Source organism: Phoxinus phoxinus (assembly GCF_949152265.1).
Source record: "Phoxinus phoxinus genome assembly, chromosome: 20".
NCBI classification, from domain to species: domain Eukaryota; kingdom Metazoa; phylum Chordata; class Actinopteri; order Cypriniformes; family Leuciscidae; genus Phoxinus; species Phoxinus phoxinus.
The window spans coordinates 11,353,205-11,635,301 of NC_136895.1; the positions used below are offsets into that span (position 1 = coordinate 11,353,205).

Here is a 282,097-nt window from a genome sequence, read left to right on the forward strand (position 1 = left end):
AGAACATCTGTATTCAGGTCAAAACATTGCCACCGAAGACCTATATCTGAGACTGCTGTCTTGATATAAATTAAAAAGTTGTGCAGATAATGGATTTCTTAAAGGGGTGGTAAAATGCCATTTTCACAAGATGTAAAATAAATCTCTGATGTCCCCAGAGTGTGTGTGTGAAGTTTTAGCAAAAAAAAAAAAACACAAAAAAACCCAGATATTTTTATGTAGCATGTTAAAGTTGTCACTTTTTGAGGGTTTGCAAAAACGCACCGTTTTGTGCCTGGCCCTTTAAATATAAATGAGCTGCTGCAGAGGGCGGGGTTTCAAGAGCTCGCGTGTGTTAGCAGCAGCTGTGATTACCTCACGCAGACACACTAAACTGACAGAAACTGTTCTGTCTTTAATGTTAAAACGGAGTCAGACAAAGATGGAGAGACTCAAGAAGAAGTGACAACATGTAGAATGCAACATGACGTCTCTGAAAGGTTAGTTGATGAAATTATGCTGCTGATGTGGAGATAACTATCTTCAATTATATTCTGTCATGGTAATCTATAAATCGCTCATATAGGAACTATTGTGAGATGCACACAGAGTGACTTTCTATTGCATGTGAAAAGATGGATGCTAAAGTTTGAGCTGACTCACAAATGTACTCGACTACAACAACTTTTCCTCTTCTCAACATCGACTGCGTGTTCCCGGGGGCGGGGCTTATGTACATTTTAGGCTTGCTGATGTCACTAACCTGGGAGGAATGTCGTGTAGTCCCTACCAGCCGTTTGTTGTAGTCCTTTTCTTTAATATCAAATATCTCCCTTTGCTTTGAACTTTGAGCGTTGTAACTTTGCAGATGTTGTTTATGCTCAAACAGCAACATTACACACTAACTAAAGTTAGAAAAGTGAAATCATACTTTACCCACCCCCTTAAAGGATTCAGGGTTTAGATTAAACTCAGTCGACACAATTTGGACAGTTTTTTTGCTTACCAGAAAAATATTTTGGACTCGCCCCTTGATTTCTTTAAAGCAAAAATCGAGGCAAGGCACTTACAGTGGAAGTTAATTTTTGAGGATTTAAAAACAGAAATGTGATTTTTTTTTTTATAAAATCACTTACATAACTTGTGCATTATTTGAGCTGTATAGGTGGTTAAATCACTAAATTAAGTCTGTAAAAATGTAATTTATACATTTTATACAGAAAAGGTTATTAAAGTGATTTTCTTTCTAACTAAAACTGGACTGTCCAGGTGTGTTGTGCGAGGGAAATATATCCAGGTTGTGTGTGACGTTTACAGAGCAACAAGGATAAATAATGATGTACTGTGCTCTTGGCAATGAGAAGAAAAAGTGTGCTTGTTAATTTTAGGTCATAAATAAAGCCCATTAATCTGTCCTCTCCACTCTCTGTGGTTAAAGGAGAAGATTCCTAAGAGTTAAAGTATTCTTGGCAGGTATTGTTTATCTCTCTTGTTTTCGCATACACACGGCCTTCCTTCCTCTCATTCTCATTTGATACTGCTGAAAGCTTCAATGAGTTGGCACAGAGTCTTATTGTGTTCACTAAACAGATGAGGAACCCCTCATTTCAATGTTTGGCATCTGGAGATCTGAGTCAGACGGTCTCACAGATGATGGATGGCTGATAGTCTCATCCAAGACTTACAGGACAGGTATACATCATCTACACCTAATAACCACCCTCACACCACTATTGTTACCAGGAGTCTTAATAATTAATGAATGGAAAAAGCATGTTTTGATACAAATTTATAAAGAACTATAATGAAAAAATCTTACAAATACAGTATTGCTTAACTTAACTTTGTGTTTCCATTTTCTAATAGTGCATGTTTGACAGTATCTGTTTTCAAAATAGAATAACATTTCCTTTAGCAAACTAGATTTTTCAACAACATGAGTTTATATCTTGCAATTCTGATTTTATTTCTTGCAATTGCAAGTTTAAACCTCGCAATTCTGACTTTTTTTCTTGCAATTCTGACTTTATATCTAACCTTGCAACTGCGAGAAATAAGTCAGAATTGATTATAAACTCAGAATTGCGAGAAATATAGTCAGAATTTCAAGATATGAACTCGCAATTGTGGGAAAAAAAGTCTGATTTAATTTTATTTCTCGCAATTCTGATTTTATTTCTTGCAATTGCGTTTATAACTTGCAATTCTGACTTCAGAATTGCGAGATATGAACTTGCACTTGAAAAAAAAAGATTTAAACTCAGATTTGATTTTAAAAATATTCAGATTTGATTTGATTTCCCGCAATTCTGGGTTTATATCTCGCAATTCTGATTATCTAGAAATACGAAATTTTCTTTCAAATTTGCAGACCTTTTACATTCACAAACAGCTCTATAATACTCAAGAAAGGTAATATCTGAAAAATCATAATATAGGGGCATCAAATGTTAATGTTCATGTTTTAAACCCAGTTCAGGGAACAACGCTAAGGCTTTTTTCTACTGGCCCCACCAGTTAATAAATAAATAAAATAAAATAGGCCTAGTTATTGTTTTACGGTAGTTCCCTTTCGAAGGGAACTCAACAATACGTCATCGACGCTATGGGGAACGCCTCAGGCGTGACAGGTGTCTGAAATCACAATCAAATCACGGCAATCACATTGACCGGCGACAGCCCGTGAATCATTACGTGAATGATTAACGTGCGACCTAGAAGTATATAAGGGCGCCTTGCAAACATGACAAATCATCTTTTCGTCTTCAGGGACTGTATGTTTGAAACGCAAATTAAAAATACGGAGAAATGAAGCGTGCAGCAAAAGCTAGTTGCTTTCAGAAGTGTGCCGACCCGTGTCCTCGATATTTGACGCCGGAGGACACACACCAGCTGTGCGTTTTCTGCTTGGGTGAAGAGCACGCACGGGAGGTTCTCGAGGGAGCTTCCTGTGCAAACTGTGAGCGTTTTTCCTTGAAAACGCTCCGCTCTCGTCTGTCCCTCTTCTCGAGTGAAGGGGGGTCAGCATCTGGGAAACCCCGTGGTTCAGGTCCCGCTCGTGCCGAGGCAGAGCGGCGACTTGCGTCATGGGGCTCCCAGATGGAGCTTGTCGATCACCTTGAGAGGGCTGTAAACCTCTCAGATGACTCGACAACTGACGAGGGTGAGCTGCAGGTGGATGATGATAGCCTTTCACCGACTATTCCTGCAGCTAGTGCTCTTCAGGACGCGCAGGAGATGGCTGAGGAGGTTGAGAGTCAGGTGGATCCTGAACCTCCTCAGCCATCCTGCCCCGTGTATGCAGAGCTGGTGGATGTGATGGAGCGCGCCGCCGGCAAGCTGCAGCTGCCATGGCAGCGCGCTAGAGGAGAAACCGCTCGTGGCAGGCTCGATGATCGGTTTCTCCCCGGCCATAGACCACCAGCCCAGGTGAGCCTTCCATTTCTCCCCGACCTCCACACTGAGGTCGAGAAGGCATGGAAGAATCCATACTATGCCCGTATTCACCGGCATCAGCGGGCTAGTTTCGCTGATGTCGAGGGGATCGGAGAGTATGGATATGTGTCGATGCCGCCCATTGACGAGACGTTTGCGAACTATCTCGTCTCTGGACAGGCGTCGACACTGAGAGCTCCAACCCTCCCATCCAAACCGCTGAAAACTACGGCTCGTTTGAATGGTAGAGCATACTCGGCAGCAGGTCAGGCTGGTGCTGCCCTGCACACCATGGCGGTCCTGCAGGCGTACCAGGCCGACCTGCTGAGGGATCTCGACCAGGGGGCAGGGTTGTCCCCTGAGGCGGTGGCTGAGCTGCGCCGCACCACAGATCTTGCTCTCCGGACCACCAAACAAACCGCTGCTTCGATCGGCCGGTCGATGGCAGCAATGGTGGCCACGGAGAGACATCTGTGGTTAAATCTTGCCGACATCGGGGAGAAAGAGAAGTCCTTTCTCCTCGATTCGCCGGTTTCACCCTCTGAACTCTTCGGCACCTCCGTAGAGGCGGTGGTGGGGAAGTTTAGGGAGGCAAAGGCGCGCTCAGCAGCATTTAAAACATGCATACCGCTGAGATCCGGGTCCGCGCCCAGGCAGGCGGGAGGACCTGGCCCATCCCGGTCTGAGGACCAGAGGCGGGGCCAGCGAGCCAGTGTCACCTCTCGTGCGCCCCCTCCAGGTAGGAGCAGGGCGCAGAAAAGGTGTGACTCCCGCAACAGGAGGGATTTGAGGGATGTTATCCAGCAGAAGCGTCAGCACCGCTGAAGGATAACTCCTTCCGAGGGTCATCAAATCTGCCCTCTCCTGCTTCCGACTCCCCAGGCGTTCATCACATCAGGCCTGGGGCGGGGCCTATGATGAGAACGATGTTCTGATGGCCCGCCTAGGCTTGGCCTGTGAGAGCGCCTCTTTCCGGCATGTAAAGTGATGGACCCCAGGTTCATAAGAAACTACCTGGCGAGTCTTCACTCCGCACGCCGCAGGTGAGCTGTCTGGTCTTCTTAAGAGTAATTTCTGAAGAATGTATACTAATATGTATCTCTCTACAGACCTCGTTCCCTGTATAGAGTCATGGGCATGTCAATGCAGAAAGAATAAGGTAAGGAGGAAAAATCTGGATTATTGGGGCCCTGAAGTTCCCCTGTAGGTGGCTTTAACGATAGGAAGAAGCACCATCTGTTGGGGCTTCTTTTGTGAATTGTGCTGGCCCTCGGGCTCTTAGCCACCTTAGGGTAGAGTAGTTGGTCTCTCTCAATTAGGATTTTTTGATCTGAGTTTGACTGACGCTTGAGCTTCAGATAGATCTATATGTCCGGCCCACGGGCCGTTTGACTTCCTCCCTGAGTACATCGCCCCCTTGAGCTCTGTCTGGGTTTTCATTGGGCTGAGCGATTCTGCAGCCTGTTGTGTGAAATAATAATAACTATTTTTCTGTTAGGCTGTGGCTCCTCCGAGCCCTCAGGTAGATCTATGCTTGCAGGTTGGCCCTCACCAGGGCCGCCTCTGTAGCTGGCCTAGGCTGTGCCAGGGATAGTAGAGGCGCTCTGCTTTAGCATTTCTGCCTCTGAACCTTCACTGTGTGAATTTAGGTTCCTAGCATCCCTGTATGACAGCCTCCTCCAATGGAGTCGTTAGGCCAAGGCCCGCCCCCTTCTCTGCATTCTGGGGCGACTAGAGTAATGCAGCGTGGTGCAGAGGTATGGTTTATAAAGATCCTGGGTTAGGCCTCAAATAGGCCTCCCCGGTACAATGTGTCTTTATTGAGCAGGGTGAGGCCGCCTTTCGCCTCACGAGGAGGCTGGGTCTGTCTGCCCGACCCTGCCGTGCAGAACTAGCATACGGAGTACTCCCCTGTGATACAGGGCAGGTCTGAGTCCTTCACTTTCAGTTCTGTATTATCCTACCTCGCACCACTGTGGCTCGGGTTGAGCGGAAAGTTTTAGCCTTCACTTCTTTTTTGGTCGAAGTACGCTCCCCTGAAGCCAGAGCATTGCCATGAGCTGACGCCCATGCTTACAGTTGGTGGGCCCCTGACTTTGGGGCCTCCATTGAGGCAGAGTGGCGTATGTTGTACTCCCCTTGCTCAAAGGGTACTAGCGCTCTTGCTGAGTACACTGCCATGGGCAATGTGATTAGGTACCAGAATGCTGTAGGCGCTGTCTAAACAGCTTATCTGCCAACGAAGGCTGCACCATTAGGTAGTAGGCCTCAGCAGGCCTCCTGAATGGGCAGCTCCCATGAGGGCGCTGTAGGCCAGCTCACCTCATGTGGCTGGCCTTGGTGGTTCGGGCAGTTGACTCACTGATGGGTAGTAGGCCCTAAACAGGCCTCCTCGGAAGTGAGTCCCAACATTGTGGGACATACTTGTTGGTGTGGTATGATTCCCAACAGTGTACCTTTGGAGCAGATTGACTTGCTGTCAGCTAGTAGGCCCAACCAGGCCTCCCTGATAGGCGAGTCCCCAGTGGGCTGGCCTTAACAGGCCGCCTTCGAACTGTCACCCAGATTCAGGGCTCATAGCTACCAGTTGTTTAAGATTACTATCAGGTAGTAGGCCTCCTCAGGCCTCCCTGAAGGTGAATTCCCACTTACGGTGGCTATCAGGTAGTAGGCCTTACCAGGCCTCCCTGTAGGCAAGCCCAAAGGACAGGCAACTGGACAGCTAGCCTGACCTACTATCAGGTAGTAGGCCTCACCGGGCCTCCCTGAAGGCATGTTCTCACATAATGTGATTATCAGGTGGTAGGCCGCTCCGGGCCTCCCTATATGTGAGCTCCCAAGTATCGTGGCTGTCAGGTAGTAGGCCTCACCAGGCCTCCTTGAAGGTAGTTCCCACATACTGTGGTTATCAGGTTACAGGCCTCACCAGGCCTTCCTGGTCATGAGCTCCCACATGCTGGGGTTATCAGGTAATAGGCCTCACCAGGCCTCCCTGAAGGTGAGTTCCCACATACTGTGGTTATCAGGTTACAGGCCTCACCAGGCCTTCCTGGTTATGAGTTTCCACATGTCAGGTTACAGGCCTCACCCGGCCTTCCTGAATGTGGGCTCCCACATATTGTGGTTATCAGGTTACAGGCCTCATCCGGCCTTCCTGGTTTTGAGCTCCCACACACTGTGGTCGCTAGGTTACAGGCCTCACCAGGCCTTCCTGGTCATGAGAGCTCCCACATACTGTGGTTATCAGGTTACAGGCCTCACCAGGCCTTCCTGGTTATGAGCTCCCACATACTGTGGTTATCAGGTTACTGGCCTCACTAGGTCTTCCTGGTTATGAGCTCCCACATACTGTGGTTATCAGGTTACAGGCCTCACCAGGCCTTCCTGAATATGAGATCCCACATACTGTGGTTATCAGGTTACAGGCCTCACCAGGCCTTCCTGAATATGAGCTCCCACATACTGGGGTTATCAGGTTACAGGCCTCACCAGGCCTTCCTGGTTATGAGCTCCCACATACTGTGGTTATCAGGTTACAGGCCTCACCAGGCCTTCCTGAATATGAGTTCCCACTTACTGTGGTTATCAGGTAGTAGGCCTTGCCAGGCCTCCCTGTGAGTGGTTCCCCAACGATGCTGGGTTCTGGAAGCTAGTGGCCGCTTGCTATCAGTTCAGCTGGCGTTATTTGGCCGCTGCTAAAAGCGAGCTCGCGCCCTGGCTCAACTAAAGTGTTCGTCCTCTGCTACTGGTTCCCTCCCGGAACTTCTCTGCCTACAGCCTGGTTTCCTACCAGTCAGTCCATTGCTCCCCTCACTGAGGGTCTCTATGAGTGTTTGGACTCCTGAGTCTGGTCAGACGGTCGTAGGCCTCTCGTGAGGCCTCCCAGTTAGATCAGCCCCTAGGCCTTCACAGGCCTCCTCAGTGTTTCAAACACAAACACTGGGTAGATCCGTGGATCGAGTAGAGAAACTCCCCTCTCTAGCAAGGGTTTAAAGCACTATGCTGAGTCATACTCTCCGGGATATCCCGTCTCTGAGATCCGGGCTGAGGTTTCACTGCCAGCTTCGCAGTCCCTCGGGTTGGATGCCTTACCTAAGGCAAATGTCCAGAGGCTCTGTCTCCAGACAGACAGGAATTTGGCCAGACTGAAGTGTCCAACGTAGTGACACCAGGTCAGGCCGTCCTGGTGGCATTTCGGGTGGTATATTCCCCCGTATAGTGACTGGCTGGGGTTCCCTCGGGTTCCCTAGCCACATTCCCTAGAAGGGACCCCTTCTAAATTGAAGTTGTGGTCCTAGGCCTTTGACAGTCAGAAATCAAACAAGAACAAATAATCAAATTTCTAGCATTGGAAAAGACATATATCGACAAACATATAGCACAAACATAGTAATCAAATGTAAAATATCAATATAGTCTTCACAGTATAAATCTAGATTAACCCTTATTAAAGTTATTCAGTCAAAAGCAGTGGGCGATTTCTTTTCATTCTTTTGTTTGATTAGCATATAAAAACAGGAAGAGCAGCAGGAATATTAGGCTGCTGTCACTTTAAGATATTTACATTTATTCATTTAGCTTTCATCCACAGCGACTTACAAATGAGAACAATAGAAGCAGAGAAACTAACAATAGGACAACAATATGCAAGTGCCATGACCCTTCCCTAGTTTAATCTAACGCAGTACATGCACTTTTTTTTTTAGTTAAAGATAATAGATAGAATAGAAGATAAAGTGTTAGTATTAATGGATCAGGTGTTGCCGAGTGAATGGATTTTTTTCATTGAATGGTGCCTGTGTCCACACACTGCAAAGACACCTTCATGATGTAAACATAAATTTGCATCCAATGACCCCTTTAAATGAACAGATTTATTTTAGCATCAGTTCAATTTTGCCCTAGTTAAATGATGTAGGGCAGGATTAAACTACTAACCTTGATATAACACAGACTTCTTTCCCAACTGTCAACCTAAGGACTGCACATATCTTCCAGTATTAGCTGGTTATGTTGAAGTCAGGCACTGAAAAGCAGATGTTTGTGCAATATTTATGTGTTCATATCATTCATCAGGGGAGAGCCGCAGATAAATATAGGAAATTTAGATGAATGAGCAAGTAGAAAAAATACATTTGGGACCTTTAGCATGCATGTTGTGTAGCTGCTTCCAATCCATCTGGATTTTGTCCTTGTCGCTCAACGCTCGCCAGCAATTTTGAGGTGAGCGCATGGTATCTCCAAGGTTTATTTTATGTTGAGCATCCCATAATGCAGGATTATCCAATCATGAGCTCCGAGAGGTGGTTTGTATTCCCTTTCCAGCATAGATCTGGAGTCTAGACAATCATAACTGAAATTGTTTCTGAAGCAATGACTTGCATAAATGTACATCTTGCGAATAATTAGCTATTTCAAATTTCCAAGTTATTAGTCACATGCTCAGTTGACTGGCTCAAACATTTGTCCTGTGTGCAAAAATGGCTGATTAATAGCCATTCAAATGCCATAGAGTTGAATGGGAATATTAACGGATAGCTTTATTCAGGTATTAAAGACCTTTTTGGTGGAACAAATGCTCTTTTATTCAGCTGAATTACCTCAGAGTTTCTGTTTTTGCAGCTAATACTGCGGTTGTCCTCCTCATGTTCTGTATAAATCAAGATGGCGTTTCTGTCATTTAACGTCTCAGAAGACTCCAGCTATTTACCTTTAAAGTAAGCATTAGCATCAAGCTACCTTATTTCTGTTTCTTCTGTGTCTGAGGACTTTATTACTTCAGTTGTGTGCATTTAACGACAAAAACACGAAGGTCACGTTCTCGCTACATGTGAGGTAAACTGCTCTCGGAGTGTGCACTCGATAAGACCTCTGGTTGTGTTTTCTGCTCTTCATTTCAGAGAGCCTCTAAAGACTAGTTTGGCGGGCAGTAAGGATGAGTCAGATGAGTTTTCCAAGTAAAATTTGTGACACATTAGCAGACGTGCTGCAAACATACTGTGTAACCTATTAAGTATTTTAAATTGATATGGACATGCTAGCATCGCAAGTATGCTAGCATTTGTTGTTGTTGTTGTTTTTCATAGACATTTGCCATCGTTCTTGGCGGTTGTCAGTGCACAAAGACTCAACAGCAGATTAAATATGTCGATCCAACATCATTTCATGAAAAACAACTATAATAAACTATAAAACCCCAAAAACAATCATATTTTGGAAGCCATGCAGTTCTATATACAATTTAGACAGAACCAAGATGGCCTTGTTTAATTTTTCAGCCCTTACCAGATGGACAACAGGTGGGATTGTTCTGTCCATTCATTCATGCTGTAAAATCAAATTACCTTGTTTTATTAGCCACCTGTTTATGTTCACGTGATAAATGTAGCATTGTTTGCAGGTTATCCCCTGATTATCTGTTGGCAGGGCTACATTTTATCCACTCCTTCATCTGGTTTCTCCTGACAGGAACAGACACCTTCGCCCTAAGCAAAATGTTGTGTCATTCCGTCACTTCGTCACGGAAATTAATGTAATTTATTTGGTGGTAATTCATTTTTTGTGTGTGTGTCTGCATTTCACATGACGAAATGTGATCACAAAACCCGGGTTTGCAAAACACGTGTTTTTCTCATTGCTTTGAAATGAGAAAAATCATTTTCGTCTGTATTTTTTGCCTTTTTTCCAGTAAAAATTTCCAAATGTCTTAAAAGTGTATAGGATCATAAAAAATAAGTGTAAATTTGGGTGTAATGCTGCTGAAGTGATTTTTGGCTCAATACATGAGAAAAAAAGAAAGAAAAAAAACATGAGAAAATGGCCTTGAAAGATATGTATTGTAATTGAAATCTACAGACTACAAAGTGCAATAAAATACTTATTGAGACCAAAATCTCGAAATTGACCAATGCACAACGAAACATTATTTTTTGCCTCTATATAGTGTCTTAAAACTAGATATATCTACTTAAAAACAAAAATTGTGTACTACACTTCACTCACCCTTATGTTGTTGCAAACTTATTTGACTGGCTTTCTTCTGTGGAACATTAAAAAATAAATACAAATTGGTGGTCCGATATAGTTTTGGACCCCATTTACTGTCATTGTATCGACAAAAACAGGCGACGGTGGCGTCATAACAGCTCATCTTCTTAATTTCGAAACACAATCAGAACTTCATGATGTTATCCGAATGGGTTCCCTGTGGGTGTGTTGGACGTGTTGTAATGCTTCGCCACCCATTGCTCTGAACCCCTTCTCCAAAGTTGAGACCACAACATTGTCCCGCTGCCAGCTTTTCTGCTTCCTCCATCAACTAAGTGCAGGAATACTTCTTCTCTCTGAAGGTTTCTTTTTTGCTCAGCTTAATGATAAACCTTCCTCTCAGTTTTTCCCTTTTGGAAACCAACAGAATCGTTCTCTGTTTTCTTGGACTGGATGCAAAATTTCATTTTTGATTTGTTCATAAAGCAATGGGGTGAGAAAGTCAAAGACGAATAAAATGTATTTTGTTTACTTGTTTTCTTGTAGTGCCTGCGACCTTGAATGATGTTTGAGTTGATTCTAAGAATCAGTCTGTAGATACAGCGCAATTTGGGGGTAATTGCGCACAGCTGTTCCTCGCAGGACTGTTGTTGTGTTTAAGCGCAGGGAAAAGCCATCAATCATCAGTGATCGTGGGTACTTCTCAGTGGTAGTGTTAATGGAGCTGTAACATCAAGTCAGTGCTTGTCATCAAATCATCCAGAAAATGATTTCTTTAGGCTATTAATTAATGGAGCCTTCACGTGCTATGGAAAAGATGATACTTTCCACGTGAACTGGTATTTACCAATGTGTTGTGTTCAAGTGCTTTTGTTGTCGTAATGTAGGGAAAAGATGGACTCACAGATCCAGACCTGTTATTTGGCTAAAACAATTTGAGATTGCTTAAGTCATCTTCTACAGCAAGAAGATGATTTATCAAAATTCAAACAGTAAATAATATGCTGTATATTTTCGGTATATAACGGTATTTTTTAAAACAGACAGTGAGTGTTAACCCATTATATTACAATTGTTAATGACACAACATTGTATAGGCTACAAAAACTATCCGCTATCAGTAGCAAAAAACGTTTAGTTGTGTACAATGCTTATTCACGATTCCTGCGTTGCTCTCCGCCATTTTGAAAAGGTCAAAGGTTATCTCATCTCGACAACTCGTGCATCAAAATATTCTACGAGCTGCCCAGTGGAAAATACCACATGAGGGGGTGTTCATGTGCATTTCCACGTCGGCTTTTGGTATTTACCATAATTACCATAGCACGTGAAGGCTCCATAAGTCTTTCATCTAAGACATTTTTTTGCCTACAGCATTTGCTTTAATTTACACATACGCACAAACGCACACACGGTTCAAATGTTTGGGGTCAGCAACATTTTTTTATTAATTTATTATTTTTATTAAGAAAGGAAAAGTGAAATTGATCAAAGCCATTTATAATGTTACAAAATATTTTAACATTGATAATAATTAGAAATTCTTCTTGAGCATCAAATCATCATATTAGAATGATTTCTGAAGAATTATGTCTGAAGACTGGAGTAATGATGCACGAATAATGATCCAGTTTCACAGGAAAGAATACAATTTTTAAATATATCAAAAATAAATATTTTATGATGTTTCACAATATTTCTTATTTTTTATCAAAAAGTGCAACATTGGTGAGAAAATTCAATAACATGAAATGTTACCGACCCCAAACCTTTGAACAGTATTGTATAAATACAGTCATGACCATATTTTTTTTGCTGTGACATGCATTTTTGTGTTTTGCAAAGTCTACTGCTTCAGTTGCTGTGGTGTTGATTAAATAATTGCCAAAAATTGCCAAATGGGCAAAAATGTAACCTAAATTTCAGTGTTTTTTTGGCCCTGGCACAAAATGACCAGCTAACATCATTTCACTAATTATATCATCAGCACATTGGAAAGTATGAATGATGTGCCAGGATGCCTGATGTGCCAGGATGACTCTTCCGTATCATTCCGTAATCATTCTGATTGGATTAAAGGAGAAGATTGATTGCTATAAAAGGAGGACAAAAATGCTTCCAATCATTGTGTTCTTGTATTAGCAATAGTTCCCTCCAAAGAAAGACATGCAGCCATCATCACTTCGCATCAAAATAGTCTCACATGCAAGGAAATTGCTCCAAAGAGCATTGTACCTGAAAGAAACCTTTACTGGAACATCAAGTACTTTAAGAAGCGAGGTTCAACTGCATTGAAGAAGGCTTCAGGACATCCAAGAGTGTCCAGAAAGCGTCAGGACCATCTACTCCTAAAGGAGCCAGCTACGGAATCATGTCACCACTAGTACAGAGTTTGCTCAATTTCGAGCATCTGCACACACAGTGAGGCCAAGACTTTAGGACAACAGCCTGGTGTCAAGAAGGGCAGCAAAGAATCCACTTTTCTCCAAGAAAATCATCAAGGACAGACTGAAATTCTGCAAGAAGTACAAGGATTGGACGGCAGAATAAGTTATTTTCTCTGATGAAGCTGTTTGAGACATCTGGAAAATCGACTGTGTCGTGCCAACAATGAAGCATCCTGAGATCATCCATGAATGGGGTTGCTTTTCATCTTAGGGAGTGGGCTCTCTCACATTTCTGTCCAAAACTACTGCCAGATCGGTATCAAAATGTCCTGAAATTTCTCCCAATGATTCAGGATCAATTTGGTGAGGCCAGCAGGGGACCCTGTGGTCTGTGTGGGTCCTAATGCCCCAGTATAGTGATGGGGACACTACTGTAACAAGCACCGTCCTTCCGATGAGACGTTTTGTCCTGACTCTCTGTGGTCATTACAAATCCCAGGATGTCCTTCAAAAAAGAGTAGGGGTGTAACCCCGGCATCCTGGCCAAATTTGCTCATTGGCTTCTGTCCCATGACCTCCTAATCATCCCCATTTAGGCTACTGATTGGCTTCATCACTCTGTGCAGATTGAGGAGATTCACCCTTCTATATGTAAACCGAAAGTGCCGAGAGAAGCGGTATAAAAATGTTACAAATTATTATTATATCACAAGGTAAGAGTGATAATGATGTGGTTTGGAGATTATTACATTTAAATTTTGGATCTGTGGCCAGGCAACTCTCCAGATCTTAATCCCATAGAGAACCTGTGGTCAGTCCTCAAAAGGCAAATGTACAAGTAGAAGATCACAGATTGTGATCAACTCCGAGCACTAATAAGGTAAGTGCTCCGTATTGCCATCAGTCAGGATTTGGCACAGAAGCTGATATCTAGCACGCCAGAGTGAACTGCAGTCAGAGTTTATGAAGAAGAAGGGTCAACACAGTATATTATAACTCTTTGCACATTTTGAGTCCTATCTTACACCCGGCGCAATGCAGCACCAAGTGTGATGCAAGTGTTTTTTGCTAGTTTCAGTCCGACGCAGTTTTCATTTTCACGTCCTGTGCCACGTTGTTTAAATAGCAAATGCATTTGCGCCCATTTGTGCGCCCATGGGCGTGCTGGTCGGAAAGCGAGATGTGTTCAGGCGCATTGTTGGCAAGTTGCTATTTTGAGGCAACTGAAATAGACTGCGCCATTGACCAACTGAAACCTGGTCTAAAGTTAAATTTGAAATATTATTATTATTTTTTGTGTTTTAACGAGCGTCTTAGTAATGTGCGCCCATTATGCGGGTCCACAACGCGCGTACACTCTGCTTACGACACACAGAGGGACGTGCAACACAAACATGCCAAATATTAAAATGAAAAGGATTACAATGTAAAAGATTATTATTGTGTACATAAAGATATGGTGGAATCCGGCTTGTCCCGTAGGCGTAGATGGTCTGCTTGCACACTTTTACCTTTCACACGAGCAGATCCGTTTGCGCTCTGGAGACGCGTTTGGTCTTTCCACTATCAAATTCCGTCATGTAAATAGCCAATCCGCCATGGCGCGAGCGCAACTGGCATTTAAAGGGAATGGGAGATGAGACTCTGATTGGTTTAACGCATGTAATTCCCAAAACACACCCATTACTCATTAAGAGAATGGGGACAACCCTTTTAGACCATGCGCCTGGCGCGTCGACCATTTTTCCCGTCGTTGAACTAGCAAAAGTGGATTCAGACACGCCGTAAATGAACTTGCGCCCTGCGCTTTAGACCATGCACTTAGATTGTTAAAATTGGGCCCATTGAATGTGTTTGCCTATATAAGGCTTACCATCAGGTTCAGTATTTCCATTTTGGAAATAATACATTTATGTCATTGCCAATACTTTTGGCCACGGCAATTTTAAAATCCCAATTTTGTGCTGTTTTCAAGCATTACTGAAGGGGCTGTGGGGGTACATAAGTGATAAAAAGGTTGGGAAAAACTGGATTATGCCACGTGCGGTGACATTTCCCTCGGACACCTAGGTTTAATTAATTTAATTTCCTGCTCCTGAAAAGTAATGGATCACAGAGCTCTAACTTCATTTGCTATGTTTCCTGTTAATTATCGCTGATATTTACAGGTGGAGCTGGTGAATTAGAGCTTTGTTTGTGTTCTGGTTTGGTTTAACATCTTGTCAGCCAGCGTTTCAGTGAGTATTCATCAACAGAGTGAGATGAGAAGCTTTCCAAAGTGGAGAGATTCCCTTGGCTAAAACCACCTGACATGTGATGGTGTTTAATTTCCTGGTTCCCACCACAATCCTCCTTCTGTCAAGCTGAGACCCTGGGAAAAAATAGTCAGATTTATTGTGGTTTCTGTATGTTTTTATATACAATTACATTGCGGTATCTAATATAATAATATGTAATTCAGTAATTATATGAATTTTGGGGTACGCAAGGCCGCGATGAATCCATCTGTTGTATTCTTCATTGGCCGGGAAACAAAGGACGCTTTTGAAGGAGACTTCGAATTGGGACAGACTTCGTCGCACCGCTGTGATGTAAACACCCTTCGAATGAGGCCTTTGAAAGATGCAGACTCTGAATTGGGACACAGCTTTTATGAAAGGACCATTGAATCATTGGTTCACCCGATTGATTCACTCAAAATGCAGATTCATTCAGAAACTAAACGCTGCTGTGTGTTGCTTGGAGACGCACAACAATTCTACTCTGGCTTTACAGGTAATTTTTTAGTGGCAAAATTGAGGAAAAGCAGACACAATTGTGTCTAAAATATACCACAAAATAACTTCTTAGTCAATGAACTGTTGTATAAAATCAATATCACACTTGACTTGCACTTATGCTATTCGGGACAAAAACAACACTTGTGTGATATTGCGCGTGTTACTCGTATTGCTTAACTGTCTCATATGAAGCGTTTTTTCCCTGATATCTTGAATTTTAGGGCCATTCTAACTGCGTTCTATAGGCTACATCAGGCTGTGAGCTGTTGCCCTGCTTCAAATGTAAGATGAACTATGTCTGAGGCGGGACGGGACAGGTGCGTTAAATGCGTTAAAGGATTAGTCCACCTCAGAATGAAAATTTTCCTGATAATTTACTCACCCCCACGTCATCCAACATATTCATGTCTTTCTTTCTTCAGTCGAAAAGAAATTAATTTTTTTGTGGAAAACATTTCAGGATTTTTCTCCATATTGTGGACTTCAGCGGCTATCAACGGGTTGAAGGTCCAAATTGCAGTTTCAGTTCAGCTTCAAAGGCTCTACACAATTCCAGCCGAGGAATAAGGGTCTTACCTAGCGAAACGATCTGTCATTTTCTAAAAAAAAAATAAACATTTATATACTTTTTAACCACAAATGCTCGTCTTGCACAACCGCCACACATTTAACGCATTAAATCGACAGCCCTATGATTTGACAAATCTTCGGCAGTGTATCAGATGTCTATGTTTGGGGTTTGAATGTTTGAGGCATGTGATGTTAGGGTCCTATGGAGTTATAGCAGCAGTTTGTTCATTTATAGGAGTTTTGAATGGGGTCTGAGGCCAAAGTAGTAATGTACTCATAAACCAGGAAGGTCAGGACAGCCTCAGGCTTACGTTTTTCCCGGTACTTTGGCCTATGTGGGTCTCTGAGGCCTATTGCTGTGGTAAAAGGACATGATATTTCATCCAGGTTTTCTCTCCAATGTCCTGGTAATAAAAGACTGATTCAGCATGCCTCATTAGATGAGACTGAAGGCCGGCTGGTATGGCTAATGCTCCCTGTATTGTTTGGCTAAAGGAACATTCAGTGTATAAACTTGTTTATGGTGCTTGTCACTGCTTTTTTTTGACAGGGGTGGTACTTTTTAGATGTTTGGAACATATTTGATATGACTTCTGAGATCTGCCTATTTAATTTATGGGTTTGGAGAGGTCTGCGTTCTCTACCTCAATGGACTCCTTCTTTTATAGGCTCATACTTGTTACCTTTACAAAATAAAACGACAGAATAAAATGACAGATATTTGGAGGTGTTTGCTTGTGTTGCCCACCTCTAATGAAGCTGAATCTGAGGACACTGAGTATGTTTTTGCTAATGCTGTAACATTTTCCCCAGAGTACCGTCTGTTGACAGACCATTTATCTTGGCAAACAGGAAAAGGTGGTTTTTCACTCGTCAAACGATGTCCTCCTTCGCTTTATATTCTTCCCCCAAGGTGTGTTTGTCATCTTTAAGGAGGCCCTGCTGAGATTTTCATTCGATACATCTGAAAGCTCTCTGAGGTAGACCGCATATTTAGGAAGCCAACCCGACCACTGTAACCCACCTTCAGCATAAACTTACCTCCAAACCCCAACACAGCGGTGTATTTTGATACTTCAAGTGCTTGTGCAGAGTAAAACTTGCCCGCAAGCCAGCGTGATAACATCGGTTTGTGTGTTTAGGGTCGTTTTGGAGACATTTGTATGTTAAAAAGCAAAGTTGGAGCCAAGAGCCTCTAAGACTCAGACCAATATTAGACCCCTCGAGGCCCAGATCCATATCAAAACTAAACCACTCAAGGTCCAGATCCAAACCAAGACCTGTCAGTTTTATAGAACTGAAATAAAGAAAATGCAGCATTCATTACATATACCCATAAGTTTCCCTTTTCAATGCTAATTTTTTTTCAATACATCACCACCTACTAAAATCTAATTAGTTAACTGAACAGTGAATTAGTCAAATGTTTTGTTATTCTTGAGAGCGTAATTTGCCTCCTGTGAGATTCTACAGTGTACAGCTTAAAGTAGATTGGTTGAAATGGGGGTTTGCAAGAATTCTGGAGCCTAAAAACTGGGTCACCAAGTAAAAAGACCGAGAACCACTGATTTAAATCAAGAGGATTTAAGGTTTCACAATGGAAGGCCGCATGCCAGACACTTTCAGTGACTCCTGCTGAATGATGAAGATACCCTGCTGACTTGCGGTTGAGGTAATTTTCACCTTTAATACGCTGGAATTAGACTGCGGTCTTGTCCGAGACCATAAGCCGAGACCCAGATCCAGACCAAGACACTGAGTAATGAGACACACACCACGGTCACATTAATGTGGTCTTGACCAAACCCACAACATCAAGACTCTGATTCAAAGCATAGTCATTTAAAAATCTTAATTGGAAAGATTGGTACCTGACATGCTAATGGAAAACATTTGGGATGTTCCAGCAATGACAGTGTGGTTCTTGTTCATTTCAATGCGCTCTGATGAGATGGAGTCTAGGTGTGGAGACAATCAGATGGCAGGACCGAAGCCAGTGTGGTTTCTTCGGCAGACCTACTCTGACAGGTATAAACATATGAAGTTGAACCAGAAAAAAAGGGGGATAAAGCAAGTGCGCTAGTGCTAAGAGGTCATTTATGCTATCCAACTGAACTGAATATGCTCTTTGGATTGAAATAATGTCACATAGCTGTGGTACCTGTTCTAATGCTTCTAATGTCTGACTTCTGGACGGGCTTGTCAAAGTTCAGGGGATTTTAATAATTCTGGTATGGTGAAATTGCGGTGAGGCTTTGGCCTTCTCTCTCCGACCGTTGCCTGCCATGACTGTGAGGTTCATTCCATCCTGATTATAATTGCTTTCATCTTGTATCGTGACTGTTTTCAATTCATCACGGTCCTGTCAGCTCAACCAGGTTCACAGAAGTTGCAGGAGTCCCATAAGTCTTGTTTTTACTGCTGTGGTCTAGGTGTGTAATTAATAAACACTTGTTTTCAACACTCCATTATCTTGTTAAAGTAATTATTTACTTCTTTTAAAATTCCCTTTTGTTTGTTCTTTTGTTTACTCATGCTTTCAGGAGTTTTTTGTAACAAGGGCAATTTTCACATGTTTTTTATTTGGATTTGGATTTACATTTTCAAACATTTGTTGAGGTTTGATTTGTTACAGTGTGATATTTTTGTAATTTTGCTACACTACAGTTCAAAAGTTTGGGGTTTGGGACATTTTTTTTAAGTCTCTAATGTTCACAGAGCTTACTTTTTTTTGTGATAAAAAATACAGTAAATACGGTAAGATTGTGAAATAGAATTTTAAATAATTCAATTTTTTTAATGAAATTTATTCCTGTGATGCAAAGCTGAATTTTCAGCATCAATACTCCAGTCTTCAGTGTCGCATGATCCTTCAGATATCATTCTGATGATTTGCTGCTCAAGAATTATTTCTTATTATTATCAATGTTAAAACAAGTTGTGCTGCTTAAAGGGATAATTCACTCGAAAATGAAAATTCTGTCATTAATTACTCACCCTCATGTCGTTTCAAACCCGTAAGACTTTCGTTCCTCTTCAGAATACAAATGAAGATCTTTTTGATTAAATCTGCGAGCTTTCTGTCCCTCCATTGACAGCTGGACCCGATTGTCACATATTTGCGAAAGATAAAACTTTTTGTCTTACCTAATTTTAGTAACGTTAGCCGTCGTCTCCCTTCCTTGTACCTGACTGACTGTGATACATTACAATCCTCCGACAAGAAATGTATTTGCTATTCCTCTCGTTATTCCAAGCTTAATCCACTCATTATTTCAGCTTCAAAAGTCCACTTGATGTCATGGTGACAGATGACAAATGTGACTTTGCAGATTTGCTTTTTTACTCGAGTTAACGCGCATAATAACTTTGACTGTTTGCCCTTTTGAACTATAATAACGATTGCTCGTTCAGTTTCATGGGCGCTGACGTTAGCATTATTTATAAATAATATATAATCAAGCGTACCGTTAGTTCTGGCAGGTCACGTTAGTCAAGCTCGCATCAGCTGACTCTCAGCTGATCCACATCTACCTATAGGAATACGACGTCTATCACCGTATACATATATAAGCTCATTCAGTATTATCAGCAGCTATCACGTTTCTCAGGAGCTCATTACCCCCCTCCATCCCCAGCTCCTCCTCTCGCCCAGTCAAGATTTGGCATTCTGATTCCCCTTGAATCAGAATAAATTCTCAAATTATGTTGTACTTTAAAATCTTGAAATAAATATATTTGCATACATTCATGTTGGTTCTTTTCTGTTTACCCCAAGGGGGGTTATTGCTGCTCTCCCTGCTCTTTTCCATGCTAGGCTGCATGGATGCGCAGGGAGTTCTCGCCCAGAACAGAACCATACCGCCAATTCAAACTGTATGCTAACTGTCAATCATATTGGACGATAGTGGTCCTGACAGAAATAACATATTATTATAAAAACGGGAGAAAGTGTAAAGCACGTTCTGGCGGAATAAGTCCCACTTTTTAAGTAAAAGAGCCAATCGTCAATTGACTGTTCGCACAGACCCGCCCCCTTTAGTTACTGTTGCTATGTCCGACAAGTTACGCCGCTCTCACACACACCATGTTCTCAACGCAGTGAAAAATACATCGCGGAGCAGAGAGGACACTGACAACGCGCTGACAGACAGGACAGACCAGGTAACTTGTGGGTTACTTTTGATATTAAACAAAGTCTTACCTTTCAAATTTGGTCATTTAAAAAAAAAAGAAATGTAAACAATAAATATCGTTTTGTGGCTCTTTAATGTGTCTGACAGATCTCTGTAGAGCATCAGTTAAAGCTGCTCGTGAACCGATCATCTCTTCCTTCTAGTTTATTTATAGCATCAAATAAACATGAATGAAATAAGGAGGAATGTTGTTTTAACCGCAGAAAGGCGTCCGTATACTCCGTTTTTTCAAGTTCAAATCCTCCCATGTTAATCTAACTCTTTTACATTGGAAACCATTTACATTTTTACAAAAGATTAAACTGGTAACATCTTTATTAAATAAAGTATGCACAAACAATACTGGACAATAAATAAGGAATAATGGATGAGGAACTTAAATACACGTGGTGATGAACTCAAATACAGACAGGTGACGACTAATGAATCAAATGATTAATAACCACAGAAACTAATGACAAACGGGAACATCGGAAGACAGGAAAAAGGAAACAAAGATGAGTGAAGTTAAGGTCCTTGAAAATTAAACTAAGACAAACTAAACTGAACATAATTGTGGCAATATCAGATGCCCAACTGCAATGTTACTGTAACAGAACTGGTATATCTGGGACTGACATATTCTAATTCCAATGTTTGAATATGAAAGTGTCTACTAAATTACTAAAATAGCTTATAATGAAACGCATTCTGGCTTTTAAAATGAGACTTTCCTTGTCAGGCATCAGTTTTCTTGCCGAATGCAGGTTATTTTCCATCTACTGTAGATCCCAATGACATGTTACATTGGATCTATAAGGAGTATTTTAGGGTCTTAATTGATTGCATGTTTACTCAGAGAAAGAAAAAAAAGTAATGTTGATGTGTGTTTTTTTCTACAATAAAATACTTGTGCAGAGACAACTATAAGTAGGTCCATTTGGTGGCTAATTTTTCCAAACATGGCGAATCTGTAGCACTTTCAACATTGGTTTGATTGACTTAAAATATTGGCTCAACCAGTGCAGTGAGGGTTTTTTTTTTTTTGTCCATTTTTTACAGCATGACAGTCTGTGGACACTATGAACATTTCCCAGACAGCAACATAGTGTCGGCCCACATTTGGTACACGTGGATTCCACACGGCCCAGATGTGGAGCGGATCTGGGACGAAACTATGTTGCTGTCTGGGTTGGAATGACAAAGAAATTAATTGGAGTGGAAATGCTGATTCATGTTGATTCAAATTACCTAGTAAAAAAAAAAATTCAGCTGGTCGAGAGGGCAGAGCAGCAAATGTATCTATCAGCTACATTAAGGATTCGCTGGCTTAGCATATGCATAATGCATTATTTTAAGCAGCTCACTTTAAGCAAGTTTTTTTCTGTCTCTGTCCTCCCGTCTTTTCTCTGGCAGCTGACAAAAGGATGGAGGACAAACAGGAAGAAAGTTTTTTCCTTGCAGTACCTTGGAAAGAATGAATCTGAAGAAACACATGTTGGGTGATGAAGCTGGTGCCTTTTCCAGTTTGAGAAGGTAACTTTTAAAGCACACTTTGTACGATTTTAAACATTTTGTGAGAAGAAGTATGTGCCAACTCAAGCCAAAGAGTGCATTTAATGTAATTGTGTTATTTATTGTATTTTAAATATTCACCTTACTATTTTCAGTTGTTTAATTTACATCACGGTAACAGGGTTGATGTTTTAATTCAAATTAAAATAACAAGATAAATGAGTTCACTTCTTGAAAGTATTATGGTGTAATTATTATAATAGCAATTTTTTTCACCATATTTGTTTTAAATTATAGACAAATTTAAGATTAACTAATGATAGTAACATGGTTGACATTTTAGTCTTACTGACAAACTAAAAAACAATCAAGATAAAGACACTTAACTTTCTTGAAGAGTTCACTTCTTGAAAGTATGATGGTTCATTATGGTAATGACTCATTTATTCAAATTTTTTTTTTTTACTTATAGAACAAAAATAAAAACATGATGGTAACAGAGATGACTTTTAGTAGTCTATAGCCGACAAACTAAAAAACAAAACAAGATTAAGATACTTACTTTCTTGAAGAGTTCACTTTTTGAACATATGATGGTGTCATTATAGTAATGTTTTTCAATATACTGTATACATATAAAAAAAATGTATTGAACAATTTAAGATAAAAATCTTCAAGTCTTTAAGTCTAATAGCCGTCTGAAAGTTTCCTATCAACAAAAACGTCAAAATAAAAAGAATTGGATTTTTAGAGAAACCAACTAAAAATAGTCATGTTTACACAAATTTACATGAGAGAAATAAATGGCACCCATTCTGTAGAACGACCCTGTAACTCAAGAAGAGGGCCTAAAAAGACTCCATTATGTTTACACAGGAACAACTGATGCTTATTTCTGGATAGACGTGCCTGCAGGAGAAACATGGAGGTTTCTGTTGGAAAGATTTGCCTTGCAGTCTATCAGTAGTATCAATGTCGTCCACAGTCCTGTCTCCATCTCAGTACATCCCGTTCCTCAGAGACGTGTCCTGTTGAAGGTTTGATGTCTCGTGATAGTATCTGGTCTGTTCATTACGACACTCCTCTCTTGAGACGGTCAGGGTGAGTGAAAAACATCTCCCTTTGCAAATACACGCGTAGTTACGCACCAACTTTGGTGTGCTTTAGGACAACATATAGATCAAAAGATTTGGGCAAAGAGAAGAATAAATATGGTTACTTTTCAATGGCTGTCAATGGAAAAACATGCTAGCATGCTAACCAGCCAAACCTTGACCCTTTGTCTGGAACTACATGTAATTCCTTGCGGTAAGCGATATGCGTTTTAGTAGTCGATGATAATTTGTTCTAATGATTCCTCCTGATGGTGACGTGAAGAATTGGCCAAATGTGTCAGCTCTTCCTGAAAGAGTCCGCCATGTATCTGGTGCAGAGACAGGCGTCAGCGAAGTACCAGGATCATTCGAAACGAAAGATGACGTTCATAGTGAACACTGAAACAAAGGCGCTTTAATGTTGAGGGACTTTACCCTTCACTTTCAATTCAATGATTCGCTTGCTGTGCATTTGGATGAAGTACTGATGGAGGGTTAAATGAATCAGATTGGCCAGTAACATCAACAAACCATTTTCCCTTCACACCTCAGTGCTGCTGGCCTCATAAATTGAGACTTTGAATTCTTGCACACATGGCTTTTTGCTTCCCAGTAGTCAATATGACTATGAAATGTCTGAAATAAGAGCCTTCATTGAACAGTTTGAGAGTTCATGCAGGCTGCCAAACTCATTGCTTGATGGTCTATTCCCTTCGCACTCTCACTTACCCTGGTGGTCTTTGAAGGAAACTTCATAAGTTTTTCTTTGCTAGAGGGTGGTGACAAGGTTTGAATCTCCTCTCCAATTCAATACGCACATATCACATTACTCTCCAATGACATACTTGCATGTTGCAGAGTGCAAAATAAAAAACAAAGAAGCGGTCCCTTCTTATTTGCTCTCATTTTGCTATGGCCTTTTTTTTTAGCAGAAGAACATTTAAGCATGACAGTGTAACGCTTACTAAATAAGTACTTACTACTTTGCCCTTTACGGTTTATTTTGTGATAATGACCATCTCACAGTACGTTATGCCTTACATATAATCAAATGTTTTTGGCTAACATTGCCAGATTCCATGTATATTGCTTTAATCAACCACGGGGCTATTAAAACAGCGAAGCATTCGAATCACTTAAAAGATGACTGATCTGAGGATGGCGAGGCAGTGCATGCAGTCCATTCATCAGCAGTAATTACATTACATCACAAGCATGCAAGCCACAAGGCCCCTCTCACTTACAGTATGTAACCATCAGTAGTCCCCCCCCCCCCCTCTCTCTATGCCTAAATAAGTACCATGCATGTATGTCTGCAATCCCAGATGTCGGGGAATCATTAACATTGTCATTCAACATTATAAGGAAGGTTTGGGAACACAGGACAGCATGTTGTTGTTGGGGTACAAATTCATTCTCCGTTGTTCCTGAGTTTGAATGAACTTTCTTGAGGAGGTCACTTCTTGAACGTATGACGGTGTGGTAGTTTTTTTTTAAATGTTTTTATTTTATTTGGAGAACAATTTAGGTTAAAAATATGATGGTAACAGGGTTGACGTTTTAATATGGTTTTACTGAGAAAAAAAAGATAAATATACTTAACTTTTTTGAACAGTTAATTTCTTGAGTCATTATGACAAATAATGTTTAAATGTATAGAATGATAAGATAAGTTATGATGGTAACATAGTTGACAATTTAATATTGTATAACTGACAAACTAAAAAACAAGATCAAGATGCATTAATTTCTCGAGGAGTTCATTTCTTGAATGAATGATGGTGTCATTATAACAATGATTTTTTCTATGTTTTTTAATGTTTTGAACAATTTAAGATAAAAATATGATGGTAACTGAGTTGACGGTTTAAAATTATATACTGACAATTTAAAAAAACAAGATCAAGAAACATTTTCTTAAAGAGTTCTTGAAAGTATGATGTGTCATTATAATATTTTTTAATTATTTATAAAAACAATTTAAGATAAAATATGTTGGTAACAGGGTTGATATAACCTAGTGACACAACTTCAAGCCTTAAAGTTTAATATGTGTCTTCAAGTATAATAATACTTTGTCAAATAAATAAATATTTTGATTTCATCAAAATCCTAAATGAATATTAACTAAACACAGGGGTAAGAATGTTGAGGAATCATAAACATCTTCATTCAACATTATAAGGACGGTCTGCGAACACAGGACAGCATGTTCTTGTTAAGGAGCGACATCACGCCCCCATGTTCCCGAGTCACGAATTGAACCCGAGTCTTTTAAGATGGCAGAGAATCTATCATTTTGTATAATTTCTTTCTTCTTTCTTTGATTTCAGTGTCCTGTTTTTTACCAACTGAAAGACCTTTAATTGGATCTGCAGACATCCATCATAAGTTTGTAAATGGACCGTACCTTTTCTCGATTAACGCGCAATTGAACCGGATCAGAAAAGTGCAATTTAGCAAATCTGTTTTCTATATTAGGGAGTGCACGGAAATAAACAACGAATCGAAATCACAAGCATATGTAGAGAGGACTTTCTGCTCCTACACCGATGTCGAATTGGTATCTTCTGAGCATAAATCTATGACTTGTGCCAAAAGTCAAAATTTCAATCGGTCAAAGGCCTCATTGCCTGATTGTATTGACAGCCAGGTTGGCGGGCACAAAGATGGCCTGCAACTGCAGAGCTCATCAGGTGAAGAGATATTCAGAGGATTTGTTTCCCTCTTCTTTTGTCTGTTTAAACAATTAAGGCCTGGACATGACAGAGAATTGGACGGGCGTCCCCTTCGAGGTCTCTGGTGTAAGATCCCACTCCAGCCGTGATTAAGTGATGTCTTTTGGAGCCGGTGCCGGTTTAGTTATTTCTTTTGTTTTGGGCTCCAAGGAAAATCTCCACCAGAGCAGATGGTGGGGTAGGCAGGAGTGAAAGGGAGATGAAGGAAAGCGAGAGAGAGGTGACACATTTTCTCCGGGAAACCTCGGAGGGCTCATCACGGCCTGCTGATCTTCCAACTGCTTCAGAATATTTTAGTGTTTTTCCTTCTTATTGGGACCTAAGAAACTTGCAGAGTTGCAGTCCAGTACATTGCGAGTCCAATAATCATGTCAGATATTATCTACAGCTTCTACTTCCAGAGATGTATAACTTTATAGATCAGGAAGAGTTGAAATGATGCAGTTGTAAAGGGACAAACGATGCGAATAATTTTGTGTTGGTCAGTTTACATATGACTGGAAAATGGCTTAAGTGAAGGTTTAGTTCACATAATATCTCAAATATACAGGAGCTGTAATAAAACAAAATTTACTTTAAAGGCACAGTTCCCTTTAACTGTGCGATTTCGTACAATGAATTATGACCGGACCTTTCAAGCTTCTAAAAAAGCACAAAAGCACCATAAAACTATCAAAAGTACTTCACAGGACTCTATATATGCAATATATTCCAAATCTTCTAAACCATATGAAGGTTTTTTTTTTTTTTTTTTTTTTTTTATTCAAATCCAATCAAATCAAGGAGTATGAAAAGGGTAGTATATTAGTTTTTTCTTCTTCCTACTCCCTTTTGTACATGTAAATAGAGTTTTTTTTTAAAGTACTGGCAAGTATGGAGTTTATTTTGTTGTTGTTTATATATATTTTACCATTATATATTTATTTTTTTCCTCTGATTTTTTATTTCTTTTTTTATTGTATTTATTTGTAAAAATAAATAAATAAATCAAAATCATCATTCATTGATAATCTGAAATTTTTGTGTGAAAAGTTCTCCTGTGTGCACAAATGCTAATAATCCACACCGTTATTAGTCAATGAGACCTATTGTATGACTCGTGTGTTGTATATCACTCGAATTGCATATGGGCCACTATTTTTTAGAAAATTTTATGGTGCGTTTTCCAAAATTTTTTGAGCTTGACATCCCCACTATTCACTTTTATTATACTGAAAACAGCAGACACCTTTTGTGTTCCACGGAAGATGGAAAGTCATACGAATTTGATGACAGATTTTTAATTTCACCCAAAAATTTAAATTCTGTCATCATTTACTCTCCCTCATGTCGTTCCAAAACCATAATACTTTCGTTCATCTTCGGGAACACAAATTAAGATCTTTTTAATGAAATCTGAAAGATTTCTGCCCCTCCATTGAAAGCTACGCAACTACAACTTTGATGCTTCAAAAAGTTCATAAAGAGATCGTAAAACTAATCCATATGATTTGAGCGGTTTAGACCAAATTTTCTGAAGAGAGTCGATCGCTTTATATGAGGAAGAGGTGTTAGTGTGGCCAGCAGGGGGCCCTGTGGTCTGTGTGGGTCCTAATGCCCCAGTGTAGTGACGGGGACACTATACTGACAAAGAGCGCCGTCCTTCGGATGAGACGTTAAACCGAGGTCCTGACTCTCTGTGGTCACTAAAAATCCCAGGATGTCTTTCGAAAGAGTAGGGGTGTAACCCCGGCATCCTGGCCAAATTTGCCCATTGGCCTCTGTCCATCATGGCCTCCTAATCCTCCTCCTATATACTAATTGGCTTCATCACTGTCTCCTCTCCACCAGTAAGCTGGTGTGTGGTGGGCGTTCTGGCGCAATATGGCTGCCGTCGCATCATCCAGGTGGATGCTGCACATTGGTGGTGGTTGAGGAGATTCCCCCCTTCTATGTAAAGCGCTTTGAGTGTCCAGAAAGGCGCTATATAAATGTAATGAATTATTATTAATGAATTATGAACAGATTGCATTTAGGCTTTTATTCACATACAAACATTCATCAACTCATATATCAATTATGGTAAACCAGTGAGGTTCATTCCCGTGTGTTATGCAGCAGGTTTGAGCTTCCGCACACTGTAAACCCTAACGCTCAAAGTAATTAATTGGTTTGAGTAGGACAAACTTAAATTAAATTAGTTCAGTCAAATTAACTTATGAGTATTTAGCACTTTCTTTTTCTTTCAAGTTCACAGAACTGATATATTTTAAGTAAACTGAACTGTTTAATTGTTTTGAGTTTTATGAAATTTCTTATTTTAATTTAGACAAACTTGAGTTTAACTGAAATGGCTGGGATGTCTATTTCCCAGCATGCTTTGCCGATGGCACTCGAAAGGGAGAGTAAATGCTAAAATTATTATTTTTTGTGTAAGATTAATGTTAAGTGGGAGAGTAAGTAGTGATTAATGTTTTGTTATGCTAATTTAGAAGAATTTCTGTTAATGTGGGTTTTATGATAGTCTATTCTTGCGCTCATACAGCAAGTGCTTCTGTATAACTTACTATTGCTAATACGTTAGCAAATTAGTATGTTAGCAGGTTAGCTTGTTAAAGCTAACTAAGTTTATACTAATAAAAGTGTTCACATCGAGAATACATGAAAGTTTTAAGTTAATTGCATGAATTAAGATACTCATACATTTTAATTGTTCTTAACTTGAAACGTTAAAAGTACAAAATAAAAATCTGCTAGTTCTGCTTACTTAAACTTTGAATTTCAGAACTTAAAAAAATGTATTGCCTTAAATGTTTTGAGTTCTGCCAACTTATTCGGGTTTACAGTTTGTTCTCGCACGTCAAGCAGGTTCGGATGACCTTCTGTTTATGAACCCTGATCAATTTTTAAAAGTTCTTTTTATCATATAAAGCGATCAAGTCGCTTCAGAAAATTTGGACTAAACCGCTCAATTCATATGGATTTGTTTTACGAGTCAAAGTGGTAGTTACTTAAACGTCATGGAGGAACAGAAACCTCTCAGTTTTCATCAAAAAGATCTTCATTTGTGTTCTAAAGATGAACGAAAGTCTTATGTGTTTGGAACAACATGAGGGTGAGTAATTAATGACAGAATGTTCCTTTTTGGGTGAACTAACCCTTTAAAGTCGGCATTAAACGGAAGTTGCGATAGTCTTTTCTAATTCTTCCCTATTGTGACGTATATCCTTCTTGAACAAGAAAATATAGGGTGGGACTTGACTTGAAATGCATCATCAGAGAAGAGATGTCACTGCAAGAGGAAGCTATTTTGATGAAAGACTACAAGTGCACAAGAATAATAATAAAAATGAAATAAATACTGCAGATTTCCATAAAAAACAAGAATTGTCAATCTTGGTGTTTTTAAAGCACGCAATAAACCAACCAGTTTTATAGTTTTTGTACATCCAGAGGTTTTAGTATTTGCATTTTGCATTTGAATGATATAACTCCAACTTCCTCTTTCGGAACCAACTCCTACTGCTTTGTGTAATGTAAGCCACCACTGTTCTCCATCATCCTCTCTTTCGTTCTGGCTCCAGGTCTTGTGAAGAATTGCTGTCCACTTTAGGCCTTCAGACCAGGCCAGAGAACAGGTGGTGAAGCCATCTCCAACAGCTTTTCTTTCGCTTCAGCTCTCTGCGTAAACGAAAACGAGCCATGTGGCGTGCAGAGGCGCGCTGAAGGTGAAGGCAGGGCTGGGTCAGCACGGGCACAGGATGGAGAAAGTCTTTCAGGAAATTCCTGCGCAGAACAAAACGTTTGACACAAAGCCTGGTCTTAAAACCGATTGCTACATTTCTCTCCCTTTCGCTCTCACACTCTTTCTCTCTCCAGCGTTTTCCGTGCCATCTGTTTGATTTTCATTTTTTTTTTTTACGTACGAAGAAACCCAATGCCCCTTTTTTTAATCATACCGAGCAGTGCTGCATTGCAAACAGCGCTGACCTTTTTACAGGCCCTAACTTTGCTGTTACTGGAGGCCTTCTTGCTAAACGATTTGAACACACATGATGGTAATTGACAGCGTATGTTCTTGTTGAAGTGCAATATGGAAACTATTCCTTCTCTCAAATGTAATTTCAAATCACAGGTGTCCAAATACATGAGATTCTGTGGAGTGTTCCTTCATTCCAGTTGATGGGGTCAAGCGAATAAAGAGGGGGGGAGGATAATAACAGACGCAGTCACTCTGAAATGACTCCCCCAGAGTACTGTGGATTGGAAATATCTGAAAAATCTCGCTCTGGCTCGCCCCAATGTCATTTCTAAGTATTCAAATGAGTGGCGGATCATACCACTATGGTTCTGGGCTAATGAATGCGGTCCTCAATGTGACCCATTCACCTTACACTGAAAAAAAGAGACTTCTTAAGTCTTCATTTTAATTTGTTTTTAAAAATGTAGCTAGTGTCCTTTTCAAGTGAAACCATATCTAAAAAAAAAATCCTGGAAAACCAGCAATTCAAGTCCTAAAAACTGATCTTTTCAGCAGGACACGGACAAGTTTTCAGGCATTGGTTTGGGGAAGAAGTAATTTCAATGACATCGCATTAGGAAAAACTACGAAGACAGCTCTTGACCTACATGTCAGCTAAAGAAATTGAATTAAATGTCATCTTGTAGCGTCTGGTGGAAAGATGGTCAGAAGCAATTTTGTTTAGCATGGAAATCAGGTCACCGAATGATCTTTCTGGACACAGTGTTCCTTTGTTAATTGACAAGTGGAAGATAAGTATTTTTATTATGTTAAAGCATGTGTGGCATTTTTTTTGAATCCTTAAATCCTTAAGTCTATCTCGCACGTCGGCATCTAGAAAACACCACTGCATTCTTCGCATCCATTCTCACAGAAGTGAACATTTATCATTTTTAATGAAGTTAGTGAACATGTTACTGGGTGTTAGCGTCATTTTTTCCATGATCTGTCAGCATACTCGATTCTGATTGGCTGGAAGGTGGTTGATAGCTTGGTCCATTTAGATGTCGCAACTAGGTTTTTCTTCAACTTCCAGTACTTTTAAGTCCCAGGGGTTGATTTTTATCTGACAGCTTTTAAACACATTAAATCTGTCTTGAAACTTCTTGTTTTTTTTTAGTTGAAGAAACACCCAGCTAAACAGTCTACTGCACAAAGCATCTTTTGTCCATCAGGTCATTCAGAAAAGACTTTGGATGCTAAACGCAGAGCTAGCATGTTGCTGTTAGTCATCTGGGGTGAAAATAAGAGCGGTTTCCCTCTTCTTTCTCTTTCACATGATTAATGTGCTATAGGAGTATGAGCTTTGGCTTCAACAAATCGCATGCTCTGACTGGATCGATGGAAATACGTTTCGTGTTGAAAAGCAAATAACATTGTGTTTATGTATGTGTGTGCCATTTCTCTGCTGGAGGGGATTCTCAAGACATTGTTTTGGAAACCCTGACTCCGTCTGTTTTTCTTTCAGGTTGACATGTCTATCCCACAGGGTTGAGATTTGACAAATCACATGGAGTGTTGTGGAGGAAATACCCTGATCGTCTTGGTGTCGGGATTCCCTGAGTGAGGGAGCTGATGGAGAGATGGCCTGCTTGGAGAAGATACCTGGCTCTCAAGAAAGCGTGTGAGAGAAAGACAGAGAAGAAACAAGATTGATGGTCCCTGTCTCTGTGTTGATTGGCTGGGTGATCGGTGAGTTGTGTTCATTAGGATGGTAATGGTATTACCGCTCTCTCTCTCTCCTGTTTTCATCTCTTCCAGCTCTCAGATCATTTAGCATTAATTGTCCCAGATTCTGACCAGTTTGATTTACTTTAGGGGGCATTTGGCATTTCGGAGGGGACACACATTTGTCACGTTACCCAATATTACCCAGTTTACCCACAATTCATAACATTGAGCAGTGGTGTAGCACTGTTATTATTATTAGTTATTATAGAATTAGTTATTATGTTATTATAGAATCTTCCGCGGGTGTTTTACATGTATTTTGGAATCATGCATTGCATTATGTTGTGGTTTAGGGTTGACGGAAATTTCCGTAAAATTACTGGGTAATGTTCTGGCAGAATTTTTTAGTTTTTTTACAGTGTAGTAGTAATAGTATTATTACCATCAACAAGAGGAATAATTACCAACATTACCTTGAATAAAAATAATAATAATCTAAATTAATAATCGATTAATGGTAACAGATGATAATACTTCAAAAGAATGAGGAATGATAATGATAAACAATAAATAATATATAATGTTCAATATCAATAAATAATGAATATATATATATATATATATATAATATGTAATATATTAACACAATTATATATAATAATTTGGCATTTTATGTCTAAATAGTTCAGTTTAATGATTTATATAATTGTTTTTTTCCCAAAACATGTTGCACTAATGAAATTCCAATTACATTTTTGAATTTCCTTGAAATGCAATTTAATAAATTCCTCTTCCTGTCATTCAGTCAAATTCCAATGTAACATCCTGTGAGATACTGCCATTTCCCTTTAAATTTACACTATTAAATGGTGTAAGCGTCTTTGTTTGTGTATGTGTGACTATGGTTACATTTAATGAAAGGAATCATTTGATCACAGGATAAGAGGATAACAGTGATACAAATGAATAATCAAACAGTTTGTCCGGTACAGCTGTGGGACAGAAAGTTTTCCTCTGGCTTTAGAACATTTCTCAAATTACTTTCTTGAATTTAATTCCAAGGTGGATTAGCAGAATGTTTGTGGTGCTTATGAGCGTTTGAAGCGTTTATAAAGAACACTCTCACTAACAATATTTCCATCTTGGAAGCATCTTTTGAACAAAATGCACATGCACATCTGTTTTTAAGTCTTTGAGGACGAAAAAGAAGAAAACAAACGGACACTGCACTCTGCAAAGAAAAAAAACCCCACATGGCCAACGCAAAAAGCTGAGAAACTTATTTCAAAACAGGATGAGATAAATGACAAAACTAGTGAAGGATAGTTCTGTTACCGGCTGAATCTTTTCAGTGCTCATCCGTCTTGTTCACAGACCATATGCTACATATATCACAATCTTCAATCCAATTGGATGGTTTTCTGGTAATTCCAGGAGTTAGGGTCAAAGGGTCAAAGTTTGGCTAGTTAGGACATGGACGTGAGTATATGTAGCTACACCATCTGGTTCTGAAAAACATCTTACTCCATTGGAAATATGCTGAGCTGGTTATTATGTGTGTGTGACTGTGGTTAAAACCACATATATATTCACTTCACCACAACTGATCAAGGACATTTAGTGACAAGGACACTCACATGCGCACATTAAAAATGAGACCAATTCAGAAGTACTCAAGTGAGCCATGAAAATGACCACAGCACGTTTTCATTTGCTCTGTGGGGTTTATTTTGGTTCGGTTTGATAGTCAGCAAGATTCATTCCTCTTCCCTATCCATATTCACCAGAAACCCTTTGGTTTGTGCACACAGTTAAGAGCTTTTTTTAATCAATCTCATTAAATGATTGGGCAATTGAGATTGTTCACCTAAAAATCTAAATTATCCCATAATTGAATCCCCTCAGGCCATCCTAGGTCTATTTGACTTTCTTTTATCAGCAAAACACAATCGGAGTTATATATATATATATAAAAAAAATTCCAAGCTTAATTATGGGAGTGAATAGTAACTGAGATTTTGAAGCCCAAAAAAGTGCATCCAACCATCATAAAAGTAATGCATATGACTCCAGTGTGTTAATAAAGGCCTTCTGAAGAGATGCCGTGCGCGTTTGTAAGAAAAATATCCATATTTATAACTTTATGAACTACTGTATAATCACTGGCTTCCGGTAACAGCTCTAGTTCTAGTCTAGTTCTAGCAGAAGAGTGATCTCTGGACGTATTGACGAACACAGAAGCGCAAAACAAAACACCGGTCACGAATTTGAAGTCTAAAATGAGAATTTTTAAAGAGAAATGTCGAAGGATCTTGAGTTTGCTGCCCATCTATTTCTTTGAACCGTGAGATGGGTGCGCTTTTTCAGGCTTCAAAAACTCTGGCACTATTCACTGCCATTATAAAGCATGGAAGAGCCAGGGTATTTTTTTATATAACTCAGATTGTGTTTGGCTGAAAGAAGAAAGTCCTATACACCTAGGATGGCTTGAGGGGAAGTAAATTATGGGATAATTTTCATTTTTGGGTGAACTATTCCTTTAACTGCAATATTTGCTGAGTAAAACCCATTACCGTATTATAGCCAGGGACGTAGTAAACATTATAACACTTTTAGAAATTTCTCATTTCGCACCCACTCCCACCTTTGAAGAAATAATAATTCTATTTTAATAGTTTTTTTTTGCTTGCCACCAGGATGAAGGGAAAACAATGTAGCCAACCTAGCTAAATGGCAATTTTAAGATGTCCAAATGCCCGCCAAATAATCGTGGCAACAATCCTTTGATTTTCCTGCCAGATTTGAGTACTTTAGCTATACCCTCAGGCTTATATTGAGTGATCAACCGTATACACTCCAAACTAAAGCTCAATCTGGCAACCAATGTCTAGTCAGTAAACCCAGACCTCCTTTAATAACAAACCAATGTGTATTTGTGACCGTTCCCGAGATCCTCCCAGCACGTGTTGGGACCTTAATTCTTGCTGACAGCCTAGGCACGGACCAAGCAGTGGCTACTTTGAACACAGCTGTGAGAAGAGCGAGGCATTAAAGCGAACTGTAAAGTTTGCAGAGAGAGAGAGAGAGAGAGAGAGAGAGCGAGAGAGAGAGAGAGCTGTTGATTTGTGTAAACGCCTCACTGTCGAAAACAGCCAAGTAAAGATGTGAGGGTGGCCCGCAGTCGATGAGTTTAGGTAAAACTTTTCGTAATCTGCAGTTTTTTACCCATCGAAGCTGTTCATGACATCGTCACTCCATTTAAAAGTCATTCCTTCATTGTCTTCCTGTAAACCTTCAATCCCAATCTGGACTTTAGACCCATTTCCTGACAACCAGAGTATTGGTTGTCCAGTCTGTAGCCATATCCATCATTAAATTGGTTAGAAACATTAGGTTGTATAATATCAATGTTTTTATGTGAATAAAGTTGTGGAAAATGGTGACCAAACAGATTGTTTTGACATTTTTCCTGATTTGGACACAGTCTGTTGGCTTTTAATTGTCTTCAACCAAAACTAACGTTTATATCTTTCTATCTTTCTCTTATACGCGCCTCCTTTTTCTTTTGGTTGGAAACCTAATAAAGTCACCGAGAGGCATTTTGAAGTTTATAGTCTTTTTTTCCCCCTCTCTAGCTTTGTGGTTTTCAGAGAATGTCCCTGTATTGGGTTTGGCAGGGCAAACTCCTCTCTTTTTCTAGCTCTGGAAAAGTATAGTAATGCAGTAAAGCATGTATTGATGTTTATTTTTATAATTTGGGTTGGTGAGATGGGGCAAGTTGAGAAGAGTTTAATGGTGTTCAAATTCCCAAGGGTCAAAGAGACCCAAGTGTTAACAGACCCACCTGAGAGACTGCGTTTCATTGTATTCTCTAGAAATCCATAAAGAAATTGTGCAACAACAGAGACGGGACACAGAGGATTAAAAAAGAAACAAAACTTCTGTTTTTTATTATTGTAAAATACATACAGAAGAAAACAAATCCAGAACAACAACAACAAACAACAGTTTCATCTTACAAACATATTCCATGAAAATACGGATAAGCCAGAGAAACTCTGCCAAGGGATTGGCAGGGACATAACTGTACAAAATATGGGACCCAGACAAGCTCTCCTTGAAGTATTAAGATCTTCAAGACTCCTTGAATGTATTCAGTGGGTTAACGCTCAAAAAAAGCGAGAATTATTTTTAAAAACTTGTATCGTGTTTCACAAGCTTGAGGGGAAAGGTTCTTTAATTCTCTCATAGTTTTCCTGAAAAAATACTCTCTCCATATACATATAAATACATTTGTGCTGTGCAAATTGCAAGAGTAAGGTCATCCTTACGATCTAGAACCATCAAATATACCAGGACATACATTGGAAGACAACAGCCATGGTACAAAGCATATGAGTGAATGAGAATTTGCATGTTTTGTGAGTGTAGATGTGTGTGCGCATGTAAAGAAAATGATTATGTTCATCCTAACCCATTGTAAACATAGACGTGTTGTCGTCTTGAGTCCATTCTTTCTATTCTAGTGTGGGTAAGCTGACTTGTTGAGCCAGTACAATGTGTTTGTAAAAGCAACATAGCGAAGAGTCCCAGCTATACATATAATCTGACATAACAGAGACCTAAACTAATACAGCTGCCTCTGGTGGTAGACAAAAGCCCAGGCTGTCTTTAAAGCGCTTAATAAAAGCCTGGCCCTTTCTCACTGGAAGAAAGCCAGTGAAGAAACCACAAACTTTGATAAATAATATTACACAAAATATCAAAATAGTTTCAGGGAGCCAGCTTCCCAATATTTAAACAAGTATTTTTTTTACCTTTCTTTTTTATGTTCATCACTTCAATGTATCCGGTGTTTTTCTCATAATGAACTATATATATATTTTTTTACCTTTGTTCTAGTTACTGTATGATAAATAAAAAGATGAGGCATTGTTTTGCTATTACATGTCACAAATGCCCTCAAAAGTATTCCCTGACTCTTTGATCCTGTACACTATTATACATGGTACGAACTTTTGGTGATGTAGGCTGAGGAGTGACCGAACTCACCATCATTGGTGGAGGGGGGGGGGAACAGTAAAAAAAAAGAAAACTGTCATGTGACATTAGCAGGCACCGACCCCAACCAATGATAGTTGCTCTTCAGGGTTCTGTCTGGACACTTGCTCCGGTCCTACCATTTCCCTGGGATTGGTGTACCGCACTCGTACCATGCAACGTAGGTGACGTGAGAGTTTCCACCCATCTGGCCGAAGTGGACTGGCTCTTGTCTCATTGCTCTGTAGAAACCTGAAAATCATTAAAAAAAGCATGAGCCAAGTAATTGGTTGCATCCAAACTTGCATTCTTCTTTACTATTTAGTAGGCAAAAAAACAGTATGTGACAAATTAAGTATGTCAGAATTCACAGTACTCATAAAAGAGTAATGTGACGGATCATCTGACGGGTTCCCGACTGGAGTGGGTGTGATTGGAGAGGAGGGGCGCTGAAGAGGAGAATTGGCGATGTGTGATGTGGCCTAATCACCCACAATGTTAAATGCGGAGCGCGCCTCTCCTCGGGAGACCAGTCTCTTCCCTGTACATGCACACTGGTGTCCTCGTGGGTCTAGGAAGGGAGCGTGGATGGATTCCCGCGCCGCTGCAGCTGTGACTTGCCGGACCCGTGGTCCGAACGGAGAACACGCGTGACGCCCCTGATGGGCTCGGATGCCGGGCCGCTATTGCCCTCCGTTGTCGGGGCCTATAGAAGAGGACTAGCCGCAATGCAGAAGCCGCCGCCCCCTCGCGCCTCAGACTCAAGGAGAGAGAGAATCGCCGAATTGAGTGTGATCGCCGGACACATCTCTTCACTACCCTTCCTTCACGATTCCCTGGCACAACGAGGACACCAGATCCCTTTTTATTTTAACACTTTATTTCCCCCTTTTTGGACATTTTATGCTTATTTAATTTAATAAATGCCTCTCCGAGGCTTGACACCACTCCCATTGTGTCTGCCGTTTGCTCCTCCCGCCACAGTAGACAAAAAGTATCCAGATGACCAACTTCTACCAGCGAAATTCTGAAGTGCATGTAATGCACACTTTACTATCCCATGAGGCCACGGGAGAAGTTTATGATTGGAAGTGAAGCGACGCAACTAACGCTAGTAGGTCACTTGATAAGGGTAACATGGCAAATGGCGTGAAGTGATTTTAGCTATGTTAAATAGACATAGCGAAGAGATTTTAGCTCTTCGCTACGGTATGTTGCGAATGAATAATTCTGATTCAGTTAGCCATAGTTAACTTAGGGCGTTTTCACACCTGAAAGTCCGCACCAAGGTCTGAACCAAAGTTCATGTTTTGATACATTTTATACATTCGGTAAGTCTTGGTTTGGTTTCACACTGCACTTATGCGAGCACACTAAAGAACTTCACATGACGTGCTTGCGTCCTGTCGTCAGTGGTTTCTTGCAGTTCTAATACCTGGCCTGGTTGGTAGCTGGTCTGCAGGAATCTGAGTTCCCGTTCTGCCATCCAGGAATGAGTCCACAAACTGGCAGTGGTCTTCACCGTGACCCGTCTGGTCTCCAATATTGTAGAATTTACCTAAAGGAACAGGGAAGAAAAGAGCTGCTAATTTATAATATATTCCCGCATAAAATGAACCAAATGTATGGATCAGTTTTCAGAAGACTGACCGTTGAGGGAGTCGCTCAGGTATATCTTGTACCGAAGGGAGTTGCAGAGTTGGATGCCAACAAATTTGCGGTACCATGTCCTCTTCACATACTGCTTCCCGTTGCACTCGGAGTAGGAGTCGGTTTTAAAGGGGAACTGAGTCCAAATGGCATCTTTACCTGAAAAGCATGCCGAGAAACCCCAAGTTGTTATTTTACGAACTGACAAGGCCAGATATTATGTTCTGGCACAGATCGAGCAAAACAATGTTTCTTTCAGTGGTCTTTTGAAAAGATTACTGGAGTACAGACCCCATTTTTGTTTATACACGTGTTAGAAAAGGCTTGTTGGACACTAAGAGCCGAGGGGCTGCTCCATTAGTCTGTGTTTCCATTGGCTCCTGTCATAACCTTGTCTTACTATTGGCTGACTTCGCTCTCTATATCCATTGTTCATTACACTCAATTTCGTGTGGAATAGACAATACACAGGAAGAAATCGAGCAAGATGAATATCAATATTGGCCCATTCTTGCAACTCACTGAGTGCAAGAAGGCAACCAAGGCCCTTATTTGAGAACAGGGATGGAAGAGGATGGTGTTATCCATTTGCCACTCTTGAGTAAATGTTTTATCTGGCTGAGATCTTGGTATGGAAGAAGTGAACTCATAGGAAGTCTTCACAGCTCCTTTACTCGCTCATTTTCTTTCCTCTACTAGGACTGCTCATTACATTATCCATTTATTCAACAGATAGGAATTTGTCACCTGAGAGAAATAGGGTGCAAAGCAGAAACACGTACCTGAGACGTTCTCGCTCACTCGCGGATCCGCTGCAAGAGAAAACAAGGCTCAAATGAGGAGAAATCAGAAATTATGGTTTTGTTTTACAGCCACCTGGTCATAGAGACGATCAAAATGATCTGTAGCCCGCAGGAAAGTTACAGACACAAATCGGCCAACTCTGCATTGGCTATCCTTGGGTGGGCAGAGTGCCTTGAGCAAAAAAACTAAAGTATAATAAATTCCAACAAGCAGAAAATACTGTGCTTTTCCAGCGGATTTTGAATCTCCCTTATGAAGAGAGATCAGCTGGCATGAACTAACCTGCTGGATCTGCCAAAGCTATAGGGGAGAGACTGTGCCTCAGGGGCTTTGGCGGTAAAATCTCATCATTCAGTTTTCCTCTATTTCTTTCCCGTCATCGCACATATGGACTCTCTTTCCTTCCTAGTTGCCTTTGCTCTGCTTTCCATTCTGTTGCTAGACTTTCTTTATGCAGGCCAGACGAGGTTTAAAACTAAAGCCTCCTCCCATAAAACATGTGGATGATATGGGTCTTTATTTGTTCCTTATTTATGATATGTTGTTAGTGAGCTTGTAAGACAGGGAAAGGTTGGCTGTGTGACAACACTCCAGGGGTGCATCAGCAGGCAGTGATGGGGCCAAACATTACGACAGTGCGGGGACATGCTGGAGTCATTATGTTAACGACAAGCAACTCATTACATATACTGTATCTCTAAGAGATAAAGGAGAGGTCACAAATATTGGCTGACTTGCACAAGCCATGGAAAAGCAATTTACAGCGCTTCTCTAGGGATATTTGCATTGTATGCCTAATGTATGACTTTAAAAACATATATTTTAATACTGGGATTTGGTTAGAATACGACGACTCATGGTTAAACTATTACCGAAATAAACAAACATTCAGATAGCTCTAGGACATCTATTTCACATTAAATTATGCATACTGTATAACAAGATAAGATCAAAATTATCTTGGAAATAAATGTTATAAGGGTCTGTAAGTGTGTCCACAATAAAAAAAAAGGAAACATCTTTAAAACACGTGCAAATTGTTTTTTACTTTTTGTATTTGTGGTTTTATATGGTTTTAAAACAACGTTTATACCATTTATAAGAACGTTTAAATGTAATTACCCCACAAAATGTAATGTAACCATCATCAAGTAAAAAAAAAAAAAGTTCTTACACCTTGAATAATGTAAAAGGAAATGTTCACATTTTAAGTTTTTTAATCTACTTTTTTCATATAAAATGGAGGAATGTCCCTAGTCAATCTCAAGGATCGGTATCGGGGCCGATTGGGACATTTTTTTTTATTTGATCGACTGAAAGTCTGGCATTCGGATCGGTGGCAAAAAAATTAATAAAATAAAACTTGATTATATATATATATATATATGTGTGTGTGTGTGTGTGTATGTATGTTTTTTATATATATATGCATTTAAAAAATATATATATATTATGAATGATCAATTCAGAAAAGTCATTAAGTTTTTCAACCGGAACTAAGCTTGCCTTGTCCTAAAAGGGTCAAATGAAATAAAATTTGGGGTCAAAAGTTTCTCAAATAAGCAGTGAGTATATTTAGGTAAAATGTTTCTAATTAAGAATTAAGAGAAAACGCATTACCAGACTCTGTGTTGAAAGACACTGGTTCGCTGGGTGGCCCTTCACCAAGCTCATTCTTGGGCTTCACCTTGAATTCATAACTGTAAGGTAAGAAAAACAGAGGTGATGGGACATTATGTTTCTGCTTTGATCCTCATAAAACCATTAAGTATATTCATTTCAGATCTAATGTTATGCTTCTGACAGTGTTCTGACAGTGCTTCTGGGTCTGCTTAATCCAAAATTATTAAAATGGACCAGAATCCTGGTGGGTTGTTGTCAAATTCCGAGTAAAATGAGGTTCTTATTTCCCGTCTTCTGAGCCCTGACACTTGATATATTTATTCTGCAGAGACTGAGGACTCAAATCCTGTGCCCCCCTTTTAATGGATCCTCCATGTGTGATGTAGAGACATAACCAAGGCCCACGTGCCTCGAGAAGCAGTCCATAGGAAGCCCTGGTTTATATTGTGTCACCAGATCTTGAGCCTATATTCAGCCTCATTAAAAAGCTAGTAAGCGTGACGGCTCCCCTACAGCCAGACCACAGCGCACACATTCAACACCTTGTCCAGACCTCAGGATGCGTGCAAGTCTTAACACCCCTGGTATTTGACACCCACATCAACTAAAATACATCTATCAAATCCAGCAGAGTGCCTTAAATAGAGGTTGGCGTTCTGCATTGAGACTGTACCTGCTCTCTGGTTTGAGGTTCTCCACAGCCGTATGAGTCTGGTTGGTGGTCAGAATAGAAACCTGTTCACCATCAGGACCTTTAGTTGTTGAGATAACCTCATATTCTGTGAAAAGTCAAATGACAAGGAAATGGGTAAGGGACTGACTGGTCACAGTTAGGTTACACCGAATTTGAGAGTTAGTTTCTGACAGTTTAAAGTTGACAGTGTTCGACCGATCAGAGTTGAGGGTTAGTGTTTTACCAATCAAAGCCAAAGTTTAGTGTTTGACCCATTAATGTCAAGGGTTAGTGTTTTATAGATCAAAGTTGAGGGTTAGTGTTTGATTGACCAAATTTGAGGTTTAGTGTTTGACTGATCTAAGTTGAGGGTTAGTGTTTGACTGATCTAAGTCGAGGGTTAGTGTTTGACTGATCAAAGTCGAAGGTTAGTGTTTGACTGACCAAATTCGAGTGTTAGTGTTTGACTGATCTAAGTCGAGGGTTAGTGTTTGACTGATCTAAGTCGAGGGTTAGTGTTTGACTGACCAAATGCGAGGGTTAGTGTTTGACTGATCTCAGTCGAGGGTTAGTGTTTGACTGATCTAAGTCGAGGGTTAGTGTTTGACTGATCTAAGTCGAGGGTTAGTGTTTGACTGATCTAAGTCGAGGGTTAGTGTTTGACTGATCTAAGTCGAGGGTTAGTGTTTGACTGATCTAAGTCGAGAGTTAGTGTTTGACTGATCTAAGTCGAGGGTTAGTGTTTGACTGATCTAAGTCGAGGGTTAGTGTTTGACTGATCTAAGTCAAGGGTTAGTGTTTTACTGATGAAAGTCGAGGGTTAGTGTTTGACTGATCAAAATCAAGGGTTAGTGTTTGAGTCATACCCTAACTTTTGACTGTGATCCATCAAAGACAAGGTCAAATTCCATTCCAAACACTACAATATATTACACATTCCATTCCTCAGATACAAATGAGTATAACCCAATAGACATTAGACTATGGGTTTCCTTTGATAATCTATCCCTCTGTCCTACCTGTTGTTTCATTATCGGTTTTCTCCCAGTCGAGAATAATGAAGGAGGGGCATCCTTCCACGGTTACAACGGTGAGGTTGGATGGGGCTGTTCTTGGAGGGTTGGTGACATTTTGTTCCCCACCCTCCTCCTCGGGGAAGTAACTCAGAGAGGTGGTGATGGAGCAGGGCTCATCTGGCTTCTTATCGGTCTTATAGACCACATGTGGAGCTGGACAACAACACATTTGTGTTTAAATTCAGACAATTATCTTCTTTGCTTTGACTCTGAAACTCAGATTAGCATCATTCAGAGTTCTTGGCATGCACAGCTACAGTGATTTAAGAAAGTATTATTACCAATATAGCGTTCTTTGCCCAAGGCATCAACTTTAGAAGCAGGAACAGAGCTGAATAAGGAAGAGTTCTCCCAGGTCTCAAATCGGGGTGCTAGGACACCAAAAATATGAACACTGTCAATCATTTCAAATCAATGGTTAACAGATTGTTACCACCAGGGTATTTTTATACACCACGTGAAAATTTATTTAAAAAAGGTCTAACCTTCCCCAGAATATTGAAGAATATAATAAAAAAATCCCCTGAAGACAAACCTGTCACTGCAGGAGCAGATGTTGTCTTTGCTTTAGTCGGTTTTTCTGTAACAGGTGTTAGATTGAGTTTCAAGATAGAATCTTTGTCCGGATTCGGTTCTGTCATCTTGTCTGCTGTGTACATTAATGAGTGAGTGAATACATTAAATGTTTTAAACATAACATCTTTCTAAGTTGCTCTGTGTTAACTGGGAGAAAAGCCTGTAAAACATTTTCAATTCACATAAATGTAGTCTAAGGGTAAATTGTTATGACAAAATAATTGTTCGCTCCCTTTTGGATGTACTTTTAAGTTCAATTCACTTTTTACCCACCTAATACTCCATGCTTGCCCACAAGATTAGTCTTTTTTGGTGGAATAGGAAGGCGTACAGCTGGAGAACCTGCAATGATGGAAGTTAAAGTGATGAAGTGAAGTCAGGCCAGAATCAATTTTCCTCTCCCTTTTCCAGTAATAAACAAACAAACAAGGATGCGGTAAGTCAAAAATGGCACCAAAAACACAGCAGTAAGAGGTCAGAAGTAGCCCTTCCATCTATTTGCCACACAACCCACTTATTATCTACCTTTTACCTCTTGGTTATATTTTTAGGATATATTTTTGGTATTATTTTCTACTGCTATGTGGATGACACTCAGCTCTATTTGTCCTCCTAGCCTAATTATACTCTTTGTTCTTCTTCCCTCTTGAACTGTTTAGATGAGATCTAATCCCCATTCTCCTGCAGTTTTCTCAAGCTAAATACTGGTAAAACTGAGATTAATAGTTTGGGTGTCATCCTTGATAATAGCTTGTCTGTTGAAAGACACGTTAATAATGTCACTCGGTCCGCATATTTCCACTATGGAAATGCATAACTATTAGTATTTTCCTGGTCATTTAAGATTTTAAGATTTAAGATTCATGAAAAACAGTGGAACACATCACTACCAGCCTCAACTTGGTTTAGCTACTTTTTCAGCAAAGCAAAAGGCAATACGAGTGTAATGCAAAATTTCCCTTTCTTTAAATTTTTTAAAGAGTTTGACACCTCTTCGATTTTAGGTAAATAAATTTTTATTTACCTAACCCCCCGCTTACAACTTTTAAAGATTTATATTTAGCGTTTGTATTATGATAGGACAGTTGCAGACATGAAGCAAAGTGGGAGAGAGAGAGGGGAAAAGGATCAGGAAAGATCCACGAGCCGGGACTCGAACTTGGGTCGCCCGAAGCGCAACAGCGCTATATGTCGGCGCACTGCCCACAAGGCTATCGCCGTTGACAGCATTCCGCTTTTAAGACATTGGCATCTTAATAAAAAGGAAAGAGAAATAAATCCAATAAGCCAATTTGAAAATGGAAAGGACAAGAAATCTCCTAATATAAAAACAGTGATTTTCAAATCCTTGATCTATGGAAACTAGAGTATCTCATACTCTAAATAATCAAACTGACTATGATTGTTTACTTTTGAGAACCTGCAATTTGGATGCTTTGCTAAATGGGAGCAGCAAATTGCTCAAACTCAAAGTTAATTGGAAATGAGAGAAAATTGCTTGTTTTCTTTCTCATTGCATGGATGAAGTCTAACCATTGGCACTTCATCCACCTTTCAAGCCTTCAGTTCTCAGTGCCATCTTGGAGTACAGCCAAAAGCAAACAGACTAGAGCATGTGGACCCTTCCAAGGAAAACTGATTCGATTTACATCCAAGGCACCAGTTGTGAAACCCTCAGTTCATCACAGGGCAATCAAACAGAGCTCAGCTCACTAAACTCTGCGGTACGAGTTAAAAATGGCAATGCTGGGTGGTGAAAAAGCCAAGCTTTGCTAAAAAATAAAACTAAAGACCAACAGATGTCATACTTTTATAGAGGGAAAGCAATTTCCAGAGATGTAGCTGCGGTTTTCGGTGGTGATGCCTAATGTTTTGGGTGATCTAAAACTCTTGTGGTATCATGACAGTGGTTAAAAAATTTCAGGCAGTCACTGTCAAGCACATCTGCCATAAGACCCCTCTTTAATGAGAGCCACCACTGATCTCCACAGATCTCTGGCTTTTGGTCAGAAGATAGAGAATCCATGCCAACAAACTGTGCTCATTTAAATGATCCGTTTTGTTGTATTCCACTGTCTTTGCACAAGCTATAGGATGTGAAATCACTTTGCAGACCTGGGATTGTTTTGTTTGTCATCAAATTATCAAATAATAGGGAAGAGTATGAGCAAATATCCAAACATTTAGTGTAGTCGTACATACTTTTGGGAATTTAAATATCGCAGTGGTGGAGTCATACTGTATAGTCTTGGAAAGTATGCCATATTGCAGAAGTCTGCTGCGTCTTCCAAAACCAAGTCTAGTCAGAACCGATACGCCGTGTGAATTGAGTTCACCGCATATTTTGTGTCTGTTATTGTGCTGTTACCTGATTTGTATGAAGTCAACTAGTTCACTTCATAGCGCTAAAGCAACTCTTAGTAAGTTCCCCTTGAATTTTGCCATTTGTGTTGAAAATAACAGTAATGTGAATAGGTTGTGGATAAATACTATTTATTTATTTTTGCTACACATATAAACAATATGGCATATTGAAAAAGACCTCATAGCACATGGAAGCTCGTGACTACAATAAAGCATGCAAGTAGTCATGCACACAATGAACTTTAACCAGAAGCAGCTACAGTCCTCTGCAGAAGGGAGTTTCAAACATTATTGCTGAAATGCACAAATAAAAGAGCCACAGAATGTTACGAGACAGTTTAGGACATTGCGGTGGGTTTCTGTGTCCTCCAGAAGACATGTTTTTCTCTTGAAAATAAATGTCCTACAGCACCATGATGGTTTAGAAATGAAAGAAACCAATCTGGGAAAAAAATCTTTGACAATCACACCACAAAGCTCGCGGCAGCATGGGATCTGCAGAAGCTTGCAAAACGACAACAGACGTTGAAGACAACAGGCAGATTTGCAACAGATCAGCAAGTGGGTTGACTGGTGAATGAGTGGATGGATGAATGGACAGACACGAGTTTACAGGAGATTATGGATGGGAAGGACACCAACATGGGCATATGGGCACAAACAATATTTATGCAGGTTAATGATGGCTAACACACAAACAGGACGAGTTGGCTCTGTTTACCCATTCTTGGTCTGGACCACATGACTGGTTTGGGGAGAGAAAGTCCCTTATGGTGCTCACCGTTAACTGTTGGAGGGGAAAAGAGTGGATGTTATGGAAAAAAGGAAGAATAAGGTAGCATCATGTTGTTTTTGCTGAGATGCACTGCAGCTGAAGAAAACTGGGGTTTACATAGAGAGTTATAGGCGGCCGCTCAACTGCCTGAGGGGGAGAGAGGCCTTTCAAGATCAGATTAGTGCAAATGCTGGCGGTCTGCGTGCCCATCGGGCTAAATCACACATACTTTGCTGACAGTAAAACTGTCAGGTGTGACAGAGTATGATGGCTGGTTTGCACACACACACACCACATGTTTCAAAGGAAAAAATTGGGCTCTTGAAGAGAAAATGCCCCAAGAGAACTGCAACCAAATGGCATTGTGCTGACAGGGGAGAATGCAGAGCAAAAGAAAAGAAAAGAAAATCATTTTCTTAAGTAATAACTCTTTTTTGTAGTTGTTTCTTAAGTTAGGTAAAAATAAATAAAAATAATACAAAAGAAAAGCAGAAGAGAAAACACAAAATAGAGTCAAGAAAGAAAAAGACTAGCGTAAGAGGGGTAAGAGTAATGTCTTTTACCCCCATATCTTCTGGAGGAATCGCCGGGCCTGGGGGAAGAATGTCTCATGCCATTAGAGAGAGAGAAAGGGTTTCTGCTCAGTGACGTCTGGTTCCTGGTGGTCACTGTTTGGACTGAATCGATGGGTTTGGATGGAAGAGAAGAGATGGAGTCTCTCCGGATGCTCTTACCTAGATAAAAAAACAACAGCAGATTTTTGTTATGCCTTGTCGGCTTTAGGAAGTGAAGTGCATGCTGGGGCAGATACTGTACAATTAAGGGCTGCTATGTGTTAAAAAAAAAAAAAATTCTAACTGTGGGCTGATGAGAGATGTCAAAATTAGCTAGTTGTCTTTCAACGTACCATCAAGGGGATTTAAGATTTCTTTAAGTGTTGATTCTGATCTTCAAAGGCTAAATTAAACTCTATAGTACATTCTTTCACCAAAAGGAAAATGACATGAACTCTGTTCCAAAACAAGTGATCTGCCTTGCTAGCCTAGCATCCTAACTTAAATTACCTTCTGTGTTGAAACAGTTTCCATCGGTAGCAACTTTGCACATCATACAAATAACGTTTCCCACGCAAGAGACCCGACATACAATTGATTTCAATAGTTTAATGCTATCATGTTGCTAAGCTAACAGTGCAACATATATATATAATATATATATAATTATATTTAAGTTTTGAATTGATACTTTCAGCACTAAAACTGGATGATGTGTGAATTTAACAATAATAATGTCATTGTTCTGACTACAGTAAGGCTAAATCTGATGTGTTGGTGGTTGCATTAAAGTGCAGCAGTGCATTCCTGTGAAGACAAAACATGGTGTAGGGGAGGGTACAGGAAAGCTGTGACTTCAGACAATAACACAGACATGATATACACCAATGGGACAGTTGTGATAGCTTGCCTGACAGAGCAAATAAATGAGAGGATTATATGAACTGATGTAACCGGTTCTTGCTGTTTTTACTGGCCGTCTCGCTCACACTGACTAGAGACAGCTCTTCCTGTAATCCATTGAGCCGGAGTGTGAAATAATGTCTGTTTGTGGCTGAAGTTACCGAATGACTGCGTTTGATTGAAACGTGGTTTGAACATCCATTAATTTCCTGCGTATCACTTTTCTCCAAAACCGCCCGAAAAAAAGAGGAGAACGAATTGAATAAAGCTTTGAAGTCTGATATTCTGGTGTTTAGACTAAGTTTGCAGTGGTAGAACGTGTAGCCAAAGGTTGAACGGCAAACGGCAAAATACCCAAGTATCTGTGTGGTAAATTGTGAATCCCTAACGCAAAATGTTATTTTCTCATTACCTGTCAACCGTCAACTTGAAAAAAATAAGAAGGAAACATAGGAATTACCAGAGGAACTATGTGGCATCTGAGTGGCACTAGGTGCCCTGGTTTGAGGGTGTCCGTGTAGGGGTGTCCGGGTACTGCTGGGTAAGGAATTGGGGGTAGGGGTGACTGAAGGACGGGAGGGTTTAGTGGGTAGGTGTTGGGGAAGGACAGGAGGGATCTCCACCAGCTGAGAGGAGTCATTTCTAACATGGCTGTTTGAATCTGTTTAAGAGAAAGGAGCAGATGAGCCCTCCATACTGGAAAAGCCAAGTCATTCCAGCTCAAGATGGTCCAGTTGGTCAACCAGTCGAAGATGGATCATGATTAACCATCATTCTAGCAGCTTAATCCACAGTAACCTACGAGGCTCCACAAGGTGGTAGGACGACTGATAATCCATCTAGACCAGCCTGTACCAGCTGTTTGGACCACCTTGAACTGTTTTTACCTGGATTTTCCAGTAGGACTGACTGTTGAGACCATGATTAGAGGATGATTACAGGTTGGACTTTAGATTAATGTTGTTAAGAATGTTTGGAAGTTGTTTGCATTGCATCAATATTAAGCTTGTTTGTGAGAGTTTGTCAGTTCCATCCCATCGAGTTGTGATGGAACGGATGCTTAAAGTGCCTGTTATCGACTTGAGCACTTGACTTGACAGTTTTGTCAAGGGAGTTGAGAATGAACTTGTTGACTTTGGTCTCATAATCAGTTTGGCTCCAAGTGGAAAAACACAGAGCAATGTAATGTTATCTTATCCAGAGTTCAGAGACAGAGGAAGACAGGAAAGGAGGTTGGACTCCCAGATTTCTGCCTTTCCCTGCTAGAACTAATTCTTTCTGGGACTGATTCTTTCTCTGCATGCAGTGACTTCATGCAGACTGAACGAAGGCCAGCCGATCAAGATGCAAAAAACTCTGAAAATGAATGAAAGGGTTGATGAATCAGATAAAGAGATGGAAGATGAAAAAACAAGATTAGGTTCAGAAAAAGAGAATGAAGAGTGAACCTATGAAAAAAGCTGATAGTCAAAACAAATATGATACCAGTCTTTGTACATATTGTAATAGTGTACTGATTAAATTTGGCACATGAGTGCTGACTTACAGGCTGGACTTTATTGACTACTCAAATGACTACTATGACCTTACTCTGCCAATAGCAAAGGGATGATTATATGATGATACCATGGTACACAATTGTGGTTACCATGTTCAATACATGTAATTAAAAATGTAACATATAAATTACCTATCATATGTATTTAGTGGAATCATATTTTATTGTGCCATCATTTGATGTTAAATTTACCACTATATATACAATTATTTTATGTATTTATCACTTGTTGGGTTCCGTTTGGAAACATTCAGTATTGACATTATGGGAAATATTCAGTGACACAGAGGAACAAAGAAAAAGAATGGCAGAAATAAGGACGTACGAGTGCCATTTATGGCCACAGTAATAAAACAGATGGAGGACTGAGGAAATCAAACATTTTAACAGTTATGATGTGATTGACAGGTGATGAAATGATAAGGGGACTGAATGGGTAGAGATGAGCGTGACAGAAAGAGAGCTGATTGGTGGACACAGAATTTGACTGGTGCTGATGGGTGGAGCGTGAGCAGGCCTACAGAGACCGCGCCAATGCGTGACCATGCGTGACCACAGAGGGGTTTTCGCTGCACAGCACCCTTCTGGAAAACTTACACTCACACTTCCTCCTCACTGTGGAGGCGACCGGTCAGGAATCCTCATCACGGCAGGATCAGGGACTTTCTAACTCAGCGTTCTTACAAGGCATGCCAGCATGCAGCCAATCATAACAGCGGATGTCTTTAATCCCCGCCCACACCCAGCAAAGCGATTACCAACTGACTGCTCATAAGCAAAACTTCAAAACAAAATGTCTCTCGGTTACCCAATGGAAGCTGAGGCAATTTTGGCTCATTGGCTCTTGGAGCAGCCACAGTTCCTTGCTGACCCATTGGTGGAGCTGTGGGAAATAATGCAATGTTTCGTAAATGGAAAAAAAAAAATAAGAGAGAAAAAGTGAGCAGGCATCCCCAAAAAGGCTCTTGAGAGGGAGAGAGTATTAAATGTCTTTACTGTGAGCATGACTTCGATTGACTGCAATAAAACCCTGTATGAAAGAAGAGTGCAAACAGAAAGAGTGAGGGAAAATTACCAAAAGATGTCTTGGGACCTCCATTAACGCCTGTGTTTTTGTGCGATCCTGGCTGGCTTACAGGGATACCTAGAAATAAGATTGTGAAGGAGGAAACCAACACAAACACTTTCAAACAGATAGGGGAAAAAAAGAACAGTACTGAATGTAGTTTGACCCTTTTTACACATGGACTGAAACAATCTGTCATGATTTACTCTTACTTACTTGCAAGTAATCATCCAGCATACATTGACCAGGATTTGTCAAGCTATAAAAAGGGCTATCAAGATTTAAAATGACAAAAAGCACCTTTAAAAACACCCAAAAGTTCAGCTTAATAATTAGAGACAATTATAAGTTACAAGTAAGCCTTTTCGTAGATTGCTTCCGACAAGCCCAGCATGGCAACTCTGCCTCAACCAATGGTGTGAGTTTGGGGCGGAGCTATCTGTTTGTTAGGCTAATGGCAGACTGTTGCCATCAGAACCACAGAAATCACACAGTTCAAGTTTGTTCCCCACACAAAGCCAGCTGAATACTAAAAGTGCCCCCAAACTACTTTTCTTGATATTTGATAAAGGTGCTTTGTTTTTAAAGTCCGACAGCCCATCATTATATGCTTTTAATGTATGTAAAAGAACAGTGTGCATTCTTCTGTGATCCACGGAAGAAAGTAAGTCATACGGGTTTGAAATGACATAAGGGTGAGTAAATGATGACAGAATTCTATTATTTTCTTTACTACAAAAGGGGCAATTCTTAAAAGTAGTAGTTGATGGTCTTACCATATTGAGATGGGAACAGACTGCTGTGAGGTCCAGCCTGTAAAAAGAGGGTTACACACATTTTTTTCTACCCTCTTTAAAAATGAAGTGTAGAGTGAAAGAACACAGAACAGCGTTCTGTCTTCGTATCATGTAAAAGAACTCTGCAATCAGGGTCTCTCCACCGTGTCTAAAGTGTTCCTGAAATGCCCCTGACAGGCATGTATTATTTCTTGCCTCCGCTGAGAAGATTGAGTACCTTGCACACATACAACAACTGGATTCTTGACTTAAGAGATTGAGAATATGTGAGAAAGAGTTTGCTCGCAGGCACAGTTCATTATGTCCATGACAGTTCATAAATAGACCAGAAAGCACAACAAACTAAGAAAGGCAATCTTGCCAAAGCATGGTGGGAGACCAGCTAACCATCTTAAGCAAGCTTAGACCCGCAAACCAGGCTTGTTTAAACTGTTTTTTTTTTCCAGCAGGGATGGAAGAGAAAAGGTAAAACAGTAAGACAATAGAGTGCTAGCATTATACTACTTGCTTATTTTAAAATATTTGCATTTTCCGAGGTTGTACCAGGGCGTTATAATGTGGTTATGATGATGTTTGGGTGGTTATCAGGGCATTGCTAATGGCTTCACCCGTTGGTTACTACTTAAATCAAAAGTTTCCACCCCTAAAATCTCTTTGATATTCTGGTTGGATTTTTTTTTGTGACCGTTGTGTTGTTGTTTTTGCACCAATGCAAAATGAATTAAATAATGGAGACATCCCACAAACTCTTAAAGTTGTGCACGGCATGTGGTTTTGCCTGTTAAAGTCATTAGGTTGACAGTCCTTTACACTATATAAAAGTTGTTATGAAACAACACTACATACCGGAGTCTTGACAGGGGATTTGTTCGGCTTGTAGGTTTTCTGGAAGTTTTTGTCTGAAAACAAAACAGTGGCAATGCAAGTTAGACTTGATCATCTTTCAGATTCTCAGACAAAACCTTGAATTGATGTGTAGGGTATCTGTTACCTCCCATGTTGGTGTTGTGGATCACTGGCTTGCTCCACAGTCCACTACGGTCGTCTTTGTTGGATCGGACGCCAAATTCATAGGGTGTGTTGGGCTTGAGGTTGTCGATTACGGTATCAGAGGTGGGGCAGGTTTGGTAGATCCACTTCCTGTTTCTTTCTCTATAGCGGATGGTGTAATGCCTGGTTCAAAGACACATTGGTTATCTAAAAGTCTCAAGAGACATTTGTACACCGTTTTGGTTACCGGTAGTCATAATCAATCATCAAATTATGTAGTATGGCTGTCAATAGATTAGTAGGGCTGTCAACAGATTATTTGTAATAGATACAATGTCGGACATTTATCGTGAAATTAAGCATACACCATTTATCATGTTCAACACGTTGATTTTGTCTCCATTTGCCAGCAAAGAAACCATCATATTCAAGGGTGATTTTCACAAAACTGTAGTTCATCTGGCCACATAGCAGTGGGATGTTTGGGCATTCCCTTCTGTCTGTATTTCACACAGCGCAATGCATGAGGGCTCGCGGTTCTCAGAAAAAATCACATAATATGACAGAGTTTTAAAGCGAAACACACTGGAATGAATAATTCCTTGAAAATGCAACGCGAGTCTATTCTCTCTGCCATCTCTGATGTAATCCGCCTGGTTTTCTTTATCAGCGCTGTTTTGGCCTGATTGTTTGAATGATTCACTTGCTCGATCGTTGGACTGAAAACGTTCCCAGAGTTTAGCAGTTTAAAGGTGATCTGATCGCAAACAGAGAAGTGAAATCAGATTAAAGGGTTTGAATAGAAATTTCCGCCAACCATGTGTTTGCGCCATTGTAGACGCAGTGGACAAGATCTAAGATCGTCTTACTACTGTACGTGACGTAAATTACTTTAATGATGCAATTTCACGTGCTTCAGTCATTTATTTGCGGTAAATTATTTGAACGCGTTAAAGATTTTAAATTAATTGCATGAGTTAACGTATTAATATTGACGACCCTAATACTTAGTAAACTGGTTTTCTGTCACCATAGCAGTTGTCAGACATTAAACAAAGGAGCTGATGTTAGGTTTATAAAGAGCACTGGTACACGTCTTTAGCTCCAAACTGTTTTGGTCCAGGTCAACATTTCCAATGGCCTTTCCAAAAGTCTCCCCTTAACAGAGGGGGAAAAAAAGCGCACATATTTCTCTATATGAAAACCAGAGCGATTTAGGGAGGCTGAGAGCATGTCAGTGCGTCCCAACAGTGCCTGTATCCTCAAAAAGCATTTAAACATGTAGACACACTCTACACCTGCAGTGGCAGGGATCCATATCCCACACATTTTTTTCCCTCTGCATAGAAAAACATCACACTCATTGAATGGCTCTCTCGGTTGCTACATAAATCCAGTATCCTGTCATGCAATGAGAGAATTGCATAAAAAACCCGCACTGCACTGCAACGCTTCTGAGGATAGGATCCCTAAATACTTGAGACAGGGTGCCATGATATTTCATTATCTTTTTTCCCCCATGTTTTTCAGGTTAAATGGCCCCTAAATATGAAGTGGAGTAAATTAAGTCTTCCTCAGGGATTTAGGACACTCATATGGAACATGTTGGTGGAGGAAAAAGTAAAATCCAGATGTTGTGTGTAACTCACCCGTCCTCCAAGCAGTCGTTCATGATGTTCCCCTCGTAGGGTGTCTTTAAGTAGGTTCCCCAGGATAGTAGCACAGATGTCGGCGTGACAGAATCGATCACCAGGTGAAGAGGTTTGTCCAGGTTCACTTTACCTGTTACAAACCGGTAATTTAGCAGTGGAATATGTTTTCTAGCTGATGCTAAGTGAAGGTTTTCAAACATTCCCACTGGTTCAATAGTATATCTGTTGCATATTTTTCACTAAACATATCCTGTCATGGACTGTTTCGGTTTTTCAATTGCCAATACTTTTGTAAAATGCATGCTACCTGTGCAATGCTTCTTCACATCATTGGTTGGGATGGGCTGAACAGCCACCAGATACTTGGGCTCAGCATCTGTGAAAGCAAGCATCTCAAGTTATTTAGGAGTTCAAAGAAAACCATGAAAAGGACAATTTCATGGTGAAATGCAAGTTCCTTTCATGAACTTCCGGACAACATAAACGAAATAAGCAAGAAAAGAAATGTATAGGAGTCAACAAAAGGAGGACCCCTGTGTGTCAAGGTTAAGTCTCATAAAATTTTATAAATTTACCTTTTTATGACATGACAAGGTTGTAAAAGAAAATAAATACATTTTACTTTAAAAAAATATGTATTTGAAAACTTTTTTTGAAAGTAATGTTTCATATATTTACACATTTAAAAAGTATGAAAATGGTTCTGTTTGTTACACCAGATGACCACACAACTCATTAAATTTAATATTGTGTTTAAAATGGTATCATATTTAGTTCTAAGAACGTAGAATGTAGATAAAGTTACAATGTATCTTGTACACTGTTATTTGTCACTGACACGCAGTTCCAAAATATTCTGGTGGACGTTTATTTAGTAAAATGTCTTGAGTTTATTAATGTGAAGCTTTTCACACAGTTTATAGCCCTGTGATGACAACGGTTTGCTAAACATCCGTGTTTCCAATGTAACCGAATAAAACAGCACATTTGCCAAAATTTGATTTGTTGGGGTGATAAGTTTGTTATTTATGCCTTTCTAACAGTTATGAATAAGTACACAGGAAAACATATTTAGACAAAAAAAAGCCCATTAGTGTGATACAAAATGTGCCAGTTCCAAAGTCCACAACAATCTGGACATTTATGAGTGCATGTGCATGTGGCATGTCAGGTTGGGAAGACGCCAATAACTGCTTTCGCCTTTCGGCCATCTGTTGTGCACGTGTATCATATTGAAATCTCAGCACACACTGTAAATTCAAGAGCAATGATCCCTCCGTCTGTGGCCAATATTGAATAATGATGTGACTGTGTGTTCCTATGCTGAATTGCATAGGTAAAGAAGCCAAAAACTCAGAGGCCCTTCCTTTTGGAACAAACAAATCTTTGTTTGCAAGCTTCTGGATAAGGGTATAAGCATTTTGCTTCAGCTTGCGTCAGTGCTTTTCATTGTGGAGAACTTCAAAGGCTTTGACTTGGAGGTTGACTCTTGAGATCTTGTCCACTACAATCTTAAATCACGTGTGGTTTGTCATCAACACTAGTGGCCAGAATTGGATTTTCAAGGACATTCAAATTCTGGCCGACACTGATGAGCTGATAATTATTTTCATGTTAGGGCCGATAACTATGGAAGCTTATATGGAATAACTATGGACTTATATCACAATTCTGACTTTTTTACTCAAAATTGCGAGATAATAAACTCACAATTACGAGTTATAAAGTCCGAATTGTGGGATATAATCTCACAATTAAGAGAAATAATTCAGAATTGTGAGATTTGATAGCAATTCTGACTTTTTCTCTCACAATTTTGACTTTCTTCTTGCAATTTAAAGTTTATATCCTGCAATTCTGACTTCTTATCTCAGAATTGTGAGATGTAAACTCGCAATTGCGAGTTATAAAGTCCAATTCTGAGGAAAAAAATATTATTAGGGCTTGGGCCCTATATCAAAGATGCAATATCAAAAAACTGTCCGATAACCGATATGTTATCAGTAAATCTACAAGCTACTGAACTCTACCTGCAGAAGCAAAATGAAGCATCTGGCATGGACCATTTAGTAAAAACTTACATTACAGTAGCTTTAGGGTCCCTCTGACCTGGCCCTAACCTACACAAAATTAACTAGCTCCTGGGAGAATGATGATGAATGGACGACAGGAAGTTATTTTACAGACAAAAAAAATGTTGTGGTTAGTCTTACTGGGAGTAATATGTGACCTTTTTACCTTGTCAAACGTGATCTGTGGCTTTTTGTGTGTTGACAAATGCTGTGGTCACCAAAGCTTTAACAAATAGCATTCATTTGGGGTTTAATTACAGTTTATGCTTTCAAATAATGGAAGAGTTGGCGCAAACATAGGTGTGCAAATCAAGACGGTGGTTTTGTTGGGTTAAGGAATCAACCATTTGTGGTTACTCCTCCGGTCCCATGCTAACCCACAAAACAACATTAGTGATTGTTTTGTGGGCTTCCTTCAGCCTCTTGAGCGAAATAACAGCTGAGTGTGGTTATACTCTCACTCACCAATCTCGGTCTCATAGGGTTCCCCGTTTTCTGGAAGTTGGATGAACTGTTTGGAGAACATGCTGGAACCATAGCCTAAGATGTAGCCCTCGAGTTTGATGTCAGGGTTGGGACGAACAAACTTCAAAACGATGGTATCCCCAGTGGCGTTGATCCGAACCTTCATATTCTGTCTTCTTACTGTGCGGAGGAAAAAGTAATGTTTGTAATACTTTTAATTGGCTTAAGAAACAGTGCTGCAACTCTTCAAACACTCTGTGTTTCTTTGTTTGACATTCAATGGCAGTAAAAAGGAATTGCACAAAAATAGTGACTTTCAGAACACTGCAATGAATAAATGATTAATTACTTAAAGAGTAAAGAGTAAGACATTATGTTTCCCATGTGTTGGATGGGGTTTGTGAATTTATGGGGTTTACTGATTTATGTGGCCAAAGGGGTGGAGTGCACTTTTGAGGAGTGCAAACGTGTGTGCCATGAAAATATTCGTCGAGGTAAATCAAGGACAATTGCTTTCACAGTTGAGCTCCTCATCGCTTCACTCGAAGCACAGTAGCATATGGACCTCCAATATTCCGCCCCAGTTACGCAGCATTATATTTACCAGAATTATGAGGCTTTGTATAGTTTCAGAATGTGACACTGACACACATTTAAAGTGATTTGATCATTATCTTTTTATACCTGCGCCAAGCAATTCATTATAAATTCCCTCCTTTTATACCAGCGTCGTCTTTCACTGCCATTTCATTGGATAATTTGCAGCATGGAAAATGTTTCGAGTCAGCTTCAGGCCCACTCTAAATCCAATAAGCCACCAGGCTGGGTTGAGATTTTTCCGCTTCCACCTTTTTCCCATCAATCAAAACTGTTTAACGATTACGCTGAGTTAAAGAGGCCACGAAACGTCCTCCTTAAACTGATTTAAGCTGGTTGGTCTCGGCCTTTGGAAAGTGATGTGTGTATTTAACTTTATAAGTAATTGCAAGCTTGGCAGGTCAAGCTCATCGCCCCAATCTGTCAGTCACAATGAAGCACCAAACTTAACTGGAGATCTCATTAATCAGGCTCATTAAAGGGACAGTTCACCCAAAAATGTAAAATTCTGTCATTATTTACTCACCCTCATGTCACTCCAAAATCATTTGATGTCTGTAGAGTAAAATATTAAAAAGTTGTGAAAAATCTTCACAGTGACATTTCATAGTGACCACCAAAAAATAACCATAGAAGAGGTTAATAGTGAACAGCATTACACCAAGTTTCCTTTAATCATATGACAGCTCTGTGTGAGAAAGTTGAGTCATTATTCACGGATTATCTTCCTCTTTAGTAAGCTGTTAAGAACTGCTGTAATTAGATCATTGATTCAATGAGTTGAAAGCAAAAACTGGATCAGTGAAAGAATATTTACTTTGAGCCTGTTGTTTTGAATGATCTAGTCTATCCATTCACGAATGAATAATTCAGTCCGGCTTGTGAAATGGATAAACAGTACATTGGAAAGAACAGACTAAATGTAAAAATATGAATTCATTGTTCCTGTTCTTGAGTTCAACTCATTGATTCAGTTTCAATCGTTCTAGAGTTAACTGCTCACCAGAGAGGAATATTTTCAGTAAATAATGACTTAAATTTGGGGTTTCCTCACATAAAGCTATTGTATGAATTCAGAAGACTTGGAATATAGTACATGAATCTAATCTGATGGACCACTTTATGATACTTTTTTTTTGTTTCATTTTTGGATGTATCACTATGAACTGATTTTGTTTGGAAATAAGCTGCATGAAGATTTGTTTTTATTGCAAGGAGACACCTTTCAGATCCCACAAGCAGAAAGGTGAAACATCAACATGATTCAGTAACTTGTCTTCTTAATCTTTAGAAATCAGTTAAACAAACAGAAGAGAGGAAGTGTGTGTGGTCAGGGAAGCTGCTGAATTTGTACAAGGGAAAAATACACACTTCTGAATCACTGGGATCATTGTAAAATAAACTCCTCAGTGGAGAGAACTTTAAGATGAACTCTACTTTAGGTGTTCTTTACATTACAAAAATGTATTGCTTTGATAAACTATAATTAAAAGGCAGGCACAGTCTTGTTTCATTATCAGATGTCTTTTTTCAGTTGCTAAATCGTGTCAATGTACTGTAGCTTTAGACTGGGGCCAAGGCTCTGAGTCACGGTCAGGCTGGACACATGCGGTTGAGTGGTGTTGTTGGTTTATCTGTTCACACCAGCTTGTCACCACAGAGGTTTTAAAAGCCGTAGCTGAGGGACCTTTTCCGCTCCCAAAATGTAATAGCTTTACATCTGACAAGAATCGTAAAATGTCGCTTTGCAGTTACAAGAGTTTTACCATACCAGTGGAGAAGGGCTGGACAATGGTTTAACCTCTACGGTCAAGGAAAAACACAAATCCCATTTTTCAGGGGAACCATGCTGGTCAAATCATGAAGCATTTTGAAAACCTCAGAATCTGAAACACATTCTTATTACAAAATGAACAAGCCAAAGAAAAAAACTATTCCCATTCCTAATGGATTTAATTACTGGACTAATAATACGTTTTTAGCCAAGTCATGTTGTGCACTTCACTTTGCGAAGTAAACAAAAGTATCATTGAGTAATTGGTATTTTTGCACCAAAGTTCAATTGATAATTTGGTTTCCAGTCACTTGGTTTGATTCTTTCATATGTTTTTGAATACAAAGATTTGATGTTGTACCTTAAAAAGCCAGAAACGCAGAGGGTGGGCGAATAGCACAGATTTGGATGGGAAGCAAAGGGGGAAGGTATATCTCATTTGACACCACTGACAAGCGTAATCATGCATGCTCTTTCCTGGCTCTGATGTTGAATGATTTCCAGGTTCAGACTGATCAGCCAAAGACCAGCCCCAAGCTGTGTTCTGTCAGATACGGTTCGTTTTTAGCTTTATGCATGAATACGGTCCAGTTTTTATTGGACGTCTGGCACTTGTTCCACTTAAAACATAATTTACAAACACACTGATTTCTAGAAGGGTCAGTTTGATTCACAGCATTCATCCTGGACTGAAGCCATGCTACACAAGGCACTTGCCAAGTCTGCATTCAAAATCAGTCCAATTTATCAAATCAATCTCAAACGATTTCAGTGGTTTTTCCCCCTTCATGTTCAAGGCTTTAAATAAGCAAATTCAAGAAAACTAAAACTGATCCTTGGCTTTACAATGGACGACCACCAAAGGGTTAGTTCACCGCAAACTAAAATAAAATTCTGTCACTATTTACTCACCCTCATGTCCTCCAAATCTGTATGACTTTCTTTCTTTTTTGTCTATACAATGAACGTCAGTTGGGTCCAAAGTTGTTTTGTCATTGTATAGACAAAAACTGTTGAAACATTCAGACGAAAAAGTCATGCAACGGAACGACATGAGAGTAAGCAAATTCATTTTTGGGTGAACTATTTCTTTAAGTCAGCACTTTTCATGGAAAATTCAGAAACCTGGTCCGTCTGCAGAACTCCAGGGTCTTTTGCACCCCATTAAAGGACAAACATGACCCAAATATCCAAGGAGATGATTTAAAAATGGCACTAAACTTCAGAAGAAGCAAATCACCTGAGGGCGCGGAGGGAACGTAAATCTAATGTTTTCCCATACATCAGCAAATCATTCGTCTTTCAGGCACATTTACAACAGTCCTGATCTCTGCACTCAACAGCTGTTCCCATCTCCCCTTCATCCCCCAAATCCTTTCATCCACTCTGTCTTGTTCTGACTTTTCGGAGGTATTCACCTAGACACATTTCGATATTAACAAGCAGTATTAGTAGCATACAGAATACCCTTGATTGCTATCACCACTCCTAAACACGTGCTCATTTCAAAATTCAATGTTTGTTTCCCCAATAACATTGGGCTGCAGTTCCCAGGGTGCATTGTGAACCTCTATGGCTTGCTTTTACAGTACAGCTGCCTGCACATGTGTTGTTAAGCTGTCTTTGCCCCACGGCAACTCGAAGTACAGTAACAAGTAGAAGCTATGTCTAAGTCGAGCGAACATGCAGACAGCTCAGACTGCTGTTTCCTTTTAAGGCGTCAATTATCAATTCATCATTCATGCTGAAAAAACTAAAACCAGACTAAGATGGTTTGCTGGTTTTAACTGGTTTTAGATGGTTAAGATGGCAAGTTTGGTCCTAGAGAGCCGCTGTCCTGCAGAGTTTAGCTCCAACCCTAATCAAACACACCTGAACAAGATAATCAATGTCTTCGGATTACTAAGGCTATAGGGAGGTGAAGTGTTTTTTTCAGGGTTTGAGCCAAAATCTGTCGGACAGCGGCTCTCTAGGACCGAACATGCCTACCCCTGGTCTAGCTGTTCTCCCAGTCTGGCCAAGCTTGTCCAACCTGGTCTAGCTGGTCTCCCAGTTTGGCCAAGCTTGTCCTACTTGGTTTACTGTAGCTGGTCTCCTACAGTAGTTTGGCCAAGCTTGTCCAACCTGGTCCAGTCTGGCCAATATTGTCCTACTTGGTTTAGCTGGTCTCCCGACTTGACCAAGCTGGTGTACAGCTGTTTCACAGAAGTGGTCTCCAAGCAAACCGAGCTGAAAAGTGCCCAAAACCACTGTTAAACCAGCAAACCACACCAGAGCAATCAGATAAGCGTGTTTCTTTTCTGCAAGAATGAGATATTTTCAATATGTCTTCACTCTTGTTAAACTCATCCCCACCCGGTAATTTAAACTGTCTTTTTGTCCAGTCAACATCCATAAGGAAACGAAGTTGGCCAACGAAGTATAAACACAGAACGCTGCTGGGCTGATTGACTAGCTGTGATGAATGACGCTCAGTACAAGAGAAAGGGCATTGAGCCAGCGCAGACATTCTTCCCCTCCGGAGATGGAGGTGGTTTTTAATAGCTGATGAACGAGCTCTGATAGTGAACCGAGAGCTTGTATTACTAATGCCATAGCTAATCTGAGCACACATGGATGCTGGGGGCATGAGATCTTGCACAGAAACACGCCACATATGCACGTACAACTCTAGCACTAAGAAGGATGGTGTTTGAAGATATTTAGACACATACACAAATGCACTTTGAACAGGATGCCAATGTGCAATGTATTCATTCTGCATTCACACATGCACTAGACTAGATGGAATATATACGTACACACATACATACACAATATAAACTGTGATTTTGGCCAGCTGCATGCACCATGAGGAAACCATTATCACTCTATTGTTTAAAATTTGAGTCTATCAAAATCAAATGTCGTTTCGCAACCAGCAAAGACAGAAAATCTAAGTGCCTGGCTGGTTTCTCAAGTTGGACTCTGGACAATGGCAGACAGAATACACGTGTCTAATTTTCCAGCACCTTTCAGGCTCCAGTTATCCTTTTTTTCTCTCTCTTGCTTTTGCAGAGTTTGGCTTCGCCCCATCTATAATCATGCGAGATTGACTGCTGCATATAATTCCCATAAAACACACTCAGTTCTGCTCATGCATGCCCAAATGCACCTGCAAGTGCAAGATTTATTGCATGTTCTTAAAAATGTATGAAAATTCAAATAGATGACCAGTCCAAGGCACCTTGTAATGCAAATAATGCAACAGGTTAATGATAATGAAATTTTTTCCAATAGTTAAAGCTCAACACCTGCAACTCCAATAAACAAATCTGTAACTATTACTATCCTAATTATACAAGAACTACTGCAGAAATGCATGGCATTCTCTAACACAAACAGGTGCATCAGAAAAATTAAACACGAGTGCCCCTGTTCTGCGAGCATGCGGCACCGTGGTGCTGAACTTGCCTCTGACTCTTTGCGCGGAGCTGCATGCGAGGAGGAGAATTCCTGCAAGCGTCAGAAGGAAGCCCAAGTGAAGGACAGTGCTGCCTGCCATGGTGCTCTGCTCCAGTCGAGAAGGGATGCTGCCTGATTTCTCTAAGTCAGTTGCTGCTGGTTCTTCTGCTTGAGTTGGTGTCAGGTCAAGACTTCTTGTGCTCACTGTGTGCCTCTGCTGAGTGATAGACAGTGCGAGGAGTCCTCTATGATGTATAGTGACCAGAGAGGGAGGAGATTGCTGATGTGTGCCTCAATCACACCCACCTCGTGTGTGTGTGTGTGTGTGTGTGTGTGTGTGTGTGTGTGTGGGGGGGGGGGGTTAGGGGCATGGCTTTCATTTACTGGGCTTGCTCGACCACACACTCTCACTTTTTCTTCCATCAAGGATTTTTCCCTGCAGCTTGTGTGTTTGTGGGTGTGCATGCCTGTGCTTGTGTGAGGCTGTTTCCTCCAAAATCTGATTGGACCTAATACACGGACTTGGGGCACCCCTATAATGGCAAACAGCCTAAAGGGAGTCTGGGTTCAAGGAGGACAATGCATGATAGAGTACATCAGCAGGACATAAGATGGACCAGCAGATGGCATATGCCTCTCTTGATCCAGTGATTTGACCTGGTGGAAAGTACAGTATCCCTCTATTTCATCATCACTGACAGAAGCACTTGTCTATCTGCGGCCACTGCTAACCGCTGCACATTACGTCTCGTCTAGAAGGGCATCCAGCCTCACACTCCTTGCCAAACAACTTCACCTCCAGGGACATAGGAGGAAATTTGGGACGGGGTGGGTGGGGTGGGGGGGTGGAAAGTGATTATAATGAAAGTGCTTCCAACACGTGCCACTGCATGCGACATGCAAAGGGAAGCACTCGTTCCAGTCTCGTCTGACCCACAGGATGTGAACAAAGACATATTCATGAATCAAGCTGCCCCAAAATTATGCAACTACAGCCTAGCATGTGTCTCCTACTACATCATCAGCACAGAGCACCATAAAACAAGAGATCTACTTTAGAACGTCCCGTGCTCCGAGACGAGTTATTTTAAAGAGCATTACAAGCAACAACAGAAAAGAAAATAGAAAAGAAAAAAACGAAAGTACAATTTGGAAAACCACTACCTATCGTGACTCAAACAAAACGTCACTCATTTGCAGCTGTGATCATGTCTAGGACTGCTTGCTTTACCAACGTAACAGTTTACAACAAAGTGAGTTGCCAGAATCAACTCAACAGGCCGTGCGATGCCTTTGGCTAGAGCTTTAACCCCACATACATCTTTCTGGTGCATATATAAAAATGGTTTCTCCAGCTGGTACCACTCTGAGTCTCTGCGATTGCCTTGTAAATTCTTAATGAGTTACTTCAAAAGACCGAGCTGGATAGCGCTGAGGCTTGGACAAATGAGAGAAGACTTGTAGACCATAATCAGGTTATTACAGCTTTGTTTTTCATACCTGAAAACGTGTTGACCTGTAACCCTTCTTAGGAACATGCTTCAAATTGTTATGCTGCCATTTAACTGCCAAACACTCACTCTGAGGTCAAGCGGGTCACCTTTTCAACTGAGCAATGGATTTTGCAATGTTTCAGGTTGAATCGTGGTATGTCATCTTTTTTGGTTATACAGTTCATTTGAAAGGATATCAAATACAACCTACTGGAAAACTTAAACCAGACCAGCATGGACTGGTGGACCAGCATAGCCAGCATGCAAATAATTTGAATCCTCACACTGTAGGTATTTGCGCACATGCTCAAAAAAAAAAAAATAGAAAAAAAATGGATAATGGACATGTGCCAAAGTAATACTAGACCTTGTAAATTCATCATATTTAAAATTATCTCACTTTTTATTGAATCTTAAAATTGCATAATGAAATTAAATAATTAAAAAAAAATTCAATAGCATTGTTGTTTACTTTTCTGCAATATCAAGAACTGTGAAATTTTACACATATTGGTATCGACTGCAGAAATTGTGTCTATAGCCTACTACCAGAGGAACACACACATATGACACACAGTCTGCTCATGGCCTCTCCTGTTACATATCAAGATGATGAGTGTTGAAACTACAGGAAAGACATGACGGGCTCCATGCAGTGTGTATGTCATAGAAATCATGGCTTATATAACAGCTTCACCATGCCTGGCCTGCAAATCGAGCTTCTAAGAAAGGAAAATCATTCTTAGCCTTACAATGCAGCCATTGTCTTTTAGCCTTGAGCAAATGGCATCAGTTTAAGGAGTGTGACGCGGATCTATGAAATTTTTCTAAAAAGGAAACAAACATTTAAAGCCTCGCCTCCAGCATCCCCTGCTATACGTACGGTGTATAACAGATTATATAAATGAGATGTTCCATGACCTAACTGTCAGGTTGAGTTGCCTTCTTCACAGGTATCACTGTCACAGGCTGTACTAATGCTGCTCAGGTTTGGGCTTGTTCCATTGTATTCCACATGGATGAGAAGTTAAAGCGTTTTTTTTCTCTGAACATCTGAACTACACGGCCTAAATTACTGCAAAAAATGGCCAATGAAAACGTCACCTCTGGTTAATGGCAAATTTTCTGATTCTGAATTTTTTTGCACACATCAGATTTCAAGGCCTGTTTGATATGAATATGTGTACATAGAAGCATTGTTAGTCCCATCTGTGAGACATTTTATGCTAAAATGAATCCCAACTCAAAGTGGCTCCAAATTACTCCAGCAAACGTTCAAAAACACTCTCTACTGACTTTCATCAACCTCCAGAACCTTGATTTACCCATAAATGAATTCAACTAGAGAAAAGAGAGGTTGCAGAACTGACTTTTAAATGCTAAATATACTACAAAGCTTCTTTTTTCTGGTTATACTTTTGATCTGAGAAGGAACACTTAACTGTATATATACTGCAAAAGTTCAACCATTTCAAAACATAGGAAAAGTTTTGCGTTGTCATCTGGAAAGGTTCTAATGTGCGTGCTTGTACATCTTCAAAACTGAAAAGCCACTGAAATTCCCTGCTGAGTCACATAAACCATCATTTCTTACACATCATCACCCTCCGAGGAAAACACTCACCTGTTTTGTGACATCGATTCATCATTTGTCTGCTCCTACCCTCCAGTGTTGTGTTTTCCTCTCTGACCCAGAAGCAGCACACTGATCACAAAGAACTCCAGCATGTGCTCATGAACATTAACCTCTATTCTTAAACCATCAATCATTGTAGTCTATCTGCATGGAGTGGATTACAGAGCACGTTCTTCAGCATGTAACCCAGCTGTTACCTTAGGCATCACAATGGGCTGCTCGTTTGAGTGCGGATTAGAACAGAACAGACTGTTACATTACAGCTGGAAGTTGTTGTACATAAATAATTGCTTGTGAGCGGATGCTGGTCCTGACAGGTTTATGTTTTGTTTTGGTGAATGAAAATGAGAGGACGGCATGGTCTTTGCAGGAACCGGCCAGTGCTCGAATTGTCTCAGCTCAAGGGGTTTCCCAACCTTACTGCTAAATCAAATTTAATGAACCTTATTGCATACAGTAATATGGGAAAATGACGTTATGCTTTTTTGTCCGGATATATTGATTTATTCAAAACTACATACATAATCCAATTCATACATGCAATGACTTGATCTGTTTTATATGAATTATGAGTTGTGCTTATTTTATGTTTTTGATTTCAGAATTAAAATTCCTTTCATATTCGGAGGGGATGGGGCGGGTGGGGTTTGTATGAAATACAAAATGTCAGAGCGAACTGTAATTAATATTATAAAAACTTCTATCCGCCAAATCAATGTCATGTGGTGTGACTTTTATATGTCACTAGCTGCGTTTCCATTACCCTTTAAATTGCGCGAATTGAAAACACACTCAATGGAAACACGTCAATTTTGTGAGAAAACAAAGTAACTTCCATTACTTATCTGAAAAAGTCACTCAGATATATTGTTGTAAATGTAAAAGTATTGTTACTTTACAAGTTACTTAAAGAATATATAATCTGATTACTTAACTCATGTTACTCGTAATGTTTTACCCCAATACTGTGTGATAGACTACTGATACTTTACTCTTATTTTGACAGCGCTGAAAATGCAGTGGCACATGAGCTCTCTTTCTCCGTCTTCATTAGTTTACTATCAGCTTTATATTGGCCATTGGCCACCCTGCCTTGTAGGATATCGGCATTGGCCATCAAAAAATCTATTTTGTTTAATCACTGTCACTGACCCATGTATCAAGTAAAAAAAACTTAAAGGAACAAACCGACTTTTTGGGACTTTAGCTTATTCACCTTATCTATACGCGCCTGAGAAGCCCCGTGGTGAGGAGCAGAGAGTTCGCTCAGAGTGTTGCGCTAATCACTCCGCAGAAGTAGCAGTGCTTAGAGATGGGATTTATGGCTCTTTGAGGGGATCCGGATCTTGGCGATCCGTTCCTTTCAAAGAGCCGTTCAAAGGAACGGCTCTTTTGGCTCTTTTTAAATATTTAGTCAGTTTTACGAAGCCAGCTTGGGGGCATCTCAGTTTATCCTGGAAATAACACTGGGAGGAATGATGAATTTCTGTGCAAAACAGCTTTTACTACAAACACTTCCACACAAGAACATTTTGATAAAAAACTAAAAATATTTAAAGTTTTAAATATATAGGCTACTGTAGATCAAATTAGAATAAATAAAATGGAAATGTCTACATACAGTCCACTATAACTACTGTAAACTTTGCAAATAGGACATCACCCGATGATCGATGATGTGACTTATGGTTATTTTTGTATGATCAACTCTGGAAATATTCCTTCATTCAAAAAACGTAATTTGATTTAAGGATGGAGATTGCACAGGAAAGTAAAGTGAGTGAGGGAAAGCAATTATTTGGGACATTGCTTAATTTGTATAATCTTTACTCTTATTGGTGTCGTGCTACAGACCTAATTTAAATAGTATGCAGGAAACCGAAATCCGATCGGTTATCCAGATACAGAGGCTAGTTAATATGAACAAATGTAAACGCATGGTGTCCTGATTGGCTAATGATCCGATCTGCTTGATCCATCATGGTGATCGCATGTTAATTCCAAGTGTAAACGCAGCCTTTGTGTGCATCTGTGTGAAACACGCATAGGAAAAAAAGAACGACAGAAAGAACGGCTCCCCTCCAGCCGCGACTCGGCTCCCATCGTTCATGTTTATGAGCCGTTCAAAAGAATCGGTTCGTTCGCGAACGTCACAACTCTTCGCCTTCTGAGAATATAGTTCGCATGTATACGTTAGAAGATGGCTGTGTCTCATGTGACCTTGTTATTTGTACTCGCTGTGACTATACAAATCACAACATGTAAATAGGAAAATGTTAGCGTTATTTTGTCACTTATTGAGAGCAGTATGCTAGCTGGAGCCATTTTTCTCCAGTCTTTGTGCTAAGCTAGGCTAGCGGTGGGTGCATCAGACAGAGTTACGGCACGCACGGAGATGAGAAGGGTATGTTTGAACTTATCTAACTCTGGGGGATACGGCGAATAAGCTAAAGTCCCAAAAAGTCGGCGTGTTTGAAAACTTCATGAACATACAAAATTTATTTCATATCACCAATGCAAAATGTCATGAATGTCAAGCAAATAATAAAGGCAATAATGCAACAGTATTTTTAAAGCAAGCACCTTATTTATCCATTCTTGTCCCTTAATTGTTAAGGGGGTCAGGGAGCCCCCCTCAGTTCGAACACTGGAAGGACCATCTGTACATCTGGAACTGGCTGAAGAGAAACGTCCAGAGCTCCTTTGCAGGAACGGCATGCTGGGTATTTTCCACCTCTTTATTTGCATGTCCTGAGGAAAAGACGATCATTGAGTGAATGTAGGTCAGACTGTCTTTTCGCTCTGCTTTTGAGATCCAGATGAGACCCAAACCCTGTGGGGTTTAATGCCTATTAATGTTCTGGACATCTTGTGCATAAATGTGTGGACGTTACATGTTCCACATGTTCATGGTGGTGAAAGAGGCTGCGATGCGTCAGACTTTAATTTCTCTCGCTTGAGGGGCCCGACTCACACTGAGACTCTTAGCACACTTAACACTATAGACAGGAGTGTGCTCACTAAAACCCACATGTGTGCTGATGACAAGACACATTTCATGGAAGGGTGACATCTAAAACTTTTAAACAGCGCATCCTACAAAAAGATAATTGCAAAAAGATGAATAATGACTAAACATTTATACTTCAATATACTTGATTAGAAATATTTATTTATATTATATATTTATGTATTTATTAGAGATTTGGCTTGGAGGCGCATGACCCCCAAACCCTTTATTTGCACATTATAATGTCAAAAATATATTTTCATCTTTTCAAACTATACATAATTATAATCGCATAAGGCTTCAGCTTCATTATGTGATCAGAGTTTTACGATCAATATATTCCAGTGAAGTAAGTTTTGTTTTAAAGTAGGCTTAATAAAGAAACACCTGTTCAATCATGTGACTATAAATACTAGTGGATTTTCATGTTTACTTGTAGTAGCATCTTCATTCTTAACCATTTTCCACTAAATTACACTAATCTGTAATAACACTCTTTTTTATGTGCGTTTTATTCATGCCCAAAACTAGAGGTCGCTCTTGAGCCGGTATGACCAGCGTGAAGAAGAGTGATGTAACATCGTATGATGACACATGAGGATATCAGTCCTCCAAGTGCCATTTATGAGCTGTGTCCTAATTCAAAGGCTGCATCCTTCGAAGTATGCGGACTTCAAGTGCCACGCCTACAAAGTCCACAAAGTGTTGAACCGAGTGATGTAAAATGGGACATGGAGCAAAAACGTAAAGTTTTTGTGTCTGTCCCTTTAAATGCAAATGAGCTGCCACTCCCAGCACAGAGGGCGGAGCTACAACAGCTTGTGTCATTTTACCTCACACACACATGCACTGGAAATTTCAAAACAGTTTAGCCTTTTATGTTCAAACTGGAGTCAAAAAGATGAAGAGACTCAAGAGGAAGTGACAACATGTAGAAGCAACGGGACATTTCTGAATGGTTCGTTGGTGAATTTATGTAGCTTATGTGTAGTTATCTTATAGTCATTGATCAGCATATTCTGTCTTGGTAATCTATAAATCGTGTTCAGGGGGCGGGGTTCATGTAAATTTTAGGGTTAGTGATGTCACTAACCCGGGAGTAATGTCGTGTAGTCCCTACCAGCCGTTTGTTGTAGTCCTTTTCTTTAAAAGCAAATATCTCCCTTTGCTTTGAACTTTGAGCGTTGTAACTTTGCAGATGTTGTTTATGCTCAAACAGCAACATTTCACACTAACTAAAGTTAGAAAAGTGAAATCATTTCCAACCACCCCTTTAAACCCAACTACCGTTTTCAAGGTAATGCACTGTGCAATCTCAAAATAGTTTTCAGGATGAATTTTGAGTGTTTGAGGTTTCGAATGATACCTAATATAGAATATGTGATAGGAAAAAAATGCAACTGATCGTTAACATACAAAGCAACAAATATCTACTTTTTCTGCCTTGTTATGTGATCAGAACCAATGTAAGATTAGTAAATCAATGAACATTTTTTAGTTATGCTGATTTAAAGATACAATATACTTCTTATTTAGTGTAAAATTGTCACATATGGCAAAACTAGTTCAAGCAAAATACCTCAAAATTTTAGAAGATGCTTTCTTTGGTCAGCAGGATTTGCGATTCGGAAAATGTGTGCAGTTGTAACCCATATGGGCCGGACTTGAATAGTTCGGCCTAATCTGCTTTTGTTCACTCACTCACGAACGTCACATATTGACTTTTCTTGTGGTGCTTTGTTGGTCGACCTTTGATGGTAGGCTGAGGTTGGTTGTTGTCAAAATTGGAGCGGTGTAGCATTTGTTTGCTTAAAATTCTGCCTCTTTTAATTACAGTGGTGACCTAGAATCTGTATCACACCACATCTAGATGCTCCCAAATTAGGCCCTGTCAACAAATCCATCTGCAAGTAATGTTTGGGACAGTTTGTTGAGGAGCATCTGGACTTGTTATCCTTTCGTTTAGATGATTCATCACTCATAACAGCGGCGTTTACAGCTCGAATGGAAGTAATTTAAAGCAACCTTGCTGTAAGGGATGTTGTGAAAAATTTTTTGTTTAAGAGGTTTTTTTTTTTAGGCACTTAGTCTCTTCCTGTTGAAGTCAGAATAAGATACATTTTGGACTAGTCCTTTTGGTAGTCATCAAACGTCTGGCTACATGATGGTATCTCATGCATCACGCTTTGTGATTTAACATACAGAAGCACTGACACAAAATCTAGCGTCAAACATGAACTTTCCCCTCATTTCCCACATAGTGCAGGCGTAGAAATTCCTTATCTATGATCCGCTGCCAAAACCTCTTCATTCGGTGGAGTCATAAATTGCATTGTCCGAGGACACCCATAACAAAGCCACTGCAGCCATTTCACTGTTTAATGGGAAGTTTCTCACAACTCAGTTTTCTTCCTTTTCTTGTTAAATGTTTCAAGGTTTCGTTCACTTTGACCTTGGCCTTCACCCATGACCATCCATAACAGCGTTTTAGGCCAGAGGTTGTATTTCTGTTAGATGGACCAGAGAAATTGTCTAGCAGTGAAAAGGAGAGACTGATGAGTCGGGATGTTTTTAAAAGCCCATTAAACTGACTTGGCATCATACATTTTTCAGGATTCTTTGATGAATATAAAGTAATCAAAATATAATTTCCAATACCAAATATTTCTAAATATTCCAACTCCAGTCCTAGACTCTCAACCGAGAGTTACAAAAAGTTCCCAATCCAAACCATAAGGTCAACATATTGAATCCATCTAAACATGTTCCTAATTTATCCTAAACATGATACACAAACACTGATTGCTGAAGAATTTCAGGCATGTTATTTTAATCTGGCAGAGATTTAAGTATTTTCGATGTTAATTCTTGCACCATAAAGGACACACACCTTTTAAACATGTTTTGTTTTCAGTTAAAACCAGCTGTCGCTACATAATATTCCACTGACCGTGTGCTAACCGTTCTTGTCTGTTGACAAGTTTCTTCAATGTTCCCATGTATCAATCAAGAAAAACTAAAGCATTGGGTTTCCCCACCAGGATCTCGAAGTACTGAAGTCACAGCAATCTCTTGCCTGGAGCAATTTCTAGGAATTATTTGGCTAAGTCATGTTGTACCAGAACAGATCTCTATTCTAATGACTCTGAACATCATGTGTGTAGTTAAACAAACGTGTGGAGTATCATTTACTATTGGTTGTGACCCAAGAATTCTCTGAAATGTTTTGCGGAGCTTTATGGAAGCAAATTATTTTTTGATGTTCCATGAATAGAGAAACGGCCAAGGACAAAATGCTCTCACTCACAGTTCACATTTCCACTTGGTATTGAAATTTGTTAGTTATATATAAAAAAATAATACGTATCTGAGCATGTGCGGTACTGCCAGTACTGATTTGAAAATTACAATAAATTTTGATCAGTTATGATACACATTCTAGCAACAGCAATAAAAAAGCGATTAAATATTATGCATGTTATTCATGGTCCTCAGTGTATAGAATCATTAAACTGTGATGTTATGCATTTCATATATACTTATCCAGCATACTTCACCTTTAAGGTTTATGAAAGCAAAACGTGCTCTAGGGGAAGTTCCTACTTTTGAGTTCGGAAATTCCAACATGATGTGCGTTCAAGTGATTTTGTTTTAAATAAGATGTTGACTTTCCAAAAAGCCTGATAGTTTTTAATTATAATGTAACGTAAATAGATGCACATTTGGTTAAATCTGTGTATTCTATTATTCCTATACTGGGAAATGTGAAATGTATTCTTGTTGCATAATGCCATAAACCAGATAAATGAGTGTTTACTGGCGATCATCGGAATGTGTAAAAACTAAATTGTACTATCAACATTTATAATTATTATATTTAATAATGATTTGCTTCATCATGGTTTTATAAATGGTGCCCACAACCTGTTAACGTCAAGGCTTGAAGAAAATGTGTTTAATGGTATTTTGAGTTTATGGTAGTGTTCATTTGCACTTGGCACGACCATTGTGACGTGACTTAAACGCACTAGAAATTTTAAATATGCAATGTTACAGAAGAAGTAAGTGACAGATCATTTCTTTCGTATTGTGGCGTACATCCAAGTGAAATAGATTATCAAAAAAAAAAGTAAAACATGTAGGGTGGGGACTTGGTTATATCCCTTGGTTGTTGATTGGATAGAAGTAGATCTGAATATATGAAAAGGGCGGAGTTTGTGATTGTGATTGAAGAGATTGGAGAAGTCCAGCATATGTCACCAAAGAGCAGTCTGTCGTTTCACCGGAAGATCAAGATTATTAAATATTAATGAAAAATTATGAATGGTTCACAATAACATTATTAAGATGCATTTTATATTTCCACTTCATGCCAACTTTAAAGAATGTCCATGCTGCTCTTTTCGTGTAGAAAGCATATGACTCGTGTGCAATATTCTTCTGGCGCAATAGAGAAGAAAGATTTGGCTTTGGAACGACATGAACTTCGGTACCTGATGACAGAACTTTCATTTTTAGCTTAACTATGCTTTTAAACATCTCAGTGAAAAAAGAAAGAAAGAAAGAAAACAGAAGCAGAAGCAGGAAGAGTTTTTAATCTCTCTACCATCATAAATCCAGGCACTACTTTAAAAACTGTTATCTTGGGGTGTTTTTGAGGAAAGGATGGTTAACTGTTATCGTGTGTTTTTCTTATCTGCAGGCATGACTAACCCCTCAGCCACTGTAGGCTAAATTGCAGATGTAGCTCAGTGCTTGGATTACGATTAGCTATCGTAGATTTCCCTGCAGTGCATCCAGAAAGTGATGCAGGTTCACGTCAGTGAGTGGGCTCTGTTCGTCAGAAGCTTGTTAAATGCCTGCTGTGATGAAGCTGAGCTTCTGTGTGCACTGCCAGTAAAACACTGGCTATTTATTAGTTGCATTGCTGCCCAATTTTTGTAATAATGTGGCTATTTGTAGCCTGTGAAATTTTGTATTCATTTAATTACTCTCTTATCTTTATGCTTTTACTCTATGGAAAAGAGCATCATGAACATTCAATATCAAGCAATATCTTGAAGTGTTTTTAAAGTAAGGACCATTGAGCCCATCATGTGTGTTTTTCTTACAGTCATGACTAACTCCTCTGCAGCTGTAGATCAGCATTTGGTTTATGATTAGCTATCATAGATTTCCCTGCAGTGCATCCAAAAAGATATCCAAGTGGACGTCAATGAGTAAGATGTTTGTTAAACGCCTGCTGTGATGAAGCTGAATTTCTGGACAAATGTATTAGTTGTGATCCAATTTGTGTAATATTGCTGCAATTTCTAGTCTAGCTTGCCTGCTTGTGGGACAAATCCGGGTGTATTTTGTGGCGGGTGAACAAAGAAAGATCCAGTAGGTCTAGCGTCAGCCCTCAGAGAGATTTTTTAATTTGACATATATCACGATTATGTTCAGTTAGATTCCAGTAAGTAATCATCTCCTCTACACCACGCTTGGAAGCATGACAGAATAACTCGCCCCAAAAATATTATGTAACAAATTTCACTGCTCTTGCCCAGGAAGGACTTCTTTGTTTTGAATAGGAGCACATTTTTATTCCCCTTTGGACTTACAGAAAGTAAGGCCATTCTCCGATGTGTGGAGTGCGTTTATGCCAGGGAAATAACCCACCTTGCACCAGTCACCACGCCAAGTCCAGCCAACCTTAACCCCGCACCGCGGAAGAGAAGCCAGAGCCCACCGCAGACGGGGAGCTAACGCCTGCCTGATGGATGTGCCTGTGATGAGGACAGTGCTGACCATCGTCCCGGAGATGAAGCCCCACAGTGAGTCTGACCAGGTGTGTGAACCGGCAGCATCTGTGCAAGAGGGAGTGTTGGTGGAGTTGGACACAGATAAGAGGCTTATTGACTGGGAAACGGAGGTAATACTTTCCAAATGCCCACACACACACACTTTTATCACCACCAGTCTATACCAGAACATATGTCTGTTCATCATCTCTGGTCCTGTCCAGCCCTGGGTTGTCTGAGCCTTCATTGCCGCTGGTCCTGCCCAGCACAAAGCCTGTTTCATCACCCTGTGTTGGGATGGTGTTGTTGTCACTGATCCCGCTCAGCCTCTCTCTCCCGCCGTTTCATAAAGATCCAGCCAGTCCTTCAGCTCCGTCTTCGCTGGTTTCCTGCAGCCCCTTGTCTTCTACCCTGACGTTTTGCAGTATGGATAAGCCTTGGGTATTAGAGCCACCAGCTTCGCCCAAGCATGTGGATCCACCGGCTCCGCCTCCGGCCGCTGTTTCCGTCACTCCACCTTGGCCCGTCACCCTGACTCCCTCCGTCTTCGTTCCTCCCTCCCTCGGCTCCACCAGGGACCATAAGCCTTACGGCTCCACCGGGCTCCCTCGGACCACCGGCTCCACCTCGGTCTGACATTTCCCATCCTGCACCACGGACAGGTCTGCTGCACTCCGGCTCTTCCCCTCTATGGCTCCGCCATCCCTCCAATCCATTCCAGTTGCTCCAGTTCCGACTCAGCCTTTAGGTACCACGGTTTCACCTAGAGGGGTCATCCAACAGCTCTGTCACAGCCTCAGAAGCCTTCAATCGGTTCTCTGTCTGCGCCTAGGGCTCCACTATCAATGGCTTCTTCTCCATCGGTCGTCCCCTGAATGTCATCAGCCAAGACTCCATTATGGCTTCTCATCCTGGCGGTGTTCTGTCACGATTATGTTCAGTTAGTTTCCTTTTCATGGACTTTTAGTTTGCACTCATCAGTTTCCTGTCTCCTTTGTTCTCAGTTTGTCTCTATGGTTACTCATCAGCTCCCTTATTTGTATCATCTCTGTTTCTCCAATCATCATATGCCTGTGGTTCTTCCTTTGTCGGATATCGTTATTGTTGATCTGAGTTTGGTGAAGGTTTGCATTCTGTTATTAAAGTCTTTTTTTTTTATACTTTTGACGCTTTTCCACTTCATTTATTAATACAATTGAACTATACTCCACAGTGATGCATCCAAAACACAAGCTATAAGCTGCATTGGATCTTTTATAAAGCTGTGGTGAGGACCTCTGTCCCTCTAGGGGGTATCGGGGGCATGCCCCCCCGTAAGAAAATTTTGCGCATTTTTATGTTAAATTCATCAATCTGGTGCAGTTTGAGAGTTCAAAATTAAAAGCTCCAACCCATATATTAAGTGTGCAAATTAAACAAAGAAAAAAATCAAACCTCTTTTAGTAACAGTGTCTGTCTACATTACACTACATAATAATAGTTATAATATTAATCTCATGACAGTAGCCTAATAGCCATAAAACAATTGTAAAACAAATGCACTGAAAAATAAAGGAAACTTTCATAATTAGTTTTGTACTAATTTCTATACTTGAAAGAGATAAGCACGTGATCTTTTATTTTGGCATAAACTGCATCAAGCTTTTATTTTGGCGGAAAACATTGATACAAACGCGTCACATTAAACTTCTAGTAAATTGCTGTAATCGTCAACTATGCAGATGTGGAAATAATGTGTAACTGGGTAATGGGTTCCTACACTCATAGCCGAAGTGTTTTGAAAGTAGTTCTGCTTACCGCGGACTCTACACTTTCTCATCTCTCTCCTGATCCTCCTCACTATCATCATCATCATCACTGGAGCTGATGAAGGTCCTGCTGCTGCAGAAAACATATATATTTTGACACATTTTACAGCGTCTGCTTGAAGGGCCTGTATTTATTTTTCACGCTATTTCTCTGCACATTCCGTGCGTTTCTTCTCCATCTCTCCGACTATTTTGGCAGATACACACTGACACGGCACGCTCGCTCAAAGGTGGAGGTGTTTAAAGATGTGATTGGGCCAGCCCAGTGTCAATCAAGAAAACAACCAATCTGATCTTAGATCCAAGAAAGCAAACGCTGATCTACGCGTTTCATGGGCCGGTCTGTCAGTGGGAAAAAAACTAACGCTTACGTTTTTTGACCAATGCATTACACCGGCACTAACCCAGCGCCGTCAATTAAACAAAACAAAATGAATGGGCCGCCGATGTATGAGTTTTATGGCCCGTTAAAAAAAAAAAAGTATGATATGTATCGGCCCAAAAAGCACGTCGGCCCACCGGGCATTTGCCCGGTATGCCCGATGGCCAGTCAAGCCCTGGGGGGGTTATTGCTGCTCTCCCTGCTCTTATCCATGCTAGGCTGCCCAGAGTTCTCGCCCAGAATGGAACCATACCTCCAATCCAAACTGTATGCTAATTGTCAATCGCACTTTGCTGTGCGATGTTTGTGTCAACGTAGTACAGGTGACAGGAGAACTGCTCGTCTGAACTTATGTCCGTAGTCCCGCAGACAGTAAGGCCATAGCATGGACAGCTCGCTGAACAGCATGCAATATGTTCTAGAATTAAATTCTGTATGGCATCAGACATCCAATTGTCTCTTTCAAGCATCCATTTAGAAGCTGGTAATGAATGCCTACGTTCAAGCATAAGCTGCCAAAACACACCATCCCGATGAGACCATCCTCTCATATAGGCAGACCCTCACAAGCTAGAAATTTAACCGACCTAAAGGCTAGCTCCAAAACTGTCCAGGCAGTGTTTTGTTCTTTTGCCATTAAATCCGAGGGCAGGGCATTTATAGGCGTGCTATTCAATGCTGCCATTTTATTTACTGCTTCCAAACAAAAGTGTGACTTCTCATGTTCTTTGAACTTTTCCCCTGCCTTCCACCTATTTGTAACACCTCCTTTCAAAAATGCTGAATTTGCCCTTATTTTTTGTATCATTAATTAGCTTCTTCTTTACGGCAGAGCAACAAATTAAACATAAGGCTTTGTCTGCATGTTTTACATAATAAAGCCGTTTCCAACTCAAAAAACATCCTGCTTTAAAGCTTCAGACAAAGGTTTCATTTCCAAAGCGCCTAGTTGGAAAATCAAAATTCCGTGGTTGGAAAGGTTCGTCTCCATCAGTGTTAGCTTGCTCTGGGATATTGTAATCTGTTGTAGAAGGAGAGTCCAGAGGGGAGATATTCAATAGCAGATCCTTGTCGGGGATTGGGCTGTGTCCGTTAGGCCTACATGTATTGGTGGTTGTGCTGAAACTGGTGTAAACGTTGTGAAGGTCGATTTTGGGAAGTTTTGACTTGGATGGGCATTTAAAAAAAAAAAATCTAAAATTCGCTTTCGCACGATTATCTCTTTACAAATATATATTTTTCACATCGTGTACAGGTTATGTCTGATACCGCGTGCCAGCATCACATGTTAAGATTCAATAGGAAGGATTATGATAGGCCTATTTAATAAATCTATAGCCTATTTAACACATTATTGCACAAAATGGAACCTGAAACAAAATTATATATATATAAATGACTATCTGACCCACTGCCTTTTTTAATGGTAAGTACACTCAAAATCATTGGTGCACTTCAGTATGTTACAGATATACATATTTGTATTGCTATTTGGTATGTTGTTTTTATTATTATGGTGTTATTGGTGCAACTGAAGAGATTTTGTGAAAGTTTATATGCATAATGCAAATGGGTTTTGGTGTTGTAGGATGTACTATCTTGTGTTTTGGTGTTTTGATACATACAGTACAAGTTGTTATTATTTTAGTGAAGGTCTGTTTCTCAGATTATAAAAATGTTTGCCCCCCAGTTCTATATGTTCTGGTAACGGCCCTGAAACAAGCATTTGTGAAGTTTTATTTCTCTGAAATGTTTTAGTTCATTTTAATTCTACTGCTTTTTTTCAAAAAAAATTTGCCAAAAGGTTCGGTTGTGCCCTTCACGGCCACAGTTCACATCCTTTATGGACATAAACAATAGGATCTCTTGCACAGATGGTGTTAATTACTTCACCAACATAATAACCCCGTTGTATCATAGAGGCACCAGCGGTTATGTAACAGCGTTGAAAGCCTGGTATGGAAACCCCTCCAAGTTCTTGAATTTGGACAGAAATGATCATTCAATTATCGCATCAAGTGACGATGCTGTTGAAGCTCGCTGACAGAATTGTGACAAAAATCCAGTTTTTTTTTTCAATCATCTCTCCAGGTGGAGGATGTAGAGGGACACTTGTTTTTTCAGTTTCATTATTGCTGTTCCAAACAGCACAACCTGCCAGTCGTAGATAGTTTCCAACCACCGTAAGATCGATATGATCCAGCCAAATGCAGCACCTGCACCGGCCAGTGGATTTTGTCGTTTTACTTAAACAAATTCTCAATCCTGTTTCAACCGGCTGTCGCGCGAGAACAGTAGCCACTGTCGGTTTCACACGGATGGATGTGGCTGGTTGACAAACGTCTCGAAGGCCCCATGTTTGGGTTCATGAAAGGTGTTCGTCTCGTATGTGTTCTTTGGAATCAAGTGAAGATTTATTCTCATTTTGCATTGTGTGAGATAAATGAAGTAGGTCTGGAGACCATATGCTTACAGTGATCTCAGACGTAAAACTTGTCAAATGGAAAACAATCAATACAAGACTTATCACACTTTACAGGTACCAGACATTTGGACTTAGATTTATTTACTGGACACAAGTACCATGACTGAAATTAGAGACTTTGCCGCCTTTGACATGTATTAACTGCAGGTAAACCAAGATAAACAATCTTTATATACAACTGGATATTTATAATATGTGTTTTTGAGAAGCAGAAAGGTCAAATAATTGGAAACACACCAGTATAAATGAAGGAATGTTGTTCTGAAAATGTCAACCAAAGCGGTTAACAAATCCACAGGAATATTTCTCTCATATCATCAAACCTGTCTTTTTCTACAGAACAACAGGATATAGAGTTATATCTGACACCTGCTTGATAAAGCGATGAGACTTGTTGCACAAAGCCTCTAAATCCAGGAATATCTTCAAATTCCTCTATAGGGAAAAGATGCGGAGCATAACGGCTAATAGCTTTCTTACATGAAGCCTCATAAGTAATGTTATACATTCAAATTTTGAGAATATTATTTTGGTGACAGTAGTTTCCTTTAAGAGAGGCCTGTACATGTGTTGCAAAGTAGTCTGACAAAACCTTACAACCATATATAACAATATGGGAAACCACAAAACATAATGTTATAAATCGCAAACGCCAATGAAAACAACTTGATCCGTGAGAGAGAAAAAAAAATGGTGGTCTCCAAAAGAAGAACATTTCCCCTAGAGCCAAGTTTCAGTAATGCCTCTATTCCACAGAGATGTCTTGTATGTATTTATACAGCTGATGTTTTCTCAGCTCATGAGATTTACATTTTCCTGCTGCTGCGCAATAGGTTTTTCATTGTTATTGCCAGGTTTCCTTCTAAAGATAGTCAAACTACCTTGAAAAATGGTGTTCCTCAGGATGAGTCCGTGTTATTGGCTACTCAATCAAAGTTAATCAAGGACAGCTATTAGTGTTGAGGAAGCTCATTTGAAAAGTAGCTTGCCAAGCCGCTCATGATTTATTGCCTTTTAAAGAAAAGAAGTTGAAAGCAGCAATGCGGAGGACCGAGCTGAATAGAAAGTAGCAGGAAATGAAATGCACAGATGTAACATTAACATCAAACATCAGCTTAAAGGTCAAGAGAACAGATGTAATAATTAAACATGCTCTCTTTAACTGTACTTCCTCTCATATGTAGCATTGGAAAGTCCAGGTTAATGAGCTAATTTAGTTAGTTAATTGCACTTGTTTAAAAGAAAGTCTCTACGTGGCCATTTGTTTGTGTGTGTGTGTGTGTGTGTGTGTGTGTGTGTGTGTGGGGGGGGGGGGGGTTATCAGAAATCATTAATTTCTGATATGAACAATAGTAGCAATAAAATAACAAAAATCCGGCTACTTTTGTGCTCGGGGGGTTAAATGTGTTCTGTCACCTCTGTTGTGCTCTGTTTATACAAATGAAATATGCAGATGACATGGCATTGTTGCATTTTTATGGAAAGACAAAATTCTGAGTATAAGGAGCAGGTGTTAAAACTAGAAAAATGAAGTGAGTTCTTTATTGATAAATGTCAGTAAGACTAAAGAATTGATTTTAAACCCTCCAGAACCCCTAACAAAAATAATGTTATGCGATCAACCTTTTGTAATTGTATTTTGGAACTATTATTGACTGTAACTAGAATTTTTCTGAAAATGTGGATCTCATCTGTGAGAAAGCAAATTAGAGATGATTCCTGTTATAAAGAAACTGCGAAGATTTTCTGTAAATTTGGTTGTTTTGCAAAGAGTTTATATCAGTTTAATTGAGAGTGTTTTAGGGTATAACATACAGTAACTGTGTGGTTCAGATGAACTAATATTATTTTTGCAGAAATGTCGCCACAGGCACGTTTTTCCAATGAGCCTGAAGTCTGCCTGTGTAATGAGTTTGGTGTGACGTTTTGAAATTCATTGATGTCTGGAATTGATGAAACAAAAGGTGTTTAGAGATTGCGGTTAAGACGTTTTAGACTGTTCTGGAGCTTGGTGAATGCTATGATGTTACCCTCACACATAATGTATCTAAGATGTGTGTTATCTAAGATGTAAAGAAACGTTTGTTTTGAATTAAGAGCATTGGGATTTTTCAGATAGAACTGGGGTGCGGGAAGATGTTTTGGAGTGGGCCGCTGAAGGACGGAGAAGAGGGGAGGGGATATATAAAGATATAGTATTTAAAACAACTCCGTGCCATAAAGCAAAAAAATCAATTCGCTTAAATAGTTGTAGGTATATTTGTCAATAAATATGCATTTGACAGAAAATATGATACTTGCAAATGTAATGCAACAAGGAAACTTAATACAAATTACTATTTAAAAAAAATTGGCTATTGAGGTATTTTTTCATGCCATCAGTGAGACAGCACGCCATCAGGAAATAAACAATAATGAATAAATAATAAAAACCTTTTGTGCCTACCTTACAGATTTACCGGGTGGCAGAAAGTCACTGTCTTAGTGAGTGAGTCATTGAATCATTCATTCACATTGATTAGTTCAGAAACGCTGATTCATTCAGGAACAAAACATGTTGCTCAGAGACGCGAAGCGGTTATAATGTGCCTTTGTTTGGAACTATTTTCGTTGAAGGAGCAAAAACAGACAATATCTGTCTAAAATGTAAGTTTATATTACTTATTGTGATCTGTTTTCTTAGAATTTTTTCGGCACAAGTCCTGTTAAATTCAGACCCTGGTGTGTGTCAATTAAGATGTTGCAGTGTTGCATTGCCTCACGCGCCCCCTTCTGGATTGGAGTGTGGATTGCCTGTGAGTAAACGTATTGGTCGTGCGACTGCATGCGCCGAACCGTGACGTCCGTACCGTACGGTTCGGGCCGAATGCATGTAGTGTACTGTTACACCCCTAATATGTATACAAAATATGCATTTATAAACCAGTGAAAACCGAGGGTGCTCCACAGAAGAAAATAGTCATACAGGTTTGGAACGACATGAGGGTAAGTAAAGGATGACCGAATTTCCTCTCTTTGCAAGAACTAAGGTCACGATATGTGTAAGAAAAGCTAACAGACCAGTGCCAGGTTGAAACGCCTCTCCAGGGATGAGTTCACACGTGATTTATGGGGGTATCGGGTAGTATAGACCATGCATCTATGCTTTCTGAAGTAATGAGATCTACATAAGTCAGTCTTGAGAGAAAACTTATGGCTGTGGACTTTGACCTGAATCATGTTTGATTTTGTTTGGCGTCTTATGTTTAAAATCAGTTGAAACTCTTTGTTGCCTTTCACATCTTTACCTTACCATCATTTCCATCTCTCTTTCCTCGTCATTTATGCTTTTCTGACAGGCCAATGTGCTGCCAGTTCGGTGGGTTTTACGGTCAGCTAGAGCTCCAGAAGTTTGGCGCGCTCCGGCTCGCAGTTTATAGCGGAGTCTGCAGGAGCCATTATGGCCGCCCCGGACTGGCCAAGCCCCAACAGCAATGCACAGCGGATCAAAGGCCGTTACGCAATGATGTATTTAAGTTCCTGACAATATTTGGGTTTCTTTTTGGACTTACCGTGGTGTTTTGTCTCTTGGACAAATGTGTATGAAGTATTATCTTGCATGTGAGCTCTCGATGTGGACCAGGTTGGTCAGTTGTCAAGTTTCGAAAATGCTGTAACAGAGCATCAAACCCCAGCAACGAACTGTATGAAGTGAGATCATGGCTAAAGCATGCTGGGAAGCCACAAATATCCCTCACAGCAGGACCAGAAATTAAGTGCCCCATTCCTTACCCCACCCCATGAGTTTTACATTGAGTCTCAGTATAATCTAATATTATATAAGAGGCCGCTCTCCCAGAGCGACTGATAAACACACCTCCTAAAACAAGGCAATCTTGTTTCGTACGCCAGAAAGGTTGCATGAGGAAAATTATAATTATTATTGACGCTTTTATTGATATTAATATTAATATATTGATGTGTTGATGCTAGCTTTTTTGGTCTGGATCAATTTGAAATAATTCAAAATGCAATTCATACATATAATCACACCTCTTGTATGATGCACATGTTTTTAATTTCTGAATTAAAATTCATTGTGATGTCATTAGGGGAGCCTCATTAAATGTATGAAATTATTGAAAAGATAACCTTAAGTAATTAAATTAAACTGCTGTGCTATAGTCATGTGGTGCAACCCACATGCAGAAAAAGAGGTGTTTATGACAGGTTGTAAAATGTCAATGGGTTTAAAATTAAAAATCGAATGATTTGAAAATTATTAAGATGTGTACATGTATTGATTCTGTAAGGCTAATTTTTGATTACGCTTTACCTGATGGTTACACCACATGACATTTTTAGAGCCATTAAAAATAAACTTTTGCTCAAAACCATACAAAACCATCCGTCATTAATACAAAGAGTATATATTTGAGCATACGTCACTTTTAGAGAAAATTTAAACGATTTCTCTTTTTTTAACGTGAACTCTTATTTCTCATCGACCTTGATACTGTCACTTATGTAATGCTGAAACCATGACCTCATAATGGCAACACATTACATAATTTAACAAAACATTGAGTATATGTCTGCATAAAAGCTGTCATTTACATTATCGTCATCCTTTTTCCTCTGAACGACGCTGTTATTTCAGTTATGGCGTTTACAGCAGCATGTCTTACTACATATGCGGAAGATGCAGATAAATAGCTTTCATAAAGCTGCCAGCATGATGGCATGCTTTAGATCTTAAAATGTTTGGACGGATGCAGGACTTTCGGCTGCCCTCCAATCAGGGATACTGGAAGCCAAGGAACATAGAACAAACGCACACAGCATGTAGAGCGAAACATTGCTTTTGCAGGCCCCCATTGCCACGCCACACCGTCTTTTCCACGGGCACCCGTCCAGTGCAAATGTTATCTGCACAGATACTTATAGCACACATCAGTCAGTGTGATCGAAGACTCATAAGGAATTTTCTTCAAATATGAACCATTCAAAAGCAGTTCAGTGCATTTAAGGAAACAGTTTGGGAATATTCAACTCTAAGGAGTTTCGGTTGGATTCAAGAGGCCCTTGATTTCCAAAATTTGATTGAGTCTGTTGCTTTAGTCTCGTCGTACACTTTTGCTTTCCCAATAGACGGTTCTAAGCTGTCCTTCAAGAAAGTTGTGGGTGTCACAACAGTTCGTAAACAGTCTCCTCACGTGGACAGAGGTGGGATCCTTCTGCAATGGAGTGTAGGAAAACGAGAGTGTCAGAGAAGGGGAAAAAGTGGAGACCTCTCAAGTGCTTCTTTCCACAGGAAGCCGAGTTCATTTAGGTGTGGCCCACATGCGTCCTTCAAAGGAAAGAAAAAAAAATCAAAATAGGATGTTTTGGATGTTGCAATGGAGACCGACCAGAGCCAAAATCTGTCACAGGCCAAATAGAGAACCGGTGGAGTGGAAAGACAAAACGAAACAGATCCAAACAAGTTTTAGAGGAGTGTTGATGAAAAAAGTGTCCGTAATTCATCATACTAATTGATTATAACTTATTAAGGAAGCCAAACACTAAACCAGATGGGGATTTTTGTTTAAATTTGCTTCCGATTATTCACATTCCACTTAACGATTCCAGTTCTAAACGATTTAGAGAAAGCATAATTGGTCCTTATACTACAAATACTATTCTTGATAAAATATTTTTGCTTTTATGTAAAATAACATTCATTCATTTTCTGAAGGTCACCTAATGCCAAATAGATCTCATTAATTTGCAACTTCATTTCAACTACCGGTAACTAGTATTAGTAGACTGTTAGGATAGGGTTATGGTTATATTAGTAGAATAAGTTGACAATCTTGACATGTAGGCTACTTGCAAAGTTATTAATAGTCAGTGGAATTAAGCTGACAGTCTACAAATACTCTAATGAGAGTTAGATGACATGTAGTTGCAAAGTTACTTATGTCTAAAATGTACTATCATATAGTTGTCATCATGTACTATCATGGTCTTTATATACATTTTAAAAAAAAATCACCCACAAATAAAATATTCACTTTATTTAAATTTATTAAATTACATTTATTTAATTACATTTATTAATTCAGTTCCTCTCAAAGAAATGATTCACACAGTATTTACACTGATTTAAGCCTTACATTAACAAATCATAGATACTGTATGTTATTCATATATTTAGAATCGGACGTGATTCAAATGACTTGCTGTGCGGAGTCAAGAACCATTCCAAACGATTCAGTGTGCAGACGAATGAATCATTAAACCTTTACTAAAACTTTATTAAAAGTGATTTAAATCTTTTTGACTGAGTCATTATAAAGAAATGTAAGATTCTTTGACTGTGAGTTGACTGGTCGTGTAGTATGTTTTTGCTAGTGCGTACAAATAAATATATGAATAAATTGTCATTTCTTTTTGTGTGTGGTACTATACATTAGGCAACTGTATAACAGTGCAAGAAATACCGTTAAGACTAATTTAGTTCTATTTGAGTTCTGCGAATAAGGCCCTGTTATACACCTGGTATTAAAGGATAATTCCGGTATTTAACACCTTGAGTCTATATTGTAGTTTGTTTTGGATGAACAAGAGTGGTGGACAACATTTTTTTGACAATGGTTCCTCTCTCGAGTTTTTGACTATAAAAGAATTGGCCATGGACCCATTTAACATTGGAGTCAATGGGCATGTCCGAAAATGTCATTAAAACAACCTTTAACATTAGTTTTCAAAACTGTGCAACTCACCGAGTGATTAGTGATGTTAGTTGATGTTCCAGAAACAAAAAAGTTTTGCGAAATACAGTTTCTGTCGTGTTTTATTCGTCATTTTGTAAAATCCCATTGAATTCTGTTGAAGGACTGAGTGCTCGTTAATATATAAATGCGCTAACAGAAACGGAAAGGGGGCTGTTTACATTTGGTCGATGTAGTCTTTTTGCTCGCTTCCGTTTCTCATAAGGCTAGCGAGCAGAGCTCTTTACCGCAGTTTTTGACCGCACAAATTCTAACCATATTAAAAAATAACGTGACCACTGACCAGTGCAATATGAAGTTGAACTCGACTGTGACCGTGAGTGTCCCGCGAGACATAAACATCGGTTATCGCCATCAAGTGGTCGGGAGTGTGCTAACGCTTCAGATTCAAATATTGAGCGGAAGTTACACGGTTCTGAAAAAATAGTTCCACTATAGCAAAATAAACGGATTGGAATCATATATTGCGACGATATATTGTTTATAATCATCAACGAACACCACTAACCACTCGGTGAGTTTAACAGTTTTGTAAACGAACATTATTGGCTGTTTTAATGACATTTTCGGACATGCCCATTGACTCCAATGTTAAATGGGTCCATGGCCAATTCTTTTATAGTCAAAAACTCGAGAGAGGAACCATTGTCAAAAAAATGTTGTCCACCACTCTTGTTTATCCAAAACAAACTACAATATAGACTCAAGGTGTTAAATACCGGAATTATCCTTTAAGATGTGTTTTGGTCGATCGAATCACAAGTAGATGACGCTAAATACAGGTGTAAACGGGGTCTGAAACTTTTTGAGCTTGTCCACTTTCAACCACTTTCAGACATAGTCGAAAACGCATTAGACCGGATTGCTTTTTTAGTGTAAACGCTCATGTGGTTTAATGCGTTCAAACAGCCACAAAAAAACGTCTTCTCTCCGTCAACTGACCTAATGAGTAAACTTTATGGGAAGCGCGCTAGTCAGACGGGATTTAAACTTTGTCGGCTGAAGACCCAAGTTTCGTTGGCAGACAAAAAGCGTGCCATGCACAATGTTCTCTCATCATTCCTGATTTTTAACTCACGACAGTGTTCGGCTGGTCTTGAGGTTATCAGAGCAGAAACGAAAGCTGAAACTCTCCGTATGTTCTCTATGAGCTTATTTCATCCATTAGATCGAAAGATCTAAAAAAGCCTACCCGACCATAGACAAAGTGGTCAAAATAATTGGACAAAAGAGACGGAATAAAATACCAGGTGTGAACGGGAATGTGTCTCCCTCGTCTACTTGTGATCCGATCGAGCAAAAGCATCTTAATACCAGGGGTAAACAAGGCCTATTTTATTTCTGTTTTATCCACATCTGCGGAACCATACGTCATGAAAATTATTTGTTTCCAGGATAAAAAAATAAATAATGGAATCGGTTCTGAATAAAAATGGTTCTCGATTGCCAACCCTAGTATTCACCTTGAAACTAAGCCCAAGCTTTAAAGCGCAGTACAAACTTAGCACTGACATCACTGGAAATGGAGAAGAGAGTTTTTAGAGCGCTTTCCAAAAAGCTCTTGCCTTTGCAACCACCATCAGTACATTAAACTATGTCATACTGTTGTTAAAGCACCTCTGAATGTTTAGAGTGACTATAAGCATTAATATTCACTGCTCATTAATAGAAAGCGCTTACATAAACGATCGTTAACAGATTAGAGCGGATGGCCAAACATGGAAGTCTGAGAGAAAGAAAAGTCAGGACCTGGTGAAATTTTCCAGGCTTTTTCCGCACCAATAGAACATTAGATGCTGTCCACCACTTAGACCAAAACAAAACCGTGAAGCAAAGAAGAAAAAAAAAGATTTAACCCGGCTTCCTTCCAGAATCAATCAGGAAATCGTGCTGGAAAGCCGAAATTGCTGCTCTGCTCTCGTTTTGACTGACGGGATCATGTTTTTCACACATTTGATACAACCCAGCTGAGGGTTGGTTAAATACGTTGAAACAAACTTTCCATCTGTGTATGGAAATGTAATCACTATGGAAATAAACATTTGCTCTGGGAGGCAGTTTTAGAGGCTGTTCTGTTACCTTATCTGGGTAGAGGGTCGTAGTACAAACGCGACGTTGCCAGCTGCCTCAAAACATCGCTGGTCTTTGAGCCGCCATGCCGTGTGGTTTCTATTAGTTGTGCTCTTATCGAGATATCGCCGCGCTCAGGCTGATGTTGTGCTTTGAACTGTGGTTCTGGAGGGCAGCGGAGCCCGGGAAGTTGACGACTGAAATGCGAAACTGAGACTCTTGTGCCGCAGGGTAAAACTCACACTGAGATAAAGCAGGTTTAGAAAAGAGCGAATCAAAGCGCCTGTCGTGAAAGACACGTTAGGAAAAAATGTGAGAAAAGCGACACTTCAGCGCACGTCTCGGGTCTGACTATAGTTATGATTTATTATGCTTCCCTTTGTTCACTGTTGGACTGTGTTTTCTGTTCATTCTCTGAGTATGCAGGTCTCGCATGTCACCATGAGTCTTTGACACTGCTTTGCTGAAAATCGTTCAAAATAGTGCAATAAGCTCCTTTTTTATGTCACGAAACTAGAACAACAGCGGAATAAGCGGGCAAACATAAAGAAGCCATAAATGTTGGGTATTAAGTAGTGAGCTTTATTTCTCTTAGTGTCCAATGTTTTGTTGAATAAATTAAAAGTTATGATTTTTAGAAAAAACTAGGCCTACATACATTACATTATGCTATTTCCTTAAGGCCTATACTTTGAAAAACTGCATAAGGGAAAAAAAGGCCTAGATAAATAGCCTATAAAATATAATTATTTAATATTTTAAATAAAACCATATGGTTTTATTTGCATGATAATAATAATAAATACAATTATTGTTTTATAATGAATAATGATATTTATCTTTATTTCTTTTTATAAATAGGCTATTAAATTACACTGCAATCTGTAAAAAAAAAAAAAAAAAAAAAAAAGTGCTGCTAATTTTACAGACATTTCCTATAACCCTATTTATAATTAATAATGACAAAATACAAGAAAAACGCCTGTGAAAAATATTTATGTAAAATCTTAACACAGTGCATTGGACCCAATTTTTTTACTGACTTTATCAATATTACATATTATGTTATATTATTAGTAGCCTATATATTAAATATTTTAAAGGATTTTTGTATTCATGAAAAGAGTCAAGTCACCTTAATTTATATAGTGCTTTAAACAAGATTGTTGTGTTCAAAGCAGCTTTCCATGATTCAATGATGCAAACACAGTTCAATACAGTAAAACTGCTCTAAAAAGAAATCGTGTCATTGTTTAGTGTTGTTGAACACAATAGGATATGGATTAAGGGTGAGAGGATGGTCAATCTGGCTCAAATTTGCCACACACACAAAATGCAGTGCAATGAGAGACACTAAGAAAAACTCCAACAAATGTGAGGAAGTTAATGCGATTTCACAAACTGAGAGCCCCTGAATGAATCAATCTCTCCGAGTCCTTCCCTATACTATTTCTCTTGTTGTTTTGGTCCATTACTGGCTTCCCCATCCCATAATTTCCCTCTGCCCCCACGGAGGGAAATTCCAGACTTCACATTTAATCGCTTTCAAACACATTCACCTGCTTTGGCAGTGTGATGACCAGATTCAGTCCAGAGGTGTGCGATTGTGTGTGTTTTCCCAAGCAAAGCTCTTATACACTTGCGAGCTGATGGTTGCAATTGGAGCCATTCGGCGGTATCATTACGTTACTGAAGTTGGCAGCTTTACACCTCGGCTCCAGTCCCTCAGAGGGACATGTTTAAATGCTAAATATTTCTCACAGTAAGAAAAGAGACCTGACAAATGAAATGAGACGATGGGTTTCAGCCATTCTAAAGTTGGACATCCTGGTATTTAGATTCCTAACAGATCTGGAAAAGCAATTACTGGTAATGCTTTATAGTTTTTATTAATAACTTCAACAAATTTATTATTTTGCTCTCATACTTAGGGTTGGGGATTTGAACAAGAGACCCTAATTCAAATGATTAAAACTCGTAACTAATCCCGCACGTGGCTACGAACATGAATGATGCCAAAAAAAGTTTTCAAATATAGCAATTTTTCACTTTTTTTTTTTTTTTTTTTTACAAATATTGTGAATTATAATTTCTCTCTTCAAATACCCAGACATTAACATAGTGTCGGCCCAGATCCGGGCCACATCTGGTACAGCACATGTGGATTCAACGTGTACCAGATGTTGGCCGGATCTGGGCCGACTATTTGTTTTTTAACATATAGAACCACTTAAGGGTTCCCACCATGGTATCATCTTATGGATTTAGTTTCAATTAATTTAGTTTTAACCCCTTAACGGCGACTGTCGCGAATTCGCATCAAACCCCTTCCATTCAGACTGCGGGCGAGATAGCGTGTGTATTCCCCCAATGCCTGTTTGTGCACATTCGATACATACCTAGGAACCTTTTGCGCGCATTGGTTTTTCGTAGGACCGGTCGGAGTGGGAACTACATCCGGTTCACGAAAGCTAATATTTTGGTTAGCAAAATCCACATATCAAGGCCGCAAATGTGGATAAATTACCCAAAATTAGGCAAGTTGTGCTAAGATAAAAATATGTACCAGCTTATTGATTGCTTCTATGTTATTCAAATAGACTTCATGTGACGAATATTGTTTACATACTTTTTACGAATTCGCGACATTCATCCATAACGGCTGGATTCGGCTATAAAATGGCTACCTATAATAATGCTGTATTTAGATGGCTTTCAGCACTCACATGCATCTTATTTAGGCAGATTATTTCTATAATCGTTACAAAAATAGTATGTTAGGATATAAAAGCAACTCCTGTCCTGACCAGGCAGATGATTATAGTGTGTTTTTTTGTTCACTATGCACTGGAGAAACAAGGACAGAGTTAAACTGACAGAGTGTAATTTACTTATTATAGTGTGTTTTTTTGTTCACTTATGCACTGGAGAAACAAGGAAAGAGTGTAACATGAAATGTTCAGAAATGTAACAAAAAAACGCTTATAGAAAAGGTGTAGTCAAGTCAAACTGTATAAGGATCGCATTTTAATGTTTTTTTTAACATACATTGTCATGTCAACGACCCACCTGCTTTATTTCAGCTTGTATTACAGTTGAACATTTGCATTCATCAACATGCGTGCATCCATCACAATGGACTCTTTCCAAACAGTCTCGACACAAATCGCTCTGGGATCTAATGAGTACCAGGGTGGAAAAAGCGTTCCCGCTTGGATCCCAGCCTCCGCCGTTACCGCAGACTGATCGCTGGTGCGACTCGGTGCGATTTGTCCGTTAAACGACTTCAAGGCCTTCTCAGAGGATCTGCTCTAGCTTACTGTAGCCGCGCACACATTATTTTCTCATTAGCCTGGGCTCTGCTGTATTTATATCAACATTCTACTGTGACTAAACCAATTTTCCGACAATAAAAAAACGGGTAAATCTCTGTCACTTATCTTCATTCGACAATGTTACAATTATACAGTCATTTGATCTTGATGTGTTGTTTTTTAAACTCCTCAGAGGAGGTTCTGCAGGCCTTACGGAACAATCCAGACTGACAGGAAACGTCCCGACGGGTCTTCAAAACATCCTTCTTTTTGAGCGATGCATTCAAAACCCTTTCTCTACTGTATTGTGTGGCCCGGTAACACAAGAAATCCCACCGGGGTGTTTTTCGGCTCAGCGATTGTGTAAGTTTTTCCGTGTTGACGAATATGTTCCATCATTTGCTCGCTTCTTGGTAAATTTATTGTGATGCGGTGTTGGTCAGGGGCTGATGCGAAGGTGACTGGCGTCAAAACTGCATCTTTCAGCAGGGCCGAGATGTTTTTTGTAGTCTTTCATCAACACTTGATCATTCACAGCACTCCGCTTCCTTGACAGATGGAGCGCAACATGTCAACAGCAGGTTAAAGCGCTCACACAAACAATCATTCGTGTGCCCGGCGATTACGCACTTATGTTGGCGTCGTGCGGACAAACATATTTGCGTGAGACCACAAACATGTCCGCGCTGAATGATGGATATAGACACATTCGGTTCATTTCCAAATCTAGCACACACAATACTTGGGCCAGTCCAAGGCCTTGAGGAGGGAAGTCTGCATGTCATTTGCTTGCTGGATCCGTTGGGCCAATAAACTGGCTCATAGCTTTGATTCTTCACGGGCACGTGAGAGGGGAACGAGAGCAATAGTCCAGCCACGTGCTGCTGTCTGGCTCTGTGTATCAGTCTCTGATCCGGCACTGCAACTCTGCTTAATATCACACACTGAAAATATGTACATTTTTTTTTTCATGCTTTTCCATGTTTCTTTCTTTTTCTTCCATTTTTGGCTAGACATCTCATATGGACTTCCCTCCATATGGTAATTTTCACATCTATCTGTCTGTCTGTCCTTTCGTACAACATCCATCTATCTTTTAATCTTTTAAGCTATAATATAATAATAATAGCTGTATCTTAAATTGGAATTAGCCTATAAAAGTGGATAATATCTTCATAAATGTATATATATCTGGGGCCATTGTCCAATAAGTATTATCTGGATCACAATGATCTGAATTTGGAATGATTTTGATATCAATGTAATCCATCTTAGTTTTGTGCTGTTTTTTTGTTTGTTTGTTTTTTTTTCTAAGCGAATCAGATTGTATCACCCTGATCCAGATATACACTTTTTTTCGATTAGGCTACCAAATCTGGATTAATAGTGCTCTACGGAGCCCCTAAAGGGACATGATGAAAAAAATATGGGACGGAAATTTTTCTTTCAATGTTTTTGCGTTCTCTCAGAAAAGTTTTGCATAGCTTTCATCCGAGAAACTCTGCATTCACTTGCAAAGAACTGTTGACTGGTTCATCTTTTATGATTGTGACTAAGTAGTTTACAAACAGTGATACAAAACTTAATATAACATTTTTGTTTGATATTTACATCTGATTATTTTATGGCGCCAAAATCTATTTTTTAATTTACTGTAGGCTATACAAAAAGGCTTAAGAAGTAGCCAAACTTCTACTTTATTACTGTAACAGTTGAACTTATCAAGAGCAAAAAAAAAAAAAAAAAAAATATGTGTGTGTGTGTGTATACACGGGTTTCTGTGCAACGTCATCACATAGATGCGCGCGCATCTAAGAGGCAGAAAGCAACAGTCTTTACGGCTATATCTAGCAGAAGCAGAGATAACGCGGAGCTGTAGTGCTGTAAACTAACCTAAATGCATAGGGTATGTCATGTTTTTATGATCCGCAAACTTAGTTGGACAATTCCATACTAGTCAACTAACTAACGTTTTACATAATGTTATATTAATATGCAAATGAAACACAAGCAAACAGATTCAACTCTGAAATTGCAGTTTATTATTGAGTCAACAAGAATTTACAAACAATGCGAAATCTACGTTAATTACAATGTTCTTTTACAGAACTCGGCATAAAATATAGCGGTCTTGCCTCTTGGATGCGCGCGCATCCGGTATTGTTTGTATACAAGAAACCTGTGTATACAAATGTTGCATTTTTTGACCAGTTTTAAAGTTTTGTTACATTTTTGTTCCCGAAATTCAGCTTTCTGATGGGATCAGTATAATGATTATACCAGTTTTTTTGAAGGTATCCCAATCTTACTCAAATGTTTTGAGCAACACAAACTGATGATTTGATCCAAATCAAAACCAAGATTGGATTTTGTGATCTAATCTGATATCAGAATCCTGTTTTTTCTTATGAACAACCCGTTTTCAAGATTTGATCCAATCCGATAGCCGAAATCCGATCAGATTACTTTGTAACAACTGGCCCTAGATGAGACCGTTTCATTCTGCAATGAAAAAAATATGACTTAATTCATTATAATAATAATAAATGATCATGACAGCATGAAATTGAAAGAAATCACACAATTATATAACTTATGACAAACCGCTGCATTTAAATACACGGTTTTGAAAAAGAGATTATGAATTTCTACAGTATATTAACCTACAAACCAATTCACAAAAATTAATCACAATTCCTAACGCCACTTTTGAGAAGAAAGCGCCTGTTTGATTGCTGCAGCTTGAAAAAATGATAAAAAATACAATTGTTGAGCAAGTACTGTAGCTCTTAGCAAAAGCTACACTATTTTTGTTCATCCATTCATCCATACGTCTGTCTGTATACCTCTTTGTTCCTTGTGTGCCAGATACTAAGCAACTGTACTTGGAGTTAATTGCTTCCATACAATAAAAACACCTGCATGAAATGACTGCTCCATAAAACAGGCCGAGTGGAGACCCGTCTCTGAGTAACTACACGGATAAACAAACAATCAGGCACAGTCATCGTCTTGTGGGCAAATCTGGACTGAGGTTTCTGTGCTTTTGTTGTACTTAAGTGTGTTGAGTGCCCAGCATGTGAAAATTAGTGCAACTGATTATCCAGTTTGACTGCTAGTGCCATAAATGTCATGCACACATTAAACTGTGTAAATGCAGAGCCCCCCAGTGGCAGGAATGGTTAAATGCATATAATGAATTACATTTTTTTTAAATGTATTATATAATGCAATGCATATACATGGACAGTTTGGTCTAGTGATATAAATATCAAGCGCTTTTTCCTACAAATTTTATGATCTTTATACCCTTAAAATACTTTTGCACAAATCCACCAAATCGGTGATAGTTGCGGAAAAATCTCCGCTCCACTTATGAGTTGCAGTGATGGTTAAATCAGATTAACAGCTGGGGTCTCAGCAGAGCACGGAGAAATCAGGATGGATAGGATGCGAGAAAGATACATCATTCACCTGTGCATTAAAAATCGTCTTTCAGCACCACATGCTGTCGCTGTTCTGACCAGGCTTTTCCCAAACTTTCCAGAGACTCCCACTGAGATCCATCCGTCACATATCCATCTCCACACGATAATCAACGCATGGGATGCGCACTGCAAACACATCTGTCCACACTTGTGCAAAGTGACAACGGATCAATCACGTAATGCAGCCAGGTTTTGATTGCTGGCCCCAAAAGCAAGTCCTTCCTTCAAGGATTTCATTGTATCCTCAGCTGTGCAAACTCAGCATTCACGACCTTAACTTTTGCAAGTCAAGATTCAGACGTGTGCACAATGCACATCAATCAACAATCGGGAAGCCCAAACATCTCCAAGTTTTACAAATAAACAGCCGAGGGAATGTGGTTACTAATCCTAGCGCTAAGGGTGCGATGAGTCAGCTTCGCCTTACACCCCGTGACATTTCCACGCTACATAAATGAATGATTCACCCGTCCAGTTGCTGTGGTGAATATTCCTCTTTCCCACACACCGATTTGATGTCACTATCCACTTTCAGAGGCGCATGATTTGAAACGCCGCCACTTCTCAGACACTCCCGGGCCGGTGTTGTGCATGCGTTTCCATGGTTCTCCTGTAATGGTTCACAGGGGGAGTCTGTTCTTGGATGGGGGTTAACTGTAAACGTGTTGTGGTTTTGGAGGTCCGAGCTACATTTCTTGCATTTCATCCGCTGGAGGCAATTGCCGCCGAGGCCAGTACTGAGTGAGGGCTCGGATCAGCAACATAAGGCCTGCCATTTTTCCAGAATCACACAACAGCTGAGTTACTTAAGGTTTTCATGAAGGATGAGGACAGAGAGTTGGCTCATAAGATATCCCAAGGAAGCTGCCTCACCATTTCCACATAACAGTGGCTCTCCTCTCGAGAAGTGGGAGATTCCCTCTTTCTCCATCTGTAGGGGCTGAGCTCAAAAAGACACACATCACAGGCATTGAACACTCAAAGGTTAAGTCACTTGTTCCATGGCAGAGTTACCTTATACGCCCGGTACTGGCACACGGACACGTTTTATTGATGCCACTTGCTGAGTGTCTTCTGGACAACATTTAAAAAGAGTTGGCAGAGAGAGGGATGAAGAGAAGGTGAAGATAAAGAAGGTGTCTGGGGGAAACTTGTCTGCTCCTTGACCTTGAATTTCCAGTCCATCTCAGGATCAGGAGTAATTGAAACCAAGGGAAGTTCTGCAATTGCTTTTTCCACAGTCACGGTCAAACCAGTATTGCATAACCTTGGCTCGGTGAGATGGCACCGTGAATCAGGTTGTGTTTAGCATGCATCATCAAAAAGTGAGAGGAAGTGAGTTTGTTTTTGTACAATTCCCAAAATTTAGTTTGTTGTGTAATCAAGGGGATCTTCCTTAAAGGAGAAATCGGTGTTCTTTTTGGGGTCCAACCACAAGATGCTCCAGTCAAACTGACCCTGCAATAAATGTGATCAAAATTGCTTTAGGTAAGGGGTAACAAACCCTGCTCCTAGAGGACCACCTTCGTCTAGAGTTTAGTTCCACACCTGATCAAAGGCTTCGGGATTACTTGAAAATCACAGTAAGGTGTAGGGTTGTAACGGTTCAAATTCCTCATGAATCGGTTTTCCTCACGGTTTCGGTACGGTTTGGTATGGGCAAAAAATCAAGGGGAAAAAGCACTACTGATACAAAGTAGTGCTTTTCAGGGTATTTAGGTATCTAACAGTAGTTTTCAAGGACAGAAATTTAGTAAAATATGTAAAATAACATTACATATAATCTTCACTGTATACATTAAATACATATTAATCATTATTTAAGTTACAAAAGCTATATTCAGTCAAGAGCAGTAAGTGATTTCCTTTCCTTTTGTTGTTTAATTAACATTAAAAACACAGAGAGCAGGCATATTAGGCTGCTGTCACTTTAAGACATACAGTAGCTAATGCATGGATCCAAAATACTGATACTGTTACATTTGCATTGTTTTTCTCGACTGTTTACGTTAACTTAAGACATAACCTTCTATGTTTGCTTGGATACTCGCCAAGCCGGGCATGTTGACAATTTTTCAAGCACATGACTTGAACTCAATATTTGTCCGCTGTCTGAGATGCGGCTTTCCATGTGAACACAAATGTTCTTACAGCGCACAAGTTCTCTTTCGCCTCTTCTTGCGCTTTAATTTTTATATCGTCAAGGCTGAAATGAGTTTGGTTAAACACAGAGAGCAACGTGAGCTGTTTAGGTCTCACCTGCGCTCTATGAACACCCTGGTGATGACGGCGCAAATGACTGGTCATATTAGCGCATACGGCACTCCTATTTAACAAAGTTTACATAGAGTGACTGTTTTGTCCAATTTTTTTTTGATAATTTAATTTTTTTTATCCTGTTGCGCCCTCTATAGGCCATGACCAGCGACTAGTCAACGTCAAGCTTAAAGCGTCATGGCAGAGCATTAAAGTCGGCTAATTGACTAGTCTGTGCAACCCCTAGTATCGACAGAAACATTCATTAGCCTAAGGCCCCGATCACACCAGCCACGTTTTTCAGGTTCGAAAACGCGAGGCGCACAGCACTGGCCCATCACACAGAACGAGCAGTGTGCTGCATTTTTTATGTTGCTAGGCAACCACCGAAACAGCTGTCCTGTCAGTCAATTAAACGTCAAATCAGCTTTTTATTAGCTTTATTTACTTTCTGTTGACTTTGCGGTAGTTACGCTCCATGAAGTCGTTAGCTCCTGGTAATGCGCGAGGGCACCACAAGTTTATCCTCCATCATCGCACTCTCCGGCCGTTCAAAGCAACCGTAGCTTTCATCACCACAACGGAAGGCGTTCATTCGATTGGACAGTGGAAAAAAACGCGATGACGTCGGGCGTTTTTTCCATGCGGAGTTGATTTTTCAACTTCAAAAACGCGAGGCGCAGCAGGCGGGAAAACACGAGGCGCCTGGGGAGCAAAAAACAGCACGCAGAACGCTCACTGCCATAGGAAAACAATTGAAAAAATGCACCTCTTACTGCAAAAAACGAGTCAGATGTGATCGGGGCCTAACTCTGTCTGTCTGTTTTACGATTTAAGATGAACCGTGTTGCAAGTGCATGTCAAACCATTGGTGGAGAACTGTATGGTTAATTATTTTTTTACCGAGAACCGCTACACCCCTAGTAGGGTTTGTTGGAGCTGCAACTAAACTCTGCAGGATGGTGGCCCACCCATGCTTAAGACAAAAGCTGATTAGGCTGTACTATTTACAATATCTGGGAACATTATAGGTTCAAACCCTGCAAGGGATGATCCATGAACTATTGACATTGTGCTCTGGTGCAAAGCACACAAATTTAGGTTGTTTTGTAGAAACAGTGGATGCAAATTCTTGTCCACTTGGCAGGAAACTATTGCCAAGATCTACCACTGCCGACAGTTAAAACAATGGTGCCATGGTGATGTCAACCACTACTATCTTTCAAAAATGCAATTTACTAACCTGCAGACAATCCATGGTTGTGCCGCCTAAGGTTAAGACTGCTTCAAACTAAGACTTTGGACTTATCGCACTGGGAAGGCATCAGCTAAATGACAAACTGGTTAATAGCCACCTCCTTCAGTTGTCATTGAGTACGATTTTGGCAGACGCCTAGCACGTCTGGCCAAAGACGCAAATGTTATCTTAAAGACCTGAACATAATGTAGAGGTTAATCTGACAAAGAATCAAAGCATCTAAAAGAGAAATTTAAAATAAGCCTACAAAAAACTGCTTAATGAAAGCCAATTAAAACTTGGAACCTTCACTGCTAATAAAATTAGCTCTAATCCAACCTTTAAAGCATTTTGCACACAGTTGATGTTACTTGTACATGTCATTTCTGGTGCGTACAAAATTTATTTACAGTTAAATCAAATCATTGTGCACTATTCTTTATTCGAAAAATAGAACTTGTGCTGTGACCACCATGAAAATCATTGTGGACATCAATAAAATGAAAAATATACATAAATAGAACAATCTGTTGCGATAATGGACGTTGACATGCAGAATAAATACATTTAATACACTTGTGTGTGTGGCAAGTGTTTTACAAAAGTAGAAAAAGTTACCACTGCAGGAGACTCACTAAACACAAAACACATTCCTAAAGTTGAAATCAATTATGTATAATAATCACAAATAAAATTAGCCACGAGGGCCAAAAACGTTAAATGTTAAAGTTGCAAATATAAATATGGAACTACTCTTTACTGTATTCATTAAAATATTATAGCTATTGCGAAACGTTCTCTCTTCAGTCAGTCCGTGTTTCGAGACAATTCTGTCTCACATTGCAAATAAAAACGAAGAGTAAGAATCAAAGTAAAAGGCACTGACAAATGAAAAACCATAAGAAAGAAATACAGGCTTTTCATTGCAAAAGAGAGGAACCAACATGATGCCCGGATGTATAGTTTTGTTATCTGGTGTGGTCACGTGACACGATACTGTATGCGTCACTAACGTGTTTATAAAAATGGCCTTGACATTGCAGTAATAAATCAGCCCATTGGTAAAAACAGTAAACATAATCACAAATACATTGCTTTTCTACATTAGATCACAATCTGTCCATCCATCATTGTGACGGTTGCACACTTCTCCATAAATGATTCAAATCAAATCTTTAGTCCATTTACTTTCTCCGCAAACTATCTTCCTGCAAAGTCCACCATGGCAGAAGAGGACATCTTCTTGCATTCAAGAAAAAAGGCAAGTGTCTGTTGAGAAAATACAATATCTATTGGTACAGTGTCAAGGAAAAAAAAGGTTTTTAAGGCTGTACATTTTTTTTTATTTTAAAGAGAAGAATTTCAAGTACAGTACCTTGGGTTTAGTTTGCAACTCTAATTACAAGAGCTCTCCCGTCTGGCATCAAGCGCCCTATAATGAAGACATGCAAAATAAAAAGTACAAGAATGAACACAAATCAATACAACTTATTCATTAGAGTGACAGTTTTTCCTGCTTGAGGAAAGCAGGCTGTTTTAATGTGACACTGGATCAATCAGTACGTCAACTATCATTGTCCTGACTGACAGCTTGAAATGAACTCCGAACTGAAGCTTTTCTGCCAGGGTTGAGTCTAAGAACCAAAGAATGTTCATGGTTTGTTTTCAGACATGTGTTTCTTGATATATTTTACAGTTATATACATGTACACTTGTGTTTCCATGTGTTAGTCTTGTTTATCAAACTCTCCCATACGGAAATGTACGGTAATATATGTACACATATGAAATATACATATATTACATATATCCACATATATAAAATATACATGCCCATATATATGGCCATATATAAAACCTTAGAAAATGGAACAATTGACATAAAACCAGCCCATATATTTTATGTATGTATAATAGTGTTTTTTTATATACCGGTACATGTCACATATATAATTATCAGTTTTCAAATAGAATTTGTGTAGTATTTGTTTTGTTTTTATGAGCTGGTCAAGAAAAGGTAAAATAATAATAAATAATACATTTTATTTTAAAAGATTTGAAAATGATATTAAATGAAATGTGGATAATGAGATAGAAATTGAAATTAAATGTGGATATGTAGACTTGATCTGTAGACTTGAAATAAATAGTTAAATAGTAAATAGTTTAGCATATATAAATTAAACATATCGGTGACATATATGGTCAAAACATAGTGTTATATAAATAATAATCATATATACATCATATTAAAGGTATAGCGGAGGATTTTCTTCTTCCGGGTGGGTAGTGTATACTATTGGTCCACCTAAGTGTCAATCATTCTGGTGATATGTTTACGTAAGGCCGTTCACACGCTGGCGTGCGCTAAAAGCACATGTTGGGCTTCCCACTGATGCCGCAGTCGCGAAGATTCTACTAGACAGGTAAAGTTTGTCATGCTATTTGGAGAAATCCATTTAAAATCACTGCTAGTAGGCGTTCCCTCTCGGTCGGGAGCAAATAGAAATTGGAGAGGGCGGGTCTTTTCTAAAAGTAGGAAAGATCCTCCGCAATACCTTTAATATATGTCAATATACTCATTTAATATGGCAAATTTATATATGTTAAAAACCTATATCAACATATATGTAGAGATATGTATATATGTGATAGCAATATATTGTCTTATATTTTTTAGCATATATGACGGCGTTACTAGCGATATAGGGACATTTATGTCATATATTACATTTCCGTATGGGCTGTTCCAAAAATAAACGGAACAGTTCCAAATAGGCAGTTCCAGTAAATGGAACAGTTCCAAATTGACAGTTCCAGTAAATGGAACCGATTTTGAATGTTCCGCAAGTGAAGCAAACAGAAGACTTAAAATCAGGGGTTAACATGACGGTAGCTTAGAAATGCATAGCGCACACAAATACGGAGTAAAATAGGACTTTTTCAACAATATTTGTATTGGTGTTTTTCTGGTACTGAATGAATTGTGGCAATTGGAACACAGCAAATTTAAATTGCCTCCTGTTTAGAACAGCTCTTGCGTTGGGAAGTCGCCTACAAAGACCTAAAATGCCTCCCTCCTACGTAGGAAGCTTACTAGGTTTTGGAACATAGCCGGAGTGTGTGTGGCACGGCTCCAAACTACAGTGAGCGATCTGCCCCGTGCTTGCAGCTGGTATGACAGTTAACCATTACTCAATCCCAGCGTTAATTTTTCAGTCTGGTACACTCCACCAGTCTGGAACTCTATACGGCACCTGGCACAGGTAGAACACCCACGAAACGGGCCTGCTGTCTGGATTTGCCTTGCCATGCCATTGTAGCTCCGAACATTGAGCTCTTTTGAAGACGTATTAACTACCAGTGCACAAAGAGTTCAATTCATATTCAGAAACGGACTGTCTCGAAAAAGACACACTTCAAGATACAAAAGAAGGCATGAAAACCATTTTTTTTAGTTTAGTATTAGTATTAAATACTGCTTTTGGATCTGAGCAGTGGCGCCAGTTCTGAGTCTTTAAAGCTCCATTAATACATTTTAATATCATATGATTGTGTCAATAATCATTTTTGTCACTTTTCAGCACTATGTGATACTGTATGTTGCCAGTGTATTTTATAATAATTTAGAATTGTCTTCAGCAGGGGTTGGCAATCTGTTGGACATGATGTGCAATTAAGAATTTTTCTTTTAATTACAGTTTTAGAGTTTAGTTCCAAAACCCACGCCTGTAATTTTCAAACCATCCAAGTCCTTGATCGGCAGGTTCAGGTGTGTTTGGATGGACACACAGACAGAGGACAGATAGATAGATATTAGATAGATCTGCACCTTCCAGTTTAAGCGCAGTGCTTTCATTTCATCACACTTGTGTTTGGCTTCCAATATAACTGAATGAAACAGGCTTATGTATTACTGCAAGTGGCTGTTTGGCAATCCAGAAGCAAAGTACCCTTTTTTTTATTTTAAATAAACAACATTAATATTAATATCTATATATAATATTAATCTCTCTTGCTATGTTTGCTCACGTGCCAGTGGCCATTGGCATGCATACCTAAGGTTGCCAACCCCTGTTCTATAGAATTTACTGATTTACGTTTATATGCTGCTGAGGTCATGCTTTACTGAAGGACAAGGGAAGTTCGCCTTCCAGTAAGTGATGCATTTACTGGTTTTGCAGTCTGTTATTTGGCTCGTGACTCTTACTGATCATAAAAGTGCATGTTAAAGAAAAGTTGTGGGTTCAAAACAAGTTAACGCCGCATATGTGATACGCAGTCGATAATAATTCTGACTTGTTTCTCAGTTTTCAAAACAAACTAAGATTGTGTTCATAGTAACGTACTTACAATGGAAGATATTCGGGTGGATGTGAGGAAGAAATGGGCAGCTCGTAATGTTGTTAAAATGGAATTCTTCCATACAGAAATATGTTATTGAAAATGTAAATTGTATAATTCTGTGCAAATGTCTTGACCTATAGATTACAATGTGACTGTAAACGCATATTTCGCTCATTTATACAAACTGAAGGACGAGCCAAAATATTTTCTGTGGTCATCGGCACCATTTCACAGATGCTTTCCGTTGAGCTTAAGTTATATGGAAACCAGAACATTCTGATGGTGCACGTGTATTATCATGGGTTTGTATTTGAACTTACCCTTGATGCTGTTGGAGAAAACTAGCAAACTGGTGGTCCTTGGCATACAGCTCGATAATTCGAATACGGTCCTGGATTTCCTGTCATGAGAGTGGGAGGGTGAAAGAGAGGGAGAAGAAGATAGACGGTTATGTAACAACATGAGCTGACCTCTCCACGCCAGTCCTCCTTTTACTTAGACGTCTAGACCACTTTAAACCAAGAGCAAAGGTGAGGCAGAATCTCATGAAGAGCTTCTTCAATTACAGGCACTTTTACGTCCCAGCTATTGATTTATATTCAAAATAATAAGTTTAAGCTTTTTCTCATTTGCTTACATCACATCTTGGAAACTTTTTAAAAACATTCAAAATGTATTTTGGCAAATATCAGAACATTTTATAATACATTTTAATTCTTTACTCTTGTTCCAAACTTCCAATCCTAAAATATGAAACCCAATAATAAAGATATTGTTACATTTTTACTTAAAACAAATTCATATGAAATATTCACCTCGTTAAACAGTTTGTTTTCTTATCAATTCAATTCATTGCGCTTTTATTAGCTTACTTTTGACAAAACTTTTGCTGCAAATATGTTTCGCATGACTTTTTGTTGACTTTTTATGTCGGAAAGATCTATATTTAATATTTCGTCAAGAGCCAGATTCAATATAGCACATAATTTGACCTGCACTTCCATCCCACATAACCTTGTACTAGACTTTCCATCCTAAAAATTTAAACTCCATCTTAAAACTACTGTTAAATTTTTTTGTTGTTGTTGTTGTATGAATTCATATGAAATAGCCAGTTCATAAAATTGTTACGTTATCTTATCAATTCAATTTATAATCAATTCAATTTCTTGCACATTTATTAGCATAGTTTTGGCAAAACTTTTGCATTATCATTTGTTGACTTTTTATGTCGGAAAGATGTATTTTTAATTATTTGTCAACTTGATCAGCAACCAGATACAATATAACACATATGAGTTATATTACCATCACATTTCTTCTTTTTCCAGACTTTCAATCTTAAACTCCATCATAAAACTATTGTTACATTTTACAAAAATGTTTGTACGAATTCATACAAAATCGCCACCTCGTAAAATAGTCATCTTTTCTTATCTATTCAATTTATTAGCTTAGTTTTGACAACTTTTCAGCATTTACAAAACGCATGAATTTTTGTTGACTTTTTATGTCGAAAATATTTATTTTTAATTATTCGTCAACTGAACGATCAGCAACCAGATTCAAATTAACACATCATGTGAGCTGTACTTCCATCTCATCCTTTTTTTGAGTTTCAATCCTAAAATGTGAAACTCCATCATACAAATATTGTTATATTTTACATTATTTTTGTATATACTTACATAACTATAATAATTAAAAAATAAATAAGTCAAAGTCTTGCACCCATTAACGCTCCACTAAATGTTTTAAGGTTAAACTGAATTGCAGGTGTTAGTGAATAAAATTTTCCTATAAAACGCTTTAGTGCCTTCAGTTCTGACTGTTACATAAGAAATATGATTTATCTACCCATCAAGTATTGTTTTCCAAAGAAGACATGCTTGACCATTCTCCATTGTTCAATGTTGCCAGGATATTCTCCATCGTGAATATATCAGTCACGCAGACTATGACAGTTTCATTGCTACAGGAACAGAGCTTTAGTTGAAGGACATGGACTGTTTTAGGAATGTTTTTGAGGAATATTCTATGCAAACATGTAAAACTTTAAGTAATTCTGCAGACCACTTGCAGAAACACACACTAATGTACAGCTGTGTACACAATGCGTACCATGAGCGCCTGCTTATTAGTGTATTTATCAACAGAGTCTCTTAATTCTTAAAGGGGTGGTTTACTGCTTTTTTTCTTTGCATGATTGTATTTATGGGGTGCAATATAACATGTCTTCGTTTTTTTTTTTTTTTTTAAGCCTTATTTTTCATAAATTTGACCTTTATTGTAAGCCGCTTTCTCCTCTGTCATTTGAACGACCGGTTGACTTCCTGATTCTATGAAACCACTCCTTCAGAAACAGGCATGGGCTCAGATTGGTTAGTTGGGCAGGTGTGTTGTAATTGGCTAAACTGCACAGTGCACGTTGTCCGGAAACTTCACGCCCATCACCTTTACCGGCGAAAGTTGCATGTGCTCCGGTCAAATGTAAATAATGGTTTCAATACTGCGGTACAGATTGAGCCAGAATCAGACCCAGAAAGCGGCAATGAAGAGAGTCAAGCAGAACCTCCCCAAACACGGCTCTTACAAAACGTTTCTGAATGGTAATTTTTTTTTTATTATTATTATTCTATTCTACTATTATTATATAATAATTTCGATACGCTGTTACTTGAAAATGCCACTGCTGACACTTGTTAGCTTTTGAGATACGGGTTTCTCCTGATTAAACATTTAATATAACTGAATAAATGACTGAGTAATACCGCAGCTGAAGTTTGCTTTTGCGATTACATTATTATTTTTTACTTTATACACGTTTGTCTTACACACAAAATAGCATCGAACTAACTGGCTAAGTTACTATAAACAAACAGCTTTGGCATTCGTTTACGTTCTTGATCAAATCGAAAAATTACTTCATAAAGTATACATGGAAAATACATTTACAAAATTAGTACATAATTACAAATTGCAGGTTCAAAATGTTTGTACGCGTTTGTCATAGACACACGAAATAGCATAATTAAGTGGATAACGCGAGCGCTGGCATTTGTTTACGTCCCTGATAAAACTAAAACATTACGTCTGAAATTATGCAAACATTTAAAATTATTAAGTCTTACTTACAGGTTGTGGCCTAACAACGGCTGCCTCTGCGTTTAAAGTTGGAACTGCTTCATGTTTTAGTAACAGTTTCTCGTTTAATCCGGCATTGAATTAGTGGAGATTCTGGAAGCGGTCTTCCGTAAAATGCGCAGCACAGAGAGCTACGATTGTAATTTTCAGGAACATAATAAAACAGAAATTGTAGCCATTGTTGACGAACTACAGCGTCCATAGGAAGCCCGAACACAGAAGACATGACAGCTGCGTGAAAATAACACACTTTCGACGGCATGGCTACAGCTCTCCACTATAATTCTTCCTTTTCCACAACGCCGCAGAAATATGGCCACGCCCCATTTTTTGCATATTCCGGAGGGAGGGTTGATGTAAATGTATGGGTTAGCTACGTATAAAACCCGGGAAGTATCTCGTTGTAGTCCCATTCGAGTCGTTTTTGTAGGCATTAAACTTCCTGATTTTTAAAAGACAATATATCTGCTTACGTTGAACTTTCAGCACAGCAACTTTGCAGATACTGTTAATGCACCAACAGCAACATTACACACCATTTAAAATGAAAAAAGTGAAATCGCAATCAACCACCCCTTTAACTATTTTTTTTTAATATTTTTTTTTATGTTAATTTGGACGATCTACGTACACCCCATTGATAGTTATGTTTAGGGGTGGACCTTTATGCTTGCTTTTTTTCTAAAAATCGTAATTTAAAAAAAAGTAACTATTTTACGTGGCGGCAATTTCGTATGAATTTGTACAAAGTTTCGTACAAATTCATACGAAACTGTCACCTAATTTTCTGCACCTCAATAATCAATTTAATTTGTTGCACTTTTGTTTGCTTAGTTTTGCTGCAGCACTGTTTCGCACGACTTTTTGTTGACTTTCTATGTCAAAAATATGTATTTTGAATTATTCGTCAACTGAGCGATCAACTACCAGTTTCAATATACTGTACTACCATCCCATCTCTTCATTTTTACAAGGTGGCGATTTCATATGAACTCAGACAGTTCAAGTTTTTGTTTTTTTCAAGTTCATACGAAATCGCCACTTCGTAAAACAGTTACGTTTCGTTTCATTATCAATCCAATTCCACTTTTAGCTTAGTTTTGACAAAACTCTTGCTGCATCGCTGTGATGCGTATGACTTTCGAAATTTGACTTATGTCGGAAAGATGTATGTTTAATTATTCGTCAACCGAACGATCGTGTAAGAGCTGCACTTCCATCCCACAAAACCTTGTTTCCTTGTCAAATGAAATGCATCATCTTTTAAGGTCTCTTAACGTACATGCAAATGCGTTATTTGCATTATGCATTACCTCTTTCGTAAGTTCAGCGTTCTCATAAAGGTGTCGTATTTCCTCACTGCTGAAGTCCGTGGACATCTCAGCGCTGCCGGTGCTGTACGCAGGGGTATCTGGGTAGCGGCGGTAGTACCGATTACAGCCCGTGGTTGCTTCGCTTTCAAACATGGGATTGTACTTCGTGGCTTTTTCTAGAGATGGCACGTTCTCTGCATTTCTGTGGAACAACATCAATGCATCAGAAAAAAAAGAGCCTTGGTGCTAATTTGGGAAACACGGGTTTGAATCTCATGCAAAACATGTCACTTCCTGTATAATATCATCACTCTACTATATCTGTCAATACATTCAATAAATGATTAAATAAACAAATAAAAAAAAGTGTGGATATACAATAATTTTTGAAGACATTGACCAAAAAAAGAGAATTAGATCGCTTCTAAAATGGCAAAATTGTGCAAAAACTCCAACGGTTTGTATCTGGAGCCGAAGATGCCCTTGCCGTGGGCTTGTAAAAGTAGGAGATCGTCCCACCTATTTATATCACCCAAAGGTCAGATAGTGGAGCCACGGAAATAGTGAGTGGATTATCTCAGCCTGAGTGAGAGCGGCTCAATGTTCTACTGTCCTGGCATTCATTCCTCTATAACCTGTTGATCAGGATCACCGATAGAATCCCCTGCAGAGACGTTACGTCATCTTATGTCTGCCAAGCTTTCCCTGTTCGCCCTGGTGTTCGGGAAGCAAGTATGCAGTGTTTATGTTTACAGACAATAAGTCTAGATGCAAAAGAGAGATAAATTCATCGTTTTAATCAATAAACAAATAAATACATAAATAATTGTATACTATTTTATAATACTAATCATCATAATGATCATAACATTATTATTATTAGTGGTTTTGGCTCTCGTTTTGATTTATTAATGGTTGTGTTGTGAGTATTTGCAGCACGTTTCTGTATTTGGTTGTGTTGTAAGTATTTGCAGCACATGTGTTGTCAAACTGATGAAGAAATTTTCTTAATTTGCTGGTGTTTTTTTCTATATGCATGTGTTTTCTTCAGTTGCACCACGCTGAGCTCTCTTGGCCTCCGTAATTTGGACACTTTAACCACACTTAAGTGTACGAATGAATGAATAATAATAATAATAATAATATGCACAACAAGTATATGCATTTTTATTATTATTATTATCATCATCATCTCATTTCGAGTTATTACATTACATATATTTTTGCAGCTTTAAACCGACTGGTCACATGGTCATTTAGTGCATGTTTTTAGTCGGGTCTAGTTCGTCACAATATTTACACGTTTTGAATATGTTTCGTATCAAATTCAGCCGCGGTTATCAAATACAGTGTGGATTGAGTGTTCAAATACTTCTTGGGGGCATTGCATGTTAACTAGAGCCGATGGATATAACAAAAAATGGCATGTCACCATATCAGCATAATGATGTATTGGATATAACATGTTCAAGACATAGCTTGTGAGAGGAACAACTTGTTCGAAAAAGATAATTGATCCAACCTGCACATCACTTGCCTAAGAGCATTTGTTTTGTAATGACCAAAGAGAACACATTTTGTGTTTCGGCCTATTTGTACAACAAGGCCATAAAAACAAAGTATGCATGTTTGTGCCATAACATATTTCCATGCCCAACATATGTATATTCCAGAGAACAGATTATTTGGTTCTTTTTTTAACCAGGTGAGAAAACCAAATGTCATATTTCTAAAGCTATTAAACATGTTGGGATACACACTTCTTTCTTTCTTTCTTTCTTCCGGGGCCTCAAAAGACACATTTCAGAGTGTTTATATTCACAGTATTCATTCACAGCACTGACCGAATGATTCATGCTTCAAATGTGCTTTACAACACCATACAATCATTTAAATTAATCGAACTGGTTTTAATAATCAACTTATCAGGTTTGTAGTCCACTAAGGAGTTCTGCTTGTTCTGAAGTTAATAGAAAAACGAAAGCCTCTTAATGTCATCCAAAAATATGATCTTATAATGTTTTTGGAGCATTAATAATGTGTTTGTTATGCTGTAAGCACAGTTTGTACCGTAAAGGGTCTTCTGAATCATCCGTGTCATACTGGTCTCGCAGAGTCCTGGCGAGGAAAAAGATCACGCCCGACGCCACGAGGAGGAACCCTGCGACCGAGGCGATGGCGATGCCAACCACCAGCGGTTCTGACACGTACTCCTCGCAGTGTTCGCCTCGATACCACCAGTTTTCTCCGACTCGACATCTAAAACAAGTGACACGAGGGTTAGTGCATTTCATTTTTGGCCGTACTGTTCCTTTAAGAGTTGTTTTTACAGCACACACCTGCAGATGGCTCCCTTGCCAGGTATGATGTCACATTTCCCATCATTCTGGCAGAAGTCTTCCTGTATGTCACAGATACTCTGACATGGCAGCCCGTCCACGCTAAAGTAGCCAGCATTGCAAACGCACTCCGCCTCGCCTGACCAGCGGTTGACTAAACACTGGGAGAACTCATTACACGCTTGGAATTTACACGCATCAGCCTGATCACCTACCGGAAAGAAAAAGACAAGTTGTACATACATATACGCTCACACCAATAATGGTGATGAATATTAAATTATGTAAATAGGATTAGCACAGACAGTGTTTACAGCATTGAAAAAAAAAAAAAAAAAAGCTTGATCTAAACCTATTAAAAACATATTTAGTATTTGATAATCAAGCTGAAATGAAATATAAAATATAAATATTATATTAAAAACTTAAATTTAATTATTAGAATGAAATAAAATGTAGAAATTAGAAATGTTTCAATGTATAATAATATATAAATAATAATAAAACAACACTGGTTTGTGTTAAAAAAGGGGAGTTTTAAACAATTCTTAGACATGTACTCTTTGAATTTATGTTGGTTTTAATTTGGTTTTGAATGTCATGTGTAACATCAAGTAAAAAAAGCAATGAAATATTTCCCTAAAAACTTAAATACATGCCAGTGTATTCATATTTTATTATTATTTGCAAATATATATATTTTTCCACATACATTTTTTATATATTATAATTAATACAATTATAATGAGGTTTTCAGAGTCTTTTTCAAATATGAATAAGCTGTAAAGTATATCAATTGTTATTTTGTTTAATGTTTAATAAAAGATTGCTCCAATTCCAAACATGCGTATCATAGAAGACATGCATTCAAGTCTCTGTTTGTACGAATTGATTTACATATTTTTAAATAAATGCAAAAAAATATCTAAGCAAAAAACATGAACATCATGTCATCTATTTATCGGATCTAGAGTCAAGGTGGAATAGATACAATGACGTTACAAGTAAAGATGTCAGTTGGGATTCTGGGAAATGTGACTATTCCTGTATAAGCAACTGTAATGTATTACAATGCATTACAAATGTGGTGTCAAAACAAAGCTAATTTTTCTGATTCGAAGGCTTCAGCGTTTGGCCTTTAGAGATGCTGTGTGTTGACAAAGGAGCTCAGACAGAATTTACATGCCCACACACAGGGACACAAACAAATATGACTCACTTGTCTGGTGCGTTGAGAGCTGCACGTCTCACTAGAATAAATCACCTCTAATCTGTCTGCAGTACAGAATCAATCCACCTATCACTCATCCTAACAAGGCCTAACGTCTTCCAAAGCCACATTGGAATAACCCTAACCTCTATCGAAGAAACCTGCTCAATGTTGAGGTGTATCGGTAAAATACCAAGGTGTGTCTGTATAATGCAGTTTTCAAAACTTGCTGGCAAAATTCCAGGGTGTTTCTAGGACTGATATTTGATTGTTAGCTTGTTTTTGGATCGTTGCATATTGACAAAAGCAAAAGAGCCCACCCTTAAATCTGTCCAATTATCTAGTCCCTATGTAAGTCTATGAGATTTTTCGCCCATTTTAAAGCCTGTTCGATTAGAATTATTCAGTAGCATTTTGTTCTGGTATCAATTGAAGAAATGTTGGCTCCTGTAACATATATGAGTCACAAAGCCTCCCTGTGTAGCAGACTAAAACAATTATACTAATAGCAAAACAAATCTATTGTTACTCATAGTCTTAGACTCAGACAAATTAAACATAAGTGGTGCACAAACTGTGATCTATATCTATTAGTACTAAATCCCAGTCATGACTCATGGACATTTATGTTTTAAAAATGACTTCAAATTGACAGAAAATGCTTAATATGGCAGGAATCTATCCTTTAAAAAATCTAATAAGATTTAGTGAATATCGTTGGCCTCGGGCAATGGCAAAATTTTGCTGATGTCATTAGCTAAATATGTTTTCGTTTTTGTTTTTTGTGTATGTCCTTTGAAGTACCTGATTCAACATCCAATGAATACTTGTCTATTGCTAGATTCATGGTTTGGTACGCGGTATTACAGAAGTCCTCTAAGATCAGGTACACCGCTGTTGTCACTCCATTGGGAACTGGCTTGCCAAACTTCATCCTGCTGTTTACCACAATGCTGCCATTCCTGAAGTTTAAGATCTCTAAATTCTGGAAATTGCTGAGGTTGGATTGTAGATATGGCACGAGCTAGAAAAGACATACATTGAAAAGAAGAATTAAAAGTGTATTCCAGAGAGCATAAATACATGGCAGAGTCACACATACCTATTTACGTTAATGGAAGTCAAAAGGTGAATGAAAGTTCTAATTCCATCAATTATCTCATTAGTTAGAGTTCATAAAGACAACTATGTTAATGGAGTTAACGGATCGTATACAAAGCCCCTAACAAACTCTCCTGATGTTCTACAACAACAAACATCAACAAATCTAAATTGGAGTTGTCCTGTGTGTACGTTTAGAATGTGCTTTACAAAATGTCATTGATGACATATTATATCATGTTATTAATTATTTGTCATATTTTCCACCATTCACCATTCACTTCCATTGTATGACAAAGGGAAATGGTTACTGAGGCTATCAGTCCTAAACATTCCGTCTAACATCCCTCTGGGTTCCTTAATGTCGTTACTCTCTAGGAACATGTTTAAAGACAGTTGTTATTAACGACTCATAGGCTTCTTACTGACGCTTTGCTTTCCATAAAGTAGAGCAAAGTAAAATATCTAATAACTTTTAATTCCTAGCTAATTGGCTATGGCTACTTCTAAACACCAAATATAGGATCACAGAATGTGACAAATATATCTTACCAGCTCCATAAACTGCTGCTCAAGAGCCTTGTACTCAGTAGAGCTCTTGTTGAACAGATCTTCTGAAAACATCATGTTTGTGACCCTGAGGCTGAAAAACACTATTAATGCCCGTCCAGGACTGGCTGGCAAGGCAATACTTGCCAAGTCAGTCTTACGAGCGAACCCACTACTGTCATCTTCGCCATGACTTGGTCCATCAAACGGGAAGATGTCAAATGAAACTTCAAATTCTGTTATATTGGGGTTGACTGGAGGAGGAACTTTCATAGTAGTACTGTCAGAGTTCACTAGTTCGGTAGGTAGGGTGAGGCCTGTGATGTCAGATCTTGACCCTACTGTGTGTTCTTGTACCAAGTTGTCTGAAGTTTCTCCAGGATTAACTATCTTGTCGGTAGGTCTGAACGTTGGTTTATAAAATGATGGTACCTTGGTGGAACTAACGGTCTCCAAATGTTCTGATACATCTGGAATGAGAGACATTGTGGATGAATTAAATGTTGTTGAATTTACATCGTCAACATTCTCTGACGAAACAGGCTCCTCTGCAATAGTTGCAACATAAGTGTGCACCGCATAAGTTGGAGTCTCTGAAGTCGTCTCTTGCAGAAACAAATGCGTGGTTGATTGGGTAGGTAGAGGTTCTGTGGTTGATTCTGGTACAGTTTCATCCTCATCTATTGATGAATGTGATATCCGAGTGAACGGAGAGTCCTTTTCAGGAGACAGGGAAGCTGAATTATCTAAACGTGGTCCATCAGTGGCTATTGTTGTTGGGGCTGTTGTTGCGACCAAGATCTCATCCCCAACTAAATCCTCTTCCGAGAGTTTAGGCACTGGGCTTTCGGTAGGCACAAGCTTGGTGCTTTCCATCTTCTCATCTAGAATCTTGACTTCTTCATCAAATCCTTCCACCTCTGTCCAGAAGATTGCAGGTAACTCTGTAATCCCTTTGGTTACAGGCTCAAAATCTTCTGAATAAGTGGTAGAACCTTCCTCAGAAACTGTATCAATGTCTAGGATTACAGGTAACTGCGTGGTTGGAGGGTTTTTATTTGACTTTGTTGTGGAGGTCAGCGTTACAACTGATGCACCCACAGTTTCCTGACTCTGTTTGTTGTCTGTTGAAGTAGTATACTTATTAGTTGCTACTGCTGTGCTTGGTGGGATCACAGTGGGCGTAACAAGTAGTTCTGTATAGTCTCTATCAGTAGGTGAACTGACTGTATCAGGACTTTGTGATGCATCTACATCGTGAGCTTCTGCTGAAGTGTAGACATGTAGCAAGGGTCGATTGGTCACATGTGTGCCCACAGTGGTAGATTCATCTGGAAAATAGTTATCATATTGTTCAGGGGCTACTTGGGTCTGCAAAGAAAGCTCGACAGTCAAAGTCTCCATAGTCAAAAAAACTGGGGCTTGGTCAGTTGTTGTGTAGTGAGGATGGGTACGAATGTCTTGTGTCACAAGAACCCTGTCCAAGAATGTCTCATCAGGTGGAAGATTTTGGTGAGTAGGTTCAAGCTGTTTCTCTATAGATTCCTGATCTTCCTGAGGTTGGTGAACCTCATCCTCGTCGTCATCATTATCCTCATCATCCGTCAAGACTACTTGTGGTGTTCCTGATGCCCAAGGCCAGATGTCAGGACCTAGGTGATCCCCAGAGAAACCTGAGCCCGAGCCCAGGTCTATAAATTCCCTCTGAGAAGTCACCTCAACATCAGGAGGTTCTACAGGAGAAACTGGTGGCTCTTCTATCTTGTGAGGTGACTCTGTAGGTAAGGCAACTCCAGTTATCGTGCCTGTGATAGGACTGACTGTAGTTGCAGGCTGTAAGAATCCCTCTTCTTCAAGAATATCATCGTCTGAAACAAGAACACAACATTTTTAGAACCATGTTACTGCCTTTAATGGTAAAAAAAAAAAAAAATTCACAAGAGATAAGACTTACTTTCCGCACCAGGTGCAGGTGCACTGCTTGAGGTCTCAGATTTAGAAGTAAGCTCAATGTCCAAATTCTTTAAAGACACGTCTGCAGGAGTGGTACTTTCCTCAAAGATGATTACATCATTTGCATTTGTGTTCTTATTTTGTCCATCCATCCAGGTATCAAAAGTGTGAGGGTTAAAGTCATTGTTTCCAATGAATATGTCATTGTTGGATAATTCCTGTCCAGGAACATCTGGTGGTTTCTCAGAGGCAAGAACATTATCCTAAGAGTTAATGATAAGTTAGTTAGTTAGTCAGGTACTATACTATTGACTGTTGAATTATATTTAAGATTTAAAGATAAGCCAAAATCCATTTTAACTTTCCATACTGAGGCCTACATCCACTGTATTTATGTGTCAGTTATCACAATTGTGTCTCACTATTTGACCATCAAAAAAGTACACTTATGGTGTAAATGAAACACATTTTGCTTAAACCTCTCACTGAATTACACTAGGAAAATTTTTTTTCCAGAGAAATGTCAGTGGAAAAAATTGCATAGACATTTTTTTTTTTAAATCACACATGCACATGATATTCACACCATCCAGAGGATCTGTTCCTAAATGGACCATTGGATGATGCATATTTGACCAGAAAACAGTTGTATCTGTTCCACACACCATAAATTAATATTTAACCTCCATGCAGATTTGGAATATGTCATGTTGTATACATACTGACTGGTTGTATATACATTCATGAGCTATTCACACCATTTTATTTTCATGCAAGTGACGAGTGAGGTGCTACTGGAACTAGATCACTGTCAGTTGCACACATTGGCCTCATTCATGAAACAAGAGCAGAACAAATTTCTGAGTAAATAATTCGTAAAACCATTCTTACGTAAGCTGTCACATTCAATTCAGTGCGACAATTTACATAAGAATGGTTTCATGACCAATTTACACAGAAATTAGTTCTACTCGTATTTCTTGAATTAGGTCCATTGATCATTTAATACAGGGAAAATGACTTGACTGTCTACAAAATATCCTATAGAATTAGTTGATTACCCTACCAGTTAGGTTTCTAATGTGCCTTAACAGCTGACCACACAAACTGTTATCCATCTTAAACAGGATAGATCAGATAAGGCATCAACTTCTTGCATTGACTTTAAGTAACTTTAATGCATCTTTGGATGCAAGCATAATATAACCTGAGAGAGAGAGAGAACACATGTTTTCAAATCCAGACATGGACATAAAGCTCCAGCCAAAACAAGACAGTAAATCTACTTAATAAGGGTATTGAAAAAAAAGTGCCAGTTTTGTCAAATGTAAGAGGAAAACTGAGAGTAAATTCTAAGATTATTGCCATGTTTGGTATCCAATGTGTCTTTCTAATTAAACTACAGACTCCTCGGCCTCTGCAATAAATATATGTCACACTGAGATTAAAAACAGATTCTTTTCAATATTTCATAGTGCCTGAGCTAAACAATTTTCATAAAATAGCATTCTTACTTGTGTCTAGAGAATACTTGAGCTGGAAAATTGACTTGAATAGTTTTACAGACTTGCCGTATTATCCCATAGCTGTGCTATAATCTGTTTTAATGACATGCTATGAAAACCGAATTTATGTGCAAGGTAATCGTTCTTATCATGTAACAACAAAAACCTACATGTGATTGCTATTAGTGTGACTCATTTTTCATTTAACAGTTTTGGAAGGATTCACATTCACACTTGAAAGTGATTGCATTGCAATGAGGTGAAGAAAAAAAAACTGATTCCTAAACTGCTGCTCTGAATAGGGATTCTGGACTGGACATTCATGGTTACCAGTTTACTGGGTGGTCCTGCCAATGACCATTGACTCACCATCATGTCACTGGAGTCAAGTGGTCTGCTGGTTGGTTTGGAAGGCAGCAATGTCTCCACTGTGAAGCCAAAACAGAGACAAATCATATCAAATTATACTTTAAACTGCTCAAGCACAGTTCATACCCATACTGGCGTCCCTTTAAGAAAGACTGGCTCTGAGGGCTGCAAGATTAGTCTGCCAAAACCCGAGATAAGAACCATGAAGGTTTCTTGCTTCTGTTAAAACCGCATACAGCCAAGCAGTGTAAGTAGATATCCCACCATTGTCAACATACTGCATTCTGGGTTCATTCAGCTACAATTAGCAATTTACCACTGTGACAGAACACAAACTTGAACCTGAATGTTTATAAGAAACATCAGTAAGAAGCATTCTATTCAACACCCTGATGGTCTTGGGTTCCCTATAATGAATCCACAATGTGCCTCAATTTCGTAGATAACGTCTTACCATTTTCCAGTTGTAAAGAATCAGGGTCCACATCCAGAGTGGTGTTTCTAATGAAATTCTCCTTGTGGAGGGCTTCGGTGATGTAGTTTCGGAAATCTGTGATTTTGTAGACCACAGTGGGAAGCTCACCGGGATCTGTGAAGGAGTTCTCAACCATGTTGGAATGCAAGTTTATGTAATCCATGGTCTCATTACTTATTCCCGCACCATCGCCCTCAAGAACCACAGCGTAGTGCACCACCACTGCCAGGCCTCTGAGGAATGAAAAGAAAACAGTGACTCTTTGCGGTCAAAAAACAACATAATATGCTTTACTAAAGGCTTTACTAAGTGTAAACTGGCCCCAAGACTGGAGCTGTTATGCATGAAATGTCTGCAACATTTATAAATAAATTACCAGCTTAATCTACTTTAGAGCAGGAGTTGGAGTTTGTCATGGTGGAGCTTGCTATCTGTTCAATGATGTTTCGTCATATTTGATTGTTATATTTAACCAGTTGTACATCAGTTGTAAAGTACAATATGAAAATAATAGCTCACAGGTAAGATGGCCTGCTGGTTTAAAAGGGTCTAGTTGTTCTGCCAGCACTACCAGGTGAAAAGTGCAAAAAATATATTTAAAACCACAAAAACAGATCAACTTAAGGCTAAGAGAAACTTCAGGCAAGTTTAAGCCATTTCTGTGTTGTAGCAGAGGGGCTAAAATAAGTCTATAGGGTCTTTTTGCACCAGGTTGTTGTGATACTAGCCACCAGAGTGGTTCCCCGAGAACTAATGGTTCCCCTAGGACCATTTACCTGGTTGCATTCGCACCGCCAGTAGGAACTCTGAAGTGACGTAAGCCATGCTTGTTGTTGTGACTTTTATTTTGACGGCGCGACAGACCTTTTTTTTTACATAATTGAGAATGCCAGCCAGAGACACACAGTGCTCGGATTCTCCGTGTTCATTAGTTTACGATCTGTCTTACACCTTATTAGATAGAACTGTTATATAAAGTAGACATATAAAGTAGACAGTAATGAAAAGTTATTAACGTATGCCGTGAGGTTGATGTCCAGTGTTGCTGAGCAAAAATACATAATAATTTTTCGCTTGGTCCCCTCAAAGTTGTGTTGGATTTTCTCCCCAGCGTAAAGGTTAAGAGGCCCGTCTATCACTGTTTTGCATTTTCGTAGAGTTAATTTCTGTAGTTAATATATAGGCTATAATTTGTGTGTTTAAACAGCCTTTTTAAAAATGGCGGGTGCTGGTGTTTCACGTGCGTTCGGCCAATAAGCGCATACTAACGTCACAGATAGTTCCTATAGTGGTGGTTTAGACCATACTCTAAAGTAGGAGCTAAATTAGTTCCTCCAAAAGGAGCTCCTAGAACTAAAATCATTCCTAGTTCCTGCAATGCGAACACGCCAAAATCCGGGTACTTTCGCCAATAGTTCTAGGAACTATGAAAAGGTTCCTCCGATGCGAAAGCCCCTTATTATCAAGCTAGCAACCAAATATTCCCCAGAATATTTAGCAGCCAGCTGTTGGTTACTAGGGGAAATAAAAAAAGAATGACCTAGATTTTTATTTTTGCCACATACAGTACATGTTTCTACAAGGGTTAGAAACCTGATGAGTTTACGACCAGATTAATTTTCTCTCCCATAACAATATCCACCAGGATTCAATTCCAGAAATGCTAATTAGCTTTATGTGGCATTAAGTGAGAACATCTCTGTTCTCAGGTGGTTTAAAGGGCCTCATGGAGCTCACAATAGGCAGTTATCCATTGTGTGGTTTAACCGAGGCCTCACTGATAAACCACATGGAAACCTTACCACGATGACATTTGAGAGCAGAGGACATTTAGCATTTAATCCCATCATGCTTGGCAGCTGGGCATGCATTTAGCACAGCGACTTATCCCACTTAAGGTGGCGATTGGCCAGATAAAATACCCCACTGACACATACGCATAAGATATATCACACCTAAATGAGTATGACCATCCTTTCAATCGATTGATTTCGCAAGGCTAATGAGGCTGCAAGCACATGACCTTACCAAGAAAACAGTGTGAATGTGATTTCAGAGCAATGCTTTAATAAAACTACATTTGGTGGGTGGAAAATTCAGGCACATGAATTTCTCATTAGATGTTTTGAAGGAGATATGGGTCACGCAGCTGTGTGATATGGAAGGGTGGAGAGATTGATTTATCAGGTCCGGGTAAAACATTGCACAGAGTATTGATAGCCCAAATAATATTAATATCTGTTTTCTTCATTTTGATATGTGATTAACTGTGACTTATAAAATCAATGCATATAGATCCAGAGCCAAATAAAAGTTGGGATACTTACCCTTCGATGTCCTTCTGTGGCCTGAGAAAAAATATATATATAAATAAATGAATATATTATTATTACATATATAATTTTTCTATTTTTGTATCTGTATGCATAATTAAATCATGTAAATTACCACTAAAAAACATACCTGAATTCAAGGACAAATATTTTCTTGAAACCTGGGAGCTTTTCAAAAACCTCTTCAATCTTCAACAAAAGAAAGGATAAGCTATAACTATACAATACTGTATATATAAACCCTCATGAACATGACATTATAGATTTTAATATTTAAAGGTGTCATGAACTGAGAAATCAAATGTTTGCATAGCTTTTGATATATAAGAGGACATCATACTATAACGATATCCTGCAAGTTCCAGAATTGAAAACTTTATTTTTAGTCCAAAAACAGATTTTACTGTAACCAAGGGCCAGTATGAAAATAATCTGTTATTTAAACTGATTAAATTATATATAAAAAGCAATCAAAGAACACTCCCTTTGCAATCACTGGAGTTATCAATCAACTGCACAAGTTTATCACTGTCTGAGTTCTGAACTCTCATCAAAACTCCTGTTATAACAAAATCCCTTTTATCTATAGTCTTTAGTTATAATCAACAAATCTCTCATTTACATTGTGCTTGCACCGTTATTTATGATAAAATCATTCGTTAGTGTGCAGAAATGTAGTTGCAATGTTGAGATCACTGCATTCATGCGCTTAACATGTCTGTGATAGACTACAATGTTAATCACTGCAACCTTTTATGCCACCATCTAAATATAATGCTATACATCTAAATATAATGCCACCTTTCACGATTTGTTAACCTTGAGAGCTGTAATAATAAAATCGTGCTAAAGGTTTTCGAGAGAGTTTCACATGTAATACTAGCTATTTCATTTGCAAAGATGTTAGCCAATCACAGCAGACACGCCCTCCAAACAGAGCGCTAAAATCAGAGTAGGAGAAATGCCTTTTATTTCTAAATTATGACAATTTTTTTTAATGTAAAAATCATACTAACATTATAAGTGCACCCCAGGAAACATTATAAAAAAATAAAACAGAGCAGTTCATGACCCATTTAAATGCTTCATTCCCCACAAACTGTTTTTGCTTGTCACTCTATAGATGCAACTCACCTTATCAATGAACAGCTCCGATAGATTTTGATAGTAGTAACTTGATGGATCTCTCAGAGCATCATCATAGCTTTCACCTCTTAGCTTAATACTTAGTTCCACAATATGGTCTCCGGTAGGACGTATGGGTCGGACCACAACGTCATCTATTTTATTTCCAATCTATATATATTTTTTAAAGAAAAGTTTAAGAGGAACTCACAATTACTCAGTTAAACAAGCTATGTACAAGTCTTAAGTTAAATAATTGTAATAATTATAAATTGAATGTACTCACCACATTGTTGTCATCTAAAATATCATTGGAAATGTCCTGTGGCAAGATTTGTAATGTGGAGGAGAAAGTCTTTTGAATAGTAGTTGTCAAGTCATTCAGTATAACAGTGATATCCTCCACTTTCGAGATAGGAGTTGGGTTGTCATCCTCTGCAGGTTGCAGTTGGACAACATTTATGTCAGGTGTTTCAGGTACAATCTCCGGCACCTCTGAAAGTTCAGATATCGACAAAGGTGTCTGAGACGTGACTTCAGGTGTCTCTGACATGGCTCCATTTGTCTTCACCATAACTTCAGGTGCTTGAGATATGACATGCGTTGTCTCTGTTATGACATCAGCTTCTGTAACAACCTTATGCGTCTCTGTTGCAACTTCAGGTGTCTCATTTACATCTTCTGTGACTTCATGTATGATTTCCACCACAACTGTCTGTGTGTCCTCTAGAATTTTTGATGGATCTGTAACTTCATGTACGTCCTCATTTATGGCAGTAGTCAGTATATCCTTTTCCATCCCAGTAACAGTAAGGTTTTCAAAAACTTTGAAAAGTGTTTCCCCACCACCTTCAATCGTTTTAGGTGTTTCTTCTAGCTTATATTCAATGCCTTCGGTTCCAAATGCTACAATGTTAGTTTCAGGGGTAACAATCTCAAAAGAGGCATCAAGTGTAGCCTCAGGCGTTATTCCAGTTGTGGCAACACTTGTGAAAATACTAGAAGTTTCTGTGGACTTTTCTTTAACCGAATACCTTTCAGTACTTTCCTCAGATGATTCCTCAAAGGTGGCAGCCTCAGTTACATCCCCTAATCCAGCATCACTTTTTCCTCCCTCAGAATCTTGAAGTGAGATTTCAAGAACTGTTTCTTTGTCTGTGCCAATGTCAACCCCAGTAACATCTGTCATCATCTCACCAGATTTCGTAATGGCAGTTGTGTCCTCATCCACAGGTGTGTCTCTCTCAGTAAACACATCGGAAGCTTCTGTAGTTTCCTTGGTCACTTTGGCTATACCTTCAGCTGTCACCTCCGTAACTTCTGGGGTCTCAGTTACAATGTCCTCGTCCTTACCCAAATCATTCTCTTCAGCATCAGGAGTGATCTCTGTAGGCTCATGAGTTTCCTTCGACACTTCATGAGTACTCCCGGTCACGGTATGAGGAAGTTTTTCAACTGTTGTCATCTCTGGTGCAGGTTTGCCCTCTTTAGCGTAGGGTGTCTCTTCCTCATCTTTGTCAAGTAATGTTTCTTCAAGTGTGTCCTCTGTTGATACAACATAAGATTCTTCAAGTAGGTTTTCCACTGTATAATTTCTAGCCACCTCAGTTGATGTATATGCTGGTGTAGTGGGTGAGAGCATTTCTGGCACAGCAGTCACATATGTGATTTTGACAACAGCCTTATCTGTCAAAGCTTTTGGCAACCCATTTGTGGGGGGAACCTCTAGCAGTTCTGTAGGAGTTGTCTGCTTTGGTTCCTCTGGTAAGACATTCTGAACAGGAGATATTTCTGTAGGAGAACCTACCGGAGGTCTATTAGTGGACGTCCTTACATCAACATCTACATGCTGAATGGTAACAAGTGCTGATTTATCAGGACTTTCAGTAACGCCTTGTCCAACATCAAGTTCAGTTTCTGAAATAAAATGTTCAATGTATTCTCTAGTGACTATTGAGGGAGAATTAGTACTTCCTGGTGAGTCCTCAAGGGTTGTAGGGAGATCTGTCTCATACTTTTCAGAGGTGAAACCACCCGGATTTCTACCAGGGGGCATCAATGTAACCTCTGACACAACGTCAACTTCTACATATTGAATTGTAGCATCTACTGTTTTAACAGGACCTTCAGTAGCACCCTGCCCAATGTCCAGTTTAGTTAATGAAATAAGCTCTTCAGTAGATTCACTGGTGACTCCTGTAGGAGTATTGGTAGGTATCCTTAGTGAGTCCTCAAAAGGTGTGGGAATATCATTATCATATTTTGCTGAAGTAGAATCTTCTGGATTTCTTTCAGTGGTCATCAATGTAGACTCTGAGACAATGTCAACCTCTTCACGTGGAATGGTAACACCCACTGTCGTAACAAGACCCTCAGTGACATCCTGTTTCACAGTGGTCTCATTTGTGAACTCAGTAGGTGAACTAGTGTGTGTCCCCAGTGTGTCCTCAAAGGATGTGGGAATAACATACTCATATTTTCCAGAAGTAGAATATTCTGGAGGTACATCAGTGGTCATTAATGTTGATTCAGAGACAATGTTCACCTCTTCATGTTGAAGTGTTATAATTGCTGTGTTAATCGGACCATGAGTAGCATCCAGTTCCACCTCCGGTTTGGAATCTAAATTAAGTTCTTCAGTGAATTCACTGGTGATCATTGTAGTGCTTATCCCAGGTGAATTCTCAAAGATTGTGGGAATATAATACTCATAGTTTTTTGAAGTAGAATCTTTGGGAATTCTATCAGTTGTCAATAATGTAGACTCAGAGACAACATCTCCTTCATGTTGAATAGTAACACCTGCTGTCGTAACCGGACCATCTGTAGTGCCCTGTCCTAACTCTGTTTCTGAATTAAGCACTTCAGTAGAATCACTAGTGTAGGTGACTATTGTAGGAATAGTAGTGCTTATTCCTAATGAGTCCTCAAAAGTCGTGGGAATCTCATAATCATACTTTCTTGTGGTAGACTCCTCTGGAGTTCTATCAGTGTTCATTAATTTAGACTCTGAGACTACCTCAACCTTTTCATGTTGAAAGGAGACACCTGTTGTCTTAAATGGACTACTGGTAGCATCATGTCCCAACTCGGTTTCTGAATAAAGCTCTTCAGTAAAATCACTGGTGACCACTGTAGGAATAGTAGTGCTTATTCCTAGTGAATCCTCAAAGGTTGTGGGAATCTCATTGTCATATTTTCTTGAAGTAGACTCCTCTTGAGTTCTATCAGTGTTCATTAATTTAGACTCTGAGACTATATCAACCTCTTCATGTTGAATGGTAACATCCAATGTTTTGACCGGAACATCGGTAGCATCCAGTTTGACTTCCAGTTCAGTTTCTGAAACAGGTTTCACAGTGGCCTTACTTGTGAGTTCTAAATGTGAACTAGTGCTTATCCTTGGTGAAGCCTCAAAGGCTGTGATAAGATCAGGCTCAAGCGTCATTTGAAGCTCTGCAGCCATAGTGGTGATTAAGATTTGGTCTGCAATGGTCTTTGGTGTGGCATCCTGTGAATCTGTTACTGCTTCAGGAATCAGAATACTGACTGTGTGAGGAAAGAGAAACAAAGAGAAGGAGGAAGTGTCAGGGTAAATGTATGTCATAAGAGGTATTTTGAGTCATTTTTGAATTTCATTTTGTAAATTGGATCCATTAATTCCATGCCATTAATTATCTTCAGGATCGCAGGGCAAAACTCCAAGTACCCTATTGTTAAGGCTAAGCCCATGTACAAATAATTAGTTACACTTGACTAAATGGCAGAACTTTGTCTGAGGATCCTGACACCTTTACTTCATTACAAGACACTGAGTACCTAAAAAGGATTAATGTCTATTCTGAGAGCAGTGTATATCCTGAGCTAGAGAGCACTAGGTCTCTGTTGATATGACTGCAGGGTCTCATGCGGACATTTACAATACAGATGAATCAGAGCATAACTTTAATCAACAGACTGCAAAATCAGTCAATATAAATAAGACTTTTTGGAGTCTAGCAACTTATTTTGAAATATTTATAAACACAGGGAATGTGCATACAGATCCATTGTTTAAGAAGCATATTGTTTCAAACAATGTTGTAAACTAGACTGACCTTGTTTGGTTGTGGCCAGGTTTGCTTGTGTTGGCGCAGTAGTCGTTGTCTGATGTCTGTGAAAGAGAAGAAAATTATACATGCTTTTAAAGGTCAGTAACATACCCCAAAACTAAAAAATATAATCTTCTTATTGGCAAACGAGTTTAAGGAAATTAACTGAACCATAAGGAGTGCTATGTCTCTAAAGCTAGCAGAAAGTGAACTGGCTTTAGCAGGGACTAAAGGTATGGTTACAATTTTTGCAGTCTGAAACCACAGGTCTGTATTCAACTTTAACTAGTAATGGGTGGTTCTTTTTTCTGCAAAGCACCAGTGTGTGCTCAGAATTAGCTGCCTTAGCTGCCTGGCTAAAGAAAGAATTGGTGTTTCGGGTAATTCAATTAGTGTTAGGGTTCGGTTACATACTGTACGTTACAACCTGAGCTCCACACTGGGCATTTGCATTAATATATATTTAGGCTGCTGGACCATGCTAATTTATGTAACACTATGTTGTTTTGTGCCCTTTAGTTGCCTGGGAGTCCTACCTGCATTCAGGCTGCCATGGGCTGGTGGGTACACTATCATAAGACAAATATAGGAATTGTGTGATTACACTGTTACTTTGCAAACAGTGGGATGTGACGTGGGATCTTGTTTTTGTGTCTATATTAACACATAATTATGGTAAATATGAAGATGTGCAGTGTTGACAATGTTTGGCGTCAATTTGTGTGTGATGAAATTCAACACAGTGTAAAGCCTGAAATTAGAAGTATTTAGCTTACAATAGTATCATATTTATGTACCATGATATCAACATGATACTCCACGATGGTAAATGTCTGTAAGCAGTTCTCACCTTGTTGATGTCATCGAAGCCGCTCCTACCCTCTGCAAAATACCATAAACGTCAGTTTGCTTCTTTTTTTTTCTGTATCTTTGAATTAAGTTAACAGTGTTGATTTGATAACTATTTGTGTGGTATCATTACATAGACAATGATACTTACACTTGATATCAGAGCAAGGTGCTCAGCTGACTGGCTAAAGCTCCGGCCGATGTCAAACACGCTAACACTACTGTTTTGACATTTCCTCATCCATATCTGGTACTCTTCTTTCTCGGGTAAACGATCCCAGAAGATTTTGAAAGCTTCCCACACTGTTTCCTGGCACACTAAGGAACAGAAACAATTGCAAACATATATACAAATTCCCATAAGCATGCAAACCCATAGCTACAATGCAAACACACATACACACACTTAAATGTATGTGTGTGTGTGTGTGTGTGTGTGTGTGGGGGGGGGGGGGGGGGTAAAGTACCTATTTTCAACTAGTTCTGAATATTTTTACAATTCAGTTTGACAAAGTATCAATAAAATAGTGAATAAAACAGCCAATTTCTGTTAATTAGTGCATCGCTGCATTAGCTTTAGCAACATGCTAACCTAAAACTGGAATCAGTCGCGAATTGAATCTCCAGAGCATTTTGCTAATTAAACAATGCACTTTGTAGATTTGCTGTCTATATAGTGAGCGCCAGAACACTCACTTATGAGGTTCAATTTCAGTGGCTGCCAGTGTAGACAGCAGACAGTTAGGCAGCTCACTAGATTTTGGAAAAGATCTAGTGAGAGAAACTATAATTGTGGAGAAGAAATAATCTGCCAAAACACCAGCTATGAACTCCGCTGTAGTGGAAATTTACATCACTTATAATGGATACCCCTTTCATTTAGAAGACAGAAATAACAGAATAAATTCTTTATTTCAAAATTAAATCAAGAAAAAGCAATAACTAACATAATGGAAACATCTCTTATCCTTATCCACACACGTCAATTGTTCCAGACAAACTTTTCTTTTATTTCTCAGTTTGTGAACCAAAATTACTATTTTCGGTATGCGCCGCATACTTTCTCAATGTAAGCAAGTGGAAAATTAAATGCGCAGATGGAGGATGTTAACCCTTGCAAGACATTTTGCGGCTCCAGTCGAAATGTTCCAACTACATCTGCCCGCCATACCGACAATATATGACGACTACCAGAACTCAAGTGCGTAGGAGGGCAGAGGTCACCAGTTTTCCTGGCAGAGCGAAGGATCTGATCACTGTCTACAGTGATTCAGTAGCATTGGGGACTTCAGGAGAGCGAGAGGGAGAAATGGGGAATTCTGGCCTTTCCTACTGGAACGACACATTTTGACAACATTTGACTAACAGTGCTAGACGGACACCTCAGATACTTTGCAAGCCACACCTCCGTTATCAGCTTTAAAGGGAAAGTTCCCTCCAAATGTTTTATTTATTTACTCAACATCATGTTGTTTAAAACCCATATGACTTCTATTTTTCCATATAACTCTAAAGAAACCACTTTTGGTTTCCATACAATCATACAAAATTCCATACAATTAGCATATATATAGTGGGGACACTACACATTACACATTAATGTTGTATTTTTATTTTTAAATCAATTATTGACTCAAATTGTTATGGTGATTATATTCTTTCTAATAAAAAATGGTATTGAATTATAAAAATGCAAAATAGTCACATTCACAAGTCGTTGCAGACTTTAGTGCCCTATAATACGTAGGTTGCCGTGGCTACACTGAATCCATTACACTGCAAGCATAACCTTTATGTAAAATGGCAACACTTGTTTCACGAGTTGTCGTAATTAGATTCACTAGGGTCATCTGGGTCCTATTAATGCAAACAGGGAGAGACATTATTCTCAGCGGCGGTCTCCAGCAGGGGTTTGATACTTTGATTGCGTCTAACTTCAAAATGCTAATGTGTGATCTTTAGAAAGAACATTGATGTGGAAAAGTGTGTTGAGTGCATCTGAATATTTGTGCATGATCACATGTACGACGGAGACAAAGAGAGCGTGTGTTTCTGTCGTTTCGAAATCGTGGTTCAAACATGCGGTTACTTGGACGTTAATGAACTTGGTCAGGTTGGCTTAGTTTATTAATATTGATGAAAAGTAGAGCCGTGAGCTCATTTTTTCTCGACATAATGATCTCAAAGAGCATCCGTTTACACGATAGAAGTCTTCTGTACCTTTTACAATTACCATTCTTGGCCACTATCCCAGAAACGCAACTAAAACGGTAAGAAACGTCTGGTTCTTACCTCGCAGGTGAAAGTAGTTGAGATGATTCTGTGCTGCCTGTTGCACCGTCTCATGCGAGCAAAGTTTAACTCCATTGGGGAACAGAAGGTCTCTTTTCCGTCTGGAGAGAGCCATTTTCCCCTCACCGGACACGTAACTCTGTGTTTTACCTTTACCTGCCACCATTGAGCGATGCAAAACGTCATTGGCGTCCAAAAAAGTCCTATATCCACTTGCTGAATAATCCTCACGAGTTTCAGAACCTTATGAAGAACGAAGAGTACATGGTCACAAGATTGCAAGCATCACAAAACTCCTTAAGATCCATTCGGGAGAGGGGATACATACCTGCATCAATGGAGCAGTGTCCGGTCAACAAGCATAGTAACACCACAGCCCACCAAATGCATTTAAAAGGTACACCAGGCATAATGATTCCTTATTCCAGCACACACAAAAGTCATCAATGTTTTTAGTTTACGAACAGCTGTAATTTGGGCATCCCTACTTGCAGCCCCAAAAACTAATATAAAGAGTTGAATTTATTAGTCTGCATTGCCAGGACATCCTTTCCTTGTCACGGAGGGATGCGATCACGTAGCTTTGAGCTGACGTCTCCCCATGCGGCTTAGCAGATGGCTCTTCGGAAGATTTTTCTTGCCCACTAATCCTATTTGTTAATTCTTCTGAGGAAGCTTGTCGAGAAGTCAGTGATACTCTTTTATTGCCCACCTGCAGGATCCGTCTGGATGCAGAGACATCCAAATTCCAGGCATGGATTAAGTCCTGTAATTTATGGTCTGATCCGCTGATGAGTTAAATTATGAGAGAGGCTTCCTTGAGCTCCATTGCTGCTATTGTGCTTCAATCTGAAGAGGGTTGCAATGATATCACTGTACGTGGGGTAATCGCGCAATCTAACGTGATGCTACAAGGAAAGATCTCTTGTTAAGTGTTTGACTGGAAGTGACACATCCCTTTGTCTACAAGTTTTCCACGTGCTGTGACCATACAGCTTACAGGGACTTCATCTTTATTGGGTTTTTGGGTGTATTCCATGATGGCAGGGATAGTATGAACAGATGGGCACAAGAATTAGCCAAATAATAGCAGGTTTGGTAAGGTATCAATGGGTTGGTGGAGGACATCAAAAGCAAAGCTGTTCATTCAACATATATTGAGTTAAAATATCGAGAAACTTTGAACGTTGGTGAAGCTTAAGTTTAGTTTACTGTCTGAAGGTTATGCAGGCCTTTGATAGAACGACAGATCGATTATGACAGCATTTCTGCTGCCATAATAATAATACATGTCAAATAAATGGTTAATAATGGTCACTTTTTGTTTAGATTAATATAGTTTTAAAGCAGTCATTTTAGTATTATTTATGTACTATAATAATATTATTTTGAATAAGCTTTTAATTTTAGTTTAAGTTTTATTTTATTTTTTAATTTCTGTTTGCCACTTCATAATATAACAGTACAGTTATAGTTTCAGAAATGTAAGTACTTATTTCAGATAGTTGGCAAAGCAACATTTTAAGTTTTTTGTCAAATATTCATAACGTATTTTATTTCTGCTCCATTTAATTTAACGGAAACCATTTTTATTCGTTTTAGTTTCAGTGAAACAACACTTTTTAAAATGCAATAATGAGTATTTTTATGATACATTTTTTTTTATTATATATTTTAAAAGTTTTTTGGGGGGGTGGGGGAGGGGTGGGTAAGGTTAAAGCAATACAATAAAAGGCATTTGAAAATATTTTCAAAAAATATTATTATTATTTTTATACGAAGAGGGCTCGCTTATCCTGGCAAGCTGAAGAGTAATTCTTTGTAATAGACCTTTTGCAGTACCAGGTCCTCTTATCACTACTACTTTCTTCAGCAGGAAGTTGTGTAAGAGTTTAAGTAACGTTTGGCTTCACGTGTGCATGGGTTTGTCTCCTAATAGAAAGAGAAAGGAAGGGCTGGGGCAGGTCATCACGGGTCATCACCTATTGAATTCAGACAGACCGCGTGGTGACATTTCGAGGTTTAATCATTAGACGTTATTTATCGGATAAAATGGTAAGTAGTTGGATGCTCGCCCGGCGGCGATCCGTGCGGCTGTCCAGAGAGCCGGATAAAGCTGTAATCCTTCCACTCACATTTACTGTACTTGCTCGATATGATTTAGCAGAAAGCCACTTACAGTTCATATGCACTTCTTAAATATATGAACGGAGAGATGTTTGGTAGAAAGTCCTGGCTGCTCTTTTCCACTCAGTGAACGTGAATGGGGACGGGAGCTGTGAAAATGACTTTCTTCTGTGGAACAAGATGTTTATGTTTTTAATGATTATATATCCAATGTACTGAATATTGTACAGCTTAGTATTATTTATGTAATTAGTAATTATATCATTAATCATAATGGTTACACTTTATTTCGATAGTCCACTTTAGACATTCTACTGACTTGTAGTTGCCAAGTTACTTAAAGTATAGCCAGAATGTATGTTGGGGGACCAACAAAATACAGTGTTAGCAGATATTATATTAAGCAGACAGTCTATTAATACTCTAATGACCGTTAGTTGACATGTGGCTGCAAAGTTACTTATAGTTAGTAGAATGTCTAAAGAATAATAATATAATGATTGTTATTGTTATTACTAAAACAAGGATGTGAGTGGCCAAACTATTTTTTATTAATTTTGATGATAAAATAATAAAAGGCAAATTAATGAACATTACGTTATTATGAATTATGTATTTAGTATTATTTAGACAATTAGTAATTATATTATTAATTATAATTAATATGAATTTATTATTATATCATTAAATTATTTAAAATATTTTCAGAACTCACATTCATGTTTTAGTTATAAAATAATACTAATTATGACTGGGTATTATTCTTAGTATTATTAATATAATTTCGAATTATATTATTGATGAATATTAACCTATATTATTATTATTATTTATATTACTATTATTATGACTTAAACAAGGATGTGATTGCGAAACTATTTTAAATAATTCTGATGATTTAATAATACAACGAATTAATTGGCAACACTTTATTTGACAGTGTCCACGTTACATGTAGTTACTGTCGGAATTACTATAAATTGTGCATAATTACATGCAATTAACCTTAAACACAACCTAATCCTACCCTAACCCTATAGTAAGTACATGTAGGTAATTGATATTACTCAGCACTTAAATATAGTTACACTGTAACGCAGACACCTTAAAACAAAGTGTAAGCAATTAATTAAATAAATAAATGATTATTATTATTACACTCTAAAAAATGCTGGGTTGTTTCAACCCAATTTTGGGTAAAATATGGACAAACCCAAATGTTGGGTTAAAAATGTAATGTAAAAATTTAACCCAACGGCTGGGTTTGTCCATATTTTACCCAAAATTGGGTTGAAACAACCCAGCATTTTTTAGAGTGTACTATAAAACAAATATTTGATACTACTACTAATAATAATAATAATAATTCTATTTATAAAATATTTGCGGCAATCAGATCCTTCCTTGTTTTAATTGCTAGGACTGAACCTGAAACCAGAGGCCTGGTTGTCAGAGTAGATTATGGGGTATGCAACAGGGTTGAGGGGGGTGTGCAGGATCCCGTCTTTTCAGAGGCTTTAATTCTGCTCTAATCTCAGAGTCTAGTCCAGATGAACTCTAGTGTCATATAGTGTAAAGTTGCAGCATTGCCTAAACCATGCTGGCTACTACCATTGTCAGACCTGATTAGAGGAAAGCCCAACAAAGATCCTAAATCCCACTGTAACTTCCCACTCAGGCCATGACTTTAAGGTCACACACACACACACACACACACACACACACACACACACACACACACGATTAGAGCATTGCTGTCATGATGTGGGAGAGTCAGTACAGTTCTCCTTTTTAGTGAGGCAAAAAATAAAAAAGCTATAGGGAAGTGGTGATTCTTGTACAGGTAAACCAATAATCTCTTAATTTTCCTTGCGGGAATCCTTCACTACCCTCTGGAATAATCTCCCAGTCAACAACATTTGAATTAGTGAGAGAAAGAGATGGCACCCAGCAGCGTCCGCTTTAAATCCCATTCCCATCCGAACACCGCCCATCTGCTCCGATCGCCATCATTCTCCTTCAGTCCCACTCCGTTCATGCGTATTCAACCGTATTCCCCAATGAAGGATGAGCTTGATGTATAATACTCATATTGGGATGATATATATATATATATACAAAAACGTACATCTCTGATTTCATCACATTTTCCGCCATATTGGATTTTGTCCGAAACCTATTTTTGACAACTAGTCCTAGGATTTTCGCCCAATTGGAACCAAACGAGGGCAGAAATATTCTATGGAGTCAATCACTAATTATCAGATTTTTTTTTTTTAATGTTCGATTCACCATCGCGACAAAACATTCGAAGTGGGTGTGGCCACTTTTATAAAAATGGCTATAACTTTTGAATGAAATTAGATATTTTCACCAAACTTGGTACGCATATGAGCAGAGATTGGCTGCTTGGTAGCATAAAAATAGGTATAATTTCGCAACCGTTAATCCAAATGACTTGATAATGGGGATAGTCGTGTATCTTGAAAAACATGGCCGCCATCGAACAATGAAATTTGAACACCTATTAGACAAGTTTGACTCCAAAGGTCTGTGAGAATGTATATGATTGTGGTATATTACGTGATGTTTAACACGTGTGTTAAGGTCTCTTCATTCTGAACAATTTTGTATCAAGAACCACTAGAGCACGGTAATTTTTCTGCATAGTAAACATAAGTTATTCTATGATAAATATATGAAATAGTAGACTGATGGTGAAATGTCACCCTAAAATCAATAAATAAAAACAACAACTTTGCATTCTGACATTATTTTTAAGACAATTAAGCATATTACAGCCAAATATGCTTTTTTTACATTAGGTTTTATATTCAAACTATTCACAAATAATATATAAAATTGACCCCGACACTCTTTGTAATTTTTATTTTCTTTGAGAACCCCACAAATTGCACAGCTAGCAAATGTTTCCATTTACTACTAAATGCTTTAATTCGTCGTTGTCATGCATCCAATTAATACAAGTCCAAATCTGCAATTATTTTCTTTGGAAGCAAAACGCGCATGAAAAACCAATCAGCGTGGGCCGTCAAACCTTCTTCCAAGCGAATGCTTAAAGTAGCGCAGCAGGGGTTGATAATGCCTGTACAGTCAGTTTTCTTTTTAAAAACTTGCATTTCTTTTCATCACTCTCCACTTTGAAAGTTTTCCATTAATGAAAAGCATTTTAAATATATGCCAGGTACTGGATAAATAACGTTTATGATGTTATTTATTATTTTAGTAGGCGGCGAGGGGTCCAGCTGAGCTCTGGCCAACTCACACAAACATTAGAGAAAGCAGTCTAATGCTTTGTTTCGATTTCATTACAGACGTCCGTGTTCTCTTGTGCCTCTGGAAAAAGGACTGCTTTTATGTTCTTCTTTTGTCTTTAACGGACCAAATAACTGCATTGTGGGGCTTCCAGAACTGCTTGAACTCTCGGGAACACAATGCTTGTTTGTAGTGATGGCACTATTGGTTCCAGCTGCGGCTGTCAGGGATATATATTTAGATTTAGTGATGTTCAGTCAGTAAAAGCATTACGCCGAATAAGATCATTTGGAAATCTGCTGTTAAAACTCTAAGATGATTTAAGTCAAAATCTGCTAAGGAGTAATAATGGAACAACGGTTTTAAAAAGTGATTTTTCACTCTCATTTTACAACAGGATCTGCATTTTCATGGTTTAAATACTCGATTTCTGTTATCAGAGAAAATAAAAACAACTTTGTAAAGTCAAAATCACTCCTTTCCTTGTAAAAAAAAAAGAAAAGTCAATTAATTTGCGATGGCTGAATTTTTGACAAGCCAAACATGTCAGTATATGAGTAACATGCGATTGATTTAAGCCACAAAATAAACAAGTATAATGAACCACGCCAAAAGCATTTCAAACATCTCCAGAATGTTTTATAATTATCCAAACATTGTTAACACTGCTTACGCATGTTATCACGTCCGTCAAAAACTTAGGCTGGCTGTCGGTAGGGAATATTAGAACTGGAAACACACTCTTGGGCATCTTTCACTTCACTGAATACTTGCTGGCTAAGACGTAAATAATTATTTCCTCACGATCCATCGGTTTTCAAATCCACATCATTTGAATGTGCAACATAGATGTCTGTCAAAAAAATAACGTACGGTAGTATTTGCAGGAAGGTCACGCACTACCGGATGCTTTGGCTACATCAATGCTTTCAGTCAGAGACGATAACGTGCATAATACAGTACATAACACACACAAGTGTAAATGTGTTCACCGCTCGCTGAAATTGAGTGAATTACTTCACACTGCATGCTAAAGAGAATAAACGGCAATACAATTGAACAACTTTGCAGGGTTAGTGAGCATCACTCAACGTGTTGGTTTTGACAGACATTTGTGTGATTCTAACATTCCTGATTTGAATATTTTCAACAATTTTCTATTCTTAACTGATTTTTTTTTTACTATATAACTTTGGCAATAGATGAACTGTCAAATGAGTGATCTTGAGATGATTTCCATGTAGTCGTCCAATTTGACTCAAAATGCATATGTAATATATATATTATAATAAACCTGACAGGTGATTTTTTAAATAAAATTTAGTTTGAATACTTTCTCCTCAGTTGTTTATAAGATTAAGGCAATTAAGTTTGATAAAATGTTGTTTAATTTTCCAATAAAAGGTGATACATTTGTGCATGATTTGTTACATTTAATTACTACTTATCATATTGTGACTAATAATGTAAATATGCTACACTGCTGCTGTTGATTATTCCTGCTGCCGCTGCAGAGCAAGTATGGACTCGCTACTGATAATAGATGCACAGACACACTGCGGTGAGCATGTAAGCTGTAGCTGCATAAACAGACATAGATAAATCCTGTAGCAGATCTAGACAGGTGGAGCTGGGGGAGGTGGAGGGGTTCAGAGGAACTCGGATAGCGCACTGCAGGACTAGCTTACAGCAAACACTGAACCAGACTATTTAAATGTTGAGCAAGCAATCTCACTGTATGCAGGATCAACAAAGGCCAATCATAGCTCGCAAATTGCATGTAAAGGACCGATCAGCCTGCGCCCTCTAGAGTTTCATGACTGAAATAGATACACACACACACACACACACACACACACACACTATGAGGAATTAAAAGAATAAATTCAAACTCAAATTTAAAATATTCAACTTTTTTTATTCAAGTAAACTAAATATTTGTGCAGAAATCAATAAAACGAATAAAATTGCGTCACATTTAAAAAGCCATTTTAATACAAATAAATACAAAGTTAAATTATAAATATATCCTTTATCTTTTAATTAGTAAAAAAAAAAAAAAATGACAGGCCCTAATTGTTGCTTGTCTACCGACAGGACATTTTCCCGCTGTTTTTATTTGAGGCTCTGCTCAGCCCCGCCCCCTTGTCTCCGGTAGAGCTGCAGCACCAGCTCCCGCAGCTCCTTCCTCTTCATGCGCACCTGATTCCGTGGAAACCAATGCTCCAATCGCAGAGGGATCTCAAAGTGAACCACCGGATTCTGAGTGGAGAAAGTTGATCAAATCAAGGAGCGATTTATTGCTTGAGTAGGCACTTATTTTCAATAAGTATTTACTTCACGACCGCTAAAAAAATACGTTCTATATAATAACTACATTCGCCACGTTTTCATTATCACGTGACCTATCAGCGTCAGTTGCGTCGCTTCACTGCCATTCACAAATCCTCTCCCGTGGCCTCATGGGATAGTAAAGTGTCCATCCTAACCACACTTCAGTATCTCGCAGGAAGTAGTAGCCTACTCTTTTATGAGTACTGTGAATTCGGACATACTTCTTTTGTCTCATACTGATTTTCGCCTACTATATAGTAGGGAAGTATGCGATTTCAGATGCAGCCAATGTAACGCTGACATTTGGAAGCTGGTTAGGACACTGCAAAAATAAAGTGTTACCTGAAAATCTCGTGTTCCGCATAGGATCGGTTTGCGATGGTTCCCTGGCCCCGGTATTAACTTTTTTTTTTTCTGCATCAACTAACTTCATACTTAAAAGTATGTAGTTTTCCATTTCTAGCGCAGTACATGCTTTACTACGAACTGGTACTCAGTTCAAGGCTGCAAACAAAACAGGCGTAACTTGAGTTCCTGAGATCCCAATCTCTCACTTGCGTTACTGAACGGCTGAGAGCAAAATGTCAGGCAACTTGGATGACCAACGTTTCTCTAGTGCTGTAACGTTAGACTGTACTCTGACATTTAGCACCGAGGGAACTAAAAAGCACTGACCCGGTACAAAAAGCTCCACGTAGACGAGGTATCGGGAGAAAGCCAACATTATGCTATCAGCTCAGTATGTCGGTACCTGCAGGAAGCTCTCCACGTACTGCAGCAGGTACAGGCCACAGTCGCTGCTGTTGTCCTGGAGCGGGACCCTACAGAGACTCCCACTTAAGCTCTCACTGGTAAACGTTCGAGCGCTTCCTTTCCGAACCTCCCATTCCACCTGCAGGTACCTGAGGGAAGAAGCCACATTTAGTTCTCTGACATGACTGAACACAATGAAACCTGTCCAAACTAAGGCTGCAAGACATATCGAAATTAAATCAACATCGTGATACGGCTTAGTGTGATTGTCAAATTGCGCAGGCTGCAATTTAATACATATATGCATATGCGCTTCCGGTTTCAGAGTGAAGCGTGGCATTTATACACCTGACATTAAGCATGTAACTGAACACAAGCTTCACTCTGAAACCAGCAGCGCATACTTTTTTTTGCTGGGAACTCGTCAAAATAAAAGTTTGATGGGTTACTGTTCGAAAATGAAGAAATTACGACGTAAATATTAGTACAGCGAAATAAATAGAATTTCTCAATTTTTATTTTACAGGGCTAAATTACAGCGTTATTACAATATATATTTATATTTTTAGTAATAATCACAATAAAATCATATCTTTTTTATTTTATAGTCATATTGAATTGGTCAAAAACTGTGGGAATGTAGCCTATGAAAGTATGAAAATATTGAATTTCTACATTACACATTATTTTTAGTGCTAGTAAATTGCACAAATTAATTAAGAAATGTCAAGTAACACATTGAATTTAACATCACATTTTTAAGCTTTTCCTAAATCATTCAGCCCCTAAAAATATTTTGCATTTAAAGTCACCATGAAATCAAAATGGACAATTCTTTTTTTTGCAGTATATAGCAGTATTTATTATAAATGATTAATCTGTGCACATCTTTTTTTGTTTAAATCATGTGTCCTCGTACACTTTATACCAAATAACTTCTCTTCTTTTCCCTGATGATGTGTTTACTGGCACGAGGGCGGGACAAACTGTCACTCACATGAGATCCGCCAATAGCAAACCACAACCATCCAACCAATTTCTGATAGACAAAATCCCGCCCTTCCCGTTTCACTCGGATATACAGTACGTCACAATATGAAAGAGTACACTATCGCACCTTCCGTTTCATGCCGACTTTAGTCTTGTTCAGCCTATTCATTTATTTTTTATATAAAATCACCCCACTCACTCTATACTGATTAATTCTTTCCACATATAGCTATTCAAGTCATCTGGGGAAGATGTATTTTTTTTACATATCGCAGAAAAACTAAATAATTGCAGTGTTAGTTTTTCCAATATTATGCAATCCTAGTCCAAATACAGTTTAACATCAATACAAATAACAGCAATTGCATAAATCCATTCCGTTAATTGAAATGTCATCGCGGTGAATGACTCACTCTCGTAACAGCGTGTAGATCCGCTGGTGGTAAGACAGCTTTAGAGAGTCCATGACCAGAATACAGGGCCTGGGGTTCAACCGGGAAAAACAGATAAAACAGCGGATCAGATAACGGGATCAGGAAACCATCTCACCCGAGGAGCCCTCTTTTAGCACGGCAGGCTAATACAGTGCCGTGAAGAAGTATTTGCCCCCTGAGAGATTTTTTACCTCCTCTGGACGGTCTCTCTTGTGCAACTGTGTGCTGTGCAGTCCTAAAAACACACAAAGACCCATCAGATTCCTTCATGCTGGTTTACTGTTCATAAACATCAGTTAATAAACTGAAGTTCAAACTGTAACGTCTATCCAAAGATTGTCTGATGATATCTGAGTATTTCAAATGTGTGTGTAGTGAGATTACCGGTAGGCCGTGTGATCTCGAGTCGCTGAGTTTCAATCCCTTTCCTTTTGGCAGCTGTGAATTGTCTGGAATTACAGAAAAGAAATGTTATCAAAAATATATTTTTTTATAATTTGTATTTTTTTTGTGTCTGTTCTGAAAGTTGGTTTTATCTTTACGATAAGGGCACAACATGTATGATTCTTTGGAGTGTTTAATAAAATATTTATAGTTTAACAAAAAATGTAGCATTTATTAAAAGAGAGAAAACTACTTCAAAAATCATAATTTATCTGACAACAATGGCAACAAACTGTTATTGTATAATTTTTATAGAATTTAATGTAGGAAATATTAGCCCATGATGTATATGTATATTTATATGTACTCACACAACACACACACCACACACACACACGTTACTGTTAAATTTCCCCTAAAATGAGTGACATCTGAAATTAATATTAACAGTATTTCATTTTTAATAATTATCTAATAATTATTTAATAATTGTAATGTTATAGTTAGTAAATAATGATTTAAAGAACAAATAAAATATTTTTAAATAAAGATTTTCACACACAAGGTGTACAGTTAATTGCATTAATCAACCTCAGCCTTTGAACTCTGTTACCAATGATATTTTAACAAAAAAAAAAGTTTAAAAATAAAAAGGATCGCATATTAAGATGTAATAATCAATACAACCTCAACCCTGGTTAAAAAAAACAAACGAAAAACAAAAAAAACAAATTTAATTAAAAAAAGAAAAGAAAACAAGAAATCATGCATAAATAGTTACACACATACACACTTAGTTTGAAGGTGTGTGAGTGATACCTCTTTGACATTCCCCTGCTGAGCTCCCTTTGGCTGTCTGGCTCCCATCCCGGGACACAGGGGTTTTGTCTCTCCACTGTACGTGCTGAGTCCGTTCCAGACCGGGGAAACAGATCACCACGAGGTACCAGTGAGCCCTGGACAGACAGTAAACACAGAAAACAGCAGAGGAAGTGGAAGTCAGTGATCTCTGATAAAGCCTGATTTACATTGCCAAAAACATCCTGTAGCAGCAGGTCTGGATTCTGATACTGCTTAAACAACTTTTGATGTTATTCAATATAAACATAAATATATGTATCTATCTGCTCTGAAATGGCAAAAAAAGAAACAATATTTACCTACATATATTTCAACTAAAACTATTATGCTATAAAATAACTATAAAATGATATACTAACTCATTTTAATCTGCTAAAATTCATAAGAAATAGTAATATTAAATTTATTGAATGCTGAAAATATAATATATTATTAAACATTATATATATATATATATATATATATAACAGAAATGTACCAAGGATTGCAGAACTAATCTAATGAAACGGATATGATTGACGGAATTCAGATATGAATATGAACAATTGGAAAACACTGTGCATATTTGCTATGTCACCCAGTCCGAGTACAAGATCTCCTCATCCCAGAACTGTGAGAATGGACATTCCCGAGCTTGTGAATCAGCTGTTTGCCGTGTCGTACTGTGCGAGTGCGCGCATGTACATGTTTCAGTGAATGTCCTAATGTGGCAATTTGCTTTTATGAGAACATTGAGTACGACGTCAGAATTCCCCGTTCCCTCTCTCTCGGAATCACGGACTCGTCTGACCTCGTTTAAGAGATTTATCCTCTCGTCCACGAAGCATAATCCAATATCCTGGGCTGTCCTCGGATATCAAACAATGCTGAACATCTTCACAGGGCTTCCTCGTTCAGCTTGGCCATAAAAACGAAAGAACAGTCTGTAACGTGAGTCTGAGATGTCGTAACTATTTGCGAGGATTTGCGCAACGCTCTGACGTCGAAAGTACACCAAGTTGATAGTCTCGATTCGTTTTGTCTCATTTTACTTGTTGGGAATTCGCTCTGTTCCAAAACATCAAGTTTCTGCAAATATCGATTATAAATAAACATACACTACTGTTCAAAAGTATTTGAACTGTTAATACTGTATTATTTCTATAAATAAATGAATACTTTAAGACGCATTAAATTGATCAAAAGTGACAGTAAGCACACTTATGTTACAAAAGATTTATTTCATATAAATGCTGTTCTTTAAAATATTAAGCTGAATTTTCAACATTGATAATAATAATAAATGTTTATTGAGCATCAAATCAGCATATTAGAGTGATTTCTGAAGGATCATGTGACACTGAAGACTGGAGTAATGATGCTGAAAATTCAGCTTTGATCACAGGAATAAATTACATTTTAAAATATATTCTATAATAATATTTCACAAAATTTCTGTTTTTACTGTATCTGTGATTATATAAATGCAGCCTTGGTGACAAAATATATATAATAATAATAATAATATTATTATATATAATATTATATATATATATATTCAGATTTATTAAGATTAGCACCATTTATATATATAGATTATATATATAGATATATATACATTTATATACTGGGATATATATATATATATATATATATATCCCAGTATTTGCTGCTAATCTGAATCGTGCATATGTGTGTTTAACATTTAAATTCCCCACTTACTCCTGATTAACGGGTATAAAAAGGTAGTCTTTGCTAAAGATGTCCACGTGACGGGTCCATGTTCGCACTCTCTGATGTCGTCTGTGTGGGGCTCTGTGGGAAAACACCACATAGACATTCCCATCAGCTTGAAACACACAATTTAGCAAGCAATTGTCTCAAATTCACTAAAGAAACTTACATTTTTTGGTGTACTGTCACTTTAAATGCACATACTGGATTTAAAGAGACAGTACACCCAAAAAAGAAAGTTCCTTTAGTGAATCTGGCTGGAAACCAAAGACTGTGAAAAAGTCTTTGAGTGATTTCTTACGTGCTGCCGGTCTCTTCCGGGCAGCTAGTGTCTTTTCGAGTGAGTTGTTTGTAGAAGAAGCTGCTGAAGATGTGAGATCTTTCGGCCACATCCTTGTCGGCTCTTTCCAACAGAAGGTACCTGAGGGGAGTATTCAGTAGTAGGGTAAGGGAAAATATTACATCACATTTCACAAGCTCAGAAGTACCACTGGACTCACTTGAGGTAGAAGTCGATGATGACGTCGTTGAGAAACTCGCCATCCTTGAGGCACTCCAGGTCCTCGGTTGTCACTGTAATGCCGCCCTTGGAGGGGGGAGGTGGGTACTGGATCAGCCTGGTGGAAAAATTTCAAACAAAATGTAACTCCAGCTTCCAAAAATACAATCCTCTTTGCTAATCATGACATATCAATATTGACTTACAAATTAAATCTTAATTTCACTGCCCGTATGGAAACTTCAACAACTTGATGGAAAGTTAGTGGTATGGAAACCTCTCAAAAGGGCCAGGGAACGTCAACGTTTGGGTTCCAGCTACTGAGCTTATGGCTTAACCATTGCTTTCAGAAGAGAAATTAAAGGTGAAATATGTCATTGCTGCACCTCTAGTGGCACCAAAAAGAATTGTAAAAATAATGGCAAGTTAAAACAAGTTTTAAACACTTCCTCGTCTCCCATTGTGCGGATAAACAGGTAGTCCAACCTAAAACTGAGGTAAGTCAATCAACATAAATAAATGTATGTTTTCTTTGAAACACAAATAGGTAATTGAACCAGAGTTTATCATATAATGGGACGCTTTCACCTTTCTAAAGACTGGTTGTATATAAATATTTCTTTTGATTGTAATGCAATGACAATATACTTTAAAAAAAAAAAAAAATTCTACAAACAACATTTAGAAAAGAGTGGTGCAGGGATGATATATTTTTGTCCCAAAGTCAATGGGTTTTTTGAATGGGTTTTTGGTTAAATGGCTTAAAAAGGTCTGTGGTGAACACAAGCTCAAGTTACTTTCACGTACATCAGTAATACCTTGTGATTTTTAAAGATATTACTTGTTGTCAGGGACATTAATCATCATCTACAAGTAAACTCATCAAACTCACACTTTCACAGCCTCGTTATGTTAAGAATAACGCTACTGCAAACTATTATAATGCAAACATTCAAGGAATTATTTGTAAAAATAAAGACTGAAAGAGTTGTTGAAGCTTAACGACGTTGACGTTGAAGTCGTGCGACCGTAGTGTAGTTCGTTTATAGTCGTTTAGTACGTTAGTACGTTTAGTACGTTTGGCTTTTAATTCTGGCGATTGCATTCAGGCTTCGAAATTCTGAAGCTGTGTTCATTTGTGAAGATTATCATGATCAGGGGTGCACATAACTGGTTCGCAGGTACGCATGCGCGACAAAAATCAGGAATGCGTAATGCCACTTGTGTTACTGCGCACCTTTGCATACTTTAAGGGTAACTGTCGCCAAAATGCAACCTAGGCAGTGTTAATTATTTTTTTTCACAGACGAAAACGAGAGGATAACTAAATAAAAACCCGTATTAAATGACGACCACTATAACGAAAATGTATTGACATTTTCGTCAACGAATAAAAACTAGACGGAAATGTTAGGGAGGGACGATTGGGGAAGTGATCCAGTCAGAACTGATTTGTGTGTGTGGTAGATGCGCACATGTGAATTGTAACGTGCTGATCTACCGGCGGCACACGAGTTGGCATGCGCTTGATCCATGTCTCAAATCGTTAAAAAATGTAAACGTCTGGGAGAAAGAGAAGAGCAGACATATGGATAGATCTGAATAAGAGTGACTTGGCGCGAAAGAGAGCTTTATTCGGTATGTTTTTATTTGCGAACACACACACACACACACCCCGAAGCGTGCAGCCCTGCACATAGACAGCTACAGTGCGCTACGTGCAAGGACTGAACTGAGCTCTCTTTCGAGTCTGAATGGACAAATACACACACCATTATGTCTAAATGTCCGTTTTGGAGAGTATTCACGTAAACACAGTCGGTTATGTCTTTACAGAACGTACAGTTGTGAGAATATCGGATGTGCATCAGCAATGCAATTGGATCTGCACACTCGGTCTTAAAGTGACAGTGCATAATAAACCTAATGCCTTCTGTACACTTAATTGATCAAACAACAAAATAAAAAGAGAAAATTCACTGCTCTTTAATAAGGATTAATTATATTTAATTTATACAAATAAATATATCTGAACAATCAAATAACACTTCAAATTTTTTTTTCCAATGGTGTTTTCTATCATTTTAGGTCGTTTTTTTTCACACTGATGTAAATTTAAGTGTCCGTTTTTTTTAAATAAGTTTGGTTTTAGTTAGTTATTTTTATGCTATAAAAACGGGAATGTGACGTCATGATTGACAGCTGTGGCCATGGTACATGTGGGGTGAGTACCAAACACCATCTCCTGGTACTCACCTGAGTAACTCACTGAAAAGGTTATGTCCACCCCTGATCATGATGAATAAAACATGCAAGAATCATAAACTTTACTTGATAACAGAGCTGATTTTTGGCAATAATTCAAAAACCATTGAAAAAAATCCTATTGAGTTTTTGTCGAGGGAACCAGGATGATGCGAACTTCCAGGCTGACCTACAAAAATACATTACTTAAGCACTCTATATGACATTTTTGTATTATTTTAAATTAGTCTGTATACATGAAAATATATAGCTGCCTTTATATTTTAGGAAATACAGTGTCATCATATTGGGGTACCTGCGGGCTAAGCTCTGTTGCCGGCTGTTGCTCCGGAGCGGTCTCCTGACCGTCGGCAAGCTGCTGGTCCCACTCACGTTCTCCTGTTGGGGAAAAGTGAACACGGTCAGATAAGACTCTAAACAGTTGGGGATACTCCAAACACCTGTGGTCGGAGTACCCGAACCTACTGACCTTCTCATTGGCTTCGGTTTCCACTCGAGCATGCAAATGGCATTGGATTTTGTTGAAAAGGGGATTGTAAATATGGGTTGGGAAAATGTAAAGAGAGCAAACATGATGTACTCAAAGTGGCAGTGGCGATATGGGTTCAGAAAAAGGAAAATGAAAAGTGAGAAGGCCGACGCCATGTGCTCTCTTTAGGGCGGATTGCCGGGCTCAATTTCTGTTGAGCGCTGAGCCAGATCATAAAACGCAAGAAAGGAAAGAAAGGAGAACGCGTCTGAGGTGGCCTACTTCCATCGCTGCCAGCTGGCACCATCAAAAGCGAAAAAGAACGTGTCACGCCCCAAGAGCCCTGACGCCCACACGCAGATGCTGCCCCAAAAAAGACCCACATACGTGCTAAAGCTGTAGTACCCCCGAAATGCAGCAGCCGTGAGCCCCCGCACACGTCATAAAGACTCTGGAGAGAGTGACACAACGGCCACTTCCACAGAACCCGAGAGAAAGGGAACTGCTCAGCTACTATCCCTAAAAGCAGCCAACTTTCCTTCTCCGTCTCATATCTACACACCGACACAGCCTCCATGGACCATGGCTAACCTCACTCCTGCTCTTATATTGGGCCGTATAATTCCTCTGGTGCCTCTATCATGCCTGCACTCAAGTTCCTGCCAATATCTGGCCAACCCATTGAACACTGGAGGAGGAAGCAATGGAGAGGGGCATAGGAATGGATAGATGGACAAAAGACTGAAGGATGTATGGATGAATGCATGAACGAATGACTTAACGAATTATTGGACAAAGAAACTGAAGGATGGATGGATAAATGAATAGATGGATGGATGGACAAAAGAAAGGAAGAATGATGAAAAAAACTGAAGAGCGGATGGATGGACAGAAGAAAAAAAGAATAGATGGATGGACAAAAGAATGAATTAAAGGAACACTTCACCCATTTGCATTAGACTTTGTATCTTTAGAAACCCAGTCATATTTTCGAATGGTCATGGTTTATTCCCTTATTTTCCCCTGAGATGGGAGAAATAAGGATTTAAGTGTTCCACTTCCTGCTTTTTATGACGCAAAAATCGTCAATTTGCGTCATAAAAAGCAGGAAGTCAAATTTCTTTGAATAAGGGTAAGACTACAAACACTAGCTCATCATTTATCCAGTAGAAGGCGCTGTTCCGCATGTTTTCAACCCGCCCATAGAGGGATCTCACTCACAGAATGTACATATAGTGTCAGCCATTCTTTATTAGGAAGCTAAGCTAACAGTTTCTTATTCTGTGGAGAAAGCTGAGTAGCGCGTGACCATCCTCTTTTTCCCGGACATGTCCGGCCGTCGAGATCGTCCAAAATGTCCGGGATTCGGCTTTTGCTTTCTGCAGTCGCATTCATAGTTTACATGCACACCTTTTGTTTCAATCTAACTGAATTCATTCCGATTGGTGAATCTGAGTGTAGTGTTTACATGAACGCTAAACAAGTGATCGTTTGATGTGCGTTTTAACATTGCTAGGAAAATTCCCGCTCCTCCGTGCGAGATACGAGACCGGTGCGTCTCACAGGCGCCGGCGCCACTCATCAGTAATCACGCCACCGGGCTCGCATCGTTCTCCGCGGCCGTCAGTCTCGTTCCTGCTCGTCACAGTAAACATGATGAATGGCGACTGAAGAACGCAAAAGCCGAATCCTGGACATTTTGGGCGACATCAAAATACTGGGCAGACTCACGGAGACTCACTAGTAGCATAGCCTTGTTGTTTACTGCGATCTCTTACCGGTAGGCGTGGCCTCCTAGGGCAGCGAAGCAAGTGCATTCTGGGAGTTGTTGTCTTTCATCCCCATAAGCCAAAAATACATTTTCTGGCTTTTCTCAGTCTAGAAGGCTCCAAATTAAAAAATAATTTCACATTTCTTCTACATAAATGACCCATTTTAAATACACATTCATCTTTCCAGAGGTGAAGTGTTCCTTTAAGGATGAAAAACTGAAGAATGAATGGATAGAAAAAACAAAAGGAAGGATACGATAGACAAGATGGATGGATGGATGGATGTATGGATGGATGGATGGATGGAAAAAAATAATAATGGAAGAAAGAAACAGATGAAAGGATGGACAGAAAAAAAAGACAGATGATGCACTGATGAATGGACACATGTATGGACAGACAGACACAAGAAAAGGAAGGATAGACAAGATGGATGGATGGATGGATGGCTGGATGGATGGATAAATTAATAATGGAAGAAAGAAACGGATGGATGGACAGAAAAAAGAATAGATGAAAGGACAGATGAATGGACAAAATAATTGATGGACAGACTAAAGCATGGATGCCAGGAACAAAGGTATAGATGGATAGACGGACAACCAATGTTTGGATGAATGGATGGATGGATGGATGGATGAAAGAAAGAATGGATAAAATGATGGAAAAAACAATAGATGGATGGATGGAGGGACAAAGAAATTGATGTTTGGAAGGATGGGTGGATTAAAGAATGGATGAAATGATGGAAAAACTATGGATGGATGGATGGATAGATGGACAGATGGATGGAAAGACAAATAAATCGAAGTGTGGAAGGATGTATGGATGGATAAAATAATGACCGGATGGAATATATTAGATGGAAGGACCAACAAAGGAATGACTGGATGGATGGACAGACGGATGTGTGAACTGACCTTTGCGGTGTCCTGTCCAGCGTCCTTCACGTTTTGTCCCAGCAGTGAGAGGAGGTGTTCGCCCTGTGGGTGATAATGAAGCTGATTCAGCCCATCCGCCCAGGACAGAGCGTTACTCAAAGTGCCCTGACCGTATTTCAGGCCAATCACGTCCATGAGAGACGCCAACAGGGCCGTCTGAAGATCCTCCAGCTGACCAGTCAACACCAGCAGGACAAAAGGACAGGCCTGCCCTGGAAAAACAATACAGGAGAACATAAACCACATTTTTTTCCATTTCTTTTATTATTAATTGAGTTTGCTTCATTCGATTTGTTTGTCTGCAGCATTTAACTCAGATCAGATGGTGGATGATCCATCTAGAAATGCTCACTGGGTGGCCAAAATTAATAATAATAATAAAAAAAAGTTCGCTAACACACAATACAACTCCAAACACATGAGCACCAGACTGAATGAATTAATCTTTTAATGGCCGCCGAACACACACACACACACACACACACACACACTGCAGGTAATGCCTGTATGTTAATGCTTTAATACTGGTTGACGGCTCGTCACACGAGCTTCTATAACCGCATGGTGCCATTAAAACTGGCTGCACTCTCATTACAGAGATCAAGGGTGTGTGTATAATGTGTATACTAAGCAGGGATTGATACATGGCGATAATCACAGCCAATTAGAAAATAGGGTTAGATGTTTCATATACAGTTATGAGTAGCAGGATTTAGGAACACTGTTCAATGTTATTACCGCTTTTATTTTTAATAAATGTATTGTTATGCTGTTTATTGAATAAATGTTAATTATTGAACATGTTATTGAGAATAAATCATAATAAAGAGTATAACAGCTCATTAGTCAAGCTTTTTACAGTTGACTATGCTATTTCTGATAAAACATATAACATAAACAAATACATTTTTGAATAATAATAATAAATTGTATTATTAGATAAAAAATATTGAATAAAATTCCGCTGTAAAAAAAAGAAAAAAAAGAAAGAAAAAGAATTTGAGGAAAACATTACAATACTAATATTTCTGGGTGTCTTCATTCCTTCATTTTCAAAAGTTCAAGCTTTTATTTTGGGAGAAAACCACAAGAAAAGCTTAAAGTTTCTATTTTGTTGACAAAAGCCGCTTTATAAGTGCTTCTCCTTACAAGTTCGGGAAGATATTTGGCGCATGTTGCGTTACCAAATGCAAGTTACAAGTGACCTTTTACGTTTACTGTGAACCGAGCCGCTTTGAGCCGCTGAAAACATCGAACCATGAGCGGTTTGTGTGTAAAAGAACACAGTGCCACACTTCACTCTGAAACACACATTACTATTGAATTAAATCAAAGCCTTCACGATTTCATTTTTATTCCGATTAATCAGCCCTCATTTATCATTAATTAGCCCTCGTTTCACGTTTTTGAGTAACATCGCAACTTGGCGCATTGATATAAAAAAATATATGAATAATACAATTTATAAAAATTATTATGAAACATTTAAAAAACTATGAAAAAATGATTTATTTCCATTTACTGTACACAAACATGCATTATCCAATCAGATTTTAGAACCAGATCTGCTTTAAAATGTTCATTTTAGCACAACTACAACAGTGCAATAGCTACAACTACATTTTTGATGTCTACTACACTCATGTACCATATTTATGGTCTTTATTTATAGTCATTAGTGAAATGTTTACTTGATTTTGTTTCTTGATTACGTGTCTTGATTACACAAGATAGTAAATAGGACTTTGATATCCGTCAAGACAAGCCTAAAGTTCGACACATGCGCAGTACAGCTGATTTTCTATTCTTTGCAAGATGTGAGAGGGCAGCACTGAGTCGTATCATTTAAAACTGCACAATACTACACAATAGGATTAGTGCATATTGCCACCTAGTGGACACTTCGGTCTTTACATTCACCTTGCGCAAGCACTTAAGTATGCGTAGCATCCACGTGAACACAAAAATTGGGCACAAATTGCTCTTCGCGGGCCCTCTTAATGATAAAAATGACGTCACGTGGACAGTGTGCGGACCACCGTGGAACGCGGACGGCTCATACAGCTCATGTGGATCCCTACCAAGAGATCTCCAGTGCAGGCCTTACCTGAAGCGTGTACCGTGTGCAGCACAGACAGCTCTTTCTGAAGAAGCCTGGATTGAGCATCCGACACCACGAGGAAGAGGAGAGAAGGGGCGGGCTCTTCCGTGCTCGATAACAAGCTGCCGTCACGGGACAGTCCGCCGTCCCACACGCCGTACAAGCACAGCTGAGAGCATGACACGCTAACGGCTACCTCACCCTCCCCATCCACACCTACAAATACAAGAAACGAGCAGGATTATTTCACTTTGGTTACAGAAATGTTTAAATATAGTATGACGAAGCTTCGCTAAAAAGTAAAAACACAACTGTTGAGTGAATAATTCAACGATTTGCTCAAAACATGCAAAAAGACAAGTGTCGCAACAGCCGATGTAACCTGCTGAAAAACACTGAACAAATCTTTTCGGTGAACGGACTCAAAACAGATTTACGGATTTACGGAAGGACAAATTTATTTTACTTTAAGTCAACATTTGTGGTCTATTTTCATGTTGTTTTACGGTTTATTTGGTTAAAGTCGGCATAAAATCAAAATTGGCCTATATATTTCCAAAAAAAAATATATATTTTAATATTTAATCAAAATGTATTAACCAGCTCGTCCTCCAAAACGACTATCCTATTCTGTGGACGTCACTCAAGCTGTGTCCAAACATCACACACTGAGTAGCAACTACATTTTATGACCAATGAATTTCGCAATGTTAAAAAAGTACGTTTTATATAGTATAAATGTGTGTAGTATAAATTAAATCTGGACGTACCACATTCGTTAGAAATAGTAGGTCTAAACTCTATAATAAACACTAAAAAGTTGGTCACACTACATTTTGTGTACTACATACTGTAGTAGGCATTTTCCGACGCAGAGTTAGACTGCGCATGTTAATTATTAAAGCATAATGCTAACCAACAGCCAAATAGCTACTTAGCCACTGATTTATCAAACTAGAAATGGAACATTCTAGTACGTAACACCAATTGACCCTTCGCAGGGAGCTTGATTGACAGGTGATCTGACCAATCATACTTCGCCATCCGCCATTTTGTAGAACAAAGCAGTCAGGAGAGTTAGTAGATTAACATGGGAGGATTTGAACTTGAGAAACGGAGTGTACTGACGTCTTTCCGCGGTTAAAACAGCATTCCTTCTTATGTTCATTCATGTTTATTTGATGCAATAAATGAACTAGAAGGAAGAGATGATCGGTTCACGAGCAGCTTTAACTGATGCTCTACAGAGATCTGTCAGACACATTAAAGAGCCACAAAACGGTATTTATTGTTTACATTTCTATTTAAAAAAAAGACCAAATTTGAAAGGTGAGACTTTGTTTAATATGTTTAATATCAAAAGTAACCGAAAAGTAACCTGGTCTGTCCTGTATGTCACGAGTTGTCGGTGTACTCCACGATGTGTTTTCCACTGCGTGAGAACATGGTGTGGCGTGAGAGCGGCGTAGCTTGTCGGACATAGCGACAGTAACTAAGGGGAGCGGGTCTTTGCGAACGGTCAATTTGTTGCGATCTAAAGTGTGCCACCATATATTTTCTCTTGTTAAATATCCCTCAGAAATACATCACATTACTGAAGTCAAATGGCTTTCAAACGAACTAACTTCTAGGCACAAACACGAACAGCTAAAAGCCACAAACCTATCCCGAAGGCTGCTTAATTTGGCACAAATTATTCATTGTATTGTCTCTCGAGTGCGTAGCTTATGTACAAAGACCATAGAAAGCTAAGAATAGAGAGTCACTTGTCTGAAACCCATATAAGCATCTTATACACACACAGGTGCTCTATTGAACACATTCAGTAATACTGGGATGACTGAAGTCACACAAATACGTTCTCTGCTCTTCCTCTGTCTCACACACATAAATAGAGCCTTAATCTGAGCCGTCTTAACGGTGAAACTAAGCGAGAGGAGGGAGAGAGAGAGAGAGAGAGAGAGAGAGAGGGTCACAGACAGTTGAGGAGAGCTGTCACCCGGGACAAAAGAGGGTGAAGGGTCAAAGAACTCTGCAGTCTGCTGGACGCTGATCCAATGAGCGAGTCGGGTGTAATTACTCTTCTTCGCCACACGGGGCAGCCTTTGCATATAAAAACTATATATAAATCATCAGAAATGCTCACTGGATGTTTAAATTGTAAATCATTATTGCCCTAACTCACTCTTCTCTTTGATAACATGCACGTGTCGTACAATATAATGTGAAACACCTGCTTAGACGGGTCTAGTTTTCAACACTCTTCCCAGCTTGAGCACCAGACTGAATGAATTAGGCTAGTCCTTACAGTAATGGTCACACACACGTACGCACGCATGCACGCGCACACACACATTTATAGTTAAAGTATTTTTAAAAAATATAATTTGATAATTATAAATAATTATTAAATAAACTATTAAATGATTAAATCACTGTTTACATTTATCATTTTAAACTATAACTGTAGTGTTTTTACATTTATTATTCAATATATTTATTTTAAAATATATATTTTTCAATTGTATAACTTGAAGTAAATATATTATCGAATAATAGTTAAATAAATGATTAAAACATTTTATTTTTACATAGGTGTAAGCATTTTAGCAAATAAATTAAATAATTTTATATTTATAATTAAACTATATATATTTTTTACATTTACCATTTGATATATCATTTTGAAAAATATTTTTAAATGAATAGGATGTAACTAGGTTATCAAATAATTATCATATAAATACATTTAAATGAAATTGAACAATTCAATTGTACATGTATTATTTAATATTCATTTTAAAGTTATTTTTAAAATAGATATTTTTTAAATTGTATACAATTCAGTGTAAATATATTCAATTAATAATACATTAAATATGTTAAATATTAATTATAAGTATAATAAATATTATTAATTATTACATACTTTTATAATTAGCCTTATATTGTATTATTGTTAATTGCTATTTAGTATTTAGATCGATTCATTATTTCAAAAGTATTTATTAACTCAGATGTTGATGGTCAGGTTTCTTCTTTCTAGGTTGTTCTTTCTCCTCATTTCTCAATCCCTATAATTTGTTTTCTAAAAAACATCAACACCATATTATTACTTGTAAATACCTTTCAGTGGTACAGAGATTCCTTCATCTGTGATCTATAAAAGAAAGAGGGAAAACATTGCATTAAGAGAAAAGCCAAGCACGGACGGGACAACAAAAGCCGTTGACTCCAGACTACAAAGTCTGTCCATTTAACAGATTGACGATATAAAAGAGTCGTTCTGCTGTTGTTCTGCCACAGATGGGAAAGCAGAAAAGAACAGAGTCAATGAACACAAACCAGAGCAGAGGATGTTCAGGCTGGGATGAAGACAACAAACGCTTGACACAACCGACGCCAAACTATACGCATTATATTCGACATGAAGCAGGAGAAATGTATAGAATAGACCAAATTTGTGTTAAATATAGATGTGTGTAACAAGGCATTTATTTTCTTGATATGAATGAAAACTCCTATATTTAATATTATATTAAAATATGACTTTTAAATCTTAATTTGTTTTTGTAAGGCAAAAATGCACAATTTGTTGAAATGATATAGTTTGCATGAAAAATAAATCAATTATTTTACATGCGCCAATTAATGATGACATGGAATTCGCATTGAATTGAATCAATTTGAATTGGCAAAAATTACTTCAGTGAATCATGAATTGATTGATAATCACATAGTTTTAAAATGTTTTTATTTAAAAATATTGTAACTATTATTTTTAACTACTGTGTGTATCTGTAGTAACACATTATATATAAAAAAATCTTACTTTTTGTCAACCGTCTTTTTTGGATAAGTTCATATCTATTTAAAAAAAAATGTCTTACCATCCAGCATCTTGGATGATTTTTACTGAGATCATATTTTTTATATACTATTTTTAATATTATCGTTATTATTATTATCCGCCATTTTGGTGGTTTTTACTGAGATAATTTTTTTTATATACTATTTTTATTATTACACTAAAAAATGCTGGGTTGTTTTAACCCAAATTTGGGTCAAAGATGGACGAACCCAACCGTTAGGTTGACATTTTTAATTTAAAAATTTAACGCAACGGCTGGGTTTGTCCATATTTGACCCAAATTTGGGTTGTAACAACCCAGCATTTTTTAGATCTTGGAAAGTTTTTACTAAGATCATATTTTTATATACTATTTTTATTATTCACAATAATGCACATTTTATATTATTATACATATTTAACACATGTATTCAATTATATTATTTACATATTGATCTTGTTTGTTGACCACCTTGATTCACAGTTTTGGGTCATCTTTCAAAATTTTACATTCATATATATATATATATATATGAACGTAAAAATGTATTTACTTTAAAAAAAAAGTCATCTTTTTCTAAAGGTTTAATAGACAGATAGGTTTTTAATTTCTAGATGGATTTGTTCAGGCTTCACGTGGTAAATAGAGGAATCTCTCTAGGTTTTGGAAGAGATAGTGACCTGTTAAGCAGATCCACGCGTAACACACACGTCCCTCCTGGCTACAAACAGCCCTCGCTCGATAAACACATCCTAAACAAACGGCCCCCTTCACGAGACCTTAACTATTGCCTAATGGCTTGTAAAGAGAGAAGAAAAAACCCTGAAAATAACACTGTGTCATGTCCTGTTGAAGCATTAGTGGACAAACAGTGATAAGCGGTGCTGTTCTCCACGGTCAGGGCCAGTTTAGGTTACAGACATCGTTGTTGTTCTAATAAAAACGGCTTTCTGCCGCTCTGCAGTGTTTGGGGTTTAACAGTTGGAATTTTCTGGCAAACAACGGTTTCGTTGGTCTCTTAATCACATCTGCAGACCGACGTCGACTAGCTGTTGTTCTGTGGTTTGTAGCAGGACCGGCCAATTAAAATACTGGAATAACAGATGTCCTTCATTAAACAAACAACAACAAAAATCAGACTGCGTGATTGGCCAATGTGCTGAACGAAAGAGCTGGAAGCATGTGTTGGAAAATGATCCGGAGGGAACTCGAAGATCCACCAGATAAGAGAACTGAAGGGGTCATGACATGTACCTTTTTTATTTTAATGTTGCTTGAGGTTCACTTATAATGTTTATAAAGTTTTCACAAAAAACAAATATGCGGAGAAACTAGTATTTCCAGACCCTCTGTCTGAAATGATCCATTTTTAAAGGGATAGTTCACCCAAAAATGAAAGTTAGCCCATGATTTTCTCACCCTCAAGTCATCCTAGGTGTATATGACTTTCTTCTTTCAGACGAACACAATCGGAGTTATATATATATATAAATATATATTTATTTAAAACAGTTTCTGTTTTAAAGTCAAAAGTGCATCCATCCATGATTAAAGTGCTCGACACGGCTCCGGGGGTTTAATAAAGGCATTCTGAAGTGAAGCGATGCATTAGTGTAAGAAAAATTTAAATTTTTAACACGTTACAAAGTAAAATTCTAGCTTCCGGCCAAACTCACTCTACTTATGCCTAAAGCGCAACTTACGAAACTTGTGTCGTCAGAAGTATCGTAGTGCGTTATGGCGTAGCGTAAATATCAGCGGTTCGTCTCATTACTCGCATAAGTTGCGCTTTAGACTTAAGTCAAGTCGTTATGATCGTTTAGGAAATAATCGGAAGCTAGTTATTTTACTTTATAAAGTTTTAAAAATGAGTACTTTATGATGGACAGATGCACTTTTATGATGGATAGATGCACTTCAAACTTCAAAACAGTTTCTGGACTTCAAAACAGAAACAGCCATTCACTGCCATTATAAAGCTCGGAAGCGTCAGGGTGTTTTTTACTCCGATTGTATTCGTCTTAAAGTAGAATGTCATTTACACAGAGGATGACTTGAGGGTGAATCAAACATGAGGTAATTTTTATTTTTGGGTGAACTATCCCTTTAAGAAGCTTCTAAGGCTTATCAGTAAATAAATACCTCTTATATGTCAAAAGGTCATATCATGATGACCCCTTTAAGATCTTCTGGCTGATGTAAATGGTCTGAACCACTTTTCTAATTGAATATAATTACGAATGATATTATCAGCGCAAGACTTTCTCACCACAACGGTCCCGTTCGCCTGTGCCTCGACTGTGTCGTAATGAAGTCTGGTGAAGTCCAGTTCCATGATGGAAGGCACTTCTACTTTGGTCATTGATCTTTCACCTCCTGCGTTTGCCTTTGGGCTCTTCTGGATCCCAGACTGAAGCGTGAAGAAAGAGAAAGTCATCAGAAAAAAAAAAGACCTTTACTTGTTAGCTACAACATTGTTCGTGTAAATAGACAAACACTTGGCCAGAAATATGGCTCAAGTTTGTAAAAACTTCAATAAACTTGAAAATTACTTGCTTTTGATACATTATTTAAACCTATTATTATTGCCTCGTTGTTATATAGGTATTTCAAGTCATTTTAAAGGCTATTCACTTTATTATCATTAAAATATTATCCAATTTCTAAATTAATTGTCAAAATAATTGACCAATTACTCGATTACCAAAATATGACAGCCATTTTGTGACTTCCAGTCGAATAAATGACTATTTTTCCAGTCATATTCTGTCATTGAAGATTTCTTATAGTTTCTGAAAAATATAATCTCGTGAACCCAATAGTACCCAATGTGTATCGTCTCGTCTCACTTGTAAATTTAACCCCAGTGACTTGCTGTCGTCTGAATTTAGTTATTCTCATTTTCCTCGGACGGAACGGAAATTAACAAAATCTGCTTTTCTTGAAAGACAAAAGCACGGCATGTTTCTCCTTTCGTCTGCATGTCAAACTGAAGGTGAATACACTAACTGATATTGACAAACACCTGAGTCGTATTGCTCTAATCAACCTCAAACATCCCGAGCCTGTGATCAGGAGCCCAAAGCTTCTCTCAAAGGCGTTTCGAGTTCAGAATCGAGCGCACATCCAAAATGCTGCATTCCAAACTCACAAGCCTCTCATTCCGGAGAACCACAATGGTTTTGTCCACCTGTCACGAAAAACAATGCGAACCGAAGACGTGTCCAGCTCGGACAAATAATCAGGGTTCGTACAGACTCTGTCAAATGAAATTCCAGGACTTTCAAGGACTTTTCAAGCACTACTTTTATGGATTTCAAGGACTTCAATCAGCACTTATCAAACGATATCTTTATTATTCGTTCTTTTAATCAAATGACATATATATGATGGTATCTGATGTTTCACTTCATAGAGATCAATCCATTGACCAGCGCTGTCAGGCATGGGAAATCCCTTAACCATTGAAAGGATATTGAAACAGATTTTTTTTTTTCATTAATATGATTGACCTGAAGAATGAAAGTTGTATTATACTTATCATATACTTAATATCATGCTCATAGCCATGCGAAATAGCTCTATATCTCAGATGGCTGCAGCATTCATTTTGCGTGAAATGATTTTGACATTGAAATGATTTTTTCAACAACAATTTTGAATATTTATTTTTAATTAGGGATGCACCGATACCACTTTTTCGGTTTGTGTCAGAACGAGTCCGATACTTTCATTTTTGGTTCTCGCCGATATCGATAAGCAGCGAGTAATTTATTTGTCCTTTGTTTATTAACATTAAAACACAGCTCCCGGTTTATTAAACTGCTGCCCCTTTAAGACCGAACGCACGGACCCCGTTTGAACATGGCTACGTTCACTTGAGATAACCGACTTTGTTTACTAGGATCCTCGCCAAGACGGGCGTTTTTACATGATTTTTTCTCTTATCAGCTTGCGCAGCACAGCTATCTGTTACTACACACGCTGCCTGGTAGTAGGCCTATCGGTTGTTGGTATCAGAGCTTTTTACGAGTGCGAGTACATGAGCTCGGTATCGATGCATCCCTATTTTTAATAATTCAAGCACTTTTCAAGTACCTCTTCAGGAATATGGCTGTTTTCAGGGGTTTTCCAGGACTTCAATTTCAAAAAGTCAAATTCAAGCACCTTTAAGCACCTTGTACGAACCCTAAATAATATTAACCATTCTGACAATGGACATTTGTTGAAAGAGTTTGGTGAATCGTAGTAAGACAAACTGGAAACTCCACAACCATACTGAAGAAATCTAGACTTCAAAAGACAGATGTACATGATTCTTCGGCATGGTTTCAAAGCTTCTTTAAATTAAGAGTTACACACAAACGGGAGTGTGTTAGGATAACACTGATGGGGACATTTAAAGATCAATAAATGATGTACCGTGTTTATGATTCCACATTAATGAGCTATTCTGCGACAGAAAAGTATTTATTCACTACTGTTAGAGAGTTTGGGGTTAGACAGATTTTTTGTTTGTTTATTGAAAGAAATGTATACGTTTATTCAGCAAGGATGCATTACATTGATAAAAAAAAAAACTGACAGTAAAGACAGTTATAATGTTACAACAGGTTTCTATTTTAAATAAACGTTCTTTTGAACTTTCTATTCATCAAAGAATCCTGTAAAAAAATGATCACGGTTTCCACAAAAATATTAAGTGGCGGAACTGTTTTCAATATTGATAATAATAATCAGAAATGTTTATTGAGCAGCAAATCCGCATATTAGAATGATTTCTGAGGGATCATGTGACACTGAAGACTGGAGTAATGATGCTGAAAATTCAACTTTGATCACAGGAATAAATAAAAAAATAAAAAATTCTAAAATAAAAAATGTACGCATTTTAAATCATAATAATATTTATGACTAATATTCTGATATATGTAACTGTTTTTACTGTATTTTTGCTAAGAGTTAATGCAGCCTTGGTGAGAGACTCCTACCAACCTCTACCTTTTTTAAATCGTAAACTGAAAGACAATAGAAACTATCAACATGCTTTTATTTTCAATGTAAACGTGTTTATTTTCAACATGTTAATGCATTCAGTTTCTTTTTAATAATAATTTTTATATTCTGTTTATATCATGTATGAGAAATGTAAATATGCTAAAATTAAATAATAAAACAACTTTACCCACACTTTATGGGCTTAATTTCACATGTTTTTGACACGTTTCGCCTAATGAGTTTGGCAGGTAGGTGGAATTTTTAAGAGGACCCATTATGCTTTTTTACATTTACAGCTGTGTGTAATGTTGGCGTTCTGCAAAATTACGAAGCAAAAAGTCACTCCAAAAGGAGTTATTCTCTATATCTCCCTGAAACGCCTTAGTCTTGAGTTTTCTTCTGGGAACAAACACGTCACAATATCCGTTATTTAAGTAATACGCAAAATAAAATGGCGAGGCCTGGTTGAGTTAGTTAGTAGTGTATTAAAACTCGTGGTTATGGCAAGGGTGTGGCATTTCCCAAACACGCTCGAAACAGTTGACCAATCACAACACACTGGTCCAGTCGACCAATCAGAGCACATTGAGCTTTTCAGAAGGAGGGGCTTCATGGAGACAGGAAGTAAACAGAGCGTTACTGACAGACTGGGAAGAGACAGAGGAGCTGCAACAATGTCAAATATGTGAAAAATAATGTTTTTGGACAATAAGACCATGAAAACCTATTCTAATAGATTCCAAAAGCAAAATCAAGACTTTGTAAAAGTCTATGTATAATTATGGCCACTTTAAAGGGTTAGTTCACCCAAAAATGAAAATAATGTCATTAATGACTCACCCTCATGTCGTTCTAAGCCCGTAAGACCTCCGTTCATCTTCGGAACACAGTTTAAGATATTTTAGATTTAGTCCGAGAGCTTTCTGTCCCTCCATTGAAACTGTATATACGGTATACTGTCCATGTCCATAAAGGTAATAAAAAGATCATCAAAGTAGTCCATGTGACATCAGTGGGTTAGTTAGAAGTTTTTGAAGCATCGAAAATACTTTTTGGTCCAAAAATAACACAAAATAAGACTTTATTCAGCATTGTATTCTCTCCCGGGTCTGTTGTGAATCTGCGTTCAGGACTCCGCAGTGACGCTGCTGACGGAAGACGCTGATGACGTGTTATCTGGTGCGCCCGAGCTTCGTTTACAGTCTGAGGGAGACGCACGCTATATTCAAGCTATTCTACATTGTTTGCGTGGATATCATTTTTTTAATGGTGCGTAAATGTGCATGTCGCGGATGAGACACTTTTACAGCGTGCGTTTCCCTCAGTCTATAAATGAAGCTCGGGCGCACCAGATAACACGTCATCAGCGTCTTACGCCAGCAGCGTAACTGTGAAGGATTGACAACAGACCCGGGAGAGAATACAATGCTGAATAAAGTCTTATTTTGTGTTATTTTTGGACCAAAAAGTATTTTCGATGCTTCAAAAACTTCTAACTAACCCACTGATGTCACATGGACTACTTTGATGATCTTTTTATTACCTTTATGCACATGGACAGTATACCGTATATACAGTTTCAATGGAGGGACAGAAAGCTCTCGGACTAAATCTAAAATATCTTAAACTGTGTTCCGAAGATGAACGGAGGTCTTACGGGCTTAGAACGACATGAGGGTGAGTCATTAATGACATTATTTTCATTTTTGGGTGAACTAACCCTTTAATTGTTGAGTGTCAATAATAAATGTCACCAGATATTACTTGTGTTTAGCATCCCGGCTGGGTTTGATTCATAAATGAACTATTTGTCAAATAAATAGGGACTTTTGTAATAAACTATACAAGTGTGTGCTAAATGAATAAAAACACTGTTCGTTACACACAGTCATTAACTTGAATACGGACATATCTTAAATCGACACCTATTCTTTATCCGTTACCTGAGCGTCCCTGATCCCCTCAGAGATCCGCTGCTCTTGCAAACTTCCAGAGACGTCATCCATCTCGCCGGCTCCTTCCTCATCGCTGGACAGCACGACTGAAGGTGAAAGAGATTGACCAATTAGAAGCAAGGACCAGAACTATCCGTTAAAATGCCTTTGAACAAGAGGTCAGATGTTCTTGCTTCCATCGAAGAAGAACATGATGTTTTTTGAAACACGAATCAAAAGGTTTTGCACATCATATGCAGATGATATAATTCGCGATGAAAACTCTTTATATTAAATTAGGAACGAATGAAGAATAGAAGCAGTGGTCTCAGACTTCTGGACCACACCGCACGTGTGAAAAAACAAACTTCAGGCCTCCTAGATAAACTTCTGATGCTACATTTTCCAATGAGGTAAATGCGAGTCTTGACAGATGTTTTCTTCAGTAAACAGTTTGTATGTGTATTTGAAAAGTTCACATGATTAACATCAACGAGGGTCAAATGATCGTTTTTACACTGTGTTCTTACAATTCAATATTATGTTTCTAATAAAGATACCGGCCAATTTTTACTTGCATTTGGCGCTTGAGTGTTCATTTTGGACCATGTATGTATCTTTTTCTCTTCTTCTCTTTAGCAGAAGCTTCTCTTTGGCTGGGTCCCATAATGGGCTTTGGGAGAGAAACGGGGACATGGGTAATCCTCTCTCTCTTTTTTTCATCCTTCACCTCCTTTCCCTTCCTCTTCCTGTCTACCAATTCATCAGAAAACAATAACAAATTCAATGCTGCCCATCTGGTTTTGCTACATTAAAAATGGCTCGAATTGGACATATTTGCAAACTAAGTGGACATTTGTTAGCCGTTCGAATCAATCCATTCAAATCCTCTTTGTCAGATCATCACTAGAGGAAAAAATGAATGTGAACTGAAGCTTTTAAGAATGGAAAAAACACCATAAAACTAGTCTTATGAAGCCATACGATTGGATTGGAGGAAAAACTACTGAAATTTTGAAAGAATAATTATTTTAGGCCAGATCTTTTCATTGAATCAGTTCATATGGTTCACAAAAGTGAACTCATTGACTTAATGATCCAGATTGGAACAGAAGATTATCAGTGAAGAACGAAGCTGTTTCTCAAACAAAGCTATCGTATGACTTCAGAAGAACTGGAACAATGTGAAGGTGCATAATTAATGACAGAATTACCGTTTTTGGGTGAACTATTCCTTTAAAGGCAACCATAATAGGGGATAAAGAGTTTAGAATGAGCAAGTCCTAGCTGATCATGAGGAGGAGGATGGTACATCTGCGCTCCTCTCTAGTCTAGCAGACAGAGGTGTAATGGGCTTTACTCAGACCTTGAGGTCAGGATTGTAGTAATCTAGATTGTGAGAGTGAATGCTGCTATTCTGCACACCTCACACTTAAAGACATTAATCTTTATAAGGTCATCCTTCATCCAATGACAGCTCAGAACAGACGCCACCTCCAAGTACAATGGGACCGTCCGTCTCGAAAAAAAAAAATATATATATATTCTTTTTTTACAAGTTGGGTTAATTCAGTTTCACTCTATTTTTTACGTTCACACTTAATCTGCATTTCTAAATCCAGATTCCACTTTGTGCATTGGTGGAAGTTTACTAATTTATTTAGGGATGCATTATATACTAGGGCTGTGCGATATTGAAGAAAAATGCGATATGCGATAACTCCTTAAATAATGCGATATTCGATATGCGATACGATAATGCTTAAAGTGTGTAAAATAAACTTAAATTATCTTTAAAATATATTTAAAATGATATAACCTACATGTGTTTCACATTCTTTTTATGACAAGAAAACATCCTTATAACGTCGGAAAGTGAACATCAGTGTTTTACTGTAGCATAAGAAGTGTTATTTTAACATCAGTGTAAACCACAGGGTTTCAGGTTATCCTACATTAGGTTTATTTAATAAAAGATACTGAATCATAAAATATAAAAATAAAAGATTGCTTAGTTTTCACTGTATGAATTAAATATATCCTGATACTTATTAAAGCTAAAAAAAACCTTTGTCTTTTGTTCATGACCCCATTTATTGCAAGCTGTTGCGATATGGATATTGCGATATATACATTTGCGATATTTCGATAAATTCGATATATTGCGCAGCCCTATTATATACTATATATTTAGATGTTGGTTGAGGAGATTTCCCCTTCCATATGTAAAGCACTATATAAATGTAACAAATTATTCATTATAACTAATTATGTATCTGTTCAATGGCAGTTATCAGAAATAGGTTTATTTTGTTATCTGTTAGGTTGATTCAGTTTCACTTTCTATTTAAGGTTCACACTCAATTTGAATTTCTTTATTCAAATTCTACTTCGTCCATTGCTGAAAGTTAACTAATTTATTTAGGGATGCACTATAAATCTGTACAATATCGGTTATCAGAAATAGGCTTCTTTTGTTACCTGCCAGGTTAATTCAGTTTCACTCTTTTTTTTTACGCTCACACTCACATACAATCTGTATTTCTTAATCAAGACATGTTTTTTATAGAATCTATCAAAATCAAAAATGTAATTGTGCATGTTAAATTCCCCTATTTTTACATTTAGATGACCAAATCTAAGTTCATCTTTAGAAACACTAATAATTTAATAACACTGTTAAATGGATCTTTGACAAATCTCAAGATGAATATCCATTTTTATAATGTAAATTATAATGTTGTGACACCTAAATTTACTTGTAACATTTATTGATTTGAGTTTTTAGCCACAATACTTAAGAATTTTCATAACAGCCCAAAACAAAACAAAAAATATTATCAGCTTATCGCATTTGTCAGAATAAATGTAATTTTGGTGCATTTTTTTTCTTATTATTTGTATTTATTATTATTACTTAACTATAAATGTTAACAATCCCCTAAACCAAAGTCATATCTGGGGTCTAAAATGTCATGAAGACTTGACTTGAAGACAAGTAAGCAACCACCCAGATCACCATAGCAATTTCACGACAAAGTTCTGGAAACTCCCTGTGGTTACGAGTTTTGCACAGGCAAGCAACATTCACATTTTTGTTAGAAAATGTACATATCTAGTTGGTTGGAGTTATTTTGACCTTTTGACCATTTCCAAGAACAAATCTGGTGCCTCTGCCAATCAGTGCGTTTAAGAAACACGTCTTCCATTAAAGGCAAAGGCAGCAAGTTCACTTTTTTCAAGTGTTTATGGGGTAAGCTGGCATACACAGCATGCAAAAGCTGTTAAACGAACTACCCAGCGCCCTGGAGGGTAAGAAAGTTTAAATAAGGCTAGTTTGCCCTCAATGTTTGAGAAGTGGTGGAAAGAGTCGAATGAAAAAACAAACAAACAAACAAACGTACTTGGCTCTGTGGAGCTGGGCTTGGTTCTCTTGTAGGTCTTGCAGAAACCTTGGGGCTTCCTCCTCAATCTGTTGCTGTAAACAGACCCAAAGGGGTCTTTGCTCTTGGCCTCTGGTGGGGAAACCAGCAGGTCTTTTTTAACAGGCACGGAGGTGGCAGCTCTTTCTCCAGAGGACCTAGTTTGAGCTTCCTGAACGTTGCGGCCGGAATGGAGGCTAGATTCATGATTGGACGGTTTGGAAACAGATTCTTCATTCGACACATTTCCATTCTTGTTTTTGCTTGCTGCATTCTGGGGTCAAAATGCAAGGGTCAACAAAGAATAAAGGGGTTACAGATGGCATAAAGGCTCCTTTTGAAATATCTAAAATTTTCATATTAATTAGGTAACATGACTGAACACTTCAGAAAGGCTACAAAGCAACTTGAACGGTAGAACTATCCCTTTAATATTTATGATCTAAGACTTTGCCATAGTAGGATTTGTAATATTGCCATTAGTTCCCATTACAAGCTAACGGATATTTAAGAAGCCGTACTATGGTAAAGGCTCAGATCATGAATATTAAGTAACAGGACTGGAGGGTTTAGAGGCAACATCACATCAGTATGACATATTTATGAGCCAATACTTGAAGTCCTTTCAAATCCTTCTATGGTGAAGGTATGCATCATGAATATTAATTAGGTAACATGACTGGATGGTCAGTGTGACCTGATTGACATTTCTATGCCAAGACATTGTTCTGGACGCTCTAGGATAATTAAAAAGCAATGTCCGACCTCATAAATATGTATTAGTCGACTTTTCCATGGTAGGATTTGTAAATTCACCGCCAGTGTCCCAAGGACGCTATGACCCAAGGAATATTTACGAGCCTTACTATGGTAAAGGATTAAATCAAGGATATGAACTACACACTTCTGGAAATTTACGAGGCAACCTCAGGATAACCTCATTTATATTTATGAACCAAGACTGCAGCATAGTTAATTTTTCATGTAGCAAGGGAATCATATATCATGTAGTCCTATTATGGTGAAGGTTTGGTTCATGAATATTAATTAGTTAAGTAACACGGCAGGGTGATCCAGGAAGGTTATTATGCAAATTAAGCGTGACCTCATTCAAACTGATGACATTGTACAAGTAGCTATGACATAATTAGCCTTAATTAAAATTCATGAGCTAAGGCTTTACCATGAACTGTATTATGTTATAACACTGGATCATAAATATAAATTAGTTCAAACTGACGTTGCCTGAGTACAATGGTTAATTCATGATTACTGGTTATGTAACACGACTGGATGCTCCAGTAAACAACACCAGTATCTAATTAATATTCATTAGCTAAGACTTCACCATAGAAAGGTACTTTATTGGGGTCTGGGCTTGACTGGCTTTCACTGAATGACAAGAACACCGTCTCACCTCAGAGATGCCACAAACAGAACCTGTGGGCTTCAATTTGCGGTCGGCGTGCGAGACGTGATCCAGGTCCTCTGGAGTAGACGACCGCGATGTCTCTGTCGCCGGAGAACTGCCTTGTGTCTCTTCCGTTTCTTCATCCTCGTGGAAAAGCCCACATGCCTCCAGTTGCCCCGGATCCAGGCCTAACAAGATGGAATGATAGAGAACTTGGTTCAATCGTATAAAAAAGAAGAAGAAAATTCTAGGACTTTACAAGCAGCACATAACCTTCTCCTAACGACTTTTACGCACTCTCCAGTACATATAAAATGGCCTTATTGAGCAAATATCATTCCTCCACCTTGGTGGAGGTCACATCAGCCATGAAACGGGGCTAAATCGCCAAAATCCCCAGAGACGTGGAACTAGACCGAGTATAAGCGAGAGGGCCAGCAAGAAAGAGAGCAGCAGGACCATTTTAACAGATCCATAAAGTTAAGCATTTGTTTATTTATCAGCGATCCGAAGCCAGGAAAACTCCGGTGCCGTCCAATATTATGTAGAGCAGGGAGTGAAGGAGGGTCAAAGGAAAGGAGACAGCTGTGAGATGTTAAACATACCGCCCGAAGCACAATGGAGGGAAAGAAGAGAGAGACAAAGCTGATCATTAAGGCACTTAGAGATGCAGGGACTTAGCAAAGCCCAAAAACTGAGCATTTTCCCTCATTAGCTTCTTGATAATCTACATCAGATATCTCAGCCAAAGTTTACAGTTTACTTTAACTGCTTATTTGGTTTAACGATCCAACTCATTAGGGAGAAACCAAAGTCTTGTTCTGAATTACGCAGGAACAGTTGTGCTATATCATGTTTGTGTGTTTGGCAAGAATCAGTATATAGGTCAATTCTAGTTTTAATTTATGGTTACTTTTATTTTCTGAAGATTGTGGTCCGCACATGCAGAACTCAGTGCCACATTTCTAAAGTGGTTGCCAAGTCATAAAAACGTCAAATAAATTATACAAAACAATACTCATTTTATTATATAAACATATATAATACAAGGTGTAGATAGCATTAATATATATATATATATATATATATATATATATATATATATATATATATATATATATATAGTGTACTAGTTATTATGTTCTATTAACATGCACAATTATATAAGTATATATTTAAAAAATCAATATTATATATTTATATAAATATAATTTACTACATAATATGTATTATTTATAAATATAAATGTGTATTATTTATAATATATATATAATAAAATACATTTTCAAAAGGTGGAAAAGAGAAAGTGAAATCTAGATTGGGAAATCAAGATTGAATGTGAATCCAAGAAAAGAGTGAAACCGAATTAACCCGATAGATGAGAAGAGAAACCTTACAAACCAAAATGGTTCTGCTCGTTTATTAGAAGCCTAAAAGCATTTTGCACTGCCATACAGCGCTTGCATAGATGTATCGGTCTCATTATCGTTAACAAAGGGTACATTAACACGACAACAATGCACTAAAAATGGAAACGTTTTTTCTTAGTGTTTTTCGTGTATAGACGACAACATTGTTTAAACGATGGCTGTTCACACAGATCCGTGAAAACGACTAAAAACGCTGTATTATTCATGCCAGGCCAGTAGATGGCGATGTCACTTTGTAAAGAAACACTACGCGCAAATAGACTGAACACGTAATACATCACCATTTGGACAAATTCACATTTTTGTAGTTTACATGGAGACGACAACGGTAACGTTTTCAAAAACTTGCACTTTGAAACTCTTTTTCAAAACTTTTCAGGCCCCCAAAACGGCATTACCGGGTAAATGAACGGCAAAAACTCATGAAAAAGCTTTCAGTTTTAAGTTTGCCGTGTAAACGGCCCTGAAAGCTAAAAGAAAAACAATAATGTTCATTGAAATAAATTTTAACAGAAATGAAACAAAATATACTTTTGGTAAATAATATTTCAGTTAGTTTCAAAAGCAATATTTCAAATTTTTACTAGTTTTTTAGAGTAATTAGTTTACTATTTTTTCTAATTTCGAAAAGTTACTAAGGAAAATTACTAGTGCTGTCAAATCGATTAATCGTGATTAATCACATCTAACATAAAGGATTTGGTCTGCATAATACATGCGTTTGTGTATATATATATTATTATATTTATATATGTCTGTGGGCGTGTGTCTGCGTATCTATTATAAATATATAATAATACATATACACACATATATTATGTAAACAAAAACGTTTATGTCTGATGTGAATGCGATTAATTGATTTGACAGCAGTAAAAATGATGAAAACTAAACTTGGGGGAAAAATAAAAACTAATTCAAAATATTATGAAATACTACAATACTATACAAGTGATACTAAAATAACACATGGATGTACCTCTACGAATCTTGAACGAGCTTTCAGACGCCCCCGAATGGTCCTCATCATGGCAGAGAAGAGTATCCGATGCTCTTTTGGGTCTCCAACTGAAACACATACACATACATGTTATAAAACCCACTAGATCATCCCAATATCTCCTTCTCTGGACCATGTGCACTAACCGCCACACCGTGCTTCAGATTCTCACCTGCTGTTTCCAGGGAAGTCTCTCCCTGCGGCGGGATTTTGACATTGGGGTCTGAAACCGGTCGTCTCGGACACCTTATTAGGCGTCCCGTTCACTCGAGCAGGGCTGATTTTTATTAGCTGTTTGTTCATTTTAAAACTTAACAGTCCACGTGTGGCTCCTTTGGGAAGGTTATCCGAGCAGGTGCGCGCGACGCGGCCTGGCGTCCGTGCGTCAGGTGAAAGATCCGGTCTCTCACCGAGAAGGGGTGGCCTGATGGGTCTGAAACAGAAAAAAATGGACGCAAATACAAATAAAATGAGCCGCTACGCAATTGATAATGATATTTTGCTCTTTAAATGTGGCTCACATCCTAGTTACAATGTACTGTAAGTCTGACTACTTAGAAGTTGCAAACCTAGGTTTAATACTTAGGGTTAGGGATTGTTTCAAATCTTTCAGCTCAGCTGTTCTCAGCAAACACCAGTATCAAAGTAAATAAACAGCTCCACCTAGTGATGGTTTATCTGAAGTCTTACCTCACCGATTCACTCCTCTGTCCGTCTTTTGACAGCATATTTCCATTAGAACTGGATCTGTGAAGCGTTCTTCCATTAAGAGTGGCTGAACCCCATTGCATCTGTGGAACGAGAAATGTTTGAAGAGAAAAGGAGTGGATTTACATTACACTACAGTCGTTTGACTTTTAGGAGCTTTATTGTCTCAGATGAAACTGTAAATTGAGAATTTTTATTGGCTGATTGTATGGACATTTGTTTATTAGTGTATGTGATGTTATCATTACCCTGTGCGTGTTGCTGTCCTGCAGTCGAGACAGAGGAGACTGCATGTCAAGACTGCATGAATCTGACGGCTGCTTCTTTTTGGGGATTCTGAACGGGACATCCATCTGCAAAAAATACAATATTTGTTAGGATTTTCAAGTCATAATGTATTTGTAACTCACTCAGTTCACTTTTACACCATAAGAAATCACATGTGTACACTATAACAGACGTATAAAGACGTATAATTTGTATAAACAGGGTTTCTGGAGGTTTTAAATGTAAGACTTTTTAAGTAAAGGACACTTAAGGAATAAATAGAAGGATTTAAAGAAAAATGTAACAATTCTCAAAATACAAATGTCTAGGAAGCACACAAAGAGTTAACAAAATACAACTTCAAACAGATCTCCGTTACTTTTTATTTAATTTTACAATAGAATATTCCACTAGAATATGGGAATAGCCATAACTTTTAGTTTGCGTGCAAAAACAATAAAATAGAAAATTGTTCCAGACTACAAATGTATAAAGATTCCTAATTTAAAGTACATTTACTTGAGAATCAAATTCTGTGAAATTGATCAAAATGAAGTGAGTTTATGATTAAAACAAGTACAAATATCTGCCAATATGGTTAAAAAAGGTCATACCCCACTGACAAATATTTATACTTGATTTAAGCATAAACTCACTTCATTTTGATACATTTCTCAGAAAACAAGACCGTATCTTCATTTTGCATCTCAAGTAAATGTATTGGGATATAAGAATATTTAAGGATATCTGTATTGGAAAACAAGTCAAAAATGTATGCAGCGCAAGCAACATTTAATGCCATGACTTTATGAATTTAAGACTTTCTGCTCGATTTTAAGACCTTAATTTGTGCGGATTAAGACCCTGATAAGAATATTTCTCAATAAATATTTTCATTTATTTTCTTAGTGTTTCCCAAACCTGTTTTTCTTTTTACACTAAACCATAAGTGTTACTCTGAACTCAAATTATACTTGATATTGTTTAACATTATTATTAATACTACTACAGTCAATTATTACTATGAATCACTTTCGTGTTTAAAAATTAAAAACAAACTTAAGTTTTACAAAATAAAAGAAGTTCTTAAATAAATATACAGATATTCTGCTACAATTTACACATACTTTAAAAAGGTACTGAGAGTTCTAAGTACAAAATAAAAATAATAATAGTACTTATATTAATTGTGATAATGGCAGCCTGAATATTTTAAGATCCTAATCACTTTGTAATCACTTTTTTATCTTTCTGTCTTCCATAATTATTATTCATGCAGATTTTAATTTAGAAATTAGGCTAGTGTACTTCATCTGTACGTAAACAACAGTGACCAAACCTGTGAAATATATCAGAACAATCCAGTAACCTTAAACGTCCTGAAATCCCTCATTGGGTTGAGATTTTTAAGACTGTTTAGATGTGTATATTCCAACCTGACAACCAAAACTGCTAGTCACTAATCAAACACAGATTATAACGAGTGTAAAACACCATGCACGAGCTAATCTTATATAATATAAATACTTATGATAATATAAGTGTCTAGAACATCTAGAGATCATGATTAATATCAAACAGTTTAAGCTTTTAGCATTGGCTGTTCAACTCCAGGGCCATAATATTACACATCTGAGCTGATATTGGTCTTATAAGCTTCATAAATGCCATACTTACAGCACACACCTGTCTGAGACTCGCTCTATATATATCAGGCATGGGCTATGAACGGGTAAAGGCACTGATAAATCATTCTGGTCAGCAGAATATCAATAAGTGCACTAAGAAGTGAGCATCCCTCTTTCTGTTTATGTCCGACGTTTTTTTCCCCCGATTCTTCTTCTTCTTCTGCAGTTGAAAGTTGTGGCGGGTAAATAATCGTAATCGTCATTGCCCCATCTAGTGTTCAGCTGGATGTACAGAATCAAGCATCATTTGTTTGTCAGCGGTAGGAAATGACAAAATGACAAAAACATAGACATTAATACAAACTCTCTCTATATATGTACTATAATATACTAACTACTAAAACGACTAAAAATTAAAATGTACAATTTAACAATTAAAAACCAAAACAAACCGGGCCATACAAATTCTTATCTCAATGATACTAAAATAACATAACATCATGACAAAAAGCAGCATTGACTAATATGTATGATGCCTATATCAATTGTATACCAAATTGAACTAGTATGGAGACATATCTTATTGGAAATGCCTAGTGTTACTGATTTTATTGTGTCAGTTATGTGTTCCTTTTTTCCATTGTGTGGCTCATATGATTTTTATTTTAGATTAAGGTAAGCACTTTAAATTAGAAATAGGCTATGTATTCGAAAATTAAACAAACATAATAGCCTCATGCCTATAACAAACACACCAATGGTTACAGTTACATTCAAAACGTATACAGTATAATTTAGATTATTTGCATTATTTATTTTACTCGACAGTAGAGATATGTATTAATATATATAAAAATAAATAAAATAAAGAGATGAAAATAAGGCAACTAAAACTGTGCGCGTGCGCAGTTGCGGACTCGCAGTTGCGCTTCGTTGTAAAATGCAAATTTGGATAAGCTTCACTGTTAAATTTCAGCTGAAATTTCAGCTTAGTTTCTCAAATAACTATCTGTTGGCATTTTTATAAATTTGTACATCATGTTCAAAAGGTACGTTGTGCTGAAATTGTCGTCGTGTAGCAGTAAACATCTTTATCCTCTGGCCTTCAGAACAAAGAGGCGCAGTGTTATGATTAGCTAGATTAGAGGCTTTGTGCTAGCTGCTTCAGTCAGTCAGTATATCTGTAAATATTCCTACATTTACGATGATAACGTGTCCTAAATATTCCCAGCAGCGGAGAAATTTAATTTCCAATTAATAGGTTCAAAAATGGTCCGTCTGTTTGCGCAAATATGGGTACATTATCTGTTATTTCTAATAACTAGCTTGCCAGGCTACTTAAACATAAACAAACATGGAAGTCATGAAAACTAAATTAAAGTATGTTATTGAATATATGTATGCCTATATCATATAACCTATATTGTATGACGTGCTGATATAGTTTATGTTTGTATTATTATTATTATTATTATTATTATATCTGACGTCAAACGGCACCTGTTGCACCCAATGTCAGATCAGTTCATCATATTGATGAATGCAAGTATAATGTATAATGCATGCAAGAATCTGGTTTAAATGATTTGAAATGATCTAAAATAAACCGTTGTCGATTACCATTGGTATATAACTCAAACTGACAGAATTTCTGCACATAACAAATGTAACATTATCTTCACACTTCTACAAAAGCTGCATGTCAATATAAACTGCACTACTAGAGGTTTCATCACCCACTTTTGTCATCATAAATGACGTTTTGTTGACCTCTGTGTCTCTGCTACACCTGTTGTTGAAGTCTCAGTCCCTTCAGGAAAAGATATTTCTAACTAGTACCCTGAGGCATGTCTTTAATATTGGGAATAGTAGTAGGCCTAGTTATCACAGTTTAATGTTTCTTCATGACTGTTTTTGTGTTTGTTTTTGCAGTGTGTTGCTCGTCTGTAACTTCATACTAGTTTTGACTGAAGGTAAGCACATAATATTGCAGATATTTATCTGAATAAGCTTGATAGTCAACATTGACTTATAGTCTTTCACATGTGCATGGTCCGTCTCTGCTTTTGTTTCAGCATCTGTGGAGGAAACCGTTCAGGTTTTTATCGGAGATTATGTCGTTTTGCCGTGTCGTTCTCCCAGCATACCTACTATGTTAACTGCACACTGGAGATATGAGGACAGCAAGAATGTGTATGACATACAAGATGGCGTAGGATCGACTAAGGAGCAGGAGCCAGTGTACAAAAGCAGAACTGAAAGTTTTCCTGCAGAATATTCGAAAGGAAACTTCTCCCTGAAACTTCGGAAACTTCAGAAAATTGACGCAGGGTCGTTCTGCTGCTTCCTCCCCGAATTCAGTTCTCTTCAAAGATGCACAGTGCTTCAAGTCAAAGGTGCGATGAATTGGTTGCCATTATTAGCTTAAAATATTTGCTCGTATCCCAGTTTAATGTGCAAAGACAACTGCACAGTAAGCTGTTCGTAGGTGGACGTCCTGAATGTAAACACTGGGGTTTGGTGGCACTTTCAGTTGTTTGTTGAAGTAGCCCTACACGTCATTTTATGCCTCGACCAATGGTGTGAATTTGGGACGGGGCCATTTGAAATAAGCTGTTTAGTGAGGAGGAAGTGTATTGAAGTGGCCGAGAATTTAAACAGCTTTCAATAATTCAATATTTTTTAAGAACTGGTTTGAAAAAGGAATTATTTGGGTTAAACAGTTGATCCAAAAGGGTGGTGTTTTATACAATTATACTAAATGTGTTCATATTTATAACTTTTCAGTTGATCCTATAAAATATTCTTTGGTTTTACATGCAATTCCCAAGGAACTTTTGAGGCTATTAGAATAATCACTGTTTGCAAACAGTGGAAGAATCTGCCTCTTGTATTCAGTTGCAGGGCAAGGATTTCACAAGTTCTGGATGGAATCATATTTTCTTGCGTTCCCTTCTTCAATCTAAATGTATACTTGCTGTTACTACTCACTAGAATTTTATATTTAAAAATGTGTCTTGAATGGAGTAAAATGTGGATGGCGCCTCATAAGTATTGCATCACAAACAAAGGGAAAGAGGTTTCATATAAAATTCTCCATCAAGTTTACCCAAGTCACTTGTGGTACAGCGTTTTAAAGTGACCATGCAAGATATTTGTGTTTTTTGTACAAAATAATTCCCCTGAGACTATTCATCTATTTTGGGAGTGTCCCAAATCCCTAATATTTTGGAAAGAACCTAGTAATTTCTTACAAAGAAAAGCTATGATTCCTGTTAACTTTAAATAAGTTGATGTTATGCTAAAATGTTTTTCATTTGATGGTGATAACAATATTTTGTTTATATTTGATTGAATTATTATACTTGCCTGTTACTGTATTCATGAAATCAAATAGAATGAAAAAATGCCAAATTTTGAACAATTTAAAATTGATGTTTATTTAAATTGCTCTTATTAAAATGCTTCTTTTTTCTTTTACAAAAAGTTCAACACAGCAAGTCTGACCAAAAACTAAAACAGAAAACGAAGTAAATCCGAAAACAATTTAAAAAAACAAAAACGACAAAAAATAAATAAATCTCAAAAACTCCAAAAAACGTATTTTAAACCAAAATATCCATTGACAAAATACATTCTAAAACAAAATAATCTGTTTGACAAACAAAATAACAGATTATAAACCAAATTCTACATTTGACATAAACAAAATAACACATTTGACAAAAACATGTAAACAAAATAACACATTTGACAAAAACATGTAAACAAAATAACCAGTATGACAAACAAAATAACAACTTCTAAAACAAAATAACTAGTATGACAAACAAAATAACAACTTCTAAAACAAAATAACTAGTATGACAAACAAAATGGTCCGTATATCTTCCGATAAATGTAGTTAACAAGTTAACTGAAGTTCGGGAGCAAGGCCACGCCTCAACTAATCAGCTCGTTCCCCGTCTGTATATATACACCGAACCCACCTTCACCACACCGTTCGTCTCAGTTTCTCGACATGGATTCCGAGCTGCAGATCAACCCTTCTGACTCCGACGACGACTTATTCGGAATCGCTCCTCTGTCACAGAGGAGGTCTTCACAACAATCCCCAGGTAGGCAAAATCCACACCGGCTGCGTTCTGCCATAGAAACCCCTCAGCACCGCGGGCATTCACAACATAGTTCATCATCGAAGATTTCTCCAACCCCGACTCGATCTCAGGATCACTCTCCTCTGCAAACGAGAACTACCATCAACGATCGCCACAGGCACGGAAGCCGGCGCGATCGCTCTCCTCGTCAACAGCGTCATCATTCATCAAACCGCAGTCATTCTCAGCGCAATTACGCCACGTCTCCCAGACCACAGACTAACATTAGGAATTGGACCGTAGCTCGCCTTCAGCGAGCTCTTAAGGATAAAGGCATCCACTTCAGCCGATCTGACAATAAATCAAGATTATTTCAGCTTTACACAGCATCCACCAACACCCCAACTTTAAATTCCGAGCCTCCAACGCTTCCGGCATCCACACGCGATCCTCCCATCGTCACTCATGACGTCACCGTACTGCCTCCACAACAGCCTCAGCCAGCAGTATCGGCGCCACCTAGTGGAGATCAACTACTTCAACCTCCAATTTCCGCCCCTTCTACCTCAGATTTATCCCATCTAATGACATCTTTTCTTACATACTTACGCTCACAAACAGCTCCAAATCCTCATGGACATTCATCCCTTCATCCCATCATCCATTCCTCTACCCTTCCTTCTGGCATTAACAGCCACACTGCTCCTGTTATTTCTGATTCTTCCCTACAAATTAACCTAAATCAAGTCCATCATGCAGCAAACCCAGGACTTCTACCTCTCAGCGGACCCTTTCAACCCCCTACTATTCCTTCCTTTTACCCAGCTAATCTATCACTTTTCCCCTCCCTTCCCCACACCTACCCCTCCCTTTCCCAACACCCTCACATCATGCCAATAAATACTAGCCCATATACCTTGGCCACAGCTGCACCGCCTCCTCGTCCAGCTTCATCAATTCACCGGCCCTCCCCGGTCTCTTCAGCCTCACGTCTTCAGATCCTATCAGGTAACTACACCAATCTAGCCCAGCTCCTCCAGCCATCCCTCATAAATTCCAGCCAGCCCAGAGAGCTGTAAACCAGTCTAGGCCTAATGGAGTTCAGCCATCCACTAAACTCTCATTCAAAAGACCTTACTCCCACCGAATTTGCTTTAGCTTTCTCGATCTACAGAGATATTATTTGCTCTGTCTATCCCGATCGAAGAACAGAGCTAGACGATTACCTTTCAATCGTTTTAGACATGGCAGTGCGTTTCGGAGGAACAGGCTTCTACAACTATCACGTTCTTTTCGCCAACCAAGTAACAGGTCGGTTACAGCAGTTCAATCAGGGAACATACTGGGGCACTCTTGATGCAGAACTTTACTGTCGGATCTTCGCAGCACGCACCTCAATGTCCTGCCAACTATGCGGGGCACCCTCACATCCAGCCTCAGCATGCACCATCACACCATCTCAACCCTCCTCCTCACGCAAAACATCCGTTTTCAATAGATTATCCTCAGCAGCCCCACCTCCTCCTCTAATTCCCAAACCCCTCAACATACAACCCACAGCCAATGTTCCACTTCCCAAAGGCATCGACAAAAGAGGACGGCCGATCCTCTACCAAGGAGGCAGAATGGTATGCAACAACTTCAACGATCTCGGCTGCTCTCTTTCCAATTGCAGATTCCTACACACCTGCTCCTTCTGCGGAGGCGCTCACTCAAGAGCCTCTTGCCCCCACAACCCAACTGCTCTACCCGACTGACTATTAAAGTATCTCGGAACACCAGTCAAGGTAAAAGCATTAGCCACTGCCTTTCTAGACCACCCGACAGAGAGTTTGTAGATTTCCTTATCAGTGGATTAACAAACGGCTTCCTCCCAGGCATAGAGATAATCCCGGACACGTCTCATCTCTCCCATAACCTCCAGTCCGCTCTCTCCGAACCAGACGTAGTTGATACATTAATAGCTAAAGAAATCCAAGAAGGATTCATGATAGGCCCATTTAAAGAACCTCCATTTGCTCCCTTTCGCATCAGCCCCATCGGAATCGCCACCAGGAAATATTCCGGGAAAAAGAGATTAATCATCGACCTGTCCTCCCCCCATGGCACACACATTCCCAGTATCAATAGCATCATTCCAGCCCCAGACTTCTCCATGAAATACGCTTCCATCGACCAAGCCATCACTCTCATCCGCAAGGCAGGCCATGTAGCATGGCTCTCCAAAGCAGACATCACTAGCGCTTTCAAAGTCATGCCCATTCACCCAGAATTCTGGCGTTTCTTTGGAATATTCTGGAAAGGAGCTTATTATTTTTCAGTACGCCTCACTTTCGGCTGCAAAAGCAGCCCCAAGATCTTTGACTCCCTCTCGGAGGCCTTATGTTGGATTCTCATCAATAACCACAGGCTTCCCTACGTCCTCCACCTCCTCGATGACTTCCTCATCATCACACCTACATCCGCACCTCCACACTCAGGACTTTCTACCCTCGTTAAAATGTTTTCCGAACTAGGCGTACCCCTTTCAAAAGAGAAGACCTCAGGGCCATGCACCTCCATCGAGTTCTTAGGCATCACCCTAGACTCCATCTCCTTCCAAGCATCTCTACCTCCTGAGAAAATACAACGCATTTCATGGCTCCTATCGAACTATCTTCTAGCAGACAGGTGCACTAAGCAACAGCTGCTAGCCCTTCTTGGCCATCTTAACTACGCCATCAGAATAATTCCCCAGGGAAAATCTTTCCTTTCCAACCTACTGTCAAAAGCAGCAACAATCCCCTCTCTACACGACAAAGTCACATTGGACGAAGCCTGCAAAATGGAAATGCGGCTCTGGCAGCAATTTCTGTCTTCATGGAACGGCATATCCTTCTTTTATAACGACTATGTCACACAGCCAGAAGACATTCAGCTGTATACAGATGCAGCGCCTTTCACCGGATTCGGCGGCTACTACAGCGGCCGCTGGTTCGCTTCTGAATGGCCACCAGAATTCAGCTGTCTAATTCAGCAGCCAGACCTTCCCTCATATGCACTTTACGAAATGTACCCCGTCATCATAGCAGCCATCCTTTGGGGGCATAAATGGTCCAGACATTCCATACTCATCCACTCAGATAACTCGGCAGTAGTCGAAATCATAAACAAAGGCAGATCTCGTTCCCCGGCTATCATGCAATTAGTCCGCAGACTGACACTAATATCGGCTCAACACCAGTTTATCATCCGAGCTGCACACATCCCAGGATACCACAATAGCATAGCTGACTCATTGTCTCGTTTTTCTTTTCAGAAGTTCAGAATCTTGGCTCCAGAGTCAGACATCCATCCCACGCCAGTCCCACCATTTTCAGCCACCATCTTCAATTAAATCCACAGCTGGAAGCCCTTTCATACGCTTCACAAGAAGCTATCCTCAACGGCCTCGTTCCGAGTACCCTCTCTGCTTACTCGACTGGTTGGAATTGTTTCAAGGCTTACCACTCCTTCTACCAACTCTCATTTCCTCTAATGAATGTTTGGTCCATCTGCAACTTCGTCACTCATGCCCATTCCTACCTAAATATCAGGGCATCCTCCATTCAGACTTACCTATCCGGAATCAACTTTATCTACAAACTCGCCACTGGTGACCAATGCCACTCCATTTCTCACTCCCACGTATCCATGCTCATCAGAGGTCTACGAAAACAAGAACCAGTCCTCCCCATTAAACGCTTGCCCTTAACTTCCGACCTCCTTAGCCAGTGCATCCACACATTACGTTCCGGCTACTTGAACCCTTCAATCGACAAAACACTAGAATGCATGTTCTTTCTCGCATTCTTCGGCTTCCTGAGATGCTCGGAATTTGCCCCGTCGACTTCAGCCTTCAATTCAGCCATTCATCCCAGCCTCTCAGACATTACCGCTCATACGCCAGATTCTCTGATATATACCCTAAAGAGAAGTAAAACCGACCAATTTGGTGAGTCATCTCCAATCTACATTTTTCGCCTCAACCCCCTTCCTCAGTCCTTATGAGCCACTTTCGGAATACGTTCTTTCCAGATACGCCAACCATTCATCTCCTCAAGAACCACTCTTCCTCGCAGAAAACAATAAAATGGCCACTAGATTCTGGTTTACCAAACACTTCCGGAATATTCTCAGCACCTCCGGCATATCTCCCGAACACTACTCCATTGATTCATTCCGGATCGGAGCAGCCACCACGGCCGCCAGTACTGGCATCTCTGACAAGACAATCAGAGTCCCAGGTCGCTGGTCATCCGAAGCATACCGCTTGTATATCCGTAATAATCTTAACGATCTCCGTCTAGCCCAAGGCCGCATCGGCTCATCCAAACCTTTGGGGGTCTTTAAGTAACTCTGCTTACTACTACCGAGACGAAGCCCCCACTCTGAGTCTCCCTGGACAAGACTCCCTGATCAGCCAGACGGAGAACCATAACATTCTTTCCCCATCCCTTTCGACCCTTCTTCATTCCATAAAGCTAAATCTGTGTGGTTGTGGCGTGGTCCTTGCTAGTGAAATGTAGTTAACAAGTTAACTGAAGTTCGGGAGCAAGGCCACGCCTCAACTAATCAGCTCGTTCCCCGTCTGTATATATACACCGAACCCACCTTCACCACACCGTTCGTCTCAGTTTCTCGACCCCACCCACCCCTCCCCTTCCAACTCATCCCATCACATCCATCCCACTTACCCTCGACCCCAATCTCCCCCCCTCCCCCCTCTCAATCTCTAACATCCCCCATTTTTACTTCCACAGGCTGCATCCGGGGGTCTTTAAGTAACTCTGCTTACTACTACCGAGACGAAGCCCCCACTCTGAGTCTCCCTGGACAAGACTCCCTGATCAGCCAGACGGAGAACCATAACATTCTTTCCCCATCCCTTTCGACCCTTCTTCATTCCATAAAGCTAAATCTGTGTGGTTGTGGCGTGGTCCTTGCTAGTGAATTTGTTTTGGGAAACGATCATTCTTGCACTTTCGTTTGGTGTTTTTTGGTGCTTTTGGCGCAGACTTTACACACTTCTCCTCTAGGGTCTTAGTGCATTTCCTAAAGATCGTCCACACTGTGAGTCGGTACAAGCCTATATGCTACTGTTTTTTCATTCTTTCATTGTTTTTGTGTTTTAGAGAAGCCAAGGGGAATCCAAGAGAAGCCAGACTCAACCCGTGGCATTAAATCCAAAGCCGAGAGGATCGTCCCTCTGTTGATTCCTTTCTTCGCTGGCACTATTCTGCTCTGGTTGTGTGAGTGGTGATTGTGGGTAGTTTAGCAGTGTGTGCTTTAAAAGCAGAGCTTAGGGGAGCTTTTACTTTGCAATATTATGACAGACAGAGTCAAACACATCTACCTGGAAACAAAATCTGTTGAATTATTACTGTTTCCTATGTTCTCGCTGGACCAGAGTAAGAACCACAAAATGACATCTTATGTGCAGTAGTTCATCAAGATGTCATTTTGATCAACATTTAGACGCATACACGAAACATATCTGACATGTTACAGATCTTACTCTGGGCAGATGCTAATAACACAGTCTGTTCACTAACTGCACTTTAGTTCCCGCCATTCAGCTTGAAAAACATTGAAAATGCGGCTTTCCGGAACATTTCAGTGGACATAACCAATACACGTTTGGCATAAATTACCCATGTGTCCATTCACATAAATTAAAACATGAATCATTTCCGTTTTTCAGTGATGTTGAAGATTTGATGTGATGCAGTGCTTTTGTTATGTGATACTAGTTGAGTTGTTAGACATATTGTAACTACTGTTTACATCAATTCTGTTGCCTAGCTTTATTTATTTATTTATTTTATTTATAAGTTAAGCTCTAAAAATTAAATCTAAATTAAACTGCCGGTAATGAATTGCATCTATTTAAATTATTTAATGTATAAATTTGATTTAACTTATTCAAACATTGTCTTGTGTAACAATATGCTGCCTGGAATAGTGCAAGTAAATGTGTTCTGGTATCTTCTGTCTGTTGTTGTTGTTTTTTTAATAGTTTTTGAATAAATTAAACTGCATAACGTTTGCCTAAGCATTTCCAACAAAACTAAAAGTGGGATCAAGAGTGCATTCTGACCAAGAACTGTCAATTATATAAGAAGAGGCCGTCTGATTGACATGTAAACGGACCAATCAGTGTGTTGTGTTTTACATCATGGTGGCACTTAGAGGCGGGTTGATCTGAAATAGATGATGTCACAATATTTGGCACATGTTTTGATAGTACCATGTGAAACCTTCATTTTCTTAGTGTCCCAGTTTTGTAACTCTTTAATGTCTTCTGATCAGGAATAAATGATCCTTATCCCATCCTCATTTCATTTCTTCTTCCACCTGCAGTATCATCCTCCATCAGTCTGCATGTTCCACAACAGAAATTGTCCAATAATAGGGGATAAAACATGTTCAGATGTCAGCATGGCGACTACTCTTATTTTTTCTAAGCCACTGACATGTTCTTATACGTTTGAATGTATTTGGAGAAACTACTCCTGTATTAGTGCACCTTATATGTGTATGGATCATCACTACTTGATATAGTGCTATTTTACATTTATTTTTGACAAACATAGTGTCATTTTAAGTCATAATATTGTACATAACTTATAATTTTAAAGAACATCACGATTAGTTTATAATTCAAAGGCATTACCCCCCAAAACAAAATTGGTGTACATGTTTATTTTTACCTTTATGATATTGTCACTGCTAAAACATTATATTAGTTTAGTTATTATTCCATCGTTTGGACAACATTGTCGTCATACGTGGAAAAACCCAAAGGAAAAACATTTCTGTTTTTAGTACATTGTTTAGTACGTTAATTTACCGATACATAAAAGATTGTCCAGTTTATTTTAGGGTTAACATCATACAGTTTTATTTGCACACATTGACAGAAATGACAATGACACTGAAATTGTTACAAGTCTCATCCACGTACAAACATTGATGAACACCAAGTTGTGCATGATTAAAATGAATGTAATCTGTGTTATAATTCATGCCAAATTATTTAGGTTCAACTGCACTGCACTGAGAATAGTCGAAACACTAAAAATAAAAATTTGATTTAAAAAAGGCATAACTTACAAAAAATGTAGAGGGAGGCACAAGAGAGGAGGCGGTGCGTTTAACATTCACTTCATTCACCTTTAACACTTAGGTCAGTTCTGATCAGAATCAGATTAAAATACAGAGGACCAACAAGTTACTTTGTGGAATGTGTGTAAAAGGTACTCAGGATGACAATACTTAATGTGCAGATACTTAAGTACAGTAACTGAGCAAAACTATTTACAACACTTGCTGATCGATGAGATCTGACCTCTACACTAAAAAATTCAAGAATAAGTAAAAACTGATTAACAAAAACACAATTAATGTCAGTTCTCCATGTAGTCCTACACGGTTCCCTCTTCCGACTGGTCTATCTGTGAGACAAAACAACAACGGTAAAGTGTGTAACATTAGTTTGACCAGTCACTAACTTAATTCACAATTTCAGTTTATCCAATGAAAATCTTCAGATTATACACACCTTCGACTTGAAGCTCTATGTTACATATATTTTGAAATGGCCCTGTGATGATACAGCTGAACTTCCTTGCATCCATTTTTTGAAGACCGTTGAGTTTGATTGAGAAATTGCCTTTCTCGTGCTCATCAGGGAATGTTTCAACTCTGTTCTTGTACTTTGGAGCTTGGTCTTCAACTGCTTCGTTGCCAATTATGTCAAACACATTCTTGCCTTCATCGTCTCTCCAGTGTACTTCAGCACCTTGAAGCTCACTTTCAGGGATAGAACATGGCAAGAGAGCCGAGTCTCCAATAAAATTCGAAACTGTGACCACTGAAGAAGAGAAGGAACCTATAAAAAAAGCAAAAACACTGTTTTGCTTCTGCATGTGACATGAAGGTTAATTTCAAATGTTGAATCTCTCACCTGTGATATACAGCAGAAACACCGAGATAATGATGTACCAACTGTAGAAACAGAAGATAGAAAGATATCAACAGCTTGCTAACCTTTTTTCCCTTCATATTTGAGAAATATCTTCTCCCGCTCCTTCTCTCCAATATTCACAATCATCGTAAAAGGAACTGGATCCCTGCATAGTCACTGTGAATAATTTCCTTCCCGCCATTTAGCAACATTCAGCTGTGACGTTCTAGATATTGTATTTTTCGATCACAGTTTGATTAACATCACCTTATTTTCATTCACAGCACTAAATGTTGATTAACAGCATAGGCCTATAGCTTGTCTACTGTCATTTGAATAAAGCATGTGACCAAACATGGACCCAATATGAGCTTTTTATTTAAAATGTACAAAATAATCAGAAATTAATTCGTAAAAACATCAGTCTTATACATTTTTGTGCCAAATATCAGTATATACTAGGAAAAACACCAAAAAGTTGCAATTTGTTTGATCCACACCCTTGTGCGTATTATTGCCGTTCTCTCTCTGGGCTAACTTTGCCAGTCAGATAAAACAACCGTACATTCAAGCCTCCTAATCTACATTTTCTTAAAACTGCAGAAAGAACTTGCACTGAATATTGTGCAATAAATATCTCTTATTTATCTGTAATGAATATAATTTGTGATATTTATATGCAATAAATCATAGTTTGGAGCTGTTAGCATAGCATTACCGTATACATTACCGATATAGCATACGTCTTGATGATCTGATTCTCAAATTGTACTTAAACATACCTGTGTCCCATGGTATTTATATGGTAACCGCCCAAATGAAAATGTATTGCAATTTAACAATTAAAAAAGGAAAACTTCTTATACACGCCACGTTGTCAACGAGTCCAAAATGGTGCATGCGCATGCGTATATGCAATATGACGTTTTCAGTGGCTGAGGATAAATGTATCCACTAATTGTATCTTTTTTGACTAGATAGAAATAAATTTGATTTACCATTAATAGCCTATTGTTTTTGTTTTATTATGTTTATGTGATGTTCCCTTTTCAATGCTTCCCAAAAGGTATTCGAGGCCAAGAGGTCACTTAGAGAAACTGGCTATTTTTTCTTACTACTCAAATTTATTTTATATATATTTTATTTTATGTATGTATTTATTTATTTTAAACATCACTGCTCACAGAATCCACCAGTCTTACCCATTTAGCCCATTTTTTTCATGGCTAGACAGGTACTATATGTGACCCTGGACCAGAAAACCAGTCACATGGGTACATTTTTTGAAATTGAGATTTATACATAAACTGAATGCTGAATAAATAAGCTTTCCATTGATGTACGTTTAGGACAATATTGTGTCGAGATATAACTATTTGAAGATCTGAAATCTAAGGGTGCAAAAAAATCGAAACATCGAGAAAATCTCCTTTAAAGTTTTCCATTTATGTTCGCGATTGTGCTGCATTCACTCACAAAAATAAATGTTTTATATATTTACGGTAGGAAATTTACTAAATATCTTAATGGAACATGATATTTACTTAATATCCTAATTATTTTTGGAATAAAAGGAAAATGTATCATTTTGACCCATACAATGTATTGTTGGCTATTGCCACAAATATACCTGTGCGACTTATGACTGGTTTTGTGGTCCAGGGTCACTGAATAAGACTGAACAAATATAATACAACTAAGACACACCTTTGATGAAGAACTGTGCTTGATTGCTGAAGATGGAATAAATCCTTCTTGGTTCTTGAGTTGACTTTGAAGGGGAAATATTGTTTGTTTCAGAGTAAGTTTAGGCTGAAATTGTAATCATTGTCATGTAGTTCGTTTCCACACGCGAAATCTTGTCTTGAAATACCACATTCTTTCTTTTTGCCATCTTGTCTTCCAGTAAAAAAAAACATCACAGGAAATTCCATTTCAGTGTTCAAGTTCCTGATAGTGACCTGCAAAGATGTAAAAAGAGTGAAGAGAATTATTATTTTTTAATAAAGAACTGAGAAAGAATTTGCCTATAAGCAAATTATATAATCTGCAGACAAATACAGAGGACATCAAAATAAATGAATTGCTGGACTCTGCCAAGAAAATGAAAGTAGATGAGACGTGACTTACCTCAGGTAATTTACTTTTTGCCTTTGCCACAATCTAAAAAGTTTAGCCTGACAGTGACTCGCTTTTCTCATCTTGTATCAGTTAAAGAGGTGTTTTACTCTTGCCAGAGACTGTAGACTGCAGGTGATGAGGAAATACAGAACTGAGATATACCGTTGTGATGGGAGGAGCAGAATCCACATAATGACAGCTAATTAAAAACTATTACAGGAACAACAAGCCAAACCAGTTTACATAACAAGTTCTGATTCTTGGAAGGATGATCTGTCATTGGTAGGCTATTGTTTTTTTTAAATGTGACCCAAAAGAGTTCAGCTGAAATGCCAGGAAGAGAAAGAGGGACACCTCACCTGCATAACCTTTATTTTAAGAAAACCATAAGCTTTTTATTAATTTTGTGCAATTGGCCAAACAGTGGTTCTCAAACTTTTTTTTCGTCGATACTGACAGATACTGGCACTCCTGCCCTTCCCCTCCAGAGAGATTGGGCCTGCTACTTTATAATGCAAGGGAATCTATCAACCCCCACCGTTTACACAAGAAGGAACATCTTCCCCCAGCATGGAAACTTAAGATACAGATCATTCTCGGGCTCACACCTCCCTCCAGCTGAATCAACGTTACATCAGCAAAAACTCTGAATACAGACAGAGAACATACAGCATTAATCTGTTAAATCATTAGGAACAGAATAAGAAATAAAAGATTAAAATCGCCATTACAAATTCTCCCTTTTTATCATTCTCTGATAACCAAATAAACTCAACAATTTTAAGTCATTTCATCAAACTTATATCTTTCATTTCTGATTTTCCGTATAACTGATCACTTGAACCTTGTTGAAGTATCAAGCAAGTAAATATTTAAACTGAATCAGGGCTAAATTGGTAAGCTCTGTCACCGCTTTGTCATAGTATGAAAACGTACTTGGTTACTAACGTAACCTCGGTTCTCTCTAGAGAGAGGAACGAGTACTGCGTTGTCGTAGCAACGCATTGGGGAAAATCCTTTCCACGAGAATACTGAAGCAAAAAATTATCCTTAATTTTGTATCAATGTAAAACGCATTGCCACAGCATACAGACCTAGGCGAGACAGCTCGCGCGCCTATTGGCTGCTGTGCGGCAAATGCTTAAGCCAATGGAGCGAGCCCATGAGTGACGTCACACCCAATGAGGGCGCTTCGCGCCCTCCTGCGTCACGTCCCGCCGAAACGGGCGTGGCTTAGGGCTATATATTTCGCTCGCAGGCTTATGAACTCTGATTTTTAAAGCGAAAGCAACCAGAGCGCATACACGGCAAGAAACGCAGTACTCGTTCCTCTCTCTAGAGAGAACCGAGGTTACGTTAGTAACCGAGTACATTCTCTTACGAGAGATACTCTCGTACTGCGTTGTCGTAGCAACGCATTGGGGAACACCCTGTAAGACGCCGTGTGTGCAGTGATCCGACACTATAGACCCAGAGCACTGAGCTGGGGTTCATATAGTACATAATCACCTGTAGGACTCACAGAGAATCCTGAAAGAGGTGGGTTCTAACCACCATCTCCCACAAAAGTGACTGCATCCAGCAGATCAGTATATAGATGACTGCGCTTAGCAGATCAGTATAGAGTTGACTGCGCTTAGCAGATCAGTACAGAAATAACTGCGCTCAGCAGCTTAGCATAATTATGCCATAATAGACGACTGAAAAGTCAGTCTAACAAATACGGTTATTCAAACCGAAAATATCTTGGCCTGTAAGGCGGGTACCTCAAGGTTATAAAACCTGATAAATGTAGACGGTGAGGCCCAGCCTGCCGCCATACAAATATCCTGTAAGGCAATCCCACTCGACCAAGCCCACGAAGAAGCCATACTTCTCGTGGAGTGTGCCCTAACACCCAAAGGGCACTGAATGCCTTTGGATGCGTACGCTAGAGCTATAGCGTCCACTATCCATCTGGATAAGCTCTGTTTCGAAGTGGCCAGTCCCTTGAGACGCCCACTGAACGAAACGAAGAGCTGCTCTGTCTGTCTGAAAGCAGACGAGCGTGACACATAAGCTCTCAATGCCCTCACCGGGCAGATGAGATTTTCGTCCATACTATCCCCGGTGACCGGAAGGGCAGACAGGGAAATAACCTGCGCCCTAAACGGTGTGTTTAGGGATTTCGGAACGTAACCATGCTTAGGTTTGAGCACGACTCTGGAGTCATTAAGCCCAAATTTCATGCATGACGCGCTCACCGAGAGCGCGTGTAAGTCCCCAACGCGCTTCACTGAAGCGAGAGCCAGGAGAAACACCGTCTTGAGCGACAGGTGTTTCATATCAATCTCCTGAAGAGGCTCGAAAGGAGGACCCTTCATGGCGTCCAGCACCGTGGAAAGGTCCCAAATGGGAACTGTGGGAGGTCTGGGTGGATTAAGTCTCCTAGCTCCTTTAAGGAACCGAATGACTAAATCGTTCCTTCCTATGGACTGGCCGTGTGCGGTTTCAGAGAAAGCCGCTATAGCCGCCACGTATACTTTGAGTGTGGAAGGGGATCTCCCGCTATCCAACATCTCTTGTAAGAAGGATAAAACCTCTGTTACTCCGCAATCTGGGGGTGACACGGCGCGAGACGTGCACCAGCCAGAGGAAACTGACCATTTAGACGCATAGAGCCGTCGCGTAGACGGAGCTCTAGCTTGTGTGATCGTGTTTAACACTCCCTGAGGGAGGTCAGCGGATACCCGTTGACGGCCCACACGTGAAGGGACCATAGCTCCGGGTGAGGATGCCAAATCGAGCCGTTTGCTTGAGAGAGGAGATCCCTCCTCAGAGGCACTGGCCACGGGGCGGTGCTGGCTAACTGCATCACAGCTGGGAACCAGGGTTGATTCAACCAGAGCGGCGCTACTAGCAGCACTGAGCATCTCTCTTCCCTGATCCTCTCCACCACCTGAGTCAGGAGGGAGACAGGGGGAAAAGCATACAGGGGATGGCGTGGCCACTGATGAGCCAGCGCGTTCTCTGGGGACGCAAAGAGGTCCACTTCCGCTCTGCCGAATTTCCTCCACAACAGTTGTACTGTGTGTGGGTGTAACGACCATTCTCCTGCCGGAACGCGGTTCCTGGACAGTACATCTGGTCCAACATTCAGGTGCCCTGGCACGTGCGCCGCCCTTAGTGAAAGGAGGTTGCAGCGCGCCCATATCAGAAGGCGTTTGGTCAGCCTGTATAACGACAGGGACCTGAGGCCGCCCTGGCGATTTATGTATGACACCACTGACATGCTGTCTGAACGTATCAGTACATGGCAGCCCATGCAGGGGACGAAAGCGAGTGAGCGCTTTGCACACTGCTAACATCTCGAGGCAGTTTATATGGAAGAGCTTCTCTCGCTCTGACCAAAGGCCAAACAGCGGTCTGCCCTCGAGCAGCGCTCCCCATCCTGCGTTGGATGCGTCCGTAGACACCACCCTCAGACTCGAGGAAGTCCCTAGGCTTACACCTGACAGGTACCAGTCTTTTGACTTCCATGGTTTCAAAGCTGCAACGCAAGCTTGATTGATCTTGAGGCGAAGCCGACCGGTGGCCCATGTTTTGCATGGCACCCTTCCTTTGAGCCATATCTGCAGCGGGCGCATGCGTAGCAGGCCCAGCTGCAGTACTGCAGATGCTGAGGCCATCAGACCTAGCATTATCTGAAAGCTCTTTAGAGGGAGTACAGCGCCGCAGCGAAATGAGCTGACTGTGCGCTGGATGCGCAGCGCGCGCTGTTGTGACAGCTGCGCTGTCATCGACAGCAAGTTCAGTTCTAGTCCCAGGAAAGAAACATTCTGACTGGGGGATAGCGAACTCTTTTCCCAGTTTACTGTGAGACTGAGATTCTCGAGGTGACTCAGCAGCAGGGCTCTGTGCGCCACTATCTCTGAATGAGATTGGGCTAGAATGAGCCAATCGTCCAAATAGTTCAGCACTCGAATACCCTGCAGTTTGAGGGGAGCGAGTGCTGCGTCCATGCACTTCGTAAATGTACGGGGTGCTAGAGACAAGCCGAACGGCAGGACTTTGTACTGGTATGCCTGGCCCTCGAAGGCGAATCTCAAAAATCGCCTGTGACGTGACGCAGTCTGTATTTGAAAATACGCGTCTTTTAGATCTACTGACACGAACCAGTCTCCTTGGCGAACATGCGCGAGGATTTTTCTGGTCGTTAGCATTCTGAACTGGCGTTTCACAAGCGCTCTGTTCAGCTGCCTCAGATCTAGTATGGGTCTGAGACCCCCGTCTTTCTTGGGTACCAGGAAGTATCTGCTGTAAAGCCCCCCTTCGCTCTGAGCCTGAGATAAAGGTTCGATAGCCCTTTTTCTCAGAAGTTTCTGAATTTCGGCTCGAAGTAGATGTGCTACATTCGAATCTACCGAAGTCTCGACGCGCGCCGCGTGGCGGCGAGGGCTTCTGCGAAACTGTAGCGAATAGCCTTCTTTTATGATGTTGATCACCCATTTTGAAACCCCGGGAAGCTTTTCCCATGCATCTGCACGTGTAGCTAGGGTTTTTTTTTTTATTATTTTTTTTTTTTTTATTGCAAATTAAAACATTGTAGCTTATACAAGGTAAAATATCAATGTCATATATACACATACAGAAGAGAGAGGAACATACAGGACACCAGAAATAAACAAATAAATAGACAAAAAAAAACAAAAAAAACATCAATATAGTGATGTATGCAGGTACATTGGTAAGTTTAAGCAATGAGGTATTTTAGTGATATAGATAGAGACAATTTAAGAAAATCATAATTGTGAGTTGTAGTAAAAGTAGTATTCATACTATTAATAAAAATAACTAGAACAAAAATAATAATAGTAGTAGCAATAGTAGTGGTAGTAGTGGTGGCACTAATATTCATGATGATAATAGTAGTGGTAGTAGTTGTGGCAGTACTGTAATTATAATACTAACACCATATTTTAGGACATTATTCTCTAGGCCTGGGGGCCACTCCACCACTGCCAGTGAGCACAACCAACAAACCCCCCAAACAAAGACACCTCCCTCAGATTCACTGATCCACCTGTCCCTCCCCCATCACCCCCCCCCCCCCTCCCCCCCACACCCAACCCCAGCAGTTAAGCTTTATGTTTCGCTGAGTCTTCCTCAGTAAAATATGCTAAGGGGTAGCTAGGGGTTGAGTGAAAAGCGCGCTCTGATCGACTCGCGATACAGCGGCTTTCGTGAGCTGCGACATAAGTGACTTGCTCGTAACATCTGAGGCCGGGGCCGCGCTTATGAAAGCGGGCAGAATGTCCGCGCTCGACCCCTCGACAGCCTTTAGGCGGGAGAGGGAGGGCTGGACAGGCTCCGTAGGAACCGTGGTGCTTGTGTGGGAACGCGGGCACTGGGGACCGGGCACGTTTACCAACTTTATAGCATCGCTCGCCGGAGCGGAGCGCCTGCACGCAGGTTTCGTTTTTACAGAAACCGTGCGAAGAGCAGGAGGTAGCATTAGTGGGCACTGGGTAGTGGGCACGTGAGCTACTTTTAACACGCAATCGAACTGTGTCGATTTTATGTGTGCGGGCCCTGTGTGTGGGGCCGTGTTTGTGTGTAGGGATGTGCACATTACAGCGGGCAGATTTACTACACAAGAAACACCATCGGCCGTGGCCGGGACACCAGAAAATGCACTCTTTAATGGATTTATCTGGGTAGCCGTGAAAACGGCTGTTGTGTGCAGGCAAGCGGCCATTGAGACGCGCCTGTTGGCTGCAATGATCGCAGGTACAATCGCTTCGCTTGGGACTGCACGAGCGGTGAGCTTCGGTGAGGGTCCGGCCGCAGCGGGACTTGAACACCGGCGCTTCCCTAGCAGTGCTAGGATGTCTTCGGGGGCTCTGGCTTCAACGCTACCTTCTGTCGCGGGCCATGCGGCGCGGGGCGGCGACCGGAAGAGCGAGAGCGCGGTCTCGAGCTCTGGGTCTGGCGGCGCTGAGATGAGGAGCTGGGCGGCGGTCTCGGCTGTGAGCTCTGAGCGGGCGGTTTCGCACGGCCTGCTGCAGAGCTGGAGCGCTTCGGCAGGAAGTGCTACTAATGCAATCTTAGTCCCAAATTGAATTACAATAGCCAAATCATAGTAACATTAATATATTTTTCTAACTCATATTAACAGAGAATTTTCTTCAAATTTGTATCATCACTTTCTTTGTTTGGAGCCAATCTATGTTCATTGTTTCTTTTCAATCTGAATCAAACTTTTACAAAAGCATCATTTGCAAATCAGAGAGCTGTGGGGGTTGATAGATTCCCTTGCATTATAAAGTAGCAGGCCAATCTCTCTGAGGAGGAGGAGGACAGGAGTGCCAGTATCTGTCTGTCTCTGACTCTGGCCTGCAGCCTGGCTGCAAGGCTGGGGTCAGGGAACCATTTCATGCATGAATAAATTACTTTTCTTTTTAAATACAATTTGGATCTTGATGTCTCTTTTGCCGTGATGCAATTTTTGTTTAGTAATTGTTTTTTGCCACAACAATTTGGTGTCAGAAGTGAGGATTCCGTGAGGCAAATTCTTCTCCTGGTCCTGAGACGGATTTGACGGAGTGAATCGCCCCGGTACCAGGTACTGGTCTCATACCTCGACGGTTTGAGAGAGAGAGCTCAACAGGTTACGAGAGAGAGAGCCAACTCCTGATTTCAGGGCCAGAGAAGAATCCTCACCGGGATCAGAAAGAATCCGTGGCAGTGCATCTCAGGTAAAAAAGACAGCCAAATTATTATTTTTTCTTCTCTTTTGTTGGATGTAGATTGATATAGGCTAACTGTGAGTGAACCATATTGGCTGAGACTGTTTCTTTTGGTGCGAGTAGAGTTTTTAAGCGGGAAATTGACCTGAGGAAGTTAAGTCAATTTTCTGAAAACTAGCTCGTAGGTGGACGGAAGAGCCACACCGTGGACGGAAGAGCCACAGCTGATTAAGTAAGTGGACGGAAGAGTCACAGCTGAATACAGAGCATATTTGCTAAAACCTGTCTGATTTTGGGTTAAAAGTCAGATCTGTCGAAGACGTTTGACAGATTAGTAAGACGCGCGTCAAAAGTAAAAATCCAAGAGAGGAGATTCAGCCAAAAGATGGGATCATCTAACAGTAAGCTAGATCATTTTTTACACACCAGTTTTTGTTAAAAAGAAGAAATTATGGCCAGAAAACGCATGCAAGAAATTGGGAAACAGATTGTTTTTTTTTTTGTTTAACAAAAGGCTTTTTATAGTTGTGTTCAGCATCTGTGTAAAACTATGAACAGACAGATAATAGTTGAAATGTAGGGATAGAAAATAGAATGTTTTTTTTTCTGATGGAAATGACAAAACTGTGAGTTGTTGAACTGAATTGTTGGATTGAAGAAAAAGAGAACAGAGATAGAAGGAACATGGAATGTAGGGATTGATAGAATTCATGGAACTATTTATGAACGCCTGTTAAGACAAATTAAGTTGAAATGGTATGAAAAGTGAGTTTTAGATAAAAAATAAGGCATTGAATATGATTAACAGGGATTAACATGATATAAAGCAGAATGCAGAATGGGCAACATTCTATATGTCAGTGTTAATTATGATGTGAATGTGCTTTATTGTATTAATGTTATGAAAACAATGGTATTGAAGAATAGATTTGCTGCCATATTTTTATAACAAGAGTGGAATGTGCAAGCGGCTATGAGAGCTGTGTAATTTAGGGACTGAGATATGAATATTGTGATTTCTGTGAAACAGTCCTGATAAATAATAGTGAGACAGAAGAGAGCAAATGCTGTAAACAGCTGAAGCTAACTGATTTGCAAATGATGCTTTTGTAAAAGTTTGATTCTGATTGAAAAGAAACAATAAACATAGATTGGCCTGCTACTTTATAATGCAAGGGAATCTATCAACCCCCACCGTTTACACAAGAAGGAACATCTTCCCCCAGCATGGAAACTTAAGATACAGATCATTCTCGGGCTCACACCTCCCTCCAGCTGAATCAACGTTACATCAGCAAAAACTCAGAAAACAGACAGAGAACATACAGCATTAATCTGTTAAATCATTAGGAACAGAATAAGAAAATATATATATATATGTATATATATATATATATAAATAAATATAGCTGCAAGCAGCGATTACGGGCCCAAGCCGGTGGCACCGCCACCCCGGTGCCTTTAGTTGCACTAAAGGCACCAGGAAGACGGTGCCACCGGCTTGGGCCCTCCATCGCTGCTTGCAGCTATATTTATTTATATATATATATATATACATATATATATATATATATATATATATATATATAAAAATCCGCCACCCCGGTGCCTTTAGGGTTCCTGTGCACGACGGGCAGTAACGTAACTCTGCTTTGACTGTCCAGAAGAAGTCTGCTTTAGAGCTTGCATCAGTGTGGGTTCTGCAAAAGTGCGCATTGAGGGCACATATCAACCACAAAGTATGCGTGAGCACCCTTCTGAAACCTAAAATGAAAAATTAGACACCCAGTCTCATGGACTTAACGGACACATGAAATCAGCAGCCATTGTAAGTAAACAAGACCAAAAATTCATATGAAGTGTGGTATATATAATATATATATATATATTAAATTTTTTAAGGGACAAGACAGAGAATTTGACTTGCCTGACCTGATTAGAACAGTGAAAAAATAAAATAAAAAAATGGGTTGTGCAAAAGGCTCATCGAGGGCAGATTTTTTGCCAGATTTTTTTTAAAAGTTTAAATATATCAAAACAGAAAGATTTTTTTACATTGAAAAACGTGCAATGAAAAAACAGGAATAGGGGAGGGGAATGACAGACAGAGGGAGACAGAGAACTTTTGAAACTAAAAAAATAACATCCTAACTTTGACAGAAAGTAGTCTTTGATAATGTTTAAATATACATAAAAATGCAGCATTGAATTAATTGAAATTAGTGTACTTTAAAACACTTGTTTAAAAGAAAAAACACATTTATACATAGTATAAAACACTAGATGGCACAATATACCTATTTTTAATAGTCTTTCTGCCCCCCTCCCCACACAGACACACACAGGAGGGGCTGTCTGTGTGTGTGGCTGCAATGTCAAGATTGCAATGTGTGTGTGTGTGTGTGTGTGTGTGTGTACGAGGATCGATCGAAAAATGGAGACATAAAAACATACTCTGTCATTTTGTTCATACAGGACATCATTCAAACTGCAAAGTGTTTCCTTATATTTGTGTACACTCGCAATAAAACACAACATTGTGCTTTTGTTAAACTATAAACTCTTGTCAAACTGTAACCTACAAATGTCACCCAACCAAAATCACACACACACACACACACAACAATGTTGACTGTTTTTGTTCTGTTTCAGCAGCGAAAATAGTTAAACAAAGATCACAGCAGAACCATTGCGCATCTCAGTGTTTTTTCATTAGTGAATGATTCCGCATTTTGAAAGAATCGCTTGACTCAAAGATTCAATGTTCAATCCATAAAGATCTGTGTCATTCATGAATGACTCAGTCATTTGAACGACTCGTTTGAACGAATGAATCAATGACTCGCTCATTAAGACGGTCGCCTGGCGACACCTAAAGGAGGTTTAGTGTTATGTTTAAAAGTAGCCTTTCATTCTTTGCAACGATCGTTAATTAACTTATATTTAAAACAATCTTGTAACATTATTTAATGCATTGTTATTTTTCAGTGTAAAATATTTAATTTGATCAGCCACAGGGTAGGCTAACAGCAGGCACGTGCAGAGGGGGGGGCTTTGGGTGCTCGAGCCCCTGCCCTTTTTCAAAATTAATCAAAAGTGCCCTTCTCAAACAAATATCATTGATAATATTGTGGTCAATAAAACAAAATGCATTTGCTTATAATTTACATGACAATGTGTACAAGACTAAAGTAGCCTACATTCACGTTTATTTTTACGTTTCTGTCAGTCTGAGGTGTCGTTGCTATAACGCGTTGCTATGGGTTGCGTCACTTGCGTCAAGTTGTGCGTGTCTTGCTTCGGTCTTGACTGACGGTCTCCATTTTCGAGGGTCTAAAACTCCGGAGTAGTGTTTGGGCGGCAGGCATAACCGTAGCAAAAGTTATGCGTTTTAAAATGAAAATGTACTAGTGTACACGTAGGTATCCCACACAGTCTGCTCGGGAACCGATGCTCTCGAGCGTCTTTCAGTGAGTATGGCTCGACGGCAGAAAAAAAATAAGTTTTTTTATTTTTATTTTTTTATAATAAAAGGTTGCGTGTCGATTCAATTAAAAATCCACATAACACATATTTTAAAATATTACTTAATTCGCTGAAGCCTGTTTGTCATGCATAATACACCGACCAATCGTCATCTGGCACAAGAAGTTCAAATATCATTGGACGGTCATTTATAAATAAATCATTTGAAAATTACATGGGCAGACGAAATTTACATTGAAGTGATCTGAATCTCCGTTGTTGACCTAATGGATGTTAATTGACTACAAACCAGCACCAAAAGTAGCATTAATGGTAAGTATAGTATTCAAGTCACTTGTATTTAGTCTATATTGATACACCGTTTACCATTATGAAACATGAATCATATAACGTAGTTTGTTAAATGAAGCCCAGGCCTACTGCAGGCCTATTATGTGAAGTGTAGGCTCGCGAAATGGTGACTTTATTTTTGCACACACACATTACAATTTTTTTTTAAAGAAGTCCCTTATGCGCTTTAAGCCTGCATTTATTAGATCAAAAATACAGAAAAAAAACTAGAAATTTAAAATAATGGTTTTCTATTTTAATATACTTTAAAAATATAATTTATTTCTGTGATGCAAAGCACACACACACACACACACACACACACACACACACACACACACACACACACACATATATATATATATATATATGCCCCTTTTTATATTTGAGCCCCTGCCCCTGAGGAACTCTCTGCACGTCCCTGGCTAACAGTCCTACAGTGTTATTATTCTAAATAATTTAATTTATAGATCAAATTTAGAAATTAAAATTGAACTATGAAGCATACATTTAATAAGAGTAGGGTGTGACTAGGTATAGATATTACATACAGATATTCAAATATAGTGGGCACTAGCCTATTAAAACCTGAACGTGTCCGCTTAATAAATCGTGAGCTGAATGAGTCTCAGCAAACATCAGCACAAGGAGTCCAATTTCATTAATCATGAGTGAAGAGCTGACTGAAAAGATTAAGAATAATAGGCTATTGAACACGCAATTCAAGCAATCCCACCCCCGAAATGGCGCTATGTTTAAAATTAAACGAAATGCTCACGGCTGCACGAGCAATAACGCGTTCACGGTGAGGAACGAGCAGAACAGAGTGAATGTGTTTTAGTTCATTCAGACGTCCAGTAGCCTACTTACTTTGGCTTTTAAGTTAGCGATTTAAAAGCCCCCGCTTTAATCACACATCGATTAACCGGTAGGAAAATATTCTAACAGTCACTATTTAAATAGATACAATATACAATGGGCCTACCTGATTTTGATCACAAGAGGGCAGTATTGCCCTATGTATGACTTATTTTTTGACTAAATAGCGCATTCTGGCTGTTTTTTAACATATACATAATTCTTAAATTGAAAAAAAGAACAAAATGGGTTTAGTTCTGATATTTGTATACTTTTATATAGAAATAAATGGTGAATAATAACATTTTTAGAAGATATGAGGCTTTTAGTGTTTCCCTTTTTTGGACATTACTTTAATCCCTCGCCATAGCAAAACCGTTTGAGATATTTAATATCCGTTCACAATTTAGCATCTTTAATGTATTTTCATCATGTTGAAAAAGTTTGGTGTGAATAAAATAAACCACTGCTAAAAACTCGTAGTCTAAAGTATACCATAAATCACATTCAAACCAAAATATCTGACTTCTTGTTGGTCGGAGCTAATGACTGTAAATCAGAAAGTTGTCCGGCTCGATGTGCACAATATACATACCAAGTTTTGTGACTGCAGGTAAAACTAACCCCCCCACTTTTGTCAAAAGTAACACATTTCCTGCTGCCAGTTGGTGGCGCTATAACTTTGACTCACATTAGTTACATCCATGTGATCGGCCTCTTACAACAAACACGCTACTGAAGTTTCATCAAGATCAATAAATGTATGAAGACGTTATAACACATCGTGTTTCTCTTTTCTCGCCATAAATTCGTTTCCTCGCCACGGCCAAACCGTTTGAGATATCAAAAATCCGTCCGCAATTTAGAATCATCCATGTCTTGACTTCATGCTGACCGAGTTTGGTGGTGATCAGACTCATTTTCTTGGAGGAGTATATCAAATTCCAGGGGCATGCGTTTTCATACCACCCACAATAGCCGACTTCCTGTTGGACTGGCGTAAAACTTAGAGCACGAAAGTTGTTCGGCCCGATGAGATCTAAATGTGTACCGAGTTTCATATTATTACATGCAAGCGTGTTTGATATACGGACAAGTGTTCGAATCCCATTCCAGGGGGCGCTGTCGAGCCCCCCTGCCACGCCCGGGTACCAGCTTCAGCCCGGCCCTGAGGGTTCTGACCTGTGTGCAAAATTTCAAGAGTTTTCGAGCACGTTAAGGGCCCCAAAAGTGCCCGAGATTTTGCACACAGCAGAGAAAGGGTTAAACTAAACTAGCCCCCCTCCTCACACACACACACACACACACACACACACACACACAGATGCAGAGGGGCAGAGGGAAAATGCTCCAAACAGTACACATTCAAACCAAAATATCTGACTTCCTGTTGGTCGGAGCTAATGACTGTAAATTAGAAAGTTGTCCGGCTCGGGGAGATAAATATAGATACCGATTTTGGTTACTGTAGGTAAAACTAATACCCCATTTTTGACTAAAGGTGGCGCTACTGAGCCCCTTACCACGCCCGTTTCTGAAACTTCGCACATGTCTATTAGACAATAAATCTGATATGCATGTTGAGTTTCATGCAATTTGAAGTATGTTAAGAGCCTCAAATGCATCCAAAAAGAATATAAAAGTTTAAAGCGTTGCCATGGCGACAGTATTAAAGATATCAATAATCCTTTCACAGGTCTACATCTGTCGTGTGTTTACATTATACAGATGAAGTTTGAAGCAAATCGGGTAAAAATAAGAGGGTGAATTCAAAGCATTTTGAAAGTGACACACTTCCTGCTGCCAGTTGGTGGCGCTATAACTTTGACTCACAATAGTCACATCCATGTGATCGGCCTCTTACAGCGAACACACTGCTGAAGTTTCATCAAGATCAATTAATGTATGAGGATGTTATAACACACTTCCTGTTTCCAATATTCGCCATAAATTCGTTTCCTCGCCACGGCCAAACCGTTCGAGATATCAAAAATCCCCTCGCAATTTTTCATCCTCAATGTCTTGACTTCATGCACACCGAGTTTCGTGGCGATTGGTTGAATCGTCTAGGAGGAGTATTTTAAATTCCATTGAATGCGTTTTTCTAACTACCCCAAATAGCCGACTTCCTGTTGGGCTGGCGTAAAAAGTCAGAGCATGAAGGATATATGAACCGATGAGATCTATAAGTGTACCGAGTTTCATATTATTTCATGCAAGCGTGTTTGATTTATGGACCAAGTTTTCGGACCCCGTTCCAGGAGGCGCTGTCGAGCCCCCCTGCCACGCCCGGGTACCAGCTTCAGTCCGGCTCTAATGGCCGCGGGTTCTGACCAGTGTGCAAAGTTTCAAGAGTTTTTGAGCACGTTAAGGCCCCCAAAAGTGCCCGAATAGTCGTAAGAAAAATAATAATAAATATAGCTGCAAGCAGCGATTACGGGCCCAAGCCGGTGGCACCGCCACCCCGGTGCCTTTAGTTGCACTAAAGGCACCAGGGTGGCGGTGCCACCGGCTTGGGCCCTCCATCGCTGCTTGCAGCTATATTTATTTATATATATATATATATATATATATATATATATATATATATATATATATATATATATATATATATATATAAAACCGCCACCCCGGTGCCTTTAGGGTTCCTGTGCACAACGGGCAATAACGTAACTCCGCTTTGACTGTCCAGAAGAAGTCTGCTTTAGAGCTTGCATCAGTGTGGGTTCTGCAAAAGTGCGCATCGAGGGCACATATCAACCACAAAGTATGCGTGAGCACCCTTCTGAAACCTAAAATGAAAAATTAGACACCCTACAGTCTCATGGACTTAACGGACACATGAAATCAGCAGCCATTGTAAGTACACAACACCAAAAATTCATATGAAGTGTGGTATATATATATATATATATATTACCTTTTTTAAGGGACAAGACAAAGAATTTGACTTGCATGACCTGATTAGAACAGTGAAAAAAATAAAAAATAAAAATAATCACTAAAATGAGAATTGTTCTGATTTTATTATGATACTCAAAATATTCCACAACAAATCCTTTAAATGTATTGATATTCAGAACAGAACAAGAATTAAAAAAATAACAATAAAATATAATTTATTTATTTCGATTTTGTATTTTTATTTAATGACTATTATTTATTTAGAGCAGGTACAGCTAGTGTGCGATGCTTTTGCTATTTCAGAGGAAAAAAACACATTTTATTTAAAAAATGCTTTTCAATTAAATCAAATGTTCAAGCTTTGTTTTCGTTTTATTATTTTGTTTGTTTTAAACTTCGTTCAATTTATATTGTTAATCATTTGACACTAACCAAATGCATAAAGTATCATTTTAACTTTTAAAAAACTATTAACATTTGTTAATAGTACATTGTCTGTCTTTTGTTAATAGGACAAAACATTGTTATTATATGTTATAATATTTTATATATATATATATATATATATATATATATATATATATATATATATATATATATATATATATATATATATATATTAAATAAACATTTGTAATGAAATCGTTCAAAAAAAATATATCAGCATTGTTTTAAACTTTGAAACACAGAAGTAGCCAATGTCTGGCCACGCCCACTTCTGGCATCAGACTTTTAGGCTGGCGCTGTCGTGATCACACTGCTATGACATATGGTTCTGGGGTTCTGCAGTTGGTTACTATTGGGACTCCCGCGCCGCCTCCTTTTCACAACCTGAGGGAACCGTCTCCGGAATATTAACCTCACTCCCAGAAGTCCAATTCCCATAATTCATGCCTCTTACCTGGGACTGATTGCACGCACACACACACACACACGCGCACTGTTTAAAAGCAAGAAATATTTATCCAACCTCGTTTAAAACAGTCTGTCGGTGCCATCTTTTGGACATTCATCATATTGCATTGGTTTTAATTTCTAGTCCTCAAACAGAGCAGTAGCCTAATCCGTTTATTTTTAAGTTATTGATTAAAAAAGAAACATCAAATGCATTTTTTGTCATAGTATTATTTTATACAGAAATACATTATTTGTAATTCAGATGAGAATAATTTTAAGGAAAACAAATATATTGATCTGAAATATAGCACGTGTTTTTGCAAAATAAATTCAAGCAATAGCCTATACCCGCCCCCGAAATGGCGCTAATTTTTTAATTAAACTAAAAAAGCTCACGGCTGCACAGACATTCATAACGGTGCGCGTCCAACGCGAGGAGTGAGCAGAACAGAGCAAACGTTTTTTAGTTAATTTCTACTTTCATAGGAATTCATTCGAGCGCACTGCAAGCGCCACCATAATCATACTTACTTTCACTTTTATATTAGCGATTTAAAAGCCCTCGCTGGTGTCACACGTTGGTTAACCGGTGGGAAAAATATACAGATATTCAAATATACAGATATATTAAATATTTCATCGCGCTCCACCGTCGATTTGGTGTGTGTGTGTGTGTGTGTGTGTGTGTGTGTGTGTGTGTGTGTGTGTGTGTGTGTGTGTGTGTGTGTGTGTGTGTGTGTGTGTGTGTTAAAATAATTTAGTTCAGTTAGAGAACGGGCACTAACCTACAATTAAAACCTGAACGTGTCCGCTTAATAAATCGTGAGCTGAATGAGAGTCGCAGCAAAGATCAGCACAAGGAGTCCAATTTCATTAATCATGGGTGGACAGCTGACTGAAAAGATGATGACGGAATATTGAACACGCAATTCAAGCAATCCCACCCCCGAAATGGCGCTATGTTTAAAATGAAACTAAATGCTCACGGCTACACGGGTAATAACGCGTTCACGGCGAGGAACGAGCAGAACCATTTTTTTACAGTCTATGAGCAGAACAGAGTGAATGTGTTTTAGTTCATTCCTACTGGACGTCCAGTAGGCTACTACTTTGGCTTTTAAGTTAGCGATTTAAAAGCCCCCGCTTTAATCACACATCGATTAACCCGTAGGAAAATATTCTCACAGTCACTAATATATTTATATATAAATACAATATACAATGGGCCTACCTGATTTCGAACACAAGAGGGCAGTATTGCCCTATGTATGACTTATTTTTTTGACTAAATAGCGCATTCTGGCTGTTTTTTAACTTATACATAATTCTTAAATTGAAAAAAAGAACAAAATGGGTTTAGTTCTGATATTTGTATACTTTTATATAGAAATAAATGGTGTATAATACATTTTTTAGAAGATATGAGGCTTTTAGTGTTTCCTTTCTGGACATTACTTTAATCCCTCGCCACAGCAAAACCGTTTGAGATATTTAATATCCGTTCATAATTTAGCATCTTTAATGTATTTTCATCATGTTGAAAAAGTTTGGTGTGAATAAAATCAACCACCGCTAAAAACTCGGAGTCTAAAATATATCAATATATCACATTCAAACCAAAATATCTGACTTCCTGTTGGTCGGAGCTAATGACTGTAAATTAGAAAGTTGTCCGGATCGAAGAGAAGAATATACGTACCGAGTTTGGTTACTGTAGATAAAACTAATACCCCATTTTTGACTAAAGGTGGCGCTACTGAGCCCCTTACCACGCCCGTTTCTGAAACTTCGCAAAAGTGTACTAGGCAATAAATGTCAAATGCATGTTGAGTTTCATGCAATTTGAAGCATGTTAAGAGCCTCAAATGCATCCAAAAAGAATATAAAAGTTTAAAGCGTTGCCATGGCGACAGTATTAAAGATATCAATAATCCTTTCACAGGTCTACATCTGTCGTGTGTTTACATTATACAGATGAAGTTTGAAGCACATCGGGTAAAAATAAGAGGGTGATTTCAAAGCATTTCGAAAGTGACACACTTCCTGCTGCCAGTTGGTGGCGCTATAACTTTGACTCACAATAGTCACATCCATGTGATCGGCCTCTTACAGCGAACACACTGCTGAAGTTTCATCAAGATCAGTTAATGTATGAGGATGTTATAACACACTTCCTGTTTCCAATATTCGCCATAAATTTGTTTCCTCGCCACAACCAAACCGTTCGAGATATCAAAAATCCCCTCGCAACTTTTCATCCTCAATGTCTTGACTTCATGCACACCGAGTTTCGTGGTGATTGGTTGAATCGTCTAGGAGGAGTATTTTAAATTCCATTGAATGTGTTTTTTAAACTACGCCAAATAGCCGACTTCCTGTTGGGCTGGGGTAAAAAGTCAGAGCATGAAGGATATATGAACCGGTGAGATCTATAAGTGTACCGAGTTTCATATTATTCCATGCAAGCGTGTTTGATTTATGGACCAAGTTTTCGGACCCCGTTCCAGGGGGCGCTGTCGAGCCCCCCTGCCACGCCCGGGTACCAGCTTCAGTCCGGCTCTAATGGCCGCGGGTTCTGACATTTGTGCAAAGTTTCAAGAGTTTTTGAGTATGTTAAGGCCCCCAAAAGTGCCCAAACCCTTGAAGAACAATAATAATAATAAATAAATATAGCTGCAAGCAGCGATTACGGACCCAAGCCGGTGGCACCGCCACCCCGGTGCCTTTAGTTGCACTAAAGGCACCAGGGTGGCGGTGCCACCGGCTTGGGCCCTCCATCGCTGCTTGCAGCTATATTTATTTATATATATATATATATATATATATATAAAACCGCCACCCCGGTGCCTTTAGGGTTCCTGTGCACAATGGGCAATAACGTAACTCCGCTTTGATTGTCCAGAAGAAGTCTGCTTTAGAGCTTGCATCAGTGTGGGTTCTGCAAAAGTGCGCATCGAGGGCACATATCAACCACAAAGTATGCGTGAGCACCCTTCTGAAACCTAAAATGAAAAATTAGACACCCTACAGTCTCATGGACTTAACGGACACATGAAATCAGCAGCCATTGTAAGTACACAACACCGAAAATTCCTATGAAGTGTGGTATATATATTCATTGAAATTACTGTACTTTAAAACACTTGTTTAAAAGAAAAAACACATGTATACATAGTATAAAACACTAGATGGCTTTCGATGGCTAGTCTTTCTGCCCCCCTCCCCACACACACAGACAGGGGGCTCCGTCATTTAGTTCCACTAAAGGCACCGGGTGGCGGTGCCACCGGCTTGGGCCCTCCATCGCTGCTTGCAGCTTTAATTATATATATATATATACCAAAAATTCATATGAAGTGTGGTATATATATATATATATTACCTTTTTTAAGGGACAAGACAAAGAATTTGACTTGCCTGACCTGATTAGAACAGTGAAAAAAATAAAAAATAAAAATAATCACTAAAACGAGAATTGTTCTGATTTTATTATGATACTCAAAATATTCCACAACAAATCCTTTAAATGTATTGATATTCAGAACAGAACAAGAATTTAAAAAAATAACAATAAAATATAATTTATTTATTTCGATTTTGTATTTTTATTTAATGACTATTATTTATTTAGAGCAGGTACAGCTAGTGTGCGATGCTTTTGCTATTTCAGAGGAAAAAAACACATTTTATTTAAAAAATGCTTTTCAATTAAATCAGATGTTCAAGCTTTGTTTTCGTTTTATTATTTTGTTTGTTTTAAACTTTGTTCAATTTATATTGTTAATCATTTGACACTAACCAAATGCATAAAGTATCATTTTAACTTTTAAAAAACTATTAACATTTGTTCATAGTACATTGTCTGTCTTTTGTTAATAGGACAAAACATTGTTATTATATTTTATAATATTTTATATATATATATATATATATATATATATATATATATATATATATATATATATATATATATATATTAAATAAACATTTGTAATGAAATCGTTCAAAAAAAATATATCAGCATTGTTTTAAACTTTGAAACACAGAAGTAGCGCAATGTCTGGCCACGCCCACTTCTGGCATCAGACTTTTAGGCTGGCGCTGTCGTGATCACACTGATATGACGTATGGTTCTGGGGTTCTGCAGTTGGTTACTATTGGGGCTCCCGCGCCGCCTCCTTTTCACAACCTGAGGGAACCGTCTCCGGAATATTAACCTCACTTCCAGAAGTCCAATTCCCATCATTCATGCCTCTTACCTGGGACTGATTGCACGCACGCACACGCACACACACACACACACACACACACACACCCGCGCACACACGCACACGTACACTGTTTAAAAACAAGAAATATTTATCCAACCTCGTTTAAAACAGTCTGTCGGTGCCATCTTTTGGACATTCATCATATTGCATTGGTTTTAATTTCTAGTCCTCAAACAGAGCAGTAGCCTAATCCGTTTATTTTTAAGTTATTGATTAAAAAAGAAACATCAAATGCATTTTTAGTCATAGTATTATTTTATACAGAAATACATTATTTGTAATTCAGATGAGAATAATTTTAAGGAAAACAAATATATTGATCTGAAATATAGCACGTGTTTTTGTAAAATAAATTCAAGCAATAGTCTACCCGCCCCCGAAATGGCGCTAATTTTAAAATTAAACTAAAAAAGCTCACGGCTGCACAGGCATTCATAACGGTGCGCGTCCAACGCGAGGAGTGAGCAGAACAGAGCGAACGTTTTTTAGTTAATTTCTACTTTCATAGGAATTCATTCGAGCGCACTGCAAGCGCCACCATAATCATACTTACTTTCACTTTTATATTAGCGATTTAAAAGCCCTCGCTGGTGTCACACGTTGGTTAACCGGTGGGAAAAATATACAGATATTCAAATATACAGATATATTAAATATATCATCGCGCTCCACCGTCGATGTGATGTGTGTGTGTGTGTTAAAATAATTTAGTTCAGTTAGAGAACGGGCACTAACCTACAATTAAAACCTGAACGTGTCCGCTTAATAAATCGTGAGCTGAATGAGAGTCGCAGCAAAGATCAGCACAAGGAGTCCAATTTCATTAATCATGGGTGGACAGCTGACTGAAAAGATGATGACGGAATATTGAACACGCAATTCAAGCAATCCCACCCCCGAAATGGCGCTATGTTTAAAATGAAACTAAATGCTCACGGCTACACGGGTAATAACGCGTTCACGGCGAGGAACGAGCAGAACCATTTTTTTACAGTCTATGAGCAGAACAGAGTGAATGTGTTTTAGTTCATTCCTACTGGACGTCCAGTAGGCTACTACTTTGGCTTTTAAGTTAGCGATTTAAAAGCCCCCGCTTTAATCACACATCCATTAACCCGTAGGAAAATATTCTCACAGTCACTAATATATTTATATATAAATACAATATACAATGGGCCTACCTGATTTCGAACACAAGAGGGCAGTATTGCCCTATGTATGACTTATTTTTTTACTAAATAGCGCATTCTGGCTGTTTTTTAACTTATACATAATTCTTAAATTGAAAAAAAGAACAAAATGGGGTTAGTTCTGATATTTGTATAACTTTATATAGAAATAAATGATGTATAATAAAATTTTTAGAAGATATGAGGCTTTTAGTGTTTCCTTTCTGGACATTACTTTAATCCCTCGCCACAGCAAAACCGTTTGAGATATTTAATATCCGTTCATAATTTAGCATCTTTAATGTATTTTCATCATGTTGAAAAAGTTTGGTGTGAATAAAATCAACCACCGCTAAAAACTCGGAGTCTAAAATATATCAATATATCACATTCAAACCAAAATATCTGACTTCCTGTTGGTCGGAGCTAATGACTGTAAATTAGAAAGTTGTCCGGCTCGAAGAGAAGAATATACGTACCGAGTTTGGTTACTGTAGATAAAACTAATACCCCATTTTTGACTAAAGGTGGCGCTACTGAGCCCCTTACCACGCCCGTTTCTGAAACTTCGCACATGTCTATTACACAATAAATGTGATATGCATGTTGAGTTTCATGCAATTTGAAGCATGTTAAGAGCCTCAAATGCATCCAAAAAGAATATAAAAGTTTAAAGCGTTGCCATGGCGACAGTATTAAAGATATCAATAATCCTTTCACAGGTCTACATCTGTCGTGTGTTTACATTATACAGATGAAGTTTGAAGCAAATCGGGTAAAAATAAGAGGGTGAATTCAAAGCATTTTGAAAGTGACACACTTCCTGCTGCCAGTTGGTGGCGCTATAACTTTGACTCACAATAGTCACATCCATGTGATCGCCCTCTTACAGCGAACACACTGCTGAAGTTTCATCAAGATCAATTAATGTATGAGGATGTTATAACACACTTCCTGTTTCCAATATTCGCCATAAATTCGTTTCCTCGCCACGGCCAAACCGTTCGAGATATCAAAAATCCCCTCGCAATTTATCATCCTCCATGTCTTGACTTCATGCACACCGAGTTTCGTGGTCATCCGATGAATTCTCTAGGACAAGTGTTTCAAATGCCAGAACATGCGTTTCCATACAGCCCATAATAACCGACTTCCTGTTGGACTGGCGTAAAACTTAGAGCACGAAAGTTGTTCGGCCCGATGAGATCTATACGTGTACCGAGTTTCATATTATTACATGCAAGCGTGTTTGAGATATGGACATGTTTTTGAATCCCATTCCAGGGGGCGCTGGCGAGCCCCCCTGCCACGCCCGGGTCCCAGCTTCAGTCGGGCCCTAATGGCCGCGGGTTCTGACATTTGTGCAAAGTTTCAAGAGTTTTTGAGCACGTTAAGGCCCCCAAAAGTGCCCAAAAGGTAGTAATATAATAATAAATATAGCTGCAAGCAGCGATTACGGGCCCAAGCCGGTGGCACCGCCACCCTGGTGCCTTTAGTTACACTAAAGGCACCGGGCTGGCGCTGCCACCGGCTTGGGCCCTCCATCGCTGCTTGCAGCTATATTTATTTATATATATATATATATATATATATATATATATATATATATATATATATATAAAAAGCCGCCACCCCGTTGCCTTTCGGGTTCCTGTGCACGACGGGCAATAACGTAACCCCGCTTTGACTGTCGAGAAGAAGTCTGCTTTAGAGCTTGTATCAGTGTGAGTCTTTCTGCTCCCCTACAAACACACACAGAAAAGGGGGGGGGGCTGTCTGTGTGTGTGCCCTCCCTCCTCCCCCCCCCCCTCCTCCTCCAGTATCTCACTGGACTAACACACACACACACACACACAGAGAGAGAATGGCAGGGGGAACTCTGTCAGAGAGAGACAAAACCACATTCAAACCAAAATATCTGACTTCCTGTTGGTCGGAGCTAATGACTGTAAATGAGAAAGATGTCCGGATCGATAAGCACAATATACAGACCGAGTTTTGTGACTGTAGGTAAAAATAACCCCCCCACTTTAGTCAAAAGTATCTTGAAAGTAACACACTTCCTGCTGCCAGTTGGTGGCGCTATAACTTTGACTCACAATAGCCACATCCATGTGATCGCCCTCTTACAACAAACACACTGCTGAAGTTTCATCAAGATCAATAAATGTATGAAGACGTTATAAGACATTGTGTTTTTCTTTTCTCGCCATAACTTTGTTTCCTCGCCACGGCCAAACCGTTCGAGATATCAAAAATCCGTCCGCAATTTAGCGTCCTCAATGTCTTTACTTCATGCTGACTGAGTTTGGTGGCGATAGGATAATTTTTCTTGGAGGAGTATATCAAATTCCAGGGGCATGCGTTTTCATACAACCCATAATAGCCGACTTCCTGTTGGACTGGCGTAAAACTTAGAGCACGAAAGTTGTTCGGCCCGATGATATCTAAATGTGTACCGAGTTTCATATTATTACATGCAAACGTGTTTGATATATGGACCAAGTTTTTCGGACCACGTTCAAGGGGGCGCTGTTGAGCTCCCCTGCCACGCCCGGGTACCAGCTTCAGTCCGGCTCTAATGGCCGCAGGTTCTGACCTGTGTGCAAAGTTTCAAGAGTTTTCGAGCACGTTAAGGGCCCCAAAAGTGCCCGAGAAGTCCCACACAGCAGAGAAAGGGTTAAAATAAAGCCCCCCTCCTCTCTCACACACACAGACACTGAGAGAGACTGGCAAAATTCCCATCAAATCACATTCAAACCAAAATATCTGACTTCCTGTTGGTCGGAGCTAATGACTGTAAATTAGAAAGTTGTCCGGCTCGGGGAGATAAATATAAATACCGATTTTTGTTACTGTAGGTAAAACTAATAGCCCATTTTTGACTAAAGGTGGCGCTACTGAGCCCCTCCACCGCGCCCGTTTCTGAAACTTCACACATGCCTAGTACCTAATAAATCTGATATGCATGTTGAGTTTCATGCAATTTGAAGCATGTTAAGAGCCTCAAATGCACCCAAAAAGAATATTAAAGTTTGATGCGTTGCCATGGCAACAGTATTTAAGATATCAATAATCCTTTCACAGGTCTACATCTGCCGTGTGTTTACATTATACAGATGAAGTTTGAAGCAAATCGGGTAAAAATAAGAGGGTGATTTCAAAGCATTTTGAAAGTGACACACTTCCTGCTGCCAGTTGGTGGCGCTATAACTTTGACTCACAATAGTCACATCCATGTGATCGGCCTCTTACAACAAACACACTGCTGAAGTTTCATCAAGATCAGTTAATGTATGAGGATGTTATAACACACTTCCTGTTTCCAATATTCGCCATAAATTTGTTTCCTCGCCACGGCCAAACCGTTCGAGATATCAAAAATCCCCTCGCAATTTAGCATCCTCCATGTCTTGACTTCATGCACACCGAGTTTCGTGGTCATCCGATAAATTCTCTAGGACAAGTGTTTCAAATGCCAGAACATGCGTTTCCATCCAGCCCATAATAACCGACTTCCTGTTGGACTGGCGTAAAACTTAGAGCACGAAAGTTGTTCGGCCCGATGAGATCTATATGTGTACCGAGTTTCATATTATTACATGCAAGCGTGTTTGAGATATGGACATGTTTTTGAATCCCATTCCAGGGGGCGCTGGCGAGCCCCCCTGCCACGCCCGGGTCCCAGCTTCAGTCGGGCCCTGATGGCCGCAGGTTCTGACATTTGTGCAAAGTTTCAAGAGTTTTTGAGCACGTTAAGGCCCCCAAAAGTGCCCAAAAGGTAGTAAAATAATAATAATAATAATAATAAATAATAATAAATAATAATCCGAAGAAAAACAATAGGGCCTTCGCCTTTTCAAGGCTTGGGCCCTAATAAAGAAGAAGAATAAATAATAATCCCATGGAAAACAATAGGGCCTTCGCCTTTTCAAGGCTTGGGCCCTAATAATCCTTTGGAAAACAATAGGGCCTTCGCCTTTTCAAGGCTTGGGCCCTAATAATCCGGAGGAAAACAATAGGGCCTTCGCCTTTTCAAGGCTTGGGCCCTAATAAAAGATTAAAATCGCCATTACAGGGCTTGATGTATGTCAAGTCGGTCTGAAGAAGAACGATTCAGTGTTCAAACGTTGTGTTGTGGCAAAAATTCATCAAACAAATATCACTGCGTAAGAGACACTCAGAGTCAAATTATAAAAAGAGAAGTATTTATTCTTGCAAGAATAGGAGCAGTCTAATACACAGTTGTTACCCTGTGCAGAAGAGTGACACCCGAAGCGCTCGAATATTCGAAGCGCTCGAATCTCCACACACTGTGACCCCTGCTATTCAGAACAGTGTAAATGCAGCCAAAACTCAAACTACAGCCTGGGGACCCCTTTTACTGGGGCACATATACATCTCCCCAGTAAATCTGAAGTGTTTGAGTTTAACAATTGATTTTATTTGTCAGTGTATTTAATAGAAATTATATTATTTGGTAGCCTAATAGATATATCTATTACCAAATAATATAATCTATTTGCAACGCAGTGATAAAAAAATCAACGCTTGTAAAAGCAACGCAGTTTAACCGAAATGACCCGCGCGACAGAAATCCATGTTTGCACGGAGTGCGCGCGTCTGTTTAGCAACTGCAGCGCGCGCACACATCTGAGCAGTCCGGTGGCACGAGGTATGAAAACATGACGAAACAAAAGTTTGTAAATAATACAAATAATCTTATTTTTATTCATTACTTGCTTCTATTGTTATCCAATGTTTTGGTTTTCAAACACCTTAAAATGCACATTATAGGTCCGAGAAATCCAAATGTTCTAAGGAGAGCACGCCCCCGAACCCCCTAAGTTACCCAACTCGGCTAACTGCCTAGTGTTTTTGCAACAAACGCCCCAGCTGCCTGCAGCACTGTATAGAACAGAAAATAAACCCATTGTTGTGTTCTGTGCTGTCTTTGATTGTGTGTCATCGGTAAGCCCCACCCTCCTTAGTTACTGTTGCTATCTCAGACAATGGGGGACCTGTGCTCCTGTAGAGCTTTATGTCTAGCAACGCCCCTGACTGCAGCAGCCCAAGCATGCATTAAAAAAAACTTTTAGAAACCAATTGAAAATGTTTTATATTGAAGGTGTAATCTAATTTTAACAAATCATCTAAAACGATTAAATATGAAGTGTCTTTATAATATGCGTTTATTTATTAAATTGTGGGGCTGGTTTTGTTAGTTTTATGAAAACTTGGTTAATCAGACCAATTAGAGACTTTTAACAACAACATTTCCTTTTTATTACAGCCTACAAAAATGTGTCTCTGAGATGAGCTAAAAATCACACTGGTTCATGGGTTCACAGAGACCATCGCCCCCTAGCGTTCAACCATTGACATTTTGAATCAGTTATGACGTAACCAGGCCTCGTTTATTGACATCACGTGACTTAAGTTTGATATGCGCTCCGAATTGATTCTCAACAGTGTTGCCAATTGCCAGACATACAAATCATCCTGGAGAATGACTTTCTCTCTCACTAGAACAGGTTAACGTCCCTTTTGTATATTGTATACAAAGTTGTAGGCCTTTATCATAAATAGGGCTGGGCGATATGACCAAAATGTCATATCATCAAGATAACAATATGATAAACGTTTCTGTAAATTCAATCAATTAATAGTTTATATATATTTACCACATGGAAAAGCTATTTATTTTCTACATGTTAAAGTATAAAGCCTACTCAAAATTGTACTCACCATTTTCTCCCTTTATTTAGAACTTCTGGGCAAATGTTTGATTAAGAATGTAGAAATATAAAATATGAATTAAATGAAATTTAAAAATTGTACTTTCAAGTTTAAAATGTAGCAGCAATCAGCTTCGAAGACTAGCCTACTAGCCTACTAAGATTTCTCTGCTCACTATGTGGGTTTAAAAAGCCACTTTTAAAAACTTGACATTTACTTAGGCTAGGATTTTTATAAATTTTTTAAATCATATCACTAATAATAGATTAAAAGTCATGCACTTCCTTCCGTACGAATAGGGTCTTTTAGTGCACATGATGTCCGATTCTTCTAACCAAGTTTCAACATATCGGACGTTATGATTTCGAACATGTACGTTGGCGGTATCTGCTGATGAATAAACCCCATTTCGACGTTTATAATCGATGTTTTATTTTCGACGTAATAACCTTCTGATGTAACGATCAAATAGTGAACGTTGATTCAACGTTGAAATTTGATCGACGACTGATACTGACCTTTACAACTAAAAATCAACGCTGAATCGACGTCTGTCTGCTATCTGGGCTGAGAACCTGTTCAGGGAACGAAACCAAAAACCGTAAACGAACAAAATTTTGACTGGAACATAACAAGTAACAGAAACAAAATGAAATTTATTTGATATTGTGTGAAAATTGCAGCATAGTAAAACATGGATTCACACAACGTCACATCAGCGCTTAATTCTGTGAATTAAGAGAAAACAGATTAAAACTAAATATATAAAACTATAGGCCTATACGAGAAGGCTATCGCTCGAATGGCAGAAACAGAAGGCAGCAAACGGCTTCGGGCTTGTTTTCTGTATTTTACAAAAGCTTTACCGTTTTGAATAATTTCTTGCTTCTATCCATATGATCATTACGGAGTTCCTCAGAAGGACAAAAAATCCTGCGCCTCAGGACACACACACGTTCTAGCATTGCTAACTTTTGTTCTGTATTCTCTACGTTTGACTCGTGTACGATAATGTTCTTCCAAATTCGATAATTTTAGGCTGGTACGATACATTCCCAATCTGGCAACACTGATTCCCAGAAGCTTCACGAAGCCATTTTCGGAAAACACCTCGACCCCTAGTGAAAAGTGATGTTGTAGATCCCAAACACGGTATTTAGTGGACAAATTGTGCTACTGCGTGGGAAAGTGTCATTCAAGGCTAGATTTTACTGAAAAAAGAGAGAAGTGTGCCAGGTTCAGTTCCTGTGGTAAAATAAAATGGAAATGGCACATTATAAAGTCACCACAGCCATTGGTTTGTCTACAGCAGTCTACTGAGTGGTGTAAACAAATGTATTAACGTAGACTTTACAAGATAAATGTTATTCAAAATCAGAATATGTCTAATTCAATTTCATTTAATTTGGGGAAATTACTTTTTAAATAAATAGGTCATGGGTCAGCGGTCTTTTATTAAATTTTACAGCCTTTGTGTTTGCACACCAATATTAATGTTTATATCAAGCTTCAGGCAAGAGTTTTTGTTCTGTAATCAATGCAACTTATATATATATATAAATTATGATCTTACATGAGGTGTTATGTTGAATGTGGTCTCTGTGAGTGTGACTTCCGCCCATATGAAATCACCCTCTGTTGGTTTCAAAGCTCGAAAAGTAGTTTCATCTTAAAGCCTTTGTGAAAGCAACCATATTTCATCAGGTAATGCATTTTAGTTGCGGAAACGACGCAAAGATCATACAGCATCTTATTTGTAAGTGTCATTTATTGTATCTTAGATTTATTGTGCTTGATCAAGTATATGTTTCCTAGGAATCCTATTTTTGTTTGATTTATTTATCTCACAGGTCTACTAGTATGGTGTCAAGCTGTAGAAGCAGAACTTACACAATTGGGACAAAATGTGACCATAAACTGTGACCTAGGTGAAAAGGAGATTTATTGGATGGCGCTGAAGCCACCAAATCGTCCAGTTATGATATTACGGTTATTTTCAACTTCTCCAACTCCTTTTTACTACGATGTAGGATTCATACCCAAATATTCAGTGCAACATAAATGTTGTCTATTCATAAAAAATGTCACTGTTGATGAGTTAGGCATTTATTACTGCATGACCACCGAAGCACCTCCGAGATTCGGCAACGGCATCAAACTACACGTCATTGGTGAGTGAGCTTCAGTGATCATCAGACCATGTGGATGGTCAGTGCTTTGGTTATTTAAATGTATGGCTATTTTTTTTACAGAACCAACTCAGTTAACTGAGTGCCAGAACAACACTGTTGAGCAGAATCACACCGTGGTGAATTATACTGAGCAGATCCAGAGACCATGGAGCATTATTATCCTCATATCTGGCCTGATGCATGGTGTTCTGGTCATTGTCGTCATTGGTGAGTTCATTTAATTTCATTTGATTTGATCTAGTACTAAAATATGACCGTAACTCTCCTCTCTTGTAGGTAGCGTATGTTGCTACTCTGGAAAAAATGTCAAACATCAAGAGGCGGATTTACAACGGACTCGTTTTATGCCTTTGGAACAACTTCAAGAGACAAAGACAGAGGTAAATTATGCAAAACCATCTTTTTTTTTCTTTGTACATTTATATACTTTTTCATTACTCTTCATAGTATTCTTTATCACTGTTTGATCATAAAACAGATGTACGTACATTTAAAACTGCTAATACTGGTTGCCCTGTTGCTCTTTCAGTGTACCGAGGTCGTCTTTTCCTCAATATGTGAAGATTTTGAACAGAACCGGTGCTTTTCTGCTACAGACCAAATAATAAACAGACACAATTGTACCTGACCTTATATCTTAAGTTTTAAATATAACAATTAATGACATATGCTTACATGTATAATGAATAAAAAGATATATAAAAAAGGAGTTTTTCCTTATTTTTTTGTGAAAATCGAAAACGCCCACCAACGCCAAACTCTTCTCTGCAGAACAAACGTAGGCATTGTGGTTGGCCTCAAAGTGTTCAGACAAACTCAGTCATTTTTTCCACTGTACTACCATTCTTTTTCCATTGGAGGTTAAAAAAAAACATGTGACAGCAATATGTCTAAAGCGAATGTGAACTCTGCACAAGGGTAAACCACCTGTCTAGAAAAGCATGAGATCATATGAGTCATTTATTGTCAAGTGACCAACTGGTTTAAGTACTGAGCTAATAAGGTTCACACTTTATTTGAATTTAATTTAACACTTAATTAGAAGAGCAAAATATTTGCATGCACAGATTTAATGTCTATTATCTTTTAGGAGATGCAATAAACTTAAACTTGAACAACTGTACCAAATTCGGCTTAGTGAAGCAAAGTGTTTATAAAAGAAAAATAATGTGTACACAAACAAGCAAGCACTCTGAAATGTCCAACATAATCACGGAACATATAATGTGATGATATTTATTACATTTTTACAAAGCATGAGAAATGCTCAGTGACATGTAAAAACACTGAAAAAAAAGCTGCAAAAGCCTTTGTTGCTGTCCTTCACATGACAAAGCCACACCACGTACAGGAAGTCAGACTGAACTCCGACCACATTTTGGCCATTTTGAATGTCAAGAGTCAAGTAAAAATGCTCCCACCGTACTGGTTACATATATTTAAACATTTAGTTAAATTTCTTTTAAAGTTTCTTTCAAAGTTTAAAGGGTTAGTTCACCCAAAAATAACATTTATATTATCATTTACTCACCCTCATAACGTTCCAAACCTGCTAGATTTTCGTCCATCTTCAGAACACAATGAAGACCTTTTTGATGAAATCAAACTGATATTGACAGTCTACGCAACTACCACTTTGACGCTTCAAAAAGTTAATAGAGATCGTAAAACTAATCCATATGAATCGAGCGGTTTAGTCCAAATTTTCTGAAGAGACTTTATATGATAAACAAATTTGATTTAAGATTTTATTCACAGATAATTTTCTTTTTTGGTTTAAGTTTAAGCCCTCTTCCTATCTACTATAATGCAGTACCGTCATTGGCCACCAGAGGGGGGAACAAACGCCATCATCTATCCATCTATCCATCCATTTCAGCTTTGGGAATGTTTATGAACGCAATCTACTCCATTTTGTTTTGATTATCATTCTAAATCCCATCGGGACGTAGTCTTCGACAAAAACAAAATGCTCTCCGATTTTTGTTCAAAATGTTGCTTTTTTATGAACCTTAACCGCATTCAAGTGTTGATAAAAAAGAGTGCATGAGTTCAGTCACTGTTAGTGGACACCCCAGAAATGTGTAAAGCCGTGAGTGAATCCTACTTGTGGCAACACACTTGACAGGAAAAATACATTACACATTTTCCAGACAATGTCTTTAATTTACCTCCACATTACAATGTTTAAAAACAAAACAAAAAAAACACAGCATACAAGTTTTGAACGACATGACGTTATAGTAAATAATAATATAATTTTAAAGTCACCATGAAATCAGAATTGGCAGTTATTAAGTTTTAATGGAACATTGCAGTTTTTATTATAAATGATTTATCAGTGCATATCATTCTTTTTTTTCTTCAACTTTAAGCTTTCCTTAAACTTGCCATGCAGTTGTTAAACTTGGGATGTTAATTTCACTTACTGTGAAATAAATCTGTGAATAATAGTCGAGTTCATTTTTTCTTATATATAATGATTATTTTAAAGAGGATCAGTTGCTCAGTTTGCTTGTTCTCGTGACGTGATTTCCTCAAGAGTGTACTATACCTTTAGCCATGAGCACAAGTATAACAACACACTTTAATTCTAAAGTAGATTTTAGACTAAAATGCCCTGAAGTTACTTGTTCTGCCTTTCTTGTTCTCCACACCAGTCCTCTGTTAACAATAAATGTAAACTAGTTGCTAGAACCAGTTGCACTCTGAAAATATGGTCGAGTCTCATCGGTAACTGAATGGGAGACATTCAGGGCAACACCATGGTTTTTGCAGGTGTAGGTGATAGGGAGCCCAGGAAGACGTGGTCACCTTGACATCTGCATAGTTTGTACTATCCCAGTATGGTCCTATCCTAATGGTGTTTTTTTGTTGTTTTTTGTAATGGCCTGTATGTTTGGGTGAAATCCACAAGAGAAAAGGGTGTACCATTTGTGATATTTGGTTTTAGAATGTTGTACTTATGCCAGGTGTTATACACGTGGTCTCCACAGAGGACTACTACCCTCATTTGGCAGACTCTCATGTCCTTATACTGGTGTTCCTGGAGACCTACTGTCCTGGAAAATTTTGCTTCAACCCCAATTAACACACCTGAACTAGGATGGTTCTTTTGGATCTCTTGAAAATTACCGCCAGGTATGAAACTTTGCAGGAAAGTCGCATAAAAAATGCCCTTTCGGACGTATTGCAGTGTCTCTCGACTTGAACTGATGAGGACCAAACCCCCACCCAGAATGCGATTTCAACCGAGAGGGACCCCCTCCAAAGCATCTTGCATAGTATTCAAGGTATACATTTTATCAGTATATGCTCCAGCATCCTACATAGGCCATGCAGTTTGGAGAATGGGTGGTTGTATTCCCTGGGCATCAGAGCCAGGGTCATGGCTTGGTGTTGCTAGCACCATGCTCTAATATTTGAGCTGAAGGAACTTCAACTTTAACACTGTGTCTTTACCAGACGAGAGCAGCGCAACTAAAGACATAGAACCCATTATAATAAGTGATGCTGTCTACACTGGATGTTGCGTGGGGCGAAAATAAACTGATGCCATGTTCTCTCTCTGATGTACTCCAAAAGTGATCGCGCTGACACAAAGGACAAATACATTTCAAATACAAATACAATGGTCGCTTTGTCACATCTAGTGGGGAGGATAAGGTACAAAGGTGTTCTGTTGAGCTTACTACCCCAGTGATAAGCTGGTGTACTCCTAAAATACTATATTTCCACATTTTCTCTGATAGTCTGTTGTAAAAAAAAAATAGCTTGTTTCCTTTCTGTGTAAAAGGTTAGTGGGTCTTTGACAGATGGCTGGCACTGAATGTGTTTGCATGTAGTCGAACAGGAAACAAGTTCAGATAACAATCACATTATGCAGTCTATGCACTTTGGTAAAATTTGTTTTGGTAATTCATCTGGAAAGCTATCAATGTATACCTGTACTAATGCACAATAAATAGGTTGCCATCTATTGATGTTACTCCTAGTGCCATTTTGAAGTCGGGAGTTACTCTTATGACAGTTGTTCTCCAAGAAGACACCTCGCTCCTCTCGCAGCCCATATCATAACATGTCAATCCAGCTTCTCTTCAACGCCACCAACTCTGAAACGAACAATGTTACTGAGACAGACATGAGTACTAGTGCTGGAAGGATCACAGGGGCTCTGATCCTCTGCCTTTTCTTACCGATTGGCATCTCTGGAAACCTCTTGATCATCTGGAGCATCCTGACTCGAACCCGCCACCGTTCCATCACCACCCTCCTGATCCTAAATATGGCCTGCGCGGATGGATTCGTGATGCTTTTAATGCCCTTTTTCATTGTTTATTTAGTAAAACACACCTGGATTTTTTCCCTTCCATTGTGCAAGATTCTGTTGTACCTCTGCAGTGCCAACATGTACGCTTCAATATTTTTGATAACGCTGATGAGTCTGCACAGGATGGTGGCTGTCGTGTGGCGGAAACATGCTGGTGTCCTGACAGACCGGAGGGTGATCATTCGGGTGTTGGTGGCACTGTGGATTCTTGCTCTCTGTATGTCAGTACCCAATTCGGTTTTCTGGACTACTTTCAGGAGAGAGCAAGAGCCAAAGATTGTAGCATGTGCTTGTAAACATTCACAGCCACGACATGTAAGTTACATTTGCCTGATACATTTTTTTCAGTAATTACTAACAAATAGTAAATAGCAAAAACTAAAAATCATAGTAACTGTTTGTACACATGAGCAAGTAACTATAAAAGTAGTAACGCTAACATAATTGTGAACCAATATCTCAGTTGTTTAGTGTAACTTTTCAAGTAATTACCAATTTTTGGTGGTGGTTGTGTTTGTTTAGCTTTGTTTAATCATATAAACTTACAACTGAGTTTGCTGATGCTATGGAACCTTTTAGTTTCTGTGTCATAGAAAGGTAAGCATATGGCGAAACTCCATCTTTCCCCAGTCAGAAGACATAAATCAATGTCAATGACAGTAAGCATCTGCTCCAATAGTAGACACACGTCTAATAAAAAAAAACAAGATCTTCAGACTAAACAGACAAACTCTATATCTGAAAGGAAATCATGTTAAATGATTCTACACATTATATGTTTTACTCTGTTTTAGGCGATACTGCAGCACTGTTTGGAAATTCTGTTGGGTTTCTTGATGCCGTATGGACTGATCATAGGCAGTTACGTGTGTATCCTACGGAGAATTCGCAAGACCCGGTTTCGTAGGCACATCCGAAGTGAGAAACTCATCCTGGTGATTGTCATCACCTTCGGTCTGAACTGGCTCCCATTCCATATCATGAATATGGTGGAGGTGCGTGTAACAACCCCCCTCAAAGGGTCCATGTCTTCGAAGAGTTTGAAAACTCCTGGTTTTAAAGAAATCAATCTCATTGTTTTTCCTGAACAGGTGGCTGGTGCTTTTCTCCCAGAAGATTCCCCTGCAAAAGCCAGGTGAGTAACTAAAACTAATGCCCTGTTTACACCTGGTCAAGTAGACTAGGGAGACACATCCCCATTTCCTCTTGGTGTTTTGTTTATTTTGTCCACTTTCAACCTAGCCTGGGAAAACCCAGACCACTCTCAGTTGTAACTGAGTTAGGGTCTGGCAAAGCTCCATAGACAATTCATTTCCACAGGGGCGTCACCAACGGACGTCACTCAAATGGCTCTGGGCGCAATTGGATAGATCTAAAACCAATCAGAGCGACGGAGAAACATCTGAGACTCTCAGCAATTCTCTGTTTGTTTTTCAGGAAGATGTAGCAATGGCTTCTGACGACTTTTTCCGTTTTTGTAAATGACAATTTTAAATCGCTTGAAACAGACGCGATAGCTGATTCGAACGAGTGATGTTCCACGGCGGCATCCATCTCTGTAATGTACAAAATCTGCGTCACCGTCGCTGCTCTGTCGTCATCGTGTAAAGCCCGCCCCAACGTTTCTGATTGGTGCCGCGATTTCGACGGATTGGAAATGGGTTTCAATGGGCTCTTTGCCAGACCCACTTGCAGAGCAAATCTAAATTTGCCGGAAGTGGTCTGGGTTTTCCCAGGCTACTTTCAACCACTTCTGTCCTGATTTCCTCGAGTAGAGAGACTTTGAGCAGGTAAATGTATGGGATGTTAGAAATCCGGAATGGTGAGAGAACATTTCTCTTTTTTTGTCTTCAAAACAAAATTGGGTCTTCAGCCGAAAAAGTTTAAATCCCGTCTGACTAACGTGCTTCCAATAATGTTTACGCATCAGTAGGCGGAGAGTAGGTGGTCTTTTGTGGCTGTTCGAACGAATGTGTTTTCGACTACCTCTGGAAGTGGTCGAAAGTGGACAAGCTCAAAATATTTTAGACCCCGTTTACACCTGTATTTAGCGTCATCCACGTGATCCGATCGACCAAAATGCATCTTAATACCAGGTGTAAACTGTGCCTAAAAACATTCACAGAAGTAAATGCTATTCTGGATCCTTTTGTGTTTTTCTAATTTAATAACTAATTTATCCTCATCCTCACAGAGTCAATCAAATCTGGACATCTTTCCGGGTCTTCGCCTCCACTTTCACCTTCATCAGCAGCTCTATAAATCCTGTACTTTACACTTTCGCTGGAAAGTCCTACATTAAACGCGAGGGTCTGGCCTTCATGGCACGGCTGTTTGAGAGCTCAGGGATCGAGTCCACACGAAATATCCGGCAGAGCCAGAGCAATCGAGAACGAGAGAAGAAAGAAGAGGTCGACTATCCCAACAATGAAATATGATTCCACCACTAGCGCTAATGCTAGCTTGTACATTAAAGTACAGAAATGGAAAGTGACCATAGCATAAACTTAGCAGGAAAGCTCTGTCTTGTTTGGGTTGTTTTTTGAATCTTTGTATTTGCAGTGTGCTTTATGCATTTGTACAAGTTAGACTGAATGGTGCTGTGCACTTGACAAGTGCACTTAAGTAAATCTACAGTAACACATACTTGGGCAATATGTCTTTAAAATAAATGTCATCTGGTTTCATATTTTGATATATAATGTCATTTTAAAGCGTGGCTTAAGTATCCACATACAGCATCACTGTATACAGTATTTCAAAGATTTGGTTCAGGTGTTTATCCAGTAGAGGGCGCCACACAACAGTGAGAAAAACACCAAATGACTCCTTCCTCTTCACTGTATTTCTGTATATTCTGAGCATAACCTGCACTGTATTCTGTTATATTTATGCTTAAAACAAAGAATGACTTCATTGAAGTAATATTCTCAGAAAAGTCATAACTGCTTAAACAGTTTGGATTCTTAGTTGAAGTAACCTTGAATTTATCTTTATCTTCTTGAAAACATGACAAAAATACGGTACTTTTGATATTCAAGATAGCAAGGAGCACATTTGCATCTTTCCCAGAAGAATATGTACATAGAGGTGAACGTGATTTTGCCAAGGAGGAAGTTTCCTGAATCAATATTCTTGTTGGTCCTGGAAAAACATCCTTATCAACCAATCAAAATTTAGGGTTAGGTTTAGTGCTACTGATTTTATGGTTTAGGCTTGGGTTAACGTTAGTGGCTTGAACACCATCTTTATCAACCAATTATTATCAAAGTGCCTTCTGCTGTCAGCAAGTGTCCAATGTAGGGTACCGACTCTCTCCTCAGTTTAAACTTGTCTACATTGAGTTTAATGTCTCTTTCTCTGCACCTTATTAGAAAACATCTCAAGTTTTTTTCATGATCTTTGTCTGCTTCCTCTAGTGTGTCACCTTCCCCTGTGATCAGTATGTCATCTGCAATGATATACAAACCCGGTAAGCCCTCTAGTGCTTGCATGAGTTTTCTTTGAGAGACTTCCGGAGCTGGGCTTATCCCCATTGGCATCCTGAGCCAACGATACCGTCCGAAGGGTCGCAAACGTGGTGAGGTAACTTGACTCCTCATCCAGCTTGACGTGCCAAAATCCGTGCTTCACATCACAAACAGTGAATACCTTGGATTTTGCCAGTCCTGGCAGGACGTCATCAATGGTTGGAAGCGGAAAATGGCTCCTTTTGAGTGCTCTATTCAGTGGTTTGAGGTCTACACAGATCCTTGTCTTTCCATTTGGTTTTGTCACTGACACCATACTGCTTATCCAGTCAGTGCTGCGCTCCACAGGTGCTATTATTTCTTGGCTTTCCAGATTCTTTAATTCCTCTTTAAGCGGGGTCATCATTGCAACAGGCACTCTGCGTTTAGGCAGTTTTACTGGTGGTACACTTTTGTCTATTTCAATGCTGTACTCGCCTTCTAAGCAGCCAACACCTGTGAAAACATCTACGAACTCTGACTTTATTTTCTCCATATTTGTCAGCTGCACACCGTTGTCAGTCGTTTTGTCTGTACATTGTGTTTTCACTATACTGTCAATCGCCAGTATGTCCTCATACTGCACTTTAATTAACTTCATGGCTTCACTAGCCTTTCTTCCCAGTAGCGGGATCCTGTCATCCTGGTCCACCACTTGAAACTCAAGTCTGTATAATTTATCATTTCTTGGATTTCGGAGTTTGACTTTACATTTTCCAAGTGGGCGTAATCTGCTTTTGTTGTACATGACAAGTACTTTCTCTGTGTCTTCCAGTTGTGTATTTGGGTTTAACAGTTGCATTGGGATAACATTACAAGTAGCACCACAGTCTATCTGAAAGTTAACTAGCTTTTTGTCCAACAACATACCTGCAAATAGATGCTGGCTTTTGCTGTGTGCTTCTTTCACTTGATTTATTGTCTCTTGGCTTTCTCTGATGTCTGTAATTGTCATGATGTCCTCACATGAGTCACTTGACTCCAAAATTGTGTGTACCGGTCTGCCTTTTTTATTTTTCTCGAACTTGGACTTGCATTTTGCAGCAAAGTGGTTCTCTTTTCCACAATTCTTACACTTCTTTCCATAGGCTGGACATTTGTGTTTATTTTTCTCATGTGTGTTGCCACAAAATTTACAGTTAATCTCGTCATTTTTGTCTCTTCTTGGATTCTTCCTCATTGCATGTATTTCTTCCACCGTTTTGCCTTGTATGGTTTTACTGTTCTCTTTTGACAGCTCAGTAGCTCTGCATATTTGTATGCACTTATCCAGCGTTAAGTTTTCTTCCCTTAACAGTCTTTCTCTCATCGCAGGGCTCTGTGTACCACACACAATCCGGTCTCTTATTAGCGAGTCTTTAATGTCACCGAAATTGCATGTACTGGCCAATACTCTCAGATCTGTGACATATCTGTCAATACTTTCGTCTTGTGCTTGGTCTCTGACAAAAAACTTGTAACGCTCAACAGTCTCATTCAATTGTGGATTACAATGATTATCAAACTGCGTCATCATTGAACTCACTGTCCTCCTTGCAGATGTATCACCGCTCGTCAGCGTTGCTAAAAGTTCTCTCCCTCTCTCTCCGAGGAGGTAATTAAACAACTTAACTTTAGTTGTCTCCTCTGCATCGGGCATCGTGAGCTCCGTATAAAGCGTAAACTCCTCCTTCCAACTTTTCCACGTTTTCGCCACGTTGGCTGAATCCAAACAAAGTACTGGAGGCGGCTTGAGACCCTCCATCGCGACGTCTGGCGCCCTTTTTCTGCTCCGGCGTAGTGAACACTGTCTCTTGCTCGAGCTCGCGAGCTAACGTTAGATTCGCGGCACTATTAACTCTTCACAGCGCGGTACTAACTTCGGCTGAATTCACGACCGCTGCCACCATGTTTCATACTGTTCTGTTATTCCCAACTATACAGTATGGACGATTAAAGCAATATATATGCTTACTGTGTTTATTAAGTCACATGTGCTCACCGCATTACATTACATACATGCCAGTCCGGCGCTCTGTCTCCACACAACAACATCCGTTCGTGCGTCACTCTAATCTGTCCCCTTGGGAACATGACAGTAAGTTAAGACTTAACAATCCTCTTGTAACAATAAATACCAATTATTGCGTAGAGAGCGGCGTACGCCTTCTTTTGTGCGTACGCAACGTTTATAAATGAGGCCCCTGGTATCTTCTGTCTGTTGTTGTTGTTGTTGTTGTTTTAATAGTTTTTGACTAAATGAAACTGTATAACGTTTGCCTAAGCATTTCCAACAAAACTAAAGGTGGGATCAAGAGTGTACTCTGACCAAGAACTGTCAAGTATTGGTGGGGAGACTTGTTTCATATCTGATGAAGGGCTTGGGCCCGAAACGTTACACGCGGTGAGCAATCATTAAATTTGCTAAGGAGCATTTTCTGGTATGCGGACTCATTGTTTACCTTTACATTAATTTACAGAAATCAGCAGCAGAATGAAAATTGCTGATGTTATCGGATTTTCAGGTGATATTCTCAATTTATTCAGTTAACGGACGCTCTGAGGTAAAGTGTTCAGACTGCAGAGTCAGCAACGATTGTATTTAATTGTACAGTACAATCATAACATAGTACAGACATGATCTTAATTCCATAATTGTCATGACAAATCACTGGAAGCAATAGCAGGTGAACAAGTGTTTATTTGGACTCTACACTCAATACAATGAATATCACTCAAAGTCAGTGAGGAAGATCCTTCTCTGGTTGAACTCGCGAAGACGCTTCTCTGGCCACAGGGCTGACGGAATACTCTGGGGATGACGCTCAGGCTCGGTCACACAGGGACTTCGATGGTCTGGTGCTCGGTGCTCAGTGCTCGGTGATCGGTGCTCGGGGGCGGTGAAACAGCAGGAAAACATCCACAGAGGACGGCGACAAAAACCCGGAAGACAGCACGAACAAACACGAGGAACTGCAAGCAACGGATGGACACTGGAATGGAGAGATGAGTGAGTATATGTAGAGAATGGTAATGGGAAACAGCTGAGGAGGGGAATGAGATGATCACAGACAGCTGGAGCACTGAACAAACACGTGAGCGGGACAACGCCCACTCACGCAAACTCACAGACATGTAAACAAACAGTGACACGCGACACAGAGGAAACAATGAATTATCAACCGTGACAATAATGTCCTTAAAGCTACAGTGTGTGATTTTTACCCCCATCTAGCGGTGAAAAGGTATATGACCATCCAATGAATATTAGTTTCTGTTCCTCTCAATTCCGATTTCGTTTTAACTCCTACGGTGGCCAATGTAGTCCAAGATTAACATGGCTTCCAGTTCGACCTCGTCCATGAGTATTCCTTCAAGTGATGAGGTTACTTTAGAAAACTATTATAATTTGCAGTAATTTAATTAGTCAGTTAACATATAGGTTATGACATCTATGTAAAATGAATAATAGTTTTATGTTTTCAGTATTTTTTTTACCATTTCATTGCTAACATCAGCTATCAGGTAACTATTGGAAACTATGATACAATTTTTCATGATTCTTTGATGAATAAAAAATTGAAAAGAAAAGCATTTATTTACAAACGAAATATTTTGTAACATTACACATGTTTAAATCATTAATGCATCCTTACTGAAAAAAATTCTGACTAACCAACACATTTTTGAACGGCAGTGTACATTCAGTAGGTTATTATTTATTGCAATATAAACACTGCAGAGTGATCAACAAGGTATCTCTTCATTTACCAGTCGCAGACGGAGCAACTTTCTGCTCTTATGTTTACTCCGTGCACTGTCAAGGTCTTCATCATATTTGTCGTGGTACCGGTCTTTGCAGCAATACTGCATCGCGCGCTGTTGGAGAAATGTACCCACACTTTTGATCGACTTTTCCACATCTTTAAGGTATTATGTCAGTGTGCTCGCGTCTCATATGAATATGTGCGCGGAGAATTTGTGTGTGTTTGTGTGTGTGTGTGTGTGTGTGTGTGTGTGCTCGCGTCTCATATGAATATGTATGCAGAGAGTTTGTGTGTGTGTGTGTTTCTCGTGTCTCATTTGTCTTGTTGATTTGCCTGTTGCGTTGCCGTCTTAATTCTCTTTTTCGCTTCCTTGGCGACTCTGATACATATCCTCGAGAATAAAAGTGATCCTCCATCAGCAACAGACTTTCAAAAAGGCTTTCAGGTTTTTATATAGCAGTCTCAAGCAATCCCCCTCTTCACATGTGCCGACACGGTGCCGTGCCATCGAGTGTTAAAACGCGAAAGGCGAAGCTTGAATTAATGGGTATGTCCCTCTTTGGCTAATGTACTTTCAAGATGGAGGGGCAACATGGCGACCGGCATTCGAACCCCCCACCCGTATGTATTTTCAATGGCATATTATACACTCACGAGAATACTTTATTACTTGAACGAAGTAAATATATATTAATTAGCACATATATTTTTGAAAGAACTAAGTGTTTTTAGCTAAGAATAAACTAAAAAAGTTACACAGTGTAGCTTTAAACATAACAATATTACTGGCCATAAACTGAAAAAGTGCGCGTCCGGTCTGCGATACCTCGAGTTGTCCTAGACATTTAAGTCATTTTTTTCTAGGAAAAACTATAGGCCCACTCACTTTTTCACTGGCCCACCCAAAATTAAATTTCTGCCTACGCCACTGAACTGAGCTAAACTATTTACAACACTTGCTGATTGAAGAGATCTGAACTCTACACTAAAAAATACAAAAATGAGGAAAAACTGATTAACAAAGACACAATTAATGTCAGTTCTCCATGTAGTCCTCCACGGTTCCCTCTTCCGACTGGTCTATCTGTGAGACAAAACAACAACGGTAAAGTGTGTAACATTAGTTTGACCAGTCACTAACTTAATTCACAATTTCAGTTTATCCAATGAAAATCATCAGATTATACACACCTTCGACATGAAGCTCTATGTTACATATATTTTGAAATGGCCCTGTGATACAGTTGTACGTCCTTGCATCAGTTTTTTGAAGACCGTTGAGTTTGATTGAGAAATTGCCTTTCTTGTGCTCATCAGGGAATGTTTCAACTCTGTTCTTGTACTTTGGAGCTTGGTCTTCACCTGTTTTGTTGTGAATTATGTCAAACACATGCTTGCCCTCATCGTCTCTCCAGTGTACTTCAGCACCTTGAAGCTCACTTTCAGGGATAGAACATGGCAAGAGAGCCGAGTCTCCAGTAAAACCTAAAACTGTGACACTGAACACTGAAGAACCTAAAAAAAACACCAAAAAAAACACTGTTTGGCTTCTGCATGTGACATGAAGGTTAATTTCAAATGTTTAATCTCTCACCTGTGATATACAGCAGAAACACAGAGATAATGATGTACCAACTGTAGAAACAGAAGATAGAAAGATATCAACAGCTTGCTAACCTCATTTCCTTCTCGTCATTTAGCAACATTCAGCTGTGACGTTCTAGATATTGTATATTTCTTTGTGTTTTGATAAAAGTTTGATTAACATCACCTTATTTTCATTCACAGCACTAAACAGCATATAGCTTGTCTACTGTCGTTTGAATAAAGCATGTGACCAAACATGGACCCAATATGAGCTTTTTACTTAAAATGTACAAAATAATCAGAAATTAATTCGTAAAAGCATCAGTCTTATACATTTTTGTGCCAAATATCAGTATATACTAGGAAAAACACCAAAGCAATTTGTTTGATCCACACCCTTGTAACAAACACCTGTCAGTTACTTAGTTTTAAACTGCAATTACACTCCTCACCACTAGGGGTATTAGTGAGACCTTTATGCCTAGATAAAGAGACAGGTGAGCAGTAGAAGAAATTAGCATGGCTGACCTCCTTGGTCACCTGTCAAACAAAGTCCTGGTTGAGAAACGCTCTGTTTCATGCTCAACTGTAAGTAAAATGTATATGTTCAGGTTGCTGTTTTATTTACTGATGAAAGATTATCTTTGTACTTATTGAATGTAGTGAATGGATTGCACATAATTAACAGGAGGCATTTGTGTCTTGTAGAAGGACTTTTCTGTTTGTGCTGAACAAATATTTGTGCCAGTTTTGTGGTCCTGGCTGAGGTTCTGCTACACTGAGTCCAGCAACAAGGTTTCTGGTTGGATGTAGCTACCTTGGACAGTTGGACTACTGCTATGGACTTACTTTGATGGGAGTTCTGTATGTTTTGATGACGGTCAGCAACCGACGTTCATTTACCATCAAACCTCCATACCATTCGACTCCCTAAAGAGAATTAAGACTGGTATCTGACTCTCATAAACCATCCTCTACTACTACAGTGAAAGACTGGTTCATATATTGCTGGAATTTCAATTCCTATACTGCACAATTTATATCTCTTTGTCTACGGGGTGTTGTGGCAATACGATTTGAATGTAGTTTCTTTGTTTTTAATATATTTTGGTGGATATATATAAAATCACATATTTCATTGCTGTTTTTGTTTACTCTTTGGTTTAAACATATGGCTCGCATCAAATTCAAGTCACTGACGTTTGCCTACAGAACAACCACTGGCACTGCTCCCTCATACCTGAACTCATTACTTCAGACTTATGTGCCATCCAGAAACTTGCGCTCTGCAAGCGAGCGCAGTCTTGTGGTGCCATCTCAAAGAGGCACAAAATCTCTTTCTCGGACCTTTACCATGACTGTTCCCTGCTGGTGGAATGATCTGCCTAACTCAGCCAGAGCCGCTGAGTCCGTACCCATTTTTAAGAAATTGCTGAAGACGTATCTTTTTCGGCAGCATTTAATCCAGTAATACTAACACTCTCTTCTCTATTCTAACAAAAAAAAAAAAAAAAAGTACTGTACGTTGGATTGTACTGTGAAGGGTCATAGCACTCACCACATAGTTGGTCTACTGCTAGTTTAATTGCTTATATTGTTTCTCATTTGTAAGTCGCTTTGGATAAAAGCGTCTGCTAAATGAATAAATGTAAATGTAAATGTCATGACAGGAACTCACAAACAGGTTTGTGTTTCTCTTCATTTTGACTTTTGTATTGTATGTATTATTGCATTTTGTATTGTGTTTTGCAGTATATGGTCAAAATAATTTGATGTCTTAATCATCACACTGTTTCTGAAATACACACATCGTGAGCTTAGAATTATAAGTTCTATTATAGGTTCTATCTCTGTTTAGGGTAGTTCTGAGATATTGAGCATCAAAGTTTTTACATTCCACTGAGATGGAACATTTTTATTTTATTAATAACTACTAACTACTAACAATATTTTAAAATAACACCACAGGCATTAATAAACACCCAATGGATCAGATTAAAGGAGAACTCCGGTCAATTTTAACATTGAGCTCAATTTTTAGTAAATTTGGAGTGCTGTCAATACAGAGAACAACGACAAAAATCGGTGTTGCCTACACCGTGTTATCCTATTTTTAAAATTTGCACCCTATTGACTTGAATGGGGCAAGTTTTAAACCTGCTTTTATCCTCTTAACATCTTTGATGTGTCATACAAGTGCCCAGCCATGTGAGTGATTCCTTCAGAGTGAACACGAGTGAATCTGACTGCAGTAGATGTGAAAGATATGAATAAAAATGTTAATTCAGCCCTAGCGCAAATACCTGTATTTAGTTCCTGTTTTCGGTGGAAGTCCAAAGTAGTCGATTGTCGAGTTCACGCGCGTGATCATAGTAACTAAACCTATGCGCGTGAACTCGACAATCGACTACTTTGGACTTCGACCGAAAACAGGAACTAAATACAGGTATGTGCGCTGGCTGATATAACATCATTTTTATTCATATCTTTCACATCTACTGCAGTCAGATTCACTCGTGTTCACTCTGAAGGAATCACTCAACATGGCTGGGCACTTGTAATGACACATCAAGGATGATAAGACTAAGAACTGGTTAAGTTTAAAACTTGCCCCATTCAAGTCAATAGGGTGTAAATTTTAAAAATAGGATAACACAGTGTAGGCAACACCGATTTTTGTCGTTGTTCTCTGTATTGACAGCACTCCAAATTTACTAAAAATTGAGCTCAATGTTAAAATTGACCGGAGTTCTCCTTTAAGTCAAATACTCAATTTCGACTAAAAGTGGAGATAGAACCTTATAATTCTAAGCTCACGACATGCATTCAGTGTGATTGTTCTTCAAAAGTTTGCAGAGCTGTGACTTGATGCCAGTGTCTGATGTTACATTGAGTAAGGAGTGTTGATGTGGAAACTTTGAGCATCAGGATATTTGTCAAACACACACATGAGAAAAGCCCAATCCCATGTGTTTATTGTGAAGTTCTGGTGCTGAGATACACTGGGCCCTTAGAGGCCATTAAACCTCACAGGTCCCTCAGAGAGCCCCAGTGCACGGCCCTGAACACACCACGCATCAGGAAGGGGTTGTGATGAGGAGACAGTGGCGTTCAGACACTGAGTTTTATATAAATGTTGTTGTGGAAATTATCAATATTAAAACCTGGATAAAGGAGACAAAGTCGATTCTCAAAAGATTAAACAAAGTATTTTATTTCATGCATGAAATAAGACGTTCCCACACAGACAGCGTCTGATATGTGAAGGCCCATGGCATTCTCACGCAGAGAGCATCTGACATGAGAAGGCGAAGGCTAGTCCCTTTCGCCAATGTTATATACCCTAACACATCCTGTGTAAAAAAAAAAACTTTGTTACATAAAACCCAGACTTCTTAGCTCATGGTCTCATGTGCTCATGATCTCATGTCCAACATTATTTCTATCTAGACAGAACACTGTCATGTCAGCAAAAAGTTTCCTACAGATCTCGTGTGCTGATCGAAACTGTGATCAATGTGCTTTTTGCTTATATGATTATTTTCCTTTAAATTCTTATGAGTAAACAATACATCTTCAATGTTAATAAAAGTTGTACCCATATAAAAGTAAAATAACTCATTAAAAAGTAAAATTTCCATAACAATGTGCAAACTAAATTAAAGTCGTATACCACTGATGTGCTGGGTTTTTCTGCTTTCACACTTTGGATAAAAGCATCATCCAAATGAATAAATGCAAACGCAAAACATTTGGTGTTAGTAAAAAGTATAGGATTATAAATATCAAAACAATTCTGTCAGATGCATTATTTCATCAAAACAATTTATTGGGTCTTGAACATCATGAGATCATGCAAATACAATGAAACTTTGCTCCTTGTTCACAGTTTATACCTGAGAATATTGAAGTACATTTGAAACGATTCAGTTCCAGCAAATAAAACAATATTTTCAAGTTTTTACATAATTGTTAAGGCAGCAACATATTGACACTCACTTGTTTTAACTTTATCCAAAAAGTTACCTTTTCAAGATCTCATTCTGTTATTCAGTAAGAATGCAGTGCATAAGGCAAGAATATAACAGTACAAAACAGTGTCTTTTGCATCAGAAAACTGTAAAAACTAAAGGGGTCATGACATGAGAAACCAAATTTACCTTGATCTTTTGGTATATAAGAGGTCTTTGTACCATTAAAACGTCCTGCAAGTTTCATAGCTTAAGACGTCCTCCCCATTATAAACGAATCATTTATTTAATCAAGCTCTAAATACAGCTCGTTCTGGATCCATGGTAAGAAGTGACATACCAGCGTTTGCATATGACCGCCTCGGGATTCACTAAAGTACAGGGGTTTCAGTACCGCGACGCACGCGGGGCGTATCCGAGGGTGTGGCCGTCACACCCCTTTCCAAAAAAAGAAATAATAATTTGCAGGTCAGCGCACATGCGCAGAGTAGAGTTCCTTCTTCCCGCGGGCTTTTCAAATTAGAGACAGAACTGGTGGACGATGAAGAGCAAACTGATAAACATTAAAAAGCAATGGACAATCAAGGACAAAACAGCGAAATCGGTAACTGTTTATTACGTTTTATTATGATCAAGAGGCAGACGAATTTGTAAAAAATACGGTAGGATTCTAATGTAAGGAGGGCTTCATACGAGATACCTGTCCCAACTGAATTAACGTTACATGTGCATCAAATACCTGTGTGTGTTTACAGGGGCTTCATGTGTGATACCTGTCCTAACTGAATTACATGTGCATCAAATACCTGTGTGTGTTTACAGGGGCTTTATACGAGATACCTGTCCCAACTGAATTACATGTGCATCAAATACCTGTGTGTGTTTACTGGGGCTTCATACGAGATACCTGTCCTAACTGAATTAACGTTACATGTGCATCAAATACCTGTGTGTGTTTACAGGGGCTTCATGTGTGATACCTGTCCTAACTGAATTACATGTGCATCAGACACCTGTGTGTGTTTACTGGGGCTTCATACGAGATACCTGTCCTAACTGAATTAACGTTACATGTGCATCAAATACCTGTGTGTGTTTACAGGGGCTTCATGTTTGATACCTGTCCTAACTGAATTACATGTGCATCAAATACCTGTGTGTGTTTACAGGGGCTTCATGTTTGATACCTGTCCCAACTGAATTACATGTGCATCAGATACCTGTGTGTGTTTACAGGGGCTTCATGTTTGATACCTGTCCTAACTGAATTACATGTGCATCAGACACCTGTGTGTGTTTACAGGGGCTTCATGTTTGATACCTGTCCTAACTGAATTACATGTGCATCAAATACCTGTGTGTGTTTACAGGGGCTTCATGTTTGATACCTGTCCCAACTGAATTACATGTGCATCAAATACCTGTGTGTGTTTACAGGGGCTTCATGTTTGATACCTGTCCCAACTGAATTACATGTGCATCAGACACCTGTGTGTGTTTACAGGGGCTTCATGTGTGATACCTGTCCTAACTGAATTACATGTGCATCAGACACCTGTGTGTGTTTACAGGGGCTTCATGTGTGATACCTGTCCTAACTGAATTACATGTGCATCAAATACCTGTGTGTGTTTACAGGGGCTTCATGTGAGATACCTGTCCTAACTGAATTACATGTGCATCAGACACCTGTGTGTGTTTACAGGGGCTTCATGTGTGATACCTGTCCTAACTGAATTACATGTGCATCAAATACCTGTGTGTGTTTACAGAGGCTTCATGTGTGATACCTGTCCTAACTGAATTACATGTGCATCAAATACCTGTGTGTGTTTACAGGGGCTTCATGTGAGATACCTGTCCTAACTGAATTACATGTGCATCAGACACCTGTGTGTGTTTACTGGGGCTTCATACGAGATACCTGTCCTAACTGAATTACATGTGCATCAAATACCTGTGTGTGTTTACAGGGGCTTCATACGAGATACCTGTCCCAACTGAATTACATGTGCATCAAATACCTGTGTGTGTTTACAGGGGCTTCATGTGTGATACCTGTCCTAACTGAATTACATGTGCATCAAATACCTGTGTGTGTTTACAGGGGCTTCATGTGTGATACCTGTCCTAACTGAATTACATGTGCATCAAATACCTGTGTGTGTTTACAGGGGCTTCATGTGTGATACCTGTCCTAACTGAATTACATGTGCATCAAATACCTGTGTGTGTTTACAGGGGCTTCATACGAGATACCTGTCCTAACTGAATTACATGTGCATCAAATACCTGTGTGTGTTTACAGGGGCTTCATACGAGATACCTGTCCTAACTGAATTACATGTGCATCAAATACCTGTGTGTGTTTACAGGGGCTTCATACGAGATACCTGTCCTAACTGAATTACATGTGCATCAAATACCTGTGTGTGTTTACAGGGGCTTCATGTGTGCATATGAATTTATCTAAATCAACATTCTATGATCTAAATAAAATGAATAAACAATAAAGAAGGACAATGTAGACTAAAGTACTAAACTAAATATTACTCTGTTTCCCACCAGACTGGCTTCCGTCATCTTTTCACATATGTTCATCTTCAGAAGAGTACATCACAGGCATAGTTTCTTCAGAAGAAGACCTGAAACTTCTTTTGGAAAGCCACAAACGGGCAACTGGCACATCTTACACTGTTTGGTAATTTATCAGTTTCTAAATGAACTGCATGTTTATTTGTTTGATTGTTTATTTATGACCTTATGGAAAGTATTGCTACGAAGAACATTTGTTGCGTTTAATAGACATGCACTTAAGACAGCTACTTTCATTAAACAAATCTTTACTTACAGTTTTCTCATAATTGAAATATGAACAAGTAAAAGGGAATGTGCTATGCAAAGTATTAAATGCCTTTTTCTTTTATTTACTTACTGGTGACAGGTCGGATGACAGTCAAAAAAAGCAAAAAGTGACACCCCGATTTCTATGGAAAGTGGAAGATTATTCAAAACGCATTCCTCTCTCTGTGAAAAGAAGAGTGATATATGCTTGCCAGCATGGAAAAAACTACAAAAAGGCACCAAAAACAGAGGAGTTGGTAGGTTCTAAAGTCTGCACACATTTTCATGAACTTAATATATGTTGTATGAGTGGCAAAATATACTTATGAAACGGCTAATTCAAGTCCTTGATTCTGATTGGTTGAGCTGCGTTCAAAGCCGCTGTGTTACTTGATAAACCATACACCTGTGACCTAATTACATAAGTACTTCTGCTGCACTCAGTGTATGAAAATAAATATGTTTATTTATGGACTAACCTTTGTATAAAAGCAATAAGCCCTGTGAAGTGCCCCTTAGCTTTTCTAAATTCTCTGTAAAACACTGATTCATTGGGCTTATTATTGCTTTAATTTACTTCTAGACAAAATTGTAGGCATAACTATTTTTTATTATTACTACAATTTTTTTTCCCTGGCCCTAGAAATGTAATGTAGTGATGTAGAAATAATTTGTCTTTCAATCTGCAGCACACAGAACATGAACATATCAGCAGAAGAAGATTTCACATTCAAAGCAGCAAGAAAGTTGATTGCCCAGCAAAATTATATGTCAGATATATATTAAGGTAAATTTGACTGTCATGACTCATTTAAATGCACTCATTTAAAATGTATAACTTTATTACCATTATAAAGGTAATGGTGAAAAGAGAGCACTCTTTAGTTCTGTCTCATGTAAGGGTGTTGCAACATAATACATGGGACTATTATTGACATATTTTTCAGACAGATACGTATTATGGTATGTTGTTCTTGACAGATATGACAACTTTGCTGTTGGAGACAAAAGTTCTAGGAGTGAAAAACAAGCAGCTATAAAGAGGCTTCTGGAGTCAATAAAAGAGAACCCCACTGCCACTTCTGAAGTAATTCATGTCAAAATACCTTTGGCAGAAGCACACAAAAAGCACAACATTTCAGAAAACTGTCATTTCTCAAATAAGATCCATCACGAGGTGCGTGACAAAATTCATGAATATGTTTCACTTGGAATGACCTCTGTCCCTTTCCTGAAGAAGGTTCTGAAAACCTTTGTCCAGAAAGAGCTTTCAGGCATGGGAAGTGTTCTACCACACCCACAGGACCCATCGTACTACCCATCAAGCCATGTTATTCAAAATCATGTGCATCAGGCCTTACTTGCTGGAAAATACTCTGGCTTTGATCAACTGCAACTGGAAAAGAAAATTGATGAATGGAAATTAACAGATTCAGATGCCCAATTTTTCTTTAGGCAGTGCACAGAGAACTACAGAGATCAGACAGAAATACACATTGAAGTGAATGCACAAAGAAATGGATTTCCAGTCACCGAAGACTCCGAGGAAGATTTTGAGGATAAACACACACCGGAGATGACCACATCACAAGAAACATTCTTGTTTATTCATCAAAACAAACAACAGCAGCATTTACTTGAGCGTTATGGAGATATGGTCCTACTTGATGCCACTTACAGAACCACCAAATATGCATTGCCCCTGTTTCTGGTTGTTGTTCGGACTAATGTTGGCTACAAACCGGTTGCTGAGTTTATATGTGAAAACGAGACAACCACAGCGATAGCTGAAGCTCTTAACATCCTGAAACAGTGGAACCTGCATTGGGAGCCAAAGTACTTCATGCTTGATTATTCACAACAGGAATATCAAGCTCTGGACCATACATTTCCAAATGCACAGAAGTATTTGTGCTCATTCCATCGTGAGCAAGCTTGGATACGATGGACAAGACAAGGTACAGTCCAGCTGATACCAGAATTCCATTATAGTCTTTGGTTTTCATTATAATCCTGGATATGTGATAATGTATATGTGTGTTTTTTAATTTATTTTAATTTATTTTTACTTTTCATTAGAAGTAAACAATACAGCCTTAGATTTACATTTCAGTTTTTCTAAAACATCTTTCAAAGTACTTTCAGTAATGTATTACTTTGTTTTCTTAGTTTCATTTATTTACATTTCATTTGTACTGTAAATTAGTCATCTGAAACATAGGTAATTCCTATTTTTACAGTGTTTAATATCCCATATACTCTCTTTCTGGCAGCCAAGAACAAGTTGTCCCACTCTGAGCAAAGTGAACTACTTGGCCACCTGCGTGAGATAGCTAGTGCCCCAAGTGAATCATCTTGTGATAGGGAGGTTGACAGACTGAAGGAGAGCAAGGTTTACAAGAAGTCATTTGAAGTCAGACATTATGTTGATACAAGGTGGCTATGTATTCGGGAGGTGAGGTACTGCACTGGACATGTTCCGTGTTCAACTGTTGTACAGTACATTTAGATTGATATAAAAGGGACAGGCCAGCATTTAGTTTTCTCTGAAGTTATTACGCCCTGTCAACACCAGACAGACACAACAAAAGCAAGTCATCATCATCACTGATTCAGTCTACACTTGATTATGGTAGTTGCGCTGAGTTGAGGAAATGGATGCCTCAATCTATTTTGCGCACCGTCTAGGTAGGATATTTGCTTGGATAGGATACAGTGGTTTAGGGTATTTGCTTTTAATGCATCCAGTGTAGACGGGGTGTAATGTTCCATTCTTTCTGCATCAACTACCTTTATCGAAGTAATATGTTACTTTCTTTTTCAGCGGTGGTGTAGGGCCTATGTTCCACAAGGATTCTCTGTGGCAGTTACCACCAACAATGGAGTTGAGGCTCTCAATAAATCATTGAAGAGCTTCTACCTCAAATTTTCTGGAACAGGAAGTCTTACATCTCTGCTTGAAACTATTATATGCGATTTCATCCCAGAACAGTTGCTATCATACAGTAGACTCAACTTCATCTACAGTAGTGAATGCAAAACATACAATCCAGATGTGCCAACGTTCCTAAGAGACAAACCCAGGAGTTTTGTCAAACATTGCTTAAACAGTATCCAAGCAGCTTCCATCTATTCAAAAGAGCATGTTGAGGTACTTGGAAATGAATCTTTCAAGGTAAAGAGTGAGACAAACTCTGCATGGTACAGAGTAGAACTTGGTGACTCTGAAAGGTACCCATCTTGTGAATGTGTCCTCTTCAAAAAAACGTTCTTACCATGCAAGCATTTCTTCGCTGTTTTTAGTCACTCTGACAAAACATGGGGAGACCTTAGCCCAGTCTATTGTCGAAGCCCATATATAACTCTGGATTTCAGTGTTGCTCTAACCAATCCACCAATCACTGAGAACAGCACTCAAGAAGACTTCTCTAGTGACTTTTGCGTTTGTCCTCTTCCTTACCCAAGGAAACAGACACACAACAGTGAGCCACAGTCAACTGGTGTAGGAGCTGATCAGCAGCGCTTACGCGAAGAGCTCAAACATTTACATGATGTATCATATATGTGCACTGACAAGAAGGCAATTCAGAATGCATCTTGTGTTGTTCATGAGCTTTGTGAAACACTCAAATCCAGTTTACCTAAGGATAATGGCCTGGTTCTCCAGCAGCAAGAGGCTGTCAAGCAAAACCTTCGGGCTTTACCAAGTCGCTGTAAGAAGGCCAAACAAAAAACTGGCAGAAAACGCAAAATGAGAGCGATGGCAGTTGCAAATGAAGGTTTGTTATATTACAATTAAATAGAGGAGGTTTTTTTATACACCTTGATCTTGGTGTAGCAATACTGTGCTATACAATCAGTGTTTGCCAAAGGGGTTATTTTTGTAAATGATGTACTATTTTCTTTCCTGTTTCGTTTTGTTGACATATGACTTGTCTTGGCATTTGGCAACCTTTTAATAGTTCATTATTGAAAAGGTCTCTATGTGCTATACATATGCTGTGTTTTCTATATGCTTTCTTTTTATTCTTTCATATTCTGTTCATTTCCCCATCAGGTGATGGCAATTTCCATAAAAAGACTAAAAAGACAGAGATGGACAAAGACTTGCTTCAGGCAATATACAGTTACTTTACTATTAATTAATCTGCTATTAATTGCATGAAATTTTAAGTTGTTTGTGATTTTCTCTTCAGTCATCATGTGGTGTGGAGGTCTCTGTGGAAGAAACCAGGAAAGCATCCACACTGAAACACGCTGGCAATCTTGTGAACCATAGTGAAAACTTACCTAGGTTAACAAAGGTGAGAATATGATTGTGAAATAAAATGTTCTGTCAGTAACATCTGTCCACTAAGCAAATTCTTTGACCTTGTTTATATGTACGTTGCATTTTTTTTAGGACATGGCATCAGAGGTGAGACATATTCTGGAACAAGATGACCCAAACATGGTGATAAGCACAGCTTTCAAACTATGCATTAGACAGAGGGACCTGGCAACGCTGGAGGAGGGTTCCTGGCTCAATGACATGGTAAGAGTGTAAGTGAACATACAGTAAGATTTCTAATCTTACTGTATGTTCACTTACCCTTGTTCACAGTCTTATTTTGCTTTTTATTGTGCAATAAATATATTTTAAAAAATAGGATAAATGATACTAATAACATTGTAGCTAATTATATATATATATAATCTCACTGTTTTGCTTGTTTGCAGTAAAATCCCAGTCATCAAGTTGGACACAATGATTTCTTTAAATATTGGCATTTGTCTGATTTAATCTGATCATTTTAAAAAGCTCTAATGTTGGCCGTCATGGATGTTTATCATGATTATTTTTACTCTTATGTTCTTAAGGTTATCAACTTCTATTTGTCTCTGATAATGAAGAGGAGCAATGATCAGCAGGAAGGCCTTAAAGTGTACTGTTTGAGCACATTTTTCTACCCAAAGCTTCTGAGTAGTGACGGACATTTTGCAGGCCATGCAGCAGTGAAGAAATGGACAAAAACAGTGGATCTCTTCCTCTGTGATCTAGTTCTTGTTCCTTTGCACCTTGGCTTGCACTGGGCTTTGGCTGTAAGTAATTTATGAATAGCAATGCCTTTGTAACGCATAGTTTCCATATCTATACTGTATGATTAAAAGTGTAGAAATTGTATATTTACTTTTTCACAATTACAACCAACTACCTTTTATCTCTATTGCTTATCACCAGGTAATTGATTTCAAATCCCAGACCATCCAGTGCTATGACTCCATGGGTCAGAGACATGATGCGATCTGCCACATATTGTTGTGAGTTATGTCCAATTGCAACTTTGGTTTTAACCTCACACTGCTTTGAAGGCATGTAAGCATGTCTCGTGTGATTTTAATTAACAGGGAATACCTCATGGAAGAGAACAAAATCAAAAAAGCCTGCTGCTTTGAAGCTTCCAGATGGACCATCGGCCGAATGAGAACCAACGTATGCATACCACAATATAATAAGTTATACAAATATTCTTATTCAAATAACTGTTTTGTTATACTTACTTGGAATTTTGTTTCTAGGCAATTCCCAAACAGACAAATGGAAATGACTGTGGGGTTTTTATCTGCAAATATGCAGACTTCCTTTCTCAAGGAAAGCCACTTACTTTCAGACAGGTACATGACCAAGCTACAATATTTATTTCTCACAAACCTGATTCTTAACACTTGTTTGACTTTTATCAATAACCATATCTATCCACTAACACACTATAGTATCTACCTCACTCTAAACTTAGGACACATTTTTTTATAGTAACAACATGGAACACCTTAGCAACTGCATCACGGTCTCACTGATAAATCTTCAAAAGCTTTTATTTTTTGTCAAAATCCATCATCAAAGTTTGTCTGTAACATGCTTGTTCTCTCTATCTAGTGTGACATTCCAGTCATACGAAAGGTGATGATGTGGGAGATAGTACATCAGAAGATCCTGTAAAGATTGTGTCCTGAGACATCCAAAAGCTGAAGTCCTGCCTTGTTATGCTGGCTGTCAATATTTGATATTTTCTTTTTTAATAAAGTTGAGTAAGAACAATTAGTTGTCAGTATGTTGTTTTAAAATAGCAGTGGAAAAAAGTTAGTAAAAACCTAGGTTTTAAGGTTTAACAGCGTATTTGTATGTGTATTAAAATATAGATTTTCATTTTATATCTATATCTCATAGAACTTGTGTAAAGTCTCTGAATTAAATTAAAGTGAAGCAGGAATTTTGTATAAAAACATTATTCATGTTGGTAATTCAGTTGGGACAGGTATCTCGTATGAAGCCCCTGTAAACACACACAGGTATTTGATGCACATGTAATTCAGTTAGGACAGGTATCACACATGAAGCCCCTGTAAACACACACAGGTATTTGATGCACATGTAATTCAGTTGGGACAGGTATCTCGTATGAAGCCCCTGTAAACACACACAGGTGTCTGATGCACATGTAATTCAGTTAGGACAGGTATCTCGTATGAAGCCCCTGTAAACACACACAGGTGTCTGATGCACATGTAATTCAGTTAGGACAGGTATCACACATGAAGCCCCTGTAAACACACACAGGTATTTGATGCACATGTAATTCAGTTGGGACAGGTATCTCGTATGAAGCCCCTGTAAACACACACAGGTGTCTGATGCACATGTAATTCAGTTGGGACAGGTATCTCGTATGAAGCCCCTGTAAACACACACAGGTGTCTGATGCACATGTAATTCAGTTAGGACAGGTATCTCGTATGAAGCCCCTGTAAACACACACAGGTGTCTGATGCACATGTAATTCAGTTGGGACAGGTATCTCGTATGAAGCCCCTGTAAACACACACAGGTGTCTGATGCACATGTAATTCAGTTAGGACAGGTATCACACATGAAGCCCCTGTAAACACACACAGGTATTTGATGCACATGTAATTCAGTTGGGACAGGTATCTCGTATGAAGCCCCTGTAAACACACACAGGTATTTGATGCACATGTAATTCAGTTGGGACAGGTATCTCGTATGAAGCCCCTGTAAACACACACAGGTATTTGATGCACATGTAATTCAGTTAGGACAGGTATCACACATGAAGCCCCTGTAAACACACACAGGTATTTGATTCACATGTAATTCAGTTAGGACAGGTATCACACATGAAGCCCCTGTAAACACACACAGGTATTTGATGCACATGTAATTCAGTTAGGACAGGTATCACACATGAAGCCCCTGTAAACACACACAGGTGTCTGATGCACATGTAATTCAGTTAGGACAGGTATCACACATGAAGCCCCTGTAAACACACACAGGTATTTGATGCACATGTAATTCAGTTGGGACAGGTATCTCGTATGAAGCCCCTGTAAACACACACAGGTGTCTGATGCACATGTAATTCAGTTAGGACAGGTATCACACATGAAGCCCCTGTAAACACACACAGGTATTTGATGCACATGTAATTCAGTTAGGACGGGTATCTCACACGAAGCCCCTGTAAACACACACAGGTGTCTGATGCACATGTAATTCAGTTAGGACAGGTATCACACATGAAGCCCCTGTAAACACACACAGGTATTTGATGCACATGTAATTCAGTTGGGACAGGTATCTCGTATGAAGCCCCTGTAAACACACACAGGTATTTGATGCACATGTAATTCAGTTGGGACAGGTATCTCGTATGAAGCCCCTGTAAACACACACAGGTATTTGATGCACATGTAATTCAGTTGGGACAGGTATCAAACATGAAGCCCCTGTAAACACACACAGGTATTTGATGCACATGTAATTCAGTTAGGACAGGTATCTCACATGAAGCCCCTGTAAACACACACAGGTATTTGATGCACATGTAATTCAGTTAGGACAGGTATCTCACATGAAGCCCCTGTAAACACACACAGGTATTTGATGCACATGTAATTCAGTTGGGACAGGTATCTCACATGAAGCCCCTGTAAACACACACAGGTATTTGATGCACATGTAATTCAGTTAGGACAGGTATCTCGTATGAAGCCCCTGTAAACACACACAGGTATTTGATGCACATGTAATTCAGTTAGGACAGGTATCTCGTATGAAGCCCCTGTAAACACACACAGGTGTCTGGTGCACATGTAATATGCCATTTTATTAACTGACAGTACATTTCACTAATTACTTGTATTAGGCCTATAGGTTAATAAGAATCATGCAATTATAAGTGAAAACAAGTGCAGCACTTTTATTCATATTGTATTACATTAATAGATCAGTAGAGAAATGTTAAGTTCATCCAGTCTTACCTTTACTATACACAAGACCGTTTATTTTATTTTCGTTTCTTTTATATTTTTGTTAAAAGTGTGACCGTGGATCCTGTATTACAATATTTCAGATTGTTTTAATGGCGCGATTGTGTAATGTATTAGCGTGTGACTTTGAAATAATTTACTTTGACGTGACATAAATAATCAATTTTAATCTTGTTTCTATTAGCGGCAAAAAAAAAAAAAAAAAAAAAAAAACGTTGGAGTGCTCTGCGCATGACCGGTGACCTATGCAAATTTGGAATTAGGAGAACGCCTACTCTACAACGTCACATTTTTTACGCTGTACTGAAACCCCTGGAAATAAGTGACTGCCCTGCCATGACGGGATTCACTAAAGTACAGGGGTTTCAGTACCGCGACGCACGCGGGGCGTATCCGAGGGTGTGGCCGTCACACCCCTTTCCAAAAAAAGAAATAATAATTTGCAGGTCAGCGCACATGCGCAGAGTAGAGTTCCTTCTTCCCGCGGGCTTTTCAAATTAGAGACAGAACTGGTGGACGATGAAGAGCAAACTGATAAACATTAAAAAGCAATGGACAATCAAGGACAAAACAGCGAAATCGGTAACTGTTTATTACGTTTTATTATGATCAAGAGGCAGACGAATTTGTAAAAAATACGGTAGGATTCTAATGTAAGGAGGGCTTCATACGAGATACCTGTCCCAACTGAATTAACGTTACATGTGCATCAAATACCTGTGTGTGTTTACAGGGGCTTCATGTGTGATACCTGTCCTAACTGAATTACATGTGCATCAAATACCTGTGTGTGTTTACAGGGGCTTTATACGAGATACCTGTCCCAACTGAATTACATGTGCATCAAATACCTGTGTGTGTTTACTGGGGCTTCATACGAGATACCTGTCCTAACTGAATTAACGTTACATGTGCATCAAATACCTGTGTGTGTTTACAGGGGCTTCATGTGTGATACCTGTCCTAACTGAATTACATGTGCATCAGACACCTGTGTGTGTTTACTGGGGCTTCATACGAGATACCTGTCCTAACTGAATTAACGTTACATGTGCATCAAATACCTGTGTGTGTTTACAGGGGCTTCATGTTTGATACCTGTCCTAACTGAATTACATGTGCATCAAATACCTGTGTGTGTTTACAGGGGCTTCATGTTTGATACCTGTCCCAACTGAATTACATGTGCATCAGATACCTGTGTGTGTTTACAGGGGCTTCATGTTTGATACCTGTCCTAACTGAATTACATGTGCATCAGACACCTGTGTGTGTTTACAGGGGCTTCATGTTTGATACCTGTCCTAACTGAATTACATGTGCATCAAATACCTGTGTGTGTTTACAGGGGCTTCATGTTTGATACCTGTCCCAACTGAATTACATGTGCATCAAATACCTGTGTGTGTTTACAGGGGCTTCATGTTTGATACCTGTCCCAACTGAATTACATGTGCATCAGACACCTGTGTGTGTTTACAGGGGCTTCATGTGTGATACCTGTCCTAACTGAATTACATGTGCATCAGACACCTGTGTGTGTTTACAGGGGCTTCATGTGTGATACCTGTCCTAACTGAATTACATGTGCATCAAATACCTGTGTGTGTTTACAGGGGCTTCATGTGAGATACCTGTCCTAACTGAATTACATGTGCATCAGACACCTGTGTGTGTTTACAGGGGCTTCATGTGTGATACCTGTCCTAACTGAATTACATGTGCATCAAATACCTGTGTGTGTTTACAGAGGCTTCATGTGTGATACCTGTCCTAACTGAATTACATGTGCATCAAATACCTGTGTGTGTTTACAGGGGCTTCATGTGAGATACCTGTCCTAACTGAATTACATGTGCATCAGACACCTGTGTGTGTTTACTGGGGCTTCATACGAGATACCTGTCCCAACTGAATTACATGTGCATCAAATACCTGTGTGTGTTTACAGGGGCTTCATGTGTGATACCTGTCCTAACTGAATTACATGTGCATCAAATACCTGTGTGTGTTTACAGGGGCTTCATGTGTGATACCTGTCCTAACTGAATTACATGTGCATCAGACACCTGTGTGTGTTTACTGGGGCTTCATACGAGATACCTGTCCTAACTGAATTACATGTGCATCAAATACCTGTGTGTGTTTACAGGGGCTTCATACGAGATACCTGTCCCAACTGAATTACATGTGCATCAAATACCTGTGTGTGTTTACAGGGGCTTCATGTGTGATACCTGTCCTAACTGAATTACATGTGCATCAAATACCTGTGTGTGTTTACAGGGGCTTCATGTGTGATACCTGTCCTAACTGAATTACATGTGCATCAAATACCTGTGTGTGTTTACAGGGGCTTCATGTGTGATACCTGTCCTAACTGAATTACATGTGCATCAAATACCTGTGTGTGTTTACAGGGGCTTCATACGAGATACCTGTCCTAACTGAATTACATGTGCATCAAATACCTGTGTGTGTTTACAGGGGCTTCATACGAGATACCTGTCCTAACTGAATTACATGTGCATCAAATACCTGTGTGTGTTTACAGGGGCTTCATACGAGATACCTGTCCTAACTGAATTACATGTGCATCAAATACCTGTGTGTGTTTACAGGGGCTTCATGTGTGCATATGAATTTATCTAAATCAACATTCTATGATCTAAATAAAATGAATAAACAATAAAGAAGGACAATGTAGACTAAAGTACTAAACTAAATATTACTCTGTTTCCCACCAGACTGGCTTCCGTCATCTTTTCACATATGTTCATCTTCAGAAGAGTACATCACAGGCATAGTTTCTTCAGAAGAAGACCTGAAACTTCTTTTGGAAAGCCACAAACGGGCAACTGGCACATCTTACACTGTTTGGTAATTTATCAGTTTCTAAATGAACTGCATGTTTATTTGTTTGATTGTTTATTTATGACCTTATGGAAAGTATTGCTACGAAGAACATTTGTTGCGTTTAATAGACATGCACTTAAGACAGCTACTTTCATTAAACAAATCTTTACTTACAGTTTTCTCATAATTGAAATATGAACAAGTAAAAGGGAATGTGCTATGCAAAGTATTAAATGCCTTTTTCTTTTATTTACTTACTGGTGACAGGTCGGATGACAGTCAAAAAAAGCAAAAAGTGACACCCCGATTTCTATGGAAAGTGGAAGATTATTCAAAACGCATTCCTCTCTCTGTGAAAAGAAGAGTGATATATGCTTGCCAGCATGGAAAAAACTACAAAAAGGCACCAAAAACAGAGGAGTTGGTAGGTTCTAAAGTCTGCACACATTTTCATGAACTTAATATATGTTGTATGAGTGGCAAAATATACTTATGAAACGGCTAATTCAAGTCCTTGATTCTGATTGGTTGAGCTGCGTTCAAAGCCGCTGTGTTACTTGATAAACCATACACCTGTGACCTAATTACATAAGTACTTCTGCTGCACTCAGTGTATGAAAATAAATATGTTTATTTATGGACTAACCTTTGTATAAAAGCAATAAGCCCTGTGAAGTGCCCCTTAGCTTTTCTAAATTCTCTGTAAAACACTGATTCATTGGGCTTATTATTGCTTTAATTTACTTCTAGACAAAATTGTAGGCATAACTATTTTTTATTATTACTACAATTTTTTTTCCCTGGCCCTAGAAATGTAATGTAGTGATGTAGAAATAATTTGTCTTTCAATCTGCAGCACACAGAACATGAACATATCAGCAGAAGAAGATTTCACATTCAAAGCAGCAAGAAAGTTGATTGCCCAGCAAAATTATATGTCAGATATATATTAAGGTAAATTTGACTGTCATGACTCATTTAAATGCACTCATTTAAAATGTATAACTTTATTACCATTATAAAGGTAATGGTGAAAAGAGAGCACTCTTTAGTTCTGTCTCATGTAAGGGTGTTGCAACATAATACATGGGACTATTATTGACATATTTTTCAGACAGATACGTATTATGGTATGTTGTTCTTGACAGATATGACAACTTTGCTGTTGGAGACAAAAGTTCTAGGAGTGAAAAACAAGCAGCTATAAAGAGGCTTCTGGAGTCAATAAAAGAGAACCCCACTGCCACTTCTGAAGTAATTCATGTCAAAATACCTTTGGCAGAAGCACACAAAAAGCACAACATTTCAGAAAACTGTCATTTCTCAAATAAGATCCATCACGAGGTGCGTGACAAAATTCATGAATATGTTTCACTTGGAATGACCTCTGTCCCTTTCCTGAAGAAGGTTCTGAAAACCTTTGTCCAGAAAGAGCTTTCAGGCATGGGAAGTGTTCTACCACACCCACAGGACCCATCGTACTACCCATCAAGCCATGTTATTCAAAATCATGTGCATCAGGCCTTACTTGCTGGAAAATACTCTGGCTTTGATCAACTGCAACTGGAAAAGAAAATTGATGAATGGAAATTAACAGATTCAGATGCCCAATTTTTCTTTAGGCAGTGCACAGAGAACTACAGAGATCAGACAGAAATACACATTGAAGTGAATGCACAAAGAAATGGATTTCCAGTCACCGAAGACTCCGAGGAAGATTTTGAGGATAAACACACACCGGAGATGACCACATCACAAGAAACATTCTTGTTTATTCATCAAAACAAACAACAGCAGCATTTACTTGAGCGTTATGGAGATATGGTCCTACTTGATGCCACTTACAGAACCACCAAATATGCATTGCCCCTGTTTCTGGTTGTTGTTCGGACTAATGTTGGCTACAAACCGGTTGCTGAGTTTATATGTGAAAACGAGACAACCACAGCGATAGCTGAAGCTCTTAACATCCTGAAACAGTGGAACCTGCATTGGGAGCCAAAGTACTTCATGCTTGATTATTCACAACAGGAATATCAAGCTCTGGACCATACATTTCCAAATGCACAGAAGTATTTGTGCTCATTCCATCGTGAGCAAGCTTGGATACGATGGACAAGACAAGGTACAGTCCAGCTGATACCAGAATTCCATTATAGTCTTTGGTTTTCATTATAATCCTGGATATGTGATAATGTATATGTGTGTTTTTTAATTTATTTTAATTTATTTTTACTTTTCATTAGAAGTAAACAATACAGCCTTAGATTTACATTTCAGTTTTTCTAAAACATCTTTCAAAGTACTTTCAGTAATGTATTACTTTGTTTTCTTAGTTTCATTTATTTACATTTCATTTGTACTGTAAATTAGTCATCTGAAACATAGGTAATTCCTATTTTTACAGTGTTTAATATCCCATATACTCTCTTTCTGGCAGCCAAGAACAAGTTGTCCCACTCTGAGCAAAGTGAACTACTTGGCCACCTGCGTGAGATAGCTAGTGCCCCAAGTGAATCATCTTGTGATAGGGAGGTTGACAGACTGAAGGAGAGCAAGGTTTACAAGAAGTCATTTGAAGTCAGACATTATGTTGATACAAGGTGGCTATGTATTCGGGAGGTGAGGTACTGCACTGGACATGTTCCGTGTTCAACTGTTGTACAGTACATTTAGATTGATATAAAAGGGACAGGCCAGCATTTAGTTTTCTCTGAAGTTATTACGCCCTGTCAACACCAGACAGACACAACAAAAGCAAGTCATCATCATCACTGATTCAGTCTACACTTGATTATGGTAGTTGCGCTGAGTTGAGGAAATGGATGCCTCAATCTATTTTGCGCACCGTCTAGGTAGGATATTTGCTTGGATAGGATACAGTGGTTTAGGGTATTTGCTTTTAATGCATCCAGTGTAGACGGGGTGTAATGTTCCATTCTTTCTGCATCAACTACCTTTATCGAAGTAATATGTTACTTTCTTTTTCAGCGGTGGTGTAGGGCCTATGTTCCACAAGGATTCTCTGTGGCAGTTACCACCAACAATGGAGTTGAGGCTCTCAATAAATCATTGAAGAGCTTCTACCTCAAATTTTCTGGAACAGGAAGTCTTACATCTCTGCTTGAAACTATTATATGCGATTTCATCCCAGAACAGTTGCTATCATACAGTAGACTCAACTTCATCTACAGTAGTGAATGCAAAACATACAATCCAGATGTGCCAACGTTCCTAAGAGACAAACCCAGGAGTTTTGTCAAACATTGCTTAAACAGTATCCAAGCAGCTTCCATCTATTCAAAAGAGCATGTTGAGGTACTTGGAAATGAATCTTTCAAGGTAAAGAGTGAGACAAACTCTGCATGGTACAGAGTAGAACTTGGTGACTCTGAAAGGTACCCATCTTGTGAATGTGTCCTCTTCAAAAAAACGTTCTTACCATGCAAGCATTTCTTCGCTGTTTTTAGTCACTCTGACAAAACATGGGGAGACCTTAGCCCAGTCTATTGTCGAAGCCCATATATAACTCTGGATTTCAGTGTTGCTCTAACCAATCCACCAATCACTGAGAACAGCACTCAAGAAGACTTCTCTAGTGACTTTTGCGTTTGTCCTCTTCCTTACCCAAGGAAACAGACACACAACAGTGAGCCACAGTCAACTGGTGTAGGAGCTGATCAGCAGCGCTTACGCGAAGAGCTCAAACATTTACATGATGTATCATATATGTGCACTGACAAGAAGGCAATTCAGAATGCATCTTGTGTTGTTCATGAGCTTTGTGAAACACTCAAATCCAGTTTACCTAAGGATAATGGCCTGGTTCTCCAGCAGCAAGAGGCTGTCAAGCAAAACCTTCGGGCTTTACCAAGTCGCTGTAAGAAGGCCAAACAAAAAACTGGCAGAAAACGCAAAATGAGAGCGATGGCAGTTGCAAATGAAGGTTTGTTATATTACAATTAAATAGAGGAGGTTTTTTTATACACCTTGATCTTGGTGTAGCAATACTGTGCTATACAATCAGTGTTTGCCAAAGGGGTTATTTTTGTAAATGATGTACTATTTTCTTTCCTGTTTCGTTTTGTTGACATATGACTTGTCTTGGCATTTGGCAACCTTTTAATAGTTCATTATTGAAAAGGTCTCTATGTGCTATACATATGCTGTGTTTTCTATATGCTTTCTTTTTATTCTTTCATATTCTGTTCATTTCCCCATCAGGTGATGGCAATTTCCATAAAAAGACTAAAAAGACAGAGATGGACAAAGACTTGCTTCAGGCAATATACAGTTACTTTACTATTAATTAATCTGCTATTAATTGCATGAAATTTTAAGTTGTTTGTGATTTTCTCTTCAGTCATCATGTGGTGTGGAGGTCTCTGTGGAAGAAACCAGGAAAGCATCCACACTGAAACACGCTGGCAATCTTGTGAACCATAGTGAAAACTTACCTAGGTTAACAAAGGTGAGAATATGATTGTGAAATAAAATGTTCTGTCAGTAACATCTGTCCACTAAGCAAATTCTTTGACCTTGTTTATATGTACGTTGCATTTTTTTTAGGACATGGCATCAGAGGTGAGACATATTCTGGAACAAGATGACCCAAACATGGTGATAAGCACAGCTTTCAAACTATGCATTAGACAGAGGGACCTGGCAACGCTGGAGGAGGGTTCCTGGCTCAATGACATGGTAAGAGTGTAAGTGAACATACAGTAAGATTTCTAATCTTACTGTATGTTCACTTACCCTTGTTCACAGTCTTATTTTGCTTTTTATTGTGCAATAAATATATTTTAAAAAATAGGATAAATGATACTAATAACATTGTAGCTAATTATATATATATATAATCTCACTGTTTTGCTTGTTTGCAGTAAAATCCCAGTCATCAAGTTGGACACAATGATTTCTTTAAATATTGGCATTTGTCTGATTTAATCTGATCATTTTAAAAAGCTCTAATGTTGGCCGTCATGGATGTTTATCATGATTATTTTTACTCTTATGTTCTTAAGGTTATCAACTTCTATTTGTCTCTGATAATGAAGAGGAGCAATGATCAGCAGGAAGGCCTTAAAGTGTACTGTTTGAGCACATTTTTCTACCCAAAGCTTCTGAGTAGTGACGGACATTTTGCAGGCCATGCAGCAGTGAAGAAATGGACAAAAACAGTGGATCTCTTCCTCTGTGATCTAGTTCTTGTTCCTTTGCACCTTGGCTTGCACTGGGCTTTGGCTGTAAGTAATTTATGAATAGCAATGCCTTTGTAACGCATAGTTTCCATATCTATACTGTATGATTAAAAGTGTAGAAATTGTATATTTACTTTTTCACAATTACAACCAACTACCTTTTATCTCTATTGCTTATCACCAGGTAATTGATTTCAAATCCCAGACCATCCAGTGCTATGACTCCATGGGTCAGAGACATGATGCGATCTGCCACATATTGTTGTGAGTTATGTCCAATTGCAACTTTGGTTTTAACCTCACACTGCTTTGAAGGCATGTAAGCATGTCTCGTGTGATTTTAATTAACAGGGAATACCTCATGGAAGAGAACAAAATCAAAAAAGCCTGCTGCTTTGAAGCTTCCAGATGGACCATCGGCCGAATGAGAACCAACGTATGCATACCACAATATAATAAGTTATACAAATATTCTTATTCAAATAACTGTTTTGTTATACTTACTTGGAATTTTGTTTCTAGGCAATTCCCAAACAGACAAATGGAAATGACTGTGGGGTTTTTATCTGCAAATATGCAGACTTCCTTTCTCAAGGAAAGCCACTTACTTTCAGACAGGTACATGACCAAGCTACAATATTTATTTCTCACAAACCTGATTCTTAACACTTGTTTGACTTTTATCAATAACCATATCTATCCACTAACACACTATAGTATCTACCTCACTCTAAACTTAGGACACATTTTTTTATAGTAACAACATGGAACACCTTAGCAACTGCATCACGGTCTCACTGATAAATCTTCAAAAGCTTTTATTTTTTGTCAAAATCCATCATCAAAGTTTGTCTGTAACATGCTTGTTCTCTCTATCTAGTGTGACATTCCAGTCATACGAAAGGTGATGATGTGGGAGATAGTACATCAGAAGATCCTGTAAAGATTGTGTCCTGAGACATCCAAAAGCTGAAGTCCTGCCTTGTTATGCTGGCTGTCAATATTTGATATTTTCTTTTTTAATAAAGTTGAGTAAGAACAATTAGTTGTCAGTATGTTGTTTTAAAATAGCAGTGGAAAAAAGTTAGTAAAAACCTAGGTTTTAAGGTTTAACAGCGTATTTGTATGTGTATTAAAATATAGATTTTCATTTTATATCTATATCTCATAGAACTTGTGTAAAGTCTCTGAATTAAATTAAAGTGAAGCAGGAATTTTGTATAAAAACATTATTCATGTTGGTAATTCAGTTGGGACAGGTATCTCGTATGAAGCCCCTGTAAACACACACAGGTATTTGATGCACATGTAATTCAGTTAGGACAGGTATCACACATGAAGCCCCTGTAAACACACACAGGTATTTGATGCACATGTAATTCAGTTGGGACAGGTATCTCGTATGAAGCCCCTGTAAACACACACAGGTGTCTGATGCACATGTAATTCAGTTAGGACAGGTATCTCGTATGAAGCCCCTGTAAACACACACAGGTGTCTGATGCACATGTAATTCAGTTAGGACAGGTATCACACATGAAGCCCCTGTAAACACACACAGGTATTTGATGCACATGTAATTCAGTTGGGACAGGTATCTCGTATGAAGCCCCTGTAAACACACACAGGTGTCTGATGCACATGTAATTCAGTTGGGACAGGTATCTCGTATGAAGCCCCTGTAAACACACACAGGTGTCTGATGCACATGTAATTCAGTTAGGACAGGTATCTCGTATGAAGCCCCTGTAAACACACACAGGTGTCTGATGCACATGTAATTCAGTTGGGACAGGTATCTCGTATGAAGCCCCTGTAAACACACACAGGTGTCTGATGCACATGTAATTCAGTTAGGACAGGTATCACACATGAAGCCCCTGTAAACACACACAGGTATTTGATGCACATGTAATTCAGTTGGGACAGGTATCTCGTATGAAGCCCCTGTAAACACACACAGGTATTTGATGCACATGTAATTCAGTTGGGACAGGTATCTCGTATGAAGCCCCTGTAAACACACACAGGTATTTGATGCACATGTAATTCAGTTAGGACAGGTATCACACATGAAGCCCCTGTAAACACACACAGGTATTTGATTCACATGTAATTCAGTTAGGACAGGTATCACACATGAAGCCCCTGTAAACACACACAGGTATTTGATGCACATGTAATTCAGTTAGGACAGGTATCACACATGAAGCCCCTGTAAACACACACAGGTGTCTGATGCACATGTAATTCAGTTAGGACAGGTATCACACATGAAGCCCCTGTAAACACACACAGGTATTTGATGCACATGTAATTCAGTTGGGACAGGTATCTCGTATGAAGCCCCTGTAAACACACACAGGTGTCTGATGCACATGTAATTCAGTTAGGACAGGTATCACACATGAAGCCCCTGTAAACACACACAGGTATTTGATGCACATGTAATTCAGTTAGGACGGGTATCTCACACGAAGCCCCTGTAAACACACACAGGTGTCTGATGCACATGTAATTCAGTTAGGACAGGTATCACACATGAAGCCCCTGTAAACACACACAGGTATTTGATGCACATGTAATTCAGTTGGGACAGGTATCTCGTATGAAGCCCCTGTAAACACACACAGGTATTTGATGCACATGTAATTCAGTTGGGACAGGTATCTCGTATGAAGCCCCTGTAAACACACACAGGTATTTGATGCACATGTAATTCAGTTGGGACAGGTATCAAACATGAAGCCCCTGTAAACACACACAGGTATTTGATGCACATGTAATTCAGTTAGGACAGGTATCTCACATGAAGCCCCTGTAAACACACACAGGTATTTGATGCACATGTAATTCAGTTAGGACAGGTATCTCACATGAAGCCCCTGTAAACACACACAGGTATTTGATGCACATGTAATTCAGTTGGGACAGGTATCTCACATGAAGCCCCTGTAAACACACACAGGTATTTGATGCACATGTAATTCAGTTAGGACAGGTATCTCGTATGAAGCCCCTGTAAACACACACAGGTATTTGATGCACATGTAATTCAGTTAGGACAGGTATCTCGTATGAAGCCCCTGTAAACACACACAGGTGTCTGGTGCACATGTAATATGCCATTTTATTAACTGACAGTACATTTCACTAATTACTTGTATTAGGCCTATAGGTTAATAAGAATCATGCAATTATAAGTGAAAACAAGTGCAGCACTTTTATTCATATTGTATTACATTAATAGATCAGTAGAGAAATGTTAAGTTCATCCAGTCTTACCTTTACTATACACAAGACCGTTTATTTTATTTTCGTTTCTTTTATATTTTTGTTAAAAGTGTGACCGTGGATCCTGTATTACAATATTTCAGATTGTTTTAATGGCGCGATTGTGTAATGTATTAGCGTGTGACTTTGAAATAATTTACTTTGACGTGACATAAATAATCAATTTTAATCTTGTTTCTATTAGCGGCAAAAAAAAAAAAAAAAAAAAAAAAACGTTGGAGTGCTCTGCGCATGACCGGTGACCTATGCAAATTTGGAATTAGGAGAACGCCTACTCTACAACGTCACATTTTTTACGCTGTACTGAAACCCCTGGAAATAAGTGACTGCCCTGCCATGACCGCCTCCAGAACAAGACAACTACGCTTTAAGCGCAAGGCAACTACGCTCATTTCGTATCACTGTCGCGCCCGCGCCGCGCGCCTCACAAGCGTTCAGTCGACGGACAGCGAGTGGGTCTGTGTACAGGGAAATTACGATGCCACGCAGATGTGCTGTTCCTGGCTGTGGACAAACAACATCTTTGAATACGCTGCGAAAGATCCAGTCGTCAGGGAAAAATGGATGCACTTTATTTTTTGCGGGCGTCTCAGTCACGGCAGTGTTAATTTAAAAGTTTGTTCTACATTTGAAGGATGACTGTTTTGAGAACAAATCCCAAAATGATGCTGGCTTTGCCAGAAAACTGTTGCTCAAAGATAAGTCCGTGCCGACTATTCTGGGCTCAACAACGACGACGCAAACTGTAAGTAATGTATTTAAAACTTTAAACTACTTTTTAAATACGCCGAATCCGCAAATGTTCTGGCTGGGGGAGTTAATAATTGATGCATAGGCACTGACGTTAGCCAATCATAACAGTGGGCGTTAACACTGAACTCTTAAAGGGGAAACACCCCCAAAACAGACTGTTTATCAGAGGATGAGAAACAGGGTGGGAAAAGGTCATAAATCACTACATTTTAAAAGTTTTTTGTAAAAAAAACTATAGTAATACTATAATTGCACCTAAGGGAACATAATAATAAAATAAAAAAAAACCATGTCATGACCCCTGACCCAACTTACAAAGTTATTTATAGCACACTTTATACACTGGCAAGTACAAGCATTTTACTTAAAAGTCATAACCATAAAGGGTACAAAATATAGTAATTAAGGCAAGAATAAGTAACTTTTGGTCCTTTATCAGTTGCAGAATACAATACTTGTGGAGGAACATTAAGTTCTGGTGAATATAAGAGTTGCGAGTCGCTTCGCTTTTGCACAGATGAATCTGATAGGTTGAGGTGCATCACTTTTGACTTCTTTATCATAATTAGGACTTTGTCAATTTAGATTTTTTTTTTACGCATTTAATTTTTTAAAAGTCATAATTTCAACTTTCTTCTCATAATTCTGATTTATTGCATAATTGACATTTTATATCATAATTTAAAGTTTTTAATCTCATATTAATGATCTTCAGAAACATGATAGTATTTTCTTATATACAGGAAATGTTCCTACACACTGATCACATGGTTACAGGAGATCCTCTTATCAATGCAAATGTCACTGAAAACATTACACTCGCTCACTCCTAAAAATAAATAAATAAATAATGAAAGACATATTTAAGAAAATATGACTAGGTAAGTAAGTGATATTCTGCTGTTATTTTGACTGGGCAGTGTTAGCAACATAAACACTGTTTTATGAATCTTGTCTGCGTTTCCCAAAAAGCATCGTAAGCTTAAGAAGATCGAAAAGCCTTTGCCATCAATGATCTCGACGATAAATAGTATCGGTACGGTACGCTTGGAACCTCAACAGAGGTGGTACCATTTAAAGCGGGCCGTACCGTACCATGCAGTGGAAAAGCGCCATAAGTGAGCCGTACCGTACCGTACCGTACCATGCAGTGGAAAAGCGCCAAATGTGTAATTAGACCAAAGGTTCATTTTGCGGCGGAGTTCTCCTTTAAGAAGATCGTAGAGCTTTGCCATCGATGATCTCGACGATAAACGTACAGTAACTCCCGATGATTTTGAGAAACGCAGCCGTGTCCATGCACAGCACATGTGATGCTATATGCAAACGAAGCATTTCTGAAAAGCCAAACAAATGTTAATTTGCGTTTTATTATGGATACTGTTGCTTTCCATTTCCGTGGCTTTAAACAACTTCCACTGTATATAGTGCTAGCCTGACCTTCTTTCCTACATTTATAGATTTGACACAAACGCACGGATGAATGAAAGGAAGAATGCGGTTTCCCACAAAATCCATCCTAACATCTGTAAAATAAAACTGTTATAGGCTTAATGTGATCAGCAGGAAATACAGCAACACACACTCACTCAATCTGCCCGTTTCCATTCTGTTCTCTGTTCTTCAGCCAAATCATTTACACACTTTTATGATAATTTCTATCTAAAGTTGTGGCAGCAACACTGGAAGCACCAGCTCCTCCACTGACTCTGTGTTTAGCACTAAAGCTCTTGCAGTTTCTGCCGTTACAGCTTTACAGTTGTGTCACGTACCAAATGCTTTATCATTATTATCAGCTATAACTGATAATATAACTATATAACTATAATAAGCTATAACTGATTAATATGTTCATCCTCACGAGCGTCTGAACCCATGCTGTGTCCGTCTGCCCTACGACTGCTTGAGGACTTTCTTATCCGCCAAACAATGAAACCTATAACTATAACTGTAACTGTAATAGCAGATGTAATGCCAACCCAGAGCCCAAGCGATGATGTTTGTCCTTGGTTTTCTTGTTCCGTCGACATGGATCCTTTTTCTGTTGTTGATTCTGCAACAAAAAAGTATAACAGGAAACTTTACCTCACAGTGATAAAGAAAACAGATCCGTCTATAGTTTATATACAGCAGCATTCAGACTGAAACATCACTAGTGAATACCAAATAAGGAATCAACTTCTTGCAGTATTTATATTTTAAAGCAAACAAATTGAATTAAATTAAAAACTTAATGCACTTATTCACTAGTTTCACACACCCATAATGATCAGTTGTACAGCAGGATATTCAGATGAGTGTGTGATGTAGCAGATGTATTTTCCTGCATCAGCATAGATAAGTTTGTGGAGTTTGATGGAGAAGTTTCCTCTCTTATGCTCCTTTGGAAAAGTTTCAGTTCTGTTCTTGTACTCTGGATCCTGTTTCTCTATTGAATGACTGCCTTCAGTTATATCACACACAATCTTGCCACTGTGTCTCCAAAACACATTAATATCTTGAAGTTTATGATCATGTTGAGTGGAGGAACACGGCAGGAGAACAGAGCCACCAATAACAGCCTCTACGTCTACTGTGTCCTGCAGAAACACTGAAACAACAGAAGCTTTAATTGTAAATGTACTTTAACAGTCAGAGGGATTCATTCATCTTTCAAATGTAGTTTGTTTAGATGCTCACCTTTGTTTATCAGCACCGCAAACACACAGATGAAGAAACCACTGCAGAAACAGAACAAAATACAAGTTTATTTAACTTCCTTTGGTTCATGTTGAATAGCACGGTACAAACACTAAAGTCATGAGTTTGATTCACAAATAATACACATAATAAAGGTAAGATAGGATAGATCCCATACTAATTTTTCTTATCACAGATGTCACTAAATTCATCTCTAAATATGTTACAAACTGGCAGTGAATGTTCTTAAGGAGGAAACTTTACCCTTCTTATCCTATTGGTAAAACCTTGAATTCACTACAAATAAAAATACTATCAAATAAAACTCCCTATATATATTTGTACCAAAGCAAAAAAACAAAAAAAAGGGCTACCTGCTCTTAATCAAAATAATAGTTACAGCAGATAAACAATACATATACACTTTATAATCACTACTTAACCAATTCATGTTTAATATTTTAACAACAATAAAAATTCCCTTTCAATTCTAGTCTAAATAAAGCATTTGACAACCAAAACACAGCAGGCCAAACACACACACGAGCAACAAGCTAATGCTAACGTTACATCAGACGTTTATTATTCTAGGTGTACGACACGTGTGTCCAAACAGCGTTTCATATTCTGCATTCAGCAAACATACCTGATTATCATGGTGGACCAATATATATTTATTTTACTATATTACATTAAATACTTTTTTTAATTAGGGTGAAATACTACTTTTTCAACAGAAAGTATCGTAACTCTTGAGCTTCCGCAATATGGCATGCGTTTTACGTAAGATGACATCAGACGTAAGTATATAGTAATAATATGCGGTGACGTCACATATGCGACGTGTAGTCTTTCTCGTTATGTCTATTCCACAACTGCTAGCCAAAGAATCATACAATATACTGTCAAACTCGTTACATGAGAAATTATATAAAAAATTCACAGACAACATATGTTCACATTCATGGCACAATTCAAACGGGATCAGAAAATAATGATTTTCCCTCATTCACTTGCATTGACGCTTTTTCAACCTAGAGGTCCACTTGGAGTTTTACGGATGGGCGGGACTTACCAGCTCTATATGAAAAAAGCTTTTTATTTTATCTTTATCGTTTTTTAAAAACCATTTTATGTATAATTTTCATTGGTTAGACTAGACTGTAAAAAATATTCCAGTTTAACAGGATGCCAACCTTATATTTCATTAAGTGATATAATGTTAATATGCCTACTTTAAATTTGCCTTTAATGTACCAATAACCACCATAATAATACAGGAGGCAGAATGGGAATGGGCTGGTAATAAAACATTATTAATACTCATATAGACGCACGGGTTCAAACACAAATACAGAACACCATCAGGGTAACAGAACTAAAATAATGCAATAAACATGAACTACAGTAAATTATATCAAATGTCACTCAAAACACACCAATGTACGTAAATGATAAGAATTATTTATAAATAAAAAAAATCATATGATGTGTAACGACTTTTACTGTTTTTACTGCCTAAATTATCTGGTAATTCATAGTTTTTTACTTGCCAAAACCATGCATTTATTTCACAATTCAATTATAATATGATGTTTAAAAACATTTGCAGTTTTTTTTTTTTTTACCATGTATAGTAAACCAATAACATGTTTTAACTTTAGTTTACCAAATAGTGTGCTAGTTTCACTGAAAAATAATCACGTTTGACGTATAATAATAAAAATAAGCTGGTGTTTTCAGCAGGATGCTACACTCGTCCTTCTGTCTGATGTGACGTTTGATCCAGTATTAGTGAAATCAACAGCAGTAAATGAGTAAATGTTCTCAGACTTACATGATAATCTGTGAAGCTTCTTTCTTAAACTCCTCTGAGAAAACACTGTGTTCTTGATCCTGATCCTCAAGTGAAACATTTCTCTGAATGATGTCTCATATATTCCTGCCGTCACTGAGTCTTTAATATACTGTCATGTGTTGACTTTAGTTTATCGTCACTGTAACAGCAGGACAAGATTGCAGAGCTTCCAGCAACATCCTCAGTCTGACCTACAGAGGAAAAAGAAAGAGATAGAACTGAAATGAACAAGGAAATGGTTTTCAGAAATGAATTAACATATTAATCTTCTATAACAAGATATTACCTGTTTCTTTTTCATATCTGATCTCAATCCAGAAAGATCTTCCTCACAGCTCCTCTCTCCTGTTTTCATCCTGACACTGAACAAGCGCTGAGAGACTCGAGGCTGATATCTGATGGGAGGAGAAACTAGTTGCCAGACTAGATGAGCTGGTGATCGGGACAAGTACAGTGTGGTTGTTTTTTGTTTGTTTTTAACACTAGTAACTTTTTGACTAACAGAGGAACTAAAAGAGAGAGAAAGCATAAGTCACAAACTCACAGCCTTATTGATCTTTGCTTAATCAGCATGTATTTTTGGATGCGTGTTGCTTTTTGAATTCATTTGCCACACCACCTACTACACACACACACACACACACACACACACACACACACACACACACACACACACACACACACACACACACACACTGTGTGTGTTATAGATTAACTACTACTGTTATAGATTAAAGATTCAAGTGGCTTTATTGGCCTGGTCAAAAGCTTTACATCGCAAAAGCATTGCTAACATTAAATTACAGGCATACAGTACATGTTTACACACAATTTAAAAACAAAAAAGTTTGATAAAGTAATATTCCAACCAGGAGAAGGAAAAATGGGGGAAAGTACACCATGATTTGTTTTATTTACATGTGACTCAGAGTTGATTGTGCCGTTTGTGTTCCTGTTGAACTGGTTAAACTCTTGTCATGACAGGGCGTCACAAACCTGAATGCCAGACTTGCATTTCTCTTCTTTTTGATATTCTTTTGCATTATATTATATAATTTTGTATTGTGATTTTGTAGAATATGGGGAAAAAAATGCTTTTGATGCCTATTGTTGACACTGTTTCTGAAACACGCAGGCGTTCAGTTTAACATTAATCAGTAGTTTGAAGAGCTGTGACCTGATGCCAGTATGACACGTTTCGCTGACTAAGGAGTGGTGTTGATGTGGAAACTCTGATGTTTATCATACACACAAGTGAGAAGAGTGTGTATGATATCCTAGTGTACCAACAGTCCGAACACAACGTGTTGTCACATTTAGGACATATAAATACTCATATTGGCTTTTTGCAGGAGACCCACTTAAAAAACTCAGATCAAGTCAGAATTCGCAAGAAATGTATTTCATTCAAAAAAATTACAAATCTATTGGTGTGGAAATTATAATCATCTGGTGCGTTCAGTTTTCTCCTTCACAAACTTTAGCTGACTCTGGTGGTAGATATGTTATTGTTTTTGGCCGGACACATGAATGCAGTGAAAATGAACGTGTTACCTAGATTTTATTTCCAATTTTCATACTTAAATCCTTTTTAAGACTTTAAATCAACACATCTTTTATTTGGAACAAAGGGCCTATCAGAATTCACAGAGAAATCCTTCAGAAACCAAAGCTTTTGGGTGGGCTTGCCCTTCCTATTTTTTATTTTTCTACTGGGCAGCAAATATACACACTACATTATTCTGGTTTCAGAGTCATTTTGGACAGTCGGCAGTCTCGCACTGTCCTTATGGTAATCTCATCGTCCGCGATCATTACGAATCTGGTCCCAATTTCGAACCCATTTTGTACTTGTTATATAGATATTTGCAACTCCAAAACTTTGTTAAAGGGGTGGGTGATTATGATTTCACTTTTCTAACTTTAGTTAGTGTGTATTGTTGCTGTTTGAGCATAAACAACATCTGCAAAGTTACAACGCTCAAAGTTCAAAGCAAAGAGAGATATTTTCTTTTAAAGAAATAGAGCCAACTTTAACATGCTATATACAAATATCTGTGGGATATTTTGAGCTAAAACTTCATCACTCTGGGGACATCAAATACTTATTTTACATCTTGTGAAAAGGGCATTTTACCACCCCTTTAAAAATTTATTCCCTGACTTTCCGAATCATATTTTTGAAGTAGCCCTAGACAAAATGTGTGCATTGTTCAGACTGATCTCTTCCATCTCTACCTCCTCTCTCTCCTTTATTAAACAGCAGAATCAGATCTTTGCCTTACATTTGAAGACGAGACTTAACCAGATCCTGTCCCGTGTCCTTACATCTTCTATCTGTGCACGACACAGCCTCAGTCAATTAAAATGTATTCACTGTGTTTACTGGACAAAAGTGAGGCGGGCAAAAATTAAACAGGGTATTGATCCCCTTTGTGATCGTTGCCATCAGGCCCCGGCTGATTTAATACAGGTTTTGGTTATGCCCATCTACAACGTCTTTCTGGCTATCAATTTTTAATTGCTGAATTGTCATGGAAACAGATTGTGCACTTTTTGGACTCAAATGTCACTGGCCTACCCGGATATACTGCAAACGTTTTCTATTTCCTCATTTTACTGACTAAATTCCTCATTCTCCTGTTATGGAAACCACATTTTCCTCCATCTTTTGACGACTGACTCCGAGATGCAATGAACTTCATTCATTTGGGAACAAATCAGATTATAGGTAACACTGGTATAATTTCAGAGACCTGCACCCATTCATTATCTCTTTTTTTCCTGGATGTGCTAGAACTACCTCTATATCCTGTCAAACTAAACATTAAGATATCATGATCGTGGCTCGAATCTGTTGGGACGTATGACTTTGTGTGCATGCATGTGTCTAAACACCTGTATATTGTTACAAGTGAATTTTCCGCACCACCAGAGGGAGATATCACCCGAATACTGTTTCTCATTTGGACTTCATCTCCCATACACACGCCTGCAGTTCAACACACTACTTAAAGTTGCATTAAGCAACTTTTCATGTTAAAAAATACCCGTTTTCTAACCCATACATGCTTAAAGGATAATTCCGGTATTTAACACCTTGAGTCTATATTGTAGTTTGTTTTGGATGAACAAGAGTGGTGGACAACATTTTTTTGACAATGGTTCCTCTCTCGAGTTTTTGACTATAAAAGAATTGGCCATGGACCCATTTAACATTGGAGTCAATGTGCATGTCCGAAAATGTCATTAAAACAGCCAATAATGTTCGTTTACAAAACTGTTAAACTCACCGAGTGGTTAGTGGTGTTCGTTGATGATTATAAACAATATATCGTCGCAATATATGATTCCAATCCGTTTATTTTGCTATAGTGGAACTATTTTTTCAGACACTTCACAATCCTGTAACTTACAAAATGACGAATAAAACACGACAGAAACGTACTCGGTTACTAACGTAACCTCGGTTCTCTCTAGAAGAGGGAACGAGTACTGCGTCGAAGAACGCTACGGGAAAGATATTTCTTTGTCGAGATTGAAGCCTAAAATTAATCCTTAATTTTGTAATAATGTAAAACGCTTTTCTGAAGCATACAACCTAGGCGGAGCAATACAGCTCACCCATTGGCTGCTCTGCCAGAAAAGCACAGCCTATGCGAGGCCAGGACGCTGACCAATGAGGGCGCTTCGCGCCCTTCTGCGTCACCTCCCGCCCAAACAGGCGTGGCCTAGGCCTATAAATACGAGCATAGCTGTCTAACACGCCGATTTTCGTCAATGAAGCGACGCAGCGCGGACACGCACGGCCATGAGACGCAGTACTCGTTCCCTCTTCTAGAGAGAACCGAGGTTACGTTAGTAACCGAGTACGTTCTCTTACGTAGAGTTCTCTCGTACTGCGTCGAAGAACGCTACGGGAACCCCATGTAAAACGCCGTGCGTGCTCTTGGACCGACACAGACACCTAAGGGCGCGCGCGCCCTGGTATACAAGTGCCTACCCCAAGAAGTATAGGGAGAGCGGCTAAATTAGCATCATCCCTTTATAGTAGTGCCTCTTAAGGCATAATAGCATATATATGTAAATATAGATATATATGAGGGGTAATAGCATGCTCATGGGACACATTGTCAGTGAGTGATGCTTAAACATTGAAGTGACCTGGGCCGCAGCGCGGGGCAGGAACACTTATACACATTAAACATTGAAGTGACCTGGGCCGCATCGCGGGGCAGAAACTACATAGTCTTCTAGACCGAGAGCAGTTTAGCCTGCAACGCAGGAACCTCTAGGTTATAGAACCTAATAAATGTAGACGGGGAGGCCCAGCCTGCCGCCATACAGATATCTTGTAACGAGATTCCGCTATACCAAGCCCATGAAGAGGCCATGCCTCTCGTGGAATGTGCTCTGATGCCCAAAGGGCATTCCAAACCTCTAGATGCGTAGGCTAGCGCAATGGCGTCCACTACCCATCGAGACAGACTCTGTTTCGTCGCGGCTCGCCCCTTGGAGCGTCCGCTGAACGAAACAAAGAGCTGCTCCGTCTGTCGAAAAACAGCGGAGCGGGACACATAAGCTCTTAATGCCCTGACCGGGCAAAGGGGGCTATTTCCGTCCTCTGAAGCCGGCAGAGCCGACAGGGAGATGACCTGAGCCCTGAACGGTGTGTTGAGGGACTTAGGCACGTACCCATGCTTCGGTTTCAATACGACTACAGAGTCGTTTGGCCCGAACTCCATACAAGAAGCTCTCACTGAGAGGGCTTGCAAGTCTCCCACACGCTTCACTGAAGCGAGAGCCAAAAGAAACACGGTCTTGAAAGACAGGTGTTTCATGTCAACTGAGTGAATAGGCTCGAAAGGGGCCCCTTTCATAGCGTTCAACACTGTAGAAAGGTCCCAAACGGGGACTGAGGGGGGCCTTGGGGGGTTTAACCTCCTGGCGCCTCTAAGGAAACGGACCACCAGGTCGTTCCTGCCTAGTGAACGGCCAAGCGTTGGATTAACGAACGCTGATATGGCAGCCACATAGACTTTGAGCGTGGATGGGGTTCTTCCCTTATCCAATAGCTCTTGCAAGAAGGAGAGAATCTCCGGTTCTCCACACTGAAGTGGTGACAGACCTTGATCTGAACACCATCCAGAGAACACCGACCATTTGGAAGCGTAGAGCCGTCTAGTAGACGGAGCCCTAGCTTGCTCGATCGTGTCTAACACTCCTCTTGGGAGGTTAGCGGGTACCCGTTTATGGCCCATACGTGTAGGGACCAAAGCTCGGGGTGAGGATGCAGGATCGCGCCCTTGGCCTGTGAGAGGAGGTCTCTCCTCACTGGAATCGGCCACGGGGCAGTACTTTTTAGTCGCATCAAAGCTGGGAACCAGGTCTGATTCGTCCAGTATGGAGCAACCAGTAGTACCGAGCATCCGCTCTCCTTGATACGCTCCAGCACTTGAGGCAGGAGTGAGACAGGAGGAAAAGCATAGAGCGGGCGGCGGGGCCAGACTCTGGCCAGCGCGTTCGCGCTCTTCGAAAAGAATTCTGGGCAGTGAGCGTTCTCCTGGTTTGCAAACAGGTCTATTTCCGCTCTGCCGAACCTTTTCCACAGCAGACGCACTGTCTGTGTGTGTAGGGACCACTCTCCCGTAGGAACATTGTTCCGTGAGAGTCTGTCCGGGCCTACGTTCAAGTGGCCTGGCACGTGTATTGCTCTTAACGAGCGCAGGTTGTGCTGGGCCCACACCAGTATGCGTTCCGCTAACCTGAATAGGTTTCGGGACCTCAGGCCACCCTGGTGGTTTATGTAGGCTACTACCGACACGTTGTCCGAGCGGACCAGGACGTGGTGTCCTTTTATCCGGGGACAGAAACGCCTCAGCGCAAAGTCCACCGCCATCATTTCCAGGCAGTTTATGTGCGGTAGTTTGGCTCGCTCTGCCCATTGGCCAAAGAGCGGTCTGCCGTCGAGCAGTGCTCCCCAGCCTGAGGTGGACGCGTCCGTGGACACTACCTTCAGGCTCGAGGAAGTCCCCAGGCTTACACCTGACCGGTACCAGTCTGACGCTCTCCATGGTGTCAGGGCTGAAATGCATTCCTGAGTGACCTTGAGGCGATAACGACCGTGTAACCATGCTCGGCGCGGTACGCGCGGTCTCAACCAGAACTGTAGTGGGCGCATGCGCAGCAGGCCCAACTGCAGCACTGTAGAGGCTGAGGCCATGAGGCCCAGCATTTTCTGAAATCTCCTGAGCGGCACTATGTGGCCGCTGCGGAAGGATTTCGCCATTTGCAGGGTATTTCGCCTGCGCTGTGATGACAGGCGTGCTGTCATAGACAGTGAGTTCAGATCCAGTCCTAAAAAGGAGATCCTTTGACTGGGAAACAGTGAACTTTTCTCCCAATTGACTCTCAGACCTAAGCACTCGAGGTGATCGAGTATTAGTGTCTTGTGGTGAGCGAGTTCTGACGGAGATTGAGCTAGAATCAGCCAATCGTCCAAATAGTTCAGAATTCGAACGCCTCGGAGTCTCAGGGGTGCCAGCGCCGCGTCCATGCACACTGTAAATGTACGAGGTGCTAGGGATAGGCCGAATGGCAGGACTGTGTACTGATATGCCCGGCCCTCGAAGGCGAATCTCAAAAATCGCCTGTGACGTGACGCAATTTGTATGTGAAAATACGCGTCTTTCAGATCTATCGCCATAAACCAGTCTCCTCGGCGAATTTGCGCGAGGATTTTTCTGGTCGTGAGCATTCTGAACTTCCGCTTTGTTAGCGTTTTGTTCAGACGCCTTAGATCTAAAATGGGTCTGAGACCCCCGTCTTTCTTCGGTACCAGGAAATATCTGCTGTACAGACCCCCTTCGCTCTGAGCTTGAGATAAAGGCTCTATGGCCCCTTTGCTCAATAGCTTCGCTATTTCGGCTCGAAGTAGATGTGCTACTTCTGTTTTTACCGTGGTTTCGACTTTTCCCGTGAAACGGGGAGGGCGTCGATGAAACTGTAGCGAATAGCCTCTTTTTATAGTCTCTAGCACCCATTCTGAGACCCCGGGAAGTCTTTCCCATGCATGTGCACGTGTGACTAGGGGTTGAATGTAATCTGGGCCCTGGTCGCGAAATGGCGGCGACACGAGAGCAACCGTGTGCTGTAACATGGACGCCGTGGCGTCTGAGGCGGGGGACATGTTTAACACAGTATGCGTCCCGCGCGCGCTCTGTTCTCTGAGTTGAGAGAGAGCACGCGGGGCGAGCCCTACGGGGCTCGTTATGTTTGTGAATAAACGTGGGCGCTTGGTGGCGGGCACATTTATAACACCGGGGACACTGTGTTTGTGTACTGACTGACCGTTCGTTAGTTTCGTTTTTACAGAAACCGCGGAACGTGCAGTGTGTAGTGGTTGTGGGCACTGGATAGTGGGCACGCTCACTACATGTAAAGCACAACCGGCATGAGCCGATTTTATGTGTGCAAACCCTGTGTTGAACGGGGCTGTGCTTGTGTGAATGAATGGGCACTGGGTGGGCATTGCAGTTACACACATTACACCATCGGCCTTGGCCGGAACACCAGAAATTAAACTCTTTTTTAGATTTATCTGGGTCGCCGTGAAAACGGCGTTTGTGTGCAGGCAAACGGGCTTTACGGCCGGTTTGTTGGCTGCTAAATACACTGGTACAAACACGGAACTTAGGGCTGTACAAGCGAAAACCTTTGGTGGAAGTCCGGCCGCAGCGGGACCCGAACACCGTCTTTTTCCTAGCAGGGCTAGGATGGCGCCGAGGCCTCGGGCTTGAGTGAGATCTTGGGCCGAGGACCACGCGGTGGCGGGCGGCGTCCGGCGGAGCGAGACCGTGGTCTCTCTCGGGCCTGTTGCTGCTGGGCCGGTGCGGCGGGCGCGGGGCGCTGCTGAGTTCGGGCAGGCGGCTGTTTAGGGCGGCCTGTTGCGGAACTGGAGCGCTTTGGCAGGAAATGTCTCATGGCCTGCGAAGTCTTCTGTACCTCGGCGAATCGGTCCGCGAAGTCCTTCACGGAGGATCCGAAGAGGCCAGTCGGTGAAATGGGAGCGTCGAGGAACGCAGAGCGCTCCGACTCCGCCATTTCGGAGAGAGTCAGCCACAAATGTCTCTCGGAAACAGTAGCTGAGGCCATAATCCTGCCGATGGCGTGTGCGGCGGACTTTGTAGCGCGAAGAGCGAGGTCTGTGGCGCTACGTAAGTCCGGAACACTGATCGCGCCCGGGCCTTCCTCGTCTAGCTTGCAGAGGAGGTTAGCCTGGTGGATTTGGAGCACCGCCATGGTGTGCAGCGCCGATGCAGCTTGTCCGGCGGCGGAATACACGCGGCCGTTCAGAGCTGACGAAGTGCGGCAAGCTTTAGATGGTAGGACTCCCTTAGCCCGCCGTCCAGCAGAGGGTGGGCAAAGGTGAGTCGCTACAGCCTCCTCGACCGGAGGGAGAGCGTGGTAGCCTCTGTCTCGAGCACCGTCCACTACGGAGAATGCTGGCGAGGCAGAAGTACGTACTCTGGCTGAAAATGGCGCCTTCCACGATTTCGCTACCTCTTCGTGAAGCTCAGGAAGAAAGGGTGCGTGTCTGGAGGGGGGCGCAGCGCGGTCTCCAGCGAGGAAGCGGCCATCCAGCCGGTTGAGTGCAGGTTGTTCGGGCGTCGACCACTCGAGGCCGAGGCTCGATACGGCCTGTGTGAGCAGACGCATCAGCTCTGCTTCGATGCTGATCTTCCCTCCTCGACGTTCCGGAACGGCGGGGGAGGGGAGGTCCACAGAGCTCGCCCATCCCTCGCTCTCCGAAGCGAGAAGCGAACAGCAATCGTCATCCCCCTCTGATACGGCTTGCTGGTCGTCCTCCATAACGGACAAAGCGGCGTGCTGCGGCTGTTGTCCGTCGGTGAGCGACTCAAGCGACACGTTGAGAGGAGCTAGCGGCGGTGGCGGCGGCGAGCTCCTCGTGGAGGGAGGTTCCGGGACCCGCTGAGCGCGGCGCTTTTTACGGCGCGGCGCTACAGGGGGCGGTTGAGCAGTCTCGGCGAAAGATGCAAGGCGAGTCCGCAGAGTCGCGATTGGCATTATGTCGCAGTGATGGCAGCCGCCATCACCGAGAGCGAGAGCTGCATGTTCCTCGCCCAAGCAGGAAACACACAGTTCGTGGTGGTCCCCGTCGATGAGCGCGGCTCGGCAGGAGCCGCAGGAAACGCGAGACATCTTTAAAAAGACACTCGTTGCTCTTTTGTGAGGAAAAAATGTGTGCCGCGGTAGGCGAACACACACACAAAACACACACAAAACTGAAAGGATATTCCACGCCGGAGAAGCGCAGCAGGGAACGGCGGCTGAAGGCGGCGATGACCAGCGGCTTCAGGTAAGGGCTCGTCCTGCTGAGGTGCTTGTTCCAAACGGCTGTGGCGGCTCGAATCAATCCAGCGATGCGTGCAGCTTCGTTGAATTTAAGAAAATCGGCGTGTTAGACAGCTATGCTCGTATTTATAGGCCTAGGCCACGCCTGTTTGGGCGGGAGGTGACGCAGAAGGGCGCGAAGCGCCCTCATTGGTCAGCGTCCTGGCCTCGCATAGGCTGTGCTTTTCTGGCAGAGCAGCCAATGGGTGAGCTGTATTGCTCCGCCTAGGTTGTATGCTTCAGAAAAGCGTTTTACATTATTACAAAATTAAGGATTAATTTTAGGCTTCAATCTCGACAAAGAAATATCTTTCCCGTAGCGTTCTTCGACGCAGTACGAGAGAACTCTACGTAAGAGAACTGTATTTCGCAACACTTTTTGTTTCTGGAACATCAACGAACACCACTAATCATTTGGTGAGTTTAACAGTTTTGTAAACGAACATTATTGGCAGTTTTAATGACATTTTCGGACATGCACATTGACTCCAATGTTAAATGGGTCCATGGCCAATTCTTTTATAGTCAAAAACTCGAGAGAGGAACCATTGTCAAAAAAATGTTGTCCACCACTCTTGTTCATCCAAAACAAACTACAATATAGACTCAAGGTGTTAAATACCGGAATTATCCTTTAAACAATTGCCTGATGGGCTGAATGAGCCCTTCTCTGATCACTGAGATTGTCTCTATAATCCTGTAAAGTAAAATAAATAAGAGGGATTCGGACCGGAATTTTAGACTGGGCGTGACGTCATGCGCGTTCACGGCACGCTCACATAGCTATGTCTGGCAGGTTTGTGTATTCGCTGGCATTCTCCGTAGAAGATGCATTGTAAGAGACCTGCTTGTAGTTCATTTCAAACACCAACGCAAACTCCACGTAAGATAAAAAAAGAAAACGTTTGTCTAGTGCAACCAAAAGGGCCAAATTGGACTCAGACAGGCATCGGAATAAGACGAGAGAAAACATAGGGAAGGCTTTCAACAAATGGAGAGATCTCCGGTCTGCTATAGGGCTCAAACGGGATGCTCAGTTAAATAAATCTGCACTACAAGTAGGCTAGTTTAATGATTTGCTATTCGATTAAAATAGTTCAAATATCTTGAGTGTGATATACAACGCTGATATATAGCCTAAGTTAGATAATTAGACACACATTTTGATTAATTAGGATGTATTGCTATTGGAATAAGCCACTTAGCAGATCAATAAAACAGGCTAAACCCCCGCAAATCTTCGGCGGATTAGCCTGTTTGGCTTTTATAGTAACGTCAGAGTGCCATTTAATTGTTTATTACCTTGAGACATTTGAATGTACTTTTTTGACCGACTGTGTAGCTTTGAGCTTTTACAAAGTAACAACTTATATTGTTCATGAACGTGTTTCAGTAAACAGCACAGTTCAACATGGAGATAGATGGAAATAAAAAACGAAGTTTTCTACTACCCCCGTTTTTCCCTCACACATAAGTGTGTAATTTAGGCTACTCAATTGCCTTTCCTTTCACATATTTCAAATGACTTGCAGATTTATAACTTTATTACCTCTGAAGACATTATGATTGTAAACAAAAGATTTGCAAGCGTGCGTGTGCGTGTGGTCCATGAGCGTGCACATCTCTGGCTGCAGTTTCGTTTGCCGCTAGAGGTGGCATAGTTCTGCAAAAACTCCGAATCTTGCGCTATGCACCTTTAAGCACACCACTTACACAGTATCAGTGCGAAGTCTTGTTGTGCCCCGGTGAACATTTCTGAGCTTTGATTCCTGTTTATTGTTTTTTTCCCTTTTTTGACTTGGACTGTTTTTCGTACTTTGATTCTCTGCTGCTTGCCCTGATCTTTGCCTGTTTTCTTGTACATGTATCATGTTATTGTAGAAGTTTCATAAACAGATTAAGCAAAATCTTTACATTGCAAATGTAAGCATGACGCAGCAGTTACATTGCAAATTACCAAGATTATGGTTAAATAAGCATATAATATAACCAAATAACATTTATTTTCATATTCAACTTGTATCATTCTGTTCAGCATTTTCAAACATGAACAGTCAAATTCATTAAATTGAATAATACATTTATATTTTTAATGCACATGGGTGTACTTACACATGCATATTATATGCAAGTATGGTAATTTCAATTTGATTTATTTACAGAAGTCTTTATTATGTATATCTGCATATAAGCCTATTCTACATTTTAACAGGTTAAAAATGACGAGGTGCAAACTGTCAAATATAAAAAAATAAAACACATGGATGAAAGATTCGTTCATAATAAGATCAATAAGATGCATTTTTTAAATAGTTGAATTTCCTATGAATGCTAACTGTAAAGTAGACATTGCGGTTCTCTACTGCCCTCTAGAGGCTGAAAACTGTAGTTCTCCACTCGATCCACACACTGGATCCACACATCTCTCTCACCACTGGATGGCAGCTGTTACTGACTGACTCTCTCTTCGTGTGTTTGGCTGTTCGCTGTAAACCTCTCAATCTCATGAGTTTATTACTCAAAAGTCAAAACAAACCAGAGTTGACAGAGAACATTTATAGTTAGTGAGCATTATGAGACTGAAACTGATCTAAGACATGTAGCATTTGCAAAGCAACTCTGTAACTGTGAGTTTGTTCAACAGACTTTATGAGACAGGCCTCCTGAGTCGATATACATAATAAAGGCTAGTCTCGTCCGCGCTGCTGGCCAATGGAGGTCGACGTCCGCACCATACTGTCTATGGTCCGCACACGGCGGCCATCTTGTTACAGGGGGCTCGCTCACTCGTAACATTGTTTTAATGGTGCATGTACTTTTTAAATAACCATAACTTTCTCAATTTTCTACCGATTTTGAAACGGGTTGGTTTGTTATAAACGTCAGAGATGTAGTTATGACACTGCAGGCTAGGACTTATGTTGAAATATATAATATTATAATTATTCATGTTCAAGCATCCAGAATTATAGCCATGTTAATAACGTTTGTAAGAAACCAAACCGTTTGTAAATCCGTCAAGATTTCAGCGAGATTCGAGATAAGAGGATTTGTGTTCGTGCAATCACTCACCAGAAAGCTTCCCTGTGACAAGACGGCCGCCGGTAGACATCTAGCCTTTATTATATGATATGATATGTCCTGAGTCACTCCACAGATCGACCCTGAAGATGTTTGTTTTTCAGCCACAGATCTAGAATCATGTGTTTTAGTGAACGTTTCTCTGCAGCCGGTTTCTCTGACTCTCGTGTACTTCAGTTACTGATACGATGGTGTTAAACACTGCACTTGATCAGCATGCTCGTCAGCTGATGTTGGTGACGTTAAAGTAGTTTGTTTATAGCCTAACTTTATCTATTTACTTCTGTGTATTTTATTTAGGTTTCCAATTTCATGAAAGTTGTGTTCATTTGTGAAGATTATGTTGATAATCATAAACTTTTATTGGTCACAGCTTGTTTTTAAATAAGACAATGGGAAAATCCTATTGTCTTTTTGTGGAGGGAACCGGGGCGATGCAAACTTCTGGGTTGGCCTATAAAAGTATTTCAACAATTCATAACTTTATGAGTGTGAGGATCTCTCAGATGAATAGTAAGACAGCGGTTCACATCATTTCAACATGGCAAAATATATTGAGAGGGTGAGCCGCATCATATGTCATTTAAACACGTTTGAAAACATACAGTCTTCATCTTATGTCAGACGAGTCTTCACTAATTAAATGATCAAACTAATGAATGCACCTTTAATGAAACACGTCAAGTTAATGTGTTCAGGATCACACAAGCTCAAATACCTAATGAAAACAGTGGTTATAAACACAAAATGTTTTTTTATTAATAAAGTGGTGAAGGTAATAAGGGCATTAGATGTTGTGGTCAGAGTTTTTGACTTCCTCTGCTTGATGTGAAAGGTTTTTCTGTCTTCCTGTGTTTTCTTCAGAGCTGCAGTAGATTCATCTTAATGTTGTGCGGAGGGAAGAAGAATCATATTGAAGTGTTTTAATCTCGACAACATGAAGATCATTCAGCTTCAGCTCTGTGAGTTCTACATATCAATATTTACATGCACTTTACAAACTAAATTGTTTTATCATACGTCATAAATTGTTGGTAATACTGAATTTAATGCATGTTTATTTATTTATTTTTATCGTATAGATGTATTAATCTGTTGTCGAGCTGCTGTGTCAGATCAACTCACTGATCCGGGATCAGATGTGACCATAAACTGTGATCTTGAGGAAAATGAGGTTTATTGGATTTTACTGAAAACACCAGATCCTCCAACCGTGATTCTACGGACATTCCCAACACCACAATCCCCTTTTTACACAAATAAAACACTCAGAAATAAATATTCAGTTCAGTTTAAACATCGTCTGTTTATAAATAATGTGGCCGCTGATGAATTAGGAGTTTATTACTGTATGAACACAGATTCACCTCTAAAACTCAGCAACAGCACCAGACTGCACTTCACCGGTGAGTTCATTTACTCCTCTATTGATCATATTGATGATGAGTGTGAATAATTACATTTGTTATGTACTTCAGGTTTTTTACACACTCATGAGCAACATAATTTTACACACACATACTGTAGATGAATATGATAAAAATATTAAAGTCAGTTAGTTATTACTGTAACTGTTGACACTTTCTTCACAGAATCAACTAAACCAGCCGAATGTCACAATCATACAGCGGTGGAGTTTATTGATCAGAATCAGAAACAATGTCAGATTATTATCATCATATCTGGACTGATAATCGGGCTTCTGCTCATTGTGCTGATCGGTGAGTTATTATTTAATTAAAAACATAATAAGCAAATGAGATATACTGTAGTCTTACCATATCAATGACGCTCTTCTCAGGCATGTGAATTTTTTCATTACTTCATTTTTTATATTTGACTATTTTGGTTTTTAGGTGTCTTCCGTATATCTTTTAATTTTAGACAGAATAATCTACCTTTGAGTAAATATTCAATCTGAATTCCTTGTCTCATTTTTAGTTTTTGCTGTTGGAAAAACAGAACGGTTGGATAAATATGATCCTGATCTTCAGACACGAGTTATATATCAGCCTCATGACCCAAACCGACTAACATCACAATAAGCTCAAATATGTGAAACCATCATTAATAGTTTTAGAAAAATGCATTACTGTTAGTTTCGATAATATGAAGAATTCATAGAGCCTTTTTTTATTAATGTTAATAAAAAGCTGTATGTTAATATTGTTTTCTTTGTTGCTCTTTCAGTTCACTGATGATGATATTAAGCAAGCGACAGCATCTGTGTTTGATTATATTACATGTTCTTAAAATATCAGGTGATTAATATACTTAATGTCAAGAATAAATAATTTTACGTTGTAATATCCCTATGGTAATATCAGACTCTGGAGACTGATGCAAATTGTCATATTTTTTACTAAAATAAAAATGATTTAGAAATATATTGCATGCCTTTCTGGCTACAAAAAACTTTTGAACATTTATTGGTTTGGAAAAAGGCTCAGTAAACATGGCCTTTAATTATCAATACATATTGAAGTGTAGTTATTGTGATTTAAGTCTTTGTGTGTTTTCTTGGGCAAGATGCATTTCCACTTGAGCTTGACAAAGTACAATTACAAGCCTTTTCTGTCCTGGGTTTCTCGGCATGGTTAACTATTATTATTATTATTATTATTATTCATGCTTCTTGTCAAAAGTGTAATATTTTCTTACTTAGGAATTATTTTTTGGAATCTAAAAATATTCTCATGAATATATTATAGGCTATATTATATATTAATATTTTATAAAAATCTGATATATAACATTATATACATTCTATTTTACATTTATATAGAAATATATTTGATATATTTGTTAAATATATGTCATTGAGGCCTCCGTCTGCAGAGTGGAAAACTCAGCTGAGGTTTTAAACCAAAACCAGAAATATGTTCCACTGGTTGTTTCTCTCACCTTTGTCTAGAGATGTTTAACTGAACCAAGTGTCAATACCTTTATACGTTTATGTATCTCAATTCTCACAGTTTTCTTAACCTCAAGTGGAGACCGCAGCATTGCCGTACCCGTACATTGTAACACTTCTGTATCATACTATCTAGATACACATTTCATATCAGAGCATTAGACATCATGTAAAGCACCTTCACACTTGATAAGTTTATATTGCTGTGAATGTTCAACAGTTAAAGCAGCTTCACATGAATCTGGTCATTCTCAGAGGATTCAGTTCACACAGAGCAAGAGTGACTGAGCTTTTCCTTTTCGGTTTAAAAGAAAGGTTATGATTTACATGAAGTGTCTAAATGGCTATGATGAAAAAGGGACTAACACCAAATGTAATATAAAATATACATTTTAACATCATATTCTGTAGATGAGATAATAGATTTGAGACTTCATTGAGTCCGAATATTTTAACTTGTAACCACCCTATTCGATTTAATTATTGAATTATTGTTCACACTGTGAGCACACAAAAGATTCATTTGACTGATGTGTAATTAGGAATGAATAAATACATTTTTATATTGTCATGAAACACATGGGGAACTAATCAACATGAAAAACTACAAAGAACAAAGCAAAACACACATCAGGAAATAACATAAAAGTCCACAAACACTATATACAGTATATGAAGTGTGGTTTTAATCTTAAGAAAGATTAAATAATCCAAAAAGAACTCAAAATAGATTTTACAATGGTGATCACAACATGATGAAAGAACACTTGTGGTAAATATTCATTTGTCCTTTAGCAAACATTGTAACTTTCTCAGAGTGTCAAGATCTAATTATCTTATACATTCTGGGCAGATGGAAAGAATATGACAGTACAAAACATTGTCAAAGCTTTGATAATTCAGCCAAATATATTTTAAAAAATGCCAGAAAAGTTAAGAGAAAGTGAAAAGTCACACTTGTATGTCATTTGTTTCCTTCAAAGTAGGGAATGCTTTAATTATTTTTCTTAACAGAAATATGATCAAGGTATTACGGTTGACACAATGCAAACCCAGAGCAAAAGCAATGATGTCTCCACACTCTCGGCTGATTCTGCAAGAAAAGGTAAAGAAGAAAACAACATTATTGCACTGTGACAAAGGCAACAGATCCACACAGCTGCATTCAGACTGAAACATTACTTGTGAACTTCAACCGTCTGATCGTTCACTTATTGGATTCAGATTTTATAAAACATTTTAAATTGAAACCAACATTAATCAACCATTTTTACACACCATTGACTCTGGTTGATTTTATTTGGTTTTACTTGTTTAAATCACATGGAACCCCTTTCCATGACTAAATCATGTTCAGACAGAGAGATATTATTACAGTGTGGCGTTTATACATTTAAAAAAATGTCAAATGTGTTACAACGCTATTTCACGACCAATTCTTACAAATTTGTACGAGTGATTAAAAGGTGGTTAGTTCGTACAAATTTGTACGACCTCAGTCGTACGAATTCGTACGATTTGTCTAAACCCACGTGATGGGTATAGGTTTAGGGGCGGGGTCAGGGGTAGGTCATTCGTACGAATTCATACTAAATTTAGCAACTCGTAAAAAATGTACGATTTAGCAAAAATCGTAAAAATGCGTACGAGTGAGATCGTATGAATTGGTACGAATTAGCCACCACGTAAAATTTGTACGAATTGCCGTGAGATCGGGTTGGTTGTTCTGGTGCTCACCTTTATTTATCAGCACTGCAAATACAAAGATGAAACATCAACTGTAAAAACAGAAAAAAAAAACAAGTGTCTGTAAGTCCCTGTAACAACACAAATGGCAATGCTTTCTTAGTTGATGATTTAAAAAAGCCTGGCTAACGTCAGACCTCGTCTCATTGAGACGTGGTCTGGGAACCACGTGTTAATTTTCTCGTATTTGAGGAGTGATTTACGAATGCCCAGAGCCGTTTATTGGGCGCTACGAATGTCAAATGCGCCTGTACATAGCTCATAGCCAATCGTTTCAATTATACCAGATGACGTAGAGCGACAGAAATTCGACGAGGAAGAAGACGATGGGTCATAGAGTTATGTGTACATGATGGTGTTCAGCGACTATTGCCGCTTGTCCAAGACAAACATGAGGGTAGAAGGTAAATCTGCAGTGCACATGTTAATATAAACAAACTGCTTCGGTGTGTCGCATAGACGTCGTCATCGTCTTGCTGCTCCCTCCCAGTTCTGTGATTGGTTCCCTCGCTGAGGCGAAAATCTAGTCCATGGTATCCAGGCTGCCTAGCAGCGTGAATAAAATTGCATCGCATCCAAGGCAGCATGGGGAAACCCAGGCTAGATTTAAATATATTTTATTCACGATTTAAGGCTAGTAATGTTAATAAAATGAGAATAAGATACTGGGTTTGGTTGGGGGAAATGAAGATCTGGTCATTACTGAAATGGATTTCAGAATAAAATTAACATCAGGAAAGCATGTGGACCAGACAATATCCCTCATCATGTATTAAAAAGTCTGTGGTAATCAATTAGCACCAGTTTTTACAACTATTTTTAACCTTCTCTTAATCAGGGTGTTGTTCCCACAAGTTTTTAATCTTCAATTATTATCCCTGTCCCTTAAAACCCCTTGTCCTGCCTCTCTGAACGATTATCGTCCTTTTGCAACTCACTTTTGTAGTGATGAAGTGCTTTGAAAAATTGGTCAGAGTCTGGACCCTTTACAGTTTGCATATAGGCCTAATAGGTCTACAGATGATGCTAACCACATTTTTCACTCTGCTCTTTCACAACTGGATCAGAGAAAAGGGGAATTATGGGCGGATGCTTTTTGTGGATTATCTCTGTTTTTAACAGCGTTGTTCCCTTAAACTTCTTCAAAAGCTTCAAAATCTAGGGCTGAATTCCTCTATTTGTGACAGGACGCCCCCAGGTGGTTAAAATAGGAAACGACACCTCCTCTACACTCACCCTCAACATCGAAGACCCTCAGGGCTCTGTCCTCAGTCCCCTGCTTTAGTCCCTCTATACCAGCGACTGTATGGCTAAAGTTCTAACAAACTGGTGAAGGCACAAAACACGAAACGACACTTCTGTCGAAAGACTGTACAATAATACACCTAGGCATGGCGAAGTCAGCACTACTTAATGTTCAGTGATTACAGAGAGATACTATCACTGCTTTTTCTACATTTTAGTCTACAGAGTTGTGTAATTTAATAGCAAAGATATGGATTTTGTAGTGTTTGTGTTTTATGTCATTTAAGGCAAGTGTACATACAGTCTCTCAGCCACTTTAATTCGCCTAGTTTCATAAAAATGTTTTCCCTCATTTCTCATTTGAGAAGCCATTTCACTCGATTATACGTCACAATATATCGCATCTTACATGCATACTGACTTTAATCAAAAGCCCTAAAGTACGCTTGAGCTTCTGTTCACTATGAGTGCACTGTGTACATTTGCAGATCAATGTTTACATGTGAACAAAAGCCTAAATTTAGATTGTAGGGTCAGAATTTGGTTTAAAACACATGAAAGCATGGATCCATCCTGCCTTGTATGAGTGGTTCAGGCTGGTTCTGGTGGTGTAATGGTGTGAGGGATATAATCTTAGTATTGAGCATCTTTTTGGGTTTACTACCTGACTACCTGATATTGTTGCTGACCATGTCCATCATCTTCTGATGGCTACTTCCAGCAGGATAATATCACAAAGCTCAAATCATCTCAAACTGGTTTCTTGAACATGACAATGAGTTCACTAAACTCAAATGGCCTACACAGTCACCAGAAACCAATAGAGCAGATTTGGGATGTGCTGGTACGGGAGATTCGCATCATGAATGTGCAGCCGACAAATCTGTAGCAACTGTGCGACTCTATCGTGTCAATATGGAACAAATTATCAGAGGAATGTTTCAAGTGTTTTCATGTTTGTTTTTTTCTTCTCTTTGGAAAGTCCTGGAAACATAGTAGACTCCCTGCATAGTGAAAGTCAAAGATGTTAGATAACACCATACTACAAAAACAAGGAAGAGATGAATCTGAAATGGTTGTCAGAAAACTATCAGAGGTTGCAGTGACAAAGTGGCTGGCCAATAAGGCAGTTCTGATGGGCTCCAGTGTCCATGGGATAAATCCTGAGATGGTCAGTGAAAGAGAAGCGCCATGTTACTGTGCTACAACAAAACCATAGGTGGATTTGACTTGATCAGCTTGTACCCGATATCAAGCCGCACATGAAAACAAACCATCCATTCGGTCCTACATTTCTTTGACCTGTTGTCACAAACAGTGGATAGCATACAGTTCAGACAAACAGAGACCGGAGAAGGAGAAACTGCAGTATTTTAACTTCAAGCTGCTGCTGGTTGAAATAATGCTCAAGCAGCTCAAAACAGGTTCACAAGATGTCCAGTGATGATGATGAGATTCAAACAAAGAAGAGGAGGCCTGTTGAACCCCATCAAAAAATACGGGGCTCTCTGTTTGCCAAAGATGGTGGAGGCAGTGGAGGCAGTGCATGCATTACGGTTCAGGAGAGAAGGAATCCATTTCGGATAATCCCAGTTTGCTATGGTTACACAGGTTCGCTAACACATTAAACTTGTGGCTACGAGAAACTGATGTAATTTCCTTATCATAAGAAGTTGTGGCCACTAGAAAAAGATGTTGTTCCTTCAGCATAGGAACTCAAGGCCACGACTAGCCTAGACTGGCTCCACCCTCCTACGTACTTCCACTCAATTTTTATTTTCCTTCAGAACTACCGGTACGTCTGGGATTGTGGTATATTCTTAGGTTTTCTATAGTCAATTTTTTACCGGTCCAATCAGCGAACAGAGGGAGTGGCTGAGAACGATGACGTTGAGGTTGTGCGCTAGTTTGAGTCGTCATACGTCACGACCAAACGTTAGCGATTGGTTATGGCAGATCCAGAGTGACTCTGGGCAGATCCAATAGTTTTAAACTTCAACAGAGTACCCGCCTTCAAGGAAGTTAATGCTTGTCAATGGAGAGAGGTCAGACTCTCTGTACAAATGAAATGTACGAGAGTCTGGTAGAACCAGGCTACGACTAGCCTATATTGTGTGGCAATGTCATAAAGATTTTGTTAACTCGAAATAATAATCTCGTCATTCTCTTGCCCATGACCTATTATCATGACATGTACCCACGAGTTAAAGCCATGTTGCAGGTTAACCACCATTGTCGATTAATGGGTACATAAATCACTCAAGATATGTATATCATTTTTAAAATGTCTCAAAAATGGTCTTAAATACCAGTTTTTTACGTTTTTGGTATTAACGGTTTTTTTCACGCAATTCGGTGATGACGTCACGTTGGGGAGACGTGGAGGAAAGCTAGCCTGATGGCCGTCAAAGCCAGTGAAATGCATGGTCCGAGCAGAATGAGTGGAGAGTTGGTGAAGTGTCCTGGTGAGTTGCTATCATTTAGCAACGCAGCAATGAGATAACGACACATATTTTTTTTTACTGTCATTGAATAGCACCGAGTGAAAAATAAACGTTTTCTTTATAGTGGCGGTGATCATGACGTTAGTTCAGATAAGTAACGTTACCGGTAGCCTTTGTCATAGTAAGTTACTGGTAAACTTTGTCTTTGTCATCTATAAATAGAAGGCTTCGTGCTAGCTATATGGGCGTTTCTAAGCGTTTCTCTTCCTCCGGTGAAAATGTTGTTGCAAACGTAGCCGCCGCGCGTCTGTCGCGGTGTTTGGCAGGTGCTTGTGCGGGCGGTGCCGTCCCGTGGAAACTGCGCTGGAAAGCTTGTGCTGTAGGGCAGTAAGTCGAGGAACTCACCCCGCGACCAGATGTGACTGAATGCTGAATGCATGCTGCCTGAATCCGTTTGTGCTGAAGATATAGCATACACACGACACATCTCAGGCAGGATCATGGTCCCCTTCAAGCCAGCACGCACGAGTAGCCTATGTTAATTGTTTGTTTACTTTTTTCACTAAGTCTTATGAACCAACTTAAACAGTTATAGGTGACTATAGATGTGTTGTATAGACAATGATCATGTTCTATAATCTGCGCTATCTGAATACTCTCGTCTACTACTCGTCTCTTTAGTCACTCTCAGCGCTCTCCAGGCGGGCTTTGGTAAACTCTCTCCCCAAGGTGACATCATGCAATGCATTGTGGCGGAAAGGAGAATCGTTGGCGCTGTAAGATAGTACCTACTTTTTTGTATTATATTCCGTTTTGTGATACCCAACAACATAAAATACAATTGATAACAGTTTAAATGTTCATTACCAACAAGCAAATTGCACAAATTCGTTGAAAAATTTAACCATGACGTGGCCATGACAAAACTAAGGGTGCGTCTCAATCAGCTCCCGAGTTCAGTAGTCAGGGCACTGATGAGGGAGTCGGTCATTTTAAGGGCTGTCTCAATCGCAAAATCCTTCCTGTAAACTGAAACGTTTGCTCCCTAAAGAATCTCACAATGTACCGCAAAAACCAGGAGCATTGATGCTCCCTTACTAGAAATTACATCACATTCCTGAAGTTCAAAAAAATAAAACGCACAAGCCAACTCAATAAAAATTATGCACACATAGGTTCTGCGAGATTCTGAAGTGTGCTTTTGATGGACACTTTACTGTCACATGAGGCCACAGGAGAGGATTTGTGAATGGCAGTGAAGCGACGCTATAACGCTGGTAGGTCACATGATAATGACAACATGGCGAATGTTGTCAGTCCGGATTACATTCATACTACACACATTCATACTAGAATGTATTTTTTTCTGTCCTTACCAGTGCCTGGATTCGTGTACACAATATAGCATACTGATTCACAAGCTCGGTAACTATGGTGCTGATAGTTATCCCAACATATGTGAAAAAATGAAAAAAATTATACCCCAAAATATAATAAAGACAAAATTCCCTTGCCCTTTGCCTCAGTGGAGGTTTGAAAGCTTTCTCATTGAAAGCAATGTACTGGCCACGTCACTGGACCCTTTTTCTGACAGTGTAGTGACCCGAGTGAGATGGGGTAAACTTTAAAGAGGCAAAAGGGGAACAACCTTGACCCTCACCAATTTGGGCCAGGTGTTCTGCGATGCCCATTTCAGTTTTAAAATCAAGTAATGTATTATAGTTCCAGAGACATCACTCTCGAAAGTGCGGGAGAAACATTATTTCTAATTTACATTAACATTTTTTTCTTTCCATCTTTCATTTTTACGTAATAAACACACATCTAAAAGAAATAATTATTTTTATTTTGTGCGCATGCAATTTGTGTGTACAGTTTTAAGGGTGTACTCACACTAGCCAGTTTGAACCGTGCCCGAGTGCGTTTGACCACCAATGGGGGGGGGGGGGGGGGTACTTTCCTTGCTTTCTTCAGGCGCCACAGGAAGTCGAGACATTGATAGGCCATCATCTGTGCATTATGGAGAGGAGATACGTTTTATAACATGTTTAAAAACAGTCTGAAAAAATCTGTATCCCACTATAACTTTTGTCAGGAAACAATAAACTTGTCCATATTCACTGCTGTTATTAAACATGATGTGAATTATTCACAAAATTAAACACTTGATGATAGGCCATCATCTGTAGATTTTTTTGGGGGGGATACATATTTTGTCAGGTCGAAAATACGGTCTGAAAAAATCTGTATCCCACTATAACTTTTGTCAGGAAACAATAAACTTGTCCATATTCACTGCTGTTATTAGACATGATGTGAATTATTCACAAAATAAAACACTTGATGATAGGCCATCATCTGTAACGTTAGCTACACTCGCTTTGTGTATTCACAGACATTGTCAATTCATTGCAAATTTAGTCCGATCGTTAGGCTATAGAATAAAAGCAATTATTTTGATAGATGTGCCACGTGATAGCTGTCTTTGCTAAACCTCATTGAAAAAACAACAATAGTAAAACGATAACTTAAATAATTTACGTGTTATAGTTTAATTTACCTTGGTCAAACAAACGGCCCACCTTCACTGCTGAATGCGTGCGCGCTCCCGCGACCGGGGATACACACTTTCTTTCAGGGGTAAGTAGCTACATTGGCACACGACACCGGCAAATTTACAGAAGAAGAGGTCGATCGGGTCGCGGGTCTCGATTTCCCTGTCGAAAAGTTTAGTATTTCAGAAATATTCATATATATATATCATAATTATACCGGGCTGGGGCATCATGGTTATCTGGTATGTTTACGATTTTGTTATATAATTCTGTATTTACAAAATGTATCGTGTCCCGGAAATGCCCGTCTTTTGAAAAGTCTTGATGTAACGTTAGATGCGCTCGTATTTACATTTGGCCTGGTTTGTTTTGTTCCTCATTTGCTATATATAAGACAGAATAAACAGGAAAATTATTTGTATGTCATTATTACATTAAACATGGATTGATTAACAGTTAAGTAATGAATAACAGGGTCATCTGCATGAAAATGTCTGCAACTATTATTTTGCCGCAGTCATTAACAGTTAGCATTAGCATTTTGAATTTCAATCTTTTGTGTTCCGATGCATGAGTGTAGCTTTATTTGAAAGTCATTTGATTAGCCTAATCTTACAGTGCATTAGATATTCAAGTTTTCACCAGTAGGGTAATATGGGTAAAGATGCTCCCTTAAGAATTTACCATTTAGAATTTAAATCATATTTAGCGACGAGTTCAACATTTACATGATAAAGATGCAACATCCAATATAAAATATTAAGAGAAATGCATGGAAACATGTACTAATTTAGTTTTATACGGAAGAAAAGACTATTGCAACTTCCGTATCATGCAAACTTTAACCTGAATCCCAGTTACAATATATTATATCTAATTATAAAGTTACACAAACAGCATTTCCTTGTTCATGATTTATGTTTAAAAATGCTTGAACTTTTGTTCAATCAGATTTTAGTGTGGGTGTCAAGTCACAAAAATGAAAACCAAGCAATTCATAAAATCTAGTGTACTAGCTCACTGCTTATTGTGTTAGCACTAAAACTCTGATTAGCATGAACGACATGACTTATATCACTTTGCGGGCCCTATCTTGCACCCAGCGCAATTGACTTTATACACCGACGCATGTATCATTCCTATTTTGCGATTTTTCCCTCCGCAGATGCACATCAGTAAATTAGGGAATGAACTTGCGGTCCCGGGGGCGGTTCAGCGAAAAGAGGCGGCGTGTTCCGGTGCAAACGTTCCCTGGCGCTATTTTGCAGTTTGAGAAAACAATTCCGCCACTGACCAGGAAAAACCCAGTCTAAGACAGTGGCGCGTTGCGCGTTATGCTATTTTAGGGCGTGTGCTTGTCCATTATGTAGCGTGTGAACAACGCGCATACACTTTGATTCTCTGATCTAAACAGACGCAGCAGTTTTCATTTTTGCAAATCATACATTATTACAAGGAAAAATATTAACACACGAGGGAAATCATTGTTGTATCAATGTGAAAAAAATAGGCATAAATCTAGCTTACATTTACCCAAGTTATTATACGTCTGTTTAACTGAAGCTAATTTGGGTGTGTTTCTCCCATCCCCATACAATGTCACTTCTCTGTCTTTTACGGCCCTGACGAGAACATCGCGTTTGATACTTGCGTTTCAGATCGTTAAAAGAGGGCCCTGCGTCTGCTTACTTTTGTTATGTTTAATAAAACAAAGTAATTGCAGTCTGTTTAAAGTTTTTGCAATATGTATGTCATTTTAGTAATTTAAACCTAAAAAAATATGAAATGATGTGTTCCTTCGAATTTGGGACATTTTCGCTAACTTCTTAGAAAGGTTGTTTGTTTGTTTGTTTTAAATGGGCATGAAACGGAAGAAGTTGCGATAGACTTTTCCGAGTTAAACCACTGCAAATAGACAGGATCATTGGGGTTTGCTATTGGTCAATTTAATGTAGATTGACAGGATCTCCTGCCCTCGCCCAAAAGAAAAAACAAGTCATCATGCTTTTAGTTTGCCCTTTCGCCTGACTGGATGTTAATGTTTTAGCACATGTTAGCATGACATCACAAGTCGGACAGCATTTCTAAGCGGCATGTACCTCACTGTTGATTGGTTCTGTGCAGAACTTGCTCTTCTTAAACTAGCCTTTTGCTAATATCATGTACTGGTTGAAATTAAAGAAGTTAAAGGAACTTTTTTTTCTGTTTCTGCAGTTGCGGCTTCATCTGTGTGTTTGCGGTGCTGATAAACAAAGGTGAGCATCGGAACGACACATCAGAAAGATAAATTCATGCCACGGACTGTGTTTGAAAGTTTCTTTTATTTCAGTGTGTCTGCAGGAAACAGTAGAGGCTGTTATTGGCGGTTCTGTTCTCCTGCCGTGTTCTTCCACTGAACATGATCTTAAACTTCAAGACACTGATGTTCATTGGAAACACAATGGCAGCGAGAATGTGCATGATATAGTCAAGGGTGAAGATTCACTGCAGTTACAGGATCCGCGTTACAAGAACAGAACTGAAAGTTTGCCTGATGAGTATGAGAAAAGAAACTTCTCCATCAAACTCAACAATCTCACTCGCACTGATGCAGGAAAATACAGCTGCATCATCACACCCTCATCTGAGCTTCAGACTGTACAGCTGACAGAGGTGTCAAAAGTATTCACATTCATTACTCAAGTAGAAGTACAGATACTAGGGTTTAAAATGACTTCTGTAGAAGTTGAAGTATCAACTCAAGCTTTTTACTCAAGTAAAAGTACTGGATTTTAAAACTACTTAAAGTATAAAAGTAAAAGTAATGCAAGGCAAAAAATGCCATTAAGGACAAAAACTTAGACCGCGCCAAAGGGGCCTATAGTGCATCCCCCCCAAAAAAAATTCTAAGGCC

At 39.1% G+C, this 282,097-nt stretch overlaps 9 protein-coding genes and 2 long non-coding RNA genes across 28 annotated transcripts in view; 6 read left to right on the forward strand and 5 right to left on the reverse strand.

Annotated features, from left to right (window-relative positions):
• Positions 1-35,252: 35,252 nt before the first annotated feature.
• abi3bpb (ABI family, member 3 (NESH) binding protein b) lies at positions 35,253-62,099 on the reverse strand. 15 transcript variants are annotated; one of them, XM_079593505.1, is made up of 22 exons: positions 61,794-62,097; positions 55,970-56,149; positions 53,740-53,808; positions 53,430-53,562; positions 51,782-51,963; positions 51,637-51,689; positions 50,770-50,806; positions 50,003-50,071; positions 49,736-49,810; positions 47,830-48,030; positions 46,476-46,646; positions 45,859-45,924; positions 43,047-43,115; positions 42,733-42,843; positions 42,479-42,568; positions 42,141-42,350; positions 41,122-41,227; positions 40,446-40,525; positions 38,804-38,833; positions 38,022-38,180; positions 37,807-37,929; positions 35,253-36,623 (listed from the first exon to the last, which is right to left on the reverse strand). In XM_079593505.1, exons 1-22 carry the CDS (start codon positions 61,882-61,884, stop codon positions 36,508-36,510), a joined length of 2,421 nt encoding a protein of 806 aa, XP_079449631.1. In that variant the 5' UTR covers positions 61,885-62,097; the 3' UTR covers positions 35,253-36,507. The 15 variants fall into 15 exon arrangements, with proteins under 15 accessions (XP_079449631.1, XP_079449624.1, XP_079449635.1 ...); XM_079593498.1 differs by having other exon boundaries at positions 42,733-42,846; XM_079593509.1 differs by lacking the exon at positions 47,830-48,030.
• Positions 62,100-97,870: 35,771 nt separating this feature from the next.
• Positions 97,871-127,097, reverse strand: impg2b (interphotoreceptor matrix proteoglycan 2b). Of its 2 annotated transcripts, XM_079592364.1 has the most exons (21): positions 126,825-127,097; positions 126,497-126,739; positions 124,356-124,522; positions 124,206-124,237; positions 123,892-123,924; positions 123,362-123,417; positions 119,551-122,813; positions 119,274-119,435; positions 118,270-118,328; positions 118,134-118,154; positions 115,786-116,039; positions 115,332-115,390; positions 113,459-113,720; positions 111,508-113,372; positions 110,659-110,878; positions 108,645-108,855; positions 108,376-108,564; positions 106,306-106,507; positions 102,169-102,248; positions 98,877-98,933; positions 97,871-98,770 (listed from the first exon to the last, which is right to left on the reverse strand). In XM_079592364.1, exons 1-20 carry the CDS (start codon positions 126,904-126,906, stop codon positions 98,897-98,899), a joined length of 7,497 nt encoding a protein of 2,498 aa, XP_079448490.1. In that variant the 5' UTR covers positions 126,907-127,097; the 3' UTR covers positions 97,871-98,770; positions 98,877-98,896. The 2 variants fall into 2 exon arrangements, with proteins under 2 accessions (XP_079448490.1, XP_079448491.1); XM_079592365.1 differs by lacking the exon at positions 123,892-123,924 and having other exon boundaries at positions 126,825-127,080.
• Positions 127,098-133,798: 6,701 nt separating this feature from the next.
• Positions 133,799-168,344, reverse strand: senp7b (SUMO specific peptidase 7b). 2 transcript variants are annotated; one of them, XM_079592373.1, is made up of 22 exons: positions 168,123-168,344; positions 166,418-166,522; positions 166,152-166,252; positions 165,634-165,894; positions 165,441-165,529; positions 163,038-163,219; positions 161,603-161,894; positions 158,208-158,305; positions 153,536-153,676; positions 150,542-150,575; positions 147,422-147,631; positions 145,294-145,526; positions 142,428-142,510; positions 139,869-139,985; positions 139,670-139,789; positions 139,357-139,449; positions 137,614-137,750; positions 136,795-136,859; positions 136,602-136,645; positions 136,390-136,458; positions 134,985-135,135; positions 133,799-134,161 (listed from the first exon to the last, which is right to left on the reverse strand). In XM_079592373.1, exons 1-22 carry the CDS (start codon positions 168,153-168,155, stop codon positions 134,015-134,017), a joined length of 2,805 nt encoding a protein of 934 aa, XP_079448499.1. In that variant the 5' UTR covers positions 168,156-168,344; the 3' UTR covers positions 133,799-134,014. The 2 variants fall into 2 exon arrangements, with proteins under 2 accessions (XP_079448499.1, XP_079448498.1); XM_079592372.1 differs by having other exon boundaries at positions 168,114-168,337.
• On the forward strand, positions 140,608-236,926 carry LOC306987803 (uncharacterized protein). The gene is made up of 14 exons (XM_079592379.1): positions 140,608-140,636; positions 230,555-230,687; positions 230,931-231,087; positions 231,520-231,617; positions 231,812-232,788; positions 233,655-234,609; positions 234,888-234,946; positions 235,027-235,134; positions 235,233-235,364; positions 235,691-235,912; positions 236,052-236,131; positions 236,219-236,303; positions 236,390-236,485; positions 236,748-236,926. The coding sequence occupies exons 5-14, from the start codon at positions 232,726-232,728 to the stop codon at positions 236,808-236,810; spliced, it is 1,863 nt and encodes a 620-aa protein (XP_079448505.1). The 5' UTR covers positions 140,608-140,636; positions 230,555-230,687; positions 230,931-231,087; positions 231,520-231,617; positions 231,812-232,725; the 3' UTR covers positions 236,811-236,926.
• Positions 168,960-179,069, forward strand: LOC306987820 (uncharacterized protein). The gene is made up of 4 exons (XM_079592406.1): positions 168,960-169,113; positions 169,997-170,037; positions 170,140-170,460; positions 177,315-179,069. Exons 1-4 carry the CDS (start codon positions 169,103-169,105, stop codon positions 177,440-177,442), a joined length of 501 nt encoding a protein of 166 aa, XP_079448532.1. The 5' UTR covers positions 168,960-169,102; the 3' UTR covers positions 177,443-179,069.
• On the reverse strand, positions 179,043-182,399 carry LOC306987830. Its single transcript, XR_013795260.1, has 5 exons — positions 182,279-182,399; positions 181,856-182,109; positions 180,149-180,189; positions 179,744-180,073; positions 179,043-179,636 (listed from the first exon to the last, which is right to left on the reverse strand). It is a non-coding gene; the product is annotated as an uncharacterized lncRNA (long non-coding RNA).
• On the forward strand, positions 210,232-217,611 carry LOC306988751 (cysteinyl leukotriene receptor 1-like; the record flags this gene model as incomplete). The annotated part of the gene is made up of 8 exons (XM_079593900.1): positions 210,232-210,407; positions 210,502-210,640; positions 210,754-210,822; positions 210,904-211,050; positions 211,120-211,223; positions 215,968-216,168; positions 216,265-216,308; positions 217,368-217,611. Exons 3-8 carry the CDS (start codon positions 210,768-210,770, stop codon positions 217,609-217,611), a joined length of 795 nt encoding a protein of 264 aa, XP_079450026.1. The 5' UTR covers positions 210,232-210,407; positions 210,502-210,640; positions 210,754-210,767.
• An 8,390-nt stretch (positions 236,927-245,316) lies between the features above and the next one.
• Positions 245,317-248,280, forward strand: LOC306988257 (sentrin-specific protease 2-like). The gene is made up of 9 exons (XM_079593063.1): positions 245,317-245,963; positions 246,242-246,300; positions 246,381-246,488; positions 246,587-246,718; positions 247,045-247,266; positions 247,406-247,485; positions 247,573-247,657; positions 247,744-247,839; positions 248,102-248,280. Exons 1-9 carry the CDS (start codon positions 245,747-245,749, stop codon positions 248,162-248,164), a joined length of 1,062 nt encoding a protein of 353 aa, XP_079449189.1. The 5' UTR covers positions 245,317-245,746; the 3' UTR covers positions 248,165-248,280.
• Positions 248,281-251,580: 3,300 nt separating this feature from the next.
• On the reverse strand, positions 251,581-256,160 carry LOC306988752 (uncharacterized protein; the record flags this gene model as incomplete). Its single annotated transcript, XM_079593901.1, has 6 exons — positions 251,581-253,321; positions 253,529-253,858; positions 253,948-253,988; positions 255,785-255,867; positions 255,946-255,996; positions 256,092-256,160. 6 exons carry the CDS (start codon positions 256,158-256,160, stop codon positions 253,101-253,103), a joined length of 795 nt encoding a protein of 264 aa, XP_079450027.1. The 3' UTR covers positions 251,581-253,100.
• A 12,972-nt stretch (positions 256,161-269,132) lies between these two features.
• LOC306987826 lies at positions 269,133-270,611 on the forward strand. Its single transcript, XR_013795255.1, has 4 exons — positions 269,133-269,262; positions 269,383-269,706; positions 269,893-270,021; positions 270,242-270,611. It is a non-coding gene; the product is annotated as an uncharacterized lncRNA (long non-coding RNA).
• An 8,703-nt stretch (positions 270,612-279,314) lies between these two features.
• LOC306987813 (histone lysine acetyltransferase CREBBP-like) overlaps positions 279,315-282,097 on the forward strand; it is a 34,867-nt gene continuing 32,084 nt past the window's right edge. For both annotated transcript variants that reach the window (XM_079592395.1, XM_079592394.1), the window contains exons 1-2: positions 279,315-279,446; positions 281,419-281,459. In XM_079592395.1, the coding sequence (XP_079448521.1) occupies positions 279,436-279,446; positions 281,419-281,459 (52 nt within the window). In that variant the 5' untranslated portion in view covers positions 279,315-279,435. The remainder of the gene's footprint in view (positions 279,447-281,418; positions 281,460-282,097) is intronic.

Coding starts and splice junctions, on each gene's coding strand:
- abi3bpb (XM_079593498.1), bottom strand. CDS start 61,884: ATGGCAGGCAGCACTGTCCTTCACTTGGGCTTCCTTCTGACGCTTGCA. Junction 45,925..46,475: donor TTCCTCCAGAAGATATGGGG/GTAAAAGACATT, acceptor CCCCTCCAACAG/TTAACGGTGAGCACCATAAG. Junction 38,181..38,803: donor AGTGAGCGAGAACGTCTCAG/GTACGTGTTTCT, acceptor CATGCTTTTCAG/GTAAAGATGCCATTTGGACT.
- impg2b (XM_079592364.1), bottom strand. CDS start 126,906: ATGCCTGGTGTACCTTTTAAATGCATTTGGTGGGCTGTGGTGTTACTA. Junction 119,436..119,550: donor TTTTAGATGACAACAATGTG/GTGAGTACATTC, acceptor AAATATATATAG/ATTGGAAATAAAATAGATGA. Junction 98,934..102,168: donor TTTCTCCAACAGCATCAAGG/GTAAGTTCAAAT, acceptor TCTTCATTATAG/GGCGCTTGATGCCAGACGGG.
- senp7b (XM_079592372.1), bottom strand. CDS start 168,155: ATGCCTGATATATATAGAGCGAGTCTCAGACAGGTGTGTGCT. Junction 166,523..168,113: donor GTCTCAGACAGGTGTGTGCT/GTAAGTATGGCA, acceptor TATTTTTTGCAG/ATGGATGTCCCGTTCAGAAT. Junction 153,677..158,207: donor AGGGGATCAGGGACGCTCAG/GTAACGGATAAA, acceptor TTCACGCTTCAG/TCTGGGATCCAGAAGAGCCC.
- LOC306987820 (XM_079592406.1), top strand. Junction 170,038..170,139: donor CATACTAGTTTTGACTGAAG/GTAAGCACATAA, acceptor CTTTTGTTTCAG/CATCTGTGGAGGAAACCGTT. Junction 170,461..177,314: donor CACAGTGCTTCAAGTCAAAG/GTGCGATGAATT, acceptor TTTGTGTTTTAG/AGAAGCCAAGGGGAATCCAA.
- LOC306987803 (XM_079592379.1), top strand. CDS start 232,726: ATGCACAGAAGTATTTGTGCTCATTCCATCGTGAGCAAGCTTGGATAC. Junction 234,947..235,026: donor TGGACAAAGACTTGCTTCAG/GCAATATACAGT, acceptor TTTTCTCTTCAG/TCATCATGTGGTGTGGAGGT. Junction 235,913..236,051: donor GCTTGCACTGGGCTTTGGCT/GTAAGTAATTTA, acceptor GCTTATCACCAG/GTAATTGATTTCAAATCCCA.
- LOC306988257 (XM_079593063.1), top strand. CDS start 245,747: ATGTGCACTGACAAGAAGGCAATTCAGAATGCATCTTGTGTTGTTCAT. Junction 246,489..246,586: donor ACTTACCTAGGTTAACAAAG/GTGAGAATATGA, acceptor CATTTTTTTTAG/GACATGGCATCAGAGGTGAG. Junction 247,658..247,743: donor TCGGCCGAATGAGAACCAAC/GTATGCATACCA, acceptor TTTTGTTTCTAG/GCAATTCCCAAACAGACAAA.